Genomic DNA, 273514 nt, shown 5'->3' on the forward strand with positions numbered 1-273514 from the left:
CCTCCACTATTCCACAGGCTGATCATTGTTTGTGTGGAGAAGAATTTCCTCATATCAGTCCTAAAATTACCTATTGCTAGTCTGAATGTATCCAAAGTTTAATTTAAAATAATATTTTTATACCCTTAACAATCTTCTACGCACCTCCATTCCAAGCTGTGAAGCCCCAGCTCCTCCAGTTTTTCCTCATAACTCTGACCCCTGACACTGTGGGATCAGCTTCGAGGCCTCCCTGCACTGCCCCGAGCACTTCAATGTGTTTCTTGTTTGCTGGTGACTAGAACAGGACCCAAGGTGCGATCTGACCAGAGAATGATACAGTTAGATTATTGCCTCCCCTGCTTTATATTCTACTGTTTTCACACATGTCTGCAGCAAATTTCATTTGCCATTGACTTGCCCACTTGAATATTTTATCGAACTCATTCTCCGTCAATTCCACTGCCGTTCCTAGTTTGGCATAATCTGCAAATTTAACCACTTTTGAGTTTCTGAATCCCGGTCATTTCTACAACTACATTAGAAACCTCTATTGTTACCGTGAACATTACAAGAGTATTTAACTTTAAATAGTGATGAACAATAAAACAAGCTGTTTCTCTGCAAGTTTAATTTGTTACTTGTGCATCCAGTGTAGAGATGAGCAGAGGGTTAAAGTATGTCTGCTGGACAACAACTTGACTGATAAGAGATCATTCCAAGTGACGTTGACATTTTTATTTTATTGTATTTTTTTTTAAAGTTATACTTCAGTAGCCAACCTCAGGTAAAATGCAAGCAAATCAAGTACAATATTTATAATTATTGGACTTTGTTCTTTAGAAAATGAATGCAATCTTTTCTCTTATAATGTACCTTGTGGATTGTAATGACACAATGTAAGGTCATTAGTCTGGTATAAAATGTATTCCCAGTAATAACTGCTACTCATTGCTAGCCATTATCAGCTAGCATAATGCGCACTATGTTTAAAGATATGTATGTATGTTCTGCACACACTTCTTCACATCCTCCTGCACAATAGGTGCAGGGGAAGAGGGAAGGCTGCCTGACCCACAGGCACATTCGTGACTATTCTCAATGGCACACGCATCTGACGGTTGCTTCAAAAACTGGATGAAATGGGGCAGTTTTTCTCCTCTCCCTTATCCTCTGCACTTGCCCCCCACCCCCACCCCCCAGCCCCACCCCAAGTACACAGATATATGAAGAAGGGTTTCGACCTGAAACGTTGGGCCCGACTTTGTGGATTGTGTGGGAAATGGCCGGATTCCCCCGAATGTGGGGTTCTGACACACAAAAAAAATGGGTCAGCCAGCTGCACGCAGTTTTCCCTCAAGTGGCCAATTAATTTCCAGCGTGTGGGCAGCCTTGCTAATTGTCCATTTCTAGTCAGGAAGCCCCACAGTATGATGTTATCATTCGAGGTGCTTTCAAGGTCCATAGCAAGCATTGCTTCCTCTGTTGGCTTCCAAACGAACCATGCAGGATGGCAGAGGAGCCTGCAGCAGCTGTGGCCAGTGCCAGACCCCGAGCTGCCTCCAAATTCGACGAAGCTTCACTGCAGGCATTATTGGATGGGGTTAGGGCCCACAGGGAGGTCCTCTTCCCTAGGTCAGGCAGGAAGAGGCCTCCCACTGAGACCAAGGCTGCATGGATGCAGGTGTCAGCAGATGTCAACTCGAATGTGCATGTCACCTTGGCATCACATCTCTAACTCCTTCCTCTACTCCCCCACAGGACCATCCAGAGCCCCCGTCCCCACTGTGGAGGAGGAAAAGGCTGTGCAGCCAGACTCCTCAGAGGAAGCTCCAACCTCTGAGGGCGCAGCGTCAGCACACCCAGCACCAGCGCAGACACTCACACCTCGGGGGGACCTTCGGGACATAGAGTAGTGTTGTCACCTGGTGTTTCACAGCTCATAAGTGAGCCTCAGCAGAGTCTGGAGACAGGGACAGCAGTGGAGAGTCCTCGTCAGAGGGCGCAGGACTCTGCCAGCTCAGCTCAGCTGCGCTGCATGTCGACCCTCTGCCTCTGGGTCCATCCACAAGAGAAGAGGTGATGGATCTCCATGCACAGATGCAGGAGTCTCTGGCAGGTTTTGTCTCCAGGGTCGCTGTGAGTGTGGAGCGAATGGAGGAGTCCATAGCGACCATGAGCAGAGCCTTTGTGGAATCATTGGCGCAGGAACGCATCACCATGGAAAGGTTGGCAACCTCCATGGAGGAGATAACTCGCCAGGGTACGGAAAACATGGTGAGTGCTCATAAGAGAATGACATCTCTTGAGGAGCGTTGGCCATCTATTGAACAGAGAAACCAGACCTTCATGGAAGTCCTTCTGAGTAGGACTGCCAGTGCAGATACGGGTCCCCATGGCCCCCTAAAGCGCAGCAAGGTGCTCTCAAGCCACTTCCAAGCGCTGGCCCCTTCTGGCCTGTGCAGCTTCAGGTGAGTGAGCAGCAGCCTGGTGCTCCTGTTGCTGATCCTGCTGTTCCTGGTTCTGCTGCTGCCGCCTCTGCTGCTGGAGATCCTCTAATGGCAAGAAGGGAAGGAAAAAAAGGCGTCCCATGCTTCTGGTAGATGCCTCCGCTGAGGAAGCGCTGAGTGAGGGTGCCGAGCGGTGCTTCCCAGGAGATCACATTGGAGAAGTGTGTGAGGCTCCAACCTTCCACAGCTGTGCCTAAACCTTGAAGAAGTAGCCCCAAGCCTGCAACAACAAGGTCCTTCAACATACAAATGCTGTCCCTTTAAATCGCAGCTTTCCCGAATGACCTGCAGCTGAGAGCTAGCAAGCTGGCAAGCTTCACGCCAGGTTTCATCAGCAGGGTTCCCCGCAGGCGTGTTTAGCGTGGGGAACCCCATAAAATCACAAGGGCACCCTAAAAATGGCATTAAACATGCCAATAATTGGTGATCAGGGTCCCGACGGCCAGTCCCACCAGTGGCGGGCAGGACTGATTCGGGTCGTGGAGAAACGGCGGTCCGAAAGTCAGACGGGGCGGGGAATCAGGCGGGGAGGGGGGGTTGCGACCCCCTATTTCGGCAATTTTTCGGCCCCCGCCCGCATGAAAACCCACCCGACGGCTGGCAGAAAATCGGGGCCATTGACTCTGTTTCTCTCTCCACGGATGTTGCCTGGCCCGCTGAGTTTTTCCAGCTTTTTCTGTTGTTATTTCAGATTTCCAGCATCCGCAGTATTTTGCTATCGTACACAGGCAGAATGCCTTACTTCCTGGTGGAGTGTTTGCCCGGCACTTTCAGTATCGGTGGTAACCTCAGTGAAAGATTTGTTTATATCTGTGTGTCACAGCATTATTTGTAAGTCCTGTTTACTATGGGTCAGATTGGACAGAATCGCTGCGGTTGTTCTGTGCGGCTTGTTATCTGGATCACCCAGTTCTGTTTTGTTGGTTAGATCAAACCGAAACAAGACCCTTGGCAGCAAAAGATCATGACTAAGCTGAAGCAGCAGAAGTACATGGATGAAATCCTGAGATTGCAGTCACAGTTTTTCCAGGTAAACGTCTGTGCTTATCAAGGTGATGGAGTACAACAAAAAGCTTGCGTTTACGTAGCACCTTTTAACATAGAAGATGTCCCAAGGCAATTCACAGTGCTAGAGATAATGTACAAACTATCAGAACTGATTTTATGTAGGATCTCACATACTGGAGAGAGGAAACCATTGATTCTTTTGCCAGGGTTGTACTCAGATCTTATACAGGGCACCATCTTGTGTCAAACTCAGATCAGTTCAAGTGAACTCATGCTCGTGTGGACCAGTTGGACCAAATGGCCTGTTTCTGTGCTGTAAATTCTATGTAATTCTATGTAACTCAATTTATGAATACGTAGAGTCAGTTGCCTGTCTAATACGTTACCGCCCTCCTCCCTTTCATGCTGATGATGATTCCGACATATGCCAACAAGACATGGATTCATGCCTGACTTCCCCCAGATTCCACCAGCTGCATCCAGCAACCCTGCCTTCTGTATTAAAAACAGAAAATGCAGGATTGACGAACGGGTTAGTCATAAATATTTTGTCAGTGCAATCTTCTGTTTCTGCCCTGTTCCATTTGCACTTTCAATTGTAAATAAAAACACTTTGTAAAAGCACATTTTCCTGTTCCTGGGCCAAGGTGCCATGGTCGCCGTGCACAGTGGTGAATTGGGCTGTGAGAGGATTGTACACCAGTAAATGGAGCCCTCAGGATTTTATGCCCATTCATTTAAATGGATGGGAAATTAGGCAGGAGTGGATGTATAAGCTAGTGGATGGGGTGCCGATCAAGCGGACTGCTTTGTGTTGCCTGGTGTCGAGCTTCTTGAGTGTTGTTGGAGCTGCACTCATCCAGGCAAGCGGAGCGTATTCCATCACACTCCTGACTTGTGCCTTGTAGATGGTGGAAAGGCTTTATGGAGTCTGGAGATGAGACACTCGCCACAGAATACCCAGTCTCTGACCTGCTGTAATAACCACGGCATTTATGTGTCTGGTCCAGTTGAGTTTCTGGTCAACATCAACAGGATATTGATGGTGGATTTGATGATAGTAATGCCATTGAATATCAAGGGGAGCTGGTTAGACTCTCTTTTGTTGGAGATAGTCATTGCCTAGCACTTGTGTGCCTGGATGTTGTCCAGATCTTGCTGCATGCGGGCATGGACTGCTTTATTATCTGAGGAATTATGAATGGAGCTGAACAAAATAGATTAAATTACAACTTTAAAGTCCTAAATTCCTGGGGCCTGGCAGTGAAAAAATCCTGTAAACAGAGTGGGCAGAAGCAGATTTCCACCTGCCAAAGATTCCATTGGGACTAGGGATGGTCACATTATATGTCCGTCCACATGTGGGTGGTCATATTATGATAACATGGAAATGAGGGAAATATATCACATGGCATATTTCCGATCACTTATGCCCCATCAATGCTGGGCTCATGTGGTGAAGGTACTCCCACAGTGCTGTTAGGTAGGGAGTTCCAGGATTTTGACCCAGTGACGATTAAGGAATGGCGATATATGTCCAAGTCAGGCTGGTGTGAGACTTGGAGAGGAACTTTGGGGCGATGCGGTTCCCATGCACGTACTGCCCTTGTCTTTCTGGGTGGTAGAGGTCACGGGTTTGGGAGGTGCTGCCGAAGAGGCCTTGGTGAGTTGCTGCAATGCATCCTGTAGATAGTACACACTGCAGCCATTGAATACCAGTGGTGGAGGGAGTGGATGTTGTTCAGGTTTTTCTGCATGCGGGCACAGACTGCTTCGATATCTGAGGAATTGCGAATGGAACTGATCACTGTGCAGTCATCAGTGAACGTCCCCACTTCTGACCTTATGATGGAGGGAAGGTCACTGGTGAAGCAGCTGAAGATGGTTGGACCTAGGACAGATAGATGTTAGACTAAATGCTATTTTGTTGTTGTCGTCACACAGACATCTATGTGTCCCGTGGTGCAGATTTATTCATTGCATTATGAAGTAGCTTGAATGTTGCAGAAATGCAGATTTTCTTTAGAATGGCTTGGCCAATAGAATCATGTTATGTGAGAAGAAGACTTATTTACTTTTGCGCATAATGCACTAGTGTGCAAAAAAAAGTGTTGAATGGAATGCAAATATAGAATGTACAGCACATAAACATCACATCGCACAGTCTGTACGGTGCACTAGGAATAAGATTGAGCTCACAGTGCTATTTCACGCAAGTGGTGACATGCCCCATCTTGTGGCCCGAAGGAGAACTGACGGAACGCACATTACAGTTGACAGCAGATAATTACACCCAAACCTGGAGTGCAGGCACAAAACTTCTGCAATCTGATGAGAAATTACTTGCTATGGGTAGAGAAACCATACTAGTCCAGAAGTTTTAGTGAACAATTGTATGAGTGTTTAAACAGCTCACATCAAATCCCTCACTCTGCTGCTACTCAGCTTAGGCAGTCCCTCGGAACCGAGGATGACTTGCTTCCACATTAAAAATGAGTTCTCAGGTGACTGATTAGTCCAATGCGGGACCTACAGTCTCTGTCACAGGTGGGGCAGACGGTGGTTGAAGGGGCGGGTGGGTGGGGTGCTTGGGTTGACGTGCGCTCCTTGCGCTGCCTGCGCTTGGCTTCCGCTTGCTCCCGGCGAAGAGACTCGAGATCTTCGGCGCCTTCCTGGATGCTTCTCCTCCACTTTGTGCGGTCTTGGGCCAGGGATTCCCAGGTGTCGGTGGGGATGTTACACTTTTTCAAGGAGGCTTTGAGGGTGTCCTTGAAGCGTTTCCTCTGCCCACCTGGGGCTCTCTTGCCGTGCCGGAGCTCCGAGTAGAGCGCTTGTTTTGGGAGTCTCGTATCGGGCATGCGGACAATATGACCCGTCCATCGGAGCTGATTGAGCGTGGTCAAAGCTTCGATGCTGGGGATGTTGGCCTGAGCAAGAACACTGATGTTGGTGCGCCTATCCTGCCAATGGATTTGCAGGATCTTGCGGAGGCAGCGTTGGTGGTACCTCTCCAGTGCTTTGAGGTGCCTGCTGTACATGGTCCATGTCTCTGAGGCATACAGCAGGGCGGGTATCACTGCTGCCATGTAGACCATGAGCTTAGTGCTGGGTTTGAGGTCCTGGTCTTCAGACACTCTCTTCCTCAGGCGACCGAAGGCTGCACTGGCACACTGAAGGCGGTGTTGGACTTCGTCGTCGACGTCTGCCCTCGTTGACAGTAGGCTCCTGAGGTATGGAAAGTGGTCCACATTGTCCAAGGCCTTGTCGTAGATTTTGATAACCGGGGGGCAGCACTGTGTGGCAGGGGCAGGTTGGTAGAGGACCTTTGTCTTACGGATGTTTAGTATAAGGCCCATGTTCTCGTACGCTTCGGTGAAGGTGTTGACGATGGTTTGGAGTTCGACCTCCGAGTGAGCGCAGACGCAAGCATCGTCTGCATACTGTAATTCGACGACAGAGGATGGGACGACCTTGGATCTGGACTGGAGGCGACGGAGGTTGAACAGTTTCCCATTTGTTCTGTAAATTAGCTCCACTCCAGTGGGGAGCTTACTGAGGGTGAGATGGAGCATTGCAGCAAGGAAGATCGAGAAGAGCGTTGGTGCGATGACACAGCCTTGCTTGACCCTGGTTCGTATGTGAATTGGGTCTGTGGTGGAACCGTTGGTCAGGATCACGGCTTGCATGTCGCCGTGAAGCAGGCGGAGGATGGCGACAAACTTGAGGGCAGCCGAATTTGAGGAGGACACGGTTGAGTGTCGAAGGCCTTTGTGAGATCAAAGAAGGCCATGTACAGCGGTTGGTGCTGTTCCCTGCATTTCTCTTGTAATTGACGTGCGGTGAAGATCATGTCCATTGTGCCCCTTAGTGGGCGGAATCCGCATTGCAACTCTGGGAGGAGCTCTTCGGCCACTGGGAGAAGGCGATTGAGGAGGATTCTTGCAATGACTTTCCCTGTGGCAGATAGCAGGGAAACTCCTCTGTAATTACCGCAATCGGACTTGTCACCTTTCTTGAAGATGGTCACAATTACGGCATCTCTGAGATCCCCTGGCATGCTCTCCTCCTTCCAGATAAGAGAAATTAGTTCATGAATTCGCGCCAGTAGTGCTTCTCCGCCATGCTTTAGTGCCTCGGCGGGGATTCCATCTGCTCCTGAGGCCTTGTTGTTCTTCAGTTGTCGGATGGCCTTTTCAACCTCATGCCGGGCTGGGGTTGTGCTGAGATGGTGGCGGGTAGCATGCTATAAGATGGAGTTGAGGACACTCGTGTCGAAGACAGAGTCGTGGTTAAGGAGATCTTCGAAGTGCTCCTTCCAGCGGGCACTGACTGCTTCCCTGTCCTTGATGAGCACCTCTCCGTTCTTGGCCCACAGTGGGGAAGGGCCTTGGGTGCTTGGGCCGTAGATGATCTTGACTGCGCTAAAGAATCCACGCATGTCATGGTTGTCGGCTAGCTGCTGGATCTCCTGTGCTTTCTCCACCCACCATCTGTTCTTTAGGTCGCGAATTTTTTGTTGGACCTCGGCCTTCAGGCTTCTGTAGAGCTGCTTTCTTGCTCTCGAGTTCTGTTGCTGTTTCCAGATCAGAAATGCCTTGCGCTTGCGGCTTATTAGCTCCTGGATCTCCTGGTCATTCTCGTCGAACCAGTCTTGGTGTTTCCTGGTCGAGTGACCGAGCGTCTCTTCACAGGTGCTGATTATGGAGGCCTTGAGTGCAGACCAGACGCTGTGGGCACTCTGTGTCTCTGCATCACTGGGAGTCGTCAGGTTGTTTGTGAGGCGCAGGCTGAATAGGGCTTTCTTAGCGGGGTCTTTGAGTGCTCCAGCGTTAATTTTACTGTGGCATTGTTTCTGTTGCCGCCGCTCTTTTGGAGATGACAGAGCGGATTAGGCGGTGGTCTGTCCAGCAGTCATCAGCTCCTGTCATGGCGCGGGTGATGCGGACGTCCTTGCGGTCCCTCGCTCAGACGATGACGTAGTCCAGCAGATGCCAGTGCTTGGAACGAGGGTGCTGCCATGAAGCCTTGTACTTGTCTCTCTGATGGAACAAGGTGTTGGTTATGACGAGGCCATGTTCTAAGCATTTCGACAGGAGGAGGGTACCGTTGGAGTTGGCTTTCCCTACCCACTCTCTGCCGATCACACCTCTCCAGAGGTCTGTGTCCTTTCCAACTCTGGCGTTGAAGTCGCCAAGGAGGATCAGCTTGTCGCCCGTTGGGACTCGGGACAGGGATTGTTCAAGGCTGGAGTAGAATTCCTCTTTGGTCTCGTCTGTGGCTTCCAGTGTTGGGGCGTACGCACTGATGACCGTAGCGCACTGGTTCCGGGCTAGGGTGAACCGAAGAGTTATGAGACGCTCATTTATACCACTAGGGGAGTCTCTGAGACGCCCGACCAGTTCATTTTTTATGGCGAAGCCTACCCCATGGAGGCGCCGTTCTTCTTCAGGTTTGCCTTTCCAGAAGAAGGTGTAACCACCGCCTTGCTCCTTGAGCTGGCCTTCCCCTGCCTGCCGGGTCTCACTTAGGGCGGCGATGTCAATGTCGAAGGGTCTGAGCTCCCGGGCAACGAAAGCAGTACAGCGTTCCGGTCTGTCACTGTTGGGGCTGTCCATGAGGGTCCTGACATTGCAGGTCCCAAACTTCATTTTAAAGGGTGGAAGATGCCTGTGCGTGAATTCTTTTAACGTGGGGTGGCCGTTGCACACCAGCTACCACACGGGCTTGGTCCAATGGCAAGGGGACCCAAGGCGATTGGAGACCAGGCTCTGCTACAACGGCCTAGCACACACACACAAACATACTGCTACTGTCCTCCTCCCTCCTTCCCGCAGGTCCTCTCTGCCTGGGTTTCGTAGGATGCATTGTGGTCCTCCCGACCTCACTGTTGGCCCGTGCCGCACCTTCCCTGGGCTCCGTCCACGCAGCGCCACTCCTGGGCCTTGACCTCGCTGCTGGGCTCGTTCTCGCTCCTGGGTCCCGGCCTCAGACATGAATGATGTTGTCTCTCACAGGATCAAATTAGCACTGATATTCTCGTGATCCCCGGCCCTGAGCTCCACTCGCGATCCACTAGTCACTAGATCACTAGTCTAGTGGAGAAGCGTAGTCTTGACGGCGGAGAGGCCTGGGAATTTGGGAGCTAAGTTTAAGTGAAGAGCCAGTGCTCAGAGAACAAAGAACAGGCATGGTCGGGGGATGGGCAGTTGGCTCAGGTAACTTTAACATTGCAGCTTGAACTTGCAGTTGGGGATAAAAATGCACCCACTATTAGAGCCAGGGGAGCTTAAACAGCAGAAGAGAGGAGACTGGGGGGAAAGAGAGCAAAGGATGGCAAAGGAGCTCCCTAGGGAGCTGCCAGCACAGGAGCCATCTTGAAACTATTGGCTAAAACCATTGCTGCTACTACACTTGCAGATAACTAGCAATAAAGAATGGCATTGATCACTGTGTTGCTGTGCACGTTATTCTTTGTGCCATTGTGTTTCTGTTTGTAACGGTAATACATACCGAGTGGAAGCAGCAAATTATTTTCATTTTCTCTACAAAACCAGCCAAGGTTTGTACAAATGGGGCAGGATTTTCATTGGGCCATTGAGGCGGGATTGGAGGCGTGTGCGGGGTTAAAATCCCAAAATCGGGGGGCACGAACCCATCCCGCCCCCAATCCGCCTCCATGCCAGTTTCAAAGGAGGCGGGTACCCGACCTGTGCTGGGAGCCGCCTCCCCGAGGCAGGAAGGGGATTAGTGCCAATTAACTGCCTGTTAACAGGTAGTTAACAGGCAGTTTTTAGCCTAATCCCTATTTTCATTGTTGAAATGTGGGATCCCCGACGGCTCCAAACCACGCCACGATAGAGAGGCGGGCCGAAGGGCTTGGAGGGGTCGAGATGTCCGGTGTTCAGGTGAGTGATGGGTGCATGAGTGCAGAGGTAAGTGTGTTTGGTGTGTGTAAAGTGTTTAAAGAAGTTGTACTTACATTTACTTACCTTTACAGCCTTCCTTCCTTCAGGTCTCGGGAGTCCCTCATCTCACCGGCACAGAAAGCAGAATGGCCGCGATCCAGCATTCAGCTTTTTGTCCCGGGGAGATCTCTAAATCATCCTGACAGGAAGGAATTAACTTAGAGTACAGATTGTCAGTGTTTGACAGCTTCAAACAGCTGTCAAACGCTGATATTTCATCTGTCAAAAGGTTTTGACAGATGAAATAGCAATCTGTGACGTCACCTGTTGCCGGGCGGCCCTTAATTGGCCTGCTGAGCCCACTGGGCGGGCTCAACAAGGTCAACCAAGTCAAAATCACATGGGTTGGCTAGAACTCGATGGAGGTGGGACTACAACCCCGAAAGTTGTAGTCCTGCCTCCTACCCGACTCCTCAATGAAAATCCAGCCCATGATCTCCAGCCCTCGTCCCTGTGTTGACAAGAGGCCAATTCTATGTGGGAAGAGTGGGAGAGCATCACACGTGTGTGATAGAAACATAGAAGATAGGAGCAGGAGTAGGCCATTCAGCCCCTCAAGCCTATTCCGCCATTTAATGAGATCATGGCTGATCATCCAAATTCAGTACCCTGTTCCTGTTTTCTCCCCATATCCCTTGATCCCGTTAGCCTTAAGAAATATATCTAACTCCTTCTTGAATATATTTAATGAATTGGCCTCAACTGCCTTGTGGCTAAACTGTGAAGTCATTTCACATTCTAATCACATTTTAAACATTATTGAATGATATGAATCACATTTTAAACATTATTGAATGATATGAATCACATTTTAAACATTATTGAATGATATGAAAGATCAATTGCTTTTTAATTATTTAAGTTCTCGTCTGCCACACACCACCGCCCCAGTTGAGACTGTGGGCAGGTGACCTTTCTCCTGGATCTTTGCTAAACTGGCCAGCAGCTGGGTTCATGACAATGGCTTGGGGGTGACCCACTCTAAATTTCCCTCTTGTGTTTGGGGCTACTTGTTTCTGCCCCTCTGAGCTGAACCAAGAACATCAGCTTGCTGTATGGAGAATCCTGGATGCAGTTCTATATCTCCACATTGCACAGTGCAGTGTGTTGGTATACCAACCAAGGTACCATTGGGCTGCTATAGCAGCTTTCTAATAAACATGACCCTCAGCCTAACCCGGCTAACAACGTACTTTGCATTTTGTGCCTCTCGTCCTAATTCACACTTTTCAAAGTATTCTTGATCGTTTGGATAAAAAGCCCGGGTCTGCTAGCAGCTGCATTCACTCTAGATTTATTACTCAGGCAAGTCCAGGAGTCATAAATCATATCACCTGTTCCTTGTGCACTATCCTTTCTCTGTCTCTTTCCCCCTTCTGATTACACCCATTTGAAAAGGAAAGATAGCAAGAATTTGCATTTATATAACACCTTTCAGGAGGTTTACAGCCAATGCAGCACTTTTGAAGTGTAGTCACTTCACACATCAATTAGGGCACAGCCAGGTCCCGCAAACAGCAATGTGATAAGGACCAGATAATCTGTTTCTTTAATTACATTCACCTGAGCGAGCAGACAGAGCCTCAGTTTAACATCTCATCCGAAAGACGGCACCTCTGACAGTGCAGCATTTTCAACACTGTAGTGTCAGCATAGATTATGTGCCCAAGTCTCAGGTAGTAGGACTTGAACCCCCCAACTCAGGGCGAGAGTGCCACTAACTGAGACCAGGGCTGACTGCTTAGCTATTTGTGTTAACATTCTGCAATGGATCAGTGGGCTGATTTCTGTCATTATTCCCACCTATTCTTTCTGGTTTCTGATTATAGTTGTCTGCTTTCTTGAACTGTCAGCTGCACTTAAATCCAATGAAACAGACTTCATTATTACTTGTTCAAATAGTTCATTTATCACCAGTGATTGGTTGCTAAGGCTTAGAGAGAGCAAGTTTGTGTTTCGGTTTGGGTGTGCATTATCCTTTGTGCTATACGTAATGGAACCTCAAACTTAAATCTTTTTATTAGGCCTCTACCTCCCACCTGTACAAAGAATTGTATAAAAAGGTTTGAGGAAAGGGGAGGGAAGTGGCATTAGGATAGACCATTCCAGTTAAAGAACTGGCACTGGCAAGGGCGACGGATCGAATGGCTTCCTTTTGTTCTATTATTTCTTCGATTCTGTGACGAGAGGAATTACAAAAGCAGGAACAGCATGCCCAAAAATACAGGTCTGACTGTTCACTGCAAAGAAAGATAATACAATCATTGATGGGTGCACAGAGTAAGTTAGAAAATATGATTCTGATTTTTGAAATTATGCCAGAGTTATAGTGCACTCTGTATGAATGAGATTAGGGTCAGGTTGTCTTCTGGAGAGCAGCCCGTGCCTTGTCGCTTTAGTTTGCTCCACGATCTCCTGAGTTATGTGACCACTTTTGTGTAGTTGTGCACCCCAAAAAACACTTTGGATCAATGCAAAAGTGGCAGCACAACTGCACTCTAACACATTATGGCACTTAGTTTCCTTCTTAATCTTTTATATTTTGAGTTTCAATAGAAAAATGTTTCTTGGACAGACGAAGTGGCTGATATTTTATTTCTTTGTATTTGAGACCAGGCTTCTGACCCCGACCGAGTGATGGACGCACTTCGTCAGCATGCTGTGGCAGCACACGAACCACACGCTGTGCAACCATTGGCTGTTACTTCACATCACTCGGGTCAACACACGAGTCATATCTGGAACAGAATCTATGGAAATGCCAAGCTCCATCAAGTGAGTGTGAAACTGATTTTATAAGAACATAAGAAACAGGAGCCATTTGTAGGCCATAAGTAGGTCATTTGGCCCCTCGAGCCTGCTCCGCCATTCAATAAGATCATGGCTGATCTGATCTTGGCCTCAACTCCATTTTCCCGCCCGCTCCCCAAAACCCTTCACTCCCCTGTAGTTCAAATATCTGTCTATCTCCACCTTGAATATATTCAATGACTCCGCCTCCACAGCTCTCTCTGGTAGAGCATTCCAAAGATTCACGACCCTCTGAGAGAAGAAATTCCTCCTCATCTCCGTTTTAAATGGGAGACCCCTTATTCTGAAACTATGCCCCCTAGTTCTAGATTCCCCCACAAGGGGAAACATCCTCTCAGCATCTACCTTGTTGAGCCCCCTCTTATATGTTTCAATAAGATCACCTCTCATTCTTTTAACCTCCAATGAGTATAGGCTCAACCTTTCTTCATAAGACAACCCCCTCATCTCAGGAATCAACCTAATGAACCTTCTCTGAACTTCCTCCAATGCAAGTATATCCCTCCTTAAATAAGGAGACCAAAACTGTACGCAGTACTCCAGGTGTGGCCTCACTAACGCCCTGTACAGTTGTAGCAAGACTTCCCTACTTTTATACTCCATCCCATGGTGTCGAGACTAAGTGTAGTCTTCGGGTAACATAGGGATAGAGCGGGGGGATAATTAGATGTAATTCAGTCCCCATTTAATGTCATACATTCTGTCCTAATTTTTATAAATCCATTATAAGTTCCTGTGTCCACATTTACCAGCTGCCAATGATCCACTTGGCTACTGGGAGTCTTCTACGTCGCTGGCCTTGTTTGGGTTGGGCAGAGGCCCTGCCCCTTATAAGGCCTCTTATATCCCCAACGTAAAGTTGGCATCTGACTTATCAGGATTCCTGCCTAATTTGCAGCCCTTCTGACACATTCCCGCTGGAGTAATAGTGGGAGTGCGCCAGGAAGGCTGTGGACTTTTTGACCCAGCCCTGGCATTTGTTTTGCATTTTTTAAATAATGATTTGTTTTTCTTTAAAATTCCCAAATGGAGGGCTCATCCAATGTTAAATGCACTTCTCAATTTTGAGCTGAACCGTAGAACCCAAAAAAATCTCAATTTCTAGCTGAACTCAACTGGAGGCTACAATTGACATAAATGCCCCATGCGAAAGTAGAAAATATCAGCCGTCGTATCTGCGCCTGATCGCTATCCTGTGACCTTCTGGAAAGTTTACGTGTGTGGATGTTGATTAAGGGTAAGAACAGGCTCAGTTGGAATGCCCTCGGTGGTTGAATACCCACATGTGAAGAATGGTCACTGTGACGAGGTACCAGAGGTTGTCCGCCTTCCTCCCTGTGAAACTTTACCTCGGGAATGACTCACTGGAGATGAATTTCCACAGGGCTTTCTCTTGCTCATCTGCCGTAACTTTGGAGGAATAGCTACAGAAACGCAACACAAATGCTTGTACTTAAAATGAATGGATGAAAATTCATGGGCTCTGCAGGCGTGACTTCCTGATGTATGCTCCCGTGTGGGCAAGGTTCCATGCCGGGAGTACACGGGCAGATAATTTATTCTCATATAAGTTGCCGATTTCAGGCATTTATTTAGCGCCTTTCACGACCACTGTACGTTCCAAAGCGCTTTACAGCCAATGAAGTACTTTTTGAAGTGTAGTCACTGTTGTAATGCAGAGAAGGAGAGAAGATTGGAAACAACATTTCCAAACAAGTTAGAAGGAATTTCCATTTGAAATTAGCTATAAAGAAGTATTTATTGTACAGCGAATCAATCAGATTTTATCCGAGGGACAATACAATCTTACCTGAGTTGTTTCTTGTTATGACTACTTCCTGGCCCTGACGGCGGAAATGATAATCACATGGTGACCTGGTAGATTTGTATCCTAGTTGCAGTGCACTCTCTGAACTAAAAAAAGCTCAGGGGTCGAGTTTACGCTTCTTTACGCAAGTAATATCAGCGGAATCCGGGCGGCATCGGCCGAACCAGCGCAAAAGATCGGGCAGTTTCAAACGTAAATGAGCTATGCCCCAAACCACTTTCCCCATTGCACCCAAGGCAGAAACTGTATTTTGGCAAAAGCTGGTCCTTGATGTATGGTGAAGCCAGCACAGTGTCACCCTGAACTGGGCAAAATCAGAACAAAAGAATCCATTATAACTGGAATTGAACAATGGAGCATAAAGTTATCGTTCATCACAGCCTTTTCCATTTTACTGTAAAGGACTCTGAGATGTCTTCTTGCAGGCGGGGAGTGTCGTATAAATGGTTGCCATCCATTCTGGGGTGACTTGTACACGAATGGTGGCTTGTTAAAAACATCTTTTAGACAACCAGGCCTAGAAATTCGGTGGGCTGCGCCACCAGTTAGCGCCTAAAGACGGCACTCAGTGGCTTTAGCGCCACTGGCCACACCTCCCGCGATATTTAGCGGGGTGCTAATGGTGGCGTTAGCCTGTAGCGCTGCACCACAACCGATGACGTCATCGGTGTGCGCAGCGCCCCGCTACCGCCCCGATCGCGATATTTGGTCGCGCCCGCCTCTGTAACGCCGGTTGCAAATCGCGCCCGGTTCACAGGGCCTACCTGTGGCGGTAGTGGCGCAAATTAAGGTGGAGGTGCGGGGCGGCCATTTTTTTCGGTGGCCGCCTGCCAGCACCTCCGTCCCCGGCCTCCTGATCCCCCCCCCCCCGGGCAGTGCCGGCTGTGTCCCGAGAGCCCGGCACTTCTCCTCAGTGCCGGGCTCTTTTGCCGGCACTCGCGATCGGTCATCGCGCTGGTGCAGGCCCCTCCCCCTTAAGAAGGGGAGGAAGGCCTGCAGTACCGCAGCGCGCCGTGCCGCAGCGTGTGGCGCTGCGGCACGTTGCGCTGCGATATTCAGTTTCAGCGCCCCAAGAGGGACGGCGGGGCGCCTCGAGCAGCGTCCCGCGTCCCTCTTGGGGCGCTCAAACTGAATTTCCAGCGGGCGCAACGGCTCCGTTCGCAGCGGTAATTCCGGCGCCCAGGCGAGCTTGGCACTCCGTTTGGGCCTTCACCGAATTTCTAGGCCCCAGTGTTTACACTGCTGAAAAAAATAACTATTTAATTCTAGTGTAACCGGTGCCAAACTGCAATGTTCTGGACTCCAGTGCCAGAAGTCAGTATAACTGAAGGGCCAGTGGTAAAGCACTCAACTCCAATTCAGAACCATGATTTCCAATCCTGCTCTTGACTGCTATTGGAAAGTAGCTATTCTGGACAAGCTTTAATGGTTGTTAGAAGGGTTCTAAGGTGGTGTGCTCAGAGGAAATGTTACAAAGGCAAGATATCCTGGATGTACCTTCCACTTCCTGTCAGGCAGTGAGATTGACAGTGGCAATGAAGACGAATGTGATCCAGACTCTCTTGTCTTCACAGCTAAGCAGAGTAGAACATAAGAACAGGCCATACGGCCCCTTGAGCCTGCTCCGCCATTCAATAAGATCATGGCTGATCATAATGCAGCCTCCTCAGACACGGCCTATAAGAAAAAGGATGCGTCTGCTGCCAACAACATAAAGTCATTGTGCAAGCGCAGTTCCAATGGTTTCTTGGTTGTTCTCGCCGGACTTCGTAGGCAGCAGTCACTCTGATATATTAATGTGGTTTGTTCATGAAATAAGTCTGCTCTCTCAGGTGGACGTAAAAGATCCCATGGCACCATTTTGAAGAAGAGCAGGGGAGTTCTTCCCTCAATCAACATAACAAAAAACAGATTGTTTGGTCATTATCACATTGCTGTTTAGAACATAAGAACATAAGAAGTAGGAGCAGGAGTCGGCCATACGGCCCCTCGAGCCTGCCCCGCCATTCAATAAGATCATGGCTGATCATCAACCTCAACTCCACTTTCCTGCCCGATCTCCATGTCCCTTGATTCCCGTAGAGTCCAAAAATCTGTCTATCTCAGCCTTGAATATACTCAAAGACTCCGCATCCACAGCCCTCTGGGGCAGAGAATTCCAAAGATTCGCAACCCTCTGAGTGAAGAAATTCCTCCTCATCTCAGTCTTAAATGGCCTACCCCTTATCCTGAGACTGTGCCCCCTAGTTCTAGACACTCCAGCCAGGGGAAACAACCTCTCAGCATCTACCCTGTCAATCCCCTTCAGGATCCTTTATGTTTCATGAGATCACCTCTCATTCTTCTAAACTCCCGAGAGTATAGGCCCAATCTACTCAATCTCTCATCATAGGACAACCCTCTCATCCCAGGAATCAACCTAGTGAACCTTCGTTGCACTGCCTCCAAGGCAAGTATATCCTTCCTTAGATAAAGAGACCAAAACTGTGCACAGTACTCCAGGTGTGGTCTCACCAAGGCCCTGTACAATTGTAGCAAGACTTCCTTACTCTTATACTGCAACCCCCTTACAATAAAGGCCAACATGCCATTTGCCTTCCTTATTGCTTGCTGTACCTGCATGCTAGCTTTCTGTGTTTCTTGTACGAGGACACCCTATTAGCAAGGAGGAGAACAGGAGAACAGTGGACATAACTGAGCTTATCAGTGCCTGATTTTCCTGTCCAAGCGGGAACAATGCATCTTTTTGGCAGTAAAAGCAGTTCAAGCAGTTTCTGCTCCTCAATATTTTTTTATTTTGCATTTATTCGATGATTAGGGGGAAGATCACTTTAACGTTTTTAATATCTGTCCTTCTCTGATACATCGCACCTATTAGACCACTAGCCACAATTTAACTAGACAAGGGGAAAAGTGAAGTTTGCAGCTTTACCTAGAAAAATGGATAAAGCAAATCTACCACTAATGATGCAATTCCCCCCCCCACTTGATTTATATTTTATTTACCTTTTCTAGCACAGTAAAGCAATAATAACAGATATTTCAGCATGCACCCACTAAATATTCAGTTAGACTTACAGTGTCCATCAGTGACTGCATGAGGATAATGTAACAATTTGTGAAAGGCCAATGGTCAACGTACTGTTGGCTGAAGATACTGAAAGCCATGAGTAAAATAGGATGACCATATTTTCTAAACCGAATCCAGGGACACACAGGGTGGGAGCAGAGCAAAGTAGCCAGGACGGAAAATGTAGGTTGTGCAACATACCGAGGGAATTTTTTTTAGTAGCCTATATTTTAACATTGCACGTATAATACACTACAACTGCAAAACAAATGTGCACATAATGTCCGCGGATGTGACGTCACCCTATTGAAGCGCATTCAGACACCGTTTATAGATAATACAATAACACTGTTCAGTCAATTGACCTGAAACTGTGATTGTGTCGAATGGTATGATTTGCATATATTCCAATGAATATGGCTCCAGTCCATTCGGGGACGAGTTTTGTCAACCGTGGACTCGTTCGGGGATTGTCCTCGGAAAACGGGGCCGTATGGTCACCCTAGCGCAGGAAGATTGAAATGGAAGGAATCAGATGCTGGGTATTTATTTACTCGTGTTGTGCTACGCCTCAGGAGCCAAGATGTAAAAAGAGTGATTCACCTGTAGACATCAACGAGTGGGAGGTGGATAATGTCAATCGAAACAAATGTACCGCCAGTGCATTCCCTTCAAAAAAGAACAGAGATCAAGGGTAAGAAATATTGCCAACACTAACTGTTTTATTCTCTATAATTATTTGTGAGCATAGCAATATTGAAATCTGTGTATTTGAAAGGGTTGGGGGTGAAAGTACCTTTGTTACGGCATTTTCTCCTGTGCTGCATCTCTTAGATCTTCCTGTGTCACGTGGCCATCCCCAGCAGAATTCAAATGACCTCTCGCTGGCCTTTGCTGATGGAGCTCAGCAACTCCATCTGCGGCCAAACCAATATCTTGTTCAAGTTCAAAATCACTTCCTTTCTTTTATATTTAATGACCCTTCTGTATAAAACCCAGAATCCCATTTGCACTTCCCAACCTGTACTCCTAAGATCTGTGTACCTGTACCTGTACCCATAGGGGCTCGAATTTCTGATTCAAAAGTGTAGGCAGAAATCCCTCAGATCGCTCGGGGGGTGGGGGAGGGGGTGGGGGGGACGGACATATGTTGGGCCCGGCAAGTTCCTGCCACTTTTAAGTCTCGCCATAAATTCCGCTGAAAGTGAGGTCAGGAGGAAGAAGCCCCCCCACCATTCCAACAAATACAAGGTCCCACAAACAGCAACGAGATCATAGAGTCATAGAATTATACAGCATTCGACCCATTTGGTAGAGCTATCCAATTAATCCCACTCCCCTGATCTTTCCCCATAGCCCTTCAAGTATTTGTTCAATTCTCTTTTGAATGCTACTCTTGAATTTGCCTCCACCACCCGCTCAGGCAAGGCATTCCAGATCACATCAACTCGCTGTGCAATAAATGTTTCCTCACGTCGCCTCTGGTTCTTTTGCCAATCACCTTAAATCTGTGTCCTCTGGTTACTGACCCTTCTGCCACTGAAAACAGTTTCTCCTTATTTACTCTATCAGAACCATTCATGATTTTGAACACCTCTATCAAATCTCCTTTTAACCTTCTCTGCAGGCAGACTTGCTCTCGGTAGGTTAAGACATATAATAAGCCAATAATTTCCTAGCTTATAATTTCCCATGTCATTTTACAGGGATCTCATATTCGCCACCTTTAAGTCCTTTGACACAATTCACATTTCCCAAGATCTTTGGTAAGTTATAGTTACTCCGTCTGTCATCTCTTCCCCAACCTCGTTCCGTATTCTATGATACATATCACCTTGGCCTGGTCATTTTTCCATTTATAAGCCAATTACATTTTTTAATACAGTGCCATTTTGAAATCTTATCTGCAAGAGTGGCTCTCCCATCGGGTACTCCAACCGTCCCACTTTCAACTCCCTCTGTTAAAAACTGATAAAAAAATTACTTATTAAACATTTCCACCCTTCCTTCACTGTGACATGCAAGAAGGCTCCCATCGGCTATAAGCCCACCCCTTCTTTCATTATTCTTTGGCTTACATGCTTATAAAAGGCAATAAGAAGTAATAGGATGGTGAAGGACACTACCTATAATTTTGTATCCCTCCTTATGGGAAAGTATCTCGCCTCTGCTTATAATAGAAACAGAAAATGCTGGAAATACTCAGCAGGTCGGGCAGCATCTGTGGAGAGAGAAACAGAGTTAACGTTTCAGGTCAATGACCCTTCGTCAGAACTGGAAAAAGCTGGAGATGGAACAGGTTTTTAAGCAAGTGCAGGGGCAGGGAAAGGGGGGAGGGGAGGAAAGAACAAAAGGGACGGTCTGTGATAGGATGGAAGGCAGGAGAGATTAAGAGACAAAAGGGATGATGGTGCAAGGCAAAAGGAGATGGTAATGGGTCTGCTTGATGGGTCTAAAAGGTGGCACAACTCAGGGTGAGATGTAGAGAATTGTGGGTGAGATATTATTATGTGGTTCAGTACATTTGGGCCCAAGAAATGGGGTCTCATACCAACGGCAAAATTGGGTTATGATTTTCACATCATGTTTCATTATAATTCTTTCCTGACTGATGCCGTTGAACATTACTCCAAATTGATCGTCAGCCAGTTTACAATGCACTGATTTTGCCCTCAGAAAATTTGCTTCCACAAAGTGCTTCACTGAAACGCACTGTCAAGAATTAACAAAACTCAGCCAGCCAAGATTTATCGTGGCTTAGAGTGACGAGGAATCTTGCCTCTTGCACTCATGGCTGACTAGGAAGCAAACTGTCCAGTACTCGTACTTAATCAGCAGCTGTCAAGATTTTAATTGAATTTAAATGAGATTTACAAAACGCCCTTTAATTCTCATTTAAATATAATGGAATGTGACATTCTTCCCGGTGCTGTCAAAATAAAGAACTCTTGCACGTTCATTAAAATACCTGCAGTCTGGGCACGTAACCACTAAGATGCCAATCATTGTCTCATACACTTTGGAAGAGATAACAGATCTCTAAAGTTGCATTGATTTGAAGTTTCAACCTGGATAAGCACCCAGCAGAGTTATGAGCTGCAGCGTCATCAGACAGTCCCTGCATTTCACTCTTTCCCATCCCTTCTGTTTTTTTTTCCTTGCCCAGTTATAGCTACGCCAGCACATTGCAGCGGCTGGGATTGGACGAGGGAAACGAGGAGAATGCAAAAGACCCTGTGATGACCCGGGGGGCTTATTTGTCTCTGCTCTTCTTGCGCCACTTGAGGGTCCGAGAGCTTCAGGTAACAGCTGACCTCGCGCTGATCTGCAGCACCTTCCTTCTTTCTGGTGTTAGCCGTGCTCCACAGCTCAGCATTTCAGATACGCTCAATCACATGTCGGAAGTAAAATAAATCTAAGCTTCGCAACAATTAATTTGCTGGCCACATTTCGCTTGGAAACATGGCAGCAAATCATTGATGTGATGTTCTTGATCTTTACAGAAAATGCTGCAAATGCAAAACGGGCTGGTCAGTATATGTAAAAGAAGGAAGGATTAACATTTCATATGTGATCCTTCATCGGGACTCTTTCAGATGCTGATTGAATTGACCTTTTCAGGTATTTTCTATGGTTTTTTAATTCAGATTCCCGACTTTTTGATCTCTAATGTTGTGCTTGGAGTTAGACTGCTCAACTATTAGCTTGCTAACTTGTTTGTCTGCTGTTTTCCATGGTCATTATGCTAGGTATTATACTACCGATGGTAACTGTTTTGTTCATTATGGTTCTTGCTCCGCAGCGAATCTGCTTAGGAATACTGAACTACTTCAGATCCATTGAACGAACTCTGACCATCAGCATATCCGGCTTGACCCTGAATGGGGCCAAGTTAGTTCGTACAGCAGCAGACACGTGCTGGGTCAGTGCAGCAAAAGGTGGCTCGGGTGTTGCAGATGGCATGGGCTCGCATTATTATTTACATAACACACCGGCAGACTACAAGGTACTGTACTAGCATTTCCCACAATGTTGTTTTCAGGAGGTGGTGGCCAAGTTAACTTGTGTCGTAGCGTCATGGAATCTTACAGCACAGAAGGAGGCCATTCGGCCCATCATGCCTGTGCCGGCTCTTCGAAAGAGCTGTAGAATTTAGTCCCACACCCCAGCTTTATCTCCATAACCCTGCAAATTAGTCCTCTTCGGGTACTTTAATGGATGTCAGCGATGATGTGTGGTAACATTGTGTACGGGAATTGCAGGATGGAGTTTTCTTGGGAGCAGGCTGGTAGTTGGGAGGAGTGAGAGTAGTGAAAGGCGGAGATAGACAGATTTTTGAACGATAAGGGAGTCAAGGGTTATGGGGAGTGGGCAGGGAAGTGGAGTTGAGACCAAGATCAGATCAGCCATGATCTTATTGAATGGCGGAGCAGGCTCGAGGGGCCAAATGGCCGACTCCTGCTCCTATTTCTTATGTTCTTATGTAGGAGAGAGCAGAGAGGGGAAGAAAGCTTTGAGCGTTCAAGGCAGAAGTGAAGCAGTTCAATCCTGGTGGGGGTGGGGGAGCAATTTTTTAAAAGGGTTTACAATGTAGTGAATTGGGAAAGCTTAGATCATTTAAAACGCTGTTTAAGAAACCCTTTTCAGCTGGGAAGTCCCTCTCCTGTCATGACAGGGCTTCCCCCCCCCGATCCCCATCCCCACCCCCACCGTGACCAGAACTTGAGGTCTGGTTATGGGCAGGAGGGATTTATTTAAAATAAAAAATACTTTCAAGAATTCCCCCAGTGAAATGAGACCCTTTCCCACCCCTCCACCCTCCCACTACCCACTGTGACCCTACGCGACATGACCCAGCTGTGACCCTACTATGTGATCCTGACCCACACCCCCAAGTGCTAAAAGTCATCTATTGATTCTGACGGATTTCCAGCTATTCCTGGCAACAATTGGAAATGTGGCATTTAGCTTTCCGGTGATGCTGGGGGGGCAGCTTTGGACCTCTGGTGGGGTTGGGTTAGTGGTCATTGAATGGTGGCTGGTGGCAGCAATGATGCTCCAGAATGGGTGGGCCTGTTGCCTGATTGCGGGGTAGGGTGGGAAGGCAGCTGATGTGGAGGGCAGCATTTTGAAGGAAATAGGCAGTACCAGACCTGTGGGTTGGCGTTAGCATCGCCAGTGTAGGTGGCACTGTGGAGAGCAGTGCCACAGCGCCAATGTTGCAGCTGGGAGATCTCTTGGGTAAGTGCTGGCAAGCCTGGGAGACTCAGCCAGAGGTTAATAAAATAAATAAGTTTAAGCGTGATGGAAATTGGTGTGACAGGAAGTGACAGTTACTTGTTGAGAATTGTGCCTGTACGAAAGTCGTTTAACATATTATAGGTTACAAGTCATAGTATTCCTGTCATTATTATAGAGCGTATTCTCCAGCTCACTTCTGCTCTGCCTCTCTTATCCTCCCTTTATTCGCTAATCCATGAATCTCGTTTTATTTATTCTCGATATATTTTTTTAAATTGATAATACATTATGATGTAAAAAGACAAAGTATAAAACAAGACTTTAATCAACTGTTTCAAAACCATGAGATTCTAGTTACATCACTAGTTCCTGGTTACAGAAACATCCTGAGCAAGCTGGGCCCACGCCCGAGTATTTATACCCCTTGGATGGCGCCACCAGCTGGCCGCCCAGTGTTAATTCATGAGTCATTTCTTCATGAATGATAAGATTCATGACTCATTACATCCTGATGCCTTAGAAGGTACATTCATTAAAATGGAATATTTTAAAAAACATTTTGTTGTCAGCTCTGCTCTTGCACACCTCAAATCCAGCTGGTCGTGTTCCCTACGATCTGCAAATTATCTGGAGTGACAGGCAGTCAAGTGAGCTTGTTACTTGTGTGACTGTTCCACGAGCAGCTAGTGAAACAGGCTCTGGCTGCAAGCAGGGGGGGCGGAAACACACAGCGCTACTGTTTGCTCACAATTAAAATGTTGGCTCTGATCGATTTGGGGCGCTTATTTTTTTAACTTGCAAATTCTTATTAGTAGATTGGAAATGTGAATAACAATTCTACTGCCAACGGTGCCAATTAGTGCTGACACTGTGAAGGAATTACCAGTCCCGGGCCTGTCGCTAAATCCGTCCATTAAAGAACACTGCTCCTTTAAGATAAAGATACAAATTGGACTTATTTGTTTTGTAGAAAGAAGCTGTCAAGTGCGTGTAAATTATTGATCAATATTTATAATCACGTTTTATAGAAGTATGTCACCGAATTTATGGAGTTCTCAGAGATCGAGAACCACGATGATTTCTACACGACCGAGGACAGTTGCATTCACACCCAGGACCAGCGAGGGGTTTATATAATGTATGATGTGGCAATAAAGGATCTAAAAGAGTTAGAAAACCAGCTGCTGCTTCTTGCAACCCAATATATTGAGAAAGGTAAGGCGATAAATGGTCTTGTACTTCCTCAGACTGTAACGTGCACCACTACTTCTCTCTCTTAAAGGGCCACTGCCTCTCACGAGCAAAGGCTTTTCCCATGCTTGAGAAGGAAGAGGAGGTGTAAGCCCTATTTATCATGCATACTTCACACACAGGTCACGCAAACACACCTCCCAAGTGTCACCATGGGTTTTGAAGCTGGTGTCAAAAATGAAAACACTTAAACATTCAGTTATAGATTGGAGTTTAAACAATCAGGTTTCTATGAAGTCAGCGAATGGACAGTTTTCTCTTTCGGTCTATCAGCCATCTTTGTTCCCAGTGTCTTCTAGCACGCGAGGGCTTGCAAATTGTCCACTGTTGACCCTCCAGTTCTCACTTTCACTTTGAGAGCTGGTTGATGCACAGGGTAGAGTTATTATCCAGGTGCCTGGGATCATATTGAAATGAGTGTCAGAGCAAATTAGGGTAGATATCCTGTGTTGCATAACCTGTCGTGAGCTGGAAGTGCTTGAGGATATCAGTGTGTATAAAATGGCGAACATTTACAGCATTTCCTTTCTTTCATTTAATTAGCGCTTTATTAACCAGTTATAAAATCTGATACAAAAAGCAATCGCAGTTACACAGTGTGTTGTAAGTTGCTGTGATGCAACTGGGCTAAAACTTCTCTCCACGTGTCACTTTTTAAAGGCCAGAGAACATGCCAGGGAGTTTCCTCTGCAGGAGGACCACCGTGTGGGGAAGTGGACCTTCCAGGCTGGGCCCACCTCTCAGTAGATCGATTTGCTGTTCTGCTTGACCTGTGGAGGTGTGAAACAGCTTTTCTGGAGAACAAACGACAGGTAAAAAGGCGCAGGGTGTTCTGGGAGCAGAATGAACAGATTTCACTCTTAATAAATTAGGGGGAAAAATTAGATTATAAGATAAAATTACAAACACGCCATCCTTTGTGATCTTTGCCCGTTATTTGAGTAATTGACGTTATTAAACTAACCCCCCCAAAAAATGTGGAGGTTGAGGGGGGTATACAAATCTTCTGGTATGTACCACGTAATTTATGGTCTGCATGATATATTACATTGGCGTGTCCACACTCATTACGTGCAGCAGATGTCCTTGTGTTTCAGAGGGATATGTGTGCCTATGTACTCATAATGTACCAACCCAGTTGTTCAAAGTCCAAATGAACAATGAAAGAATAACAAACACATTACAAAACACATTAATACGTACGCACCAGACATGGAATAAGTTTTAATATGTTGTGGGGCCCGTCATTCTTTCATCCTTTGTTTGAACTTTGAACAACTAGTCTGGGATTCTGCTTCTGCACTGCAATTTTACACCCATTTGTTATAATGGATTGAAAATGACAGGCTGACAAGTGCAACATCAGAAAATCCTGGCCCTGATGGGTTTTAATTTTCTGCACAAAGTGGCTGACACCTGTGATGCCCCCAATGGCTGCCTGTGGCATTAAAAGTTAAGAGCAGTTGTGATCTTTTTTACTGGTCTGTTAATACATGGAAGATGTTGACTGCCTCCGGTGGCACATCTCAGTTTCATCCTCTCAGGTAAGTTTGAGGCTCCTCCTGCACTGCTCCTCCTTCACGTCCAGGTAAGTGGCAACAAAACGCATTCACTGCTCCTCTGACATATCGAGGTTTGTGCAGGAGCAGGCATATCGGAGGATGAGTGCAGAGCATCCCTGGTATAACAACAGAAAATGCTGGAAAAACTCAGCAGGCCAGGCAACATCCGTGGAGAGAGAAATAGAGTCAACGTTTCAGGTCGAAACCCTTCTGAAAAAACACAGGAAATGAAACAGATTAAAAGGCCAGTTTGGGGGCTGGGAAACGGGGATGAAAGAACAAAAGAGAAGTGAAGAGTCATTAAGAGGTATTCAAAACGAGACGAGATGGTGATAGGACTAGTGGAGACAAAAGACGGCTCAGATTAGGTGTGAAATGCGCTGGCAGAGTGAGAGACAGCTGCCATGTGGGAGAGAAAAAAAGGGGAAGGGCACAAAAGGTGTGGATAAAAAATATATGTAAAAATGTAATGGGGGCCGAGGTTATGATCTGAAATTGTTGAACTCGATATTGAGTCCGGAAGGCTGTAAAGTGCCTAATCGGAAGATGAGGTGCTGTTCCTCGAGCTTACGCTGGGTTTCCGTGGAACAATGCAAGAGCCCGAGTACGGTGAGGTCTGAGTGGGAATGGGGCGGTGAATTAAAATGACAGGCGACCGGAAGCTCGGGGTCACCCTTACGGACTGAACATCCCTGGTCTGGCCTGCCTTGCATCTGTCCGTTAGGCCTTCTCTTCTCCCTCCTTTAAAAAACACAAGTAAAGGAAATTCCCGTGGGGAAACCCATTGTGTTGGGGCTAGGTGACAACAAGAAGAAACCCAGAAAAGTGGACCTACCTTCTCCTTGCATTTTTTTTTGTAAAACCATTCCTGTCAATAGCTCAGGCCCTAACAACCCTGGGCATCCATCTTGTGTGGGAATCAGCGGGTATTCTGGGAAATTGTGTAAAGGACGTTAAAACATCATTGAAGAGCCACGCAAAAATTGGCAGAGGGACAAACAGATTAGAGGTTTAAATACGTGGCTCGCAGAGTGGTGTGGGAGGAAGCGGGTTTCAGTTCATGGGGCACTGGCACCAGTACTGGGGAAAGAGGGAGCTGTTCCTTTTGGGACAGGCTCCTCTTAAACCGGGCTGGAACCAGTGTCCTGGCGAACCGAATAACTAGGGCAGTAGACAGGGTTTTAAACTAATGAAGCGGGGGTGGGGGAGCGGGGGTGGGAGGATTCAGGAAAGAGTAAATTTAAAAGCAGCGAGAGAAATGTCAAGGCTCTAGAGCAGAGCAGAGCTTTGGGTAAAAATAAGCAGAGTGGGTCAGGAAGGGACAGAGAGAGTAACAAAGGTAATAGGGCATCAGTGACTGAGGTGACATCAGGGAAAAATAGAAATAAGTCAAAGCACTATATCTGAATGTGTGAAGCATTCGCAACAAAATAGATGAATTAATAGATAGAAATTAGTAGGTTTGATCTAATAGCCATTACAGAGACGTGGTTGCAATGTGGCCAAGGTTGGGAACTAAATATTCCAGGATACTTAACTTTTAGAAGAGATAGGCAAAATAGACAAGGAGGAGGGGTAGCCCTGATAATAAAGGATGGGATAAAGACCGTAGAGAGAAAGGATCTTAGTTCCGAAAATCAAGAAGTAGAATCAGTTTGGGCGGAGCTAAGAAACAGCAAGGGGCAAAAAACATTGGTTGGGGGTTGTTTATAGGCCCCCAAACAGTAGTTGTAATGTAGGGCAGAGTATAAATCAGGGAATTAGAGGTGTGTGTAACAAGGGTAATACAGTAATCATGGGGGACTTTAATCTACATATAGAATGGGCAAACCAAATTTGCAGTAATAGTGTGGAGGACGAATTCATTCATAGAATGTATGCAAGATAGTTTTCTAGATCAGTATGTTGAGGAACCAACTAGGTAACAGGCTATTTTAGATCTAGTATTGTGCAACGAGAAAGGGTTAATTAATAACCTTGCAGTAAAGGGGCCTTTAGGGAAGAGTGACAATAATATGTAGAATTTTATATTGAGTTTGAAAGTGATTTAGTTAAATCCGAAACTAGGGTCTTAAATCTAAACAAAGCAAACTACATAGGTATGAGGGGCATGTTGGCTAAGGTAGATTGGGAAACTACATTAAAAGATATGACAGTAGACAAGCAATGGCTAGCATTTAAAGAATGAATACATAATTTACAACAAATATACATTCCTTTAAGGCACAAAAACACCACAAGAAAAGTGGTCCAACCGTGGCTAACAAGAGAAGTTAAAGATAGTATTAGATCAAAGGAAGAGGCTTATAATATTGCCGAGAGGCTTCAAGGGGATATAGACAAGCTAAGTAAGTGGGCAAGAACTTGGCAAGTGGAATATAATGTGGAGAAATGTGAAGTTATCCACTTTGGTAGGAAAAATAGAAAAGCAGAATATTTTTTAAATGGTGAGAGATTGGGAAATGTTGGTGTTCAGAGGGACCTGGGTGTCCTTGTACAAGAATCACTGAAAGTTAACATGCAGGTACAGCAAGCAATTAGGAAAGCAAATGGTATGGTGGCCTTTATTACAAGAGGATTTGAGTATAAGAGTAAAGGGGGGAAAAATTGAGTCGTGCCCCCTTTGGCGCTACTTTTAGCGCCCCGAAAAAATTAGCGTCCCCGTGGCCGAAATTGAGTGGTAGCGCCCCAGAGGGAAGTGGGGCGCTACTGGAAGCACCCCACCTCCCTCCTGGGATGCTGCGAGGGAATATCGCGGCACACGTGCCGCGGTATTGCAGGCCTTCCTCCCCTTCTTAAAGGGGAGGGGCCTTGCACAGTGCGACCTGGGGCCCAGCTGGGCCACCGGGATCGGAGTGCTGGCAAAAGAGCCCTCTTAGAGCGTTAACGGGAGGCGCAAAGCAACCGTATTTTTCCCCCAAGATGTCTTACCACAATTATATAGGGCCCTGGTGAGACCGCACCTGGAGTATTGTGTACAGTTTTGGTCTCCTTACCTAAGAAAGGATATACTTGCCATAAAGGGAGTGCAACGAAGGTTCACCAGACTGAATCCTGGGATGGGGGGATTGTCCTATGAGGAGAGATTGAGTAGACTGGGCCTATATTCTCTAGAGTTTAGAAGAATGAGAGGTGATCTCATTGAAACATGCAAAATTCTTACAGGGCTAGACAGGGTATATGCAGGGAGGATGTTTCCCCTGGCTGGGGAGTCTAGAACCAGGGGTCACAGTCTCAGAATAAGGGGTTGGCCATTTACGACTGAGATGAGGAGAAATTTCTTCACTCAGAGGGTGGTGAATCTTTGGAATTCTCTACCCCAGAGGGCTGTGGAGGCTCAGTCGTTGAGTATATTCAAGACAGAGATCGATAGATTTTTAATATTAAGGGAATCAAGGGATACGGGGATAGTGCAGGAAAGTGGAGTTGAGGTAGAAGATCAGCCATGATCTTATTGAATGGCAGAGCAGGCTCGAGGGGCCAAATGGCCGACACTCCTGCTCCTATTTCTTATGTTCTTTTGTAAGATTCATCTGTATATTACAATGTGTCAAATGGACGAGAAGAAGGAAATACTGCCTAACAATTGCATGGAATGTAAAATGGTTAACGAACTGGCAGGACAGTGTAGTGTCCGAGGATCAATAATACTCAGACTGCAGGAGAACAATAAAACAGGTATTTACTGAACAGAGAGTAATTCAAGACTGAAATACAGAAGCCTGCTATGGCTTTATATACAGGGGTGGTCACTGCCGGTACTGCAGTATAGAATCAGTTCTTCTCTTAAAGGCACATACACAACAATTCCTCCCCTTTTAGATAAACAGTACATAACATTCATTTAACAACTAAATAATAACTAATTACAATTACAATTTTCTCTGTACTATATACATCAACTGAAATAATCATTTATAAGTTCAGTCTTTGAGGAGGCTTCCTGATCCTGACTGGATAGCGCCTTTCTCGAGTATCCTGTTCTTGCGGCGGAGTTGATTCTGGCTCATTGTCATTGGTTGGTTCGTCAGCTCCCAATACCACTGCTTCTGAGGTAGACGCAATCTGTACTTCGGGTTGATTACCAGGTGCACCTGCTCGTGGTATGGGTTTGGCTTGTTCCGGTGACTCTAGAATCTGGTCAGCATGGCATCTCACGATGCTCTCTCCAACGTCCACTGTGTACATTAGTGGTCCCTGCTGTGTGCATATCGTTCCTGGCTGCCATTTTTCTGTTCGGTAGTCGCGGACAAAGACTGGTCGCCCTATCTTGAAGCTCCTGGTTGGCTTCTCATTTATGTGCTGGAATTGCTTATAGAGTCATAGAGTTAGAGTCATAGAGTTATACAGCACAGAAAGAGGCCCTTCGGCCCATCGTGTCTGCGCCGTCCATCAATCCCTGTCCAGTCTAATCCCATTTTCCAGCATTTGGTCCATAGCCTTGTATGCAATGGCATTTCAAGTGCTCATCCAAATGCTTCTTGAATGTTATGAGGGTTGCTGCCTCTACCACCCTTTCAGGCAGTGAGTTCCAGATTCCAACCACCCTCTGGGTGAAAAAGTTCCTCCTCAAATCCCCTCCAAACCTCCTGCCCCTTACCTTGAATCTATGCCCCCTTGTTATTGACCCCCCTACTAAGGGGAAAAGTTCCTCTTTATCTACCCTATCTATGCCCCTCATCATTTTGTACACCTCAATCAGGTCCCCCCTCAGCCTTCTTTGCTCCAAGGAAAACAACCCCAGCCTGTTTAGTCTTTCTTCATAGCTGAGGCGCTCCATCCCAGGTAACATCCTGGTGAATCTTCTCTGCACCCTCTCCAAAGCAATCACATCCTTCCTATACTGAGGCGACCAGAACTGCACACAGTACTCCAGCTGTGGCCTCACCAGCGTTTTGTACAGCTCCATCATAACCTCCCTGCTCTTATATTCTATGCCTCGGCTAATGAAGGCAAGTATCCCATATGCCTTTTTAACCACCTTATCTACCTGTTCCGCTGCCTTCAGGGATCTATGTACATGTACACCAAGGTCCCTCTGACCCTCTGTACTTCCTAGGGTCCTACCACTCATTGTGTATTCCCTTGCCTTATTTGTCCGTCCAAAATGCATCACCTCGCACTTTTCAGGGTTAAATTCCATTTGCCACTTTTCCGCCCATCTGACCAACCCGTTTATATCGTCCTGTAGCCTGAGGCTTTCCTCCTCGCAATTTACCACCCCACCAATTTTCATGTCATCTGCGAACTTACTGATCATACCTTTTACATTCTCATCCAAATCATTTATGTAGATCACAAACAGCAAGGGACCCAGCACCGATCCCTGAGGTACCCCACTGGACACAGGCTTCCAGTCACAAAAGCAACCTTCGACCATCACCCTCTGCCTCCTGCCACTCAGCCAGTTTAGGATCCAACGCGCCAAGGCACCCTGGATCCCATGGGCTCTTACCTTCTCAACATCCTCAACATCTCGTCTTATGTTTGGTTTGAGCAAATCCAGGCGACATCTTAGCCTTCGGTTGAAGAACATTATGGCTGGAGCTTGGTTGGTGACTGCATGCGTCGCATTCCGGTAAGCAAACAAGAAATTATCCACCTTGTGTTGTAGTGGTATGTCGTCATTATGCATTGCCTTTATGGCCTTTTTAAAGGTCTGAACAAACCTCTCAGCCAATCCATTTGTGGCTGGATGATATGGGGCAGATGTGTAATGCTTCACCCCATTATTCCTCAGAAACCTCCGGAAATCCTCTGACACAAACTGTGGCCCATTATCAGAGCAAATCTGTTCTGGCAAGCCATTCCTGGCGAAGATGGCTCGTAGGACTGCAATAGTTTTCTCCGTGGTGGTGGAGGACATTTTGATGACCACTGGCCATTTCGAATGGGCGTCCACAGCGATTAGGAAGATTGAGTCCATAAATGGACCAGCAAAATCAATGTGTACCCGTTGCCATGGAGATGAGGGCCACTCCCATGGATGTAGCGGGGCCTGTGGTGGAGCGTTTTGGACCTTCTGGCATCCTGTGCATCTCTTGGTCATATCCTCGATTTCTTGATCGATTCCCGGCCACCACACAAACGCCCTGGCTAGGCTCTTCATTTTTACCCCTCCCAGATGACCCTCATGAAGCTCATTGAGCACTCTATCTCTCAACTTGGGTGGAATTACCACTCGGGATCCACACATCAAGGTCCCCCGGCACACTGACAGCTGTTCTCTCCTTGGCGAGAATGCTGGCAACAGTGAGTCGCCATGTGCTGGCCATCCCTTCACCGTCAAATCATAGACCCGAGAGAGTGTCGGGTCATTTCGGGTTTCCTTCTCTATACTTGAGTTTGTAACAGGTAGACATTCGACTATGGTCGCATGGAATATCTCAACAGGGTCCTCTGCAGGTGCTTCCTCTACCGTAGGCAACGGTAGGCGCAACAGCCCATCAGCGTTTCCATGCTGTTTCGTACCCTTGTACTCTATGTCGTACTGATGTGCCCCTAGAAAAAGTGACCATCTTTGCAGCCGTTGCGCCGTCATCACCAGAACGCCCTTCTTTGGGTTAAAAATGGAGACCAGGGGCTGATGATCAGTCAGTAGGGTGAATTTCTGCCCGTGCAGATAGTGATTGAACTTCTTCACCCCCCACACCAGGCTGAGGGCCTCCCTGTCAATCTGGGCGTAGTTACACTCGGCTGAGGTTAACGAGCGCGACGCAAAGGCTATTGGCCTCTCTGAACCGTCAGGGAATTTGTGTGACAGCACCGCTCCAATGCCGTAGGGAGACGCATCACATGCTAATCGAATCGGTAGTGTTGGATTGTAGTGGGCCAATACTTCTTTTGAAGTGATTAGGCATTTACATTTCTGAAAGGCACGCTTACACTCATCACTCCATTTCCATGTTACTCCAGTTTGCAGTAGGGCGTTCAGTAGGTGCAGAATTGTAGATAAATTCGGCAAGAACTTATGGTAGTAGTTCACCAACCCGAGGAACGACCTCAGTTGCAACACATTTTCCGGTGCTGGAGCCTTGACTACAGCCTCAATCTTGTCCGGCGACTTATGCAACCCTTCCTCATCAATCATGTGGCCACAATACGAGATTTGTCTCCTGAAGAACTCGCATTTGGGGCGGTTGGCTCGTAGCCCATATTCCTGTAATCTCGTGAGCACCTGCTCCAGGTTGGCAAGGTGTTCACTGTCATTTTCGCCCGTAACCAGGATGTCGTCCAAATAACACTGGGTCCCCAGGATCCCTTGCAGGACTTGTTCCATCGCCCTCTGCCAAATAGCCGGGGCTGATGCTACCCCGAATACCAGTCGATTGTACTGGTAAAGGCCTTTGTGAGTGTTTATCGTGAGGTATTTCCTAGACGCTTCTTCCACCTCCATTTGTAGATACGCTTGGGCCAGATCAATCTTTGTCAAGCGTTTCCCTCCAGATAGTGAGGCGAAAATATCTTCTATCCGTGGAAGTGGATATTGTACTGTGTGCAGGACTGGGTTCACAGTTACCTTGAAGTCCCCACAGATGCGAACCTTCTTCGGTTCCCCAGGCGTGCTGCTCAATGATTTCTTCATTACAGGAACGATGGGTGTGGCCCACTCGCTCCAGTCCACCTTGGACAGCACACCCGAACGCTCCAGACTCTCCAGCCCTGCTTCAACGGCTGGGCGGATTGCGTAAGGTACCGGTCTGGCCTTAAAAAATTTTGGGTTTGCGTTATCTTCGATTTTTATCGTTGCGTTACTCATTTTAGAGTCCCAAGTCCTTGTTGGAACACCTCTTTCACGTCAGTTAGAATTTTTGACAGTCTTCCAGGTGTGACGGCATCATCCTTTTTATCAGTCACAGCGCCTGAATGGAATGCCAATCCAATTGTATTTTTCGGATCCATTCACGTCCCAATAATGGTGGTCCTCCATCTGGTAGTATATATAGATACAGTTTCTGTGTTTCCTTGCTGTTGTATTCAACTGGCACCCTTATTTTTCCTCTGGGGTAGACTGTAAAGTCTGTAGGTTGTGCAGTAAATAACTTCAGAGACTTTAGAAGTACAAACAAAACAGGTCTTTACTATTCAGAGGTCTGGGCGATTTCTGCCCTAGTTAACGTATTCCAACCCTTATATACTGGTGTGGTCACTATCGGTATTACAGTATACATGAGCCAATAAATAGTGCCACCCTAAAGTAGTGCTCTTAAAGGCGAACGGTTACATTCTATAGTTCCCTTAAAGGTAAACGGTTACATACACAACACTCCTCCCTTTCTAGCTTATTACTTACAGAATCCCGTTAAACATACAATCTTCAACTTATATAGACAGTTTGCAGATATACTCTCGATGGAGTCAACGTCATATAACTTCATGTTTAACATAACATAATAACATATATAACTTCATGTCAAAACAGATCACAGATTCAGTCTCCGTAGGAACAGTTGCAACATACTCTTAGTGGAAACAGTTTACAGGTTCAGTCTCTGTGGAGGTTTCCGGATTCTGTCCGGATAACGCCGCAGTGGTGTCGTCATTCCCAGCGGTCCAGTAGGTGTCTCTGGTAAAGTCGATTCAGCTGGAACAACAGTGTCAGGTTTATCTGATTCTAGTATTACTAGATCAGAAGTAGGTGTTCTGGGTACTTCAGTTTCAACATTACTCGGGTAAGGTGGTGAAGTCGGCTGCTCATTTGTGGCGGACCCTATGATCTGGTCAACATGGCGCCTTATTACCTTGTCCCCAATGTCCACCGTGTACATCAACGGTCCTAGCCTTTTTTTAATAGTTCCAGGCTGCCATTTCTCCGTACGGTAGTCCCGGGCCAAAACTTGTTGCCCCATCTGGAAAGATCTGGTGGCACTTTCATTCATGCCCTGGAATTGCCGGTTCTCTACGTCCCTTCTTACGTTTGGTTTGAGCAAATCCAGCCGGCATCTTAGGCGTCTATTGCAAAACATCATTGCGGGAGTTTGATTCGTGACCGCATGTGTTGCATTTCGATAGGCCAACAAAAAGCTATCCACCTTATGCTGTAAACTTATGTCTTCATTACTCATGGCCTTTATGGCCTTCTTGAAGGTCTGGACAAATCTTTCAGCCAGTCCATTGGAGGCGGGATGGTATGGGGCTGATGTGTAATGTTTAACCCCATTGCTTTTTAGAAATTTCTTAAATTCCTCAGACACAAATTGCGGCCCATTATCGGAACAGACCTGTTCTGGCAGACCATTCCGCGCAAACATTGTCCTTAGCACCGTAATGGTTTTTTCCGTCGTGGTGGTGGTCATCTTAATTACTTCCGGCCACTTGGAGTGGGCATCTACCGCTATTAAGAACATCGAGTCCATGAAAGGCCCCGCAAAGTCAATGTGTACTCTTTGCCAGGGAGATGAGGGCCACTCCCATGGGTGCAGAGGAGCCTGTGGTGGCGCGTTCTGAACCCTCTGACATCCTAGGCAATTCTTCGTTATCTCCTCTATGTCCCCATCGATGCCTGGCCACCACACAAACGCCCTAGCTAGGTTCTTCATCTTTACGCCCCCCAGGTGTCCTTCGTGCAGCTCCTTGAGTATTTTCTTTTGGAGTTTGGGTGGAATCACCACTCTAGACCCACACATCAGGGTTCCTCGACACACAGACAGTTGTGCTTTCCTCTGTGCGAATGCTTGCAGTGTTGGTTCGCACTGCGCTGGCCATCCCTCCACCGTTAAGTCATAGACTCGTGAAAGAGTCGGGTCATTCCTTGTCTCATTTTCGATCATTGAGTTCGTGATCGGCAAACACTCCACTATTGATGAGTGGAACAACTCTACTGGGTCTACTGTCCTCGCTTCTTCTACCATTGGCAATGGTAAGCGTGATAGCCCATCAGCGTTTCCATGTTGCTTGGACCGTTTGTATTCAATATCATACTGGTGTGCCCCAAGTAAGACTGACCATCTTTGTAGCCTTTGTGCTGTCATGTTGGACACGGCCTTGTTCGGGTTAAATATGGACACCAACGGCTGGTGGTCTGTCAGCAATGTGAACCTCTTACATTGCAAGTAATGGTTGAATTTCTTCACGCCCCACACAAGACTGAGGGCCTCCCTGTCTATCTGGGCGTAATTTCGCTCCGCGGGTGTCAAAGATCGGGACGCAAAAGCCACTGGCCTTTCCGAGCCATTTGGTAGCCTGTGCGAAAGTACTGCTCCAATTCCGTACGGTGAAGCATCACACGCCAGCCGAAGGGGTAATGCTGGGTTGAAATGAGCCAACACTTCTTCAGAGGTAATCAACTCCTTGCTTCTGCGAAAAGCCTTTTTGCACTCCTCACTCCACTTCCATGGTGTCTCCTTTCGCAACAGCTCATTCAGTGGATGCAGCACCGTGGACAAATTTGGTAGGAACTTGTGGTAGTAATTGATTAACCCCAAGAATGATCGTAACTGTGACACGTTCCCTGGAGCGGGAGCCTTCACAACTGCTTCTATCTTCTCCGGTGATTTATGTAGTCCCTCGCGGTCAATGATATGACCGCAGTATGAGATTCGTTTTTGGAAAAACTCACACTTATTGCGGTTAACCCTAAGGCCATACTCCTTTAACCTGGTGAGTACCAGTTTCAAATTCGTGAGGTGTTCCTCTTCATCCATTCCCGTGATTAGGATATCATCCAAATAGCACTGCGTGCTTGGAATTCCTTGTAACACCTGTTCCATGGCCCTCTGCCAAATTGCTGGTGCCGAAGCCACTCCAAAGACCAGTCTGTTATAACGGTACAACCCTCTGTGGGTATTGATAGTTAGGTATTGGCGTGACTCTTCCTCAACCTCCATCTGTAAATATGCCTGAGCTAGGTCTATCTTCGTGAAGTGTTTTCCTCCAGCCAACGAAGCGAAAATATCTTCAATCCTTGGCAGCGGGTATTGTACCGACTGAAGCACCGGGTTCACTGTGATCTTGAAATCCCCGCAGATACGGACCTTCCCCGGTCCCCCTGGCTTACTACTTGGTGAGGATTTCATGACGGGTACAATGGCCGTGGCCCACTCACTGTGGTCTACTTTTGACAGAACCCCTGATCGTTCAAGTTCTTCTAGTTCTGCCTCCACTGCTGGTCGTATTGCATACGGTACCGACCTGGCCTTACAAAACTTTGGGCTTGCATGTTCTGCAATCTTGACCTTTGCTTTAATACCTCGTAGCTTTCCCAGTCCTTGCTGGAATACCTCTTTAGCTTCGTCTAATATTCTGGCCAACCGTTCAGGTTTGACGTCCTCTTTTTCGGGCTCCACCGTCATGGTGTTTAGTGCATGCCAATCCATCTTTATTTTCCGGATCCACTCCCGTCCCAGAAGTGGTGGGCCTCCCTCAGACAACACATACAGCTCCAACCGGTGGTGAACTTTATCTTTGTATTTCACCTTGACCTCTATCTTCCCGATGGGGAATACTTTTTGCCCCGTGTATGTCTTCAGTATCAGATCCGCATCCCGTAGTGGAATATGCTTGAAAAACTTTTGATAGTCATGCTTATTCATGACCGTCAACGCCGATCCGGTGTCCACTTCCATTTTTACTGGGACCTTTTCAATCGGTAGCGTTATCCAAATAGTTTGACGGTCGGCTTCATTGCTCACGTTGTGAATTCTTAGACCGTCCAGTCCTCTGCCTTTGGCGTGTGTGTCCGACTTCTGTTCCTTCAGACTCTTCCTATTTGCGTCATGTACCTTTCTGTCCCATTTTTGTGAGGACTCATTATTGTTGCACGTCGTTCCTGACCGGCACACTTTAGCTATGTGCCCGATCTTGCCACATTTCCAGCATTCCTGGTTTTTACCCCAGCATTGCTTTTGGTCGTGTGTTGACTTCCCACAACGATAGCATTTGGTGATATTACCTCGTTTAGGCATCTTCTCTTCTCGAGAACAACACAAGTATTTCTTTACTTATTATTATTATTATTTTTTTTTTTTCTTGAGAACACACCAGCTTTTCTGAAAAATCTTATTACTTTTCTGAAATTCTTAATAATTTCCAAGATGGCGGTTTCCCGCTTCTTCTTCTTCAGCGGTTTTCCCCGAAAAATGGCGGCTTTCCCGCGCTTCTCGCTCTCCCCGCCCACTTCAATGGCGGTTTTCCCGCGCTTGGCGGTCTTCACCCGGTCCCCCGACGCCGTCTGTCAGCCCGAGTGCGGCCCTTATCTATAATGCGATCGCTGGATCGCGAAGCGGCTGCCGGCCCTTATCTGTAGATCCGATCGCTCTCGCGGCTCTCGGCCCTTATCTGGAGATGCGATCGCTGGCTTGCAACGCCTCCCGCTCGGCTCTGGCTCCCCCGCTCGCGCGGCTCTCGGCTCTGACACTCCCGCGCCTACTCGCAGGCTCAGCGCTTCGTGGCAGCGGTTGCTGCACGGCTTCTCACATTGCCCGCGGTCCGGCTGTCACCCGACGCCGTTGGACCCGAATGCTTTGCCCTTCTCCTCCAAATACTTCTACCCCGTTTTTTTTAATTTTTTTTATTTGTTTTAACTACTCACAGTCTCTTCGGCCGCCTTGTTTTAGGCTGATTGGCTCGCTCAAGATGTGGTAGCAGGGTAATCTGTGCCTGTTGCTGCCGCAGCTTTGCTGTTAATCTTCCAGCTTCCAGTAAGTACTATACTTTTAGTAGACGGAGCCTCGTGTTTTCTTTTTGAAGCTCTCTGCTACTGGTTAGTCTTGCCGCAGGGTACGATCGGCCTCGTCGCCACTGTAAAGTCTGTAGGTTGTGCAGTAAATAACTTCAGAGACTTTAGAAGTACAAACAAAACAGGTCTTTACTATTCAGAGGTCTGGGCGATTTCTGCCCTAGTTAACGTATTCCAACCCTTATATACTGGTGTGGTCACTATCGGTATTACAGTATACATGAGCCAATAAATAGTGCCACCCTAAAGTAGTGCTCTTAAAGGCGAACGGTTACATTCTATAGTTCCCTTAAAGGTAAACGGTTACATACACAACATAGACTTTTTGCCCCGTGTATGTCTTCAATACAATGGACGTGTCCTTCAAGGGTATGTGTGAGAATAGCCGCTCATAGTCTCGTCGATTCTTGACAGTTAGGGCTGATCCTGTATCCAATTCCATCTTTACTTGGGACCCTGCTATCATGAGGGTGACCCAAATGGTTCGGTGATCCTCCTTTGCGATCACGTTGTGTAACTTTAGACAACTTAGTCTCCTGCTCCCGGAGTCGTTATCACTCTCCTGATCTTCCGAACTACTGTCTGTCATTTTTTTTACTTTCTTGTACTTTTCCTTAGTAGTTCTTGTAGTGTTGGTTTTCTTTCCCGACCTGCAGACTCTTGCTATATGTCCCATTTTCCCGCATTGCCTGCATACTTTGTCCTTAAACCAGCAGTCCTTCTGATCATGGTTGTTCTGCCGCAGCGATAGCACTTTTCTGCTCCATACGCCATTTCGTTAGCGCTGTATTCTTGTGGTTTCTGTTGTATTTCCGCAGCTCCCTGTGCTGCTGCTTCGTAGGATACTGCCACGCTGAAAGCCTGTTCTAGCGTCAGGTCCTTTTCTGAAAGTAGTCGTTTCTGGGTTCCTTCACTCTGGAGCCCGCAGACAAACTTATCCCGTAAGGTGTCTGCCAGTCCTGCTCCGAACTGGCAGTGCTTCGATAACTTGCGTAGTTCCGTAAGATAGTCAGCATTGTTCTCATCTTTGTGCTGGTTTCTTTTATGGAACTTGAATCTTTCTGCTATCAGCAGCGGTGTAGGGTTTAGGTATTCCTGTAAGATATTAACAATCTCTTCAAAACTTTTCTCCATTGGTTTAGCTGGGGTAATTAAATTCCGCAATAGGCCGTATGTTCTCGCGCCCATCAAATTTAATAATACCGACGCCTTCTTTCCATTGGCCACCTCATTGGCATTGCAGTACACTTCAATTCTTTCCACATATGTGGTCCAGTCTTCTACCTCGTTGTCGAAAGCAGTGATACTGCCACTCTTCGGCATCTTGGGTGATTTAAAATGGCGCCTCCCGCGCTTTTTCGTCCTCTCCAATGTAATAAAATGGCGCCTCCCGCGCTTTTCCTTCTTCCCCAATGGAATAAAATGTCGCCTCCCGCGCTTTTCCTTCTTCCCCTTGCTGCCACGGTGCTCCTAGCGTTCTACAGGGTAATGGCGGTGACCCGCGGCTTCGGCGCGTCTCACTTTTCCTTCCCCGCGTTCTATCCTCTCCACGCTGCCCTGTTCTTGAGCACCGACCGCGCCCTGTGCGCTCCACACTCTCTCTCTTTTCCTCCCGACGACGCTGCACGGCCCCTTTTGCAGAGCCACTCGATCGAGCCCGAGCCCGCCGCAGTCCGCAAGGGTCAGCGCACTATCTGCTACCAGCACGACTTGCTGGAACACCTCGACTGGGGAGCCAGGCCCAGCTCTCCACAGCCTCCCCTGCAACTCTCCGATGTATCCTTGGGCGGTTGCCCGCGGTCGACGCCCGCCGTTCTGACTTCGACCTCCAAGAAGCTTCTCTTCAGGGAAAAGATCCCCGTGAGGTGATGCAGTACTGCAGGTGAGTTCAAACCTGCCCGTCGCCAGTGTAGTGTCTGAGGATCAATAATACTCAGACTGCAGGAGAACAATAAAACAGGTACTGAACAGAGAGTAATTCAAGACTGAAATACAGAAGCCTGCTATGGCTTTATATACAGGGGTGGTCACTGCCGGTACTGCAATATAGAATCAGTTCTTCTCTTAAAGGCACATACACAACAGACAGTTCTCCATTTTCTATTTTCCTGTTCATTTTGCCCATTTTTTGGGGGCAAAAGTGAGCAGAAATTTTAGAGCCGCGATTATAATCCAGTTTGCCCTGTATGAGCGGGGCAGACGGGCAGTTAGAATAGCGGTTGGGGGGGGGGGGGGTTCCTCTTATGTTCCCGGCCATCGCCATTTTAACCAGGGATATTTCTGGCACGTGCAGACCACGTGGCCCAGGCAAGCGGAGGCCTGCTTAATATGCTGAAGTCGGTGCACCACAATGCAATTTTCACTTGAAATGGTGGGAAGCCGGCACAGCGCCAAACCTGCCAGAGAAACCTGGCCGGAGGCAGCAGGGTGGCCAGAAAAGGCCATGGTGGGTATTTGTTGTAAAAGAAATGTTGTGAGGATTCCTTGTAGGCCGGGAGGAGCAGGAGTTGCTCCTCCAGGCCCCGCAAGGAATCCTTGGGCCTCCCCAGCCACGGTCATACATAAGAACATAAGAACTAAGAGCAGGAGTAGGCCATTTGGCCCCTCGAGCCTGCTCCGCCATTTAATGAGATCATGGCTAATCTGATCTTGGGCTCAGCTCCATTTCCCTGCCCACTCCCCATAACCCTTCACTCCCTTATTGTTCAAAAATCTCCCTATCTCCACCTTAAATGTATTTAATGACCCAGCCTCCACAGCTCTCTGGGGCAGAGAGTTCCACAGATTTACAACCCTCTGAGAGAAGAAATTCCTCCTCATCTCAGTTTTAAATGGGCGACCCCTTATTTTGAAACTATACCCCCTAGTTCTAGATTCCCCCATGAGAGGAAACATCTTCTCTGCATCTACCTCCTCTCCCTCCTACCAACGGCAGCTCTTTGGAGACCCTCGGCCAGTACGGCCTCCGGCAGCGTCAGCCTCCCACCCGATTTCCCGCACCCATTTGCCAGCTGTGACGTAGAAGCATAGAAATATAGAATCATAGAATGGTTACAGCACAGAAGGAGGCCATTCGGCCCATTGAGCCCATTCCGACTCTCTGCAAGAGCACTTCAGTTAGTCCCACACCCTGCCCTTTCCCCATAGCTCTGCAATTTATTTTCCTTCAGGTACTTATCCAATTACCTTTTGAAAGCCATGATTGAGTCTACCTCCACCACCCTTTCAGGCAGTGCATTCCAGATCATAACAACTTGCTGCGTAAAAAAGTTTTTCCTCATGTCGCCTTTGGTTCTTCTGTCAATCACCTTAAATCTATGTCCTCTGGTTCTCGACCCTTCCGCCAATGGGAACAGTTTCTCTCTATCTACTCTGTCTAGACCCTCATGATTTTGAACTCCTCTATCAAATCTCCTCTCAATCTTCTCTGCTCTAAGGAGAACAACCCCAGCTTCTCCAGTCTGTCCACATAACTGAAGTCCCTCATCCCTGGAACCATCCTTGTAAATCTTTTCCGCACTCTCTGTAATGCCTTCACATCCTTCCTAAAGTGAGGTGCCCAGAATTGGACACAATACTCCAGTTGAAGCCGAACCAGTGTTTTATAAAGGTTCATCATAACTTCTTTGCTTTTGTACTCTATGGGGTCGATTTTCATTGACCCGTGGAGTCGGGTTTGGAGGCGTGTGGGGGGTTAAAGTCCAGAATTCGGGCATCCCGACACCATCCCACCCCCAACCCGCCTCCATGTAAGTTTCAAAGGAGGCAGGTACCTGCCCCGCACTGGGACCCGCCTACCCGAGGCGGGAAGGGATTAGTGCCAATTAACTGCCTGTTAACTGGTAGTTTTTAGCCTAATCCCTATTTTTGATGTTGAAGTGTGGGATTCCCGACGGCTCCAAACCACGCCAAGTTAGAGGAGTCAGGCCGTCGGGTTGAAGGACTTGGAGGGGTCGAGATGTCGGTGTTCAGGTGAGTGATGGGTGCATGAGTGCAAAGGTAAGTGTGTTTGGTGTGTCTAAAGTGTGTAAAGAAGTTTAAATTACCTGTACTTACCTTTTCAGCCTTTCTTCCTCTAGGTTTCGGGAGTCCATCATCTAACCGGCACAGAAAGCAGAATGGCTGCGATCTGTCAAAAGTGACAGCCTGCAGCTTTCTGTGCCGGTGAGATTTCTAACTGAATCTGTGTAGAAGGACTCAGGTTAGAAGTAAGACTGTCAGTGTTTGACAGCTTCAAACAGCTGTAAAACACTGATATTTCATCTGTCAAAACGTCTTGACAGATGAAATTTCAGTCTGTGCCATCACCTGTTGCCGGGTGGCCCTTAATTGGCCTGCTGAGCCCGCTGGGCGGGCTCAACAAGGTCAATCAAGTTAAAATCGCGTGGATTGGCCGCACCTCGATGGAGGCGGGACTATAACCCCGAAAGTTGTAGTCCCGCCTCCAACCCAACTTCTGAATGAAAATCACCCCCTAAGCCTCTATTTATGAAGCCCAGGATCCCGTATGCTTTTTTAACCGCTTTCTCAACCTGCCCTGCCACCTTCAACGATTTGTGCACATATACCCCTAGGTCTCTCTGTTCATGCACCCCCTTTAGAATTGTACCCTTTAGTTTATATTAGCTCTCCTCATACTTTCTATCAAAATGTATCACTTCGCACTTTTCTGCGTTAAATTTCAACTGCCATGTGTCCGTCATTTCACCAGCCTGTCTATGTCCTCTTGAAGTTTATCACTATCCACCTCACTGTTCACTATACTTCCAAGCTTTGTGTCATCTGCAAATTTTGAAATTGTGCCCTGTACACCCTCATCCAAGTCATTACTATATATCAAGAAAAGCAGTGGTCTTAGAACCGACCCCTGGAGAACACCACTGTGTACCTTCCTCCAGTCCGATAAACAATTGTTCACCACTACCCTCTGTTTCCCGTCACTTAGCCAATTCCGTATCCATGCTGCCTCTGTCCCTTTTATTCCATGGGCTTCAACTCTGCTGGCACTTTGTCGAATGCCTTTGGGTGGAAGGCAGTGCTGCACTATTCAGACGAGGCTTAGGAGTTAAAATGGCTTGAGCCTCACGTTCCACACTCCGCAGGGATTTCCTTCACCTCCCCCCTGATTTAAATTCTGAGCTGTGCCTTCAGTATCTCGGCTCATACATGGAGGAAGACGAGGTACTGGATGGCTGCCAGTGGCGGTGTGTTGATACCCTAGCGTAAGTCACTTTGCTCAGGTAAGAGGAGAAATTGGGTTGTGGGGGGAAGAATATAGCAAACGTGCATTTTCTTCTGAATGATTTTGACAAATTTCTACTCAGCTCCTGGACAGTTACTTTGAAGCCTATCAGCATGTTTTGGATGTGGAGGAGCGATTTGCATTGGCCCAAGTTATCACAGACATCATGCACCAACGCCCACGGTTTCATTTGAGCAATGAGTACTTTGTGAAGGCGTATCAAGCTGAATGTACATGCCTGAAACTTCACTTACAACTTATTACAGACATTTTGAACAAACAGGTAAGTGAGAGGAAACTGTTAAATCAAAGTACTGCAGTGGAAGTAATAAACATACTTGTTATACTGTGGATAGTAAAATGCACTTTAAACTGGCTGGCTGTATAACTAAATGCTTGAGTTATGAAATGTGCCGATGCATTGACACACTGCACTTTGAGGTAGTTGAGTGTAGATCCTTACTCCATCTACACTGATGGTGTGTTGTCGCTAGCAAATGCGTCGTACTCCCAATGATAAAGGCAATAAAACAGTGATTTGACAATGTCCAGGACTTGACTTTCCACAGGTCCCAAGAACAGATTGTACAGAAAACAGGTGCTGCTTTTCCACTGGTGCTCTAACACGGAAAAGTCATATGCAAGTACACTGAATACGGGAAACTGGGGCTCGGAGGGGGAGACTGGGGCTCGGAGGGGGAGACTGGCACTCGGAGGGGGAGACTGGCGCTCGGAGGGGGAGACTGGCGCTCGGAGGGGGAGACTGGCGCTCGGAGGGGGAGACTGGCGCTCGGAGGGGGAGACTGGGGCTCGGAGGGGGAGACTGGGGCTCGGAGGGGGAGACTGGGGCTCGGAGGGGGAGACTGGGGCTCGGAGGGGGCGACTGGGGCTCGGAGGGGGAGACTGGGGCTCGGGGGGGGAGACTGGCGCACAGACGGGGAGACTGACGCTCGGAGGGGGAGACTGGGGCTCGGAGGGGGAGACTGGGGCTCGGAGGGGGAGACTGGGGCTCGGAGGGGGAGACTGGGGCTCAGAGGGGGAGACTGGGGCTCGGAGGGGGAGACTGGGGCTCGGAGGGGGAGACTGGCGCTCGGAGGGGGAGACTGGGGCTCGGAGGGGGAGACTGGGGCTCGGAGGGGGTGACTGGCGCTCGGAGGGGGAGACTGGCGCTCGGAGGGGGAGACTGGGGCTCGGAGGGAGAGACTGACGCTCGGAGGGGGAGACTGGCGCACGGACGGGGAGACTGACGCTCGGAGGGGGAGACTGGGGCTCGGAGGGGGAGACTGGCGCACAGACGGGGAGACTGGGGCTCGGAGGGGGAGACTGGGGCTCGGAGGGGGAGACTGGGGCTCGGAGGGGGAGACTGGGGCTCGGAGGGGGAGACTGGCGCTCGGAAGGGGAGGCTGCAGGGGAGACAGGTGCCCGGAAGGGGAGACAGGCCAGATAAACGTACTGTTGTACAAGTTACTACACCTGACTCATGGGAACTACTGAGTATTAATGCACCCACAGAAGTAAGATTTTCTGCCATAAAAACATTCAATTGACTTTTAGAGAAAAACAGAAGAGCTAGTGCATTGCGCTATGTGGTATTGAACTCAACAGATCACCCTACTCTTGGGCCTCTGCCAGTGCTGCTTTTCAGCCATTCACTGACAGGAAGATGTTTGACAGCAGCCCCAGGCATCACCCTGTCTGTGATTTTTTACTTCCCCTGTGGGCAGGTTTCAGGCCTGAACTTGGCACCCCCCTGGGGAACTCAGTGAAGTAGCAGGAGGGTTAGAAATTGTGTTCCTCCGCTGTTGGTATGTTGGTGTGCCACCACCCCACCCCAGTAATTCCACCTGCTGTGTAATTGATATGTTGATGGGGTTAGATGAAGAGGGGTGGGAGGAGGCTCGTGTGGAGCATAAACACCAGCATAGACCAGTCTGGCCTCTCTGTCCTCGGCCTCTTACACTGTTCCAACGAAGCTCAATGTAAGCTCAAGGAACGGCACCTTCTCTTTCAATTAGGCACTTTACAGCCTTCTGGACTCGACATTGAGTTCAACAATTTCAGACCAGAACCTCCGCCCCTATTTTTTCACATGGCAGCTGTTGATGATTCTGCCATTCCCATTTACACCTCTTCTAGACTCATCTTTTGTTTCTTTACTTGTCCCATTACCATCTCCTTTTGCTTTGTACAATCATACCTCTTGTCATTTAATCACTCCTGCCTTCCACCCTATCACAGACCTTCCCGTTTGTTCTTTCTGCCCCTTCCCCCCTTTCCCAGCCCCTGCACTTGCTTAGTATCTGTTACATCTCTAACTTTTTCCAGTTCTGACGAATTATCATCAACCTGAAACATTAACTCTGTTTCTCTCTCCAAAGATGCTGCCTGACTTGCTGCGTATTTCCAGCATTTTCTGTTTTTAATCCAGCATAGACCAGTTGGGGCGAATGGCCTGTTTCTGTGCTGTAAATTCTATGTAATATATCGATGCTGAAATATTATCCCTTAACAACACTTACAGATCGATGACCAGCGGGAATATGTACAGAGGATTTGGAGGGATGGCAAGCAGGTGGAGATCGGTATTGAATTTGGGCTGCCCCTTAATGTCATTACTAAGCAACCAGTTGCCATTAACAACAGTTGGTAAGCAAAAAAACCCACTACCAACATATCATGTTTTATTGATTATGATAAGTGATGTGTCCTTTCTTTCATTCATGGAATAGTCATAAAGTCATAACGGCACAGAGAGAGGCCATTCACCCATCGAGTTCGTGCCGGCTCTCTGTAGAGCAACCCAGTCAGTCCCATTCCTCCGCTCTATCCCCGTAACCCTGCAAGTTTATTTCCCTCAAGTGCCTATCCAGTCTCCCCTTGAAAACATTGAGCGTCTCCGCTTCCACCACTTCCGTCGGCAGCGAATTCCAGGTCATCGCCACTCACTGCGTAAAAAAGTTTTCACTCACATCCCCCCTGTATCTCTTGCCCAAAACCTTAAATCTTTGTCCCCTAGTCCTTGTACCATCAACTAGTGGGAACAGCCTTTCCCAGTCTAGCCTATTCAAATCCGTCATAATCTTGTACACCTCTATCAAATCACCCCTCAATCTCCTTTGCTCTAATGAAAATAAATCCAGCTTCTCCAACCTGTCCTTGTAGTTAAGATCCCCCATCCCTGGAACCATTCTGGTAAATCTCCTCTGCACCCTCTCAAGGGCCTTCACGTCCCTCCTAAAGTGTGGTGACCAGAACTGGACGCAATACTCCAGTTGTGGCCTAACCAGCGCTTTATAAAGGTTCAGCATAACTTCTCTACTTTTGTTGTGGGAAAGAATAATTGTTGATTTGTGACCGTTTGTAAGAACTGTAATAGATAATTCGCCTTGGCTTTTTTAACAAGTCTTTCCTGCTTTAACTAGCCTGTAAATTCATTGCAATGTCAGATTGCAAGTACAAATCCACATTTGATGTATGTTTGAATAAGTTCTGTGTAATATTTGAAAACATCACAAAACACAGAACATAGGTCACACCTTCACAAAGGTAAGACCTGTGTATGCTAGGAGTTTTTTGGTGTTAACATAGTTGGTGCAACCTGTATATAAATTCTTTACAGTACATTCATTTGGAGAATAATTTCTATGTAAATTATGTCAGGATAATGAAAGACTATAGATCTTTTGCTGTGCTTTCAGTCCTGCCTTGAAAAAGATTTACTTGTTAGAGTTCCATCCATCATTGGGACTGGCCTCACGTATTCCAAAGACACTGGAACATGCCTACTGGGAGCTGCATCACATTCACAGACCAAAGACGGCCGACGAATGCATCAGCCTAGAGAAACAAGTCCTTAATCTGGCTCTGGAAAAGTGGGCGGCCATGGAAGCACCCGAGTCGTCCTACAGCCTCCAGGTTCAGAAAGATGTAGGTATGCCAAGGCCGGTAAACGGGGTTGAGGTACAGATCAGCTTTTATTAGCTTTTATATCTAGAGGGCTAGAATATAAAGGGGAGGAAGTTTTTGCTACAGCTATACAAAGCCCTGGTTAGACCACATCTGGAGTACTGTGTACGATTCTGGGCACTGCACCTTAGAAAGGATATCTTGGCCTTGGAAGGAGTGCTGCGCAGATTTACCAGGATGTTACCAGGGCTCCAAGGGTTAAGTTATGAGGAGAGATTACTTAAACTGGGCTGATATTCCCTGGAATATAGAAGATTAAGAGGTGGTTGATTTGAGGTTTTTAGGATCTTGAAAGGAATTGATAGGGTATTTAGAGAGACACTTCTTCTGCTGGTGGGGGAGTCTAGGACCAGGGGACATAACCTTATCAGAGCCAGGCCATTCAGGAAAGAAGTTAGGAAACACTTCTTCACGCAAAGGGTGGTAGAAGTGTGGAATTCTTTCCCACAACAAGCAGTAGATGCCAGCTCAATTAATAATTTTAAATCTGGGATAGATAGATTTTTGCTAGCCAAGGGTATTAAGGGATCTAGAGCCAAGGCGGGTAAATGGAGTTAGGATACAGGTCAGCCATGATCTCATTGAGCAGCGGAGAAGGCTGGAGGGGCTGAATGGCCTACTCCTGTTTCTATGTTCGGTTCAAATCTGTTTTGACAGGTGGGATGTAAACTTTAAAACCTTTTGCTTAACTAGACTACTGCTTTTTACTAAATAAAAGTGATATTTGAAACTGTAAATCCAACGGGGCTTATTCAGTTACATAGGAGAAAAGTGACAGCTGGCACTGGATAACCAGGCACTGGCATACACAAGGGTGTTGGATAATATTACAAACATTGACAACAAAGCTCTAGTGGCGTAAACAGTCATCCAAGACTTGAGAGTGCATTACTGCCTTGAACAACCTACCAAATGTTTTTTTAAAAATATTATGTACAATGTGGTTTTTGTTCACCTTTTTGGAACAATTCTGTTGGAGTTCACATTTATTAATTAAGCCACTGAGTTTACACGTTGATAGAAAACAGGGTGTTTTATTTTACACCTTTATGATGTGAGCCAGACCAGAGTATGTAATGGGTCACCTGTCAGGAAAAGCCACAGGGAAATGATGCATACTGTTTTACCACTTAATAAAGTTGTTCTGTATATTATCCATTTTACAATAGAGAGAAAAGCTATTCCATAGGATAGCAACCTTATCCAACCAGGGTATTACAGTACAGTACAATAGCAAAATACTGCGGATGCTGGAAATCTGAAATAACAACAGAAAACGCTGGAAAAACTCAGCAGGCTAAGGCAGCATCCGTGGTGAGAGAAACAGAGTTAACGTTTCAGGTCTGGGACCCTTCATCAGAACTGGAAAAAGCTGGAGATGTAACAGATATTAAGCAGGTGCAAAGACAGGAGGGCATTGAAGGAACGTACTGTGCTTTTGAAAGAGGCAGGAAAGATAAAATGTTGCAAATGGGAATGGCAAAAATCATACAGCATGAAAAATGGGGGCAGGGGTTATAGTTTGAAATTGTTGAACTCAATGTTGAGGCCAGAAGGCTTTAAAGTGCCTAATCGAAAGATGAGATGCTGTTCCTCGAGCTTACGTTGAGCTATATTGGAACAATGTAATAGGCCGAGGACAGAGAGATCAGAGTGGGAGTGAAGCGGTGAATTAAAGTGACAGCGACCGGAAGCTTAGGGTGGAAGCGAGCAGATTACTTACCCGCTCAGATCCTGACCACTGTCGACCGTTTGTGATGTTAATCTGCAGGGTTTTGCAGGCGGATGAGGCTTCTGGCCTAAAGCAGGAGCCTCGTAATTATGTAAATTGGGGTCCTAGTATGTCTCAATGCCCTTCTAACCGGCACCTGAGCGGGGAAGCCACCGTAGCTTTTCCCCACTGGGCAGAGGCAGTTTGGCAGCTGGGCTGAAGACAGAAGAGGCCCTTCTGGATAGTCTAAATCTTTCCTGCGTGGTGCCATGAGAAGCAGGATTGCTCATCTAGGACCCACGAGGAAATTCATGGCACCCCCTGCCCTTGAAAAGTGGACTGGCGGCCTTTAAATGAGGCCCAGAAGTTAAAATAGCCCGGGCCTGAAATTTAGGCCAGGGAGTCTGTTCCCCCCCCCCCGAAACCCGCTTCAGGTTAAAATCAACCTCAGAATGTAAATACAACTGACTGACTCGTTTGCAGTTAAGTAGGTGGTAGCCAATTTGACTTTGACCAAATCCTCTGTCCTCATTGAGTTGTACTCCTTGTGCTGTTCCAGTTGTTTTCAGGTGTGTTTATCGAAGATCCGCTCTTTGTCAGAGACGTTGGGGTTTCCTTTATAGAAGCTGCTGAAGAGGTTGAAAATAGACTAGCAGAAAAACAAGCCTTTATGCTGCATACTTTCTCCAGGCTTCTGGAGATTGTTACGCTGCGTCATCGATTGATAGAGGTCGCCTCCGAAACAGCCCTGTTAGCTCGGTGAGTGCATCTCATCAGGATGTATCTTTCTTCAGTTTCAGTGCTTTTATTTTTAAATCCCATCTTTCTTTCCTTCCTATGACATTCCCTGGCCATGAAATTCAAGCAGTAAACTTGCTTCCAGGCTTATGCCAGTGCCACTCTCAATCTGGTTATTGTGACATCGACAAGAGCAATGTGGGACCAGTTCACTGATTTGACTGCTTTTTCCCCTTCTTTGCTAACCCTGATATCGGATTGAGGTCATGGACTCACTGTAAGGAATCGCGCCTGTGAAGCTGTGCCTTATCACTGAGTGGTGTAAGGGTGCACTAGCACACTCGTTATCAAGTTGCTCAGCCAGATTTTTAAAAAAAATAAGTATACAACAATATTAAAAGCTAGTGACAGAGCCACATATTTGTCCTTATTATGTACCACCTTTGAATATCAATTAACAACAGAACAGGTTTTCTCGCTTGCTCTCTCATATTCAGATTACTTGATATAACAGACTGGTGCTTTTGTTGACAGACAGGGTGGTTTCTAGTTCTTGGTAACTGAACCCATGAGGATTTATTTTGAAATCTGGTGTGTGCTGTAATTCAGGATCTGCGACCTGCAGAGGGAGACATGTTACACTTACTGTATACATCAGTAAGGAGGGGCTGGTTTCACTTTATCGGTATCGTGCTCAAAGCTTCTAATATCAATACCAAGAAATTGTTTTGGCTTATGAGCACTAGGGTATTTTTATTTTTATTTTTCATGCATATATGAGTATATAATGTGTTTCAGCATAGTTTTAGTCACTTCCCATAGTAAGTGCAATGCGTGTGCACATTTGGTAAGCACAGGGTCCAGCTGGGCTGAGATGCCCACCCAGTTGGATGGCTTACGGATACACACCATTGAGGCTCGCACATCAATAATGGATGAGGTACTGGGGGCAACTGGTGCTCTTGGAACTTTAGCCCAGCAAGGAGTCAATGACATCAGGGAGGAGAGAAAAATCAGTAAGAAAAGTATACTTATGGGGAGTGGGGTGGGGGAGTTGGTGGTGGGGATGGTGGAAGAGTCCTATTTCACTTTCCGTTAACTGGGGTACTTCACAATAACCAGCTTAAGAGTTGCATTGGCATAGCTTGGAAGCAAGTTTACTGCCTGACCGCAGTACCAAAAATAATCCTTCTTCACTTGAAAACCTTGGAGACCGGTTGTGGCTGTGGCACACCACATGACAACACGAGATGGAGGATATTGAGATTTAAGTGTGCATGTTGTTGGGACGTTTTACTACGTTAAAGGCGCTATATAAATACAAGTTGTTGTTGAGTTCAAAGTTTCAGCCTTGGCACACTTGGGAAGCATTGAATGAAGACTAGGGAGAGAGGGGGGATTTAGAATAGATGCATGAGAATGCCCACTGTCAGTGCATGGTGAAGGGGAGAACGAGTAAATGGGGAGAAAACACACGAAGTTTACCTGAAATGGGAATGGAGACTATTTAGCAGAATAATATTGCCCTGGGCATGAACCATACACTAATAATTTTCAATATTGTTGGGGTCACAAAATACAAAACCTATTTAAACATCATATTCTGTTGTAAACCCGCTTGATTGGCACCCCATCTACTGTAACGTCCGTGTGTAATTGAGACACGGACTGCAGGAGTTGGTTATAACAGGTGTTTACTGAATGGAGACAAAACTGGAACTACTATACAAAGTTACTGCACAGGCTTATATACCGGGGTGGTCACTACTGGTACTGCAGTATACAGGGGCTGCAGAATATAGTTCCTTCTTCAAAGTACATACACTACAATTCCTCCCCTTTTAGCTAAACAGTACATAACATTCGATTAATAATTAAATAACATATTTACAATTACAGTTGCTATATACATTAGCTGAAGTTAAGCAATTATAAATTCAGTCTTTAAGGAGGCTTCCTGATTCTGTCCAGATAACGCCTCTTTGGGGTATCAGGTTCTTCTGGCAAAGTTGATTCGGGATCAACGTCATTGTTTGGTTCGTCTGCTTCCAATATTACCGATTCTGAGGTAGATGCAATTGGTACTTCAGTTTCATCACCAGGTGTATCGGATCGTGGTGTGGATTTGACGTTTTCCAGTGACTCTAGAATCTGGTCAGCATGGCGTCTTACAATGCTCTCTCCAACGTCCACGGTATACATTAGAGGTCCTTGCCGTGTGCAGATTGTTCCTGGCTGCCATTTCTCTGTGCGGTAGTCCCGGGCCAAAACTGGTTGACCTATCTTAAAACTCCTGGTTGGCCTTTCATTCATATTCTGAAACTGCCTGTTCTCCACATCTCTTCTGATGTTTGGCTTAACCAAATCCAAGCGGCATCTTAGTCTTCGATTGAAGAACATCATGGCTGGAGTTTGGTTGGTAACCGCATGTGTCGCATTCCGGTAGGCAAACAAGAAGTTATCCACCTTGTGTTGTAGGGGTATGTCTTCATTACACATTGCCTTGATAGCCTTCTTGAATGTTTGAACGAACCTCTCAGCCAATCCATTGGTGGCTGGATGATATGGGGCGGATGTGTAATGCTTAACACCATTGTTCTTTAAGAACCTCCGGAACTCTTCAGACACAAACTGTGGTCCATTGTCGGAGCAAATCTGTTCAGGCAGCCCATTTCTGGCGAATATGGTTCGTAAGACTGTGATAGTTTTTTCTGTGGTGGTTGAGGACATTTTTATTACCTCTGGCCACTTTGAATGTGCATCCACCGCAATTAAAAACATCGAGTCCATAAATGGACCAGCAAAATCAATGTGCACCCTTTGCCATGGCGATGAGGGCCACTCCCATGGATGTAGAGGGGCTTGTGGTGGGGCGTTTTGGACCTTCTGGCATCCTGTACAGTTCTTGGTCATCTCTTCGATTTCTCTATCGATTCCCGGCCACCACACAAATGCTCTGGCTAAGTTCTTCATTTTTACCCCTCCCAGATGACCCTCATGAAGCTCATTGAGCACTCTATTCTTCAATTTGGGTGGAATTACTACTCTGGATCCACACATCAAGGTTCCTCTGCACACTGACAGCTGTTCTCTTCTCGGCGAGAATGCTGGCAACAGTGGTTCGCCATGTGCTGGCCATCCCTTCACCGTTAAATCATAGACCCTGGAGAGTGCCGGGTCGTTTCGTGTTTCCTTTTCTATGTTTGCATTCGTCACAGGTAGACATTCGACTATGGTCGAGTGGAATATCTCCACAGGATCCACTGCAGGTGCTTCTTCCACCGTCGGCAACGGTAGGCGCGACAATCCATCAGCATTCCCATGCTGTTTAGTTCCTTTGTACTCGATGTCATATTGGTGTGCCCCTAGGAAAAGGGACCACCTCTGTAGCCGTTGTGCTGTCATTATCGGGACGCCCTTCTGAGTGTTGACAATGGAGACAAGAGGTTGATGATCAGTTAGTAGAGTAAATTTCTGTCCGTGCAGGTAGTGATTGAACTTCTTCACCCCCCAGCCCCCACACCAGGCTGAGGGCCTCTCTGTCAATCTGGGTGTAGTTACGCTCGGCTGAAGTTAACGAGCGTGACGCAAAAGCTATCGGCCTCTCTGAACCATCAAGGAATTTATGTGACAGTACCACTCCAATGCCTTAGGGAGACGCACCACACGCCAGTCTTATCGGTAGTGATGGGCTGTAGTGAGCCAATACTTCACTTGAAGTGATCAGGTCTTTACACTTCTGAAAGGCCCGCTTACATTCATCGCTCCATTTCCATGCTACTCCAGTTTGTAGTAGGGCGTTCAGTGGGTGCAGAATTGTGGACAAATTCGGCAAAAACTTATGGTAGTAATTCACCAATCCGAGGAATGACCTCAGTTGCGACACATTTTCAGGCGCTGGAGCCTTAACTACCGCTTCAATTTTGTCAGGGGACTTATGTAACCCCTCTTCATCAATCACGTGGCCACAATACGATATCTGTTTCTTAAAAAACTCGCACTTGGGGCGATTGGCTCGTAGCCCATGTTCTCTTCGCCTAGTGAGCACCTGCTCTAGGTTGGCAAGGTGTTCACTGTCATTTTCACCTGTCACTAGGATGTCGTCCAAGTAACACTGAGTCCCCGGAATCCCTTGCAGGACTTCTTCCAACGCTCTTTGCCATATCGCAGGAGCTGATGCTACTCTGAATACCAGTCGATTATACTGGTAAAGACCTTTGTGAGTGTTTATCGTGCGATATTTCCTAGAGGATTCTTCAACCTCCATCTGCAAATATGCTTGTGCTAGGTCAATTTTTGTAAAACGCTTCCCTCCAGATAGTGAGGCGAAAATATCTTCTATCCTCGGGAGAGGATACTGTACTGTGTGAAGGACTGGGTTCACAGTCACCTTGAAGTCCCCACAGATGCGAACCTTCCTTGGCTCCTCAGACTTATTGTTTAACGTTTTCTTCATGACAGGAACGATGGGTGTCGCCCACTCGCTCCAGTCTACCTTAGATAACACGCCTGCATTCTCCAGATTCTCCAGCTCTGCCTCGACGGCTGGGCGAATTGCATACGGTACTGGTCTTCCTTTGAAAAACTTGGGAATTGCATTCTCTTCTATTTTTATCGAGGCGGTTACGCCTTTAAGAGTTCCCAGTCCTTGTTGAAATACCGCTTTAGCGTTAGCTAAGATTTTTGACAATCGGCCAGGTGTGACGTCATCATCCTTTTTACCAGCCACAGTCAGTGCCTGAATGGAGTGCCAGTCTAAACTTATCTTTCTGATCCATTCACGTCCCAATAACGGTGGTCCACCATCTTGCAGTATGTACAGATACAATTTCTGTATTTCCTTGCCGTTGTATTCGACAGGCACCCTTATTTTCCCTCTGGGGTATACTTTCTGCCCCGTATACGTCTTCAAGACAATGGATGTGTCTTTCAAGGGTATGTGTGAGAATAGCCGCTCGTAGTCTCGTCAATTCATGACGGTCAGGGCTGATCCTGTATCCAATTCCATTTTGACTTGGGACCCTGCTATCGTGAGGGTGACCCAAATGGTTCGGTGATCCTCTTTTGCGATTACGTTGTGTAGTTTGAGACAGCTTAGTCTCTTGTTCCCGGATTCACTATCGCTCTTCTGGTCTTCGGAACTACTGTCCGTCATCTTTTGTACTTTCCTGTACTGTTCCTTAGTAGCCGTTTTGTTGTCGTTAGCCTTCTTCCCGGACCTGCAAACTCGTGCAATGTGTCCCATCTTTCCACATTGCCTGCATGTTTTGTCCTTGGACCAGCAGTCCTTCTGGTCATGGGTTGTTCTGCCGCAGCGATGACATTTTTCAAATCCCTGTGTCATTTCATGGGTGCCGTATTCCTGTGGCTTTTGCTGTATTTCCGCAGCTCCCCTTGCTGCTGCTTCGTACGATACTGCCACGCTGAAAGCCTTATCTAGCATCAGCTCTTTCTCTGAGAGTAACCTCTTCTGGGTTCCTTCACTCAGGCATCCACAGACAAATTTGTCCCGTAGGGTATCTGCCAGTCCTGCTCCGAACTGGCAGTGCTTTGATAGCTTGCGTAGTTCCGTAAGGTAATCAGCATTGCTCTCATCTTTATGCTGATTTCTCTTGTGGAATTTAAATCTTTCTGCTATCAGCAGCGGTGTAGGATTTAGGTGTTCCTGTAGGATATCAACAATTTCATTAAAACTCTTCGCCATCGGTTTGATTGGAGTGATCAGGTTCCGCAATAGGCTGTACGTTCTTGCGCCCATTAAGTTTAGTGGTACCGATGCCTTTTTCTCATCGGCTACTTCATTTGCCTTGCAATATACTTCGACTCTTTCCACATACGTGGTCCAGTCTTCTGTTGCATTATCGAAGGCAGTGATATTGCCAGTCTTCGGCATCTTGGAGATCTAAGATGGCGCCTCCCGCGCTTTGCCTTCTTCCCCGATTGAACAAAATGGTGCCTCCCGCGCTTTGCCTTCCCCGCTGGATTAAGATGGCGCCTCCCACGCTTTCTGTCTTTTCCGCTGCTGCTAGCGCTGTTGCTGCCGTTTTTATGCCTTGATGGCGACGCCCTATGATCTTCGCGCACTTCCCCCCCGCGCTGCTGCCAACGCTGCTCTCCGCGGTCCCCGTGGCAAACTGCAGCTCCTCGCGGCTTTCTGCGCTTCTAATTTCTTTTATTTTAATTACTGTTCCCGTCGTCAGAGCAGACCCTATGGGACACTTTCCTCCCTCTTCTCGGGTCTGTACGCTGCCTGGCTTCATAGCACCGGCTGCGCCCTGTGTGCTCCACCCTCTCTCTCTCTCTCCTCTTCCCGACAACGCTGCTCGGCCCCGTTGAAAAGCCACCCGATCGAGCTCTAGCCCGCCGCAGCCCAGGAAGGATCAGTGTACAACCTGCCACCAGCCCGATTAGCTGGAACACCATAGACTGGATAACCAAGCCCAGCTCTCGACAGCCTCTCCTGCAAATCTTCGAATTCGATGAATCAGAGGGCGGTTGCCCACGGTCGACGACCGTTTCTTCTGTTTGTTTTTTTTTCTTTTTGGATTTCTTCCTTCTGGCCTCGACCTCTAACAACTTCGCTTCAGGGATGGATCCCTGTGAGGTGGTGCAGAACTGTAGGTAAGTTCGGATCTGTTCGTCGCCAGTGTAACGTCCGTGTGTAATTGAGACACGGACTGCAGGAGCTGGTTATAACAGGTGTTTACTGAATGGAGACAAAACTGGAACTACTATACAAAGTTACTACACAGGCTTATATACCGGGGTGGTCACTACTGGTACTGCAGTATACAGGGGCTGCAGAATATAGTTCCTTCTTCAAAGTACATACACTACATCTACCACCTTAAACATTCACTTCCTCCACTATCAGCGTACCGTGGCTGCAGTGTGTACCATCTACAAGATTCACTGCAGCAACTTGCCAAGGCTTCTTCAGCAGCACCTCCCAAACCTGCGACCTCTTCCACCTAGAAGGACAAGGGCAGCAGACGCATGGGAACACCACCCACCTTCAAGTTCCCCTCCAAGTCACACACCATCCTGACTTAGAAGTATATCGCCGAACCTTCATCGTTGCTGGGTCAAAATCCTGGAACTCCCTACCTAACAGCACTGTGGGAGTACCATCACCACACGGGCTGCAGTGGTTCAAGAAGGCGGCTCACCACAACCTTCTCAAGGGCAATTAGGGATGGGCAATAAATGCTGGCCTTGTCAGCAATGCCCACATCCCCATAAACAAATAAAAAAAATGTGAAGTTTACCATTAATTAGAAAACTGCTTGTGTCTAATTTGCATATCAAATAGTCCGCTAATCACAGTTGAGGTGCGGGACTGTGATATCCTATGTTAGAAACTTGTAATATACAGCTTGTTGCAAATTCTACTCTAAATCTCTTTGATTTTGAACAATTCTAGAATAGCAACATATTACCCATTTATAACATTGCTGTTTTTTCCCCCCAGATTATACAAGTCTGTGGCAGTGCAAATGGGTTTCCATGAATTCCATCTCTACCTGCGGCCAGTGCAGTTTGAATTCGCAGCACACAAGGAGAAAGCTGATCAGCCCCCTCCGGTGTTCATCACCACTCTGTTGGAAGACAGCAGTAACATTGACAGGTACCTCAGTCAAAGTTGTGCTTCCAGTCAAAGTGTGCAAAGAACCCTATTGGTCTCTATGTCTGACTGATATCTGTTGTAAAGGTACTTGCATTTTTTTTGTCTGTTGTATATTTTCATCCTTCCTGTTTCTTCAGCCCTCCCTGCACCCTGGGGTCCTGTCCCCGGACCTGTTCTAGCACTGCTTCATAATTGCCCTCCAGGAGATGCGCAGGAGTGTCTTAGATTGAACCTTTTTCCTAATTTCTCTTCTGGTGGGAAAGCAATACATCTCTGCTCAACCCTGCCGAGATCAAGAACTCACTGCGTCAGAAACAGCTGAGAGTTAGCATTCTACTGCTCAAAGGTCATATCGAAGTGATGCACCTAGAGGTTGTAGTAAGTTGAGGGAGGAAGTGACTTCTGGTGTTCCATCCCGATGATGTAGATTGGCTACAGATATCTTTGCAGTGGATGGCACAGATCTGCAACTGACTCTGTGCTGATCCAAGACCTATGGAGGCAGTTGTTCTTGGTCATTTATTACCAGGTGGGTGTCTCGGGGCCTGCACACACGGTTGGTCGTATAATGATGGTTGCCGGCAGTTCAGCTCTGGTACTTGCTGATCTCCCTTGCATACATTCTTTCATCTTGTGTCACTTGAGCCATGCAATACTGTAATTGGGGCAATCCAAAGCCAACACCCATTATTGATCTGAACTTGACTTGCTGACTGCTCCCTGATCTCCCACAAATATTTGTTTATAATGTAAGAGCTTCTTTGCATGTTCTATTTTCAGCTCTTCCTAGTCTGCTGTAGTCTTGTAAATGTGTCAGTTACAGTTGGCTTCCTGTAAATTAACATACAATATTCAGTTAGTTCAGGTTCCGCATAAACACACCATTAGGGGAAAGAAAATATCTTTAGCATTCTTTTTGTAGTAATGAATTTTTATATATATATAAAAACATCCCCAAAATGAATAGAAGCCTACACTAAAAGTGTGCTGCAAAACAACAAAATGAGTAAAAGGATGCAGAGCCTTTAACGGTTTCACTGTTTATGGAGCTTCCTTTAAACCTATTCCAGTTGGGTGTGTTGAGCACAAAGTTCAATCCCAGCCTAAGCCACAGATGGAAAATTACACCAGGCTTCATTTTATTGCTTTATAATTAAATCAAGCTCATGGGTCCTTTTTTAGTGGCTCTAAAGTGCCTGTCTGAAAATTATCTTAGATTTTATGCATTCTTTCACTAATGTGACCAACAGTAATTTCTAGGCTTATATGTTTAGGCCTAGAAATTCAGTATCGCCACGTTTGGGGCGCTACAGTCGAGCGTGCGCTAAATTTAGCGCCCGGTGCAACTTAGCGCCACCTTCAGCGAAATTGAGTTGCATTGCCCCAAGAGGTTCTTGCTGCGCTAAAGCAGGCGCTGCACGACTATCCTAAGGTGCTAAGCCGGAGAGGCGAGGTGCTACCACCGAGGGCGGGCGCAGCGCAGGTGCGGCCAGTTAGCGATTGCAGGCAGACACGCTGGCGCCGATCACCTCTTAAAGGGGGAGGTTCGATTTGGCTTGCAGCCACGCCCTGCACATTGGAGCCCTGATTCTAGGCCTGGACAGACCTGCTGCGACATCGTTACGCCTACGACCATGGAGAGGGCCAGGGAGCGAGCGCAGCGCTTCAGTGAGGGGGCCCTGAAGGTTCTGGTTGGTGCAGTGGAGCGCAGGCGAGCTATCCTCTTTCTGGACAGTGGCAGGAGGCCGCTGCCCAACGAATATCGAAAAGCTTGGAGGGAGGTGGCACACAGAGTGACCTCCAGCAGCAGGGTACCTAGGACCCCAACGCAATGCAGGAAAAAGTTCAACGACCTCACTCGGGTTGTCAGGGTGAGTACCCTTTCCAGTATCCTCTTCATCCCTGTGCACCTCACTTTATGGCCAAAGGGTCCTGAAAGCCCCAATGCCCAGCCCTCATCCAACACCTATGGGCCTCTCATGAAAATCACATGCACAATCACTACGTTACACAATGTAAGGGCTATTCGACCATGGGAGGCAGTGCAGCCAAGATCAGGGCTTGACACTGTAAGGGCTATTCGACCATGGGAGGCAGTGCAGCCAAGATCAGGGCTTGACACTATAAGGGCTATTCGATCATGGGAGGCAGTGCAGCCAAGATCAGGACTTGACACTGTAAAGGCTATTCGACCATGGGAGGCAGTGCTGCCAAGATCAGGGCTTGACACTATAAGGGCGATTCCACCATGGGAGGCAGTGCAGCCAAGATAAGGGCTTCACACTGTACTCAGAGCCCATCCTTTCTCTTGCAGGGCAAGCTGGCCCACAATAGGAGGCAGCAGCAACGGACCGGGGGAGGCCACCCTGAACTTAAAGACCTCAGCTATCTGGAGCAGCGAGTGGAACAGATTATGGCAGGCCGACTAATTGGCCCCGTCGCCACTGGAGATGCCGACCCCGTTCTGGACAACAATGGTAAGGTGATCACCTTTTGGACCTCTCTCTTTCCACTTGTGCCTCACACCAGCATCCTTTGCCACTATCGAACCAACGCAGTGCATTGCAGCACTCATGCCTCCCTCGCTGCCGCCCTGCCCTCACGCTAAAGCAACTCTTGTACCTCCCTGCTTTCAGATGCTGATTTGCCAGGTGAGGAGGCGGGCCCTCAAGCTGCCACTGTGAGTGAATCGGAAGGCGAGGAGGAGGAAGAGGAAGCCGTAACATCAGTGCCACCCTCAGCCGAGGCAGCCCATGGCCATAATGGGGACACGTCTTCCCTGGAGGGGAGCAGGGGGGAAGGGTCTGAGGAGGGGGAAGCTCCGGGGCCCAGCGGGCTGCAGCAACGCGGGGGGGTAGGGAAACTCGGCGGCCTTCTCCCCGGAGGGAGAGTGTGGCCTCCAGTCCTGCTACAGTGAGCACAGAGGAGGTGCGGCTCCTTGCTGAAATGGGCACCCAGGTGGAGCGCAGGCACACTGAACTCATGGCTGCAGTGGCAAGGATGCCTGACTCCATAGAGTCACTGGCAAGGAGTGTACAGGAATTCGGGGCAGCACAGGCGGCTTCCAGCCAAGTGCTTAGTCGTGCCATGCAGTCACTGGCTGGTCTGATGCAGACACAGATCAGGGCCACACGAGCACTAACTGCTGCCACCCTTGCTGGATCGAGCAGGATTCGCCAGGGCCCTCGCCGCGCCGCAGCAGGCCAGCAGTCTGTGCTTCAGCAGATTGCTGCGCATGGTTCAGTGCTGCCCTGTGCGAGTGCCAGTGTCTCGTCCGACCAGGGAGTGCCTGTGCTCTGTCAGGTGCTGCCAACACTGTCACTCCTCCCCTGCAGCTGCCACCACCCATAGGACAGACTGCTGCCGCCCAAGCAGAGTTGGAGCAGTCAGCAGCCGGGCCCTCCAGGCCCAGAGCTGGTCCAGGCCATCCCCCAAGGACTCCCCGGCCATCAGAAACATCCTTCCTGCATCTAGTCTGTCCAGGCCTGACAGAATTTTATAGGTTTCGATGAGATCCCCTCTCAATCTTCTAAACTCCAGTGAGTATAAGCCCAATCGACACAATCTCTTCTCATACGTCATTCCTGCTATCCCAGGTATCAGCCTGGTGAACTTTCGCTGCACTCCTTCCATGGCAAGAACGTCCTTCCTCAGGTAAGGCGACCAAAACTGCACACAATACTCAAGGTGTGGTCTCACCAAGGCCCTGTACAAGTGCAGCAAGACATCCTTGTTCTTGTACTCGAACCCTCTTGCTACGAAGGCCAACATACCATTTCCCTTCTTAACCGTCTGCTGCACCTGCATGCTTACCTTCAGCGACTGGTGCACAAGAACACCCAGGTCTCTTTGCACTTCCCCTTCTCCCAATCTATTGCCATTCAAATAATAATCTGCCTTCCTGTTTTTGCCACCAAAGTGGATAACCTCACATTTATCCACATTATAGTGCATTTGCCATGTTTCTGCCCAATCACCCAACCTGTCCAAATCGTACTGGAGTTTCACGACATCCTCCTCACAGCATACCCGCCCACCCAGCTTTGTGTCGTCTGCAAATTTGGAGATATTACATCCAATTCCCTCATCCAGATCATTAATATATATTGTGAACAGCTGGGGTCCTAGGATCGATCCTTGCGGTACCCCACTAGTCACTGCCTGCCACTCGGAAAACGACCCGTTTATTCCAACTCTTTGCTTTCTGTCCGCCAACCAGTTCTCTATCCAAGTCAGTACCTTGCCCCCAATCCCATGTGCCTTAATTTTGCACACTAATCTCTTATGCGGGACCTTATCGAAAGCCTTCTGAAAGTCCAAATACACCACACCCACTGGTTCTCCCTTATCTATTTTACCAGTTACATCCTCAAAAAATTCCAGTAGATTAGTCAAGCATGATTTACCTTTTGTAAATCCATGTTGACTTTGTCCGATCCAGTCACTGCTTTCCAAGTGCTCTGCTATTACATCTTTTACAATGGACTCTAGCATTTTCCCCACTACCGATGTCAAGCTTACTGGTCTATAATTCCCCGCCTTTTCTCTACCATCTTTTTTGAATAGTGGGGTAACATTAGCTACCCGCCAATCCATGGGTACCGTTCCAGAGTCTATCGAGTTCTGGAAGATGACCAGCAATGCATCTACTATTTCTAGGGCCACTTCCTTAAGTACCCTGGGATGTAGATTATCAGGCCCTGGGGATTTATCGGCCTTCAGGCCCATCAATTTTCCTAACACCATTTCCCTACAAATACTGAATTCTTTCAGTTCCACCCTTTCATCAGACCCTATGTTCCCCGGCATCACTGGGAGGTTATTTGTGTCCTCCTTTGTGAAGACAGAACCAAAATATGTATTTAGTTGGTCTGCCATTTCTTTGTTCCCCATTATAAATTCCCCCGATTCTGACTGCAAGGGACCTACACTTGACTTCACCAATCTTTTTCTCTTCACATATCTATAAAAGCTTTTACAGTCAGTTTTTATGTTCCCTGCAAGCTTACTCTCATATTCTATTTTCCCTTTCTTAATTAATCCCTTTGTCCTCCATTGTTGAATCCTAAACTGCTCCCACTCCTCAGGATTATTGCTTTTTCTGGCCAATTTATATGCCCTCTCCTTGGACCTTATGCTATCCCTAATTTCCCTTGTTAGCCACGGTTGGGTCACCTTTTTTGTTTTATTTTTATGCCAAACTGGGATGAACAAATTCTGTAGTTCATTCGGTCTTTGAATGTTTGCCATTGCCTATCCACCATCAACCCTTTGAGTGCCATTCCCCAATCAATCCTACCCAACTCGCTCCTCAGACCATCGTAGTTTCCTTTATTTAAATTGAGGACCCTAGTCTCCGAGTCAACTACTTCATTCTCCATCTTAATGAAGAATTCGATCATATTATGATCGCTCCGACCCAAGGGGCCTCTTACAACAAGATTGCTAATTAATCCTTTCTCGTTACATAATACCCAGTCTAAGATGGCCTGATCTCTGGTTGGTTCCTCGACATATTGGTCCAGGAAACCATCCCGTAAACACTCCAGGAATTCCTCCTCCACAGTATTGTTACTAATTTGGTTGGCCCAATCTATATGTAGATTAAAGTCACCCATGATGACTGCTGTGCCCTTATTGCACGCTTCTTTAATTTCCCTTTTAATGCCATCCCCAACCTCCGCCTTACTGTTTGGAGGTCTATAAACCACTCCCACTAACGTTTTTTCCCCTTAGTATTTCTCAATTCTACCCATACAGATTCCACCTCATCAGAGCTAATATCCTTCATTACAATTGTGTTAATCCCTTCTTTAACCAGTAATGCTACCCCACCTCCCTTTCCTTTTTGCCTATCTTTCCTGAATATCGAATACCCCTGGATGTTGAGTTCCCAGTCCTGGCCTTCCTTGAGCCACGTTTCCGTAATCCCAACCAAATCGTATTTGTTTACTTGTATTTGCACAGCCAATTCATCCACCTTATTACAAATGCTCCTCGCATTAAGACACAAAGCCTTCAGGCTTGTTTTTTTGACGCTCTTAGACCTATTAGAATTATTATTTACTGTGGCCATGTTTGATTTAAACCATTGATTTCTCTGACTACCACTTTTGTTTTTCTCCTTCCTATCTTTTGCTTTTATCCTTGTTTCCCTTTCCTCTGTCTCCCTGCTCAGGTTCCCAACCCCTGCCATTTTAGTTTAAACCCTCACCCACAGCACTAGCAAACACTCCCCCTAGGACATCGGTTCCAGCCCTGCCCAGGTGCAAACCTTCCAGTTTGAACTGGTCCCACCTCCCCCAGAACCGGTTCCAATGTCCCAGGAACTTGAATCCCTCCCCCTGGCACCATTCCTCTAGCCACGTATTCATCTGAAGTATCCTTCTGTTTCTACTCTGACTAGCACGTGGCACTGGTCAGCTGCCTGTGGTCACACACCAACTCCATGTTCAACGAATGGAACCCCTTCTGGTTGCGGTAGTCCTCGGCATTCTCTAGAGGCGCCCGCAAAGCCACATGCGTGCAGTCAATGGCGCCCTGGACCATGGGGAAGCCCGCTATTCTTGCAAATCCCATTGCACGCTCCTGCTGCTTGTCCAGGGTCATGGGGAAGGAAATGTACTGACGTCTGCTTTTGAAGAGTGTACTTGTGACTTGGTGGATGCAGCAATGTACCGCGAACTGGGAGACATTGGCAATGTCCCCAGTAGCGGATTGGAAGGAACCGGTGGCATAGAAGTTCAGAGCCACTGTCACCTTCACTGCCACCGACAGAGACGTCCTGCTCCTCAGCTGAGGCTGCAGATCTCTCTGAAGCAGGTGGCAGATCTCAGTGACCACCTCCCTTCTGAATCGAAGCCTCCGAATACACTGCTCCTCAGACATGTTGAGGTATGAGAACTGCTGGTGGTATACCATGGGAGGGTAAGGCCTCCTGTGCCGACGCCTTTTGGCCCTCCTCCGTCTGGCCATGATTGGCACTCTCTCTCGGCGTCTCTGAGCCCTCTCAGTGCAATGGAGAAACCCAACGTTTCCACCCATTGCAGCCCCCATTATATGTGGCCACTCAAGGCTATGGCACTGAAAATCAATCCAACTGCAAAGCTCTGGGCTGAAGCCAGAAGTACCCGTGCGAGCGCTGAGTCAAAGCAGAAAGCTCTCTCCCTTTGTCTCTCTGCAAATCTCTCTCTCTCTCACACAGAACGAGTGGTCCAAAATGGCTACCACAAAGAAGGCAGGAAGAGCCCCCTTTAAATAGCACCCCCCCCAGCCCCACAGCGACTGGGAACCGTTCCACTCAACCAGTCGCTGGGAGCGCCAGGCGGAAAGAAGGGGGGCGCCACTGAAGTTCCGGTTCGGGCCGCACCAAGAACGTGCACCATGAAATTACATCAGGATCTGCGCGCGCAGCTGAGCGGGCGTTGCGGTTTTGCGCCGCCGCTAAATGTCCACTCAAGTTTGTGAAAGGCGCAGATCACGCCGCGCCCGGGCGCTATCCGCTTCGCGCCCCACTTATCGCCCTCTTAAGGCGCTAGCGGCTGGCGCTACCAACTGAATTTCTAGGCCTTAATGTTTAATCATTGAATAACTTGGCTGTAAAAATGAATCATTGGAATAGATTTTAACTTTCAGCGATGGCCAAAAACTGGAGGTAACGGATCAAAGTAAATGGAAAAGGCCGACGTCAATCCTTTCAGCTCAGTGGGTAGCACACTTGCCTCTGAGTCACAAGGTTGTGCGTTCAAGTCCCACTGCAGGGATTTGAGCACAAAAGTCCAGGCTGACACTCCAGTGCAGTGCTGAGGGAGTGCTGCACTGTTGGAGGTGCCGTCTTTCGGATGAGACATTAAACCAAGGCCCTGTCTGCTCTCTCAGGTGGACGTAAAATATTCCCTGGTACTATTTCTCAAGAAAAGCAGGGGAGTTATCCCTGGTGTCTTGGACAATATTTATCCCTCAACCAACATCATTAAAAGACAGATTATCTGGTTATTATCACGTTACTGTTTGTGGGAGCTTGCTGTGTGCAAATTGGCTGCCGCGTTTCCTACATTACAACAGTGACTGCACTTCAAAGCTACTTAATTGGCTGTAAAGCGCTTTGGGACATCCTGAGGTCGCGAAAGGCGCTGTATAAATGCAAGTCTTTCTTAATGGAAAGGAAAATTGGCCGCTCGTTACACATCCACCCAATCTGCTGCTGCCAGTTTTCCGCCACCTCTGAAAGTGAAAATCTACCCCATTCTTTCTCAACAGTTTGGGTTCGCACCAGTTTATAATGTGATCTGTCTCTGAAGGCTCCCATTTATTTCTCCTCTTTGTTTTTGCTCCTAATTTTTTTCATTAGCCTCCTTCTATTTTTTGCTCTCAGGTTTACAAGAATAGGCCACTAGAATTTGACTTGTTTTTAATCCGAGAAGAACATTTAGAGAGGACATGACTCAGATTTTTCAAATACTGAAAGGCCTTCATAATGAGGATGGAAACAGATTATTTACTTTAAACTGAGATTATACATGGCAGTGATTCCTTCCATGGCTCTTTAAAATAGCTAAACAAAATAAGACTGGTATATGACAACGAGTTAACAGCTAAGTTGCTTTTTTACATAGAATTACACAGGATATACTGTAAGGGGGGCATCTTTTAACTGGTTTATGGTAATTTACCTGGCCAGCAGCCTTTGCCTCTAAGCTCTGACCAATTCCAACTTTTTACCTGGTTTACGGTAATTCACCTGGTCAACAGCCTTTTGCTGCTGCACTCTAAACCAATTTACAAACAGCGGTTTTGAATCGCTACCCCTCCTTTAGTTCTGAGTGGAGGAACTTATAATTAATGATATTAAAACGGAACAAGTGGTTTGGATGAGAGAAAAATCAAGTTTTATTACCTAAATAAACTACAATCCAAAGAATAAACTATACCACACGAACACAGTAATTACAGTAAAACTATATAACAGGGGGTTGCAGACGGCGAAAACGAGGGATAAAATGGCTCCAATGTTACTTAAACAATCTTAGCAATTACCCTCAAATCACCACCCCCTAACTCCTGCTAGGTTGCCTTGCCGAGGAGTCAGAACACCCTGCTCACCTGTGGTCCAGCGAAGTAAAGAGAGAGAGATAGCTTCTCAGCAGTTATCTTTATACCTGGTGAGCCCCCTGCCGTTCTGCCTTGCAAGGGCTGTGTGCAAAATTCCCCGCCCAAAGGGTCCAATACACAAGAGAAAGCTGTGATTGGCTAACTCAGAGTGGTTGGACTGGGTTAATGTGTCTTCCGGAGCTCCCTGGGCTGAAACAAAAGGGAAATACAACTGCTCTATTGTCCAGAATGCTAGGTGATTTAAGCCCATTCAGTTCTTAAACGGATCCCATTCAAGATACAAAAGTCTCTTCTGCAGTTTAGATGTATCCACTCAATATTCAAACAAATGCTAATAGCATTCAATTGCTTTGTAAACAAAGCATTGTCCTGTGGTAACGTTTTGTCTCCATTGAACCTTACTTCCAGACACAGAAAGCTGCTTTCCAAGCCCCTTTGTCTTCGGCCATGTGGTGCGACAGCCATGTTTATCCCTGGAAATTTAAAAGCACAATGCCCAGGGATTCTTTAATCAAAAAAATTAATCTTCAGAACTGTAAATTATTGCGAATTCTTACAGTCCGCCCTTGGATACTTCCAGCTTGCTTGTAGTATCCTCTTGAAGAAATGAGCAATAATTTCTGACCCCTCACAAACAACCATCCCCTGTATTTACCTAATAGCTATCTGCCACTGATCCCCGTCCCGTCTATTCCCCTTAAATTCAAGAAAAAAAACCATGGTACGGTAGGCATCTTACAGATACTTCAGTTTTCAATAAGGGGTCTCATACCCCTACACGCTTGTAAAATTATACAATGTAAACCAAATTTACAATCACCTTTCTTACATCATAACTTATTACAAAATGTTGAAATCTTAGTTGCACAATGTATTCAAAATGATCCCAAGCATGGAGAGGGTCCTACGCCTCTGCTCAACTTGGGGCTGCAACACAAAATACAAAAAATCATTAAACATTTGAAACAACATACTTAAATGAACCCCGATCATCACGTGCCGATGATAGGTCGCAAAATTTGAGTGGGTATTGCTCCTCCCACCCGGGCAGTAAAGGTACCTTCCACCCCCCTGTTGATTGTCTTAAACTTTAAAACAGGCAGAATGGATTTACAGACCAGCCTGCTCCACCAGCCCCGAGCCGTTCCCTTGTCCTTTTGTGGAGGCGGGGTACCCCTCCTGTTTAAAATATACCTTGGCACAGACTGAGACCGGGGAGTATGGGACCGTGACTCCCAGTCCCTCCCCCTCCCGTCTTCCCTCGACTGGCTGCAGAAAATGATGGGTGCCTGTGTGGCGGCTCTCCCTGGCCCCACCCAGATCCGGCCACCCACTCATCCTTCCCAGCCACACTTACCCTCTTTGCCCGTGGGCCCCCCCCGGGTGAGTTCCTCCCTTCCCCGAACGCACCCACGCGACTCTTGGGTCTCCCCCTCCTCTATACGATCTTTCCCGGGCCATCACCACCCACCCCCGAGGAACGCGTCCCTATCACACAAGGCGCCCGCGCTTCCCCATCATGACTCCTCAACAGCGAGGTCTCCCGCAAGTGAACTTCGGTCAGGATAGTGCTGGGTTGGGGGCCGTGCCCCACCCAGCTGGGGCCATCTCCTCCCCGTAGGAGGAGTAGGCAAGTTCCTCCGGACCCTGTCCGGTTTTTCCCGAAGATCGCTGCAGGGTTTCCCTCTGGATTCGTCCAGTGGCGAGGTGATCCCCAACATTCTGTCTCCATATCTTCATTCGATGCCCAGCTTGGGCTGGGCAAACATGGCTGCTTCATTTTCCAATCTCCTGTAAAAACTTAAAAGGACATGCAGCCAGGTCTCACGGACCTGCTGCCTTAGGTGGAGACATGGTTGGGTCCCTTGACCTCGGACCAAAATACAAACATTCGGCACACATGTAAACTTAAACTCTTTAAACTTAAACTTCAAACTGGTTATATGAAACTAAAATTTACACCTTAAAGCATGCTATATTCACTCATAGCTATAGTACAAATGCCGCCCGTCTCCGGACGGCCAGGCTAATCTCTGGCACTGTCGCAGATTGCTGCTGGCTGCAGCAAAGCTGGACTGCCTCCTGTCTCTTGTCCCTCGCAGCTTATGGCTGTTGAGTGGGGGCCTTTGTTCTTTGGCTTCTCCCCGGTTCGGGAGGCCGCCTTACTCCACTGTAAAGTGGGTGACCATGCTTTCTTAGGCTGGGGCACCCGCTGAGACCTTCTGAGGGGTGTCTCTATGGGGGAAACTTTGGCTGGCGGACCCTGAGCTTGGGTCACAGCCCCAGCTGGCTGGGAGCCTTCTCCCCCATGTCCAAATAGCCCGCACTGTGTAATGTACCTGGCAGCCTGCCGGTGCAAATCTCTCTCTGGGTTTGTCTGCTCTTCCCTGCCCACTCCTGTGCTGGGGGCAGGTATACTCTCACCACCCGCTGCTGGTGGCTGGAAATTTTCCTCCCCATGTTTAAAACCTGGTGTCAGCTCCCCCCCTTTGTCTCCTGCAAGAGGGATTGCTATCCCTGCCCCCCCAGGGTCCCACATCATGGGGGGGACCACTCTAGAAGCGGGCTGGGAAGCTGGTCCCTTTAAACAGGCCACAGTGCCTGTCTTTACAGGCGGTGAACTTGAACTTGCCTCGTACAATTTGCATTGGTTGACGTGGAACCACTTTGTGCACCGGGGTAGTTTTACAGCATAGACCATGGGGCTGGCCCTATCCACTATACTATAGGGTCCCATGTAGAGTGGCTCTAAACTTCCCACCCGGGCATAGTTTCTTACCATCACTAGATCTCCTATCTCCCACTGGTGGCTCTTGCTAGGCTCGAGCAGCAGCCGGTTATTCCGATGCTGCTTCCCCATGCTGTCTGCTGCCTGCCCATAAATCCGTTTGAGGTGTTCTAGGAGGTTTTGGGTGAATTTATCCCGGTTTATTTCCTGCAGTTGTCCTTCGGTGAGAACTGGGGCGAGGACATGAGTGGGGGTCCTCATAACCCTGCCGGTCATGAGCCCATGTGGTGAATGCCCTGTACTTTTGGACTGACTGGCCCGGATCCCCATGAGGATCAGAGGTAGGGTCTCTGCCCATTTTTGGGGCGACCCCACGACCTCTTTCCTCAATCTTTCTTTAAGGGTACGGTTCATACGCTCCACAATCCCTGAAGACCGTGGGTTGTAGGCGACGTGCCACTTCCCTTGAATACCAAGCAGCCTGAGGGTGTTCTGCACGACTTGGCCTGTAAAATGGCCTCCCTGGTCAGACTCCACGAACTGGGGCAGTCCCTACCGCGAGAACACCTCCTTCACCAAGATCTTTGCAGTCCCCATTGCTCTGGCCGTTCTGCAGGGGAAGGCTTCCACCCACTTGGAAAACACATCCACCAGGACGAGGCAGTACTTCTAGCCTCCCTGGGTAGTGGGCAAGGGTCCTATATAGTCGATCTGGATCAACTGCCATGGTCCCTCGACCCTCCTAATGTGTCCCATGGGCACCTTCCTTTTGTGTGGATCGGGACTATTTGCTGCACACACAAGACAGCTAGCACAGAACGCGCGGACATCATCCCGGAGCCCTGGCCACCATCCTGCCTGTTCCACCCGTTGCCAGGTGGTCTCCAGCCCGGGATGTCCTGCTCCCGGCCCCTCATGGGCCAGCTGAAGGAATTCCCTCCGGTGCTGCTGGGGTACTACCCACTGTTCCCCCCTGAACAGCATGCCTTCCCTTATGTAGAGGGGGGCTACGCTGTAGGGGCCCTCTATCCTTTTGCCCTCCACAACTGCGCTCATGACAACTTTCAGGACTGGGTCCTGTGCCTGGACCGTCCTGAGGTCTGGGGCTAACATTACTCCTGATTTTCCCTGTGTCCCATCCCTGCCTGTAACTGCCACCACTGGCCCAGACTCATATGGGTCCCAGAAAGTGCCTGTGTGTGCACCCTCCTTGGCCAGCATATCGGCTTGTCATTGTGGGGAGGCAGAGGTGGGCGAGGGGGTTGCAGCACCACTGCTGATGGCTGCTACCTTTCCCTGGTTGGTCAGGAGAGACCGCATTGCTTCCAGTAGCGACTCGACTGAGGCGGGGGAGATTCCTATCTCTACCATTTGTAAGGGGGGCATCTTTTAACTGGTTTATGGTAATTTACCTGGCCAGCAGCCTTTGCCTCTGAGCTCTGACCAATTCCAACTTTTTACCTGGTTTACGGTAATTCACCTGGTCAACAGCCTTTTGCTGCTGCACTCTAAACCAATTTACAAACAGCTGTTTTGAATCGCTACCCCTCCTTTAGTTCTGAGTGGAGGAACTTATAATTAATGATATTAAAACGGAACAAGTGGTTTGGATGAGAGAAAAATCAAGTTTTATTACCTAAATAAACTACAATCAAAAGAATAAACGATACCACACGAACACAGTAATTACAGTAAAACTATATAACAGGGGGTTGCAGACGGCGAAAACGAGGGATAAAATGGCTCCAATGTTACTTAAACAATCTTAGCAATTACCCTCAAATCACCACCCCTAACTCCTGCTAGGTTGCCTTGCCGAGGAGTCAGAACACCCTGCTCACCTGTGGTCCAGCGAAGTAAAGAGAGAGAGATAGCTTCTCAGCAGCTATCTTTATACCTGGTGAGCCCCCTGCCGTTCTGCCTTGCAAGGGCTGTGTGCAAAATTCCCCGCCCAAAGGGTCCAATACACAAGAGAAAGCTGTGATTGGCTAACTCAGAGTGGTTGGACTGGGTTAATGTGTCTTCCCGAGCTCCCTGGGCTGAAACAAAAGGGAAATACAACTGCTCTATTGTCCAGAATGCTAGGTGATTTAAGCCCATTCAGTTCTTAAACGGATCCCATTCAAGATACAAAAGTTTCTTCTGCAGTTTAGATGTATCCACTCAATATTCAAACAAATGCTAATAGCATTCAATTGCTTTGTAAACAAAGCATTGTCCTGTGGTAACGTTTTGTCTCCATTGAACCTTACTTCCAGACACAGAAAGCTGCTTTCCAAGCCCCTTTGTCTTCGGCCATGTGGTGCGACAGCCATGTTTATGCCTGGAAATTTAAAAGCACAACGCCCAGGGATTCTTTAATCAAAAAAAATTAATCTTCAGAACTGTAAATTATTGCGAACTCTTACAATACGGCACAGAAACAGGCCATTCGGCCCAACCAGTCCATGCCAGCGTTTATGCTCCATTCGAGCCTCCTCCTGTCTTTCCTCATCTAACTCCATCAGCATAACCGTCTATTCCCTTCTCCCTCATATGCTTATCCAACTGCCCCTTAAATGCATCTATACTATTCACTTCAACCACTCCCTGTGGTAGCGAGTTCCACATTCTCACCACTCTCTGGGCAAAGAAGTTTCTTCTGAATTCCCTATTGGATTTCTTGGTGGCTATCTAATATTGATGGCCTCCAGTTTTGCTCTTCCCCACAATTGGAGACACTGGGCAGGATTTTCATTGGGCCGTGGAGTCGGGATTGGAGGCGTGCGAGGGGTTAAAATCCCGAAATCAGGGGTCCCGATCCCATCCCGCCCCCAACCCACCTCCATGCCAGTTTCAAAGGAGGCGGGTACCCGTCCCGCACTGGGACCCGCCTACCTGAGGCGGGAAGGGATTAGTGCCAATTAACTGCCTGTTAACAGGTAGTTAACAGGCAGTTTTTAGCCTAATCCCTATTTTTAAGGTTGAAGTGTGGGATTCCCGACGGCTCCAAACCACGCCAAGTTAGAGGAGGCGGGCCGTCGGGTTGAAGGATTTGGAGGGGTTGAGATTTCGGTGTTCAGGTGAGTGATGTGTGCATGAGTGCAAAGGTAAGTGTGTTTGGTGTGTCTAAAGTGATTAAATAAGTTTTACATACCTTTGCTTATCTTTTCAGCCTTCGTTCCTTTAGGTCTCAGGAGTCCCTCATCTCACCGGCACAGAAAGCAGAATGGCTGCGAACTGTCAAAAGTGACAGCCTGCAGCTTTCTGTGCAGGAGAGATTTCTAACTGAGTCTGTGGAGAAGGACTCATGTTAGAAGTAAGACTGTCAGTGTTTGACAGCTTCAAACAGCTGTGAAACACTGATATTTCATCTGTCAAAACCTCTTGACAGATGAAATTTCAGTCTGTGATGTCACCTGTTGCCGGGTGGCCCTTAATTGGCCTGCTGAACCCGCTGGGCGGGCTCAACAAGGTCAATCAAGTTAAAATCGCGTGGATTGGCCGTATCTCGATGGAGGCGGGACTACAACCCCGAAAGTTGTAGTCCCGCCTCCAACCCGACTCCTGAATGAAAATCCTGCCCATTCTCTCTGTATCCGCTCTATCAAAACCTTTCCTCATTTTAAATACCTCTATTAGGTCACCCCTCAGCCTTCTCTTATCAGGATAAAGGAGACCCAGCCTGTTCATCTTTTCCTGATGGGTATAACCTCACAGTTTTGGTATCATCCTTGCAAATCATTTTTGTACCTTCTCCAGTGCGTCTACATCCTTTTTATAATATGGCGACCAGAACTGTACACAGTACTCCAAGTGTGCTCTAACCAAGGTTTGATACAAGCTTAGTATAACTTCTCTACTTTGCAATTCTATCCCTCTAGAAATAAACCCCAGTGCTTGGTTTGCTTTTGTTGTGGCCTTATTAACCTGTGTTGCAACTTTTAGTGATTTATGTATTTGTACTCCGAGATCCCTTTGCTCCTCTACCCCATTTAAATTCTTATTTTCTAAGTAATATGTGACCTCCTTATTTTTCTTACCAAAATGCAATACCTCACACTTACCTATGTTGAAATTCATTTGCCAATTATATGCCCATTCTGCAAGTTTATTAACCCTTCATCATTTTTTGTCCACAGATATGCTCCCTCGAGTTTACTATTAGCGATCCAGGAAGTTGATGAAAGCCACATAGGCAAGTTTAGTTTTCGCACCAAGGAAGCAGTTCTTCAGGTGAGACTTTTGTTTATTGGGGAATGCCAGCTAAGTAATGAGCCAGCCTCCATGTTTAGCCAGTAGATTAGAAGAAACGTAGGACACAGGGTCCAGTATAGAGATTCTTCTATTTGAAGTGGCCCATTCCACCACATTAGAAACAAAAATCAGACAATTATGCGGATCTCATTAAAGACCCCAACCTAGTTAGGGGCAGTGGTCAGACTCACTGGAGGTTTTTTTCTGTCTACACAGGAAAATGGCATTTATGGTTTCTTCAAGATGTTTACATGTATTTCTTTAGGCCAACACCATGTGGTGCTGTTTAATAAAGAAAATGGTGCGGCTGTTGCTTAAAGGGAATTTTCAAGTCCCATCCCCTGCTAAATGATTCTTCAATGGGCTGATAAGTGGCAGGTAACATTCGCGCCACAGAAGTGCCAGGCAATGACTATCTCCAACAAGCGAGAGTCTAACCACCTCCCCTTGACATTCAACGGCATTACCATCGCTGAATCCCCCAACAACAACATCCTGGGGGTCACCATTGACCAGAAACTTAACCGGACCAGCCACATAAATACTGTGACAACAAGAGCCGGTCAGAGGCTGGGTATTCTACGGCGAGTGTCTCACCTCCTGACTCCCCAAAGCCTTTCCATCATCTACAAGGCACAAGTAAGGAGTGTGATGGAATACTCTCCACTTGCCTGGATGAGTGCAGCTCCAACAACACTCAAGAAGCTTGACACCATCCAGGACAAAGCAGCCCGTTTGATTGGCACCCCATCCATCACCTTAATCATTCACTCCCTCCACCACCGGCGCACCGTGTCTGCAGTGTGCACCATCTACAAGATGCACTGCAGCAACTCGCCAGGGCTTCTTTGGCAGCACCTCCCAAACCCGTGACCTCTTCTACCTAGAAGGACAAGGGCAGCAGGCGCATGGGAACACCACCACCTCCAAATTCCCCTCCAAGTCACGCACCATCTTGACTTGGAAGTATATCGCCGATCCTTCATCGTCACTGGGTCAAAATCCTGAAACTCCCTCCCTAACAGCACTGTGGGAGTACCTTCACCACACGGACTGCAGCAGTTCTAGAAGGCGGCTCACCACCACCTTCTCAAGGGCAACTAGGGATGGGCAATATATGCTGGCCTTGCCAGAAATGCCCACATCCCATAAGCGAATTAAAAAAAAATCACAAAGAGGAATTAGGACTAGAATGCTACCATGGAAAGGGGAAGACAGTGGCACAGCTTCAACAGTTGGAACATTTTACTGTATTAATTCAGCTTCTTCACACTGTGTTATTGGAGGAAATGGAATGAAAAAAGTTACTGAATCTAATACCATCAAAATAAACTATTCAAACAAAAAAATAATCTTTTGAAACTGAAATGGACTGAAAGCAGAAGCATGTTGTCCGGCACTAATTTCACAGTTAATGAATTTTTGCTAACAACTAATTAGCAGCTGTTGGCGCATCCTGGGTGCAGCCTGAGCCCTCCACTGGATGGTACTTTAACACAGGGAAAGAATTGCTACCAAGTTGGCACAGGTTAGTGGCCAAATAAAAAGCATCAAACAGTGTGGGTGCTATTAGGCACCTATGAAAAGAAAGAAAGACTTGCATTATTATAGTGCCTTTCATGACCTCAGGACATCCCAAAATGCTTTACAGCCAATGACCTTTTACATCAGGGGTGGGCTCGTTTTAACAAAAGACTGCACCTCTGATGGTGCAGCACTCCCTCAGCATTGCATTTTTTCTTTTATTCATTGATGGGATGTGGGCGTCACTGGCTGGCTAGGCCTGCATTTAGTGCCCATCCCTAATTGCCCTCAAGAAGATGGTGGTGAGCCGCCTTCTTGAACCGCTGCAGTCCATATGGTGTAGGTACACCCACAATGCTGTTAGGAAGGGAGTTCCAGGATTTTGGCCCAGCGACAGCGAAGGAACGGCGATACAGGTCCAAGTCAGGATGATGTGTGGCTTGGAGGGGAACTTGTAGGTGGTGATGTTCCCATGTGTCTGCTGCCCTTGTCCTTCTAAGTGGTAGAGGTTGCGGGTTTGGAAGGTGCTGTTGAAGGAGCTTTGGCGAGTTGCTGCAGTGCATCTTCTGGATGGTACACACTGCAGCCACAGTGCGCCGGTGGTGGAGGGAGTGAATGTTGAAGGTGGATGGAGTGCCAATCAAGTGGGCTGCTTTATCCTGAATGGTGTCGAGCTTCTTGAGTGTTGTTGGAGCTGCACTCATCCAGGCAAGTGGAGAGTATTCCATCACACTCCTGACTTGTGCCTTGTAGATGGTGGAAAGGCTTTGGGGAGTCGGGAGGTGAAGTGCCAGCCTAGATTTTGTGCTCAAGTCTCTGGAGTGGGACTTGAACTTACAACATTCTGACTCAGAGGTGAGAGTGCTTTTTTTAAATATTATACTTTATTGAACATTAAGAACATTTACAACATCGTGATCATTACATTGTATGATACAAATCAATTCCGCCGCTCTGCACAGCCATTCCGCCACCACATTTTAACATCAAAACCTGAAGTTTAATTTGTCACCTGTAACATATATTAATCGATTGTACTTTAAAAATTGGTTGTAAAATACTGTCCTTAAATTCCTTTCTGAATAAAACATCCACAGAGATTTATAATGATCTTTTAGCTTATATTTAAAATACTCTTTTAGATTGATTCTCCTCCCCTTAAAAAACAGAGCATTCCTTCTTTGCACAATCACGAATCTAGCCAAACTGAACATTAAATTAATTGTCGCTCCGCTAGACTCGGGCAGACTCTCCTGCAATCCCCATCTCAAAATTGAGTCTCACGGGATTTCCATTCTCGCACTTCGGTCACCACCCAGCAAAAAAGCTTCACACAACTGTCGAACATAGTACTTAAAGTCATTTAACTGCGGATATAACACCAGTAAATGGGACAGAGTCTCATCCCATGTCCCACACACTGGGCAAGTTGCCGCCTCCACTCGTCCAAATTTGCACAAGACCGTCATGGTAAAAATCCAGTTATGAGCCAATTTGAAGTCTAGTTCAATCCATTCTGGGCATTTAAAATTCGCCCACACTCCCTTCCAAATCCTGTTGAAGTCCAGCTGTGGGTATATACTCTGCCAAAACTCCCGACCAGCAGGTGTCTTGAATCTCCATTCTCTGAATACCTCATAGAAATCTCGAGTATTACAGTTGTCAAATTGAACCAACTCTCCCCCTTTCTCCAGTACAAAGCTTGGAAAAGCGGGACGCATTTTACTTCCTTTGGAGATTTCCGCATTTATTTCTTCCATCCAATCCTGTGGCATTGCCCTCTCAATCTTCTCATGCATGATTCCTATTGCTTTTCCTTCTACTTCCTGATCCTCCTCCCACACCATGTCCCTCACTATCGCTTCCGGCAACCAACCTGGAATTACCTCGCATAATACATCTTTCACAGATATAATCCCAGCTTTTATAAAAGCTTGATTAAATAAAACCTCTCCTTCGATGTTGAAAAATAAGGGCTGTTCTAAAAATTCCTCAGCCCCCTTGGGCATAAACTGCACACTCTTTAAAAATTGGGCCCAAGTCTCTACAACCCCCTTATAAAACCTAGGGAGAAGTTTAATCAATTTCAAAAACATATTATTGTATTCCATATACAATATCCCCTGCCCTCCTATCCCACTTCGTTTTAAAAAAATGCTCAAAACAACTCTTCCAAAAACTTGTATTTGACTTCTGAAGAAATCTCTTCACCCATTTGATTCTAAAGGATTTCTTCTTCAAATCAATATCTGGAAAATTGAGTCCTCCCTGATTTCTCCGTCCAATGATGGTATTGTATGCCACCAAGGCTGGTTTCCCTTCCCATAAAAACCTCACACAAGCCTCTCGGATGGACTTTTCCGCCCACTCAGGAATATCCTCCACCGTCAATAAGTACCATAGCTTAGATAGCAGGAGAGCAGACACCACTGTCGCTCTTCCTTGCACTTTCAACCACCTTCTTTCCCATCTTCCCAAAATCTTTTAAATTTTCATAACCTTCGGCTCCCAATTTAATCGATCCACTTCATCCCTGTCTTTCTTGCACCCCATATGCACCCCCAGAACTTCCAAAACCTCCACCACCTTAAAGGGACATTCCCCCAACCATTCCCCCCTACCCCTCCCTGCAACCAGGCATTGGGACTTGCTATAATTCACTCTGGCTCCTGAAGCTCTACAATATTCCTCCACTACATCCATAGCTTTCCTCACTGACTCCCCATTTCTCAATGTTAAGGTTGTGTCATCTGCATATTGGTGTATCACCGACACCAACCCAGAACTGGGGACCACAATCCCAACTACACCTTGTTTCTTTCGCATCATGTAACATAATGGTTCTGCTACCAATGTGTACAACAATGGGGACAGGGGACAACCCTGTCTCACTGATCTCTGTATCGGAAAATACTTGGATAAAAAACCATTACATTTAATGCAGCTATATATGTTTGAATAAAAAATCCTTATCCACTGAATGAAATTTTCCTTGAAACCAAATGCTTCCAAAACCTTCAATAAAAACTCATGAGAGACCCTATGAAAGGCTTTCTCTTGATCTATCTTTAATACATATAAGCCTCCCTCCCACTCTCTTCCATGAGCTCTATCGCATCTCGGATTGAGACCACAGAGTCTGCGATGTCCCGGCCTATGACTCCATAGGACTGAGAGGGCCAAACTATCTCCGGTAACACCTCCTTCAAACGATTTGCCATAACCCTCGCCAAGATTTTATAATCCACATTTAATAATGTGATGGGCCTCCAATTCTTCAGATCCCGTCTATCCCCTTTATTTTTATATAAGCTAAGCTTATGATACCTCTCCTCATAGATGGGGCCAGGCTTCCCTCAATTTTAATTTCCTTAAAAACTTCTAAGAGCAATGGACTTAAAATCTCGAAAAATTCTTTATAAAATTCTGCACTTAGTCCATCGGACCCTGGGCTTTTCCCCCCCTTCATTCCACTTATTGCTACTTTTATTTCCGCTAATCCTACTTCTTTGTCACACATGCTTCTCTCATCCTCCTTTAAACCCTCTTCAATAAAAGCAGTAACCTTCTCCATCGCCAAATTGGAAATGTCTTCTTTTGTATATAACTCTTGATAAAAGCTGCTAGCCGCCTCTAAAATCTCCCCACTTTCATGAATGATCTTCTCCCCAACCTTCAACTCTTCAATTAACGATAATCTCTGTCGCAGCTTCTCTTGCTCTAGAAAATATCTAGTGCATCTTTTGCCCTCCAATGCATCTCTAGCCTTTGCACGGAGAATGGCCCCCTTGCATTTTTCAGCTTGCAATAATTCCCACTCTTCCTTTAGCACCCGGAACTTAGTCTCAGCTCCCTTATCCCCTCCGTCAACTGCTTTACAGACATCCGTAAACCTTTTGTTTATATTCTCTTCTCGATGCCGGTTAGCTGCCGCCCTCTTTTTCCCATAACATACCAAAAAAACGTTTACCTCATATTTGAAATTGTCCCACCAAACTCTTCTTTCTTTCAAGAACAAAGGTTCCTTCCGAACATTCTTTATTATATTTATAGGGCTAGATTTTCAGTCGCTTGCGCCAGCAGTTAGCGCCTTAAGAGAAGTGATTTTCGGGCGCTATGCGTGTAGCGCCCGGGCGCAGCGCAGTTTGCGCCCCGCCCCAAATTAAGTTGCCCGTTAGCGCCGGCGCAAAGTTTAGCGCCCGCCCGGATGCGCGCGCAGAAAATGACGTCACATCCTCGTGCAACGCCCTTTGTGCGCCCCGATTCCAAACTTCAGTCGGACCGCCCCATTGTGCGGCTGGCGGCCGGAGCGTTTGGAAAAAGGAACGCAACACAACCAGCGCGGGCCCCGGGGGGCGCAAATTAAAGGGGACGTACTCTCCAGTATAAAGGCCAGCCTTTTTTCAGAAAACACTCTTGTGCAACGCATTTCTGGAGACACAACAAGGAGGATAGCTAACTGGTTTCAAGCAGCAAGAGCCAGGTATTTTTGGACTCAGGCCAGAGCGCTGCAAGTGGCCTTTTGGAAATTAGAGTGTTTGCCAAGATTTGATGGGGGTTGCATGGGGTGCCAACGCGGAGCTGCAGCTCCATGTCCATAGGGCTCGCAGACGCATTGTGAGAGGGGCAGCCCTGGCTAGAGGCAGAGGGGGCTACAGGCGTCGGCCACGTAGGCCTTACCCAGTCAGGCTATACCGCCAGCAGCGCTCCTACCTAAACATGAGTGCCGCGCGATGTGTTAAAAGGCTCCGATTCCGAAAGGAGGTGATTGCAGAGATCTGCCACCTGCTTCGTCGAGATCTGCGGCCAAAGCTCAGGTGCAGGACGTCTCTGTCGGTGGAAGTGAAGGTGACGGTGGCATTGAACTTCTATGCCACCGGCTCCTTCCAATACGCTGCTGGGGACATAGCAAACATCTCCCAGTACGGCGCGCATCGCTGCATCCGCCAGGTGACCGAAGCACTGTTCAGAAGGAGAAGCCAATTCATCTCCTTCCCCATGGCCCTGGAGAGCCAGCATCAGCGCGCATTGGGATTTTCCAGACTCGGGGAATTCCCCTTGGTGCAGGGCGCCATTGACTGTACGCATGTGGCTTTGCGGGCCCCTCTGGAGCATGGCGAGCAGTATCGCAACAGGAAGGGCTACCATTCTCTGAATGTGCAGCTGGTCTGTGACCACAAGCAGCGCATCATGGCAGTCAATGCCAGCTTCCCAGGCAGCAGCCACGATGCCTTTATCCTGCGGCAGAGTACTGTGCATGACATGTTCCAGGCACAGCCTCCCCCAAGAGGATGGCTACTCGGGGACAAAGGCTATCCTTTGTGCACCTGGCTCATGACCCCGCTCCGCGCGCCCAGGACCGCTGCTGAAGAGGCCTACAACGAGAGCCATCAAACCACCCGCAACATCATCGAGCTAACTATTGGGGTCCTCAAGCAGCGGTTCCGCTGCCTTGATCGCTCCGGAGGAGCTCTCCAGTATTCGCCGGACCGGGTCTCCCAATTTGTGGTGGTTTGCTGCATGCTACACAACCTGGCTATCCGCAGGACTCAGGCACTGCCACCTGACGTTGGACCAGCACCTCAGGAGGAGGAGCAGGAGGAGCATGAGGAGGAGGAGGAGGAGGAGCAGGAGTACGTTCCCAGGAGGGAGCGACCAGGGCCAAGGGCCGCACGACGCCACCTTATTACACGGTACTTCTAAGCCCCCTGTCAGGGAATGGCCAGGGGCCATGAGGGAAGATGAATGCAGCCGCTCTGCAAGCCCTCAGCCGGCGAAGCCAACAAACACTAAGAAGAACAACCATGGAGACTGCATGAATAAAGATAATTTTTTATTACACAAAAATGAAAAGCCCTTCCCACATGAATCCCCAAAAACAATAAACGGGCCCCACAAAAAGCCCAACAAATGACTCACTCCCACAAACTGGGGAGGAGTCACTCCACCTTTCTTCAAACCGGGCCTCAACGTCGGCCTAACGCAAAAAATAAGCCCTCCAACAACACAACCATGGGCAAAATAAAGATGGCCACCGCCATATAAAAGGAAAGCTGCCCACACCCTCTACTGAGTGGCCCGCGAGGGCGAGACCTTGCCCAGCCTTTTGCCTCCCCTGCCCGGCCTGCTGCTCCTTCGCAAGCTCTGCCCAGTGGCTGCTGCGAGGCTGGGGGAAGGCGCCTGAGGCTCAGATGCCCTTCCGCCAGATGCCGCTGGGGGGCGGCCTACACGGCGTTTGGGCCTCGAGGGGCCGTCTGCTGAGTGGCGCACCTGAGCCTGGCCACCATCAGCTGCAGCCGCTTGCCCTTGACGCCCCAGTGGGGGAATGGCGGCGACGGATGGCGCAATGTGGGCCAGCTGGCGTCTGGGATGCGCTGGCTGGTGCTGTGGCGCGGTGGCACTCGGCCGGGCCCGCACTGCAGGATCCGCAACAATCAGCCGAGGGGCGGCTTGCTGGGATGGTCCAGCGCGGCGGCTGCCCTGGCGATGCCTGCCTGAGACAGCGCGTGTGGCAGCAGTGAGTGCCCCTGTGGTCCTGGTGTGCGCGCGCATCACAGCCGCCAGGGTCTTGACGGCATCAGTCAGCATGCGGCCACTCGCGGCAGTTGCTGCCCCGAACTCGCGCACACTGGTCGCCAGCGACTCGATGGCCTCAGGCATGCGCCCCACCACGCTCATGAGCTCCGTGTGGCGCCGGTCCGAATCCTCGGCCATCTTATCCAGCTTCCGCACCTCCTCCGAGGTGAAGGTGTCCGGACTGGAGTCGCGACTCTCCCGCTGGGGAGGAGGGGGCCGAACTAGGGGACCCTTGCCGCGTTGGTGGCGGCGAGTGTGCCGATCAGCAGCACTCCCCTCTGATCCTTCCCCCCTTTGGGGGGAAGGCCGCGGGCCACGCGCACGGCTCCTGGGTGGCTGGACGCCACTGGTCCCAGAAGCTGCATTGCCCTGCGACAGTTCCTCCAGGCACTCGTCCAGTGAGGAGGTGTCAAGCATTTCCTCCTCTCCTGCGGGACGTGACTGTTCCCCCGAAGGTCCGGCTTGCTCCTCCTCCTCCTCCTGGTCGGAGGTGCTGTCACTGGCAGCTTCAGGGTCCTGGTCGTCACCAGCTGAAAGCAGGAATGCAGAAGAGTATCTTCAGAGTGAGGAGACGGCGTCAGCGAGGGAGTTAGGACTGGTGGCATTCAGCGCATTGGTGGGACAGTGGCAAAGGAGGTAGCTCGGATGGGCCAGTGCGACGCGAGAGGGCCAAAAGGCGAGGTCCTTACCATTGCCGGGCAGTGGAGGGTCGGATACTCCGCACGCTGTGGGGACGATCACACGGGCTCCCATGAGCACACACACGCGCTCCTCCAGCCGAGTGAGCTTCTGCAGCTTGGCGCGGCCACCCCTGGCACGCGCCTGGCGATTAAACGCTACTTTAGCCTGCAAGAGAAAGGACGGGCTGTAAGTGCGCAGTGAAGCCCTGATGTAGTGTGCACTGCCTCCCATGGTGGAATAGCTTGGACAGAGTGAAGCCCTGATGTAGTGTGCACTGCCTCCCATGGTGGAATAGCGTGGACAGAGTGAAGCCCTGATGTAGTGTGCACTGCCTCCCATGGTGGAATAGCTTGGACAAAGTGTAGAGTGCCGAATGGCCATGTGATGCTCATGACTGTCCCAATGCTGCTGGCTGAGGGCTGGCCAATAGGACTTTCAGCTCCCTTTGCCCATCATGTCAGGTGTACATGCAAGAATGAGGAGGAGACTGGAAAGGCTACTCACCTTCACAATCCTGGTCAGATCGTTGTATTTTTTACGACATTGTTTGTGGGTCCTGGGGGCATCGCCGGTGAAGGTCACCCTCTGGGCGATCTGCTTCCAGGCTTTGGTGTAGTCGTGGTGGGTTGGATTCCTCCCACTCTCTGGGAACAAGATCTTGCGCCTCACCTCCAGAGCTGTGACCATTATGTCCAGATCACCCTCTGAGAAGCGCAGGGCACGCTGACGGGCCTTCTCTGGCGTTGCCATGACTCCCTGGGGCTGAGCAGCAGTGTTGAGGCCTCTTTGCAAGGCTGCAGTGTGCAGGGCGTGGCAGCAGACCAATTCGTCCCTTCCCCCTTTAAGAGCTGGTCGGCGCCACGGGGTCTGCTGTCAGTCCAAAAATGACCGCACCCGCGCTGCGCCCCGCCTGGGCGCTATCCCTCTGGACCGCCGGCTTAGCGCCTAAAGATAGGAGTGGAACGCCTCTTTTAGCGCTCCACCAATCTCTTAGGGCGAAGCCACTGAATTTCCGGCAACGGGGCGCTACTTTGGGGCGGGCGCTAACTTCGGGCGGGCGCTAAGGTTAGCGCCCCAAAACTGTCTATACTGAAAATCTAGCCCATAATCCCTTCTTTATAAGCAATTTCTTTCAGGTATTGATTGTTTAAAATCCACACCCCTGAACCGATCTTAACTCTGCTGTTCCTAATTCTAAGAACCAAAGCCAAGTGATCACTAAAAAATACTTTTTTTAATAATAAATCTCCATCACCTCCGAACTTAACCCTTCCCACATTAACACAAAATCTATTCGGCTCTGTTTTAAAACATCACCCACCCAACCTGTTCTGGAGATCTCCCTTTTTATGGGGTTCCGGTCCCTCCATAAGTCTCTCAAATTTAAATTTGCCATCATTTTTACAATCATCCCTCTGGAGTTATCATCCTTAAAGGTCATCTGGGCTGAAATGTCCATCCGAGATAAAAATACATTAAAATCCCCCACTATACAAGGATTTTCCACCTCTGCCGCTTCAGTGAATAACCCCCGAAAAAACTTGCGACGCTTGTAATGGTCGTTCGGTGCATAGATATTAAAGAGATCGCAATTAAATCCCTCCATTTTTACCCTTAGCCGTAAAAATCTCCCCTCAGTGTCCTTGTCCACCAAGGCAACGTTCTCTTTTATGGACGGACTCACCAAAACTGCCACCCCTCTACGATTATTGTTTGCACAACTTGCAAACAGCTCTCCCTTCCAAACCTTCTGAACTCTTTCTAGAATATCCTCATCCCAAAAGGTTTCTTGCAGACACAACAAGTCCGAACCTTTAAAACCCTGCAACAACTGCTGCAATTTCTTCTCACCCCTCAGTCCGTTCACATTAATCGAGACCAATGTAATCATGGCTCCAAAGAAGGGAAGTATGCCTGATAATCTCCCCATCATTTAATCTCTGGCTCTTCCCTCCTCTCGTGCTCCTTCTCAACTTTTTGGGCAGCTGTTGCTTTTTCCTGCAGCCTCCGGCTCTTTTTCACCTCCTGTTTGACCCCTCCCTGCTGTTTCAGCCTCTTCCTTGCATTAAGTTTGAGCCCAGGAGCTGCCCTTTCTCCCTCCTTCTGCCCCTCACTAACCTTTCCCTTTCCACATGATGCCACCCCACCCCCGACTTCCATGTCTCTGTCCCCCTCTAACTCCTCACACTCAAGCTCTTCTGCAACCCCCTGTGCCTGCTCCCTGTCAGATACATAATCCTGCTCCCCGTCAGATACTTCATCTCCCATAGAGAGCCTTCCTGCTATCGCAGTTTCTCCCACTGTGCCGCTCCCTTTGACCACATCTCCACCTCTGACCCTTGCACCCTGTTCCCTCACTCCATGGGACAATGGCGCACCTAAATTGTTCCCTTCTGACGTCTCTATCTCGCCGATCCCATCCTGCTGTCCCTTTAAGGCTCCTGCCTCTTGCACCCTCTCCCCGTCCTGCCCCCTCCCGCTCACCAAGATATCCGACTCCCCCCCTCTCCCCGGAGCACCCACATGCACCACACACCCCGCTCCCGCCTCCTCTCCCCCCGCAGCCACCAAACTCCCCAGGGGGAGCCGAACCGCACTAAGGCTCGAGTCTGCACTCGACCCTCGCTGCCCGCTGCTGTCTTTGTTCCCCTCCACAGCACTCGGCGTGTTTTCCGCCATCTCCATCCCGTTCTCCGCTCCGCCATCCTCTGCCTCTTCCTGTGCTCCTTTTTCCTTCATTTTACCGGCTGTGTCCTCCGACTGCACTGCTCCTCCGGCCGTTCCACTCTCATCTCCTGCTCCTTCTCCCATCTCCTCATCACTCATATCGCTCCCTTCTGCCACACACTCACAGCGGGTGGGGCCTTTGCGACACACCCCACAGCTCTCCACCTTGCAGCTCCGAGCAATGTGTCCCGACTTTTAACAATACAGGTCTGGACAGTTTCTTACGAGATGGTCATGTCCAAGACAATAATAGCACACCTTTACTTGGTTATCATGCAGCACATGAAAGTACTGCACTCCTTCCAGTGTCTCGAACTTCATACTATACGGCAATGACCTCACCCCCTCTGGGAACCGCACCTTTACATACCGGGTTCCGTCTGCTACCCGTGTTCCCGGATAGTACCTCCTCTTTATTGCAGAACAGATTTTAATGTCCCATGACTCCAACTTCTTGCTTAGCACTTCGTCCTTAATGTAAATTGACAAGTTTAAAAATGAAACCACCACCTCCTCTGAATATAGCAGAGTCACCTCCAAGAATTTCTCACCAACTTTCAGACTGAGTAACAGTCTTTCCACCTCCTCACGACCACTGACCGTCACCTCGAATCCCACATTTGGCTTTGGTCAGCAGGCAAAGCAGCTTCCCTCGCCACAGTCCTCATGAACCGCCTGGATAATATCCCAAGCTCGAATCTTCTTATCCTCACACTGGACCACCACCGTGTTTTCTTTACCAAACCTCCTGGGGTCCCGGCCCAAATCTTTGGGCCTTTTCTTTTCCTTTCCCACCACAGTTTCTTCCCTAATTAAATTCCTCTCGGGAACATTGTCCTCTGAGGGGCCCGGCACTCCGGACCCCTCAGCAGCCATCTGACTGTTTTTGTGGGCCAAAAAGGCCCTAAAACCTGAAAACAAAACCCCAAAACCCACCACCAACTTTTTACAAAACTCCCTCTGTAAAGTCTGTGGTTTGTGCAGTTAATAACGACACAGACTTCAGGAGTAACAAACAAACAGGACTTTACTATTCGAAGGTCAGGGCGAATCTGCCCTATAAATCATGCCACAGCACTTATATACCGGTGTGGTCACCGTCGGTATTACCGTATACAGAAGCCAAACAAGTAGTGCCACACCTAAAATAGTTCTCTTAAAGGTGAACGGTTACATACAATAGTCTCTTAAAGGTAGACGGTTACATACACTACAATCCTCCCTTTTTAGCTTACAACATACGTATTCCCCATTAAACATAACATATATTCAACTTCATGTAAAACAATTTACAGATATAGTCTCTGCGGAAAACAGTTCACAGGTTCAGTCTCTGTGGGAACAGTTCACAGATTCAGTCTCTGGTCTTGACTCGGTCTGAACAACATCTCTGTGGTGTAGCTGGTTCACATTGCCAGCGTGACTCATCCAATAGTCTTTCCCTTGACGTAACAGCTTGAACTTCCGTCCTGCTGAACCAGCAGTGCTGACTTTTACAAACAGCGGGACTGCCTTTGTAATTTTTCCCTACTTTCCCATTAGAAGTAATAATGATTTAGATGGTTATCATCTTCGGCTTCGTCTTTTCCTTTTTTGCTTCTTGGAGACTCTCGGGGCTCCCTTATCAGCTGCCAGCTGTAGCGCCACCATCTCCCTATGTTCTTTAGACTTTAAGTGCTTCATCCTGATTTCTGCACTTTGGGAGTTTTCATCACAAGCTGGGCAGACCAAGTCCTCGTAATATTCCGTGTCACTCAACAGGCCATGGTAATATTCGGTGTCATCCTGAGCTAGTCTAGCGAGAGGGCCTGCTACTTCTTCCTTACCCAACTGGACGTTAGCCGACTGTTGTTCCCTCCCTAGACATCTTTCCTGAAGAGACTTCTTTATGCGTTCATATTCATCCCACTCTTCCTGGGTTTCCTGCAAATCCTTCACTAATGACTTCAATACTTCCCCTTCCATCGGAGATTGATTGATCGGGCTGTTCAATCCTTCTACTGGAGCATCTGTTTCAACAGTCTGTTGTTCCCATTGACGTGATTCAGCGTACTTTTGGCATCCCAGTAAAATCCGTGTTGCACCCTCAGCTATATCCGTAACTTTTGAGAGCTCCGAACTCCTTCCCTCTGAAGGTTGAAGCTCGTGTTCAGATTGTTCCCATTGCAGAGTCTTGTCCCTCAACATATGAAGGAGTTGGCTGACCGTTAACTCTTCCGCGGGAACACTGTGAATCAGAGTCTTCTCCATTTCATCCACCTTTTCCTCCAATGCTTTCACCTTCTTTTCCTCTTGGACTTTGGCTTTCAGCGCTCGGAGAAGTTGTGCCATGATGCTATCTAGCTCTTGTGCCATGATGCTCTCTAGCTCATGTCTTACAGTCTCTGTGTTTCTTACAGTTTCCTTTTCTTCCGCTGAAAGGATTCCCAGTTGAATCTGTTCTTCAAGTTGTTGAACCTCGGTCATTGCCGCCTCATATTTGTCTTGGGTTTCCTTCAATAATTTTCTGAGTTCTTGGACATCTTGCTTTTCATGTTCTGCCATGTCTTTCACCTCTAATTTCTCCTCTATGGATGGAACTTCTACCGATGAGTCTGTCTTGGCCTTGAGCTCATCAAGAATTTCCTGCAGCCTTTGGACTTCTTGCTCATGTTCAACCTTTAGTTGCTCATATGCTTCTACTGAAACTAGCTTTTCGGAGGTTGCCGAGTTAACCCCCTCCAGAATTGTAGCCTGGGCCTGTTCATACTGTTCTTTCAACTTCTCACACTCTGCTTGTAAGGAGTCGTAGAGAAGAACTGGAATAAAATCCTGGCTTCCTGAAGACTCCTCTTCATTTGCTTCTTTCGCAATTTTCTGTTGGAGTTCAGCCAAGGCTGCTATGCTATCTGCCTCTCGAAGTCTCACTGCCATCAAATCTTCTTTATTCTTGCAGTCTATCTCAGCCATTTTCCCTTTACTTTCATTTAACTGAGTGAGTAGTCCTTTATTCTGGGCTGAGAGATATTGCACCTTCTCCTGTAGACCATTGCACTCCTTCTCTGCTCGACATAGCTGGTTACTGCTGATTTGGTTCTGTGTTTCAAGTTCCAACATCCTTTGCTTAGCTTCTTTCAGTTTCGCCCCTATAAGCTCCTCTTGCAACATGGCCACATTATTCTCATCAGGTAAAGAAGCGTTTCTCTTTTCTATGTCCAAGATTTTTTTCTGCATCTCTTTAAGTGCACACTGCGATTCAGCTTCTCTTAACCTTGCCTGCACTAGCTCCGTCTCCAATTGCAGAACAAAATCCTCAGTGTAGCGTGGTTTGCCTTTATGCTGTATCTCTAGATCATGCAAATATTCTAACTCCTGAACATCATAAGGGAGATGTGATCGGTAATTGGTCACGATGGCTCTATGGTCGCTCTCTGCTTGAGCTAGCTGCTTCTGTTGTCTTTCCAGATTCTCCCATTCGGTGTCATAGAACTTTTTCATTGTTTTCATCTCTTGTACGAGACGGTAACTCAATTGTTCTAATTGTTGTCGTTGTTCGGTGGAGTTCTGTTCTGAAACTTTGTTCTTCTCTGGAGCATAAGCCTTTATGCATGCCTTCGTTTTTCCAACCTTCGTCGGCAAGTCCATTTCAGCCTTGTCTTTCATATTTGGGTTGGTCTTATCGTCATCCGTTTCAGAATCTGAGCTGCTTGTCTGCACCGAGTCCTCACTCGTTATGGCTTTTAGATAGTGCCATTCCATGTCTATTTTCTTGATCCACTCCCGTCCTAGAAGTGGTGGTCCTCCCTCATGTAGTACGTATAAGTTCATTCTTGGGTGTTCTTTACCCCTATCTCTCACTTTGACTCTTATCTTTCCCATGGGGTATACTTTATGCCCCGTGTATGTCTGCAATATGAACTTGGTATTTCTTAAGGGTATATGTGAGAATAGCCGGTGGTAATCCCTTCGATTTATGACTGATAGAGCTGATCCAGTGTCCAACTCCATTTTCACTTGGATTCCAGCTATTTTCAGCATGACCCAGATAGTTTGTAGGTCAGCTTCCTTACTCACATTGTGAATTCTCAGACTACCCAGCTCCTGGCCGTTTGGGTCTGAGTCTGAATTCTGTTCGTCTGAACTCTTCTCAGCCACCTTGTGTACCTTGTTGTACCTTTCCTGTGATGGCTTCCTTTGGTTGTTGGTCCTTTGGTTGTTGGTCTTCTTCCCTGACTGGCAATAACTTAGCTATGTGACCCAGTTTGCCACATTTCCTACATTCCTGGTTCTTAAACCAGCATTGGTTCTGGTCGTGTGTTGTCTTCCCACAACGATAGCATTTTGTTGTTGTCGAGGTAATTTGATCCACACTTAGTGCTGCTGTCTTTAGCTGCATTTCCGCAGTTCCCTTCGCTGCGGCTTCGTGCGATGCTGCAATAAGGACAGCCCTGTCAAGTGTAAGGTCGTTATCTTCGAGTAGTCGCTTTTGCGTTCCTTCCTTTGCCAACCCGCACACGAACTTGTCTCGCAATGCCTCTGTCAGATTCCCTCCAAACTGGCAGTATTTCGCTAGTCTACGCAGTTCGACCAAGTATTCTGCGTTGCTTTCGTCTTTCCGTTGCGTTCTCGCATAGAATTTGAATCGTTCAGCCAACATCAACGGTGTAGGGTTCAAGTGGTCCTTCAGGACAGCCACAATATCATCGAAAGTCTGATCCGCCGGTTTAGCTGGTGCTAGTAGATGCTTCAAGAGCCCGTATGTCTTTGCGCCCATCGAGTTCAGCAATGTTATAGCTTTGTCATCTTCTTCTATTTTATTGGCCTCACAATAGATCTCAATGCGTTCCACGTACGTGGCCCAGTCTTCTACCTCGGAATTAAAATCGTTGATGTTACCACGCTTAGGCATCTTCCTCTCTTTGGGAACAACACAAGTATTTCTTTAAATTATTATTTCTTTTTTTTTCTCTAAGATGGCGGCTTTTCCCCGAAAATGGCGGTTTCCCGCTCTTTCCTTCTCTCCCCGCCCCTTCAATGGCGGTTTCCCGCATCTGTCGTCTTCTCCGCCTAATGGCGGCTTCCCGCGTTTCTTCCCTGGTGGGAGGGGTACGCTTTCCCCACAGCGGACAGGTTCAGCCGCTGGGCTGGCTCTCGCACAGTTCCCCTTACTCAGCTCTGTCTCTCTCTCCCGCTCGCACGGCTCTACCGGCTCTGGGTACACCCCGTTGACGGAGAACAGTTCAGCCGCTGGACTGGCTCTCGCGCAGTCTCCCTTGGTCGGCCCTGTTTCTCCCGCACGCTCGGTTCCCATTCGCCTCCCAGCCCTCTCGCAGTCCGGTGCTTCCCTCCCCGGCTGCGGCTGAGTTTCTCTCTTCCCGCGCCTACGCTCCCGGTCTCAGCGCTTCGTGGCTTCGGTTGCTGCCCGGCTTTCCCGCCGATCGCGGTCTGGCTGTCTCACGGCGCCGTTGGACCCGACTTTCCGTCCGGCTCCTTTCCCCCTCGACCGTGGTCGAGTGCACAGCCCTTATCCTCCGGATATTCTTTACACTTTCCCTTACTCACAGTCTCCGTGGCCGCCTTGCTTCCTGCTGATCGGCTCACTCCGCACCGTGGCCGAAGGGACAGTCAGTGCCTGTTGCTGAAGGAAGCTTTTGTTGCTAAAGTCTTCCTCCTTTCTATTGCTGCAGCCTCGTGTTTTCTCCCAGCAGAACGACGAGGGCGGTTGCCTCTCTTCGACGCTCTTTAGTTGCTTTGGTAGTCTTGCCGCAGGGTACGATCGGACTCGTCGCCACTGTAAAGTCTGTGGTTTGTGCAGTTAATAACGACACAGACTTCAGGAGTAACAAACAAACAGGACTTTACTATTCGAAGGTCAGGGCGAATCTGCCCTATAAATCATGCCACAGCACTTATATACCGGTGTGGTCACCGTCGGTATTACCGTATACAGAAGCCAAACAAGTAGTGCCACACCTAAAATAGTTCTCTTAAAGGTGAACGGTTACATACAATAGTCTCTTAAAGGTAGACGGTTACATATACTACACCCTCCAACTCCCAGCTGCAATCAGGCAACCAGTAACACCTGGCTCACTCCTAGCCCCTCCCACCTAGAGAGTACTACCCACTGAGCCACAGCTGACACCTGGATGGACCTTGTTCTTTTTTGCCTAGCAATTTCTATGTTGTATGTGGCGACCCCCAATCATGGTCTCCGACTCCCTGCTTTCATCAGCTCATCATATCGCACCTTAAGCACTTGGAGTTCTGTCCCTCCCACCCCCCCCACACACACCCAGTATCTGCATTTATTTTCACGATGTATGAAATGTGACATCTTGGTTTCAAGGGCAAGGTAGATAGGCAGGTGTTAACCCTCACAAACAGCAGAATGGCTAGTCTCTTACAAGTAAGCAGGAAATCACGAGATCAGTGCAATTCCTTAGAACGTTGCTTTTGATTGTTGGAAAATGCCTGGCAGCCATCAGCTCCAGTGAGGGGCCATATATTTCCTGTATCTTGCAAGGTCGTTTCAGCACTGCAGAGGACAAGCAGAGGGCACAGTTACCGTAACATTTTAACATTGACAATGTTGGAGCTCAGCTAAAGGAGGTGGCTGCCTGGCAGTAATCTTCATCCTTGTCAACCACACCTTCCCCTCTTGTCCTGCTCATCCACTGAAAGCTGCAACTTATAGACAGTGTGCTGATGCTGTTCTGTGATATTACGGAGCAAACAGCACACCGTCACAATTCTAGACACCTTCTCTGGGTGCCCTGCAAGGCTCTTGCTGACTGATCCAGGCATCAGAACCATTGTTTCAAATCACCAAAGTGTTGTTCAGTGAACATCCTGGTTTTGGCTTTGGCCTCATTGTAACACTTCTCAGCCCTATTGTTAGCATGCCAACTACTGTCATCAACCAAGGTCAGAGAGGATAACTGGAATCTCTCAGAAGCCACCTATCCTGTCTGCTATCTCTCTGTAAGAGATTTTGAATGTTGGACTGTCGCAGGATACAAGAGTCATGGCATTATGCTGGAGGATACTCAACTTGACATCACACACTCTCTGCACATTGACTGAATAATATCCCTTTCTATTGTTGTATGGCATAATTTGGCTTGAAAAAGTCTAAGTGGCCACATGTGTGCAATTAGTGACGCCCGGCACCCTTGGGAAACTGTCAATATCAAATGAGCCTTGCTGACTGGATCTTTATGCGGCTCAGTGCACATAATTGGGCGCGTGCTTTATTAGAGCCTTAATGACATTTTGGACACATTGATGCATAGAGGGATGGCTGACTCCCTTTCAAATTCCCTTGTCAGCTGAAAGGAATATACGACACAGAAAGAAGCCATTTGGCCCATCGTGCCTGTACCAGCTCTTTGAAAGAGATATCCAATTAGTCCCAATCCCCTGCTATTTCCTCATAGCTCTGCAGATTTTTCCTTTTCAAGTATATATCCAATTCCCTTTTAAAAGTTACTATTGAATCTGCTTCCACCACCCTTTCAACGGTGCATTCCAGATCATAGCAACTTGCTGTATAAAAGAAATTCTCCTCATCTCCCTCCCCCCTGGTTCTTTTGCCAGTTACCTTAAATCTGTGTCCTCTGGTTACTGACCCTCCCACCAGTGGAAACAATTTATCTTTATTTATTCTGTCAAAACCCCATGTAATTTTGAACAACTCTATTAAATCTTCCTTTAACCTTCCCTTCCCGACAGAGAACAATCCCAGCTTCTTTAGCCTCTCCACATAACTGAAGTCCCTCATCTCTGGTACCATTCTGGTAAATCTCCTCTGCACCTTTCCCAAGGCATAAAAATTCAGGGCTTGGGTACTGAATGATGCCATGGATTAGACACTGACTTTTCACCACCATGGACCTGGTTCAAATCCAGCCCAGGCTGGGGTAAAGGTCTTATTTGTCTGCTGGCCCTAAGGATCCTATTTGAAGTGAATTTTGGCCGTAAGAATCCAGTTCCTTGTGAGAACAATCCCATCGAACAAAATTGTTCCTAATTCAGCACAAATTTGCTACCAGCTCGGCTAAGTGGTAAGCACTCTTACTTCTGAGTCAGAAGGCTGTGGGTTGATTTCCCATGCCAGGACTTGAACACATAATCTAAGGTGATCTTTCAGTGCGGTACTGAAGGAGTGCTGCATTGCCAGAGGTGCAGCCTTTCAGATGAGATGTTAAGCCGAGAGCCCGTCTGTCTGTACAGGTGGATGTAAAAGATTCCATAGACAGACATGCATTTATATAGCGCCTTTCACGACCACCGGGCATCTCAAAGCGCTTTACAGCCAATGAAGTACTTTTGAAGTGTAATCACTGTTGTAATGTGGGAAACGTGGCAGCCAATTTGTACACAGCAAGCTCCCACAAACAGCAATGTGATAATGACCAGATAATCTGTTTTTGTTATGTTAATTGAGGGATAAATATTGGTAGGACACCGGGAATAACTCCCCTGCTCTTCTTCAAAATAGTGCCATGGGATCTTTTACATCAGAGGCAGGCTCAGTTTAAAAAAAAGACTGCATCTCCGACAGTGCAGCACTCCCTCAGTACTGCACTGGAGCGTCAGCCTAGATTTTTGTGCTCAAGTCTCATGGAGTGAGACTTAAACCCATAACCTTCTTACTTTGAGGCGAAAGTGCTACCCACTGAGCCACAGCTATTTGAAGAAGACCAGGTGAGTTCTCTTGCATCACCTGCAAACTTGGATTTACACCTCTATATTCCTTTATCCAAGTCGTGAATGTAAATGGTGAAAAGCTGAGGCCCCGGTCTGGGGAACATCAATTGACACATCCTGAAAATCAGGGAACCTTCCCTATATCCTTGCTCTCTGTCTCCTACATCCCAAACTATTACCAACCCATGTCACATTGGTTACCTCGAATTCCAGGCGCTTTCATTTTTGATCATCTCTATAGGTATACCTGTTCAGGTACCGTACATGTGTGTTCGCAATGGTACGGACGTGAATCATAGAATGGTTACTGCACGGAAGAAGGCCGTTCGGCCCGTTGAGCCTGTGCCGGCTCTCTGCAAGAGCACTTCAGTTAATTCTACTCCCCCGCCCTTTCCCCGTAGCCCTGCAGTTTTTTTTCTTTCAGGTACTTACCCAGCTCCCTTTTGAAAGCCACGATTGAGTCTGCCACCACCACCCTTTCAGGCAGTGAATTCCAGATCTTAACCACTCGCTGCGTAAAAAAGTTTTTCCTCGTGTCACCTTTGGTTCTTCTGACAATCACCTTCAATTTGGGTCCTCTGGTTCTCGACCCTTGTGCCAATGGGAACAGTTTCTCTCTATCTACTCTGTCCAGACTCCTCATGATTTTGAGCACCTCTATCCAGGCAGGTTCACATCTTGCATGCTGCACACATCACTCTAGACTCTGATCCTGTCATACTTATTTATATATTTAACCTAATAGAAATAATTTTTAAGTTATTGGTTTTTTGAATTACTTCTATTTACTCACCCTATTATTTTTTACTTAATATGTTTTGAAAGTCTGTTTCTGTCCTACCACCAGAAGCTATTCTATAGTAAAACGTATTGAGGGAATTTTAACCCTTTCAAAGTGACAGGAAAGGAGTGGGGTTACAGCTGAAATGAAGTGGTTCCATTTCCTACTCCGTTCCTGCGATATCGCATTTTAATGCCCCTGCTGCCCCAACCCCGCCCCCGCAAAACATCGCAACACCCCCCCCCCCCGCCCCCAGATTATCTTGGTGCCAGCTGGCCACCTCTGGATCTTCGCCCAGCATCCCTCCCCCCCACCCCCACCCCGCCGCCCCCTCCCCCCGCCAGCCAGCTGCTGCTTTACGCCCGAAACAGTGGCATTAAAATAAAGCCCGGCAGTTAAAATGTGCCAAGCTTCTGGCAAAGACAACCGCGTGGGATTGCTGTCCGTTCCTGCTGGGAATTAAAATCGTCCCATTATAAATGAGAGTTTAGATGAATAATTAATTTTTTTAAATACTATTCCGTTGCCCAGGGCTAACCATCCACTCATGTGGATGGGCACGAAAATGAAAGATAAAGTCAGGGCTGTGGTCACTTTAAGAACCACTCGCCTTATGGTGGATTGCTCACCCCCACGCCCCCTACTTCCACTCACCCCCATCATCTCTCTGGTTACACCGGAAGCGTTGCGTGCGCTACTGTGCAGTTCTCTCCAAGTAGTCGCTCTTGAATCAGTAGATCTGTTTGTTGGTGCCAGGAGCTGTTCCCTTTCAGCCTATGCACTGGCAATACTGGCAATGCTCCTCGTCTTTAATCTGTGCGGCATTTACCGCACTCCTGTTATTTTTGCTGCAGTTCTGTGGCAAGGGCAAATAGCTGGAGTATTTAAGTGGAATTCGGCAGAGGGGTGATGCTGGTGAAATCAATCGTGCAACAAACAGGCCATAACAGGTTTTAAATTGGCAGAAAATAACATTCGGCCGGAGATTGTAACTCCAAAGTGGAACCGATGCAGAAATTGTGCTTAGGCCTGAGGTGGCAATTGGCATTGCCCCTTCAATCTTTGCTCTGTGCTGGTTTAGTGCCTATGGCAGTGGGCACTCGGCCAAAAACCCAGCAGAGAAATGATCCTCGATCTCAGCTGTGGTGCTGGTGGGGAGAGGATGCCACTGTAATGAGTGAAACAATAAGCCAGGGTTCCCACTCCCGATCTCCATCCATTGACCCCTGCTGGAGAAGTGTGCATGTTTTGGATGCTGAGTAAGGACATGTGATGTCTCGCAATCGCCGAATAACTTGCCAGCTCTCACCGTCTAAGCTAAAGCTTGATTAACTGCAAGATGCCATGTTCAAAGGCGAACTGCTCCCAGAAATACCTTGTGCGATTGAATGCAGAGCTGCCGCTCAGACGCATCTGGTATTGTTGAAAAAGGTTTTTTTTTTTTTTGGCCTTTTGAATGAAATAAAAAGATGGCTTTGCTGCTTCTGTACTTGTTGCAAAATCCTGTCGGTCCTTTACACAGCGATGGAGGCTGTGTTCAGTAGTGGGCCATCTTCCTCCCTCCCCCCTCCCCCCTCCTCCCGCCCCCCCCCCCCGCCCCTTCCTTTTTTGTGATATGGCTTATTTAGAGGCATACAAAAGGAAACAACCACAAATTCCCCCTCGGTGGCTGTTAAAGAAATCTGCCTGGCCCGCTCCTGGGCCACAGACACCTGTTTCCCTACCGCAGAGTAAGAATGCCCCTTCGCCCGCCTGTGTGGAACATCTATTGAGGGCAGGATCAGCTCGGTTGTGATGCCCGGCGCAGTCTGATTGCCCGCAGGCACTCACTGGCGAGGCTCACGTGAGGAATGGCTATTTCAGCAAGGCCCTGGATCGTGACATGCCCATGGAACTGTACAGCCATGAGGGAGTCAGCAACTTTAGGAGAGGAAGGGAGAGGACAGAAGATGGGGGGGGGGAGGGGTTCATTGATTTCCCCAGCACAGCACTCAACTGACTCACCCATCTCGTGCTCACCATTTAAGAACTTTCAAAAATAAGTTTCCCTTTTAAATTAAAAAAAAAATGTTTTACAAACATTACAGATTTGTAGGCGCCGTAATATTTCTATTGCCTTCCTTATAGCTGATGGCTAGGCGAGGAGTGGATAACGTGCAGGTAGCCTTGGCTTGTCAAACCGTGCAGAAAAATTCTCTGATTGCAGCTGTGCAACAGGCTCTGTTCTGTCCCATGGAGAAAGCTGCCCATTCCATGGATTCCAAGGTACGAGAAACTCTTTTTATAGTTCTATCTTTCCCCTTCATTGTTGGAACCATGCTCCTTATTTTCTGTTCTTTCACTCGAGCCATTTGGCAAAAAGAACGGCAGTGCTCCCCCATGATCAGTACTAAACTCTCGTCCCACTGGCTTCAGGCTGCCAAGAATTCAAATGCACACGGCAGGCAAGTATTTCCTCAACTCGTGCAAAAACCTTCTGTACTCCACGCAGTTTATTTCCACTGAATAAGAACATGAGAATTAGGAGCAGGAGTAGGCGATTCAGCCCTTCGAGCCTGCTCCGCCATTCAATAAGATCATGGCTGATCTTTCACCTCAACTCCACTTTCCTGCACTATCCCCATATCCCTTGATTCCCTTAATGTCCAAAAATCTATCGATCTCTGTCTTGAATATACTCAACGACTGAGCCTCCACAACCCTCTGGGGTAGAGAATTCCAAAGATTCACCACCCTCTGAGTGAAGGAATTTCTCCTCATCTCAGTCCTAAATGGCCGACTCCTTTTACTGAGACTGTGAACCCTGGTTCTAGACTCCCCAGCCAGGGGAAGTCGGAAGCAACGGCTTGCTACTAGAAAAAGATATGACTTGATCACATTTCAGTCAGTATTTGTTTTGTGCCTGTTGTATCTATGGTTCCCCGCCAGTACATTTAAGACAAAGCGCTGTAAACCCCTTGGCAAATCTCCTTTTCCTGAATCAGTTGAACCTTGCTTGGTTCCCAGTAGATTTCAGTTAAGCGGTGCGAAGGTGGACTGTGTCAAACAAAGTGGAGGAGAAGCATCCGAGAAGGCACCGAACACCTCGAGTCTCTTTGCCAGGAGCAAGCGGAAGCCAAGCGCAGGCAGCGGAAGGAGCACACATCAACCCAAGCACCCCACCCACCCGCCCCTTCAACCACCATCTGCCCCACCTGTGACAGAGACTGTAGGTCCCGCATTGGACTCATCAGTCACCTGAAAACTCATTCTTAATGTGGAAGCAAGTCATCCTCGATTTTGAGGGACTGCCTAAGAAGAAGTACTGTGTCACAGACGTTATTTACATCTCATCGTTCCACCTTTCAATAGAGGGATTCCCAGTCTCAGTCATGCCGTGGGGTGGGAGGGGGACGGGGGTAAGTACTGAGCAGAGTTTTGTTGCCTCCACAGACAGGGAGGAGGGAAATTCAAATGGTCATCTAGAGCCACCCACATAAACTTCCAACAAATGTGCTTACTTACAGGTCGAGGCCAGAGAGCAGGCTGCTTGTCTCCCCCTCGTACTTAGGCCAGGGAAATATATACAAGCAAACTACTGCAGATGTTGGAAATCTGAAATAAAAACAGAGAATGATGGAAACACTCAGCAGGTCAGGCAGCATCTGTGGAGAGAGAAACCGAGTTAATGCTTCAGGCTGATGACCGTTGAAGATTAACTCTGTTTTTCTCTCTCCACAGATGCTGCTGACCTGCTGAGTATTTCCAACATTTTCTGTTTTTAATTCAGGGAAATATAGTCATCTTTTGAAGTTACATTTAGGCTTATCACGTGTTTGACACTGATGCTGATTCTCGTTTAATCCATTCTTAAGGATGGAATGTCAAGTTACAGGAGTCAGGACAACTTAATGGGTACAAGTCATTCTAGTACTGCCAGGGAGTCGGAAAGCCAACAGCTCGCCATCTCACTAGGAATTGCCCGCTCCCTCGGAAGCCGGAAGCAACGGCTTGCTGCCATAAAAAGGTATGGCTTGGTCACATTTCAGTCAGTATTTGTTTATTGGTGCATAGAAGTAAAGGTGCAGTCACTGCAGCAAAGAAATAAATGTGGAGAGCAATGGATCTGTGAAATCCCCCAAGGAAGGGTGGCAGTGATTGGCGCAGTCCTGCTGAAAGGCCAGCTGTACAGACCATCGCTGTGCATTCAGCAGAGAGCCTAGGTGGGTTTTTCCTCCTCTGGTAAGAAGTCGGCATGTCAAGCCTACCCAGCTTGAATTTTCCACGGTCAGGCTAATTTGAGTATTTTTGGGAGGAGCACTGCCTGCACCAGGGGGAACCTGCCTGAGGGGGAAGGGAGGGGGAAATGACTGCTGAAGAGCCTGGGCCCCTGCACCAGAGGAGAGGGGCTGACTGCCTGCAGAGCAGCTGAAGAGGAGCCCGAATCTTTTGAACATTTTTTAATGTTATGGGGTCCCAAGGGGGGAGGGGTTGCAGAGGTTTTTTTAAACATTTCGGTGGCCTCCCACCCACCATGGTATTGTTGGATGACACTAAGCGCTGGGTCCCTTTCATCATTGTTATGGGCGGTAATGACGGGAAATACGATGCCACCCCGTCATTACCATCCACTTTGAACCTATCCGCCCATAATTGGGCAGTCATATTGAATAGTCACGGTCACTTCCAGCGGAAAATCCAGAAGGCGTGGTGACCAGTTGGTAGCCAGCGGGACAAATCCCTACCCAATGTATCTGCCTGAAATCGAGCAGAATGGGAATGGAAGATCCTGCCTCCTGACTTTACCTTTCGTCAAGATACGGACTGTATGCTTAGTAGCAGTCTTCATTGCACATTAGAGATCTTTTTATACATTAGTCGAGCTTCCGATCACATATCCGTAGCATCATTAAGACCGCCTATTTCCACTTCTGTAACATCGCCAGTCTCCGCCTTTGCCTCAGCTCATCTGCTGCTGAAACCCGCATCCATGCTTTGTTACCTCTAGACTTGACTATTCCAATGCTCTCCTGGCTGGCCTCCCACATTCTACTCTACGTAAACTTGAGGTCATCCAAAACTCGACTGCCCGTGTCCTAACTCGCACCAAGTCCAGTTCGCCCCTCTCCCCTGTGCTCGCTAACCTACATTGGCTCCCGGTTAAGCAACACCTCAATTTCAAAATTCTCATCCTTGTTTTCAGATCCCTCCATGGCCTCGCCCCACAACTCCCTGAAATATCTGCGCTCCTCTAATTCTGTCCTCTTGAGCATCCCTGATTATAATCGCTCAACCATTGGTGGCCGTGCCTTCAGCTGCCTAGGCCCTAAACTCTGGAATTCCCTGGCTAAACCTTACTGCCTTGCTACCTCTCTTTCCTCCTTTAAGACGCTCCTTAAAACCTACCTCTTTGACCAAGCTTTTGGTCACCTGCCCTAATTTCTCCTTACGTTGCTCGGTGTCAAATATTTTGTCTTAAAATACTCCTGTGCAGCGCCTTGGGAAGTTTTACTACGTTAAAGGCGATATATAAATACAAGTTGTTGTTGTTGTTGAGATCCTCATTGTACATTTCTACTCCAGGACTTGAGCACTTACACTAGACTGACATTTCAGTGCACTACAGAGGGAATGCTTTATTGTTGGAGTTGCTGCCTTTCTGACAAGACATTAAATGGAAGCCCTGCTTCTTCAGGTGTTCGTAAATGCTCTTAAATGATCCCATGGCACTATTTGAAAGGGAGCGGGCTGAGAGTTATCTCAATATCCTGGCCAATATTACTCCCTCACCAACACCACCAAAAACGCATTTTCTGTCCATTCATCTCACTTGCTGGGGGTTTGCTGTGTGCAAAATTGACGCCGACATTTTCCTGCATAACAACAACACTGCATTTCAAAAAATAAAAGAATTCACTGGATGTGAAATGCTTTGGGATGTACCGGCACATTAGTAGAGATGGTTACTGTACAGTAGTAGAGGTTAGTGTACATCCTCACAGTACATCAGTAGCTTTTCTACAGTGTTGGTTTAAATTGTGATCTTTAAAATGAAACATTGCCTGTTTTTGGAAAACTGCATTTTTTAATACAATAAAACATAAACATTATCCATGTGAAAACCACGATTTATTTAGTAGTTATTTTACCTTTGATGATGCCTGTTTTAAAATGGAACTTTGGTGCAATTGCCTGAGAACTCATTTGAACAGTCCTTTATTGTTACCAGTCTTGCAACTTGGAGAAGAGTTTGGATGAAATGACAAACTTTTAAAATGTTACTACTGTACTAGCTTACAAGCCTGTAGAGGTTTAGGTTCTCTTTAAACGCCAAGCAAATTGTGTGTAAAATCAATCTTACAAGCTTTTTGTTAGAGGAAAGATCTGAAATTCTCAGGCAGCATCAGTGTATATAAATAGAAAGTGACTTCTAGCAGCAGTCTGTCTGGTGCTTAGTTTGCCATTTTGTAATGGGAAATAAATAACGTCAAAGCTGTTTATAACATTCGAAGCCAACAATGACAATCTTTTGACTCCAGTTGTTTACATTGATGTTGGGCATGACCTTTGGAGGCCAAACACATGTACTATATTGCTACGTACACCAATAAATCCAGTCTGTATGTGTGTGTGTGTGTGTATGAGTGAGATAGAGAGAGGGAGAAAATGATAAAACATTTAAAAAGAAATGCGTAAGTAAACCTATCTTGTACCAAAGAAACAATAAAGTTGTAATGACAGAAAGATAAATGAGCAGACTTTCATGGCTCCTGCATCGCCCACCCCGGCACTGGACAATGTCCAGGCTTTGGGTGCGCTGCTGTTTCCTGTTTCAGCTCATTAACTTGGTCTGGGTGCAATCCCGGTGCAGCCCGCCCTCTTTGTTACCCTTCCCCAGCCTGGCAGGCAGTACTTAGCGCCAGCAGAAATGGGAGGAAATTTGGAGATCGGCAGCTTGAAAGCCACAGTTGCTTCTCGATATCTGGCAGGGGAAAAGGGATGGAGAGAATTAAAATGAGACATTCCCTTCCGGTCTTCGACCTTTCTCTGGCAGACCCAGGATCCTGGCCATAGTGTCTTGTTTCACTGACAAGCAACTGTTATCCCAGGATATAAGGCGTTAGGCCGGGAACAGCTCTTCCAACCTCATTAGCATACCTATGATGGGTCAGCATCTACTGGTACTGGAGCCAAAAACCCTGGAGTTATTCAAGAGGCAGTTAGAGGGAGTATAGGTTTCTACAAAAGGATGAGGTGATGGGCAAAATGGCCTCTGTTACCTGTATTTATCTGCGTGATCTTTTTGAAATTATGGCTCGTTGCTCAGATTTTAGTTGTCGCAGACATTGGTCCTTTGGCTTCTCTGACTATTTCTAGGCTAGATAACAAAATTAGTTACACAAAACTAGAAAGGTGATTCTGTAATCTGGTGCCCGAGCAAGGAGCCTCACTCGCTGGGCGTGCAGGATCGCAGAATCATCCCTTAGACGACAACACATTATCCATCTGTAAACAAGCTTCAGCATGATTTACCTCGCGTTTCTAACCAGATTCAAACTAACTGACAGCAAAGCAACTGCAACAATATCGATTTAGAATTGAAAATAGGAGCAGGGAGGAGGAGTAGTAACAGTTTGTGGGTCAAAGTTGATCTGGGGCAGAACTTACTGTAGAATAGAAAATTTGTCTGGAGTACAGAATTGAACTATTGCCATTTTTAAAAATTTATTCGTTTCTAGGGTGTGGGTGTCGCAGGCAAGGCCAGCATTTATTGCCCATCCCTAATTGCCCTTGAGCAGGCGGTGGTGAGCCACCGCCTTGAACCGCTGCAGTCCATGTGGTGAAGGTACTCCCACAATGCTGACTTTGTTGCGGCAGTTTGTTACAACTGAGGGACTTGCTCGGCCATTTCAGAGTTAACCACATTGCTGTGGGCCTGGAGTCACATATAGGCCAGACTGGGTAAGGATGGCAGATTTCCTTTCCTAAAGGACATTAGTGAACCAGATGGGTTTTTGCCACAATCCAGTAGTTTCATGGTCACCATTACTGATACTAGCTTTTTAATGCCAGATTTTTTTTTAATTAACTGAATTTAAATTCCCCAGCTGCTGTGCTGGGATTTGAATTCATGTCTCCAGATTATTACTCCAGGCCTCTGGATTATTAGTCCAGTAGCATAACCACTATGCTACCGTCCCCCCATTGCCACAGAATTGATCCAATTTTTTTGCAGTGTGGCAGCCTTGCATCTAGCATGTTTTCTGGACCTAAGATGGATGATGGCAACTTGTTCTACTGATGACTTTTTAATTGAGTGTTGACTGATGAGAAGTAACAGGTTTACACCTGATGAGTTGGACAAGTTAACTGGGAACTTTAAGCGACCCGTCTCTTTCCCACTATGCTTTCCTTTTTTTTGGACTTATTTCCTTCCCCTTTTATTAATTCTGAACGGAAAAGTGCATGAACAAATGACCAGTGTCTTATTGTGTACACTTTGTTATAGAGATGTGATGATTTTCCCAGGGGTTCACCTTTGAGGTTTTGCCTTTGCAGGCCCCCGGAGGCATTCGTCTCAATCCAGCTGGAGAAACTAGGCCCCCGTGACATGATGCTGAATCAGTTCATCAGTAAGAAGAGCACCGCGGGGGTAATCATGAAAAACCCTGTGAGTATTGTCATTTACTGTAAAGGCTGCAGGCCTGAGGAGGAGTGAGGGGCCGAAAGCAGGAGACGGGAGTAAAAGTTGCTGTGTCCCCATTTAACCTTGTGCTAATGAACTGTACGCACTATCCAGGATTTAATGAGGTGGAGTCGTAGAGAGCAACAGATGGCTAGCTGTGAAGCATTAATATTTAGGTATTCCCAAGGTGGTTCCGGGCTTCCATTTGCCTCAGTGGTAAAGCTACTTATGAAGATACAAGCCACAAACCAACAAGGGGCCTGCGTCTGTCTAGCCATCTGTTGTTTTGTGCAATGTGTGTAGGTTGCTTTTTGACTGTAGTTCAGTTTGTGAAAACTTTCCCTAGGATCTCAGCACAGCAAGCTAGAACCATAAGAGCTTTAGGGGGAAAAATTCGGTTGCTTTGCGCCTCCCGTTAGCGCCCAAAGAGGGCGCTAATGGGGCGCAAATCAACTAGCGCCCGGGCGTGGCGATGTTTGCGCCGATCGTGAAATTGACCAGACATTTGGCGGCGGCGCTAAACACTACCGCCACGATCTCCTGTGCCCGCAGATCGTGATGTCAGTCGAGCGTGCAATGCCCTGGTAGTGCCCCAGACCGGATATTGAGTGGTGCCCCCTGCCTTACCACCTGCGGTAAGCAATGACGGGTTGAGGGAAGAGTTTTGCAGTCGGGAAGGCACTGGGGGAGCGCTATTTAAAGGCGACTGCTTCCTGCCTTTTTTGTCAGCAACATTTTTGCACCACGCATCCTGAGAGAGAGAGAGACTTCTGGAGATATTCAACGCTGTGTGAAGGAGTTTTGGGTACTGAGCAGCATTTTGCAGGTTAATTTTGATTTGACCTTCCTTGCATCGATTTAGAAGAGACTATGGGGGCTGCACTCTGAGCTCTTTCCCTGGGCCTCTCTATTGTTCTTTCCAGCAGATTTGATGTACAGGCCTCTCCAGGCCAAGATTCAAGGCTGCAATGAGCAGGGTTTGGATGGAGAGCAAGATCGACCCTCCCCTTTAAGAACTGGCTGGCGCCAGTGTGTCTGTGTTCCATTGCTGACTGACATCACATGAGCTTTGCCAGCGCTCTGAGGTAGCGCCTCGCTCCTCGGCGTTAGCGCCTTAAGAGAGGTGTGTAGCCCCTGATTTAGCGCTCCAATCACCTCCTAGGGCGAAAGAAGCCAAGTTTGCAGTCGGGGGCGATAATCAGCGCCAGGCGCTAAACATTGTGCCTGGCCGATAATTGTGCCCCAAACGGGGCGATACCGAATTTCTGCCCCTTACAGTGCAGAAGAAAGCCATTTGCCCTATCATGTCTGTGCTGACTTTGTTGCTAGAGCAATCCAAAACTAATCCCACTGCTTCACTCTCCCATAGCCTTGTATCTTCACTCTCTTTCCCATAGCCTTGTACAGGAAACTCTTTGGTATCCGGCACCGACGGGACCGGGATGGTGCTGATTGATTAAAAATTCCGGATGACGGATAGGGTTATCTACCAAGGCTATTTTTAACAAACAAAAATAAAAAAATCAAGAAATGTGCAGTATATAGTAATTGGCGGATCAGAAGAGACTACCGGCAGCGCGGGAGAGTCAGACTCCTGTTATTGAGGTGTTCGGACTTCCAATAGCGCCAAGAAGCCGAGTAGTGGCAGTTTGGAGAACTACCCCCACTGACTAACTCGGCCACCATGGGAGACTCAGACTCGGACTCGGCAACATTTCCGGTTATTGAGCTGTTGTTTTCGGAGTATGAATTTTGCCGGTTAATAAAGAATTCCGGATATTTAGGTGCTGTTTAAACGAGAGTTTCCTGTATCTTCCTTTGCTTCAAATATTTATCTCATTTCCCTTAAAAGTTTCAGTGGTCTCTGCCTCAACCACTCCCTGTTGCAAAACGTTCCATGCTTCAACAACCCTATGTGTGTGCTAAAACAAAACCAGTTCTCCCAACTTCTCTCCTCACTCTCTTCATGATAATTTTAAATTGATTACCTCATGTCACTGACTCTCCCAGCAGGGGAAATGGTGTTTCCCTACTTACTCTATCAAAACTTCTTTATAATTTTAAAAGGATCTATTAAATCTCCTCTTAGCTTTTAAATGTGAGTGATTGGGTTTGACCACCTTTTTTTAATTATATGTTCCTGGGATGTGGGCGTCGCTGGCAAGGCTAGCCTTTATTACCCATCCCTAATTGCCCTTGAGAAGGTGGTGGTGAGCCTCTTTCTTGAACCGCTGCAGTCCATGTGGTGAAGGTACTCCCACAGTGCTGTTAGGGTGGGAGTTCCAGGATTTTGACCCAGCGACGATGAAGGAACGGCGATATACTTCCAAGTCAGGATGGTGTGTGACTTGGAGGAGAACTTGGAGGTGGTGGTGTTCCCATGTGCCTGCTGCCCTTGTCCTTCTAGGTGGAAGAGGTCGTGGGTTTGGAAGGTGCTGCCGAAGAAGCCTTGGCGAGTTGCTGCAGTGCATCTTGTAGATGGTACACACTGCAGCCACGGTATGCCGGTGGTGGAGGGAGTGAATGTTTAAGGTGGTGGATGGGGTGCCAATCAAGCGGGCTGTTTTGTCTGGGATGGTGTCAAGCTTCTTGAGTGTTGTTGGAGCTGCACTCATCCAGGCAAGTGGAGAGTATTCCATCACACTCCTGACTTGTGCCTTGTAGATTATGGAAAGGCTTTGGGGAGTCAGGAGGTGAGACACTTGCTCCTTGATGCCACAGTCTGTCAAATGCTACCTTGATGTCAAGGGCAGTCACTCTAAACTCACCTCTAGAATTCAGCTCTTTTGTCCATATTTGGACCAAGACTGTAATGAGGTCTGGAGCCGAGTGGTCCTGGCGGAACCCAAACTGAGCTTTAGTGAGCAGGTTATTGGTGAGTAAGTGCCACTTGATGGCACTGTTGATGAAACCTTCCATCAGTTTGCTGATGATTGAGAGTAGACTGATGGAGCGGTAATTGGCCGGATTAGATTTGTCCTGTTTTTTGTGGACAGGACATACCTGGGCAATTTTCCACTTTGTCGGGTAGATGCCAGTGTTGTAGCTGTACTGGAACAGCTTGGCTAGAGGCGCGGCTAGTTCTGGAACACAAGTCTTCAGCACGACAGCTGGGATATTTTCAGGGCCCATAGACTTTGCTGTATCCAGTGTGCTCAGCCATTTCTTGATATCACGTGGAGTGAATTGAATTGACTGAAGACTGGCTTCTGTGGTGGTGGGGACCTCGGGAGGAGGCCGATATGGATCATCCACTCAGCACTTCTGGCTGAAGATGTTTGCAAACGCATTAGCCTTGTCTTTTGCACTTGCATGCTGGGCTCCGCCGTCATTGAGGATGGGGATATTCATGGAGCCTCCTCCTCCCATCAGTTGTTTAGTGGTCCACCATCGTTCATGACTGGATGTGGCAGAACTGCAGAGCTTTGATCTGATCCGTTGATTGTGGGATCATTTCGCTCTGTCTATAGCATGCTGCTTCCATTGTTTAGCATACATGTAATCCTGTGTTGCAGCTTCCCCAGGTTGGCACCTCATTTTTAGGTACGCCTGGTGCTGCTCCTGGCATGCTCTTCTACACTCCTCATTGAACCAGGGTTGGTCCCCTGGCTTGATGTTACTGGTAGAGTGAGGGATATGCCGGGCCATGAGGTTACAGATTGTGGTGGAATACAATTCTGCTGCTGCTGATGGCCCACAGCGCCTCATGGATGCCCAGTTTTGAGCTGCTAGATCTGTTCTGAATCTATCCCATTTAGCATGGTGGTAGTGCCACACAACACGATGGAGGGTGTCCTCAGTGTGAAGATGGGACTTCATCTCCACAATGACTGTGCGGTGGTCACTGCTACCAATGCTGTCATGGACAGATGCATCTGTGACAGGTAGATTGGTGAGGACGAGGTCAAGTAAGTTTTTCACTCGTGTTGGTTCTCTCACCACTTGTCGCAGGCCCAGACTGGCAGTTATGTCCTTTAGGACTCGCCCAGCTCGGTCAGTAGTGGTGCTACCGAGCCACTCTTGGTGATGGACATTGAAGTCCCCCACCCAGAGTGCATTCTGTGCCCTTGCTACCCTCAGTGCTTCTTCTAAGTGGTGTTCAACATGGAGCACTGATTCATTAGTTGAGGGAGGGCGGTAGGTGGTAATCAGCAGGTTTCCTTGGCCATGTTTGACCTGAAGCCATGAGACTTCATGGGGTCCAGAGTCAATGTTGTGGACTCCCAGGGCCACTCCTTCCCGACTGTATACTGCTGTGCCACCACCTCTGGTGGGTCTGTCCTGCCAGTAGGACAGGACATACCCAGGGATGGTGATGGAAGAGTTTGGGACATTGGCTGAAAGGTATGATTCTGTGAGTATGACTATGACAGGCTGTTGCTTGACTAGTCTGTGGGACAGCTCTCCCAATTCCCAGATGTTGGTGAGGAGGACTTTGCCGGGTCAACTGGGCTGGGTGTGCCGTTGTCGTGTCATGTCTGAAGCCGGTGCCAAGGTCGATGCCGGGTGGTCCGTCCAGTTTTATTCTTATTATTGTTTCTTGTAGCGGTTTGTTACAACTGAGTGGCTTGCTAGGCCATTAATAGGGCAGTTAAGAGTCAACTACATTGCTGTGGGTCTGGAGTCACACATCGGCCAGACCGGGTAAGGACAGTAGATTTCCTTCCCTAAAGGACGTTAGTGAACCAGATGGGTTTTTACGACAATCCGATAGTTTCATGGTCACCATTACTGATACTAGCTTTTTATTCCAGATTTATTTAACTCACTTAATTTAAATTCCACAGCTGCCGTGGTGGGATTTGAACTCACGTCTTTGGTTTATTAGTCCAGGCCTGCTCCATTTCTTCAACTTCCGACCTAAATTAAAGCTGCTGCTATATAAGTGGTGCTATGAGAAACACAGTAGTATCCTTGAGCCTATTGAGGAGGCCACTTTGCTTGTTGGAGCTGAAAGTTGGTGCTACTTTGCCTGCATATCGATTTTTGATGGTGTGGAGTTTCTGTCACTACTTTTATCTAGTCAGCTCTGCAGACTGTTCAGTTTTGGACTGACATGGATTTTGTAATAGGAATCCCTTTATATTCCTATATTTTGAAGATGAGGAAGGTGAGGATATGGAAGAGGCTAGATTGGAAGTACTTAGAGTGAGGCATTGCAGACATAGAGGGCTAGAAATTCATTATAGCCAAGAAATGGGCAGTGTTTAGACTAAAAATGGTCAAGTAGCGCCAGTTGAAAATCGTCTAGGCTGCAAGCGAAATTTGTCCTCACTCCCCATTAAAATGATTACAGTCATAGTCATGATTCTAGTCTGAAAGCTCAAACTCATTGGCGTTACACTGAAAAGATGGACTAATATTGGGTGTAGTCTAAACGCAAGTAATGATTGCCATAGGCTTTTTTCACTACGTAAAGGGGTGGTTTATTGATGCAGCAGCACCTCATTCTCAGCATTGTTGGCTGTGCAGCTGCCTCAACAACCATAAGGAGAAGGACAAGGAGAAGGAGCACTTATTTACAAATCCTGATGGCAGATCTCCGCCCCAGGGATAGAGCCCGGAGATTTTCCGAGGAAGCTTTGGAGGCATTGATTTTAGCGGTGAGAGAAGGCGGGCAGTCCTGTACCCCCCAAACTGGCAGGAGGCCCTTGCCATAAGTCTGCCAGACTATGTGGAGGGAGGTGGCACACCACTTCACCGACAGCACTGTGGTCCACAGGACTCACACAGTGCAGGAAGAAGTTTAACAAGCTTCACACACTTCTCAATGCACCACACCCCCAGCACTCACCCATCAACAATCTCTACCTAGCAACACTCACACCCACATCTCACATCTTGCACACAATGACAGCTATTCAACTTTGGCAGGCACAAGGGTAATTAGTTATTATTATCGTGTGATATGTTTATAGATACATTTATTAAGTGTGTTTGGAATATTTTGTGGTCTCTCTCATTTCACCTTTGTGCCCAGGAGGACACTGTGATACACCATGAGACAGGGATGGTAAGATGGGGATGTGGTGAGCTATGGGGATCTGGGGTTTCATTCATGCGAATCAGAATCTGATGAGCCGGTCACGGACAACCCATCCAGAAGGTCGATTGTCTTGCTGCCTCCGCCATCCCTCCTGTTCTTCCTCCTCCTCGTCCTCCACCTCCTCCTCATCTTCCTCTGCCTCGTCCTCTTCCTCCTGTTCCTCCTCCTCCTCATCCTTCTTCTTCTCATCCTCCTCTGCCTTGTCGCCCTCCTGAGTTAATCACGCAGTCCTGCAGCCCCCATGACTGTGAGGAAGTGTTGTGAGCAGAAGCCTTTAACAAATAATGAGTGACTTCTGCACTTGAATCAACACTTCCTGTCACCAAAAAACTTGAAATAATTAAAGAAAGTTGTTTCAGTTGCAGGAAGTAGCAAACAGCCACTGAAACTGCAGAACCATGTCAGTTGCAGTTGATTGGGGATGGTACCTGACATGAATCAGTCATAATACTGAGCGGCCTATGGGTGGCGCTGTCCAGGGAAAGTATAAATACTCGGGCATGGGCCCAGCTTGCGCAGGACATTCTTAACAGGAACTAGTAAAGGACACAACTAGACCTCCATGTTGTAAAACAGTTGATTAAAGCTTTGTTTAACGCTTAGACCAAGTGCCTAGTAGTTTTCTTACATCAGTACCTTTAAATAACGCTGCTACAGCCTGCTTCCTGCTGGTTGACGCCAGCTCTCCCTGTCATTCTGCACTGCCGTTAAGGTAAGTGGCTATAACGAAGTTAGGAGATCGGACGTCCAATGAGTGTTTCACACTCACTGACATCACAATCTCCATGATGGCGAGGTCCCTGGTGATCGAGTTTACTGGCAGCACTACCGGCAATGCCAATATGGCGTGTGGCGCTGGAACCGGCTTCAGCAACGGCATTTTAGCGCCATCTTGTGGCGCTAACGTGTGGCGCAAACCACATGAATTTCCTCCCCCAGAAGCTCTTACTTGGATCTTTCTGCACAAGTCGAGCTCAGAATGCTGTGCTTCCCTCCATAGGCATATGTCAGCTGATGGCTGAAGACCTGCAGCCCAGGAGAACTGTATTGTCTCATATCAGTCAAAATCACCATTGCCTTGAATTTCTTTGCAACTGGATGCTTCCAGGCAGCATCTCATAAATTTGTTGCTTGAGTCATGCAGCAGCTCATCGTCATATGAAGAAGGTCGCCAATGCTTTCTTCAGGTGGATCATCCAATTCATTTCTTTCTAAATGGAACCAGCTGAACAGAGAATGAGATCTCCAAGTCTACGTCCTGGTGGGGTTCCCACAGCTGCAATGAGCAATTGACAATGCTTGTGCCACTCAAAACCCCAGAGGTGAACCCCCTACAGTTTCATGAACAGGAATGGTGGTTATTGAAGTGTCCAAGGCAGAACCTATTGATGTCAAAATCAGAAGAGCTTGTTCAGCTGTGCGCAAAGTGACATTGCCCCTTGAAGAAGTAACGGCTAAGTGTAAGAAGACGGCGATACTTTGAAAAATCGCGTAAAACTGACACCACCTATAATGACAAAATACAATAGCAAAATACGAGCCTTGCTCAGCCTTTACCACCCTTCTCTTGCAACCTCACTCCAACCTCTCCCGCTCCGACTGCCTCTCCTTGTCTGCACACCTAATACCTGCAGAGCTTCCTCCTCATGTGACCTCAGGGTTTTCAGTCGTGGCATTCCTCCCCCCAGTTGCATTTCTTTGGTGCTGGTTATGCACCAGGTTTTCCTTTACAGGGAGAGGACATTAGGTTAAAGGAATGCAATAGGATCGGGCACTTCTTTTCCCCCATATGAGCGCAGGCATCCTATGATGATAGACCTGCAATTGAATTCTCCCTTTACATCAACTATCCTTTAAGACCAGCAAAACCCCTTGAGGCAGGCAATGTGAGTTCACAGTGGTTATGAGTTAAGGTGGCAGTTGACTGTTTTCAGAGGCTACCCTGACAGCCAGATGATGGCACAGAAGGAGCCTGAAAATTAAGTGGGTGAGTGAAACGTCTATCATTAGTACAGGATGTGTACTGGGAACTGTGCCTTGATTTACCTTGGCAACCCTTATAAGGTCATTGAATCCCTTCTCACACTATATGGTAGTTCTTGGTTCTTAAAATCATAGGGGGCGAAATTCCCCTTGTTCGCGCCTCGAGGCGCAAATGGCTTTTCACCCCCCCCCCCCCGAGGTGATAACCGCGCCTCCCATGAAATTCCGCGGGAGGTTACTGGCGGCACTACCCGGTATCGCCCCGATCTTCTACGCCCGGAGATCATGACGTCATCTCCGGGTGTAGCACCCCAGTAGCTCCTCGGGAGAAAAATTCACACTTGGGCCCCGCAGCAGCGGCAGGCAATGTTAGCGACTGCTGCAGGTGTCGCGAACAGTGAGGCCGGCTGCTCGCGGGGCACAAATTAAAGGCGCGGTGGGCGGGCGGCCAAAAAAGAAAGCCGATTTAAAAAAAAAATTATTTTTTATTTTCGGCCACTGGTCAGCCCGGCATTCCCGCTCCCCGGTGGCCCAGAAATTTGCAATGAAACCTGTAGAGCTCGCAGCGTGGGGCCCTTCCCTTTAATGCAGGGAAGAGACCCTGCAACACGGCACATATATAATTAGAGTCCCTGGAGAAAAGATCGTGGGTTAGCAGCAACGTCACGTAGACGGGCAGAAGTCGTGCTGTGCTGCCAAGTCACCAATCGGAGGAAAATCAAGCTGTATATCTCTGTCACCACAATAGTAGTTATGGAGCTGCACAAAAAAAGTTGAGTAAAGAAATAATGGGGCAGAGGGACAAGTCCTACCCCCATCCCCATCTAACCTCCCTGGCCAGAAAAGCCGAGTGATGCCACAGGGACATCGGGTGATAGTGTACTGATTGAGAAACCTAGGAGAAAGTAGATGTGCCAAGGCCCATAAAGCAGGACACCATTAAGGTTGAAAAGCATAGAAAAACACAGAACATGGTATAGATGATGATACAAGGGACATGATGGCCGAGATTTTCCAGGGTGTTAGCGGGCGGGTCGGGTGGGAAAATGTTTTTTTTTTACAGTGGGTCAGGAACCCGCTGTCAACCCGCCACAACGCATCTTTCCCAATGTCGGATCAGTCAGCGCTGAGCAGACCCAACAGGCAGCGGCGGGCGACCCAATTAAACTCATTAACATCTAGTTGACAGAAGAGTAACTGGCTTTTTTAACTTACCTTTTGACGGGAACCACACCAACCTGAAGCAGGAGTTCAGTGGCCATTGCTCCAGCTGATTACTTGACAGCTGCAAATGTACGGTAAAAGCTCCCACCTGACAGATCATCACTTTCCTCGGCCACAAGCTGTTTCTCAGTCCATTTCCAGCACAAATTCTGCAGATTTTCCACTTTCCACTCTCCATCAACTCTTACCTCACTGGAAGAACTCACTCACCATTCACAGAATGCGTCTGTCACCTCTACTTCACCTGCCATCTACTCCATCAACATGGGTGCCCTTTATACTGTCTTACGTTGGTCCTCAGAATCCGACCACGATCAGCCCCAACACCAGCAGCACCAGGCACACCAGCAGCACCAACAACAACACCAACCTTCTCCGCAATCACCTGATGCTGCACAGGACACAGGGCATCAGCACCCGAGTACATTGCTGGCCGGGAGGCCAAGGATGGCCTCATCATGGCCAGATTTAGTTAACTTTACACTGTACACCCTGGCTGCCACATGGTTGGCACCACCCCACACCAACACCATAAAGCATCCCTACAATATCCAAGCCATTCCTTTCACACTCACCACCATTGCAGGGGGTACCGTTATGTCTCACCATTCACTGCAACTCACTAAGCCACTTCCAAAGGTGCATACAAATCTGTCCAAGAACGGAAAGTGTTGAAAATAAAGGTTTCAATGTTTGACACCACATTAACAGAAACTTTACATGAACATTGGATAAAACACCCAAGTGGCTACCCTTGCGTATTGTGAGTTGGTATGATTGCACTAGGATGAGGGTGAGTGTGAGGGGTGGCTCGTGAGATGGGGAAGTGATAATGTAGATAGCAGAATGAGTGGAGGTGCAAGGTAAGTTGGTGTGAGTAAAGATGTGCAGGAGTAGAGTAGGGAAGGCAGAGTGATGGGGATGTGATGAGTGGCACAGCAGGATGAGGTTGAGTGTGACTTTGTACTAACGTTTCGTGATCTAATGAGATCATTGAAAGCTTTGGCCACTGCACCCAGGTCCTCCTGCCACATCCCTGCTTGTGACATCCTCTGCAATGTGCAACCAGGCTGTGTTGGTCTCCTGGGGAGGTCTCTTCCACCCATCGGAAGGGAAGAGGGACCTCCTTGCATGCTCTGACTCCCTCCAGAAGCATATGGAAGGAGTCATGGGAGATCCTGGGTGCAGCCCTGCACCTCTGTGCAGTGATTGTCAGTTTTTGCAAATGTCAAAATAAAGTTGGCCATGGTCCCTTTAAGGAAATCAGCTGATGACGCATCAAGAATGACGTCACCAGACCCCCTTCCTCTGATTGGGCCAGGAAACGCGCTGGGCGGGTTTAACAAGCCCTATCAACGGAAATTCATTTTCCAGAGCGGGATGGAGCCAGCAGCGGGGCCACGACCCGCCACCGACCCCAGCCGCACCAGACACGCCGAGGTAAGAAAAATCTCAGCCGATATGTCTGTCATTTAAATAAAAGTTGCTTGTTATTACAGGAGGAAGTGGAGAAAATCAAAAGAGAGTTAATTCTTGACTACTGCCACAAGTAAGCTTACCTCCTTTAAATGTGTTTACTGTAGCAAGTACACTAATCTTCCTGATCTTTTGTGGTTCGTTAGCTGTGTTAAGATAAAGCTTTTTATTATTTTGGAAGAATGCATGTTTCCAGTCCTTATTTGGAAGGATATTTTCAAATGATCTCGTGATGTGGTGCACACTATACTATTTTGATGTTAAATATTCCAGGGCACAATACAAGGAAGAGCAGGAAGTGCTTCTGATATTCGAGCTAATATTCTTCCTTTGTCCAAACAATGCTAGTGGGTCATTTGTCTCGGTGGTCCCACCAGAAACCCCCCACCCTAATCCCATTTCCCCACCTTGATCCCTGATCCCATTTCCCCACCTTGACCCCATTTCCCCACTCTAATCCCTGATCCCATTTCCCCACCTTGATTCCATTTCACCACCCTAATTCCTGATCCCATTTCGCCACCCTAATCCCTGATCCCATTTCCCCACCTTCATCCCATTTCGCCACCCTAACCCCTGATCCCATTTCCCCACCTTGATCCCATTTCCCCACCCTAATCCCTGATCCCATTTCCCCACCTTGATCCCATTTCCCCACTTTAATCCCTGATCCCAGTTCCCCACCCCAATCCCTGATCCTATTTCCCCTCCCTGGCTGTTCGCTCAAACGGAGTCCAATGGTGATCATCCTTGACGTCCCGTTTGACTTTGAGAGCTGAGCTACAAACCCATATCCTATCCGTCACCAAGACCGTGTGTTTTCACCTCCGTAGCATCACCTGCCTCCATTCCTACCTCACCGCATCAGCGTTAAAACTCTCACCCTTGCCTTGAAAACCTCTCGACTTGATTTCTCTCAGATTGAAACTGGACAGAGAAAGTTTGGTTCTCAATGCCGGATTCGTTTTATTTTTGAAGATAGCTGCACACAGACTGAGCAGGTCAGTTTGCCCATGTGCAGAGCCTTTTATATAAATGCAAGTCTCTCTTTGATTAATGTCATGCACCCATCTGCTTTTAGACTGGGGAAAAGGTGGCCGTCCAAGTAATTATGAATTAAGCAGTAGGTTAACCAGATGTCAGTAATTGAATTATTTAAGATTTTAGCTTTCTTTACAAGTTCTTTCCACGCTGTCATAAAGAAATTTACCGTAGGCAACAGCGACCAATATAACACCACAAGGAGATTGCTTTGATTTTATTACCTCAGGTTTAATGAGCGCATGTCACAGTGTTCTCTACGAGGACAGATCATCGCGCACTACAATAGCCTGCTGGGCTTACTGCAAGACTTTCCCACAGCCAGGAAAACCTATTTTGTGTTGGGTCAACCTCAAGAAAAGAAGGGAGAGCGAGACTCTGAGCTGGGTCTGATTTCTGATCCAAGGTCAGTGCCTCTTTAAAGCTGTATGCTCTTTTTGCACCTCATGTTGAAAACTGGTATTGAAGCACCAAGATGCATACTCCTGAACAATCAGCTTATTTTGTCACCCCTCCTCCCCTGAAGGCTGGGGACCAGTTCCACACGAGGTCATTTTTCACATGTGGGACCAGGCTATTCGACCAAGGGAGGATCACAGCCAGGCCAATCCTAATACCCGTGCACGCGCACCTACGGTAATGTCGGCGGGGTTTTAAATGGGTTAGCACCTCCTTTAAAATAGTAGAAAGCAGAAAGCCATATGAAAATGTTAAGCAGTCATTTCTAGGCTCACTTGTCAATGTTTTATTCTCAGTGGCTTGAACTGCACCATGTTATTTTCATTCATTATTTTTATTCAGGTATTTGAATTTATATTCTCCTCTCTAGGCTTTTCCTACTGAACCCTATAGCTGGATTGAGAGTTCATGACATGACCACAACTCTTTTTGCATCACAGCATCGTAACATGCTGGCACATGTCTTGTATTCTATGTGGAGTAGTTCCAAAAATGAGCCTTTTTGTCAACAATTTTGCTTGTGATTCGTAGTAGATGGAAAGATACTGTTCAAAATGACAAGCTGGCTCCCTGGTGTCTCAATAGATAAATGCCCTGTGCAGTAGCCGTACAGACCAGGGGGCTGCCTTTGACCGCTGGTCTGTGCTGAGGTAGCTGATCTCGCCTGGCCTGATGTTTTGGGTCCTACGGTTGTGCTCAACGCTCCTGTATTAGGAAGGGGAAAAATCAACTAGGTCTCACTCTTTCCTGCTGCCATTGGGTCAGGACAGGTTTGGGCTCAGTCATGATCCCCCACCCAGCTTCGACCAACCTGCTGACATTCACTGCTCTGGCCTCTTGCGCATCCCCGATTTCCCTCACTCCACCATTGGTGGTCGTGCCTTCAGCTGCCAAGGCCCTAAGCTCTGGAATTTCCACCCTAAACCTCTCCACCTCTCTAACTCTCCTCCCTTAAAACCAATCTCTTTGACCAAGTTTTTGGTCACCTGTCTCTTTGTGTTGCTTGGTGTTCAATTTTGCTTGATAACGCTCCTTTGAAGTGCCTTGGGACATTTTACTACTTTAAAGGCACGATATAAATGTAAGTTGTTGTTGTCTAGCTAGAAGAGTACCATTACTTGAATAGGTATCTAGCATGCTGTGTAGTGCTAATCAATGGGACCATTTCTAAAAAAATTTTTTACCTATTTGGTTGAACAAGTAGTATTTGAAAATAATATACACCGAATGGAGTACTGTGTGCAGTTTTGGTCTCCTTACCTAAGAAAGGATATACTTGCCATAGAGGGAGTGCAGCGAAGGTTCACCAGACTGGTTCCTGGGATGGCAGAACTGTCGTATGAGGAGAGATTGGGTCGACTAGGCCTGTATTCGCTAGAGTTTAGAAGAATGAGAGGGGATCTCATTGAAACTTATAAAATTCTGACAGGGCTAGACAGACTGGATGAAAGGAGGATGTTTCCCCTGGCTGGGAGGGGGGTTCTAGAACGAGGGGTCACAGACTCAGGATACGGGGTAGTACATTTAGGACTGAGATGAGGAGAAATTTCTTCACTCAGAGGGTGGTGAACCTGTGGAATTCTCTACCACAGAAGGCTGTGGAGGCCAAGTCACTGAATATATTTAAGAAGGAGATAGATAGATTTCTAGACACAAAAGGCATCAAGGAGTATGGGGAGAGAGCGGGAATATGGTATTGAGATAGAGGATCAGCCAAGATCATATTGAATGGTGGAGCAGGCTTGAAGGGTCGAATGGCCTACTCCTGCTCCTATTTTTCTATGTTTCATATTTATTACAGTTCTGAAATGATGAACGTCAGCGACAACCCCTTGTGGTTGCGACCATGGTGCATTCTCCCTCCTCCTCGACCTCTCTGTTGCTTTTGATACAGTCGATCACACCCTTCTCCAGCGCTTCACTTGGTTCCACTCTTAACTCTCTGATTGTCACCAGCGTATTTCCAGCAATGGCTTCTTTTCACACCTTCATCATCAAAAGCTATAATGGAACTAGATCCAATGCTCAAATTAGCATGCTAGGATTTCTTTCTCCACATTTTTGTAAATTTAATTTTACTTTCACATAATTCCCTGATGGACAAATCAAACAGGCAACCTGTTCCCAGGCTTCTGCCGCTGTTGAGTCGGCCATTAGGAGGTGCGCTTGTTGTCTACGGTCACTGCCCGTGTAATTTCTCTTCTTCCCGCCCTTTCACCCCCCCAACATGGGGAAATCTTTGGACTCTGATTACCATCTGCCTCTCCCCGGTCACATGGATGAAAGCAAGGGGCCAGTAATTCCGTTCCCAACGCATGAGTACGGACGGTGTACTCACGCGTGTGGCCGGAGGAATTGCCGGATTCCAGCATGCACAGCGCATGCGCGGGAAACCGGCATTTCCTCTCCATCGAACTAAGGGGTTAAGAGGTCCAACACGTGCGTGCAGGACTCTGCGCGCACGCGTTGAACTTCCTTCGTTTTGACAGGTTTGCGCGTGTGCAAGGGCCTCGACTTTTTGGAAATGAAAAAAGGAGGCATAAGTAGTGGATTCTTGAAGGTCTATTATTTAAAATTATTACATTTTTTCCACAGCTTTAACTCATTGTGCAGGGAGTCGCATCACTTCCTACCTCTGTGCTTAGCATCTGCAGGTTCAATATCATTATTTTAGATATAAAAACACGCAGCAGGTCAGGCAGCATTTGTGGAGAGAGAAACAGAGTTAATGTTTCAGGCCGATGACCTTTCGTCAGAATTATTTTAGATCAATGTCAAACAAAGAATGCCTCTCAGTTTGTTTTATTCTGTGCACAGCTGAACAGTGGAGACATATTAAAAATCAGCAGATGTAATAATGTGGATAATCTTACATTAAGGCGAAATTTGCCAAGTACCAGCAAATTAAAATTTTAGAGGACAGTGATCTGAAATAGTACTACACAGAGTATACATCTAACAACAACAAGTTGTATTTATATAGCGCCTTTAATGTAGTAAAACGTTCCAAGGCGCTTCACAGGAGTGTTATAAGACAAAAAATTTGACACTGAGCCACATAATGATAAATTAGGGCAGATGACCAAAAGCTTGGTCAAAGAGGTAGGTTTTAAGGAGCGTCTTAAAGAAGGAAAGAGAGGCGGAGAGGCAGAGAGGTTTAGGGAGGGAATTCCAGAGCCTAGGCAACAGAAGGCACGGCCACCAATGGTTGAGCGATTATAATCAGGGATGCTCAAGAGGGCAGAATTAGAGGAGTGCAGATATCTCGGGGGGGTTGTGGAGCTGAAGGAGGTTACAGCGATAGGGAGGGGCGAGACCATGGAGGGATTTGAAAACAAGGATGAGAATTTTGAAATCAAGGCATTGCTTAACCGGGAGCCAATGTGGGTCAGCGAGCACAGGGGTGATGGGCGAACGGGACTTGGTGCGAGTTAGGACATGGGCAGCCGAGTTTTGGATGACCTCAAGTTTACGTAGGGTGGAATGTGGGAGGCCAGCCAGGAGTGCATTGGAATAGTCAAGTCTCGAGGTAACAAAGGCATGGATGAGGGTTTCAGCAGCGGATGAGCTGAGACAGGGGCAGAGACGGGCGATGTTACGGAGGTGGGAATAGGCGGTCTTAGTAATGCTGCGGATATGTGGTCGGAAGCTCATTTCAGGGTCAAATATGACACCAAGGTGGCGAACAGTGTGGTTTAGCCTCAGACAGACGTTAGGGAGAGGGATGGAGTCAGTGGCTAGGGAACGGAGTTTGTGGCAGGGACCAAAAACAATGGTTTCGGTCTTCCCAATATTTAACATGACTTTATAATACTTCAGCATCAACAAGTGTTTATTTTCAATTCAGGAAACTCCATCAGCGTCCTCGCAGTTTATTGTCCACAGATGGAAGAAAATTCCTTAATCTGTGGTTCATTCCTCACCATTCTGAAGTGCTTATTATGTTTAAAACTCTGGAGGAAAAGGTTTGTTTTATTTTTTTTAAATAACAATGTTTTTGGGGGGTTGGGACTCCTATCTTCATATCTGCAAATATGGCAGTATATTTTTAACCACTGTGTTTATTTGTCTTCCTTTCATAGATGCTAGCTTTCTGCTGAACTTCATGTTTTAAATGAACCGCTGTAGAATTCACAGTGCTTATCTTTTACCCTTTGTTCTGCTTCCACTTTATAAACTTTTGATGTATAAGGCTTTGGCATCTCACTAAAAAGGGAAGATAAAAAGCATTCATTTATACACAATCAACAAATATTACACAAATATAGAATTCAAGCTCAGATAATGAAGCCGTCCATGCCCGCATGCAGCAAGACCTGGATGACATTCAGGCTTGAGCTGATAATTGGCAGGTAACATTCGCGCCACACAAGTGCCAGGCAATGACCATCTCCAACAAAAGAGAGCCGAGCCACCTCCCCATGGCATCCAACGGGATTACCATCGCCGAATCTCCCACCACCAACATCCTGGGGTTCACCATTGACCAGAAACTTAACTGGACCAGTCATATAAATACTGTGGCTACAAGCACAGGTCTGAGGCTGGATATTCTGTGGCGAGTGACTCACCTCCTGATTCCCCATAGCCTTTCCACCATCTACATAGCACAAGTCAAGAGTGTGATGGAATACTCTCCACTTGCCTGGATGAGTGCAGCTCCAACAGCATTCAAGATCTGGCTGGCTGCGGGTGGGAAACAGAGGCCTCGCATGCAAATCAGGCCTTGCCGTTAAACTCGGCAGGGCCTGCGGGAATCCCGTTCTCCCGTGTTTCCCGGCCGCCTCGGAGACCCCTCTGCCCCCAACCCGCCTTCCCCATTAAAATCCAGCCCCATGTCTCCGGATCAATAGTCCCGGCCTCTGGATTATTAGTCCAGTAACAGAGCCACTATGCTACCGTTCCTGCAAAGCAGGCATTTTGAGCGATCAACTGCTAAGCAACACCTAACAAAGGCTCTGAACTCTCTGCTCCTCCTTTGATAAGAAGTTATAGCAATGTAAGATAATTAACAATTACATCTATATATAGCAATGTAAGATAATAAGGATCATCCTCATTGTTTATCTTGGCACTTTTCCCAAATCAAAGCAATCTACTGCATGTTCTTCAATAGATGGTGTGTATAGCAGATAACACATTCATTCACTGCACGCATCTCTTAACTGTTGGGCCCTCTGCTTTTAGTGGTTGCCCTTCTGGCCTGTTGAGGACATTTCACCATTTCCCTCAGGCCATTCACAATAATCCAAGGGCCTCTTCAGTGAAGTGTGTTTCTCAGGATCTACTTGCTATTTCTTTTGATACTTTAATTTTGAAATTGATAATTAAAAATATATTTTACCTACATGATTTTACTCAAATCTAGTTAAACTGTGAATGCTGGAAACACTCAGCAGATCAGGCAGCATCTGTGGAGAGAGAATCAGAGTTAACGTTTAAGGTTCATCAGAACATCAACCAACGCCATCGACCTGAAACGTTAACTCTGTTTCTCTCTCCACAGATGCTGCCTGACCTGCTGAGTATTTCCAGCATTTTCTGTTTTTATTTCAGATCTCCAGCATCCGCAGTATTTTCCTTTTCTAATTAAATTGTCCTCTTTGTTCTTTATATACGTCCAGGATTGCTGGATGAGCACCACTGAGTTGAAATGTTAGGACAATTTAATTGTGTGTAGTGTCTGACAATTTGGAGATTGCATGCCAAAAATTTGCAAACTGACCTGTTTCATTCCTTTCGTCCCATCCCACCCTCCTACCCCTAAGGTTTGTCGGAGAGCCTTGTACCAGACTCTGGAGATTGTGGCAGCACTTCATGACATTATCTCATACTTGTGCTGTTTTGCACGACTTGGAAACTCCCCTACAATTGGTTCCCAGAAGGTGCAGCCACTGACAGCAGACTGGGGAGGACATGAAGGCATTGGTAAGCCACAACAGGAAAGGGAACAACAGACCTGCTTAGTAGAGAGCCTTGGTTAGGTGTTGCTCAGAAGTCGATCACTCAGAATGCCTGCTTTGTCAGCATTACAACGATAATAACTGCATTTATATAGCGCCTTTAATGTAGAAAAACACCCCAAGGTGCTTCAAAGAGGAATAATCAAAATAAAATAGGATGCCGAGCTCGAGATATTCGGAGAGGTGACCAACAGCTTGGTCAAAAAGGTGGGTTTCAAGGTAGGAGAGGGAGGTGGAGAGATGGAGGAGGTTAGAGAGGAGAGTCCAGTGTGTGGGGCCTAGGCGGCTGAAGGCACAGCCGCCAATAGTAGATTGAAGGGAGTGGGGGATGCCAAGGAGGCCTTAGTTAAAGGAGCAACGAGTTCAGCGGGGGGAGAGCGCTGGGAGGCCTGGAGGAGGTTACAGAGGTAGGGAGGGGCAAAGCCATGAACGAATTGAAACACAGGATGAGACTTTTAAATTTGAGACGTTGGAGTCTGGAACCATTGTAGGTCAGCAAGCACAGAGGTGCAAGATGGGAAAATGGCAACAGAGTTTTGGATGAGGTTGAAGGTTAGGGAGGGTGAAGAATGGGAGATGGGTCAGGAGAGTATTGGAATATCTGGTGGTGACAAAGGCATGGATGAGGGTTTCAGCAGCAGATGGGCTACGGTAAGGGAAGAGGTGGAGATGACTAATGTATTTTATATTTTATATTTTCTCAGACATTTGTTACAAAATCTGTGTGGAAAATAAGTTTGGTCACACTTCACCCAAAAGCTAGTTGAGACTAGGACCCCGCAGTGAAGGGGAAATACAAGTAGAAACTTATGTCCCAAATCTCCATGATTTACTGCGTCAGTACATCAATGAGCAGTGGCATACAACAGTTACAGTCCGACAGTTTGCCCCAGATTTTCTCCCCTCCTCTTCTGAAGGTACTGACTCATGTTGGGATACAATTCCAAGCGAACTTGGCTGCCTCAAATACATTATCCAACTGGTCATTCTTCATGTGTGAACCTAGGCCAGTAATGTCAGTGGGCTATTTGATCGTGGTGGGAACGATGGCCAAGACCAATCCTGTCCTCCCCCACCGCCCAGAAACACCCACTTTCCAGACAGCGATCAGAACTGGCAGTCCAGGCTCAATTTTGTCTCCTGACCGAGCAGTACTGCTGCTAATTGTAGCGTTCCTATCACTGCACTAGCTGAGATTCAGCATAGAACAGGGATCAAACCTGGGACTTTCATAGTCTTTATGGCTCAGTACTACACCCGCCATCACTGGAATACCAGCACAAGTTTATAACTAGTGTTGCTGGGTACCATATGACATTGGCAAAGCCTGTTAATTATTTGAAAACAGAGAATACACAGTATATATATATATTATATATATATAGAGAGAGAGAAAGAGAGTATATAGGGGTAGCTTGATGTTGCAGTATTTATCTGCTCTATCACAGATTGATAGGAGGCAGGCTAATGTACATGTTGGCTTTAAGGGTCTTATGCTAAACAACTTTACAGTCCGAATCCAGCCCCTAGTGAGCATCAGCCCACAGCACAAAACTGCCCAAATATGGCCCTAGTAAGCACTAAATTGGCAATTTCACTCAGAGAAGGGGAAGATGCAGAAAAAGGAAAGATGCTACTCTAGTGCAGAGCAAGGGGTGTTCTTCTGAGGTCTGTGCTGAAGCACATTATGGAGTTTATTCTGCGTGTGTATATCCGCAGTATACTTGAACTGGGAGTGCTTAATGTTAATAAGAACATAAGAAATAGGAGCAGGATTAGTCTTACGGCCCCTCGAGCCTGCTCCGCCATTCAATAAGATCATGGCTGACCTTCGACCTCAACTCCACTTTCCCACCCGATCCCCATATTCCTTGAGTCCTTAGTGCTCAAAAATCTATCGATTTCAGCCTTGAATATACTCAACGACTGAGCATCCACAACCCTCTGGGGTAGAGAATTCCAAAGATTCACAACTCTCTTGATTGAAGAAATTCCTCCTCATCTCAGTCCTAAATGTATTTCTATTAGTATTTTTATCATTGTTATGCCATATTTATTCCAATGTTGGGAGGACTCGTAAAAATCAACATTTCATTGTGCAGTACACACGTCTGCTGCATATATGACAAATAAAATTGAATTGAATTGAATTAAATGGCCGACCCCTTATCCTGAGACTATGACCCCTGGTTCTAGACTCTCCAGCCAGGAGGAAACAACCTCTCAGCATCGACCCTATCAAGCCCCCTCAGAATCTTACATGTTTCAATGAGCTCACCTCTCCTGTTGACGCCGTGTTCCTGAAATGCAAGGTGTTCCATTCCCCTGCGCAATCATCGTTCACTTGATGAATACAGGTAAATATTCACACAGAGAGACGGTCAATTCATGCTTGTGGTTCCACTTAGACTGAGTTTGTGATCTTAGCTTGTGAAGACCAGCAAGTGGAGGCATGTGTGTGATTTGCAAAAGGTTCAAGAGAAAGAAAGTTCAGCCAAACTCAGGGATAACTCTGTCAGAAAGCGCCGATCAGGTTGATTGACAACCATGCTTCTCAACTGGAGAATACTCTGCAACTTGGGAGAGAGGAGGGGAAAAATAAAGTGAGAAATATAAATAATAAACAAAATGAATAATGGACATCATTATTTATGAATGATAACCAAGTGGCTTTTATGACCTACATGTCCAAGTATCATTCTGTGCTGTATTTCATAACGAGTTGCTAATCATCATGTATTGTCTATTTACATATTTTGCTGCTTCCCATTGGGACAGGTTCTGAGCTTCAGGAGATTCAGGCTCAGATAGATAACCTTTATAATCCGAGAGATCCTGCCACAGTAGCTAAGTTTCTCGTTCTCAAAAGAGATGTCATGTTCTTGCAGTTTGACGCTGCTGTTCGCCATTTAATCAGGTAAAGGTTTTCTTTGTTGTTGAACATGTTCTATGAAGTGCTATTTTGAATGGGAATTTTATTGGCAGTTAGTTGTGGAGTCCTGGCTTCCCAACTAGATGGTTGGAAATGTAATTCTCGGGGCTCTCTGTAATTTAAACCTCAGTTCCCCACTGGGATGAGTTCCATCGATTGTTCTTAGATGGGTAGTTGGATGAAGCACTACATGATCAGCCATGATCTCATTGAATGGCGGAGCAGGCTCGAAGGGCCGAATGGCCTACTCCTGTTCCTATCTCTATGTTTCTATGATGATGATCAACTGTGTGAGTGTGATTTTTTTTTGATGGGCGAGGAATAGAGTGAGAACATGTCACTGAGAACTGCATCTCTTGAAGTGTCCAGCCTGCTTAACAAGTGTGATGCAGAAAAACAAATGATTCCTAGGCTGTCTCGTTGGGTCCTACTAGCTAAGAGAAGCTTCAAGCGGGTGAGTGATTCATGCACTGCCCTGCTGTCGAGGAAAGAGAAAATCCCGCACTAGTCCACTCGTAACGAAACCAGTTTCCATGGAGCTGCTTGAACTTTTTTTGCACTTAAATTCTCTCTCTCACACTTACACCTACTCACACACTTACACCTACACATGCACGTATGGATACACTCGCGCACGTGTAACTAACTCTACATTCAATTTATTATCTAATGAATTAGGATGAGTCACCTGAAATAAATGGTCACAGTGATACCAGATGAAATCAAAAAGCTTGAAGGGGCATTATACTGTTTTTAAAATAAAATGTAACTTGTCTTCATCGCTCCCTCATATCTGTCTCTGAATCAGGTGCAGTGTTGTGTGTGACAGTAAACCTATCCTCTCTGTTCCTGTATGGTCTATTGTTTAGGAGACAATGCCAGACTAGAACCTGATCTGTTTCACGATAGGAGGACCAGCCCACATCCAACTGAACCATTTAAAGTAAAAAACAAGGGGGGGCTACTGTAGACATTTTATTGTTTTGCATTAATGATAGAACCATTTTATTGTTACTTCGCCACTAGTATATTAATATCCATCTGTCCATTTGATCAGTGATACCTGGGTGTTTATTAGTTAGTAACATAATGGAAGAGTTCAGATAATATCCTAAATCACAAGAATGAAGCTCAGGCAGTTTATATATGCCACCTGAGCCCAGAGATTAGATTCCAGTCTTGATATTATTTTTGTTATCCATTATTATTTGTCTAATATAGTTGCTGACGGCAACTTTTCGATCTGATCCAGTTTCTCAGTGTGCTCCACAGCCTTGATACTTATGATATTCATAGTAAAGGAATTAATGAGGTTTACTGAGAAATCATTTGCAATGCACTACCAGGAATGTGTCCCACATACTTTTTTAAAATTTAAATTCTTTCTCTCTTTCACACACAGAAACACACATGTGTGAATAATTATGCATTAAATCTACTATCTCATGAATATTGCCATCACCAGTAATGTGAGTCACCTGGAATGAACGGTCACAGTTCTATGGCCTGCAATATGGATGTTTTATCTGGTCTGATAGCACTGATTTGAACACTGTTCGATTGTCATGTGGCATAGTAAGCTGTATTTTAAAACCTTCACATCCACTGGCTGCCCTTTCTCACGGGTGTGACTGAAGGCAGCTGATGTGAAAGTAGTGATTGTATCTTATGTGCTGATAAATCATACATCTCTCTGGCTCTTTGCCTTTCTGCAGGGAAGCTTTCCTTTCTGCTGGGAACGTGGCAGCATATCAAACAGTGACAGACAGTATGTATCAAGCACTGCCGGCCATGAGTAACTCTGTAGTCAGCAGCCTCTATGCGTCGTTGCTTCCTCTGCCACAGCCACTGGATGCATGGAGTCACAGGGTTAGTATAAGATGGGGATCAACCATGTCTATCCTGACCCGACCAAAATCAGTAAGAAGATTATTTCCAACAGCTCCATACTTCTAACAGTCATCATTAGAAATTGTATCAGTAATGGCGTAGTCCCCTCATTTGATATAAGACACTCCTATCTTACATAGAATTACATTGACTCTACAGCCCAGAATCAGGCCATTCGGCCCAACTGGATTCTGCTCCACACGAGTCTCCTCCCTCCCCTCTTCATCTAACTCAATCAGCATGTCCTTCTATTACTTTCTCCCTCGTGTGCTTATTTATCTATCTTCCCCTATATAGTATAATCCTATCTATTTTGTTAGGTTCTGAATTGTGTACAATCCCAAAAGATATCGTGTTGTTTGGCAGCCATGCAGAGAGCACTTTTATTGTGGGGTGCTTTATAATTGAAATAAAACCAGAAAATGCCAGTGCCATTTACACTTCATCTAGAGCCATCTTTGGTTTCTTAACATATCCCATTACCATCTCCTTTTGCCTTGCACCATCTCTTAATCCCTTTTGTCTCTTAATCCCTCCTGCCTTCCATCCAATTACAGACCTTCCCTTTTGTTCTTTCCTCCCCTCCCCCCTTTCCCTGCCCCTACACTTGCTTAAAAACCTGTTCCATCTCCAGTTTTTTCCAGTTCTGATGAAGGGTCATCGACCTGAAACATTAACTCTGTTTCTCTCTCCGGATGCTGCCTGACCTGCTGAGTATTTCCAGCATTTTCTGCTTTTATTTCAGATTTCCAGCATCCGCAGTATTTTGCTTTTGTGTGGTATTTACAGTTCCTTTCTTGATCTCAAAATATTTTCTATTCTAGGCAGTTGCACTGTTTCCCTGGAGAGCTTTCTTAGCAAGAGAGGGATTTGTCCCAGTGATGATCGGCAACCTGCAAAGCATCGAGTATAATATGCAGGTAGGAGCACAGATTTGGTTGGATCCTATCTGCCGCGAAGAGCACTTTAGCTGTTGTTTTCAGTTTTTATGTTGTATCACAGAACAGTTCATTGTAGGGGTTTTTAAATAACGGGTGTTAAGGTAGATAACAGCCCATGCACTCAGGGCTGGATTTTGATTGAGGAGGCGTGTAGGAGGCGGGACTACAACTTTCGGGGTTGTAGTCCCGCCTCCATCGATTTGTGGCCAACCCACGCAATTTTCCCTTGATTGACCTTGTTGAGCCCACCCAGCGGGCTCAGCAGACCAATTAAGGGCCACCCGGCAACAGGTGACGTCACAGATTGACATTTCATCTGTCAAAAGCTTTTGACAGATGAACTATCAGCATTTGACAGCTGTTTGAAGCTGTCAAACACTGACAATCTGTACTTCAAGTTAATTCCTTCCTCTCAGGCTGATTTAGAGACCTCTCCAGAACAGAAAGCTGAATGCTGCAACTTTTGACAGCTTGCGGCCATTCTGCTTTCTGTGCCAGTGAGATGAGGGACTCCTTAATACCTGAAGGAAGGAAGCCTGTAAAGGTAAGTAAAACTTCTTTAAACACTTTACACACACCAAACACACTTACCTCTGAACTCATGCACCCACCACTCACCTGAACACCAGACATCTCGAACCCTCCAAGCCCTTCAGCCCGACGGTCCCCCTCGCTAACTTGGCGTGGTTTGGAGCCGTTGGGAATCCCACACTTCAGCAATAAAAATAGGGATTAGGCTAAAAACTGCCCGTTAACTATCTGTTAACAGGCAGTTAATTGGCACTAATCCCCTTCCTGCCTTGGGGAGGCAGGTCCCAGCACAGGTCGGGTACTCGCCTCCTTTGAAACTGGCATGGAGGCGGGTTGGGGGCGGGATGGGTTCCTGCCCCCCGATTTCGAGACTTTAACCCCCCACACGCCTCCAATCCTGCCTCCACAGCCCAATGAAAATCCTGCCCTCAGTGTCATTAAAGTGTGATGATGTTGATACTAAACGGTTAAGGCCATTGCAAGTGTATCAAGAAATAAGTTGCAGTCGCTCAACAGAGAAGCCTATGGCTGGCTTGCAGCGTGGCGCCTTAAGCCTGTGACCCGTTGACGCAAGAAAACTACTAGGCACTTGGTCAGAGTATTAAACAAGGCTTTAATCGACTGTTTCACAACATGGAAGTCTAATAATAATATAATAATAATAATCAACTTTATTGTCATTGTTTGTGCACAAGTGCAGTACAACGAAATGTAGGCTTGCGGCTCCCGAGAGTGTACATTTTGATTAAGACATTTAACATTCAACATTCATTTGGCTTGTAATACATAAACATAAACATAATAAAGTGCATTGGCAGATGTGCAGGCTTTAGAGTTTATTTGTAGAGTTCAGTAGGATGGCAGCCCTGGGAAAGAAGCTGTTCCTAAATCTGGTCGTTCAGGTGCGAATGCATCTGTAGCGTCTCCCAGATGGTAGGGGGGCGAACAAACTGTGGCTGGGGTGGGTAGGGTCTTTGATGATGGTCAGTGATGGTCTAGTTATCCTTCACTAGTTCCTGTTTACAAATGTCCCTGAGCAAGCTGGGCCCATGCCCGAGTATTTGTACTCTCCCTGGACAGCGCCACCAGCAGGCCGCCCAGTATATTTCATAAGTCATTTCTACATGAATGGCACGATTTATGTCACCCGTTTATCAGAATTCCTGCCATTTCTCTTTGATCCAGATGTGCCTGTGCAGACTGAATGATCGCGAACGGAATGTTGCTAATGGTGAACTGCTCGGTGTCTCTCTTTTGATGGAGGATGTGGTGCAGAGTGGGTGTCAAGCTTCCCCATTGGCTGAAAAGGATGAGGAGCCACATGATGAGTTGGCCACCGAAGTCGAGCAGGTAAAATCTTTGGTGAGACGATGGGGACTAATTCTAACCCAGCCCGCCCAGCGGGAAGCTGACGGATTCGGGGCGGCCGCCCGCTTTACACCCTGACCCATTTTTACTCTCCATTGACCTCTTTGGCCCTTGCCAGACTGGGGAAAGAAATAGACAGCTGCCTGAAAAATGGACCAAATTTATTTCAACAGAAGTGCTCGGGGCTGCCCCTGGGGCCTGAGCACAGTATCGCTCTGACAGAGAGATTGCACAGGCCCCCTCTTCCAACAACCCCTGAGGCCCCTTCTGCCAACTTTATATCTCTGGGCACTGGGACCTAACAGCTTAGTGTCCCACCTAGATTTGTATCGTCAGCAAACTTGGATACATTACACTCGGTCCCTTCATCTAAGACATTAATATAAATTGTGAATAGCTGAGACCCAAGCACTGATGCTCAAGGCACCCCACTAGTTACAGCCTGCCAACTTAAAAATGACCCATTTATCCCTACTCTCTTTTCTGCCTCTTAACCAATCCTCTCCCATGCTAATATATTACCCCCAACCCTATGAGCCCTTATCTTGGTTAACAACCTCTTATGTGGCACCTTATCGAATGCCTTTTGAAATCAAAATATACTACATCCACTGCTTCCCCTTTATCTACCCTGCTAGATCCATCCTCAAAAAACACTAATAAATTTGTTAAACACGATTTCCCTTTCATAAAACCATGTTGACTCTGCCTAATCATATTATGATTTTCTAAATGCCCAGTTACCACTTCCTTAATAATGGATTCCAGCATTTTCCTGACAACTGATGTCAAGCCACCTGGCCCGTAGTTCCCTGTTTTCTCTCTCCCCCCTTTCTTGAATAGCGGGGTTACATTTGCTACCTTCCAATCCACTGGGACCGTTCTCGAATCTAGGGAATTTTAGAAAATCACAACCAATGCATTCACTATCTCTGTTACCACCTCTCTTAGAATCCTAGGATGCAGGCCATGAGGTCTAGGGGATTTGTCAGCTTTTAATCCCATTAGTTTCTCTATTACTTTTTCTCTACCGATATTAATTCATTTAAGTTCCTCAATCTCATTGGCTCCTTGGTTCCCCACTATTTTTGGTATGTTTTTTGTGTTTTCTACTGTGAAGACAGATAAAAAATACTTGTTTAAAGTATCTGCGATTTCCTTATTCCCCATTATAATTTCTCCTGTCTCAGCCTCTAAGGGACCAACTCTTCCTTTTTACATACTTGTAGAAACTTTTACAATCTGTTTTTATATTTCTTGCTACTTTAATCTCACATTCTATTTTCTCCCTTTTTATCAATTTGTGGTCGTCCTTTGCTGGTTTCTAAAGCTCTCCCAATCCTTAGGCTTACTACTATTCTTTGCAACATTATAAGCCTCTTCTTTTAATCTAACACTATCATTAACTTCTTTAGTTAGAAAGACTCGCATTTCACGACCACCGGACATCTCAAAGCGCTTTACAGCCAATGAAGTACTTTTTGAAGTGTAGTCACTGTTGTAATGTGGGAAATGTGGCAGCCGATTTACACACAGCAAGCTCCCACAAACAGCAATGTGAAAATCAACCAGATAATCTGTTTTTGTTATGTTGGTTGAGGGAGAAATATTGGCCAGAGCACCGGGCATAACTCCCCTACTCTTCTTCGAAATAGCGTCATGGGATCTTTTACGTCCACCTAAGAGAACTGACAGGGCCTCGGGTTAACGTCTCATCCGAAAGATGGCACCTCTGACAATGCAGCACTCCCTCAATACTGCACTGGAGTGTCAGCCTAGCTTTATGTGCGCAAGTCCCTGGAGTGGGACTTGAACTCACAACCTTCTGACTCACAAGCGAGTGTGCTACCAACTGAGCCACAGATGGATCACTTTCTTCATGGAGCTTTTATTTCTCAATAGAATGTATATTCGTTGAGAATTTTGGACTATATCTTTAAATGTTTGCCGCTGTTTACCTACCGTCATACCTTTTAATCTAATTTCCCAATCTACCTTAGCCAACTTCCTCCTCATACCTATGTATTTGGCTTTATTTAAGTTTAAGACTCTAGTTTCAGACTTAGAATTTCACGTTGGGTTTGAGAGTGAAATACTTATCATATTATGATCACTCTTCCCCAGTGGATCCTTTACTATGTGATTACTAATTAACCCTGTCTCATTGCACAATACAAGATCTAACATAGACTGTTCCCTGGTTGGTTCCATGATGTATTGTTCTAGGAAACTGTCTCAAATGCATTCCATGAACTTATCCTCCAGACTACCTTTATCAATTTGATTTGCCCAGTCTATATGAGGATTAAAGTCCCCCACAATTATTGGATTACCTTTGTTACAAGCTCCTATTATTTGTTGAATAATACTCTGTCTAACAGTATAGCTCTTGTTAGGGGGGCCTACAAACTACCCCCACCAGTGTTTTCTGCCCCTTGTTATTCCTTATCTCCACCCATACTGATTCTACTTCCTGATCTTCCAAGCCAAGATCCTTTCTCACTACTGTTCTTATGTCATCCTTTATGATCACGGCTACCCCCCTCCTTTTACATTTTCAAAACGTCAAGTACCCTGTAATATTTAGTTCCCAACGTTGGCCACCTTGCAACCACGTCTCTGTAATGGCTATTCGACCAAACGCATTTATCACTATTTGTGTCACTAATTCATCTATCTTGTTATGAATGCTTCATGCATTCAGATAAAGAGCCTTTCATTTTAACTTTTTATCGTTTTCCCTGCTTTCACCTTACTCGCTGATGCAATATTACCGTTAAACTCTCTGGGCTGGATTTTGCCAGTGGGGACGTGATGGAGGCGGGACTCCCACTTTTTGGGTTGTAGTCCCGCCTTCATCGATTTGTGGCCAACCCATGCGATTTTCCCTTGATTGACCTTGTTGAGCCCGCCCAGCGGGCTCAGCAGGCCAATTAAGGGACACCCGGTTACAGGTGACATCAGGGATTGACATTTCATCAGTCAAGAGCTTTTGACAGATGAAATATCAGCGTTTGACAGCTCTGTCTGAAGCTGTCAAACACTGACAATCTGACTTCTAACTTGAGTCCTTCTCCACAGACTCAGTTAGAAATCTCTCCAGAACAGAAAGCAGAATGTTGCAACTTTTGACAGCTCGCAGCCATTCTGCTTTCTGTGCCGGTGAGATGAGGGACTCCCGAGACCTGAAGGAAGGAAGCCTGCATTAGTAAGTAAAGGTAAGTAAAACTTATTTAAACACTTTACACTTACCTCACACACTTACCTCTGCACTCATGCACCCATCACTCACCTGAACACCGGACATCTCGAACCCTCCAAGGCCTTCAGCCCGACGGTCCACCTCGCTAACTTGGCATGGTTTGGAGCCGTCGGGCAGCCCACACTTCAGGGCTAAAAATAGGGATTAGGCCAAAAACTGCCTGTTAACTACCTGTTAACAGGCAGTTAATTGGCACTAATACCCTTCCCGCCTTGGGGAGGCGGCTCCCAGCACAGGTCGGGTACCCTCCTCCTGGGAAACAGGCATGGAGGCGGGTTGGGGGCGGGAAGGGTTCATGCCCCCCAATTCTGCAATCTTAATACCCCACACGCCTCCATTCACGCCTCCTGGCCCTGGAAAATTCGAGCCCTCTGTCTCTTCCTGTCACACTCTTCTTAGCTTTACTCAAATTGCTACACTGCTCCATTGCCTTGACTTTTTTCTTTAATTTTCTAAATTTCCCCTCACAGCCCTAGTTATTTGATTCGCCAGTCCAAAAGTGTACCTATAAACATGCTGATATGAGGGCAAAAAAAGTATGTACTTGCAGACAATTTGTGAATGACCCCAGGAGCATTCTCATTCCAAGGTACATTTGTACTGTTTTGATTCATTTGTATTTGTTTGAAAATGATGAAAAACTTGGATAACATGGAGGCATGGTTTGTTGGTGTTACTCCAATATATTCTGTTAGACTGACTACCTCACACGGGGATTTCCTGTTCTTGACTCTTCTACCATTGGGAAATAATGATTAGATGCCAGGCAGGGTGAACAAGTCACCCTCAACTGCTTTTGCAGACTGCTTAACTAAAGTTCGAGTGCAGATTCCTGGGAGCAGTCTGTCTTCTCAGTCAAGGAAAAGGTGGGCTGCATGGGGAGAGGGAAAGGGAGGATGAAGTAAAGAAGCGTGAATATTTGCGAACCTTTGTATTTTACGTGCGCCATTGCGATCCTTGTTGACAATATTTCCCATAGATTTGTACAATCACAGCCACATATGCAGAGCTGTGAACAGACGGTTAAAGGGCCACTCGCTCAGCTAACAATTCCAACAGTGTAGCCTCTTTTTTTCCCCCTAATTTATGTTATAGGGAAGCAAGCCACCTAGTTTGTAGCATCTAACACCGTCCACCTCGTGAGGACACTCGGTCCTGCTGAAGTTGCCTATTATAACATGTAATTTACTCTTGTACACGTGGATTCCCTTTACCGAAGCTGGACTGCTTTTATCATTTTTGGATTTTACCACAGGACCTTGTAGTTGAAGAAAAGGAAGATGGAAAACAATCCCCAGTCAGCAAAGTGGTACCCTCTTCGAAAGCAGAGGAGCCCATAGCAGCGTACAGGGCGTTTAAATCCTTCTTGATATTGTGGAAGCAACTTGAGGTGTTTAAGGAGGAATGGGGCAGGCTGAAACTTGGCATGGAGCACATCAACTCTGTGACCCTCTACAAACAGTTCTGCAGATTGTACAGGTGAGAAAGTTGAACACGGAAAAAGAGAATGTTGTAATGCGTACAGGTATTCTATCCTTCTTTAGTATGCACTGGGTATAATATTCTACAATATAGATTATATTCTGTTCTCTGATAAATCGTACTGAGCTTGCTGTGTGAAATTATGTGCTATCAGAATGAATGTTAAACTGAAATTTTGTACCACTGAGGTTGGAATTACTCTCAATTATTTGTCAGGTTTGTCTATCTGTGAGGTCATGAGTTAGAGGCCACTTTATGCGATTGTGGAAGGGGGGGAGTTTTTGGGGAATGGAACATCGAAGAAATGATGTAGCCTATATACAGGAAACTTTGTTATATCCGGCACCGACGGGACCGAGCTGTTGCCGATCTATCAAAACTGCCGGACATACAAAGTTAATGTTGAAGCATACGGAGGTTTTCATCTCCGTATCTGACAACAAACACTGTTGCTTAGCAACAGCTTGTAACCAGTCGGCCCGTACCTTGGAAGCATCTCTGTAGCTTAGCAACAGCTTCAGAGAGACTTTATAGAGCCCGACTGTTGAAAACAAAGCCACGAGAAGAAAAAAAACCTAACAAAACGGCTCCTGATTTCTGCCGGTAGATCGAGGTTTCCGGACATACAACCTCCGGATAAACCAAAGTTTCCTGTAAGAGACTTTGGGCAAGTCGCCATAAAAAATTTCAACTAGTCTTAAACTGAGGGTATGTGCCTTATGCAGGAGATCACCATGCACATACAGGACTAATACTGCTTTGCATATTCATGGCTGCGAAGGGAGACCAAGACTCCCTACTGACTCGTCGCTGCCCAGCTTGCCATTCATGTATCATAGAAACATAGAAACATAGAAGATAGGAGCAGGAGTAGGCCATTCGGCCCCTCGAGACTGCTCCGCCATTCAATGCGATCATGGCTGATCATCCAAATTCAGTACTCGGTCCCTGCTTTCTCCCCATACCCCTTGATCCCTTTAGCCTTGAGAAATATATCCAACTCCTTCTTGAATATATTTAATGAATTGGCCTCTACTGCCTTCTGTGGTAGAGAATTCCACAGGTTCACCACTCTGGGTGAAGAAATTCCTCCTAATTTCTGTCCTAAATGGCCTACCCCTTATCCTTAGACTGTGACCCCTGGTTCTGGACTCCCCGACCATCGGGAACATTCTTCCTGCATCTAGTCTGTCCAGTCCTGTCAGAATTTTATAAGTTTCAATGAGATCCCCTCTCATTCTTCTAAACTCCAGCGAGTACAAGCCCAATCGACCCAATCTCTCCTCATACGTCATTCCTGCCATCCCAGGTATCAGCCTGGTGAATCTTCGCTGAACTCCTTCCATGGCAAGAACATCCTTCCTCAGATAAGGCGACCAAAACTGCACACAATACTCAAGGTGTGGTCTCACCGAGGCCCTGTACAACTGCAGCAAGACATTCTTGTTCCTGTACTCAAACCCTCTCGCTACGAAGGCTAACATACCATTTGGCTTCTTAACCGCCTGCTGCACCTGCATGCTTACCTTCAGCAACTGGTGCACAAGGACACCCAGGTCTCGTTGCGCTTCCCCTTCTCCCAATCTATTGCCATTCAGATAATAATCTGCCTTCCTGTTTTTGCTACCAAAGTGGATAACCTCACATTTATCCACGTTATATTGCATCTGCCATGCTTCTGCCCAATCACCCAACCTGTCCAAATCATACTGGAGTTTCTCGGCATTCTCCTCACAGCACACACGCCCACCCAGCTTTGTGTCGTCTGCAAACTTGGAGATATTACATCTAGTTCCCTCGTCTAGATCATTAATATATATTGTGAACAGCTGGGGTCCTAGGACCGATCCCTGCGGTACCCCACTAGTCACTGCCTGCCACTCGGAAAAAGAGCCGTTTATTCCAACTCTTTGCTTTCTGTCTGCCAACCAGTTCTCTATCCAAGTCAGTACCTTGCCCCCAATCCCATGTGCCTTAACTTTACACGCTAATCTCTTATGCGGGACCTTATCGAAAGCCTTCTGAAAGTCCAAATACACCACATCCACTGGTTTTCCCTTATCTATTTTACCAATTACATCCTCAAAAAATTCCAGTAGATTAGTCAAGCACGATTTACCCTTTGTAAATCCATGTTGACTTTGTCCGATCCTGTCACTGTTTTCCAAGTGCTCTGCTATTACATCTTTTATGATGGACTCTAGCATTTTCCCCACTACCGATGTCAGGCTTACCGGTCTGTAATTCCCCGTTTTCTCTCTACCACCTTTTTTGAATAGTGGGGTAACATTAGCTACCCTCCAATCCATGGGTACCGTTCCAGAGTCCATCGAATGTTGCAAGATGATCAGCAATGCATCTACTATTTCTAGGGCCACTTCCTTAAATACCCTAGGATGTAGATTATCAGGCCCTGAGGATTTATCGGCCTTCAATCCCATCAATTTCCTTAACACCATTTCCCTACAAATACTGATTTCTTTCAGTTCCTCCCTTTCATCAGACCCTATGTTCCCCAACATCTCTGGGAGGTTATTTGTGTCCTCTTTTGTGAAGACAGAACCAAAATATGTATTTAATTGGTCTGCCATTTCTTTGTTCCCCATTATAAATTCCCCTGATTCTGACTGCAAGGGACCTACGCTTGACTTCATCAATCTTTTTTTCTTCACATATCTATAAAAGCTTTTACAGTCAGTTTTTAAGTTCCCTGAAAGCTTACTCTCATATTCTATTTTCCCCTTCTTAATTAATCCCTTTGTTGAATCCTAAACTGCTCCCAATCCTCAGGTTTACTGCTTTTTCTGGCCAATTTATATGTCCTCTCCTTGGATCTTATGCTATCCCTAATTTCCCTTGTTAGCCACAGTTGAGTCACCTGTTTTGTTTTATTTTTATGCCAAACTGGGATGAACAAATTCTGTAGTTCATCCATGCGGTCTTTGAATGTTTACCATTGCCTATCCACCGTCAACCCTTTGAGTGCCATTCCCCAATCAATCCTACCCAACTCGCGCCTCAGACCATCGTAGTTTCCTTTGTTTAAATTCAGGACCCTAGTCTCTGAGTCAACAACTTAATTCTCCTTCTTAATGAAGAATTCGATCATATTATGATCGCTCCGACCCAAGGGGCCTCGTTCAACAAGATTGTTAATTAATCCTTTCTCGTTATATAATACCCAGTCTAAGATGGCCTGATCTCTGGTTGGTTCCTCAGAGGAGGCCAATATCGGTGCAGAAACACTGTCACTTCAGGATGCTCAGGCTGAAAATCCCTCTGGTCAATCGGTTCTCTTCTCAATCTGTTGCAATGAGAAGCTCCTAGGGGAACTTGCCTCGTGTGAATTTAGAGCTTAGCATGAGAAAGGGTTCATCAGACCATACCAGCTCCTCCATGGTGGCCAGATTGAATCTTTCCATCACTTAGTTGGCAAATTTCACCCTTCTCATTGTGACAGTCTCTGCTACCTCCAGATGAGACAGTACCTTCAGACTCTACTTTACAGATCCCAGCATAAGCCAAACCCTCTGGAACACTTCCTCTGTTCCCTAACGGTTTCCTACAGATATCCCTCCAACCTTTTGTGCTGTGCTCAAGGCCATGACAATAGTTAGCGGAGAAAATGTGAGAGGAACCTGGAAGCAAGTCCTAGGCTGTCAATTACTGGAGGAGGAATGGTGAGGAGTATGGAGACAAACCTTTATTGCAACAAGTAATCCCTAGCCTTTTGTGTTTGGACCTTCCACGCCCACATGCAACTGAAGGCAATGCAATAGATATAACCATCTGGTCACTTAGCAGTAAATGTTTTTATCAGTGATCAGATCTTAAGAGCAACTTGCTGTTCTAGAAAAAAAAACAGTGAACCTGAAGACTTTGCCCTCCATTCTAGATTGGAAATCCTGTACCCAACTATGAAAGCAACAACCTGCCAGTTAGGTATGGAAGATGAGTATGAGAGAATGATGATGGACAATCAGCCACTACTCCCACCAAAGGGGACATCAGAAGTGGAAATAAAAACTCAACAGGTATGTTGGGCGCATCTCAGCAAAGGCTTAATTTGGTTGAAATACTTTTCATAGAGCATGCTTTTTTCCAGAGAGTTTCCCCCCTAAACAGTTAAGTATTTAATTTAGTCATCACTGCTTTTTTAATTAATTCTTCCACTGCTGACCGGAAACATCACTGTCTCTATCGTTTATTGCCGGCTGATAGGTCCACCCAGCTCTGTCGTTGTTTATTTAATTCCTGGACTTATTTATTTCATTCTGTGGCTTTGATGCCTACTGATAATCTCAACCAGCTTGTGTTCTTGCGGGGAGTCATAGGGTACATAATTTTAGAACAGCGTTCTTTAATTAAATAAATAAAATCAGAATCGAGCGGGCAGGCCAGCAGGAGTTCATAAATTAAATAAATTATATTGGACTCAATTAATTAAATAATATCACGGTCAACAAATTGAGTAAATAACGTAAATAACCAGGTAAGTGTTGGTTAAGGGAGACATGTTGGCCAGGACTCTGGGAGAACGCTCCTGCTCTTCTTACAATAGTGCTGTGGAATATTTTAGGCCGCCTGAGAGGGCAGACGGGGCCTCGGTTTAATGTCTCAACTGAAAGACAGCACCTCGGACAGTGTTCAATATTGCACGGCAATGCCAGCCCAGATTATGTGCGCAAGTCGTTTGAACCTACAACCTTCTAACTCAGAGGCAAGAGTGCTACCACTGAACCAAAGCTGACACCTAGATGGACCCTGGTCTTTTCTCGATTTGATGAGAGAGGGGAGAAAGACTTACATAAAGAATAATAGTGAGAAAAGAGTTGGGCACAAATTGAGAGATTGAAAGATTATAATGAGAAAAATGAGATCCAGACAGACAGAGACAGGAAAAAAATGCAGAATAGGACAGAAGCAGCGAGACAGTTACAGAAAGAGAGACACAATTTTTGTTGTTGTTTGTGAGCAAACTCATGTGAAATCTACTGGTAATAACATACGCAGGTTATAATGAGGTTTGTTTCTGCCTTCGGTGCTTTCCCCAAGAACCCAAAATTAACATAAGAACATAAGAAATAAGAGCAGGAGTAGGCCATTTGGCCCTTCGAGCTAATAAGATCATGGCTGATCTTCTACCTCATCTCCACTTTCCTGCACTATCCTCATATCCCTTGATTCCCTTGCTATTAAAAAATCTATCGATCACTGTTTTGAATATACTCAATGACTGAGCCTCCACAGCCCTCTGGGGTAGAGAATTCCAAAGATTCACCACCCTCTGAGTGAAGAAATTTCTCTTCATCTCAGTCCTAAATGGCTGACCCCTTACTCTGAGACTGTGACCCCTGGTTCTAGACTCCCCAGCCAGGGGAAACATAGAGCCTGCATCTACCCTGTCGAGCCCTGTAAGAATTTTGTATGTTTTAATCAGATCACCTCTCATTCTTCTAAACTCTAGAGAATGTAGGCCTCAATTTGTCCTCATAGGACAATCCCCCCCCATCCCAGGAACCAGTCTGGTGAACCATCGTTGCACTCCCTCCATGGCAAGTATATCCGTCCTTAGGTAAGGAGACCAAAACTGTACACAATACTCCAGGTGTGGTCTCACCAGGGCCCTATAGAAGTACAGTAAGACATCAAATGAAGTTGAAGTAAATGACTGCCTTGTCTGCTTTTTTTTTTCCAGTTACATAAAATACTTGAAAGTATGGAATGTTACATGATCCATGAACTTCAGAAAAAAATCGCAAAGGAGATGACCCTCGTTATGTCAGAAAGAGCCAGAGGAGAAGCAGCTCTACCAACAGGTAAAGAATGACACATTCATCAAAAAAGCTAATTGTTCCTCACTTTCATAAGGTAAAGTGAAACCCTCATAATATTAATTTTACTTTGCAAATAATTGATTTTAAGCTTTTGATATTAACCAGCTCCGTGAGATGTTTTACTGTGGTAATAAAAAAGAAGGAAAAGCTGTATAGAAAACCGTTTCTAAATCTGCTAGAGGCATCTAGTGGTAGCTAATTGGTACCTTGTTAGCAATTTTCCTTTCTGCCCTTTGCTGGTAGACACTAGCCTGAACTGAAACCACCCGAGCAACACCGGATACTAATAATGGCGGCATGTTACTAGTACCCTGGCCATGTTACTGGTACCTGGCCATGTTACTGGTACCCTGACAATGTTACTGGTACCTGACCATGTTACTAGTACCCTGGCCATGTTACTGGTACCCTGACAATGTTACTGGTACCTGACTATGTTACTGGTACCTGGCCATGTTACTGGTACCCTGACCATGTTACTGGTACCCTGACCATGTTACTGGTACCCGACCATGTTACTGGTACGCGACCATGTTACAGGTACCCGGCCATGTTACTGGTACCTGGCCATGTTACTGGTACCTGGCCATGTTACTGGTAACCTGGCCATGTTACTGGTACCTAGCCATGTTACTGGTACCTGACCATGTTACTGGTACCCTGACCATGTTACTGGTACCCTGACCATGTTACTGGTACCCTGACCATGTTACTGGTGCCTGGTCATGTTACTGGTACCGGGTCATGTTACTGGTAACCTGGCCATGTTACTGGTACCCTGACAATGTTACTGGTACCTGACTATGTTACTGGTACCTGGCCATGTTACTGGTACCTGGCCATGTTACTGGTTCCCTGCCCATGTTACTGGTACCCTGACCATGTTACTGGTACCCTGGCCATGTTACTGGTACCCAGCCATGTTACTGGTACCTGGCCATGTTACTAGTACCAGGCCGTTACTGGTACCTGGCCATGTTACTGGTACCTAGCCATGTTACTGGTACCCTGGCCATGTTACTGGTACCCGGCCACGTTACTGGTACCTGGCCATGTTACTGGTACCAGGCCGTTACTGGTACCCTGGCCATGTTACTGGTACCTGGCCATGTTATTGATACCCTGGCCATGTTACTGGTACCCTGGCCATGTTACTGGTACCTGGCCACGTTACTGGTACCTGGCCACGTTACTGGTACCTGACCACGTTACTGGTACCTGACCACGTTACTGGTACCTGACCACGTTACTGGTACCTGACCACGTTACTGTTACCTGACCACGTTACTGTTACCTGACCATGTTACTGGTACCTGGCCATGTTACTGGTACCTGGCCATGTTACTGGTACCTGGCCATGTTACTGGTACCTGGCCATGTTACTGGTACCTGGCCATGTTACTGGTACCCTGGCCATGTTACTGGTACCAGGCCATGTTAAGACATAGTGGAAGGACCTTAAATTTTAAATCCATCCCCTCAGGAGTGGAATCAATTTTGGGACAATTATTTTGCTGTTTCCACCTTGAAATTTTACTTTCAAAAGGGACCCAATCCATGTATTATCCTACAGAACACTGCCCTGCTCTGCTCTTGCAGGCACCCTGGGCTTTTTGTAGCCATTAACCTCCCTGCTTGCTGGGAGCACACCTGAAAAATACTAATAGAGCTGATGGAAATTTGTCGTCATTGGCACTACGTTGATCAGGCCGCCACCGTTCTGGTGGCAAAGCCACTGCTAAAATAAATCTGAGCCATTGGCCTCAATATTAACTTTGCGACATACTAAGAGCAGGGGGTCCGATAGCGCGCGAGAAACCCAGAAGTCTGTCAGTGGCTGTCAGTGGCTTTTTAACTCAGCCACCTCATTATCATTTTACGTCTGAGTTTCCCGTCCAATCAGCAGCAGCAGGCCTGATGTGAACCTTCCTGACGCGATCTCAACTCCAGCATTTAAAGGGGCACTCCAAACATGCATGTTGAAGGAGTTGGGAAGAAAATTGAAGCAACTGGCAGAATGGATTACAGACGGGCAAAGGCTACGCCTCATTTCTGTGATGCCTCCCTGGATGAGCTGCTGGGGGCTGTAAGGAGTTGGAGAGAGATGCTGTTAGCTACTGACAGGATGATGAAGGCTGTAGCTGACACCGAGAAGGCGTGGTTGGAGGTAGTGGAGGAGGTCAGCAGCAGGAGCGTGGTGTCACGCTCCTGGATGCGGTGCAGAAAGCACTTTAATGAAAAGACAGCCATCCATGGTTAAGTAAAGTAATAAAGGATAGTATCCAACTGAAAACAAGGGCATATAAAGTAGCCAAATCTAGTGGGAGGACAGAAGATTGGGAAGCATTTAAAAGCCAGCAAAGAATAACTAAAAGATTAATTAAGAAAGGGAAGATAGATTATGAAAGTAAACTAGCAAAAAATATAAAAACAGATAGCAAGAGTTTCTACAGTTATATAAAAAGAAAAAGGGTGGCTAAAGTGAATGTTGGTCCCTTAGAGGACGAGACCGGGAAATTAGTAGTGGGGAACATGGAGATGGCAAAAACGCTGAACAAATATTTTGTATCAGTCTTTACAGTAGAGGACACTAAAAATATCCCAACACTGGACAAACAGGGGGCTATAGGGGGGGAGGAGCTACACATGATTAAAATCACTAAGGAGATGGTACTCGGTAAGATAATGGAACTTAAGGCGGATAAATCCCCTGGACCTGATGGCTTACATCCTAGGGTCTTGAGAGAAGTAGCGGTAGGGATTGCGGATGCATTGCTGGTAATTTTCCAAAACTCCCTGGATTCAGGAAAGGTCCCAGCAGATTGGAAAACTGCTAATGTAACGCCCTTATTTAAAAAGGGAGGTAGACAAAAGGCTGGAAACTATAGACCAGTTAGCCTAACATCTGTGGTTGGTAAAATGTTGGAGTCCATTATTAAGGAAGCAGTAACAGGACATTTGGATAAGCATAATTTAATCGGACAGAGTCAGCATGGTTTTATGAAGGGGAAGTCATGTTTGACAAATTTGCTCGAATTCTTTAAGGACGTAACAAACAGGGTGGATAAAGGGGAACTAGTGGATGTGGTGTATTTGGACTTCCAAAAGGCATTTGACAAGGTGCCACACAAAAGGTTACTGCACAAGATAAAAAATCACGGGATTGGGGGTAATATACTGGCATGGGTGGAAGATTGGCTATCTAACAGAAAACAGAGAGTTGGGATAAATGGTTCATTCTCGGGTTGGCAATCAGTAACTAGTGGTGTTCCGCAGGGGTCAGTGCTGGGACCCCAACTCTTTACAATCTATATTAATGATTTGGAGGAGGGGACCAAGTGCAACATATCCAAGTTTGCCGATGATACAAAGATGGGAGGGAAAGCAGTGAGTGAGGAGGACATAAAAAACCTGCAAAAGGACATAGACAGGCTAAGTGAGTGGGCAGAAATTTGGCAGATGGAATATAATGTTGGAAAGTGTGAGGTTATGCACTTTGGCAGAAAAAATCAAAGAGCAAGTTATTATCTAAATGGAGAGAAACTGCAAAGTGCTACAGTACAAAGGGATCTGGGGGTCCTGGTGCATGAAACACAAAAAGTTAGTATGCAGGTGCAGCAGGTGATCAGGAAGGCCAATGGAATCTTGGCTTTTATTGCAAGGGGGATGGAGTATAAAAGCAGGGAAGTCTTGCTTCAGTTATACAGGGTACTGGTGAGGCCACACCTGGAATACTGCGTACAGTTTTGGTTTCCATATTTAAGAAAATATATACTTGCTCTTGAGGCAGTTCAGAGAAGGTTTACTCAGTTGATTCCGGAGATGAGGGGGTTGACTTATGAGGAAAGGTTGAGTAGGTTGGGCCTCTACTCATTGGAATTCAGAAGAATGAGAGGCGATCTTATCAAAACATATAAGATTGTGAGGGGGCTTGATCGGGTGGATGCGGGGAGGATGTTTCCACTGATGGGTGAGACTAGAACTAGGGGGCATAATCTTAGAATAAGGGGCTGCCCTTTCAAAACTGAGATGAGGAGAAACTTCTTAACTCAGAGGGTAGTAAATCTATGGAATTTGCTACCTCAGAGAGCTGTGGAAGCTGCGACATTAAATAAATTTAAAACGGAGATAGACAGTCTCCTAGCTGATAAGGGAATTAGGGGTTACGGGGAGCGGGCAGGGAAGTGGACGTGAGTCTAGGTTCGGATCAGCCATGATCCTATTGAATGGCGGAGCAGGCCCGAGGGGCCGTATGGCCTACTCCTGCTCCTACTTATTATGTTCTTATGACCTCAGCAGTCCAGGAAAGGTGAGTACAGTGGCACATTAATCTAGATCCTGCTGTGCGCATGACGCCACCCCCTCACTCTGCCTTGTCTCTCCTCACACCCACTTACCCTGCTAGTGCACCCATCCTTCTATTTCTATGCACCTCATCACATCCCCATCTATTCATCCACCACTCCCACTCACCCTCATCCTTATGCAATGTCATGCCTCTCCCTCACAGTCACCCTCACCAAATGCTCTCCATCCATCGGATGGACACATGCCATTACACTCACTCATGCGTCTTTTCTTTCCCTCCTTGCAGGAGAAGAGAGCACAGAACACCGGGGAGAGGGAGAGAATGGGAGGGGGCCTCCACAGATCTCACAACTGAGAAGTGCAGAGAAGGAGACACTGGAGATCAGTGGAGTTTCCGCATCCCTGGTCATAGGAGATGGGGAGACGGGGAGCTCCCAGCTACCTGGTGACACAGTTAAGTCAAAGCCACCCACATGTCATATAGCACTCAGTCATGTTGACTTGATTTCAACAGCGAGTGAAATATTATCTTCATAATGATAACTTGCCAGAAGTAATTTGTGTCTTTTATCTCTGACCGGGCCTTCACATGTGCAGCAGAAGTTGGTGGAGGTGGCTGACGGTTCCTCAGAGGAGCTGAGTCCTCCTGAACGTGCACCATCACTGTAGTATATGTACGTTTAAGAGGAGAACTGCTTTTACAGCTCCTGTATACTGTAGTACCGGCAGTGACCAGACCTGTATATAAACCGACTGAACACCCTACTGCAAACAGGGGTACCATGGAAGTGGAATGACGAATGTAAACGAGCTTTCCAGAAGTGCAAAGAATTGATCACATCAAAAGAGGTGTTGGCTCATTTCAACCCAGCACTACCAATTCGGTTGGCGTGTGATGCATCACCCTATGGTATTGGAGCGGTGCTGTCGCACAAATTCCCGGACATTTTGGAGAGGCCAGTAGCCTTTGCGTCTCGGTCACTAACCTCAGCCGAGCGCAACTATGCCCAGATTGACAGGGAGGCCCTCAGCCTCATGTGGGGAGTGAAAAAGTTCAACCACTATCTGCACGGGCAGAAGTTCACCTTGCTGACTGACCACCAACCACTTGTCTCCATCTTTAATCCAAAGAAGGGCGTTCTGGTGATGACTGCGCAACGGCTACAAAGATGGTCCCTTTTTCTAGGGGCGAACCAATATGAAATAGAGTATAAGGGCACGAAACAGCATGGAAACGCTGATGGGCTATCATGCCTGCCACTGCCTACTGCGGAGGAAGTACCAGCAGTGGACCCTGTCGAAATATTTTATTCAACTATAATTGAACGCTTGCCAGTAACTAACGCGGATATAGAGAAGGAGACCCGAAATGATCCGACACTGTCTCGGGTATATGATTTGACGGTGAAGGGATGGCCAACTCATGGCGACTCACTGTTGCCAGCATTCTCATCCAGAAGAGAACAGCTGTCAGTATGCCAGGGGACATTGATGTGTGGATCCCGAGTGGTAATTCCACCCAAGTTAAGGGAGAGAGTGCTCAATGAGCTTCACGAAGGCCATCTGGGAGGGGTGAAAATGAAAAGCCTTGCTAGGGCTTATGTGTGGTGGCTGGGGATCGATCAACAAATCGAGGACCTAACAAAGAGCTGCTCAGGATGCCAGAAGGTCCAAAATGCACCACCACATGCCCCTCTACACCCGTGGGAGTGGCCCTCCTCTCCATGGCAACGGGTGCATATTGATTTTGCTGGTCCATTCATGGACTCAATGTTCTTAATAGCAGTGGATGCGCTCTCGAAATGGCCTGAGGTGATCAAAATGTCCTCCACCACTACAGAGAAGCCGATTGCAGCCCTACGGACCATATTTGCCAGGAACGGCTTGCCAGAGCAGATTTGCTCTGATAACGGACCACAGTTTGTGTCCGAAGAGTTTCGGAAATTTATGAGAAGGAATGGGGTAAGGCATTACACATCCGCCCCATATCATCCAGCCACAAATGGATTGGCTGAGAGGTTCGTACAAACCTTTAAAAAGGCAGTAAGGGCCATGTGCGATGACGACATTCCACTGCAGCATAAGGTGGACAATTTCCTGTTAGCCTACAGAAATGCGACACATGCAGTTACCAACTAGACCCCGGCCATGATGTTCTTTAACCGAAGGTTGAGATCTCGTCTGGATTTGCTCAGACCAAATGTACGAAGAAATGTTGAGAATAAGCAATTCCAGCACATCAATGAGAAGCCGACAAGGAGCTTCAATGTACGACAACCAGTCTTGACCCGCGACTACCGAACAGAGAAATGGCAACCAGGAACGATATGCACACGGCAGGGGCCACTAATGTACACAGTGGATGTTGGGGAGAACATTGTGAGACGCCATGTCGACCAGATCCTAGCGTCACAGGAACAAGTCAACCCCATGTCTCGCGTACCTGGTGATGAACCCGACATACCGGTAGCATCTACCCCAGAAACAGTAGCATCGGAAGCTGATGAACTAACCGACGACAGGGGGCCAGAATCGCCTCCGCACCAAGAGCAAGACACTCAGGAAAGGCGCTATCCAGAAAGGATCAGGAAGCCGCCCCAAAGACTGAATTTATAAATGGACTATTTCAGTTAATGTGCATGTTAAAAGTGTTAACTGTTAAATGAATGTTATGGTACTGTTAATCTAAAAGGGGAGGAATTGTAGTGTATGTACCTTTAAGAGGATAACTACTTTTACAGCTCCTGTATACTGTAGTACCGGCAGTGACCACACCTGTATATAAACCCTGAGTAGGGATCTGTACTGTTAGTTTTTAGAATACCCTCATCCAGTAAACACCTGTTGATTGTTCATCTGCAGTCTCTGTCTATTTATTGAAGGACACCATACATCAAGATTCACGGATTTAACAATCACAGGACTCATACAGACCACACACCAGCTCAGATACTCACACTTCGGTCGGACCAGTAAGGCAGATAGTTGGGTTTTCACCTGGTAACTCACACTTCACAAGTGAGCAAGAGCAGATGGTGGAGATGGGCACAACTGTGGAGAGTGTGCGTCAGAGGGAGCAGCCCTTTCCAAGCTCTGCTCAGATGGACACAGATGCTGTACCTCGGGGCTGCCGATGAAGAGGTGAATCATTGAACAGCAGCAGGCAATGTGCGATGTACTGACAGGCCTTCAAAGTGGAGTCACCACGATTGCAGCAAGACTGGAATAGTCCACCTCAAGCATGAGGGTGGTGATGTCACAGGCCACTGAGATGATGTCTTCTTCCATGGATAGAGTGGCCAGGCCATGGCCATTACGCTCTAATCAAATGAGTCCATGCATGCTTTCAACACCACCGTGCAGACTCTGGATACCAACATGTCTGCCACCTTAAATAAGTTGACAGATACCTTAGCCTTGCCCTTACAGGGCTGGACTGATCTGCACCAAAGTGTTCTCCAGCACAGAGGTAGCAGTGAAGTGCGGCTGGGCCATGAGAGGGATGATGGCAAAGGGGTCATGGAAGTGGGGAGACCACTCAAAGCGCTTCGACTTCTCACCTGTTGCCCCCCCACCCCGCCCCTCGGTCAGTACCCAACATGCTGCCTCGTCTCCCGATGGCTGAGTCTTCACTGCACAGGTGCAGGTGGAGCAGTCTTTGCTGGGACCCTCACATGCTCCAAAAACCCAAATGACGTTGGTCAAGAGCATCTCGGCAGTCAGAGAAGGGATGTGAGCAGCCTGTCTCTACCCCAGCTGAAGCCACAGGGGTTACACGATGTAGGAGTAACAGAAAAGGAAGAGTAAGGCTTTGTAGATGCACATGGGTGTCTGAGCAAATGTTGTTTCTGTAAGTTTTTGTTCTTTATTTAGCTCATATAAATGTTATTCTTCTTCACCATTTTCCCATCTTGTCCATTCTTGGGTATTGGGTGGTAAGTGGCTTTCTAACTTGTTTGATGATGAATGTAAAGACATGAATTGATGGGGACCAATGGGGGGATGTTGAAGCTATGGTTGGTTGGTTGCAGGACTGCTTTGCGTCAGTGACTTGGGGAGGGGGGGCGGTGGTGGTGGGAGGGGGAAGAGTGGCCATTGCATTTTCTGGTGACATGGGTGCACTGGTGCAACCTAAGTGAACCTTGCATTAATAAGGGCATTCCTGGCATCCCAGGCAACAATGTGAGCAGCTGCAGCTGCATTGCCCTCATCACCCTCCTCCTCTTCTTCCTCGCCCTCTGAATTATCTGAGAAGGATCTGAGCTATTCGCCTTGTTCCTCCTGCAGGCCCAAGTCTCGCTGTTGCACAATGTTGTGCAGTGCACAGCAAACCACAACCATTCTGGAGATCCAGACTGGCGCATACTGAAGGGCGCCTCCAGATCTGTTCAGGCACCTGAAGCGCATCTTCAGAATGCCGATGGCCTGTTCAATCACACATCTGGTGGTGATATGGCATTTATTGTAGTGCTGTTTGGGCTTTAGTGGTCGGGTTTCTAATGGGTGTCATGAGCCAAGTTTGCAGTGGGTATCCCTTGTGGAGCCTAGCAACCACCCCTTAAATCTGCTTCCAGGTCCAAAGAGATCAGGGAGGCTGGACTGCCGCAGGATGAAAGCATCATGGCAGCTGCCCGAGAATCTTGTGCACACCTGCATAAACATCTTTTTGTTGTTGCGCACCAGCTGCACATTGATGGAGTGGAAGCTCTTGCGGTTGACGAATACTCCTGGTTGTTCTGGGGGTTCCCGGATTGCCACATGTGTGCAGTCAATGGCGCCCTGCACATGTGCTCATTCTGACTGGCATCATCGGTGGCAAAGTGGACATAATTGCCAGCCCTGGCGAACAGCCCATCAGTCACCTGTCTTATGCATTTGTTTGTGGCCAACTGGGAGATCATAAATGTGTCTACGGCAGAGTCTTGGAAGAATCCGGAGGCAAAAAAGTTGAGGGCGGTAGTGACTTTAATAGCCTCTGGTAACCCGTGGCCACCAGGTCCAGCAGGCAGCAAGTCTTCTTCTAGGAGGCTGCAAATGTCTGCCACCACCTGACATGACATCCTGAGCCTCCTGAGACACTGGTGTTCAGACATACAAGGAAACAAATCAGCCTCTGCCTGTGGACCCTTTTCTGTGGGTAGTGCCTCCTGTGAGCTGCACCTCTCCGCTGGTCCCCTCTCCGCTGGTCCCCTCTCCGTTGGTCCCCTCTCCACTGGTCCCCTCTCCACTGGTCCCCTCTCCACTGGAGCCCTCTCCACTGGAGCCCTCTCCACTGTCCCCTCTCCGCTGGTCCCCTCTCCGCTGGTCCCCTCTCCACTGGTCCCCTCTCCGCTGGTCCCCTCTCCGCTGGTCCCCTCTCCACTGGTCCCCTCTCCACTGGTGCCCTCTCCACTGGTCCCCTCTCCACTGGTCCCTCTCCGCTGGTCCCCTCTCCACTGGTCCCCTCTCCACTGGTCCCTCTCCGCTGGTCCCCTCTCCACTGGTCCCCTCTCCACTGGTCCCTCTCCGCTGGTCCCCTCTCCACTGGCCCCCTCTCTGATGGTCCCCTCTCCACTAGTCCCCTCTCCACTGGTCCCTTCTCTGCTGGTCCCCTCTCCGCTGGTCCCCTCTCCACTGGTCCCCTCTCTGATGGTCCCCTCTCCGCTGGTCCCCTCTCCGCTGGTGCCCTCCCCGCTGGCCCCCTCCCTGCTGGCCCCCTCCCCGCTGGCCCCCTCCCCGCTGGCCCCCTCCCCGCTGGCCCCCTCCCCGCTGGCCCCCTCTCCGCTGGCACCCTCTCTGCTGGTCCCCTCTCCGCTGGTCCCCTCTCCGCTGGTCCCTTCTCTGCTGGTCCCCTCTCCGCTGGTCCCTTCTCTGCTGGTCCCCTCTCCGCTGGTCCCCTCTCCACTGGTCCCCTCTCTGATGGTCCCCTCTCCGCTGGCCCCCTCTCCGCTGGCCCCCTCTCCGCTGGCGCCCTCCCTGTTGGTCCCCTCTCTGCTGGTCCCCTCTCCGCTGGTCCCTTCTCTGCTGGTCCCCTCTCCGCTGGTCCCCTCTCCGCTGGTCCCCTCTCCGCTGGTCCCCTCTCCACTGGTCCCCTCTCTGATGGTCCCCTCTCCGCTGGTCCCCTCTCCGTTGGTGCCCTCCCCGCTGGCCCCCTCCCCGCTGGCCCCCTCCCTGCTGGCCCCCCTCTTTGCTGGCCCCTCTCTGCTGGCCCCCTCTCCGCTCGCCCCCTCTCTGCTGTGGAGCTACAGGTCTGTGACCAGCAGGCTGCGGGTGGTGATGCTGGTCATCTTGGTCCTCATCTGAGGTCCAATCTAAGGCAGCATGTGCGGCCTCCATCCTGATGTGATTAGAGCAAACCTCCAAAGTAGAAAGTAACCTCTAAATTGTACAATGTCACCTCTCAGCAAAAGTACAGTGAACAAACCCTTTCCCACTAGCAGGTAAGAAAGCAGCTGTGTGTACTGAATATTTATTGGCATCTTTGCCTGAGATTGCTTCAGCCCCCTCAATTGCCACTGTGTACTCGCTTTGGTTTCACTGGCGCGTTTCAGGAAGCCCGGGAAATCCGTGGACCCGAAGTTAAACTGAAAACATTGTGTCAATATCGCTCTAATTGAACGATTAGCAACTGGAAATTGGCAACCCGCCTATCCCGAGGGGCCCACAGCCTAACAGTCAAATGCGGTAGTTCGCGGGTTGAAGCCGGCTTGCCGACACGCTGTCAATTTCGTCGGTTTTAACCCCCCAACCACACCCAAACCCACGTGTTCTTCCACATTACAATTCAGCCCATTATGCCTAATATTACTGCCCTTTGCTATTCTAAGTAATAGATATCCACTGCAGAGACTTGAGCACATAATCCAGGCTGACACTCCAGTGCAGTGCTGAGGGAGTGCTGCGCTGTCGGAGGTGCCGTCTTTCGGATGAGTTGTTAAACCAAGTTGTCTGCTCAGGTGGATGTAAAAAATCCCATGGCACTTTTCTAAGAAGAGCAGGGGAGTTCTCCTCGGTGTCCTGGCCAATATTTATCCCTCAATCAGCAATACTAAAAAACAGATTGTCTGCTCATTATCACCGTGCTGTTTGTGGGACCTTTCTGTGCACAAATTGGCTGCGCTGTTTCCTACGTTACAACAGTGGCTACAATTTGAAAAGAACTTAATTGGCTGTAAAGCGCTTTGGGATGTCCTGAGACTGTGAAAGGCGCTCTATAAATACAAGTCTTTCTTTTCTTTCTTTTTCATCTAGTTCGCTTTCCCCCATCCTAGTAGAATTACAACGTGCTCTTTCTCTGTGTTCAAGTTTCTCACCTGTATTATTTGTTGACTGTGATATTATTTAATTAATTAATTGTGTCCAATATAATTTAATTAATTTATGAATTCCTGCTGGCCTGCCCACTCAATTCTGATTGTATTTATTTAATTAAAGAACGCTGTTCCAAAATTATGTACCCTTTGACTCCCTACAAGAACACAAGCTGGTTGAGCTTATCAGTAGGCCTCAAAGCTCTTGGAGCTACTTATACTGTCCACTTCAAAGGCCTTTCCTGGTAATAAATCGCACAACTCTATTACCATTTGGATGAAAAAGCTCGGACTGACTTTTGACCATAGATACAACTTGTGCCCTCTGGTACTTGAACCTATTGCCACAGGAAACAAGGTGGTTGTTGTTCATTTTCACTGCTTTAAAAATGGTAAAGACTTTGATTTAAAGTATGGAACTGAAGGCCAATAATATTCTTTTTAAAAAGACTTGAATTGCAGCCCTGAAGATGTTTAGAACACAATAGGACTAAAAAAGGGGGGAAAATACAACTTACACTGGAATTCCCTCTTTCCTCTAGACGTTTGGAAGCATTCAGTCATGACGGAAAACTTCTCGTTAGTGAGGCCTCAAATTGTTGAAAACTTTGTTCAGAAATTGAAGGAACATTCACAAGAGACTGATAAAGAGGTGCGGAACCAGTTTAATTTGCCAGCAGTTTAAAAACTCAAAATAAACGCAAGTAAATTAGCTATCAAGTGTCACTAACGGGACTCAGTTACCAAGGTGGTTCCTTGAGTTAAAGGAGCTATTGTGTCAATATTGAAACGGCTAATCTTTTAAATTTATACTTTTTTTAGTTCTGTCTGGTAATATTGGTCAGAGACGATCATTGTGTAACTTTGAAAATACCTCCTATGTTCCGTCGTTCCTTTACGTTTTTAATTTGTGGAATATTCCACTTGAAAAATAAACATAAAGAAGCTTTATTTTTATTGGGCTTTCAATCATCCTTTAATGGATTCTGAAAGAACTCTAGCCTAAGGGTCAATGGGAATCTGTCCATGAAGCGCACACAGGAGGTCATTTTAAACTAACTTGCCGGGCGGGAAACCCGCCCATTCCCTCAAATGGAGTCCCAGGAGCATGCTGGAGATTTAAAAAAAATTAATTCATGGGATGTGGGAAAATTTATTGCTGATCCATAATTGCCCTTGAGAAGGTGGTGGTGACCATTTCAGAGGGCAGTTAAGAGTTAACCGCATTGCTGTGGGGCTGGAGATACATTTAGGCCAGACTGAGTAAGGACAGCAGAGGACATTAGTGAACCAGATGGGTTTTTACAACAATGCGCTAGTTTCATGGTTGATACAAGTACCATTACTGATACAGGTAGACTACCCTTTATCCGAACTTCCGAAAACCAAAACCCTCTAAAAACCGAAGGTTTTTTCGTTCCACGTAAGTCGTGCGTACGACTTACGCTGAGCAGAGGGTCAGCGTAAGTCGTGCGCACGACCCCCCGCGGACCCCGACCCCCGCCGACCCCCCCGCGGACCCACGCTGAGCGTCAGCGTAAGTCATGCGCAGGACCCCCGCCGACCCCCCCGCCGGCCGCGACCCCCGCCGACCCCCCCGCGGACCCCCGCCGACCCCGACCCCCGCCGACTTACGCTGAGCGTCAGCGTAAGTCGTGCGCACGACCCCCCGCGGACCCCCCCCGCGGACCCCCCCCGCCGACGCCGACCCCCCCGCGGACCCCGCCGGCCCCGACCCCCCCGCCGGCCCCGACCCCCGCCGACCCCCCCGCGGACCCCCACCGACCCACCTTCCGAAATCCGAAATTCTCCGAAAACCGAAACACGGCTGGTCCCGAGGTTTTCGGATAAAGGATAGTCTACCTGTACTAGCTTTTTTAAAATTCCTGGCCAATATTTATCCCCCAACCAACATAACAAAAACAGATTATCTGGTCATTATCACATTGCTGTTTGTGGGACCTTGCTGTGCGTAAATTGGCTGCCGCGTTTCCCACATTACAGCAGTGACTCCACTTCAAAAAAGTACTTCATTGGCTGTAAAGCGCTTTGAGACGTCTGGTGGTGGTGAAAGGCGCTATATAAATACAAGTCTTTTTTTCTTCCAGATTTATTTAATTAACTGAATTTGAACTCATGTCTCGGGATCATTAGTCCAGGCCTCTGGATTACTAGTCCAGTAACATAACCACTATGCTACCGTACACATATACTAGATGCAATGCTAGATACAAGGGGATACCTGCATGTCCCGAGCCTTCAGTGTTGCTGTGGTGGGCAGGAAGGGATTTAAATTTTGAAAGGTCACCTCCGTGAATCCGCTCAATAGCGGCACGATCGGCTGCAGTTTGGGTACAATTTTTAAAAAGTTAATTTCAGACTCCTCTCCCACTGCCCCACAGACAGCCGGGGCTGCTCCCCTGCTGTTGGTGCCTGAGGTCTCCAGCAGCAGTTTTCCATCTAGCCGTGCATGCAGGAATCCCACTGGGAGCCCGCCAAAGTGATTTAAATTAGACAGAGCCTAGAAAATTTGCTGGGGTTTAATGATGGCCAAAGGAAAGCAGATTAACGTTAGTAGAATTGTGATCTTATTTCCTGTTTGGGGATTGAGGGTGGAGGTGGGGGGAAATCAGAAATAAAAGAACTTGTACCAGCGAGGAAGATTTACAACAATACAAATATGAAGCAACAGGGCAAAGCATGGCTCTACTGTGTATTCTAATGGTTTGGTGATTTTGACAGATTATTTTCAGCAAAGATCATTTAAGTGGCTGCCTTATGACTCTAGCCTGTGATGTAATGGGAAGGGAGCGCAGTAACTTTGAGACTTATTCCATGTGTTACGAAAACATACTTCGTAGGGAGCACCAGTTGCTTTACCAAAAGGAACAGGTAAGGAACAGCAGCAAAGTGGGCCATTAACAATATCGATCGTCTTTTTTTACTTACAGTGCCTTAGGTTGCTGTCTCTGTTGGTCTATCTGTCTGTCTCTGTCTGCCATCTTTGTCTGTCTGTCTGTCTATCTGTCATCTATCTATTGGCACTGCTGCTCAATTTTTGATTGCACTTCTTAACCATGTTTGTCTTTGGACCCCTGCTGTGCAGGGCAAGCAGATTGAAGGGCTTCTGGGTTGTCTTGTCCCTGGGCTTAGCAGAATCTGCTGTGCACAGATCCAGGGTCCCTGGGCTTGGCAGAATCTGCTGTGCACAGATCCAGGGTGCATAAAATCGTCATGGAGGGTGGCAGTTATGCACATTCTACAAACCATATATGGTGACTGCATGAATATGGGAGGGAGAGGTTTTTTATCAAAAAGGGGAAAGAATTTCTAGTTTTAAAAAAAATGTTTATTACATAGAATTTATAATACTTAGAAAAACAATATTTTGTTACGATTTTTTTTTCAGGAAATGAAGGGAATGCAGAAATCTCAAACACCCTCCACAGCACCTGACTGCCTGGTAAACTAGCTTCTTCTCACAACTGTTTATTCAGCGTGGTGTTTGAATATCAATTGTAGACTGTTAATCCACCACTACTGAGGACTGGAGAGTCCCACTGCTGGAGAGTGCCCTTGTCTCCCTAGACAAGTTGAGCTGCTCCACACTCTGGATTTTTGGAGTAGACCAGGATTTATTTATTGCATTGAATGGGCCACACACTTTGAAAATTATTTGAAATATATTTTTAAACTGACTACTGCCAAAACTGTTTCTCCCCCCTCCTCCTCCCCTCCTCCCACGTTACAGTGCTGTCACCGACAGAATTGCTGTAATACGGAGGAGGTGACGCAGCTGCCTCCAGGGGGAGGAGAATCCGTGCGAGAGCTGTTGCCGCTGTCACTTTTATTTTGGCCACAGGCAGCTGGAGCATCGGCCTGTAATGTGGTTTTGAGGTAAATCTGCAGACAGGAACAAAATGCACAGCTCTTTCTCTGTTACAGCTATGGAATCTGTTCTGCAATGAAAATGGAGTGGGCTCCGCGGCACTGGGAGCCCCAGTATGTTGTACGTCTACTAGGTTCTGTTCTAGACATTGACGTGGAAGTCAAACTGGAGGAATAAAAAAAAGGGGAAAAAATGAATAACGAAAATGGCAAGCAAGTTGGGTGAATTGTAGAAGTCAATGGAAATTATTGGGGAAAAGCTGTAGAATAGTTGTTAGGAAAATTTTGAAACAATTGAGCAATTTGTTAACAGTTCAGCATTGTTTTGCGACAAGGAGACCACTTTGCGTGGCCTTTATACTGGCACAAACGAGATGAATTCTATAGAAAGTTACAAAGTTATTTAATAATGGGAGGATCATGGTCTCAGTAGTAAAATAATTGTGTTTCTGCATAGTTTCCGTTTCTTGCTTGAAGGACAGGGAATATCTGGTGGAGACCTTGGACAACCGTTTGCTCGCCTCAGTCAATTCCTTGAGCCAAAACAGGCGGGAGGCTGTATAAATGTGAGAAACAGGGTCCCATGCCTGTTGTAGGACCCCAATAGCAATTTCATAGAGAAATGAGTGGAGTAGGCAAAGTGCCTGCTAGTCCCAGGTTTACCAAGCATTGAGCGGCCTAACCCATAGTCCTTAAAGGACAGGGCCACTGGAGGACGCTCAGATTAGGTAGGTTTTTATTCGGCTCTTTCAGATTTTTGCAGTGTCAGGTTCCTGGCCCCACAAAAAGCCTCTGACTCACTGGCGGCCCATTATCGCCACCCTTTGGGATCCGCTCACCACCCCCCGCCCCAACAGGCCGTTCGTTAACTAGCCTAGTATTCCCTTGATTTTAGAAGATTAAGGGGTGATTTTTTTATTTTTATTCGTTCATGGGATGTGGACGTCGCTGGCATGGGCAGCACTTATTGCCCATCCCTAGTTGCCCGTGAGAAGGTGGTGGTGAGCTGCTGCCTTCTTGAACTGCAGAGGGCAGTTAAGAGTCAACCACATTGCTGTGGGTCTGGAGTCACATTATAGGCCAGACCAGGTAAGGACATTAGTGAACCAGATGGGTTTTTACAACAATCTGGTAGTTTCATAATCACCAATCACTGATACTAGCTTTTAATTCCAGATTTATTTAATTAATTGAATTTAAATTCCACAGCTGCCTGTGGTGGGAATTTGAACACATATCTCTGGATTATTAGTCCAGTAACATAACCACTATGCTAAAGTACCTGTCTATGTGAGTTTAGGATGATTAAAGGATTTGATGGGGTAGAGAGAAACTATTTCCTCTAGTGGGGGAGTCCAAAATAAGGGGGCATAACCTTAAAATTAGAGCTAGGCCGTTCAGGGGTGATGTCAGGAAGCACTTCCTGACTTTTGTTAGGCAAGGGTATTAAGGGTTATGGAACCAAGGTGGGTAGATGGTGTTAAGATGCAGATCAGCCATGATCTAATTGAATGGCGGTACAGGCTCGAGAGGCTGAATGGCCTAAACCTATTCCTGTAGTTGCTAAGTTCTGCAGTGGGGCTTGAACCCAACCTTCTGACTCATAGTCAAGCGTACTACCACTGTGCTAAGATGACACATGGTGCTGTTTGCTGTTATTCAGAGTGAGGAATGTTTTCCCAGCAAGTAATAGAGCTACAAACACTGGAGTGACACAAAATAAAGGTAGATGCCATGATGGGAGAGTTGGGAGAGGGATGAACTTTGAGCTGAATGACCTTTCTTCATCCCTGATTACTTTTTCTGTTCTTGATGGATGTGCATGTTGCAGAATGCCAAAGTTACCAAATGTCTGTGTTGTTCCTGTTCCTTTTTTTCTCAGTTAGCTGATCTCAGCCATGAGATAATTATAGAGATCACAGCCCTCCGAGCAAAGCTGACTAACCTGGAGGAAGAGAATGCGAGGCTGAAAGACGAGGTCAGGAAAGAAGTGAGACAGGAATATGATGCGTTGGTCAGACACCTGTTTGCATCCTGCTTTGCATTAAAGGTGTGTACACAGGCAGCGATATTAACATATTCCATCTATTTGCACACTCTTATCTCAGCTACAACATCCAAAAGGATATTGAATAAACTCCTAATTCAGCAGAGGGAAGAGGGATTTAGATTTGGGGGTCAGAAGTCTGTTAAAAGAAAAAAAAATCAGATCAGGTCCTGAACTCATTCCTACATTCTTCTGTTATCTAAGAAAGGAGAGAGTAGAGAATTACATAGAATTTATAGCACAGAAACAGGCCCTTCAGCCAAACTAGCCTATGCCGGTGTTTATGGTCCACACGGGCCTCCTCCCACTCTACTCCATCTACCTATCAGCATAACCTTCTATTCCTTTCTCCCTCATGTACTTATCCAGCTTCCCCTTAAATGCAGCTATGTTATTCGCCTCAACTACTCCCTCTGGTGATTGTGCATTTCCTGTACGTTTTATGAATGTCAATACTTTCCGATCATTGGGAAAGCAGTTGGGATGCACCATTGGCGAGCACACCAGGTCTGCAGTATCAGTATCAGCTCGTTAACCCTTTCTTTGCTGGAAGTAACAATCATGGGAAAAAGTCCCTCGTGTCAGTGAATGTTCGCAACACTTGTACATGCAGTGGGCAGATCGCTGAAGGTTATTTCTAGTAAACTTAGAATACTTATGTATTGTAAACATAGGAAACACTTCAACATATTTCTAGTGAAATCACAGAACAGTTTCAAATCATCTTGCCGGAGCGGTGTTTGAGCGGCCTGTAGGTAGCAACTGCCCGAAAAGGTTTTGGTTAAATAGAAATGGCACTTTATTCAGAGCCCTGAAACCTTGAATAATGGTACAGTCCTTCCAGAATTTAGAGATTTGATCTTAAGGTTCAGATTTTTTTATTCGTTCATGGTATGTAGGCGCTGCTGGCAAGACCAGCATTTATAAGAACATAAGAACATAAGAAATAGGAGCAGGAGTCGGCCATTCGGCCCTTCGAGCCTGCTCCGCCATTCAATGGGATCATGGCTGATCTTCTGCCTCAGCTCTATTCACCGGCCCTATCGCCATATCCCTTGATGCCCTTACTAGTCAGAAATCTATCGACTTCTGTTTTGAATATATCCGATGACTGAGCCTCCACAGCCTTCTGGGGTAGAGAATTCCAAAGATTCACTACCCTCTGTGTGAAGAAATTTCTTCTCATCTCAGTCCTGAATGACCTACCATTTATCCTGAGGCTGTGGCCCCTGGTTCTAGACTCCCCAGCCAAGGGAAACATTCTCCCAGCATCCACCCTATCAAGCCCTGTAATAATTTTGTATGCTTCAATGAGATCCCCTCTCATTATCCGAATTCAAGCGAATACAGGCCTAGTTTACTCAATCTCTTCTCATACGACAGTCCCGCCATCCCAGGAATCAATCTCGTGAACCTTCGTTGCACTCCCTCTATGGCAAGTATATCCTTCCTTAGGTAAGGAGACCAAAATTGTACACAGTACTCCAGGTGTGGTATCACCAAGGCCCTATATAATTGGAGTAAGACTTCTTTACTCCTGTACTCAAATCCTCTTGTAATGAAGGCCAGCATACCATTTGGCTTCCTAATGGCTTGCTCCACCTGTGCATTCACTTTCAGTGACTCATGTACAAGGACACCCAGGTCCCTTTGAGCATCTGCATTCCCCAATCTTTCACCATTTAGTAAATACTTTGCCTTTCTGTTTTTTCTACCAAAGTGGATAACTTCACATTTACCCACATTATAATCCACAGTTCTCGCCCACTCACCGAGCCTATCGCGATCCCCTTGAAGCCTCTTCATATCCTCTTCACAACTGCCACTGCCACCTAGCTTTGTATCATCAGCAAATTTGGAAATGTTACATTTAGTCTCCTCATCCAAATCATTGATATAGATTGTGAATAGCTGGGGCCCAAGCACCAATCCTTGCGGTACCCCACTAGTCACAGCCTGCCATCCTGAAAATGACCCGTATATCCCTACTCTTTGTTTTCTGTCTGTTAACCAATTTTCAATCCATGCTAGTATATTACTCCCAATTCCATGTGCCCTAATTTTGTTCACCAACCACTTGTGTGGGACCTTATCGAAGGCCTTCTGAAAATCCAGATACACCACATCTACCGGTTCCCCTTTGTCTACTCCACTAGTTGCATCCTCAAAGAACTCGAATAGGTTTGTTAAACAGAATTTCCCTTTCATAAATCCATGTTGACTCTGCCCATCTTACTATTAGTTTCTAAGTGCCCAGTTATTGCATCCTTTATAATAGATTCCAGCATTTTCACAACTACTGATGTGAGGCTAACAGGTCTGTAGTTCCCCGTTTTCTCTCTCCCTCCTTTCTTAAATAGTGGGGTTACATTTGCTATCCTCCAATTTGCAGGAACCGTTCCAGAACCTATAGAATTTTGGAAGATGACAACCAATGCGTCCACTAACCCAATGCCCACCTCTTTCAAAACCCTAGGATGTAGATCATCCGGTCCTTGGGATTTATCGACTTTTAGTCCCATTAATTTTGCTAGTACTGTTTTTTTCACTAATAATAATTTCTTTAAGTTCCTCATTCTCCCAAACCCTTGGTTTTCTCGTATTTCTGGGAGGTTTTTTGTGTCTTCCTCCGTGAAGACAGGAACAAAGGGGTCGATTTTCATTGACCCGTGGAGTCGGGATTGGAGGTATGCGGGGGGGTTAAAGTCCCGAATTCAGGGGTCCCGACACCATCCCACCCCCAACCCGCCTCCATGTAAGTTTCAAAGGAGGCGGGTACCCGCCCCGCACTGGGACCCGCCTACCCGAGGCAGGAAGGGATTAGTGCCAATTAACTGCCTGTTAACAGGTAGTTAACAGGCAGTTTTTAGTCTAATCCCTATTTTAAAGCTTGAAGTGTGGGATTCTTGATGGCTCCAAACCATGCCAAGGAGTCGGGCCATCGGGTTGAAGGACTTGGAGGGGTCAAGATGTCGATGTTCAGGTGAGTGATGGGTGCATGAGTGCAAAGGTAAGTGTGTTTGGTGTGTCTAAAGTGTGTAAAGCAGTTTAAATTACCTGTACTTACCTTTTCAGCCTTTCTTCCTCTAGGTTTCGGGAGTCCATCATCTCACCGGCACAGAAAGCAGAATGGCTGCGAACTGTCAAAAGTGACAGCCTGCAGCTTTCTGTGCCGGTGAGATTTCTAACTGAGTCTGTGTAGAAGGACTCAGGTTAGAAGTAAGACTGTCAGTGTTTGACAGCTTCAAACAGCTGTGAAACACTGATATTTCATCTGTCAACACGTCTTGACAGATGAAATTTCAGTCTGTGACGTCACCTGTTGCCGGGTGGCCCTTAATTGGCCTGCTGAGCCCACTGGGTGGGCTCAACAAGGTCAATCAAGTTAAAATCGCCTGGATTGGCCGCATCTCGATGGAGACGGGACTACAACCCCAAGAGTTGTAGTCCCGCCTCCTTCCCGACTTCTGAATGAAAATCACCCCCAAAGTATTTATTTAATTTCTCTGCCATTTCCTCATTCCCCATTATAAATTCTCCCATCTCTGACTGTAAAGGACCTACATTTACCTTCGCCAGTCTTTTCCTTTTCACAAACCTATAGAAGCTTTTACAATTCGTTTCTATATTTTTCGCTAGTTTGTGCTCCTATTCCATTTTCCCTTTCTTTATCAATTGCTGATTTCTAAAAAGATCCCAATCCTCAGGCTGACCGCTTTTTCTGGCAACTTTATAAGCTTCCTCCTTTGACTTAATACTAGTTTTAATTTCTTTTGTTAGTCATGGTTGGATCACTTTTCCTTTTGGGTTTTTATGCCCTAGAGGAATATACGTTTGTTGCAAATTATGCATTATTTCCTTGAATATTAGCCATTGTATGTCCACCTTCATACCTTTTAGTGTAGTCTCCCAATCTACCATGGCCAACTTGTCCCTCATACCCTTGTAGTTTCCTCTGTTTAGATTGAAGACCTTAGTTTCAGATCGGACTACATCACTCTCAAACTTAATGTAAAATTCAATCATATTATGGTCACTTTTCCCTAAAGGCCCCTTTACCACAAGATTATTGATTAGCTCTTTCTCATTACACGTACCAGATCCAGAATAGCCTGTTCCCTGGTTGGTTCTTCCACATACTGATCCAGGAAACCATCTCGCATGCATTCCAAGAATTCGTCCTCCACACCATTAGTGATAATTTGATTTGCCCAGTCAATATGTAGATTAAAGTCCCCCATGATTACCGTGTTGCCCTTGTTACATGCACTTCTAATTTCTTGATTGATACTGTGCCCTACATTACCATTACTGTTTGGTGGCCTATACACAACTCCCACCAATCTTTTTCGCCCTCTGCTGTTTCCTAGCTCCACCCAAACTGATTCCAGTTCTACATCATGATCTGCCGAGCCAAGATCTTTTATCTCTACCGTACTGATCTCATCCCTTATTAACAGCGCTACGCCACCTCCTTTTCCTTTTTGTCTGTCCTTCCTAAATGTTGAGTACCCTGGAACATTCAGTTCCCAGCTTTGGTTACCCTGCAACCATGCCTCTGTAATGGCAATTACATCATACCCATTTACTTCTATTAGTGCTATTAATTCATCCACCTTGTTGCGAATGCTACGTGCATTTAGATAAAGTGCCTTCAACTTTGCCTGTTTAATATTTTTCTGCACTTTGACCCTCTTTACTGTTGGCCTTTGTTTCTGCTCCCTACTAGTTTTGCTGACTACTTTTCTAACTTGCACTTCCAGCTTTGTTTTTCTCCATTCTGGGCTCACACTTGGGTTCCCAGCCCCCTGACAAACTAGTTTAAATCCTTCCCAACAGCACTAGCAAACCCCCCTGCGAGGATATTGGTCCCGGTTCTGCCGAGGTGTAATCCGTCCAGCTTGTACAGGTCCCAGCTTCCCCAGAATTGGTCCCAATGCCTCAGGAATTTAAATCCCTCCCTCCTACACCATCTCTCCAGCCATGCATTCATCTGACCTATTCTCCTATTTCTGCTCTTGCTAGCACGTGGCACTGGGAGTAATCCTGAGATTACAACCTTTGAGGTCCTGCTTTTTAATTTATTTCCTAGCTCCCTATATTCTGCATGCAGGACCTCATCTGTCTTTCTACCTATGTCGTTGGTACCGATATGGACCGCGACCTCTGGCTGTTCACCCTCCCCCTTCAGAATGTCCTGCAGCCGCTCAGTGACATCCTTGACCCTGGCACCAGGGAGGCAACATACCATCCTGGAGTCATTGCCTATCCCTAGTTGCCCTTGAGAAGGTGGTGGTGAGCTGCCTTCTTGAACCGCTGCAGTCCCTGTGGTGAAGGTACTCCCATAGTGCTGTTCGGGAGGGATTTCCAGGATTTTAACCGTGCGACGATGAAGGAACGCCGATATATTTCCATGTCAGGATGGTGTGTGACTTGGAGGGGAACTTGCAGATGATGGTGTTCCCATGCGTCTGCTGCCCTTGTCCTTCTAGATGGTAGAGATCGCAGGTTTGGGAGGTGCTGCTGAAGAAGCCTTGGTGAGTTGCTGCAGTGCATCTTGTAGATGGTACACACTGCAGCCACGCAGTGGAGGAAGTGAATGTTTAAGGTGGTGCATGGGGTGCTAATCAAGCAGGCTGCTTTGTCCTGGATGGTGTTGAGCTTCTTGAGTGTTGTTGGAGCTGCACTCATCCAGGCAAGTGGAGAGTATTCCATCACACTCCTGACTTGTGCCTTGTATATGGTGGAAGGCTTTGGGGAATCAGGAGGTGAGACACTCACCGCAGAATACCCAGCCTCTCACCTGCTCTTGTAGCCACAGTATTTACGTGGCTGGTCCAGTTAAGTTTCTGGTCAATGGTGACCCCCAGGATGTTGATGGTGGGGGATTGTGTGATGGTAATGCCGTTGAATGTCAAGGGACGGTAGTTAGACTCCCACTTGTTGGGGATACTCATTGCCTGGCACTTGTGTGGACGTTTTGACCTTTTGTCTATAGACCATGTGAGTTTCTTTCCTCCAAACCCCTGCAGCTTTATTGCTTGCTCCCAAACCCATTTATAATTCTGCCTTGGTTATATCAGCTAATAATGAGATTATATGGCCACTCCTGGGATAATAGTCGCCTCCTAGTGCAGGCTGTTAAAAGGAGAATGTTAGTCTGGTCGACGAGCTGCTTGGGAGAGATTTCAGCTGATTCAGGTTGGGAAGCAAGACATTTGCAGGTGACAGAGTTGCAATTTACTGCAATTGTGGTGAGGAGGAAATGCATCCTCCCCACCCTCGATACACTCATACCTTACTCCAAGTGTCAGACCTGGCTGCTACTCAGCCTTTGACTTTGGGTTCGAGTCAGAAGAGCAAGATAGATGCCGAACCCTGCTTACGCAGCTGGGAGGGGAGCTCCTGGATATGTCACCATTTTGATCCTTCTTGAAAAGATAGCCAGGATTTAACTCTTCACACCTCCAGGGTAGGGATCGGATATTGGGCAGGAACCCATGATGCTGGATCCTGAACTATTTCTTCACCACTCCAGTTTTTAAGGTTTTTAAGGTAGTATTGTGTGTTGGATATCACAAATCCTGCTGTGCCATATTAGTAACAAATGCTGTATCTGTTGGTATGAAATTCCTTTGTCTGCTATGTTAATGAAGGTCTATGTTGGTCTATTTATTTTGAACAGATTAAGTATTTGTAGCTAATGCCTCAATTGTCTATAATACCAATGAGAGAGGCCATCTGCAGTGGCCAGTGTGATGTTGTGTGGATAAATGATTTCGCTGCCTCTGTGACCGCCAATCTTGACACATTCATAACAACAGGAAAAGCTGGATGAATACCACATCAACATGAACAAAACAGTCTGCAAACTGATCAGTGAAGTGAGAAGAAACGGGGTGGAAAACATGATTATCCTCAAGAGGAAGGTCGGCTCCACAAAGAACGATGACGCTTTAAAAGAGAACCTGGCACGGGTAAGCAAGTCCATCAACGTTCTACTTTTACCAGAGGTAAAACCCTTTGAAGTGTTTCTTGGTCCAGAGGTTACTCCGACCCTTGACCTCGGTTCAGCTTCAACTGGCTGAAAACTGTTGTGCAACTACCAACTGTGGTTTCATTCCATCCCTGTTGCATTGAATCAGAGCTCCTGTCATAAAGTTATGAGAATCTAAGAGAACAAATGGAAAAATACAAAAATATTAAAAACATAGGAATGTTCATGCAATAAATAACTCCAAAGTTGTGTACACATGTACGTATCTATACCAAATATAGATATCAAATTTGCTTTTGTACGTTACTATATCTATGGTTTAGCTTTGTGCCAAAGCTTTCTCCAGTGCACTAAAACCCATGAGGACTGAATAACCTTTTCTTCATTCAAACAACAAAACAAAAGCAAAATACTGCAGATGCTTGAAATCTGAAATAGAAACAGAAAATGCTGGAAACACTCAGCAGGTCAGGCAGCATCTGTGGAGAGAGAAACAGAGTTAACGTTTCAGGTCGACCTTTCGTCAGAACTGGAAAAAGTTGGAGATGTAACAGGTTTTAAGCAAGTGTAGGGGCAGGGAAAGGGGGGAGGGGAGGAAAGAACAAAAGGGACGGTCTGTGATAGGATGGAAGGCAGGAGAGATTAAAAGACAAAAGGGATGATGGTACAAGGCAAAAGGAGATGGTAATGGGACAAGTTAAGAAACAAAAGATGAGTCTAGAAGAGGTGTAAATGGGAATGGCAGAATCATCAACAGCTGCCGTGTGAAAAAATAAGGGCAGAGGTTCTGGTCTGAAATAGTTGAACTCGATGTTGAGTCCAGAAGGCTGTAAAGTGCCTAATCGAAAGATGAGGTGCTGTTCCTCGAGCTTACGTTGAGCTTCGTTGAAACAGTGTACGAGGCCGAGGACCGAGAGGCCAGAGACCTATTCTCCATTATTGTCTAAGTAATCATGTAGTCCCCTCTTGTAGATTTTGCTTTCAGAGATCCTTTTGTTAATCACCTGAGGCATTGTTTTCAAAGTATAACCTACTCACCAATTTTAATATTTTTCAATAAACTGAATTTCTGGAGAGATCCTCCAGAGGTTTTGAGAATTCACATAATTTATAGAAATGACATTTTCACTAACCTGATTCAGCTAATTTCTTTTAAATAATAACTTTGTGGACAATTATTACAATAGACAAAACTCCAAGTCCATTAAGGATTTAATAAATTAATAATTTAAAGATATGGGGCTAGATTTTCAGTTGCTTGCGCCAGCAGTTAGCGCCTTAAGAGAAGTGATTTTCGGGCGCTATGCGTGTAGCGCCCGGGCGCAGCGCAGTTTGCGCCCCGCCCCAAATTAAGTTGCCCGTTAGCGCCGGTGCAAAGTTTAGCGGCCGCCCGGATGCGCGCGCAGAAAATGACGTCACATCCTCGTGCAACGCCCTTTGGCCGCCCCGAATCCAAACTTCAGTCGGACCGCCCGATTGTGCGGCTGGCGTCCAGTGCGTTTGTAAAATGGAACGCAACACACCCTGGGGAGCGCAAATTAAAGGGCCCTCCTCCTGCACTATAATGGAAGGGACCAGTGTGTTGTGAATGGTGTATTTATCTCCTCCTCCTCCTCCTCCTCCTCCTCCTCCTCCTCCTCCTCCTCCTCCTCCTCCTCCTCCTCCTCCTCCTCCTCCTCCTCCTCCTCCTCCTCCTCCTCCTCCTCCTCCTCCTCCTCCTCCTCCTCCTCCTCCTCCTCCTCCTCCTCCTCCTCCTCCTCCTCCTCCTCCTCCTCCTCCTCCTCCTCCTCCTCCTCCTCCTCCTCCCGCCTTTGCAAAACACACATGCACCCTTCCCCTTTAAGAGCTCACTGGCACCAGAGTGTCTGCCGTGCGCAGCGCTCTGCACCGCCGGCTTAGCGCCTAAAGATAGTAGTGGAACGCCTCTTTTAGCGCTCCACCTACCTCTTAGGGCGAAGCCACTGAATTTCCGGCAACGGGGCGCTACTTTGGGGCGGGCGCTAAGGTTAGCGCCCCAAAACTGTCTATACTGAAAATCTAGGCCCAGGAGTTATAAACTTTTTACTTTGCAGCTAATAAATTACAACAAAATCAGATGAGATGACAAAAATTAGAAAATTTGACAAGGCTTTTTATGGGTTGGCATTTTTAACACTCATTTCCTTTAGAACTTATTTATGTATGAATTTTAACCTTCCTGGAATCAACATTTCCAATGCAGAACTTTGATCTCGCTTTCTGCTACTTGGCAATGTTATTTTTAAATGCGTACTTGGGTTTTGTACCTGTTTTGCCATGTTAGCTAATCTGCATTTAGATTGTAAACAGCAAGACAATTAATTTAATCAGATCATTTGTACAGCAATGGAGGGAGGTCTTTATCAATTGAAGAGCATCCTAGACACCTGATCAAGAAAGTTAAATGATGCTTCCCATTGCATTCCTGTGCATTTGTAAAGTTAATAAAGGAAATCAATACCTAGGCAGGGGGAAGGTTCTTCAAACTGATTGCTCTATAATACTTTCTACCTGTCTATTTTCCTACTGAGGGAACAATTTGAATAAACCCCACTACGCTGGGCCTTGGATGAGCAAAGACTCACTTGAGTAACGTATACAAAAGGTCCATTTCATTCCGTTCCAATTATGTTGAGAAGCGATTAAACTCTGTGGTTTATAGTTTCTAAAGTCTCTGTGGTGTAGCGGGGACTGTTTATAAACCAGGGCCCTTAAATATACTATTTAACGGTAGTGTAATTGGTGGGATTGATTTGATTTAATTTAATTGCAATTAATTAAAGGGTAAGTCATGGCAGGAGAACCCAGCCCTGTTGTATGCTCCTCCTGCGCTATGTGGGAACTCAGGGACACTTCCTGTGTCCCTGACAACTATGTGTGCAGGAAGAGTGTCCAGCTGCAGCTACTGGCAGACCGCATTGCGGTGCTGGAGCTGCGATTGGATTCATACTGGACCATTCGCGAGGCTGAGGAGGTCGTGAATAGCATGTTTGATCAGTTGGTCACACCGCAGGCAAAGGTTGGACAGGCAGAAAGGGAATGGGTGACCAACAGACAGAGTACTAGGCACAGGCAGGTAGTGCAGGGGTCCCCTGTGGACATCCCCCTCTCAAACAGATAAACCACTTTGAGTACTGTTGGGGGGGATGGCTTACCAGAGGAAGGCAGCAGCAGCCAACTTCCTGGCACCAGGGTCTGCTGCACAGGACGGGAGGAAAAAGAGGGGGAGAGCTATAGTAATAGGGGATTCTATTGTAAGGGGAATAGATAGGCATTTCTGCGGCCGCAAACGAGACTCCAGGATGGTGTGTTGCCTCCCTGGTGCAAGGGTCAAGGATGTCTCAGAGCGGCTGCAGAACATCTTGGAAGGGGAGGGTGAACAGCCAGTTGTCGTGGTACATATAGGTACCAACGATATAGGTAAAAAGCGGGATGAGGTCGTAAAAGCGGAATATAGGGAGTTAGGAGGTAAATTTAAAAATAGGACCTCAAAGGTAGTAATCTCAGGATTGCTACCAGTGCCACGTGCTAGTCAGAGTAGAAATAGAAGGATATTTCAGATGAATACATGGCTAGAGGAATGGTGCAAGGGGGAGGGATTCAAATTCCTGGGACATTGGAACCGGTTCTGGGGTAGGTGGGACCATTTCAAACCGGACGGTTTGCACCTGGGCAGGGCTAGTGCTCTGGGGGAGGGTTTAAACTAAAATGGCAGGGGGTTGGGAACCTGAGCAAGGGGACAGAGCAAAGGGAAACAAGGATAAAAGCAAAAGATAGGAAGGAGAAAAACAAAAGTGGCAGTCAGAGAAATCAACGGTTTAAATCAAACATGGCATCAGTAAATAATAATTCTAACAGGTGTAAGAGCGTTAAAAAAACAAGCCTGAAGGCTTTGTGTCTTAATGCGAGGAGCATTCGTAATAAGGTGGATGAATTAGCTGCGCAAATAGAGGTAAACGAATATGATTTGATTGGGATTACAGAAACATGGCTCCAGGGTGGCCAAGGCTGGGAACTCAACATCCAGGGGTATTCAATATTCAGGAAAGATAGGCAAAAAGGAAAGGGAGGTGGGGTAGCATTGCTGGTTAAAGAGGGGATTAACACAATTGTAAGGAAGGATATTAGCTCTGATGATGTGGAATCTGTATGGGTAGAACTGAGAAATACCAAGGGGCAGAAAACGTTAGTGGGAGTGGTATATAGACCTCCAAACAGTAATGCGGAGGTTGGGGACGGCATTAAAAGGGAAATTAGAGAAGCGTGCAATAAGGGCACAGCAGTCATCATGGGTGACTTTAATCTACATATAGATTGGGCTAACCAAATTAGTAACAATACTGTGGAGGAGGAATTCCTGGAGTGTTTAAGGGATGGTTTCCTGGACCAATATGTCGAGGAACCAACCAGAGATCAGGCCATCTTAGACTGGGTATTATGTAACGAGAAAAAATTAATTAGCAGTCTTGTTGTACGAGGCCCCTTGGGTCGGAGCGATCATAATATGATCGAATTCTTCATTAAGATGGAGAATGAAGTCGTCGACTCAGAGACTAGGGTCCTAAATTTAAATAAAGGAAACTACGATGGTCTGAGGCGCGAGTTGGGTAGGATTGATTGGGGAATGTCACTCAAAGGGTTGACGGTGGATAGGCAATGGCAAACATTCAAAGACCGCATGGATGAACTACAGAATTTGTTCATCCCAGTTTGGCATAAAAATAAAACAAAAAAGGTGACTCAACCGTGGCTAACGAGGGAAATTAGGGATAGCATAAGATCCAAGGAGAGGACATATAAATTGGCCAGAAAAAGCAGTAAACCTGAGTATTGGGAGCAGTTTAGGATTCAACAAAGGAGGACAAAGGGATTAATTAAGAAAGGGAAAATAGAATATGACGGTAAGCTTGCAGGGAACATAAAAACTGACTGTAAAAGCTTTTATAGATATGTGAAGAGAAAAAGATTGGTGAAGTCAAGCGTAGGTCCCTTGCAGTCAGAATCAGGGGAATTTATAATGGGGAACAAAGAAATGGCAGACCAATTAGATACATATTTTGGTTCTGTCTTCACAAAGGAGGACACAAATTACCTCCCAGAGAGGTCGGGGAACATAGGGTCTGATGAAAGGGAGGAACTGAAAGAAATCAGTATTTGTAGGGAAATGGTGTTCGGGAAATTGATGGGATTGAAGGCCGATAAATTCCCAGGGCCTGATAATCTACATCCTAGGGTACTTAAGGAAGTGGCCCTAGAAATAGTTGATGCTTTGCTGATCATCTTCCAGCATTCGATGGAATCTGGAACAGTACCCATGGATTGGAGGGTAGCTAATGTTACCCCACTATTCAAAAAAGGTGGTAGAGAGAAAACGGGGAATTACAGACTGGTAAGCCTGACATCGGTAGTGGGGAAAATGCTAGAGTCCATTATAAAAGATGTAATAGCAGAGCACTTGGAAAACAGTGACAGGATCGGACAAAGTCAACATGGAATTACAAAAGGTAAATCGTGCTTGACTAATCTACTGGAATTTTTTGAGGATGTAACTGGTAAAATAGATAAGAGAGAACCAGTGGATGTGGTGTATTTGGACTTTCAGAAGGCTTTTGATAAGGTCCCGCATAAGAGATTAGCGTGTAAAGTTAAGGCACATGGGATTGGGGGCAAGGTATTGACTTGGATAGAGAACTGGTTGGCAGACAGAAAGCAAAGAGTTGGAATAAACGGGTCTTTTTCCGAGTGGCAAGCAGTGACTAGTGGGGTACCGCAGGGATCGGTGCTCGGACCCCAGCTGTTCACAATATATATTAATGATCTAGACAAGGGAACTAGATGTAATATCTCCAAATTTGCAGATGGCACAAAGCTGGGTGGGCGTGTGTGCTGTGAGGAGGATGCCGAGAAACTCCAGGATGATTTGGACAGGTTGGGTGATTGGGCAAAAGCATGACAGATGCAATATAACGTGGATAAATGCGAGGTTATCCACTTTGGTGGCAAAAACAGGAAGGCAGATTATTATCTGAATGGCAATAGATTGGGAGAAGGGGAAGTGCAACGAGACCTGGGTGTCCTTGTGCACCAGTCGCTGAAGGTAAGCGTGTAGGTGCAGCAGGCGGTTAAGAAGGCAAATGGCATGTTGGCCTTCGTAGCGAGAGGGTTTGAGTACAGGAACAAGGATGTCTTGCTGCAGTTGTACAGAGCCTTGGTGAGACCACACCTTGAGTATTGTGTGCAGTTTTGGTCGCCTTATCTGAGGAAGGATGTTCTTGCCATGGAAGGAGTTCAGCGAAGATTCACCAGACTGATACCTGGGATGGCAGGAATGACATATGAGGAGAGATTGGGTCGATTGGGCTTGTACTCGCTAGAGTTTAGAAGAATGAGAGGGGATCTCATTGAAACTTATAAAATTCTGACAGGACTGGACAGACTAGATGCAGGTAGGATGTTCCCGATGGTCGGGGAGTCCAGAACCAGGGGTCACAGTCTAAGGATAAGGGGTAGGCCATTTAGGATAGAAATGAGGAGAAATTTCTTCACCCAGAGAGTGGTGAACCTGTGGAATTCTCTACCACAGAAGGCAGTAGAGGCCAATACATTAAATATATTCAAGAAGGAGTTGGTTATATTTCTTAAGGCTAAAGGGATCAAGGGGTATGGGGAGAAACCAGAGACCGGGTACTGAATTTGGATGATCAGCCATGATCGCATTGAATGGCGGAGCAGGCTCAAGGGGACGAATGGCCTACTCCTGCTCCTATCTTCTATGTTTCTATGATTCCCCCGTCCAATCCCAAAAGTCAAACATAACTAAAAGATAGTGGCCTAGAAATTGAGTTTGCGCTGCGCCGGGGCTTAACGCCGGAAATTTAGCGCCGGTGCTAAGTCGCGCTGTGTGCGCCAAAAATTCAGTAGCGCCGCGCCCAAACGGCGGCCGGCGCTACTGAAGGCTGTTTGCGCCTGAAAACTGGCGCTACGCGCCGCATTGCGGCGCTATTCCGGCGCTGCGGCGCCCGATGCGGTGCGGCAGGCTCGGGAAGTGCAGGCCTCCTCCTTCAGTTAAGGAGGAGCTGCCTGCACCCGCCCGCTGGCCGGTTAAATCGCCACAAAAATGAGCCCGGCACCTCGGGGAAGTGCCGGGCTTGCAGCCGAGAAGCATCTGTTCCGCGGGGGGGGTTGGGGGAGTCCGGGGAGGGAGGTGCGGGCAGGCGGCCGGCGGGAAAGCGGCCGGCCGCCGCTCCACCTTTATGCGCCGGCGCAAAGTCGTGCAAGACTCTGTTGCCAGAGTCTTAGTTGCGGCTGCCACGGGCGAGGCGGCCGCAACTGAATTTCGGCGCTGGGGCCCGTCACCACGGCAACCGGGACGCTGCGCACACCGATGACATCATCGGTGCCGGCGCAGCGCTACCGGTGTAACGCCGATGTTGGGCCCTAGTCAATTTCAAAACCGGCTGTAAGTCCAGCGCAATGCCCTCTAGCGCTGCAAAATGGGCGCTAAGCCCACTCAATTTCTAGGCCAGTGACTTGAGTTGCACTCTGTGTCAACTAAGAGAAGTTCCAGACAAATGTTTTACAGAGTTTATGGGAGAGTACTTTAGATTACAATGCAGCCAATAATTCATAAGATAAACTTCCAACCTGTTAGCATGCCTGCTAGCTTACTGGAAAGAACCCTAGAGAATTGTCCTCGCTTTAAACCTTCAAGAGTCTTTGACCAGTTAACTCATTTCAGCAGGACTCTGCTCCTTTTGTCACCAATGAGTTTTTTCTCTGATCTGCTTGGGCACTCCTGCTCATTCAGGCTGCAGCCCAACTTTCACAACATAGTTTAATATCGGTGATCCACTGATGCAGCCAGGTCAAGCTATAATATTTAATCTCCAGACTGACTTCAAAAATAGTCTTTGGAGCAATCTTTTAGCCATTAAGGGTTGATTTTAAACGGGTTATACTTTATTCCAAAACCGACAAGACAGCTGAGGCTGTGCAAACTTAAAATAACTATAAGTAAAATAGAATTTTACACAGTAGTCAGAAAATAACATTTAAAGACGTATATTAGAAACAGAATGGGGAAGCAGAGAGAATGGGAGGAACAGTGACGACAGGCCGAGCAGATATAAAGCTCTTACCGTTGCTTCGATTTTAAACTTGTTACAGCCAATGTTACCTTAACAATGCTCCTTACAGATGAATAGAATTTTATAGTCACACAATTATTAGATTTTTCAGCATCGTGGTGAGTGAGTTGAAATTGTTGCCAATACTTCAGACTTAAAAGGATGGGGAGAAATGGGTGGACTTGAGGGTGGGAAAGAAGGGGGATGATCACAAGAAAATATTCATGCTGGTTGATATATATGTGCAGACATTTAGGGCTGGATTTTCATTGGGCCGTGGAGTCGGGATTGGAGGTGTGCGGGGGTTTAAAATTCCGAAATCGGGGGTCCTGACCCATCCCGCCCCCAACCCACCTCCATGCCAGTTTCAAAGGAGGCGGGTACCCGCTCCGCACTGGGACCCGCCTCCCCCGGGAAGGGGATTAGTGTCAATTAACTGCTTGTTAGTTAACAGGCAGTTTTTAGCCTAATCCCTAGTTTCATTGTTGAAATGTGGGATTCCCGACGACTCCAAACCACACCAAGTTAGTGAGGCGGGCCATTGGGATGAAGGGCTTGGAGGGGTCGAGATGGCCGGTGTTAGAATAAAATTTTGCTGGACAAGATTTTGCTGGAAAAGACACAAACAACAAATTCGCTGACTGGGACTAATTGGATCACTGAGGACTAACAAGGTTCACTGGTATCCTATCATCGAACTAATCACTTGTATCCTATTATCGAACTAATCACATTCCGCCGGGGAACAAGACGGAACGAAGACCTGAAGAGGCAGAATTGGCAACACAAGTGTGTAAACTCCTGACTGGAGGAAAATAACGATATGCGCTAATAAACGAATTGATTGGATGAATGTAAATGATCTAAAACCAACTTCTTGGAATTGTATATAAGCTCGGCACGTACTACAATCGGGGAGAAGGTGCTCTCGTAGACCGCGTGGTTGCAGACGCTTCTCCCAGAGCTCTGTCATTTAATAAAGTTGTCTCTCTTACTCAAAGTCTAGTTTCCGAGGAATCATTTTTCCTACAACAGCCGGTGTCCGGTGTTCAGGTGAGTGATGGGTGCATGAGTGCAGAAATAAGTGTGTTTGGTCTGTGTAAAGTGTTTAAAGAAGTTCTACTAACCTTTACTTACCTTTACAGCCTTCCTTCCTTCAGGTCTCGGGAGTCCCTCATCTCACCGGCACAGAAAGCAGAATGGCCGCCAGCTGTCAAAATCTGCAGCCTCTGCTTTCTGTTCCAGGGAGATCTCTAAATCATCCTGAGAGGAAGGAATTAACTTGGAGTACAGATTGTCAGTGTTTGACAGCTTCAAACAGTTGTCAAACACTGATATTTCATCTGTCAAAAGGTCTTGACAGATGAAATTTCAATCTGTGATGTCACCTGTTGCCAGGTGGCCCTTAATTGGCCTGCTGAGCCCGCTGGGTGGGCTCAACAAGGTCAATCAAGTCTAAATCGCGTGGGTTGGCTAGAACTCGATGGAGGCGGGACTACAACCTCAAAAGTTGTAGTCCCGCCTCCTCAATGAAAATCCAGCCCTTACATTTTGCCATCTGAGTGTGTTCATTTTATAAGCTGCCAGTCTGGTTCTTTCACTACAGAGATCAATGGATAGAGGATGGACTGTGTGGTCCCCTTCTCATATCATGGTGACATTGAATTGGACATGCCAATTATGAGTCCTGCATTAAAATGAGAGTAGAACGATGGCTATGATGTGGTGGGACAGAAAGGTTGCCTCAATGATGTTCCTGTGATGTTGCTGAAATGGAGCCTGTTGGGGAGCAGCAAAAGGGGCTGGGGGTCCCTTTGGAGAGCAGAGTGAAAGATGGAACATCTCTTCTGAAGCGCAAGACCAATCCATTCCTTTTGTTTTCCTAGCAAGATCAGCTGCAGTCCTTACGAGAAGAGAACAGTAAACTGCAGAGATTGATGTGTAAGCTGAAAACTCTGAGCTGCTGGCGACAGACTGTAAAACAGGAGCAGTTCCACAGATCCTGCACTGCCTTGGAGCAGGTGAGAGAAGATGCTCGGACAGAACACACACTGTATAAATCTATAAGGAATCTTGACAACAACCAGCACCTAATGAAGCATGGTGATGGTCTGACACAGATAGTAAGGGACCTGAAAATTGTTCTTAGCATTTCATAAATCTTCAGTGACCGCAAGTGGCCATGTGAAACTTGAAGTCTCTTTACTGATTATTCTTTGTAACTTTTTTAAACACCAGCTGTATTTGTTATTGTGATCTGGAATGCACTGCCTGAAAGGACGGTGGAAGCAGATTCAATACTAATTTTCAAAAGGGAATTGAATATATACTTGAAAAGGAAACTTTCAGGGCTATGGGGAAAGACCGAGGAGTGGGACTAATTGGATAGCTCTTTCAAAGAGCCGGCACAGGCACCATGGGCCGAAAGGCCTCCTTCTGTGCTGTATGATTCTATGATTTAAGGTATTTTATTCAGACTGATTTTGATTACAAAATGTGGACACTAGTTTTCAGGACCACGTAGGTCATTTATCAGGTGAATAATAATAGAAATCGAATCACACCTGCATTTAGTATTTTTACTCATAGAAGATTTTTCTTTTAAGCACTCATTAGAATATAGTGGGTGCCCTTGTTACAATCACTCAACAGCACGTGAATTGATCGTCGAGGTAATGTTTTCTAAATGTAAATATTAAAAGTAAAGTTCATCTTTGAAGAATGAATCTTAGCACAGTGTAACAGGTGTGCATGTGCATATATTCACCTGTAGCTGTCGAGCTGTGCTAAGACTGGGTGGAGATGAAAGGTTACTTGGGCTGGGATGAGTATCCCTTCATAATAGATTGCACTTTAACCTTTGACTCTGGCAGCGCTCGCCCTTCACCTAGTGGCCAGTTCAGGTCGTCCACAGGCAGAGGCCTGAGATCTGAGCCCTGCCAATTTTAATTTTTTGGCAGCTCCGGGGGAATTGGGGGGAATTTCGCCCCCATTCGGCGAGACTGTCCGGCAGAGGCTGGGGTCTCGCCTTCAATATTCAAATGACCTCAAAGCTAGAAGATGCTACATTACCAACAGTGACTGCACTGCAAAAGTACTTCATTGGCTGTAAAGCGCTTTGGGACGCCCTGAGGTCATGAAAGGCGCTACAGAAATGCAAGTCTTTCTTTTATGAGGAAATGCATTTCTGTGGCAGATGGAGTGTCCACCCTGTTGGAGTCACTCCCCAATTCTGTGGAAGATGGAGTGTCCACCCTGTTGGAGTCACTCCCCAATTCTGTGGCAGATGGAGTGTCCACCCTGTTGGAGTCGCTCCCCATTTCTGTGGAAGATGGTGTGTTCACCCTGTTGGAGTCACTCCCCAATTCTGTGGAAGATGGAGTGTCCACCCTTGTTGGAGTCGCTCCCCATTTCTGTGGCAGATGGAGTGTCCACCCTGTTGGAGTCACTCCCCATTTCTGTGGAAGATGGAGTGTCCACCCTGTTGGAGTCACTCCCCATTTCTGTGGCAGATGGCGTGTCCACCCTGTTGGAGTCACTCCCCATTTCTGTGGCAGATGGCGTGTCCACCCTGTTGGAGTCACTCCCCATTTCTGTGGAAGATGGAGTGTCCACCCTGTTGGAGTCACTCCCTATTTCTGTGGAAGATGGAGTGTCCACCCTGTTGGAGTCACTCCCCATTTCTGTGGAAGATGGAGTGTCCACCCTGTTGGAGTCGCTCCCTATTTCTGTGGAAGATGGAGTGTCCACCCTGTTGGAGTCGCTCCCCATTTCTGTGGAAGATGGAGTGTCCACCCTGTTGGAGTCACTCCCCAATTCTGTGGAAGATGGAGTGTCCACCCTGTTGGAGTCACTCCCCATTTCTGTGGCAGATGTAGTGTCCACCCTGTTGGAGTCACTCCCCATTTCTGTGGGAGATGGAGTGTCCACCCTGTTGGAGTCACTCCCCATTTCTGTGGAAGATGGAGTGTCCACCCTGTTGGAGTCACTCCCCAATTCTGTGGAAGATGGAGTGTCCACCCTGTTGGAGGCGCTCCCCAATTCTGTGGAAGATGGAGTGTTCACCCTGTTGGAGTCGCTCCCCATTTCTGTGGAAGCAGTTTTTTTTTCTTTTCCTCAAGACCTAGGATCTGGTCTTCCGATTGACCACTAAATAAAAGAATAATCCACGTGAGGATGGGGAGATCGAGCAAGAGAAAAGAAATTACATTGCAAGTGGGAGGGGGAGGGCAAGAATTGGGGCAATAACTAAAAAGGTTTTCCACTTCCTGATCACTGTAAACCCATGGACATTTAAGTTTTTGCTCACCCGTCACCAAGAAAAGAACAGCTAAAGCGCCTCTCTCTTAGTTCAATTTAAAAATGATGGCAATCGGAGGGAATTGACATGCTGTTTTTTGACCCTTTAACCTTTATGTGTTAACAGGAAGTCATTAAAATCAAGAAGGATTATCTCAATATTAAAATGCTGGCAGAAGAGGAGGTGGGTCTTCTGCATCAGCAGCTTGTAGCTGTGAGAAAAGCACTGAGCAGGTCCCAGTCCGAGAATGAGAAAATGAAGAAAGAGCTGGAAAAAGAGGTACTCGGAGAAACCCCAATCGTTACACACCTCCCAGCATCTAAAAACAATCAGCATCCTGGAGCAGATACAACGCGGTACCCCAGACTGCCGCCCCTACCAGTTACCGTTGCATCAGACATAGATATATAGAAGATAGGAGCAGGAGTAGGCCATTCGGCCCCTCGAGCCTACTCCGCCATTCACTGAGATCATGGCTGATCATCCAAATTCAGTACCCTGTTCCTGCCTTCTCCCCATATCCCTTTAGCCTTAAGAAATATACCTAACTCCTTCTTGAATATAGATACAGACAACCCATCACAGTTGCTAATAATGTACTGAATGCTGTAGTGGGTTAGAATATTGGCCAGACTGGTTAGATGAAAATCTCTCCCAGTTGAATCGGTTCACGGCAGAGTAAAGGCGGACCTTGCCGTGTGCCATTTGGCTGCCGTGTTTCCCTACGTTACAACAGTGAATAAACTTCTAAAGTACTTCATTGGCTGTAAAGCACTTTGGGACGTCTTGTGAAAGGCGCTATATAAACTCAGGTCTTTTCCGTTCCTTTCTACCATTTGTAAGAGAGGGTGTGCGAAAACATTTAGTCCTTCAAAGAGTAAAATGTCTTGTTTAGCAGGTAGCACCCACAGAGATGTCACTGGCGATGCCACGTGCCTGACGCAGAGCTTTTATTCACCACAGAACTGGCTGCTGAAGGAGTACGAGCACCGGGCTTCTCGGGAGCTGAGGAGCCGACAGCAGCTGGAAAGTATGAAGGCATCCAACATGGAGCGACTACTGGATGATATGGAGGAGAAGGAGCAGAGGCTCCATATCCTAAGCAATCAGTTCGAGAAGTCTTCCAAAATCGCTCAGATACAGCAAAATAAAATCGATAAGGAAATCAAACAGGTACTGACTGCATGGCAGGAAGCACGCTTCTGCACTCCATTGTGCTATACAGAAAGTGATAGTAGGTCCGTTTCGATGTGCGATACTAATCTGTGCTGGCTGGATATTTCCAGCTTCTTCTGGAATGAGGGAAAAGTCCCCTGTTCTGGGCATTGGACTGAAGCTGACTGGAAGTCAAGTGATTGGACTGTTGATGTAAGCAGCCTAATCCAAACCTCTTGAGTTTTTCAGAACCGCATACACTACAGTACAGGGTGTCAGAAAACATGTAGTCATACTTGAGTCAAATATTAACTTCTTTATATTGTGAACAATAAGCATGCTTTGAAGGCTCAGTGACTGGTAGAGCACTGGACTCTCAATCAGAGGGCCCAAGTGTGAATGTCAAGCACAATTGACATAAGACCTACCTCTGCTTTTGGCAACCTCTCCTAATTCCTTCCCTCTTCCTGCACAGTCCCCTTGAAGCCCTCTATAAAGTGCCTCGGGACATTTTGAAGTATACAAGACGCTATAACAGTGCTGGTTGTTATTGAGGCTAGCGAACAAGTACCAGTTAGGACATTACCATCCTTGAGAACCAGCGACCAGATCACACAACACAAGTGGATATCACTGAAAACGAACACAGCAGTGTTCACCTGTTCAGTTATTGGGTGATTTTGGGCAGATTCTGGCTGGGCTATGTGACGGGACACTTTGTTGCAGTGAAGCACCGAGTCTCATGTAAGGCACCCAAGGAGGGGGTGGGGTGGGGGGCAACTAAAAACGACTGGCTACTTTGAAGAAGCGCAGGTTGTGTTGAACAAACATTAGAGAAAGTCGAGGATGAAAAGAGAGCATTTGGTCCATTAAGCTCATCCTGCCAGTATTTCAGCTCACCCAGCCTAGCATCCAACTGCCGCCTTCCAACTCAGGTTATCAGTACGCAACCTTAGTGCCTTGCTTGACCCTAAGCTGAGCTGCAAACTGCACATCCAACTATTGCCAAGGCCACCTACTTCCATCTTTGCAACTTTGCCTGCTAACGACCTTCCCTCATCCCTACTATCATTGAAACCCTTTACCCATAGCCTTTGTCACCTCCAGGCTTGATTTCCTCAACAGCTTCCTCATTAGCCTCCCAGGCTTACATACCCTGCATAAACTCCAGCTTGTCCAGAACTCTGCCACTCGTATTCTATTCTGCACCTAATCCTGCACCCCATTGCCCTTGTTCTAGCCGCTCTCTACTGGAAGTGTGCAAGGCACTATAACAGTGCAAGTTGTTGAGGGTAGCGAACAAGTACCAGTTAGGACATTACTGTCCCTGAGAACCTTGGGAACCAGTGACCAGATCACACAACACAAGTGAATCATAGAATGGTTACAGCACGGAAGAAGGCCATTCGGCCTGTCGAGCCCATGCCGACTATCTGCAAGAGCACTTCAGCTAGTCCCACTCCCCCGCCCTTTCCCCGTAGCCCTGCAATTTTTTTTCTTTCAGGTACTTATCCAACTCCCTTTTGAAAGCCGTGATTGAATCTGCCTCCACCACCTTTCTGGCAGTGCATTCCAGATCCTAACCACTCGCTACATAATTTTTTTTTCTTTTGTCGCCTTTGGTTCTTTTGCCAATCGCCTTAAATCTGTGTCCTTTGGTTCTCGACCCTTCCGCCAATGGGAGCAGTTGCTCTCTATCTACTCTGTCCAGACCCCTCATGATTTTGAACACCTCTATCAAATCTCCTCTCGATCTTCTCTGCTCTAAGGAGAACAACCCCAGCTTCTCCCGTCTATCCACATAACTGAAGTCCCTCATCCCTGGAATCATTCTTGTAAATCTTTTCTGCACCCTCTCTAAGGCCTTCACATCCTTCCTAAAGTGCGGTGCCCAGAATTGGACACAATACTTCAGTTGAGGCCGAACCAGTGTTTTATACAGTTTCATCATAACTTCCTTGCTTTTGTACTCTATCCCTCTATTGATGAAACTGTTTTTCCAACCTGTCCTGCCACCTTCAACGATTTGTGCACATATACCCCTAGGTCTCTCTGTTCATGCACCCCCTTTAGGATTGTACCCTTTAGTTTATATGTCCTCTCATCATTCTTTCTACCAAAATGTATCACTTCGCATTTTTCTGCGTTAAATTTCATCTGCCACGTGTCCGCCCATTGCACCAGCCTGTTTATGTCCTCTTGAAGTTTATCAATATCCTCCTCACTGTTAACTCTCCTTCCAAGTTTTGTGTCATCTGCAAATTTTGAAATTGTGCCCTGTACACCCACATCCAAGTCATTAATATATATCAAGAAAAGCAGTGGTCCTAGAACCGACCCCAGGGAACACCACTGTATACCTTCCTCCAGTCCAAAAAACAACCATTCACCACTACTCTCTGTTTCCTGTCACTTAGCCAATTTCGTATCCATGCTGCCACTGTCCATTTTATTCCATGGGCTTCAACTTTGCTGGCAAGCCTATTATGTGGCACTTTGTTGAATACCTTTTGGAAATCCATGTACACTACGTCAACCGCATTAACCCTCATCAACCCTCTCTGTTACATCATCAAAAAACTCAATCAAGTTGGTTAAACACGATTTGCCTTTAACAAATCCGTGCTGACTTTCCTTAATTAATTCACACTTATCCAAGTGACTGTTAATTTTGTCCCTGATTATTGTTTCTAAAAGCTTCCCCACTACCGAGGTTAAACTGACTGGCCTGTAGTTGCTGGGATTATCTTTAGACCCTTTTTTGAACAAGGGTGTAACATTTGCAATTCTCCAGCCCTCTGGCACCACCCCCGTTTCTAAGGAGGATTGGAAGATTACGGCCAGTACCTCCGCGATTTCTTCCTTCACTTCCCTCAGGGTCCTAGGATGCATCCCATCCGGTCCTGGTGACTTATCTACTTTGAGTACAGCCAGCCTTCCTAATACCTCTTTATCAATTTTTCTCCCATCCAGTATCTCCTCTACCTCCTCCTTCACTATGTCTATGGCAGCATCTTCTTCCTTTACTATTTATATGCCTATAAAAGACTTTTGGATCATCTTTTATGTTAGCTGCCATTCTATTCTCATACCGTCTCTTTGCCCCTCTTATTTTCTTTTTCACTTCTCCTCTGAACTTACTATATTTAGCCTGATTCTCAGATGGATTCTCGACCTGACATCTGTCATACGCGCTCTTTTTCTGCTTCATCTTACTCTCTATCTCTTTCGTCATCCAGAGAGTTCTGACTTTAGTTGCCCTACCTTTCCCCCTAGTGGGAATGTACCTCAACTGTACCCTAACCACAGAAAATGCTGGAAAAACTCAGCAGGTCAGGCAACATCCGTGGAGAGAAATTTCCAACCCGAAACGTCAACTCAAATTTCTCTCCACGGATGTTGCCTGACCTGCTGAGTTTTTCCAGCATTTTCTGTTGTTATTTCGGATTTCCAACATCTGCAGTATTTTGCTATTGTACCCTAACCATCTCCTCTTTAAAGGCAGCCCATTGTTTGGTTACAGTTTTGCCTGCCAATCTTTGATTCCAATTTACCCGGGCCAGATCTGTTCTCATCCCACTGAAATTGGCCTTCCTCCAATTAAGTATTTTTACTCTAGATTGCTTCCTATCATTTTCCATAGCTAATCTAAACCTTATGATACTATGATCACTGTTCCCTAAATGTTCCCCTAATGACACTTGCTCCACTTGACCTATCTCATTCCCCAGAACCAGATCCAGCAATGCCTCCTTCCTCGTTGGGCCGGAAACGTACTGATCAAGAAAGTCCTCCTGAACACACTTCAGAAATTCTTCCCCATCCCTGCCCTTTATACTGTTACTATCCTAGTCTATATTAGGATAGCTAAAGTCCCCTATTATCACTACTCTATAGTTCTTGCCGCTCCCTGTAATTTCTCTGCAAATTTGCTCCTCCATATTTTTCCCACTAGTTGGTGGTCTATAGAATACACCTAGTGTAATGGCACCTCTATTATTTCTTAACTCTAGCCATATAGATTCTGGATCACTGAAAACTAACACAGCAGTACTCACCTGTTGTTCTGTTTGTGGTGGGAAATTCCTTTTAAATACAAGTATTTTCATGTTTAATAATGACTTTTTTTTAATTTAAAAGGATTTATGACAATACAGTGAAACTCACATAACAGTAACTTTTGGGACTGGCTCAAGGAAATCTTTGTCGGCAGTTGGTCTCTTAATAAAGGTTCAAATGTAACATTAATATCATGCAGGGCTGTCATTAAATGGTCAGCATAGACAGTTGGCCTTCCTGTACAGATGAAAGGGGACCTGACTCTCTGGGGTCCGAGCAGTGGTTGACAGCCCTGCTTTGGTGACACTGTATGCCGCTATGCGCACTGTTACAGGTCTTTGTGGCCTCAGTAAACACAGTACTTACCATTCATGATGTAACTGGAGAAGAGATTCTGCGCCAAGTGTTGCTTCCCCTGGCCACCTCAGAACAGTAGTTTTAACACTCGATGCATGAACGAAGGAGACTGGGAGGCAAGAGCGAATGTGCAAATACCCTTCAGAGTATTATTTGGATGAACGTGGACAATTGACCTTGATTGAGGACAACTTGGTGATATCATGATATTGCGAATGTCACAATGGGGTGAACTACAGGAGTGTTTTATAAACAAGTTTTAAAAATATACCAAAAAAGGAATCAAGACTTAAACATCTGCAAGATATGATTGGACTCCTGTCTTGCCAAGTTGGCATTTGAGGGTAATGTTTACAAATCCATACTCCCAACATGGAGCTTCACCTACAGGGAGTGCATAGCCGTTCAGATGCAGAGGTTAGCGCAGAACGCAGGATTTTTTCGTCCTTTACCTCGGCCCCTAAATTCGCAGTAAGTCCTCCTGCTGGGTGAAGCTCTGTGCCAGGAGCAGAATTCATAAAATTTACCCCTCAGTCCTCTTCACTTTTTTCTAAAAGGGTAATATTCTGGCATGGATAGAGGATTGGCTATCTAACAGAAGGCAGAGAGTTGGGATAAATGGTTCATTCTCAGACTGGCAATCAGTAACTAGTGGTGTTCCGCAGGGGTCAGTGCTGGGTCCCCAACTCTTTACAATCTATATTAACGATTTGGAGGAGGGGACCGAGTGTAACACATCAAAGTTTGCAGATGATACTAAGATGGGAGGGAAAGTAGTGAGTGAGGAGGACATAAAAATCCTGCAAGGGGACATAGACAGGCTAAGTAAGTGGGCAGAGATTTGGCAGATGGAATACAATACTGGAAAGTGTGAGGTTATGCACTTTGGCAGGAAAAATCGTAGAGCAAGTTATTATCTTAATGGCAAGAAACTTGAAAGTACTGAAGTACAAAGGGATCTGGGGGTCCTGGTGCACGAAACTCAAAAGGTTAGTATGCAGGTGCAGCAAGTGATTAAGAAGGCCAATGGAATGTTGGCTTTCATTGCTAGGGGGATAGAATATAAAAATAGGGAGGTATTGCTTCAGTTGTACAAGGTATTGGTGAGACCGCACCTGGAATACTGCGTACAGTTTTGGTGTCCATACTTAAGAAAGGACATACTTGCTCTCGAGTCAGTACAAAGAAGGTTCACTCGATTAATCCCGGGGATGAGGGGATGGACATATGAGGAGAGGTTGAGTAGATTGGGACTCTACTCATTGGAGTTCGGAAGAATGAGAGGCGATCTTATTGAAACATATAAGATTATGAAGGGGTTGGATCGGGTGGATGCAGGGAGGATGTTCCAGATGATGGGTGAAACTAGAACTAGGGGGCATAGTCTTAGAATAAGGGGCTGCTCTTTCAAAACTGAGATGAGGAGGAACTACTTCACTCAGAGGGTGGTAGGTCCATGGAATATGCTGCCCCAAAAAGCTGTCGAAGCTACATCATTACATAAATTTAAAACAGAAATAGACAGTTTCCTAGTAGAAAAGGGAATTAAGGGTTACGGGGAGCGGGCAGGAATTTGAACATGAGTCTAGGTTCGGATAGGTCATGGCCCTGTGGGTAGCGGAGCGGGCCCAGGGGCCGTGTAGCCTGATCCTGCTCCTGTTTTCATGTGTCTAATGCTGTTAGATTCAGGAGATAGTCCTGTCATAGTGGATTGGCGGTTAGGATCAGATCAGCCATGATCTTATTGAATGGCGGAGCAGGCTCGAGGGGCCAATTGGCCTACTCCTGCTCCTATTTCTTATGTTCTTATGTTCTTATAAGATTCTTTAGACACACTTCGGGGGCAACTTTAACCTAATTTTCCAGGTGGGAAACTCACCGGATCAGATGGAACACCAGCTTTATGCCCTGCCCAATATTACTATCCATCGCTTTTAAAGGCAGTGTAAAACTGGGCGGGGGGGGGGGGTAAAACCAGGCGGGAGGCAAAACCAGGTGGGGGTAAAACCAGGTGGGGGTAAAACCGGGCAGGGGGTAAAACCGGGCAGGGGGTAAAACCAGGCGGGGAGGTAAAACCAGGTGGGGGTAAAACCGGGCAGGGGTAAAACCAGTTGGGGGTAAAACCGGGCAGGGGTAAAACCAGTTGGGGGTAAAACCGGGCGAGGGTAAAACCAGGCGGGGGGGTAAAACCAGTTGGAGTGTAAAACCAGGTGGGGGTAAAACCGGTTGGAGTGTAAAACCAGGCGGGGGTAAAACCGGTTGGAGTGTAAAACCGGGTGGGGGTAAAACCGGGCGGGGGGTAAAACCAGTTGGAGTGTAAAACTGGGCGGGGGGTAAAACCAGGTGGGGGTAAAACCGGTTGGAGTGTAAAACCAGGTGGGGGTAAAACCGGGCGGGGGGTAAAACCAGGTGGGGGTAAAACCGGACGGGGGGTAAAACCAGTTGGAGTGTAAAACCGGGCGGGGGGTAAAACCAGGCGGGGGTAAAACCAGGGGAGGTAAAACCGGGCGGGGGGGTAAAACCGGGAGGGGGTAAAACCAGGAGGGGGGTAAAACCGGGAGGGGGGTAAAACCGGGAGGGGTGTAAAACCGGGCGGGGGGTAAAACCAGGAGGGGTGTAAAACCGGGAGGGGGTAAAACCGGGAGGGGGTAAAACTGGGAGGGGTGTAAAACCGGGTGGGGGTAAAACCGGGTGGGGGTAAAACCGGGCGGGGGGTAAAACTGGCTGGAGTATAAAACTGGGTAGGGGTAAAACCGGCAGGGGGGTAAAACCGGATGGGGGTAAAACCAGCATTGAACCCGATCTCATTAGCTTCCCGATGGGCAGGTTAAGTTAAAATTGCCCCAGATTCCCTCTTAATATTCAAAATACTCCTAGATATTTTCAAAAGAAGTTGTAGTCTCCTCCACTTCTCCACTCTGGAGAGCATTGAATCCTTGCTGAAGTACGATTCCACAAGTAATGCTTGTTCTCTTACACCCCGCCCAAGTGACTATTCGAATGAACGTCATTTGGCTGCTCGAACATCAGGGCATCACAATCACAGCAGAGCCTAATCCTGTCTCTACTCACAGAACAGCGATCAGGGGCAAAAATGTCCTTCTTACATAATAGGAAAGAAAATTTGGTCCTAACCTCACTCCAGCAATTGAATACATAATCTAGGTTGACACATCAGTTCAATGCTGAGAGTGCTGCATGGTCAAGAAGTGCAATCTTTCATAGAAACATAGAAACATAGAAGATAGGAGCAGGAGTAGGTCATTCGGCCGCTCGAGCCTGCTCCGCCATTTAATGAGATCATGGCAGATCATCCAAATTCAGTACCCTGTCCCTGCTTTCTCCCCATATCCCTTGATCCCTTTAGCCTTAAGAAATATATTTAACTCCTTCTTGAATATATTTAATGAATTGACTGTGACCCCTGGTTCTGGACTCCCCCGCCATCGGGAACATCCTTCCTGCATCTAGTCTGTCTAGTCCTGTTAGAATTTTATAAGTTTCAATGAGATCCCCTCTCATTCTTCTAAACTCTAGCGAATATAAGCCTAATCGACCCAATCTCTCCTCATATGTCATTCCTGCCATCCCAGGTATCAGTCTGGTGAGACATTAAACTGAGGGCCCATTTACATGTTCAAATGCACATCTAAGTTCCCATGGCACTATTTAAAGGAGACCAGAGAGTATCCTGGTAACATTCATCCCTTAACCAACACCACCAAAACTGATTAACTGATCATTTATCTCATTTACTGATTGGGATCTTGTGCACAATTTGGTTGCCGTGTTTGTTTCCAAAACAATGGTGACTGAACTTCAAAAGTAATTCATAGGCTGCGAAATGCTTTAGGATATCCTGAGGATGTAAAAGGTTCTATACAAATGCAAGTTCTTTCTTACTGTACCATTTACACGGGCAAGTGCAGAGGCGGAATGGAGGAGGGTAGGTCGTGTGAAAAACCTGCACAAGAAGCTTTCTGCATCTGGGATCACAGTGCTGTGGGACATAAGGCTGGAGGAGGTTACAAAGTTTGGGTGGGACAGGGCCAAGGCAGGATTTGCAGATAAGGATGAGGATTTTAAACTGAATCCACTGGGAAACAGGGAGACGGTGTAGCTCGGCAAGGAGAGATAACCGAGTGGGATTTAACGTGGGAAAAGCAGCTGAGTTTTTAACAAGTTGGAGTCTATGATGGGTGGAAAATGGAAGTTGGCATAAGATATTGGAAATTTGAGCCTAAAGGTGTCAAAAACGGGGATAAGGGTTTCAGTGGGAGTGAAACTAGCAGTGGGAGTGAAGTTAGCAATGTAGTGTTCTACTCGGAGCTCGGACGCGGCAGGAGAGCCCCAGGTGGGCAGAGGAAACGCTTCAAGGATACCCTCAAAGCCTCCTTGAAAAAGTGCAACATCCCCTCTGACACCTGGGAATCCCTGGCCCAAGATCGCTCAAAGTGGAGGAGAAGCATCCGGGAAGGCGCCAAACACCTCGAGTCTCTTCGCTGGGAGCAAGCAGAAGCCAAGCGCAAACAGCGGAAGGAGTGCACGTCAACCCAAGCACCCCACCCACCCGTCCCTTCAACCACCGTCTGCCCCACCTGTGACAGAGACTGTAGGTCCCGCATTGGACTCAGGAGTCACCTAAGAACTCATTTTTAGTGTGGAAGCAATTCATCCTAAGAAGAAGAGTGTTCGCTTTAAGCCTTGCAATAGTCCTCGCTTCCTTGGATAACTTTGTACGAGATACTGGTTGAGAATCTTTCTGTCAGTAGCATTACTCTGCAGTGTAACCTGTTTTCTGTCCTTGGTTAGGTTCGCTGTCAGCTGTCCCATGAGCGCAACTTGAAGCTCGATGCCTTCCAGCGGGTCGATGAACTGCAAAACCAGATGTATGACATTGAGGCTGCTTTGTCTCTAAGAAGCAATGCTGCAGGTAAAGCAAATATATTGTCCAACTATTTATTATAATTTATAGAATGTTTTATTTCCCTGCATTTTCTATACATGACTAAGTTTTGCATTTGCATGACAGACCAGAAGATATTTTCCTGTAAATTTAGATGGCCAAAGTCATTGTGCTTGTGATACCTGAATTGTAGCCATATTCCCCATACACTCAGTTTAGCACATGAAGTAATCACAGGCAGCACATAACGCAGCAAGTTGGAGCTACAATACAAAGTGCCATGGATTGATTAGACTCACCTATAATATCCCCCTATAGCCACCTGTAACAGCACCTCTGGAGCCCCCCAAGGATCTACCCTTGGCCCCCTTCAATTTCTCATCTAAGTGCTGCCCCTCGGTGACATCATCCAAAAACACGTCCGCTTCCACGTGTATGCTGACAATACACAGCTCTACCTCACCACCACCTCTCTCGACCCCTCCACTGCCTCTGATTTAACACGCTGCTTATCTGACATTCTGTATTGGATGAGCAGAAATTTACTCCAGCTAAATATTGGGAAGACCGAAGCCATTGTCTTTGACCCCCACCACAAACTCCATTCGTTAGACACCGACTCCATCCCTCTCCCTGGCCACTGTCTGAGGCTGAACCAGACCGTTTGCAACCTTGGCATCCGATCTGAACCTGAGCTAAGCTTCTGACACCTTATCCTGACCACCTACTTGCACCTCCATAACATCGCCCATCTCCGCCCCTGCCTCAGCTCATCTGCTGTTGAAACATACTCCATGGGCAGGATTTTCATTGCGCCGTGGCGGCGGGATTGGAGGCGTGTGGGGGGTTAAAATCGTGAGGCACGAAACCATCCCGCCCCCAACCCACCTCCATGCCAGTTTCAAGGGCTATATAAATGCAAGCTGTTGGTGTTATTGTCACGGAAATATCAGCAACATCAGTCAATCCCCAGCGCATAGATGCATCAAGTGAGACACTGATGCATTGCTTGTCAGGGCAGACACCTTCTTCACTTTTTATATGCCCATAGTTGCTCTTTTATTGACTTGTTCTGTACTGCAGCTGCAACATGGCTTGCAGGTTGTGGAAGCCATTGGCTAATTCAACGATTAAGCCTAGTTGGTAGCACTGAGCTTAGTTGGTAGTACTCTTGTCTCTGAGTCAGAAGGTTGTGGGTTCAAGTCCTACTCCAGAGATTTGAGCGCAATATCTAGGTTGACACTCCAGTGCAGTACTGAGTGCTGCACTGTCAGAAGTGCCATCTTTCAGATAAGACATTAAACCGAGGCCATGGCTGCCCTCTCAGGTGGACGCAAGAGATCCCGTGGCACTATTTCGACAAAGGGCAGGGGAGTTCTCCCTGGTGTCCTGGCCAATATTTATCCCTCAAGCAACATCACTAAAAAAAGCAGATAATCTGATCGTTATCACATTACTGTTTGTGGGAGCTTGCTGTGTGCAAATTGACTGCCGTGTTTCCTACATTACAACAGTGACTGCACTTCAAAAGTATTTCATAGGCTCTAAAGCACTTTGGGACGTCCTGAGGTTGTGAAAGAAGCTATAGAAATGCAAGTTCTTTCCTATTAGCTCATCTGCCTTTCGATGGCATTTCCTCCATCAAGAGTCCCACTATCCTCCTCCAGGCGCTCATCTGGCCGAAGCCGTTGGCACTTTCTGGAGGTGGCCAGCTTACTTGAAACAGTTTAGCACTGAATAAGTTCCTCCAACATTTGCTTATGGTAGCTTGAGCTATTACTTGAATCTATGCCTCTGCGCAGACTGATAGCATGTAGTCTTCTGAGCACGGCACTCATTGCGCTATCTACAGTGTGTGCGGTTTCTGTTTTGGAGCTATTTACGTGCTTAAACTTCAAGGAAAAGCAGTATCAAAAAATATGGAAATCCTTTGAAGTTTGCTCAATTCACCAGTCAGGAAACTGATCTCTAAGAAGCCCCAGAAATGTGCAACCAAATTTGGTGGAGCCTTCAAACAAAAATTTACGTGCAGCTCCATTATAATTGATCTAACTAATCTCTCCACCCAGTAACTACTTTTGTTCATCGCTATAGTTATAATTAATTGAGATTTTGTGGTATATCCAACCTTTGCTGGTTTACCTCTTATGTAAAATTTGAAGTATTATAAATTGTGGAAGTCTGTTTTCAGAGGACATAAAATATACCAAAAGGTGCAACTTGTACACCATAGTTTACTGTTTGTAAAAAATTATGGTGTTTCAAGGCTGTTCATGGCTGATGGCGCAGTGGGGATTGTACAGCTGCAGAGGCTGGTTGAGAATGCTTGTTGTATCACTACCTTATTTAGAAAGAGCAACGCCCCAGGAGGTTAAAAGCAAAAGCCTCAATGAAAACTGTGTTTCGAGATAATGGACTTTGAGAGTGAGGCAGTCATCATCATACCTCTGTATTCTTTCACCAATTAGAAATGCATTATGGGTGTCTTGCAACGCCCACTAAAGTGAGTTGGCTTTCACGAGGTTATGCTCTGAACCACAGCCTGCTGCTAACGGATTCTTAACTGCCAGAAAGTGAGTTTATAAAGTGCTTCTCGAATCCTAAGTGGTTTGTTAGCTAATCATCTAAATGAATTGACCCTCTCAACTATGGAAAAAGAGACAGGTGTTTAGTGATTGATTTCATGGCAACCTGGCTTTGTTATGCTATTTCATATGCTTATCAGCAATGGCATTTGTCTGCACTTTAACTGCCACAAACAGGCTGCTATGGATTGTAATTGGAATAAACGGCTCATTTTCTGAATGGCAGGCAGTAACAAGTGGGGTACCACAGGGATCTGTCCTGGGCCCCCAGCTGTTCACAATTTACATTAATGACCTGGATCAGGGAGTCGGATGCAGCATTTCCAAATTTGCAGACGACACTAAACTAGGAGGTGGGGTGGGCTCAGAGGAAGAGACCAGGAAGCTCCAGAGCGATTTGGACAGACTGGGCGATTGGGCGGATAAATGGCAGATGCACTATAATGTGGACAAGTGCGAAGTTATCCACCTTGGGTGCAGGAACGGGAGGGCAAATTATTATTTAAATGGCAATAGATTGGGAGAGGGGGAAGTACAGAGAGACCTGGGTGTTCTTGTACACCAGTCACTGAAGGCGAGCATGCAGGTGCAACAGGCGGTCAAGAAGGCAAACGGTATGCTGGCCTTCATAGCAAAAGGGTTAGAATACAGGAACAGGGATACCTTGCTGCAGCTGTACAGGGCACTGGTGAGACCACACCTCGAGTACTGTGTACAGTTTTGGTCGCCTCATCTGAGGAAGGATGTTCTTGCCATGGAGGGGGTGCAGCGGCGATTCACCAGGCTGATACCAGGAATGGCGGGAATGACCTATGAGGAGAGACTATGTAGTTTAGGGATGTACACACTGGAGTTTAGAAGATTGAGAGGGGACCTCATAGAAGTGTATAAAATTCTGACAGGTCTAGACAGACTGGATGCAGAAGGAATGTTTCCCTTGGCGGGTGAAAACAGAACTAGAGGACATAATTTAAGGATAAGGGCTAAACCATTTAGGACAGAGATGAGGGGGAATTTCTTCACTCAGAGAGTGGTGAACCTGTGGAACTCATTGCCACAGAGGGCAGTGTACGCCAGCTCATTAAATATATTTAAGAGGGAATTAGATATATTTCTACGGGCAAAAGGGGTTAAGGGTTACGGAGAGAAGGCGGGGACGGGATACTGAATTAAAGGATCAGCCATGATCTCATTAAATGGCGGAGCAGGCACGAAGGGCCGAATGGCCTACTCCTGCTCCTATCTTCTATGTATCTATGTATCTATGTAATGTGACTACAATATATCAACCAGACTCTCAGGGCTGGATTTTGCCAGCGCTCAGAGGGCGGGTTTGGAGTCGGGTCCACTGTCAAAATAGCAAAGATTGACAGCGGATAGGCAACCCGCCGTCAACCCGCCTCCACGCGAGTCTCCCAGGTGTCGGGTCTGTCTGCGCAGAACTGACCCGACACCAAGCGGCGTGGGGGGGGGACAATTTAGATCATTAAATGGCTTGTTAACAGCCAATTTAATGCTATTTTTGTGGTGTATGTAACCTGTTCCACCTTAAGAGAACTTAAGCCTGTTCCACCTTAAGAGATGTACTACTTTCTCTGGCTGCTGTATACGTAATACCGGTGGTGACCACCGGTATATAAGTGCTGTGTAGTGATATTGTATTTAGTATAGTCCTGACCTCCAACTAGTAAAGACCTGTTGAACTTTATTCTTGTAGTCTGTGTCAGTAATTAATCTTAATACAACTGGAACACACAGACTTAACAGTGGCGACGAGTCCGATTCTTACCCTGCGGCAGTTTATATCCACGGCGGCTTCGTCCACAGAACGGGCGTCGAAGAGAGGCATCCACCCTCATCACCCTGCTGGAAGACACGTCGCGCGGCAGGCATCGAGAACCCGGAGTGCAGAAGACATCCTGAACTCGAAGCCTCCATCAGCGGCAGTCAGCTATCTTCTTTCTACCTCGGTCGTGGGTAAGCCGGTCAGCGACGCGAGCAGAAAGTCGGCCGCGTTGGCTGTACAGACGGGGGGAGGAAGACGGAGGAATAAGGGCGGTGAGATCGATCGCGACCGGAGATAAGGGCCGGGCCGCATTCGGGCCGAAAGGCGCAGCGCGGGGACATCGATCGCGGCTGGTGATAAGGGCCGGGCCGCTTTCGGGCCAAAAAGGCGCAGCGCCTGGGGCGACTGAAGGCGCGAGAGCCGCGGTGAAGGCGAACGCAGCCAGTGCTAATAACCGGGCTGCAAGAAGGGCTGCGAGGTGCGACATCGGGGAAGCGCGAATGCCCGAGGGAGCCGCGGTGAAGCGGAGACAGCGTCGGGGGAGTTACTAACCGCTGGGAAAGGGGAGCAGCAGCGGCACGCCAAACGCCATTGCAGCCAGTGGGTGAAGACCGCCAAGCGCGGGAAAACCACCATTTTGTAGGCGGAGGACGAAGACAAGAGCGGGAAGCCGCCATCTTGGGATAAAATAAATTGCAACGATGCCTAAACATGGGAACATTGATACCTTTGATGGCGACATCGAAGATTGGGCCATGTATGTAGAACGCATACAAAATTATTGTAAAGCAAATAAAATCCCAGATGCAGAGAAAGCACTTACTTTATTGAACTTAATGGGTGCGAAGACATACGGGCAATTGAAACACCTTTTATCACCAGATGAACCGGCGGATAAGACGTTCGAGGAGATTGTTACTGTCCTGAAAAATCATCTAAACCCCACGCCGCTGATGCTAGCGGAACGATTTAAATTTTACAGCAGAAGGCAGCTGAAGGATGAAAGCAATGCTGAATATTTAATGGAATTGCGTAAGCTGGCAAAGTACTGTCAGTTTGGAACGGGACTGACAGACGCGCTAAGGGATAGATTTGTGTGTGGATTATTAAAAGAAGATACACAAAAGCAACTGCTCGAGGAGAATGAGCTGACGCTTGAGAAAGCGGTCACTATGGCAGCAGCGCACGAGGCCGCAGCGAGAGGCACGGCAGTAATGCAGCTACGGTCACCGGAACTCAGTACAAATAAATTGGGTTTGAGTACTGTAAAATGTTATCGTTGTGGAAAGACAACACATGATCAGAACCAGTGTTGGTTTAAAAACCAAGAATGCAGAACGTGTGGCAGGCTTGGCCACATAGCTAAAGTATGCCGGTCAGGAAAGAAGACCAGCAACAAAAAGTCACGGCAAGGAAAATACATAAAGGTGCACAAGGTGACAAAGACCAGTTCGAACGAACAGAAGTCAGATTCAGATGATAGCAGTAATGAACTGGGTAGCTTAAGAGTACACAACGTTGGTAAGGATGCAGATCTCCAGACAATTTGGGTCACTCTTCAGATAGCAGGAGTCCAAGTAAAGATGGAATTGGACACTGGATCGGCATTGACGGTCATGAATAAGAAAGATTACAAAAGGTTATTCCAACATATTCCCCTACGGGATACGGAGATTATATTGAAAACATACACGGGGCAAAGAGTGTACCCCATCAGAAAGATAGAGGTAAAAGTGGTCCACAAGGGCGAAGAAAGCCAAGTAATGGACTTATATGTGCTACCTGAAGGAGGTCCACCACTACTGGGACGGGAGTGGATTAGGAAAATGAATATGGACTGGCACTCCTTAAAAGCACTAACGGTAGATTCCGGGGAAACAGATGTCAAACCTAAACGATTGTCCAAAATATTGGATGATGCTAAAGAGGTGTTCCAGCAAGGACTGGGAACACTGAAAGGAATTACGGCAAACATCAAGATTGATGAACATGCACAACCAAAATTTTTCAAAGCCAGACCGGTACCCTATGCAATACGACCTACTGTAGAAGCGGAACTGGAAGCGCTAGAACGTTCAGGTGTACTGTCTAAGGTAGATTGGAGTGAGTGGGCTACGCCCATTGTTCCCGTTATGAAACGTCCTTCGAGCAACAAGCCAGGAGAACCAGGGAAGGTTCGCATCTGTGGAGATTTCAAGATCACCGTTAATCCGGTGCTTCACACGGTGCAGTATCCGCTTCCGCGGATTGAGGATATTTTTGCTTCGTTGTCTGGCGGGAAACACTTCACCAAGATAGACCTGGCGCAGGCGTACTTGCAGATGGAGGTTGAAGAAGAGTCATGCCAGTACCTCACGATCAACACGCATAGAGGTTTGTACCGGTATAATAGGCTGGTTTTTGGAGTGGCATCGGCTCCGGCAATTTGGCAGAGGGCCATGGAGCAGGTATTACAGGGAATTCCAGGCACACAATGTTACCTGGACGATATTCTGATTACAGGTGATGGTGATGAAGAACACCTCGCAAACTTGGAACTGGTGCTCAACAGACTGAAAGAGTATGGACTTAAAGTTAATCGGCAGAAATGTGAGTTCTTTCAGAAGCGGATCTCGTACTGTGGTCATGTCATTGACCGGGAGGGGCTTCATAAGTCTCCTGACAAGATAGAGGCAGTTGTAAAGGCTCCCGCTCCGGATAATGTCTCTCAGTTGAGGTCGTTTCTGGGATTGATTAACTATTACCATAAGTTTCTACCGAATCTATCCACGGTACTGCACCCGCTGAACGCTCTTTTACAGAAGGGGGTACCATGCGAATGGAGCGAAAACTGTAAGAAGGCATTTCGCAAAAGCAAAGAATTGATCACCTCAGAGGAAGTGTTGGCTCACTTCAACCCGACACTGCCTATTCGGTTGGCTTGTGATGCTTCTCCATATGGTATTGGGGCAGTACTCTCACACAAGTTGCCAAATGGCACGGAAAGGCTAGTCGCGTTTGCATCCAGATCATTGACCTCCGCTGAGCGCAACTATGCGCAGATCGATAGGGAGGCTCTCAGCCTTGTATGGGGAGTGAAGACGTTTAATCATTACCTGCAGGGCCAAAAATTCACACTTCTGACAGACCATCAGCCGTTGGTATCCATTTTTAACCCTAAGAAGGGTGTTTCGGTGATGACAGCACAGCGACTCCAGAGATGGTCCCTTTTCCTAGGGGCACATCAATATCAAATAGAATTCAAAGGTACAAAGCAGCATGGCAATGCTGATGGGCTGTCGCGCCTGCCACTACCTGAAGCAGAAGAGACGACGAAAGTTGACCCTGTTGAGTTATTTCATTCGACCATCATCGAGTGTTTACCAGTCACCAATGCAAGTATTGAAAGAGAAACCAGGAACGACCCGACACTGTCCCGAGTTTACGAGGTGACAGTGAAGGGATGGCCAACACATGGTGATCCTCTGTTACCGGCATTCTCGGCAAGGCGAGACCAGCTGTCCGTCTGCCATGGTACTTTGATGTACGGGACAAGAGTGATTATTCCTACCAAGTTACGGGAAAGCGTTCTAAAGGAACTGCATGAAGGTCATCTGGGGGGAGTTAAGATGAAAAGTCTTGCTAGGGCTTATGTATGGTGGCCGGGCATTGACCAACAGATAGAGGAGTTGACAAAAAGCTGCGCTGGGTGCAAAAAAGTGCAAAATGCACCTCCGATCGCACTGCTACACCCATGGGAATGGCCTTCAGCCCCATGGCAACGCGTACATATTGACTTTGCTGGTCCATTCATGGACTCCATGTTCCTAATTGCGGTGGACGCACATTCCAAATGGCCAGAAGTGATCAAGATGAATACCACTACTTCAGAAAAGACAATTGCAGTGTTAAGAACAATATTCGCAAGGAACGGATTGCCAGAACAGATATGTTCGGACAACGGACCACAGTTCGTATCGGAAGAATTCCAAAAATTCTTAAAGAAGAATGGGGTGAAACATTATACCTCTGCCCCATATCATCCGGCGACAAACGGGTTGGCCAAGAGATTTGTCCAAACATTCAAAAAGGCAATAAATGCCATGAACGATGATCAGATTCCGTTACAACACAAGGTGGACAATTTCCTAATGGCATATCGAAACGCCGCTCATGCAGTGACTAACCAAAGTCCTGCCATGATGTTTTATAACAGGAGGTTGCGGTCCAGGTTGGACTTGTTAAAACCAAATGTGCGGAGGGAAGTGGAAAACAAACAGTTCCGGCATATTAATAACAAGTCCACTCGAAGTTTCGACGTAGGACAACCAGTGTTGGCAAGGGGCTATGGAAACGAAAAATGGCAGTCCGGAACAATTCGGGCCAGACAAGGACCTCTGATGTACACAGTAGATATTGGTAACAATGTGATAAGGCATCATGCGGATCAACTGGTAGAATCAAGAGCAAGGGTCGAACCCATGGTTGCGACAGAGACAACTGTGGAAGACGTTAATGAACCTGAAGCATCTACCTTGGCAGGGACTGTACCTGATGATGACGTCCAATACATAGGAAACCAACAAGAAGAGTCACCTCAGCAACAAGAATCAGAGACCACTGAAAGACGTTATCCAAACCGAATCAGAAGGCCTCCTGAAAGACTGAACCTTTGAACTGTTTATACCTGAAGTTATATATGTATATATGTTATGATGTTATGTTAAATGGGGATATGACTGTTAAGCTAAAAAGGGAGGATTGTGGTGTATGTAACCTGTTCCACCTTAAGAGAACTTAAGCCTGTTCCACCTTAAGAGATGTACTACTTTCTCTGGCTGCTGTATACGTAATACCGGTGGTGACCACCGGTATATAAGTACTGTGTAGTGATATTGTATTTAGTATAGTCCTGACCTCCAACTAGTAAAGACCTGTTGAACTTTATTCTTGTAGTCTGTGTCAGTAATTAATCTTAATACAACTGGAACACAGACTTAACAATTTTGAGCCTACCTTGTAGGCTCCACAGGTTACCCGCTGCTCGAGGAACACGCCAGCTCACCCTGTCGTGAGTTGAGTCTGCTCTGATTTATCTGATAAGCTGACAGCTGCAGAAGTTTAAAGGATGCCATGTTGCAGATGGTCAGTTTCAGAGCGCAGAAACTGTTGGTTACTGCATTTGTAAGACATAGAGATTTCTTTAGTTTGCAAGTGTTTAGAGCCAACTGTACATCCAGTGCCCTCATTGGAACAGCCTCTCTCACCATTGACAGATCGCTTCTGTCATCTCAACTGCAGCTGCCATCTATTCCAGCAACATCGGTGCCCTTGAAAAAATCAGACGTTGGTCCTCTGAATCCTTCCACGGTCAGCCCCAACACCAACATCACCAACCTTCTCCGCCATCACCTGATGCTGCACAGGACACAGGGCATCAGCCCCGGACAACATTGCTGCCCGGGAGGCCAGCGATGGCATCACCATGGCCAGATTTACGTCAATTGAAGCTGTACACCCTGGCTGCCACATGATGCGCCAGGTTGACGCCATCCCACAGCAGCACCATAAAGCATCCCTATAATGTCCAAGCCATTCCATTCACACTCATCACTATAGCGGGGTCGGGGGGAAGTTATGTTCACTGGAACTCACTAAGACACTTCTCAAGGTGCGCACAGATCTGTCCAGTAAGGTGAAGTGTTGAAAGTATAGATTTCACTGTATGACAACACATTACCAGAAACTTCACATGAACATTGGCTAAACCACCCAAGTGCCTACCCTTGTGTGTTGTTAGTTGGTATGCTTGCAGTAGGATGAGGGTGAGTGTGAGGGGTGGCTAGTGAGATGGGGAAGTGATAATATAGATAGAGAGGGATGGGTGGAGGTGCAAGGTAAGTTGGTGTGAGTAATGATGTGCAGGAGTAGGGTATGGAAGGCAGAGTGATGGGGATGTGATGAGTGGCACAGCAGGGTGAGTTTGAGTGTGGCTTTGCAGCAACGTTTCGTGATCATTGAAAGGTTGGCGCCACTGCAGCCAGGCACTCCTGACGACATCCCTGCTTGTGTCCTCCTGTGCAATGTGCAACCAGACTGCGTTGATCTCCTGGGGAGGTCTCTCCCGCCCATTGGAAGGGAAGGGAATCTCTCTGCGTGCTATGACTCCCTCCATAAGCATATGGAGGGAGTCATGCGTGAGCCTGGGTGCAGACGTGCGTACACCTTTGTGCAGTGTTTGCAGCACCTCAATGCTGCAGAACACTGACAGCACAACTGTCAAAATCAATGTGGCCATGGTCCCTTTAAGGAAACTGGCTGATGACGTGCTATCAAATGAAGTCATCAGACCCACTTCCTGTTAATTGGCCAGGAACCCCGCAGGGCGGGCTTAACAAGGCCAATCTATGGAAAATCTTTTTAGAGAGCGGCTGCAGATGGGGGTGGGACTGGTACACGCCCTCCCGCCTCCGCAGGGAAAATCCAGCCCTAGTTGTTTTCAAATTATATGCAAATCTACAGAAAGTGGAGTCATCAGAGCATAAGCTTTTATATGAGAAAGACGACGTCTGGTTTCCCTCTGATCTACATGGCAGCCAGAGAAAAAGGGAACTGGGCATTAAAGATTTCAAAGCCCAGTCATATCTCTTTCTCTTTCCTTTGATCCATGCTAAAACAAAGGAAGATCCGGAGATGATGTTCACATTTAATCAAAGCTAACTCACAGTTAAAAACATCTTCCAGTGAAAGACCCATCAATCAAGTTAAGTTTTCACAGACTGAAGGGCTGCCTGTTGGTTAGCTGAGAAGCAACTCCCATTCCTTCAGAACACAGCCAGGTCTTGCTGGTGGGAGCTGCTGATGGAACAGTTGCAAAGGCCACATATGGAAGCATAAGCAATTGATAGCCTGGTAATCAATATTAATTATTTCGATTAGTTGGGTTGACATTGTATTTGCAACATGTGGTAAGCGATCCGCATAAACCAAGGTCAGCCACTTGCACTGTAGACAGTTTTGTGTACTACTGTACTGCACACGGTGAAGCATAATCTCCTGCCCCAGAAAATCAGGGAAGACATTTTAAAACTATTCCATACAGGCCAAACTATAACTTCCAATTAAATCTAATCTGAAACAAGTCATCGCAAGTCATTTTAAAAAATTCATTCTGGAGATTATGGACATCACCAGGAAGACCAGCATTTATTGCCCATCCTTAGTTGTCCTTGAGAAGGTGGTGATGAGCTTTCTTCTTGAACCACTGCAGTCCGTGTGGTGAGGGTACTCCCACAGTGCTGTTAGGGAGGGAGTGCCAGGATTTTGGGCCGGCGACCATGAAGGATCGGCGATATATGTCCAAGTCAGGATGGTGTACGACTTGGAAGGGTATTGGAGGTGGTGGTGTTCCCATGCAGCTGCCGACCTTATCCTTCTAGGTGGTGGAAGCCGCAGGTTTTGGGGGTGCTGTCAAAGTTTGACGAGTTGTTGCAGAAGGGATTCCACTGTGAAGAAAATTGTCATTGTGCAGATCTACTGAGTGAGGTGAAGCAACATTTTGAAAAATTCTGTAGGCAAGGAATGAAGAGCAAAACAGCACTGAACATCTGGAACAAGCATTTGCTCAGTACCAAATACAGCCAGCACCAGACTTACCTGAGAGTCACCACCGAAGATTCATTATTAATGATTTTAAAAAGTCTGTGCTAAAGTGTACAATTGTCATAGTAACTTTGAACCAATTTGAACTTAAACTAATTATTTTTAAGGAGTTATGATTATTTGCTGATACCGAGAGTTTCTCATCTCAGCTGTGTTGTTGGGGTGGGTCAAGCTAAAGTTCCCAATGAGAAGGAAGAAGAAAATGAGAAGGGAAACCAGCTCAGGCTGCTCTCATCCACCTCCAAGTCCTGACCGGCTCAGTCTCAGGGAGAACAGGTACCTTTCTCCCTCAGTAAACTGCCTTTTGTTTCCAAGCTGGACAGGAAGTCAATAGCTTGACCTCGGATTCACTCGCGGCTCCTTGGGGCTGGATATTGGCTGGCAGAGCTGGCATTTAACCAACCCTGGGTGAAGGGGACGGGCCCTAGAAACCACCACCTGCTAAGCCCTCAGGAAAGAAGCCATATATCCTAATAAAGTGGGTAATACTGGTTCAAAATAAAGTGGCGTCACCCAGAACGCTCAATCAAGTTTTCTAAATTGACTTTTTTAAAATTCGTTCTCTGGATATGGGCATTGCTGGCAAGGCCGGCATTCATTGTCCATCCTTGATGCAACTAAGTGGGTGACTAGGCCACTTCAGAGGGCAGTTAAAAGTCAACCGCGTTGGTGGGGCCTGGAATTTTATATAACTCTAACCGGGTAAGAACGGCAGGTTTCCTTCCTTGTGAACGAGTTGGATTTTTATTTTATTTTATTTTCACTGCACCAGTTTTCTTATTTCAAGAATGTTTTTATGAATTAGAATTCTCAAACAGACAGAGTGGGATTTAAACTCTGTGGATTATTAGTCCAGACCTCTGGGTAACATGACCACTACACTACCGTACCCATTAACTTCTTTGCAAAACTCAAAAACCATTGCTTTTGCTTTTCTTTATTTCCTTTCTGGATCTTCATGAAATCAATATGTAAACCAACAGGTAAACGCCTTAAAACGTATAAGTGGATTTAAAAACCAGAGAGAAATAGCCAGTGAGAATTAGCAGACGACGAAAGCAGAAATTTGCCAAGTTTATGCCCCTCCCCCCAAACTAAGGAAAGAACATAAATACACAGCACATTTTCATCGCTTGCATTTGTAATATTTTTCTCTTTTTAAAAAAAAACTATACAGGTGCCATGAAGAAATCACCGTCATCTCTGTGTCGCAGCGCAAGCAGCATCAGAAGTATTTTACCAGGTATCGACATTTAAAAATAATTCTTTACCTGAAATCTTTTAATCAAGTGTTTTTGCCCATTAAGTGGTGATATATCCTTTAACTGCTTTGCCGTCCATTTGTAACCTGCGTTCCCCTCCCCTCGGCCATACCCGACATGAAGGTGACTTGATTTTTTTTTTTGACGATGACCAGCAGATTTTTTGCTGATGGCTACAACAACAACAACTTGTATTTATATAGCGCCTTTAATGTAGTAAAACGTCCCAAGGTGCTTCACAGGAGTATTATGAAACAAAATTTGACACCGAGCCACATTAGGGCAGATGACCAAAAACTTGGTCAAATAAGTAGGTTTTAAGGGGCATCTTAAAGGAGGAAAAAGAGGTAGAGAAACGGAGAGGTTTAGGGAGGAATTCCAGAGCATAGGTCCTCGGCAGCTGAAGACACACCCTTCAATGGTGGAGCAATTAACAAGACGTACAAAGTCCCCCCCCCCCCCCCAATTACTTTCCTGAAAGAGGTGATTCACACCGACAATGCCACGATTTAAAAATTCTCATGCTTGTGTTCAAATCCCTCCATGGCCTCACCCCTCCCTATCTCTAACCTCATCCAGCCCCACAACCCTCCGAGATCTGCGTGCTCCTCCAATTCTGGCCTCTTGTGCATCCCCAATTTCCTTCGCTCTACCTCTCTCTCGTCCTTTAAGACACTCCTTAAAACCTACCTCTTTGACCAAGCTTTTGGTCACCTACCCTAATGTTTCCTTTTGTTATGTTTGATAATGCCCGTGAAGCCTCTTGAGAGACGTTTTACTATGTTAAGCACACTATATAAATGCAAGTTGTTATGGTACAGCTCCACAAGCAGCGACAGCCCCCTGGTACTTCAGCCAAATAACTATATCATGTGCAGCTGCCCCCACCCACTATCATAGAGACTCACCAGCAGGACCCGGACTGATCTCCCCCCTCCGCCGAGCCCAGCCCCATGGTTTAAGGTGTTGAGGCCAACTGTGGTGCTGCCACTGACTGAACATAGAACGGGGATTGAATTCAAGACCCTATTTAGCTGTATGGCTCAGTACCACATCTGCTGCCTTTACTCACAGAGCCGTTGTGCGCGCTGTGGGTATATTGTACTGTGCTTACAAAGGTGATCGAGACTATCAGAGGGTAACAGTAATTGGTGTGCAGGCAGGCAGGGACGCTGCTACATCTGGTCATGAGTACTGAAACATATCAGGTAGGTTAGCTAAATGTGGTGAGTACCTTGGTAGTCGTGACCACAATATGATACGGGTTAATATCCAACTGGAATGGGGAAAAGTAATTACCAAAAACTGGAACACCAGATTGGATTACGGCAGATTTTAGAAAGATGAGTGAGCTAACTGAGGTGAGGGGGGGAAGGAGAAATTGGCACTGTTGACTGTTGAGCAACAGTGGTATTTAAAAAAAAAAAAAAAAAAATATTGCAAAAGGAACAGAATAAGTATATTCCATTGAAAAAGGAAACTACTAGTAGCTTTAGGATGTCACGGATAAGTTAGAAACCAATTAAAATTGAAGAGGACCTTTTAGAATAATAGTGAAAAATATAAAAGGGAGAATGAGAAAAGAAGAAGAGGTTAAGAGCAGGATAAGAAAAGCAAAGAGGGAGAAAACTGAATACCAAAAACATCAAAAGGAACAAAAATGTATTTTCGAAGTATGTCAGTTAAAAGAGAATTGTTAAAGTGGAGCTGGGACCCGAGAGGAAAGGATCGTCAATTTATAGATGATCAAAAAGTGGCAAATAAGTATTTTGCAACGATTTTTATTAAAGAGGATATCGGCGAGGAGGTGAATCCTGAAGTGATTTGAGAGCAAGATGAGCGATACAGTATTACGATGGATAAAAGAAAACATTTAGATAACTTAGTTAAAAGAGGTCAAAACATCAGGGACCAATTGAATACATCCTAGGATCTGGAGGGAGGAAATTGGCAGGCACTAGAAATTAAATTCAGGACTCTATCGAGTGGCCAATGCAGTGCTTGTGTTTTTTTTTAAAGAAAAGGGAAACCTTGTTAAAAACTAATTAGCCTGTAATTATCCAGATTAAGAGTCTCTAATTATGGATGAAATTACCATGCGTGTAGATAGAGAAAATATTTAGAAGTAGTAAGCATGGATTTCAAAAGAGTCGATTGTGCTTGACAAATCTCAGAATTCTTTTGAGGTAGATGGGGACTTGCAGTGTATGTAGTGTACATGGTCTTAAGGTACTGTACCACAGAGGAGATTTCTAGACAAAATGATGGTGTATGGAGTCAGGATAGCAAACTGAATTTAACAATTGGTTAGAAGGAAGAAAAGAGTTAAGGGCAATTTTTCCAGAAGGTGCCATGTTTGGGAAAAGTCCCACAGGGTTCAGTTCTGGGGCCACTTCTGTTCACTGTGTAGCAATGATTTGGATATAGGCCTAAAGTGATTGGTATTGAAATTTGCAGATGATACCAAAACAGGAGGTATAGTTAATTCTTTAGAAGACCAAAGGTAGCTGAAAAAAGATGTAATAAGATGGGGGAATAGGCTAAAAAATGACAGATGGAATTCAATTAATTAATTATGAGGCGATACATTTTGGTAAAAAAAACAGCAGTAATTATACTCTAAGCAGAAGTAGGCTTGGTGCTGTAGAAGAGCAGATGGATTTGGGGATACAGGTTCTCAGGGCATTAAAGACACCACCTCAGATTGATGAGGCTCTTGTAATAAAAAGAAAGTTATGAAATTCTAGGTTTTAAGAGGTATAGAATGCAAAAGAGGTAATGACGAGCCTATATAAAACCTTAATAAGACCTGTTAGAGTAGTGTGTGCAGCAATGGGCTCCACAGCAGAGGGTACAACACAGATTTTATTGAGGGATCTAGAACAAGGGGCCATTGCTACAAGATTAAATGTAAGGAATTTAGAATAGAGGAGAAACTTTAGAGTTCTGAGGCTGTGCAATATCTTTCCAAGGCTAATGATCGAGGCAGAAACTGTCAACATTCAAGATTAGACTGGAAAAGGGAATGAAGGGCAATGGGAACAGAGAGGCTAAATGCGATTAGGACTATTTGCTCGCATGGACAGTAAACGCAAACATGAACGGACTAGTTGGGCTGAATGTCCTGTTACTGTGTTGCAACTTGTTTGTATTTCAGAGTGCCGTTCATCGGTATTCAGGGTTTCCTGTATTGTCTATTTAATATTGTATTGCTTGTAATATGGTTATACAATGTGATTTATAATTGTTACTATATTACAAGTGTGATGGTACAGCTGATAACTCTGGGTCCAGTTCTATTTGGTAGATCCTGGATATCACTGGTATAAAATACTTGTGTACCTTTTACCTAGGCACTGCATTACTGACTCACTTTCGAACCCGCTCCTCACTAACGATTTCCAGGGACCATTATCAGCACTGTTTGACTACTGACTCTAAGACCATTGATGCCAGTGGAACCATTACTGGTGGAGGAAGGATACAAAGGCCAAAAACAGTGAGTAGCAGATATGTAACAGTCTTACCATTCCATTTTTGATTCTGAAATTATAGGCTGTGTCCTGCCTCTGAGTTATCAAACAGGGTACCAAGACAATCTCATTACTACTGGCAGTTTTTTTTACTTCTGCAGTATACAGATTCAAAGTAATTTTTGCACTGAAAATAATTTGAAGTACAGTAATGTAAATGACACCACAAAATGGGAACTTAGTGCTAAAACATTAGACTTTAAGCTACTTTTAATTGAGACTGAATCTGAAGATGAACAAAACAAAATTTAAAATGTTCTATTATTCCCCACAAAAATATTTTGACATTACGATGTATACATACACACACTTCGCACATTTATATAGCACATTTAACATAGTGAACTGTCCCAAATGCATGAGGAAGGGGGAGAAACATCATGCATAAATTAGACTGAGGAGGTGGCCAAACAGAATCATTTAAAGTAAGCCTCATTCCAATATGACTTGATCCTGCTCAATTTAAACTGCAAAATTTATATTTAATTCAAGATCAGGTGATCCAAAATGGATCCAATTTGAGTTTCAGATCAGCCAACCAGTTCATAATCTTTCCTGTAGTACATATGCATTACTTACTGAAATTATACACAATGCTGTTGCAGTGTTCCCCCAAAAGTAATTAACCTTTACATGGATTAATAAGAATTATTACTCAAGATAGTGGGGTTTACACCAGTCTGGAGATACGAGCTGGAAGATTCACTGCAACTGGTTCCTCTGCAATCAATCAGGCAGTGGAGCACCCAATTACAGCTGTCTGCAAAAATCTATTCCAGATCTCCAAGTAAATCAGTTACCTCTGTTGTGAATTGGAAACAGTCCTAGATCTTCAAATAGCATAAAAATGTAATACAAGTTACATTTTTAATTCTGTTCAGAGAAAAAGTAGAGGACCTGTACTCCTGTAGAGCCCATGAAAACATATAGGGGAAGAAATATCAAAATACAGGAAACTTTGTGCTATCCGGCAACGACGGGACCGAGCTGTTGCCGTTCCCTCAAAACTGCCACACACCAGCGCTGATGTTGAAACATACGGAGATTTTCAGCTCTGTGAATCAACAAACCCTGTTGCTTAGCAACAACTTCTAAACAGTCAGCAAGCGTCTCTAGCTGAAGCTGTTGCTTAGCTACAGACCTTGACTGTTGAGAAAAAAGCAACGAAAAGAAAAAAAACTTAACGGCTCCTGATTTTTGCCGGTGGCTCGAGCTCGCCGGACATTTAGCCTCTGGATAACAGTTTTCTGTAGCATAATTAATGAGCAGCCACTCCAAGTACTGAGTCCTCTGGCCTACATGTGACTCCACTATGTCCCACACTATGTAGGCAACTCTTAAATGGCTCCAGGGCAACAAAAGCTGATTTGCCTACTGTTATCCACATCTCAAGGGCAAATACGTGGCTGTCAAGACATCTGAAGATATGCATCATCACTTTATGCCCACTGGTCTTGGTGATGGCACTGGTCATAATGTTAAATGGCATATTCTACACAAGTTTTAGTATGGTCTGACAAACTTTGTCCTGTGTATATTTCCAAAATAGGTACCAAGCAGACTGCGCAACAAGGTGGTGGAAGCACTATTGCCAGAACTGGAGGAACCAAGTCATCACAATCTTCTCCTAGAGCTACAAGACTTCAGATTAAATCAGAAATAATTGGGAGACATATTGCACAGACAATCCAAAAGTGAAAGCAGAAAAGCTGGAAGGAAAAAATGAGATACTTTGTTCACTGCAGACTAGTTTTGCAGTCCACTAATTCTTTATGGAATGTATGAACACTTTCTAAATCATGTGATTATTTGACCAATTCCAGGTGAATTTTTTTTTTTATTGTGGCAAATATTCAGCATTTAAAGTTTTTTTTTGTTTGGAGAGGATGTGGTGAGTGTGTTCTGGCTGCTTCATTGGTTTTTTTTTGTCGTCAAGACAGGCATGTTTTTTCTGTGCAGCTAGAGCAGGAGCCCAGACTATTCACCATGGACACCAAGCAGACTCCAAAAAACTATGTGGAAATCTGTATTGGAATTAATAAACATGTGCTGATGGACCAGAGATTATAAGGTGGAGTTTGGCACAAATAAACCATTAAATCAGCTAAATGGCTGCTGACTCCAACGGGAATGCAATTTGTCATCTGCATGAGACTGTAGTGGGAGTTGTAACATAACTATGATGTGGAGATGCCGGTGTTGGAATGGGGTGGACAAATGTGAGAAGTCGCACAACACCAGGTTATAGTCCAACAGCTTTATTTGAAATCACAAGCTTTCGGAGCGCTGCTCCTTTGTCAGGTGAAGTCAACAATTGGTTGGAAGGAAGAAGAGCGTTAAGGGCAATTTTTCAGAAGGTGCCATGTTTGGGAAAAGTCCCACAAGGGTTCAGTTCTGGGGCCACTTCGGTTCACTGCGTAGCAATGATTTGGATATAGGCCTAAAGTGACTTCACCTGACGAAGGAGCAGCGCTCCGAAAGCTTGTGATTTCAAATAAAGCTGTTGGACTATAACCTGGTGTTGTGCGGCTTCTCAGTTTATAACTAGTTTCTGATGGGAACTAAATTTGTTTGACAAATCTGTCTCCTAGTGACATTTGTAACCATGCAATTTTTCCTCCCCCCCCCCCCCCCTTTACCTTCCAACCCCAATCTCCTGAAAGCACAGGCTCGTACTAGGGTTTGGCTCCACAGGAAAGACCAGCCCTCTGTTAAAGAATGGCTAGTCTTTGTTTGAGTCTGGACAGTGAATGTTGGTCAGGCTATTGAACCATATTCAAGAACCTAATCTTGTTCTCGTCCTACACTCTTCCATCAAAAGCAGCAAAATTCACTCTGCACCATTAGATCAAAAACACAGGTTACTTGTAGTCCCACCATGATCAGCAAAGTTGGGATCATGCAATGTGAGTCACACTGTGTTTACTCACCGAGCCAGTTTTACTTCTATAACTTGACTAAGCTCAAGAAAAAAAGTTAAATAAATAACTGTGGAAACAAACAAGTAAAACATGAAATTTATTGGTAGGTATGGGTTACACATTCTGTTCTCGATGAGATATTGTGGGGTGTAAAAACACCACAATGTTACAGGTAAAGCAGGCATCCAAAAAAGCTTCAGCTTTTACACATTACATCACACTTTGGCAAGTGAAGGCAGCAGAGTTCTGAACAAAGCACTTCCAAAACATTTTATAAAATTAACATCCTCTCTTTCTCCTCATCTCCCTCTGCCCTCCAATTACATTTTTGGCCATACTTCAAGTCAATGGCTTGCAAGTTATCCTTTAAGGCACTTTAACTTGAATTTGATTCTCAATTGCACAGCCTAGACATAGTGCAAATCTTGAGCACCTGAATCTAGAGGACAGTAATACAATCTGCAGATACAACTACAAAGTACTGTACAAGGCGTGTGGGTGCAGTGAACATTTCAGTGCAATACATTAAAGCAGGTGAAAAATCAACATGAATCGCCAACAAGGCCCCTCACAGCTGAATGCAATTTAGTCTTTTGGTATACCCAAGTAGGTTGCCAAGTTCACATATACACTGCAGTTTGACTAAAGCTTTCAGTCGTAATTTAATGCAATGAAGCTGCGATAGGTGTAAGCAGCTGCACAAAGAACAAAATGACAGACAGTCCCTTTGGTTTCAGATGACAAACACAAAACTAACTGCAACAGGACAAGCATAATGCATTAAAAAAAAGAGACAAGTTAGAACAGTTAGCTTGGTTATTACAAGATCAGTTTGTTTTTTTAAGCAGATTTTAATATTCCACACGTCACAGAAACACAACCTTCTGTCATGTAAGAAATGTACAATTTAGCTAGCACTGCTGTCTGAAGCATACAGAAACTACTCTGGTTACCCAAATATTGGTGGCCAATTGAGCAGCACCCTGCGACATTAAACATGCAACAAGTGTCATTTCTACAAAGTTTAGCATTACTTTGGGGGCACGGAGGGGAAGACTGCGGTATTTTCAGAACTTCAGGTCTTGCCAATTTTTGATTCTGGGAACCAGTTAGTTAGTCACTATGCACCCTACTTCAAATAGATGCTACTGGGGCATGATCTTCTCAAAGCTTTTGATGCTGCTTTGCAAATTTATGAAAAGCTGCACTTTGTGTATACAAAGGACGAGAGGAGAGGAGGGGTCAGTTAGACCATAATATGTCCTGCAATTCAAAAAGAAAAAAAAAATCCCAACAAATAACAAATATGGGTAATCAGTTTGCCCATATTCAAATCATCTGCCTCAGACCAGTAAGTTTGTACACCACTTTTTCCTAGCACACTAACTTTCCTGGTTACCATTCAAGTTTCAATTACTTTCGTCTCCAAGACATAAAAGAGCATACTGCTCCAACCTGAAAGTAATGGTGAAATTATTGTATGCAACTGATTAAATCATTTATAAGATATCAAAGCACTTGACCAACCCCTAGAATTAAACAGCAATATTATACTACTTCAAGATTTAGAAATTTAGTCCAAAATGATTGTCTTCCAATCTTCACACATCAACAGAACAATTTCAAGCTAAGATGCTAAATTCTTCACAATGTCATTGTAAGAGCTACCAACTTTAGTGACAACTGCTTTAAGAGAAAATAAAATTCTTCTGCTTATATATCTACCCATTCCTTGCACTTTACACAAACAGGTAAATAGAATGTAGATACTATTCACAACAAAGCAGAAAGCTTCAAAGTACCATAACATGCAGTATTTCACAAGGGCCAACGGCAAGGAAGAATACTGGAACCAAATGAAACCTCCAAATCACCATTGGTGAACTTCAAATAAAAGTGGAAACAGGCTTTCAAATTTTCAACCCATTCATGCATGGCATACAACCATGATCACATATACTGTCTCGAAAGTGGAGTGCGTTATTTCGGCGGATGTAAACTAAATGTGGCCGACAAAGTCTGGATCTAGTACAAACAATCCAAAAATATAAATTCCGTTTGGAACTTCATTAACGTTCATAATGAGGCCATTAAATTGTGTCCGATGTACAGTACTATTCTATCATGTTGCTGATGCACACAAGGAGGCAGAAAAACTAAGGTGCTCCACTTAATAAACATTTACAGTATAATTTATCCCAGCAATCAGCCCAGTTGGCAGCTCTAGATGACAAAAATCAACCTTTTTAACACTGAAAAATCTAAACAGAAAATACTTCCATGAATATGGAATGCTGTAGTTTGTTTGAAGGAGGCCCATGTTCCAAGGACAAAAATTTAGCAGGAATAAGGCCACATTTATTTAAGGCATGGCTGTTTTCCTCCCCCAAATAAATCCATGTGCCCAGTACTAAATGAAGTTTGGGTCTATTAAAAGGTTACAGCCCTGTTCAACAAATGATGGCAAGTCAAAACCAAATCAAAAAAAGTTAAACCATGTACACCATTAAGATATGGCTAATTCTAAAGAGTGGCGTCTTATCTCCTGAAACTTATCCTACACAGCAGACCAACAATGTAAGCAACAGTCAAGACAATGTGGTCCAACAGTGAGGTGCTTAGAGCGTGTGGTAGTTCCTATCCTTGGTTTTACAGAACTTGACCGCAAAAAAGATTACAGCTTGCAATCCAAGCACAAGCACAATTCCCCCAATGAAACTTGCTGCATCAAATGTAGATTTCTTATGTGGCGGAGGTGGTGCTAGAGTCGTCCCATTAGGTGTACCTGTAGCAAACAGAATATATACATTAGGATAAAACCAAATTCTGCATACTTGTAAAACTGAAAGTAACTATTTAAGGCACGAAGACTCCATTCTGGGCATGGTCATTATGCAGTCTCCTTTATATGGTCAAAGAGGAGAGGACCCAGAGTTGCCTTCAGGCGTTTCACTGGTTGTTGGGTCATGCAAGTGGGCAGCAGGTTCCCTAGAGACCAAGTAACTGAAAGCAGGTGAGGTAGCAAAAGATTGCACTACAGTATTAAAACAATTAGGGGTCAGCGTAAAAGATAATTTTGGTTAGAATTCAGTAATGGAACTATTTATCAATTATGGAAAGAGAGAAAGACAAACAAATTGGAGAACTATCCAGAAATAACCGTTATAATAATGGGTGACTTTATGTAAAGATAGACTGGGGTAAAAGTAACAAAAAGAGAGACCCAGCCTGTTCATCCTTTCCATAATAGGGTGGGATTTCTGCAATATATTCATGTTTTTGGTTCAACAAGGAAAGAGACATTGGTGCCTACTTTGAGGAAATGAAGTGAAGTTGGTAATGTAAAGGTAAGAGAACATCGAGGATAACAGTAACTATTACAACAGTTTGCATTTACATAGGATACATGGCACAGAAACAGGCCATTCGGTCCAAACAGTCCATGCCAGCATTTATGCTCCACTGAGCCTCCTCCAGTCTTTCCTCATCTAACTGTCAGCATAACCCTCTATTCCCTTCTCCCTCATAGGCTTATCTAGCCATCCCTTAAATGCATCTAAACTATTTGCCTCAACCACTCCCTGTGGTAGCAAGTTTCACATTCTCACCACTCTCTGGGTAAAGAAGTTTCTTCTGAATTCCCCATTTGATTTCTTGGTGACTATCTTATATTGATGGCCTCTAGTTATGCACTTCCCCACAAGTGGAAACACTCTGTATCCACTCTATCAAAACCTTTCATAATTTTAAAGACCTCAATTAGGTCACCCCTCAGCCTTCTTTTTTCCCCAAAGTGAAAAGGAGACCCAGCCTGTTCATCCTTTCCCAATAGGTAAACCTTCACATTTCTGGTACCATCCTTGTAACTCTTCTCTGCACCCTCCAGTGTCTCGATATCCTTTTTATAATATGGCGACCAGAATTGTACACAGTACTCAAAAGTGTGGTCTAACCAAGGTTCGATACAAGTTTTGCATAACTTCACTACTTTTCAATTCTATCCCTCTCCTGTTTTTTTTTTATAAAATGGCCTCGTTAACCTTCGTCGCTACTTTGTGATTTGTGTATTTGTACTCCGATCCCTTTGCTTCTCTATCCCACCCAGAATCTCACCCTCCAAGTACAGGAAACTCTCGATTTACCGGCACCTAAATAACCGGAAATCTCTGTTAACTGGCAAAATTCAGGAGTAGGTTCAGGTAAGTTTTACTTCATATTAGTGGCCGTTCCTGGATCTGTGGCTGTGTAACCGGGGTTCCCGCACCTGTTGCTAAGCAACAGGGACGCTTGGATCTGTTGCTGTGTACGGGGCTCTCGTACCTTTCACTATACCTCTCGTACCTTTCACTATACCTCTCTGTAATCTGGACTTTGATAAACCGGCACCACGCCGGTGCTGGATAAAATAGTTTCCTGTAATAAGTGACCTCCATATTCTTCCTACCAAAATATAATACCTCACATTTGTCTGTGTTGAACTTCATTTGCCAATTATATGCCCATTCTGCAAGTTTATTAATGTCTTCCTGTAATTTGTTGCAGTCCTCCTCAGTATTAACTATCCCCACCAATTTGGTGTCATCTGCAAATTTAGAAATTGTGCTTTCGATTTCAAAGTCTAAATCGTTAATATAAATTGTGAGCAAAAGTGGTCCCAGCAATGATCCTTGTGGAACACCACTACCCACCTTCTGCCACTGAATAGCTACCCTTTACCCCTACTCTCTGCTTTTTTTGTCTTGAAGCCAGCACGCTATCCATTCTGCTACTTGTCCCGACTCCACATTCTCTGACCTTATTTAATAGTTTATTATTATGTGGTACCTTATCGAAGGCCTTTTTGAAAATCTAGATAAATTACATCTACCGCATTACCCTGGTATTCTCGGTCACCACTTAAAAAAATTCAATGGGGTTGGTCAAGCAAGACTTTCCCTTTTGAAATCCAAGCTGACTATTCATTATTATATGTTTGGCCAGTAGATGTTCTTCTATTTTCTCCTTTAGCAGGGATTCAATTATTTTTCCTACCACCAATGTCAAGCTGACTGTATATTTGTATAGCATCTTTAACATAGAAATAAATATCCCAAGGTCCTTCAGAGATACAAGGAATAAAGCTTGGTCAAAGAGGTGGTTTTTAAAGGGGTTTAGGGAGGGAATTCGAGAGCATGAGGCCAAGGCAGCTGAAGGCGCAGCCACCAATGGTGGAGTGAAGGGTGCGGCGATGCACAAGAAGCCTGAGGAAATGTGTGTTGTGGGGGGAAGGACGACGTTGCAGGACTGGATTTAAGTTGGAGCTAAGGAGGGGCGAGGCACGAAGGGAATTAAACACCAAGAGACTTTTAAGTGAGGCTTTGGGAGGCCAGGAAACAATGTAGGTCAGCAAGAACAGAAGTGATTTATGAGTGAGTGAGACATGGTGTAGGATAGGGTCAGTTTTTGGAGGAGCTCAAGTTTATGAAGGAAGACGATGGGAGATTGGCTGGGCGAGCATTGGAGTAGTCAAGTCTATGAAACCCTCATGGAGGAGGGCTTCAGTAGCACATACGCTGAGGCCGGCTCATTATCAAAATTGAAAAGGAAAAGAAAATCAAGCCAATTATCTTTTTTGCAGGGAGAAGCAAGAATGAAGATTACAAAAGCTAAGTGCAAATATGAGGGACGATACACAGTAATATAAATAAGGGTCAATGAGATCTCCTAGATTAATTTTGATTTCCTACACGGATCGGTGGTGAATTTTCCAGATTTCTTCCCCCCAATTGGCCTGGATCATAATTTTTTCTACCTCTCCCAGGAGATAGGTGGGTAGAGAGTGTCTGTATCGCCGTGGTTGGGGGGGGGGGGGGGGGGGGGAGAAGAGGAAAGAGCACGTTGCCATAAGACATCACAGCTATATGGGACAGGCTAGATGAACCAGTTTGCGCCGTCAGTCATTTGCGTATGTTGGAACAAGGCAAACAGTAAATGATTTCTAAACACAAAAAGTAAGAGTTAAAGAAAGGGAAAGGCTGATTAGAAAGGAATCTTAGAACAACAAAGGAGTGGTGTGGTAGAGATACAAGATGAGCACTTTGCCTCGGAGGTGAAGGAATTCGGATAATTATAGACAACAAAGTACAGGAAACTTTGTGCTATCCAGAAGTTGAATGTCCAGCAACTTTGATCTAACAGCAGAAATCAGCCACCGTTTTGGTTAGGTTTTTTTTCCTCCTAGCATTCTTTTCACAGGCAGGCTCTGGAAAGCGTCTTTGTCGCTTAGCAACAGCTTCAGAGACGCTTCCAAGCTACTGGGCCGAGTGTTTACAAGCTGTTGCTGAGCAACAGTGTTTGTGGTCAGACACGGCAGGCTCTAGAAAGCGTCTTTGTATCTTAGCAACAGCTTCAGAGACGCTTCCAAGCCACGGGCCGAGTGTTTACAAGCTGTTGCTGAGCAACAGTGTTTGTGGTCAGATACTGCGATGAAAAGCTCCTATCTGATAACATTGACGCTGGTCTATCCGGAGCTTTTAAAAAAATGGCAGTAGCGTGGTCCCATGAGTGCCGGATAGCACAAAGTTTCCTGTAGTACTTGAAACCAATTGGAGGAACTCAGTGAAAAAAGTCTCCAATGGCATGCATCTTGGAATGCTCAGGGAAGTCCAGGAGGAAACAGCAGAGGTACAGACCACAATCTTTCAAACCTCCTTGGACATCAAAGTTGTGCCAGGGAACTAGCAGATTACCAACACTGCTGTTCAAGAAGGAAGAAAAGGACAGACCAGGTAACTATAGGCCAGCCAGCCTAGCATCAGCAGTGGGTAAGTTTCTAAAGGCCATTATACAGGATAAAATTACTCATGTAAAAAGACACGAGTTGATTGTGGATTACCAGCACCAATTTGGAAAAGAAAAGCCAGGTCTGAAACATAATTGTTTTTTGATGAAATAATGGATAATGGAATGTGTCAATAAAGAAAATGCAGTGTCATGGTGTCCAGTTTTGGGCACCTCCATCTCCCCCTTTGGCTCGGTGTCAATTTTTGTCTTGATTATTTAAGGTGATTACGCATGGCTGCAAGATTCTCACCATCCCCATAGATTCATTGTGTTGTTACACTATTATACCCTCCAATTTTCATATGCAATAATCCATGGATGGCCTTGTAGAATAGGTTTCCTTTGGTACTAGTTGTTCCAGACTAAATACACAGGGACATTGTTGGAGATATTATATTTCTACTTGCAAATGAAAGATAATTTGAGAACATGCAACATGGTTTCATATTTACCTGCTGTAGTAGTAAGGCTGGTGGTATTGGGAGTCAGAGTAACCATAGTGCTAACCGGAGTGGAAGTAGCTGTGCAGGCAAGTCATAACAGAAGTTAGTTAACAGAATAAACAATAAATTATGCACCATTTCATGGTCACAACCATCAGTTCAAAAGAAATTCTAACTGTCACAGTAGAACCGGATATTAACAGTTGGCCAGAACATGTGCCGCATTCTGCTTATGGTTATTTACTGGAGCAGCAGTTGCTAATGGCAACACCTACTTAAAAATAAAGTCCGAATCTGTATTGGACAATATCCAGAATCAAAACAAAGCAACTTGAGCCTATTAGGTTACTGCTTCATTGCATCAGCGCCTGGCAACTTAATATACAGCACAGAAGGAAGCCAACTGGCCAATCATGCTGGCTCTTTGAAAGAGCTATGCAATGTCCCACTCGCCTGCTCTTTCCCCATAGCCCTGCAAATTTTTACTTTACAACTAGAAAACATTGCAGATGAACAGCATTTAAAAAACACAAACACAAAGGAAACATTTATTTTTTATATTCACAAACATTACATATTTAACTACTTTTCAGTTGGTCCCTATTCAGCCATGTTGGGTCAGAGGAAATACTCAGTTTTTTTTCCCCTTTCTAATTTGCTTCCACCCCCCTCCCCTCTCTCTCTCTCGAAGATGGCGACTCACATTTGGGGAATGTCCTCAAGGGCCTCATCAGCCCTCCATTAACACACTAAGTACCAACATCAATTTGACCAAAGGGTTCTCTTCGTCAAGCCCAACTTCAGCCGGACAGCCACACACATTTCAGTAGAAATCACTCGATACTGATCAGGGCCAAGAGACTTTGCCGATGTTTCCCCATTCTAATCAATGGTGCTGAGGCCAACTGTGTCCCTACCACAGCTCGGATAGCCAACTTAGCATAAACTAGGGAGCTAAACTGGTGCCTTCCTCATCTTTAACAAAAACAGGAACTTCTGGAAACATTCAGCAGGTCAGGCAGCACATGTCGACCTTTACAGGGAATGGGGGCGTGAGGCAGGGCAAGTAAAGGAACGGCTGTGCTTGGCACTGGGACACTACTGACAAGGTACTCTGCACTCTGACCGGCTTTCTTCTGCTCCACTTTGCCAGTTTTTCCATACTTCCTTTTCTACCTGCTTATCCCCCATCCTTTTACCTATTCACACATATCCTGCCTCATTTTTTAATATCTAATTTCTGATTATGCCTCCTATTGTCTCATGCTAATTGTGCACGTGTGGCTTTTTTTCCCCCCTTCCCTGCATTGTTCTTTTAAAAATACAGTTCATGCATGATATTTTCTCATTGAGGAACAGTCTATACCCAAAAATTCTTGTGTCCAGCCTGCTGAGTACTTCCAGCATTTTCTGTTTGATTGCCACCATCTGCAGTTTTTTGCTTTTCTTTCTTGGCTCATTTACCCACTGACTATCAGGAATGCCCAGGTCACACAATTAAAAGGTGCTTTTGTCTTCACATTTGAACTGGGCTTGATCAGTTATGGCACAAGAACATCGCTCTGCCGATCTCCATAGGCATACTGGGTTGCACTTTTATACAAGCTCCACAGACAGGGATCAGTTCAACCATATTTACATGGGGATTGAATGCCAGTTTTGCAAACATTTAGTTAGCATTATCTGTATAGTCACTCTAGTCTCACTAGTTTGCTAAAGTACTCCATCGGACTATCTGTTAGTATTATTGGTCCCACCAGCTTCTCATTTGTTGCTCAGAATCATCCCCAGCAAAAAGTTAGGTATAGTCAGATAAATTGCTACTGCCAAATCTCATCTTGGACATATAAACTCCAGTGAGGCACAGCAAACAAGCTCTTAAACAGTTTTTTAAAAATGTATTTAATTTACCCCACAGGTGAAATTGCAACTACTATTCTTCAGTGTCCAGAATGGTCGTGTAGATAGATCAAGATGCTTGGACCGATGCCAAGCATGTGCATACAGTCTGTTAAAATTTTACTTTTTGGACTAGTAGTACTATTCTCAGTAAAGACATTACCACTTTAGGTGCTCAATGGGTTTTTATTCCACTGGTTTAGTTGAATTACCATTTTTTTGGTCAATCAGGTATGACAGCTTAAATGCATATTGCTCAAAGTTAACATAAGCTGCTGACAAATTCAGAGAGAACTTTAATTTGCTCAATATGGAGTGCCTGCTCTCTCCAGCCATCCTACCAGTCAGGGTATTGTCTTGCTGCATTATATAAACCAGAGTGGGAAGAATCCCAGGCCCAGAATACAGGTCTATCCTTCCAGGTCCCATCAATAAGACAAGTTACTTGGCTAATTAATAAGATCCTAGAGTACTGCTGACCTCCTTTCCTCAGGAATTGGATTTACAAGTCCACCAGAGATCTTACTGCTCTCTCTTTCCATTCCCACCAAAAAGCAATCACCCAAATTAATACCTCTATAAAGGATCATAGTCACCCACAGAAACCCATCAGATTCTCCCATTACCTGAAGTAGAAGAGTTTGAAGAATTGGTAGTTGAAGCAGGAGTTGGAACTACAGTTGTATTCATCGGGGCTGAAGGGCAAGAAAAGCATGAAAACCATTTAAAGTAGCCAACACAACTTGTACCAACAGACTGCATCACAGTGCAAGTCATATTTACACAGAATTTAAAGCTACAGTGTCCTGGGATCCTACAGCATCCTAGGATTGATGAAGGATCACAGTCAGCCACAGAAACCCAGCAGATTCTCCCATTACCTGAAGTGGAAGAGTTTGAAGAATTGGTAGTTGAAGCAGAAGTTGGAACTGCAGTTGTACCCATAGCAGCTGAAGGACAAGAAAAGCATGAAAAGCATTTAAAGTAGCCAACACAACTTGTACCAAGTAAGTCCTCAACAGATTGCACACAGTACAAGTCGCATTTACACAGAATTTAAAGCTACAGTATCTCGGAATTTTCATGGTTGTTAAAAATTTACATTTTTTAAATCCAGTTTCCACTCTCTGAAGGGAAACTTATATCACAGCTTGTGTACACATCAGTCTTTCTCTCCCCATATCACAAGAGATGGGGTTAACAGGACTTGTACTTTTATGTAGAAAACCATCCAAAAAAGGTCAAAATGTACTTTTAAAATTGCTTACTTTTTAATTTCAAAGATTAAGATCTGTAGTATTAAAGGTAAATCAGCAAGTTAGATAGAGGAAGGCTAAAGAACAGTAAGGAGCAAATGCATATTTCTTTCATTTGGGGACAGCAACCTGATAGAATGCAGGAAAAGACAAGAATGCAGGAAAAGACAACGATCATTAGGGGAGTCTGTGGATGTCAGATAATTCAACATAGATAAATGGGAACTATATTTTGGGTAAAAGAGAATGGAAATATAGTCTACGCAGTAAATGTTCAATAGCGTAGATGCCCAAAAGCACATAGTACTTCAACTGCAGCCTAATAAATATTCAGATTAGTAATGCATAATTAGTTCTTTAAAGCAGGACTGCAGGTGAAAAAGGCAAATTAATTGGAATAGGGACACTGAATGCAAAAGGTGATTAATCTAGACATTGCTTTGGCCACAGCTGGAGTACTGTATGGAGTTTTGGACATTCCATTATAAAAAGGGTATTGAGTCATGGAAAAAAGTATACCATTAATTCACTCAAATGATGGATGGGAGGATATTGGTACAACAGCAAACAAATAAATGTGGAATGATATGTACTAAAGCACAGAAGGTTGGGGAAAGTGGAGAACAGAAGAGCTCCACATTATGAAAGGATAGAGAGAGAAAAGGGATTTCTACAGGTTAATGAATCAGTACCAAGGAGGCATAAACTCAGGATTAAGATTAAACACAAAGGAGGTGAGATAAAGAAGAAAAACAAAGACCAAGGAAACTGTTTACAGTAGATAGCTGCAGCAGGCTAGATGCCTCCTGCATCAGAATTTCTACAACTGACAGTGCAATCTTTTATTGAAGTACACAAATTATTGATTCTACAAGGTCAAGAGATGGATACTGAAGCTTTTTAGCAAAAGTATACACCATAAAACAGTCACCACATTCACATCATGCAAGGGTACTTTGCAAACTTCAAGAATTGCATTACATATATGAGCTTTAACAGACACCTTCCTCACTAAGTGTACAGTTAAGATGTTTCCAGCAGTTTAGGTTGAAATGTGCCACTTAAAACAAGAAAAATGCAGGCAGTTTTAAAAAGTTCATCTGGGTTTTAATGATAAAACCTAAGATTTTCAATGCTGCAATTCTTGTATTTAACATCTAAACTGAATCGAGACTGCTCAAATCCATTTGATATAATCCCATTACAACTAGCGGCCAGAGGAAACTTCATCCCACAAGTGTGGGCTGCTTCTGAACCCAGAGGTGAAAGACCAATGTCTAACCCATTGCATCACCCAATTCCCATGCATTGTTCTTTTAATTTGGATTTCAGGAGCCTGGAGTCAACGCTTTAATTAAACAGGGTCAGGCTCTGCCATAGGGCTAAGCAAATCAGATTTAAAAGAAAAGACAGACTTGCATTTATAGTGCCTTTCACGACCACCGGACGTCTCAAAGCGCTTTACAGTCAATGAAGTACTTTTGCAGTGTAGTTACTGTTGTAACAGCATTAATACTGGGAGCTGGCTCAAGAATGGCAGGTACCCAAAGTTTGAATTAAAATATGAAAGCATATCAGAATACAGGTTAATTCTAGATGCAATTTTAAGCATCTCAACAGAAAACAAAATGGCTCCAGCTCAAAAACTGATCAAGATCCAATCGCCACTGCACTATATGCAAAACATTAAGAAGGTTGAGAGGCACGGTAAGCCGCTACATAAATGCAAGCGATTGATTATTTTTAGTGTTACAAACCAACTTTATAAATTTTCATTAGTCAAATAAAATCAAAATTTAAAAGTGGGATTTAAATGAAAACAGACTTAGTGGAGATAACCAGTTTTATTGACTCATTCACACAGCAGCCATATGGCATGCACCTTGCACTCTGACGTTGCGTGTGCAAGAAATCTCTGGTGTCTGATAGCAACCCTCGGGTTGTCAAAAACAGTCCGCCATGACAGGACTGGTAATGAGAGGTAGAAACACCTGCCCGCCAAGTTGAGTTACAACGGGTTTGTGTGCCAGAGCTGCATACTGCTACTGTGTGCAGCTGCGACAGTGGCTAACCTACATGCCAAGGTCAAACACCTCTTTCTGGCCCTGGGTAAAATTTCAGAGTTGAAGTTTAAAAAAATCAGTGGAACAGAGCCATAAAAAAAACCTTAACTAGAATTGAGTTATTGGATTTTTTTTTAACCACTAAAAGAGTTTACCCATTTTAGGGAATAGCCTCTAATGTCAAATTTTCCAGATTGGAAACACATGTAAATAGAGTTTAAGACAAACACGCTCCCAACTGTTTCACTTCTAACCACGGTGTCCTTAGCTTAGTTAATACTGCATTTTTAATATCTATAGCAGAACTCTGACTGAAAAGACAGCTCTTAGTAATTTATCAACATATGCATGCACACTGGACAACAACTTGGGAGAACAGAGCTTGGGAAGTCAACGCAATTCGTGTGGATACTCTGGGGCTTCACCTTGATATATTGGCTCAGATATTTCGATCCCTATGGGTGGGTACGCGCTATATACTCACCCATAGGGACATCAGAAATGCCGGTTTCAGGCATGCACAGCGCATGCGCTGAAAACCGGCATTTCCGATCTGTCAAGAATGGTCTTGACAGATCATCCGGCTGCCCTGAAGAAGGGCCTTTGCGGGCGGATAGTTCTGCTTTTTGGAGACCCTAAGCCCGCAGAAAACCCTTACAATTCTTTTACCAGGATAAGAGAGGGGAAAAAGTTTTTTTTTATTTTTTTTTTTTTTTAATTTCACTGACTTATCATTTAAAAATACTTAAAAAGTTAAGTTTATTTTTAGCCCAATAAAAAAACTAATTATTTTTTTCAAAAAATTAAATTGTTTAAAATACTTTAAATTTATTGTAATTTCAAGTAATTTTAAGTGATTTAAAAAAATTTTTTTTTTTTTTTTTAAATGAGGTTTTCCTTATGTTTTGGGGGTGATCTCCATTCATATAATTGACAGGTCTTCCTGTCAAATGTATGAAGGGAGATTCCCTTCTGTGATTGGCTCCCCATGGCCCACATGATCCCAGGGACGCTGCGAACCACCTGCGCCTCTGGGATACGTAGACCCTGCACACTTCAAGTTTGGAGAGACCCAGGAGCGGAAGGGTGGGCGTCCCGGGAGCCCTCGGGTAAGGGCGTAGATTTTTCCAGATCACAGGCCTCCACCCATGGGAGGCCTGCGATCGGAAAATACGGGCCATTCTTAACTAGAGAGAGAGATTTGTGGAACACTAGTTTCTTATGGCAATAACCAAGATCAGACCCCCCAAGATTACATAACCATCTTAAGTCATAACAGGTACCAGTTTTTAAACCCCTCAGCCTTTAGTTCTAATTTTACAGCCTTTAATTAGCTTACTAATGTAGTGTAATCTATGCAAGCTAACACTACAAGAAACTTGGTATACACTTAATTTTCTCCTTTTGCTGGATACTGATTACATCTGTACACCCACAATGAAGCAATCTGAAATTTTGCCTTTCATTTGAATGTTGCATCAGTCTCCATTTTGCTTCTAAATTTTCACTTCTATCTTCTGTATCCCTATAAATCTACTTAATCCATTTTATAAAAAAAGAAATGTAATTAGCAAATTGGGAACAAGAGGAATCCAACCGGCATTACATTTTGGTGCAAAAGTGCTACCAAAATTGTCTCAATTACAACCATTAGAAAGTTGCACATTTCAATACACATTTACTGAATTGAATGTTTGGCTCACCGTGACACATAGTCTTATTCAGTGCCGAGCAATTTTTTTGTAAATTTGTGTCGTTGGCACATTTTTCAACACCACCTGGAATACATTAAAAAAAAAGTCAGTTATCAACTGTACATAGAACTATAGAGGTTTAAAGCACAAGTTCATTGCATCTGTGTCAGCTTTGCCCTACAGCAATCCAAACTAATCCCACTACCCTGCATTTTTCCTGTTAAATTAACTTTTTCTGAGAAATGCAATTGACTCAGTCTCAGCTATTCTGTGGCAAAGCATTCCATGCTTTAACATACAATTTAGAACTATTCCAACTAGGATGCTTTTTACCAGCATTGCATGGAAATCTGGGTGGTAGAATAGCAGTCATGATTCCTAGACATTTCAACACAGCTGAATTTTTCACTTACTGTGGAACTTATTATTTGCCAATTTTTTCCCCACAGGATAAAGTCACACACAAGACTGCATCACTGCATGGCTGCCACCCCCCCCCCCCCTCGCATGCAGTTTTTTAAAAAAGTGTTGCCGCTGACAAGGCCCATCCCTAGTTACAGAGAAGGTGGTGGCGAGCCTTCTACTTGAACTGCTGTTGTAGCAGTTTGATACAACCGAGTGGCTTGCTAGATCACTTCAGAGGGCATTTAAGAGTCAACCATGTTGGTATGGAGCAGGACTCACATAGGCCAGATCAGGTAAGGAAATCAAGTTTCCCCCTTTGAATTATCTACTTTTCTCGAGATGCGCAATTATCTCCAAAGTGAACCAGTTGGGTTTTTAAACGACAATCCAACAGCCTTAAGGTCACATTTACTAATACCAGCTTTTATTTTTATTTCCAGATTTAAAAAAAAAAAACTTAATTCAAATTCTTAAACTACCAAGGGAGGATTTAAACTCATTCTCTGGTTTCTGGATTACTAGCCCAATAACAACCACTATGCTACCGTGCCCAAAAGCATACTATCTGCTATTCTAATGGAGACATCCCAATTATTTTTAATTAGATTAGCTCCTCTGTTAAAATAGTGATAAGGAAATGTTACATCAAGGCTACAGTTACTTAGAACTCTACAAAAATAATGTTTAATTTCCATATTGTGTGGGGTGGGAAGCACTATTGAAAGAAATGGAGTACATCCCACTATTGAAAGAAACAAAGTGCAAAGTTCCACTCAGTCAGAAGGCCAAACCAATTACAGCTCATCAACAAATAGGGGCTTGCTGTTCACGAATGCAACAGGTCAAAACTCCAGCTAAAGATAGTGCTTCACCAGCAAACTGCACTAAGTCACAACTGCTGAATAATTTGCATGAAAAAGGAACACCAACAGAAGATTCCCTAATCAACGAAGGACGTCTTAAAATATAAAATCCACCTACAAACAAATGTTGAAGATTAATTTAGAATGCGAGAAGCATCATGTGAATGAGAGCTAAATGAGTCAGTAGAATATCACTAGACTTTTCCACCTTGTGGATAGATTATCCATTCTATTAGTGAATAACCAGCCTGAACTGACCAAGAACTCCACTGAAGGTAGGAAAATTTCTTCTACCAGTTGTCACCTATCAATATCAAAGCCATCAACAAGCATATCTCTAGATCTGGACAAAATATTTGTATCTTCTGACTGCAATATTTCTGCTGCATGACAGAAATCATGTTTCTGCTCAAAGCCAGGATGTCCGAGAATGATGGTTTGCAAAGGGGGGAAAAAATCTGGTCAGCAGGATAAATTTCACCCCTCCTGTTCACATCTTTTCATATAACTCATGGATGCTAGCAAAATGGAGGAAATGTGTGCAGAAACCTGTGTGTCCAGGAAAAGGATATATTGCACAGCCTCCAGGCCAATGCGAGCTTCATCCTTTGGCAGAACTACAATCTTGATATGTGGCCTCCAAGGTACACACCAATGCAGCCCACGAACACAGCTTGGACATTTGTTCCTTATGAGATCACACCCTTGGTGTATTGTGTTAGTTTATAACTACACAGCCAGTATTACTGATTTATAAATCCTTTAAAATAAAAAAATAATCAGGCGCACTGTTGAAATACAAACATGAATAATTACCACTTGAGTAAAGTACTAGAGGGTTACTGCTAGGGTACTGTTCCCTGAGGGACAAAGAGTCGATGCTTTAGGAAAGGTGAGGACAGGAAACAGCTGACCGAATTGGTTTTGATCATACAGCTACATTTTTTTTTAAAATCCAAGTGTGAAGATATTGCAGTAAAAGCATCTGAATGCCACAAACTGAAACTTATTCTATATGCATTATTGGAGGAAATGCCCTGTTCCCAAAGTCAATTTAATTCTCCCAATGATAGAATAAGGTAGAGCAGAGTGGATTTAATCTCTGGATCTCAGAAAATGCCTCAATCCCAAGATTACAGTAACCAAAAACCAGCATACTGCTGGATCTTGACTCACTACTTGCTTTGAGGTGGTTTTACCCATTGAGTGTGGTTAGCATGTGTGCAATACTTCTGCTGTCTAATACAAATGAGCTGTCCGCCAGAGAGCTGGAGCCATCGGAGATTCATATTTTCATGGGACTTGTAAGTTGCCATTGGGTCGCCAGTTAAGACCGTGCTACTTGACTTCCTGCCCTTTAGAAATGGGAATTAAGAATCTCTGACCTCCATTAGAAGCAGGGGGGGGGGGGGGGGGGGGTGGAGAGTAGTATAAGGTTAATTTGAGCAACACTCCCCAAGGACTGCTTTTATAATGTAAGAGAGCCATGATACTAAACTCCCTGACCAACATGAGCACGTGGATTAGTTCATAACTCCAACCAAATGCATTCCAAGTTTCTTGTGCAAGTAGTCACGAGGTCTACTGCTGGGTAACCCATTTAGCAAAACTGCTCCAAGCCATTTAGAGGCAGCAACACTTCCTTCACAATATTGCTGGCCATCCAGGTATCAGGGATCCTTGTGGTATTTTGTTCATCCAGTGCATGTTATCATTCTCAGACAGTGGTCTCTGGCATCTGCACGCCATCCCACACCAGGCAATATTAATCCTTAAATGGCGGCCATAAGGTGGGAACCTTTTAAGAGGATGTGACTGCGGCTTCACTGCTGGTGCCGAAAAGGGTCTGTGGCACAGAAAGCAAGTTCCAAATCTGGGTATAGGCATGAACCATAATATGATCGAGCTCTCAGTCGAGATGGAGAGTGAGGAAATTGAATCAGAGACTAAGGTCCAGAACTTAAATAAAGGGAATTACGAGGGTATGAGACGGGAATTGGGTAAGATTGATTGGGTGGTGTTTCTGGGGGGATTGACAGTGGATAGACAATGGCAAGCATTCAAAGATAGAATGGAAGAATTCCAGAACATGTTTATACCGGTTTGGCATAAAAATAAACCTAAAAAGGTGACTCAACCGTGGATAACGAGGGAAATTAGGGACAGCATAAAATCAAAAAAAAGGGCATATCAACTGGCAAAAAAAAGCACCAGACCGGAAGATTGGGGGCAGTACAGGATACAGCAAAAGAGGACAAAGGGATTAATCAGGAAGGGGAAAATAGAATACGAAAGTAAACTTGCAGCAAACATAAAGACAGACTGCAAAAGCTTTTATCGGTATATCAGGAGGAAAAGACTGGTAAAATCCCAAGTCGGTCCCTTGCAGTCCGATTCGGGAGAATATATAATGGAGAATAAGGAAATGGCAGACCAATTAAACTCATACTTTGGTTCTGTATTCACAAAGGAGGACACAAATAACCTCCCAGGAATATCGGCAAACATAGGGACTAATGAGAGGGAGGAGCTGACAGAAATTAGTATCTCTAGGGATATGGTGTTGGGTAAGTTGAGGGGACTGAAGGCTGACAAATCCCCAGGGCCTGATAAACTACATCCTAGGGTACTTAAGGAGGTGGCCCTGGAGATAGCAGATGCTCTAAGGATCATCTTCCGGAACTCCATTGACTCGGGAACAGTACCCGTGGATTGGAGGGTAGCTAATGTTACCCCAATATTTAAAAAGGGGGGTAGAGAGAAAGCAGGGAATTATAGACCAGTAAGCCTTACATCGGTTGTGGGCAAAATGCTAGAGTCCATTATTAAGGATAAAATAGCGGAGCACTTGACAAATGGGGAAAGGATCGGACAGAGTCAACATGGATTTACAAAGGGTAAATCGTGTTTGACTAATCTGCTGGAATTTTTTGAGGAGGTAACTGGTAGAATAGATGGGGGAGAGCCAGTGGATGTGGTGTACCTTGACTTCCAGAAAGCCTTCGATAAGGTTCCACACAAAAGATTATCATGCAAAATTAAGGCTCATGGGATTGGGGGCAAAGTATTAACGTGGATAGAGAACTGGCTGGCGGATAGAAAACAGAGAGTTGGAATAAACGGCTCGTTTTCGGAGTGGCAGGCAGTGACCAGCGGGGTGCCGCAAGGATCTGTCCTGGGACCCCAGCTGTTCACAATATATATAAATGATCTGGATCAGGGAATTGGATGCAATATTTCCAAATTCGCTGACGACACTAAACTAGGAGGAGGGGTGGGCTCTGATGAGGATGTCAGGAGGCTACAGTGTGATTTGGACAGGTTGGGGGAATGGGCGGATACGTGGCAGATGCACTATAATGTGGATAAATGCGAGGTTATCCACTTTGGGGGTAAAAACAGGAGGGTAGATTATTATCTAAATGGCAATAGATTGGGAGATGGGGAAGTGCAGAGGGACCTGGGTGTTCTTGTGCACCAGTCACTGAAGGAGAGCATGCAGGTGCAACAGGCGATTAAGAAGGCAAATGGTATGTTGGCCTTCATATCAAGGGGGTTCGAGTATAGGAATAGGGATACCTTACTACAGCTGTACAAGGTGCTGGTGAGACCGCATCTGGAGTATTGTGTACAGTTTTGGTCGCCCCATCTGCGGAAGGATGTTCTTGCCATGGAAAGAGTGCAACGGCGATTCACCAGGCTGATACCTGGAATGGCGGGAATGACCTACGAAGAGAGATTAAATAGTTTGGGCTTGTACTCACTGGAGTTTAGAAGATTGAGAGGGGATCTCATCGAAACATATAAAATTATGGCAGGCCTGGACAGGCTGAATTCAGAGAGAATGTTTCCAATGGCCGGGGAGCACAGAACCAGGGGCCACAGTCTAAAAATAGCGGGCAAATCATTTAAAACAGAGATGAGGAAGAATTTCTTCACTCAAAGAGTGGTGAGCCTATGGAATTCCCTGCCACAGAGGGCTGTGAAGGCTAATTCAATAAATATTTTCAAGAGAGAATTGGATATATTTCTGAAGGCTAAGGGGATTAAGGGTTACGGAGAAAAGGCGGGGACGGGGTACTGAACAGTAAGATCAGCTATGATCTCAGACGAAGATCAGCCATGATCTCATTGAATGGCGGAGCAGGCTCGAAGGGCCGAATGGCCTACTCCTGTTCCTATCTCTATGTATCTATGTAACCATACAGCAGAGCACTTATAAAGTTCCAAGCTCAAGGCAGCGGGAGGTTCTATGTCTCCCAGGAGGTTTGAGGTGCAGGGTGAAGGGAGGGGAGAACAATTACACCGATGTGATTCAGTGGAGAGAAAAAAAGTTGGCAGAAAAAAAAAGGCAAACACTTCAGTTTACACTAAAAACTAGAGATCGCAGTTGCACCAAAGATAACCAGCCCAATTTGGAGGAACAAAATAATTAGTTTCTAAAAGTTTTAAACTTTAGCAACCAAACTGTTACGACAGCAAGCAAAGTGCAGGGAGAACCAGCTTCCACAGAAGTTCAGTGACTGGTGACACTAGTGAATTCCTGGAATGCAAACAAACAGCAAAAGCAGGTTACTTCATACAGGCCACATCCAGCACCAAACCAGGAGCAGAATCACACTTGGTGACAGGCAGAATAGTGTGACCAGAGTTTACAGCAGTGGAGTTCTGGCATTACATTACAGGCTATATTAGCACACCATCAGGATGAGACTGATCCTTCGTTGGTAACTCGTGATATAGGCGATTCTATTGCAGAGCACGCAGATTGCATACTCACCATTGAAGCATTCCTCAACCTGCTACTCAAATTAATTAAAATGGTCATCATTTGTCTCCATCAATTTAAATTATATACACATCATTTCCACTAGATCATTTTTATTAAGGATGTTACAGTAGATACTCTGGTGTTACTTCTCATGCTGAAGTTTTAAATCATGGTTTACAGCACAGAGTAAAGGCACAGGCCAACGTTGTCTGTGCCAGCTCTGCTCAAGCAATCCAAAACCGGTCCCATTGCCCTTATCTCCATGGTCCAACGCAGTACATGTTTAAGAATACACTTCCTAAATCCTGAAAAGTGCTTACATTCTCGGATTTGAAGTTTCAACTACAGTATTTAAGCTTATTGAAAAATGACAGTTGTTAAAGGGATCATCCAAAATGGTTGGCTAATGTTGCATTAAAAGTAGAATATTTGGGAGCATTCATGAACTCTTGGGAGAAACTATGAAAGCCTGGTTTGTTGCTTACATTGACTTCCAGAGAGAACATCCTAAATCAAACCTATATTCTTATATGACCTTCAACAAAAAAGATTCAGAAGCCTGCAGAGATCCTCGAGTAAGAGAAGCTGGCAAGTGCACTTGGTTTGTTCAGTTCATCGTTAATCTAACCCGTAAATCAGCCCATCCTTTCATAGTTGACAAGCTTTCTGTAATCTGATATGATTACTATATACCTAGTTCCTTTATTTTCCTCTGCAGGTTTAGATACAGGCCATTTTGGTGCCCTGTACCAAGTAAGAAAAAGTTTAGTTTGAGTCACTGTTTACCATTAGTTATCTGACATAATATATCTCTCTCTCTCTCACAGGGTTCACTTGCCGTTAGCTACTTTTAAAATACGAAAGTGATTTTAAGATTCAAGATGCTGACGAGGGAAATGACCAGAAATATAGAAAAACACAACTAATATTATGATATTGAAGGCACAGCTGCCCACACCTGAACTCCCAACCTCATATGGACTGCTAGAGGAGTGCTTTCCCAGAGGAAGATGAAATTGTTCAGCTCGACCTTCCAATAGAAGGCTCAAGAGCAGACTAGGTAGCAGCCAGAGATTAGGTTGCTTGCCTGTCTTCTAGATGATGGAATATTACAAGAGGAAGAATGTAAATTAATAGGGATAGTGGAGAATAATTATGGGGAAGGGGAGGAAGAGAAGGAGAAAGTACTATGTTAACCCTGAATTTATTCTGTTCAAATCAGTAATCCTTCAATTTCCTCATCCCACCAAAAAGGTCAATCATATTTTTCACCTTTTTGCTCATTTAATACCACCACCATCCGTACTGAACTCAACATCATGGTTAGCATTACGATGGTTTTTAAGTTGAACCACTCAAGTTGTGTGTTTTACTTGATCCAGCAGATTTTTCTTTTTCTGATGTAGCTGCTGTTTCAAAATATCCTGGTCCAAAGAAACTGGAATTCTGCTTTATTCAAATGCACAAGTTAGTTGGATGTTGGGGGTGGATAAACAAGCTTTGCTTACATCCCGCCCAGGAGTGCAAGAGTTGCTAGGAAAGTGTTTCTCAGACACAGAAGTGGTAAGAGAGGAAACTGGATAGCCATGAACATAGTTTCAACAGGAGGTATAAAAGAACAAATGCGTAATGTGAGCTCGGCAACACATTAGATATATCTAACAATTATTAAAAGGTCCTATTTCACTTTTTTCTCTCCTTTCCACCCCCCCCCACCTGATTCCCAAGCTCAAAGACTGAACAATGATTTGCATTATGTCTAAAATACCTTTGGTACTAGTCAGAAGATATTTGAAGACAAGTACAAGCTGGACGGGTTACACCTCGGCAGATACGGGACCAACATCCGCACAGGGGGGGGTTTGCTAGTGCTGTTGGGAAGGATTTAAACTAGTTTGTCAGGGGGCTGGGAATCTAAGTGTGGGCCCAGAACAGAGAGAAACAAAGCTTGAAGTGCAAGTTAGAAAAGTAGTCAGCAAGCCTGCTCTGCCATTCAATGAGATCATGGCTGATCTTCTGCCTCAACTCCATTCACCGGCCCTATCGCCATATCCCTTGATGCCCTTACTCGTCAGAAATCTATCGATCACTGTTTTGAATATACCCAATGACTGAGCCTCCACAGCCCTCTGGGGTAGAGAATTCCAAAGATTCACCACCCTCTGAAGACATTTCTTCTCATTTGAGTCCTGAATGGCCTACCCTTTATCCTGAAGCTGTGGCCCCTGGTCCTAGACTCCCCAGCCTAGAGAAACATTCTCCCAGCATCCACCCCATCAAGCCCTGTAATAATTTTGTATGCTTCAATGAGACTCCCTCTCATTCTTCTGAATTCAAGAGAATACAGGCCTTGTTTACTCCATCTCTTCTCATACGACAGTCCCGCCATCCCAGGAATCAATCTCGTGAACCTTCGTTGCACTGCCTCTATGGCAAGTATATCCTTCCTTAGGTAAGGAGACCAAAATTGTACACAGTACTCCAGGTGTGGTCTCACCAAGGCCCTATATAATTGGAGTAAGACTTCTTTACTCCTGCACTCAAATCCTCTTGTAATGAAGGCCAGCATACCATTTGCCTTCCTGATGGCTTGCTGCACCTGCACATTCACTTTCAGTGACTCATGTACAAGGACACCCAGGTCCTTTTGAACATCTGCATTCCCCAATCTTTCACCATTTAGGAAATACTCTGCCTTTGTTTTTTCTATCAAAGTGGATAACTTCACATTTATCCACATTACAATCCATCTGCCATGTTCTCGCCCACTCACTGAGCCTGTCGAGATCCCCTTGAAGCTTCTTCACATCCTCTTCGCAACTGACACCTAGCTTTGTATCATCAGCAAATTTGGAAATGTTACATTTAGTCCCCTCATCCAAATCATTGATATAGATTGTGAATAGCTGGGGCCAAAGCACTGATCCTTGCAGTACCCCACTAGTCACAGCCTGCCATCCTGAAAAAGACCCATTTATCCCTACTCTTTGTTTTCTGTCTGTTAACCATTTCTCAATCCATGCTAATATATTACCCCCAATTCCATGTGCCCTAATTTTGTTCACCAACCTCTTGTGTGGGACCTTATCGAAGGCCTTCTAAACATCCAAATACACATCTACTGGTTCCCCTTTGTCTACGCCACTAGTTACATCTGCAAAGAACTCCAATAGGTTTGTCAAACAGGACTTCCCTTTCACAAATCCATGTTGACTCTGCCCAATCTTACTATTAGTTTCTAAGTGCCCAGTTATTGCATCCTTTATAATAGATTCCAGCATTTTCCCAACTACTGATGTGAAGCTAACAGGTCTGTAGTTCCCCGTTTTCTCTCTCCCTCCTTTCTTAAATAGCGGGGTTACATTTGCTATCCTCCAATCTGCAGGAACCGTTCCAGAATCTATAGAATTTTGGAAGATGACAACCAATGCGTCCACTATCCCAATTGGCACCTCTTTCAAAACCCTAGGATGTAGGTCATCCGGTCCTTGGGACTTATCGACTTTTAGTCCCATTAATTTTTGTTAGTACTGTTTTTTTTTACTAATAATTTCTTTAAGTTCCTCATTCTCGTCACACCCTTGGCTTTCTCGTATTTCTGGGAGGGTTTTCGTGTCTTCCTCCGTGAAGACAGAAAAAGTATTTATTTAATTTCTCTGCCATTTCCTCATTCCCCATTATAAATTCTCCCGTCTCTAACTGTAAAGGACCTACATTTACCTTCGCCAGCAACAATCGATCAATCACTAGCTTGTTTGTATCGTCAGTATTTGTATATGTTCAGAGACCAGCACCAAGATTGTAAAGTATACAAAAACGATGGCCCTAACCAAGAATTTCATTTTTATTTTGGACCCATCAGCAACCGAAGAACACTCAAATTTGAGAAAAGGCCATTTGGCTCATCAAGCTTCATCCCTCTGCCTATCCCAAAAAAGTATTCAACTTAATTTTGAGCACTTCTAAATATTTTTTGTCTGTAGAACATACCCCAACAGATTATATCCAAATAATTAAACATTTGGAAAATAAATTGTTTCCAATATCTTTTAAGTTTACTTTTCACTCATTTAATTGTATGCTCTCATGACCTACTCGCATTATCTTCATTAAAATTCTAGAACAGGAGGCGGCCATTCAGCCCATTGTGCCTGTACCAGCTCTACATCAACTTTCATTCATATAGCACCTTTAATGTAATAAAACGCTTCAGAGCTTTTTACGCCAATCCTATTTCCCTGCTCTTTTTTCACACATCATTTATTATTCCTCTTCAAGACATTTAAATGTACTTTGAAATATGTTTGGTTTACTTTATCTATCTGAACCATTTAATATTTAGCTACCTCCTTTAACCTTGTCTCTAGACTGTAGAGCTTGAGATTCTCTGAATTCAAGTATACAGTCTAATATAGAAATTCAAGTTGCAAATTATGTTCCATTAAATTTGTTATAATATTTTCAACTCAATATCTCCATGGATGCTGGCCTGCTGAGTTTTTCCAGCGTTTTGTTATTCTGAGGTTTTCATCTATTTGATATCTTAATTGCAAGAGGATACTGTTTATATGGTCTATATTAGAACTGCAATGAAGATCTGTTTTAATTGGAAATAACAGAGGCATAGCAACGGAATAATCCCAAATAGTCTCCAGCCTGCCTCAAATGTATCCGGTGGAAAACTGTCAAGTTGTTGTAAGAGCTGTACTCACCAAAGTCCATGCTAGGGTTTTTTTTTTTTTTTTTAAATGCCTTACTGATCAATTAATACAAAAAGCTCAAATTTGCTGGAGTATAATTTAAATAAAGCACAAAATAAGTGACTCCTGCTGGAACCTACTACTTATCCAAACCTGTGACTTAAAGAACTCACCTAATTACAAAACACAGCATAGTTGCTGGTGGTTCTTGTACTATAATAGAACACAGCAAAATCTTTTACCTGCGCAGACCAGCCAGACGCAGCTCAAGTTGGCACTCGTGTGGTTCACAAAAGTAGTACAATTATCACAGTCCTTAAAATCTTGGCATCGCTCTAGAAATAATGTATAAAAAAAAGTCAGTCAGTCCTAAATGTTATGCACAGTGGTTTCTAAAGTTAAGACTGAATACAAAATAATCAGAGCTACTTGGAAAGCCATCTACTGTATTACTTTGGTGCTGAAATACTAAAACCACGAGTGCTGAGTCAACGCTATCAATGTAGTAACAGTATTAGAAAGTAGCCTTCTGTAGGAACTGGGGTTCCTAGCCGAAGAATTCAGATCGACTCAGAAAATCAAAAACAATAAAATTTAATGAACAAACGAAGCTGTACAGGAAACTAAGATACAATGCAAATAGGTCTGGTCTGCTTGAAAGCCTCTCTGGAACCGCTAGAAGGTTCCGAGCTCTGACGTCATCACGTTCTTCCCGCTGTCGACACGTCCTTCCCGCCGTCGAGAGATCACGTGACGGACGGCATGACGTCATCACGCGGAGTACAGGAAAGAAGCCCTTGTATAGTTAACAGATACATTAAAAGATGCAGCCCCCAGCTGTACTACATTGCTGTAAAAGGAATTATATACAAATTGTCCATAATCCTCTGGTGGTTCCGCCACATGCGCCCCTCCCACCCCCAGAATTGCTTTTAACAGAGAAGGTAAGGCGAGAAGGGGGTCTGACGAGTCTGTCTGACCGACTGCGCTACCCCGGCAGCTGAAACGGAGCGCTAGAAGACGAACTGGCTGTTGGCTGTGGTTGGGATGACGCCGCAAGTGGAGAAGAGGTGGCCAGCTGTGGTCGACCCGGTGAGGCGGGCACTGGCAACTCGGCGGATGACTGTGGCTGTACTGGACCGGCAGTCGACGGTGGACGACCATGACGAGGCGGCTGAGCGGTGACGACTGGTTCGCTCAGATCCAGATGCGCCGGTTTCAACCGGTCGATGGAGATGTGGTCAGGCTTACCGCCGACGTCGACTGTGAAGGACTTATCACCTGACAAGATGACGCGGAACGGACCTGTGTAAAGCAGTTTGAGCGGGTTTTTGCGAGCATCCTGCCGAATGAACACGTATTCTGCGCTCTTAAGATCCACCGGGACATGGGAGCACTGCAGGTCATGATGCGACGTAGGCACTGGGATGACAAACCAATGATAAAAATTGACCATTCCCAGAAATTCCTGGAGGGCCCCGACGGTCTGAGGAAGAGGGAACGAGGTGACTGCTTCCACCTTCGTGACGGCGCCTTCTGAGGTGATTCTGTGTCCCAGAAAATCAATGCTGTGCAACCCAAACTGGCACTTGGCTGGGTTGATAATAACGCCATGTTGGCTGAGACGAGAAAAAAGGTAATGTGTTCTTTCGTGCTGTTACTGGCAATAAGGACGTCATCTAGGTAGACAAAGATGAACAGCAGATCGCGCAACACGGAATCCATGAGACGTTGGAAGGCTTGTGCTGCATTCTTCAGCCCAAACGGAGACGAAGGAACTCAGAGCCCGAAAGGTGTGACGACGGCAGTTTTGGGGACGTCCTAAGGATGCACGGGCACTTGACGATAGCCTCGGACGAGGTCTACTTTGGAAAAGATGGAATTCCCTGCCAGATGGGCCGAAAAATCCTGAATGTGAGGAATTGGGTACCGATCCGGTGTGGTAGCCTCATTCAGGCGGCTGTAGTCGCCGCATGGTCGCCATCTGCCGCCCGGCTTAGGAACAATGTGTAATGGTAAGGACCATTCGAACGTCGAATAATACCCAGGTGTTCTATTGAATGGAAATCCGCCTTGGCGGTCGCGAGTTTACCAGGTTCCAGCCTTCGAGCTCTCGCATAAACGAGGGATCCTGTCGTGGTAATGTGGTGCGCCACACCGTGCCTCGCGACTGAAGAAAATGTGGGCCTGGTGAGCTCAGGGAACTCACTGAGAAGACGAGAGAACTCATTTGGAGATGGGACTGCACAGGCAACTGACTAAGACATCGCGGTGCTTCGGTGGCAGGGGACCGAGTGAAAAGTGGAGGCACTGATTAGCCGGCAGTGTCGGACGTCGACGAGAAACCCGTTTGCGCAGAAGGAATCTGCCCCCAGGATGGCCTGTGAGACTTTCGCCGTGATGAACTCCCAAACAAAACGTTGGCTGCCAAAACTCAACTGGACCCTACGCTTTCCGAATGACCGCACCATTGGCTGCCTCGAGGGGGGAACCTTGACCGCCGGATTGAAGATCCAGCTTCAACGCTGGTAGGATACTGCACTGGGAGCCAGTATCAGAGAGAAAACGTCGCCCTGACAGGGAGTTTGTAATGTATAGGAGTTTCCCTGCGGACCCGACGGCCATCGCAACTCCGACGCATCCCTTAGGCCTTATTGATCTTCTCAGAAACCGCTGGTTTGGAGGTAGTTTTTTTTTTGCTGAGAAACTGCAGGGCGGACGGCAATTTCTGGCCTTCGCGCCGAAACGAGCGTGGTATGCACACCAGCCTGCAGGAGTCGTCGTCGGATTCGCTCTTGTGGGGAATGGGCGCCTCGTGGCTGCACAACATGACTGACAGGAACATATTTTATCTGCCTCTGCGGCGAGTTCAGCATAGTTTTGGCGCCTCGTGGCTGCACAAGATTGTTGTGAGATGGTGAATATTTTATCTGCTTCCACGGCGAGTTCAGCACAATCCGTGATCGCGGAATTGGCCAAGGCCGTCTGTACTGGCTCTGGTAGTTGACAGAGAAACAGCTCGCGGAACAGAAAACATTGCGATTCCGAGCCCAAAAGCGTGAGCATTTGGCTCATGAGCTCTGAGGGTTTTGAGTCCCCGAGGCCGGCATGGAGATAAGTCTGCGAGCGCGTTCCGACTTGGACAGACCGAAAATCTGCAGTAAACGTGCTTTTAAAGCTTCGTACTTGCCATCGCTCGGTGGACTCTCGAGGAGGCAGACGACCCGCAAGACGCTGTCGAGGGCGGAGACCACGTAATAATAACAGGTCGAATCCGCTGCTACTCCCCGGATTGCAAATTGGGCTTCCGCCTGGAAAAACCACACGGCGGGTTGTTGCTCCCAAAATTGCGGCAGTTTGAGGGTGACGGCGTTCGTGTCCATGATGTAACTTCAACGAAAATTGTTCGAAGAAATCAGGGTCACCAATGTAGGAACCGGGGTTCCTAGCCGAAGAATTGAGATCGACTCAGAAAATCAAAAACAATAAAATTTAATGAACAAACAAAGCTGTACAGGAAACTGTAAGATACAATGCAAATAGGTCTGGTCTGCTTGAAAGCCTCTCTGGAACTGCTAGAAGGTTCCGAGCTCAACTGCTAGCAGGTTCCGAGCTCTGACGTCATGACGTTCTTCCCGCCGTTGAGATCACGTGACGGACGGCATGACGTCATCACGCGGAGTACAGGAAAGAAGCCCTAGTACAGTTAACAGATACATTAAAGGTGCAGCCCCCAGCTGTACTACATTGCTGTAAAAGGAATTATATACAATTGTCCGTAATCCTCTGGTGGTTCCGCCACACTTCCCTTTCTGCTACCAACTCCAACTGACACCATCAGGCAGCTGCAGCATCTATTCTCTTTCATCTCTGCCCCAGAGCAGGTATACTTTATTTTTTAATCGCTTCTATAAATCATTTGCATTCCTTTGATCCTCTCTCTATACACGATATTCCACGGAGCAGGGGAAAACAGAAAGAGAATTTTAAAGATGCTTAAAGAACACCAGTTACTGCAGACCTTGAATAAACAGCCAGTAGAACAAATAAGGGTTGCATGCTTTAGCACAGGCGACAGCTCTTCCTTCAACTGAACCCCGACTTAAAACACTAAATGTAAGCAAGTTGTTTTCTGAGCAATAGAACCCCACCCTTGTACAGAAAATAATATCTGTTGAAACAATGCATTTGGAACAGTGCAACACATAATTGCAGTGTACTTTGCAACAGAGTAATAGGCTTGAATATTCAACTCTCCCAGATCCCTGGTCCAAGACTGGCCAACAGAGGGAGGGAACATCAGACACTTCACTAAGAGAGATTTTCAAGGACTAGGTTGGGTGAAGTTAGAGGAAGTTATCCCAGCCCTATTTCACACTTGGGTGTATAGGTCATCTAACCACCTTTCAGCTAAATGGGCTGCAAACTAGAAGGATGGAATTGCAGATAGAATGGTGAGAGAGAAATAAGATCCATAATAGCTATTTAAATGCAAATTTTAAAGAATGCTAAAATTAGAGCATCACCATTAGTGTCTTAAAAATAACAATATGGTTATGTCTGTTCATTTCTATTTAAATACCAAGAGCTGATCTCACTCTGATAAGCTGCTGAACTTACCAGTGTGGTGAACTCAAGTGAATCTCAGCAGTGATGCTGATTTGAACAGGGCATTTCAGTGGGGTCATTCCTTCCACAATCTTCAGGATTTTAAAACCCAAATTTGGATGTCACCTAATTAGTACTACCCTATATACGTAGTCTTCCTTATTCATTTTGTTATTATATTCATTCTCAGGATAAAGGACGTGGCAAGGCCAGCACTTATTGCCCAACCCTAGTTGCTCTCAAGATGGTGGTGATTGGCTGCCTTCCTGAACTCCTGCAGTTCATGTGGCGAAGGTACTCCCAGTGCTGTTATGTAGGGAGTTCCAGGATTTTGACCCAGCCAACAGGAAGTTGTCTCCCCCCCCCACAACTTGATGGGTGTCCTTCATCTTACTTTTTCCAATTTAAAAGACTAAAAGATTTAAATTAATCTCTTTTGCCAAATCAGGTTCGTTGTGACCATATAAGCCTTTTCTATTTTGAATAAAAATAGAATGAAAAATGGTACATGCTTAATCATATTCCTAAACATTAAGTATTTATACATTGCATTTATACAATATAGCTCCTTTCACAGCATCAGGACGTCCCAGCCTGCTTTACAGCCAATTAAGCAACTTTGAAGTGTTGGTCAAAATTGGGGGAAATAGAAACAGGATGCAAAAAAAGGGGAGAAATAAAATATTTTACTTCCTTTACCACAGCCACCATTTTGAAGCCAGAGTAGAACTGGGCCTTCAGACGGCGGCAGGTTGACACCTTGGTGCATCGCGGGACCCTCCAAGAGGGGAGGGAGAGACTGAAGGTCCCCCCGGGAGAGGAGGGAAGAAACTGGGGTCCCCCGGGGAGAGCAGGCCGCTCAGCACCCGGTTACAAATAGCCACTGACGGCACATTCAATGTCAGTGACCGTCTAAAGACACGCGGAGGGAGCTCGCACTCGGAACAAGTTCAGTCACAACACTGAAGGGGCGAGAGGCCAGCGCCCGGTTTGTAGGCCTGAAATCTTACGGGCGGAGCGGACATTAGTAAAAGTCGGTCTCAAAAAGAGGGGGAAAGTTGTGCTCAAGATCCCCGCGAGGAGGATCTACCGGGCCCGGGGGCGACTGTTGACTTCGGGGGGGGCAGGAGCGGGGGCGACTGTTGACTCGGGGTGGTGGGGGCGACCGTTGAATTGGGGGGGCGACGACCGTTGACTCGGGGGGAGCGACCACTGCCTCGGAGCCGCTCGCGCCGCCTCCCCGGGAAGGGAATGGAACGTACCTGCACACAGCCTCGCGCTCCAGCACAGCAGCGCGACGCCGCACAGCACCGGCCAACGCATGGTGACAGACAGGCAGCGAGCGATCACTCACAGACAGACAAGAGCCGCTCGCGCTGCTGCTTCCTCCGCTCTCGAGAACTTCCTGCTGCAGCTCACGTGACTGCGGTGCCGGTCTGGCCCCGGGGGAGGAGCCGCATCCGGGGCCAGCCGATAGGCCGAATCATCTCCTGCTATCAGGCAGTTAAGCAGGTGTCGCCTTAAACAAGCGGACGCAAACAATAAAAACTGTACCTTAACAAAAAATTTGAAGTAAACTTAAATAATATAATTTAATCACTCCTGCCTTCCACCCTATCACAGATCTTCCCTTTTGTTCTTCCCTCCCCCTCCCCCTGCGGTTGTTTAAAATCTGTTACATCTCAACTTTTTCCAGTTCTGATGAAAGGTCATCGACCTGAAATGTTAACTCTTGTTTCTCTCTCCACAGATGCTGCCTGACCTGCTGAGTATTTGCAGCATTTTCTGTTTATATTTCAAATTTCCAGTATCTGCAGTATTTTACTTTTTTTAACATTAAAATACTATTCCTTGGAGGGAGCGATGATGCACTCCAGACCCTCCGGCGCCCACTGGTCGCGGCGGAAGGCCTTACGCGTGCAGGCAGGCACATAAGAACATAAGAAATAGGAGCAGGAGTAGGCCAATCGGCCCCTCGAGCCTGCTCTGCCATTCAATAAGATCATGGCTGATCTGATCCTAACCGCCAATCCACTATCACAGAACCATCTCCTGAATCTAACAGAATTAGACACACGAAATAGGAGCAGGATCAGGCTACACGGCCCGTGGGCCCGCTCCGCTACCCACAGGGCCATGTCCGATCCGAACCTAGACTCATGTCCAAATTCCTGCCCGCTCCCCATAACCCTTAATTCCCTTTACTTCTAGGAAACTGTCTATTTCTGTTTTAAATTTATGTAATGATGTAGCTTCTACAGCTTTTTGGGGCAGCATATTCCATGGACCTACCGCCCTCTGAGTGAAGTAGTTCCTCCTCATCTCAGTTTTGAAAGAGCAGCCACTTATTCTAAGACTATGCCCCCTAGTTCTAGTTTCACCCATCATCGGGAACATCCTCCCCGCATCCACCCGATCCAACCCCTTCACAATCTTATATGTTTCAATAAGATCGCCTCTCATTCTTCTGAACTCCAATGAGTAGAGTCCCAATCTACTCAACCTCTCCTCATATGTCCATCCTCTCATCCCCGGGAATAACCGAGTGAACCTTCTTTGTACTGACTCGAGAGCAAGTATAGAGTCATAGAGTCATAGAGTTTTACAGCACAGAAAGAGGCCCTTCGGCCCATCGTGTCTGCGCCGCCCATCCATCCCTGTCCAGTCTAATCCCATTTTCCAGCATTTGGTCCATAGCCTTGTATGCAATGGCATTTCAAGTGCTCATCCAAATGCTTCTTGAATGTTGTGAGGGTTCCTGCCTCTACCACCCTTTCAGGCATTGAGTTCCACATTCCAACCACCCTCTGGGTGAAAAAGTTCCTCCTCAAATCCCCTCTAAATCTCCTGCCCCTTACCCTGAATCTATGCCCCCTTGTTATTGACCCCCCTACTAAGGGGAAAAGTTCCTCTTTGTCTACCCTATCTATGCCCCTCATCATTTTGTACACCTCAATCAGGTCCCCCCTCAGCCTTCTTTGCTCCAAGGAAAACAACCCCAGCCTGTCCAGCCTCTCTTCATAGCTGAGGCGCTCCATCCCAGGTAACATCCTGGTGAATCTTCTCTGCACCCTCTCCAAAGCAATCACATCCTTCCTATAGTGAGGCGACCAGAACTGCACACAGTACTCCAGCTGTGGCCTCACCAGCGTTTTGTACAGCTCCATCATAACCTCCCTGCTCTTATATTCTATGCCTTGGCTAATGAAGGCAAGTATCCCATATGCCTTTTTAACCACCTTATCTACCTGTTCCGCTGCCTTCAGGGATCTATGTACATGTACACCAAGGTCCCTCTGACCCTCTGTACTTCCTAGGGTCCTACCACTCATTGTGTATTCCCTTGCCTTATTTGTCCATCCAAAATGCATCACCTCGCACTTTTCAGGGTTAAATTCCATTTGCCACTTTTCCGCCCATCTGACCAACCCGTTTATATCGTCCTGTAGCCTGAGGCTTTCCTCCTCACAATTTACCACCCCACCAATTTTCGTGTCATCTGCGAACTTACTGATCATACCTTTTACATTCTCATCCAAATCATTTATGTAGATCACAAACAACAAGGGACCCAGCACCGATCCCTGAGGTACCCCACTGGACACAGGCTTCCAGTCACAAAAGCAACCTTCGACCAACACCCTCTGCCTCCTGCCACTCAGCCAGTTTATGATCCAACGCGCCAAGGCACCCTGGATCCCATGGGCTCTTACCTTCTTGACCAGTCTCCTATGCGGGACTTTGTCAAAAGCTTTACTGAAGTCCATGTAAACCACATCCACAGCATTTCCCTCATCCACCCCCCTAGTCACCCCCTCGAAAAATTCAATCAGATTTGTCAGACATGATTTACCCTTGACAAAGCCATGCTGACTATCCCCGATTAATCCTTGCCTCTCCAAGTGGAGACTAATTTTGTCCCTCAGAATTTTTTCCAATAATTTCCCTACCACAGATGTTAGGCTCACTGGCCTGTAATTCCCTGGTTTATCCCTGCTACCCTTCTTGAATAATGGTACTACGTTAGCTGTTCTCCAGTCCTCTGGTACATCCCCTGTGGCCAGAGAGGTCCTTTCTTAAGTATGGACACCAAAACTGTACGCAGTATTCCAGGTGCGGTCTCACCAATACCTTGTACAACTGAAGCAATACCTCCCTATTTTTATATTCTATCCCCCTAGCAATGAAAGCCAACATTCCATTGGTCTTCTTAATCACTTGCTGCACCTGCATACTAACCTTTTGAGTTTCGTGCACCAGGACCCCCAGATCCCTTTGTACTTCAGTACTTTCCAGTTTCTTGCCATTAAGATAATAACTTGCTCTACGAGTTTTCCTGCCAAAGTGCATAACCTCACACTTTCCAGTATTGTATTCCATCTGCCAAATCTCTGCCCACTTACTTAGCCTGTCTATGTCCCCTTGCAGGTTTTTTATGTCCTCCTCACTCACTACTTTCCCTCCCATCTTAGTATCATCTGCAAACTTTGATATGTTACACTCGGTCCCCTCCTCCAAATCGTTAATATAGATTGTAAAGAGTTGGGGACCCAGCACTGACCCCTGCGGAACACCACTAGTTACTGATTGCCAGTCTGAGAATGAACCATTTATCCCAACTCTCTGCCTTCTGTTAGATAGCCAATCCTCTATCCATGCCAGAATATTACCCCCAATCCCGTGATTTTTTATCTTAAGCAATAATCTTCTGTGTGGCACCTTGTCAAATGCCTTTTGGAAGTCTAAATACACTACGTCCACTGGTTCCCCTTTATCCACCCTATATGTTACTTCCTCAAAGAACTCCAGCAAATTTGTCAAACATGACTTCCCCTTCATAAAACCATGCTGACTTTGTCCTATTAAATTATGATTATCCAAATGTCCTGTTACTGTCTCCTTAATAATGGACTCCAAAATTTTACCTACCACAGATGTTAGGCTAACCGGTCTATAGTTTCCAGCCTTCTGTCTACTGCCCTTTTTAAATAAGGGTGTTACATTAGCAGTTTTCCAGTCTGCCGGGACCTTTGCCGAGTCCAGGGAATTTTGGAAAATTATTACCAATGCATCCACAATCCCTACCGCCACTTCCCTCAAGACCCTAGGATGTAAGCCATCAGGTCCAGGTGATTTATCCGCCTTGAGTCCCATTATTTTACCGAGTACCACTTCCTTAGTGATTTTGATCGTGTTTAGCTCCTCCCCCCCTTTAGCCCCCTGTTTGTCCAGTGTTGGGATATTCTTAGTGTCTTCTACTGTAAAGACTGATGTAAAATATTCAGTGTTTTTGCCATCTCCATAATTCCCACCATTAATTTACCGGTCTCATCCTCTAAGGGACCAACATTTACTTTAGCCACCCTTTTTCTTTTTATATAACTATAAAAACTCTTACTATCTGTTTTTATATTTTTTGCTAATTTACTTTCATAATCTATCTTCCCTTTCTTAATCAATCTTTTTGTTATTTTTTGCTGTCTTTTAAAGTTTTCCCAATCCTCTATCCTCCCACTAGATTTGGCTACCTTATATGCCCTTGTTTTTAGTCAAATACTATCCTTAATTTCTTTACTTAGCCACGGATGGCTGTCTTTTCTTTTACACCCTTTTCTTCTCAGTGGAATAATTTTTTTTTGGAAGTTGTAAAATAACTCCTTAAATGTACAGCACTGATCATGTATCGTCTTACCCTTTAATCTATTTTCCCAATCCACTCTACTCAATTCCGCTCTCACACCTTCATAGTCTCCTTTATTCAAGCTTAGCACGCTTGTTTGAGATCCAACCTTCTCACCCTCTAATTGAATATGGAATTCAACCATGTTATGGTCACTCATTCCAAGGGGATCCTTTACTAGGACATTTTTAATTAATCCTGTCTCGTTACACAGGACCAGATCTAAGGTTGCTTGCCCCCTGGTCGGTTCAGTTACATACTGCTCAAGAAACCCATCCCTAATACACTCAATGAACTCATCCTCAAGGCAGCCCTGCCCAATTTGATTTGTCCAATTAATATGATAGTTAAAATCCCCCATAATTATAGATGTTCCCTTATTACAAGCCTCAACTATTTCCTGATTGATACTCCGTCCAACAGAGTTGCCACTGTTCGGAGGCCTATAGACTATGCCCACTAGTGTTTTTTTCCCCTTATTATTCCTTACCTCCACCCAAACTGTTTCATCATCCTGATCTTTTGACCCAATATCATTTCTCTGTATTACAGTGATTCCTTCCTTTATTAACATAGCCACCCCACCTCCCCTTCCTTCCTGCCTGTCCTTCCTGATCGTTAAATAACCTGGTATGTTTAATTCCCAGGCATTGTCACCCCGCAGCCATGTTTCTGTAATGGCCACAAGATCATACCCATATGTAGTTATTTGTGCCATTAACTCGTCTATTTTGTTACAAATGCTACGTGCATTCAGATAGAGAACTTTCACAGATGTTTTGTGACACTTAGTTCCTGCTTTTGCCCTTTTTATTACTTTACCTTTTACTCCATACCTTTTGCCCCTTCCTGACATGCTCTGGTTTTCAATTTCCCCACTGCTACCTAAGTCTATGACCTTCTCTGTTGTCATTTTTATTATTTGCTCTCTAGGAACCTCCCCCCAACTAGTTAGTTTAAAGCCCTCTCTACAGCCCTAGTTATATGATCCGCCAGGACTCTAGTCCCAGCACTGGCCAAGTGAAGCCCGTCCCAACGGAACAGCTCCCTCCTGCCCCAGTACTGGTGCCAGTGTCCCAGGAAGCAAAACCCATTTCTCCCACACCAGTCTTTGAGCCACGCATTTAACTCTCTAATTTTATTTGTCCTAGCCAAATTCGCTCGTGGCTCAGGTAATCAGAGATTATTGCCCTTGTGGTTCTGCTTTTTAATTTGGCCCCTAGCTGCTCAAACTCCCTCAGCAGAACCTCCTTCCTTGTCCTATCTATGTCGTTGGTACCAACATGGACCACGTCAACTGGATCCTCCCCCTCCCACTCCAAGTTTCTCTCCAGTCCAGAGGAGATGTCTTTAACTCTGGCACCGGGTAGGCAACACAGCCTTCGGGACTCTCGCTCTCGGCTGCAAAGAACTCTATCTATCCCCCTAACGATACTATCCCCTACCACTACAACATTTCTTTTAACTCCCCCCCACTTGAATGGCCCCCTGCTCCACAGTGCTGTGGCCAGGTTGCTCATCCTCCCTGCAGTCCCTGTTCCCAACCTCACAGGGAGTAAGAGCCTCAAACCTGTTGGACAAGTGCAAGGGCTGCGGCTCCTCCAACACTACCTCCTGGTTCCCCGTACCTGCCTCACTTCTAGTCACACTATCCTGACCCTGGCCACGGACTACATCTGAATTAATTAATCTAATTGGTGTGAATACCTCGTGATACACAGAGTCCAGGTAACTCTCCCCCTCCCTGATGTGTCTCAGTGTTTGAAGCTCGGACTCCAGCTCTTCAACACGGAGCCGGAATTCCTCGAGCAGCCAACACTTACTGCAAATGTGATCACCGTGAGCATCAATGGTGTCCACCAGCTCCCACATATTGCAGCAGCAACACATCACCTGATCTCCCATTCTATGTAATTAATTAAATTTATTAATATTATTCTTAAACACCCTCTGCCCTGATTCTAGATGGTGAATATCACACCTTAGAAACTATAAACCAAAGAGATTTAAGCTTCAAAAGGGAGAAATACTCACCAACCAATCACTTACCCGCTTTCTGGTGACGTCACACTTGGATTACTTTTTACCTCTCTCCTTCCCTCCGAGTTCCCAGACTGGAGATTGGTACGCCTGACCTGGTCTCTGGGACTTTTATAGCCCCGCTCTGCCGCTCAGGATTCCCGCCGACGCACTGAGGCCTTACCTGGTCTCTGGGGACTTTTATAGCCCCGCTCTGCCGCTCAGGATTCCCGCCGACGCACTGAGGCCTTACCTGGTCTCTGGGACTTTTATAGCCCCGCTCTGCCGCTCAGGATTCCCGCCGATGCACTGAGGCCTTACCTGGTCTCTGGGACTTTTATAGCCCCGCTCTGCCGCTCAGGATTCCCGCCAACGCACTGAGGCCTTACCTGGTCTCTGGGACTTTTATAGCCCCGCTCTGCCGCTCAGGATTCCCGCCGACACACCACGTGCTCCATCTCCAGGGACACCCGTAGCTGCGGAAGAGAGGCAGGCAGTCCGGCCGAGCGACCCCACCGGACCGCCCGCTGCCTGGACCTACTGATGGCCACCCTGGCCAGGTCCAGGAGCAGTCACATGAGGCAGTTTTCTGACTTGTCCGCTACACCCTACCGCCCCCCACCAAAGATCGGGAGCGTGGGACTGAAGTCCAACCAAAAATCGAGGAGCAGCCCCTTCAAGTAATGGAAGAGGGGCTGTAACTTCTCACACTCGTAAACATGGAACACGGTCTCCTCCGGGGCGCAGAAAATGCAAGTGGCCTAGGAGTCCACTCACTGCTTAGGAAAATTGGAAGTGCGGAGTTTTAACTCTTCACCTCTCGTGGTTTTATACGGTCAGCGCGTCCAAATGCAACACCAGTAACTACCGCGTTAAAGGTTCTTGCAAATAACTTTTTTTTTGAAAATCAACAAGTTGTTTCCAATTAACAATTTCAAGGTGCAGTGCCTTTATCAAAAAAGTATGTTGCAAGCACTATGGAAGTGTCTCAATATGCCTTGTGGCACTGCAAAAGTGCCATCAGTCATCGCCGTATTTACATCCTGGTGGAAAGTGGCAGTCGGCTGTTTCCTGACAAATGCTTTACTTATCTAACTTTCTTCAGTTGTGGTGCAAAGTAAAGGCAACAAAAAAAAATGAATCACGGTCAATAAAGCCAGTGTGTGACTGCATTGAAATCGAAGGGTGAATTTACACTGCAAGTTTAGTATCAGTGTGAAGCGATTGTAACTTTGCACTGACAGTAAATTCAGAGTCAGGGCCCAACCTGACTGCAGAGCAAAATGGAGTAAAGACTCCCGAGGAGATAATTACAGTATGCTTTGGTTTGTTTTGGCACCATGGAGTGTAAATCTAGTTCAGGGTTAAACCTGGCTTAAGAAAGTGCTCCATTAGACCCACTGGACACAATTTAAATGTTGAGAGCAGGATTGCCTCCTCCCCACTTTCCAAATTTTTAAATTCTTAATTGTTAGGAATGAGCTGTGCACAAGCCTGAGGTGGTGACACACAGAGCACTTTGTAAATCAGCTTCAAAACTTATACTGGATTTACACTCCCTACAATGACAAATAGTTGCAGGGGATTCCTGGTATGCATTAAGCATTCTCCTGGTCAAGATGATTATAGTTCTAGACAGCAGTATTAATTCTGACGCCAGTTCTGATGAAAGGTCTGTGATGAAATATGTCATTCATCAGACTCTGTAGTTAACTACATATATTGTATTGCCTGCTCCGATGTTTTACCTTGTATTGTGTATAGGGCACCGCCCCCTTTGTGTGTCGGCTCCGCCCATACCTGGCCCTACTTAAGACAAGCCCAGGCTTGTCTTGCAGCAGAACAGCAGCATGCTAGGTGAAGCCACAGGCATCTTTTCTTTGCTAATAAAAGCCTTGTTTTATTCAGTTAACTTTGAGTCTTGATGTCATTGAGGCGCATCAATTTTATTAGCAAACTTTAACGATGGATCAACTTTTGAAACCGGAACGCTTGGATTTGGACCCGCATGCTTCGGATGCATCGGCACGGTTTGGACACTGGTTCCAGTGCTTGGAATTCTTTATGGCCAACTCCGAAGCCGTCACAGCCTCTAAAGCCACTGGAGATGTGAAACTCGGGATCCTGCAGAATCGGGTAAGCCACCGGGTTTTTCCACTCATCCAAGACGCCGCCACCTACCTGGATGCCTGCAACATTCTAAAGGCCCACTATCAGCGGCCTACCAACGAGGTGTACGCCAGGCACCTGCTTGCTACCTGCACACAGCGACCTGGAGAGTCGCTAGAGGACTTTCTAGTCACCCTAAAAGTGCTTGGCAAAGACTGCAAATGCAAAGACGTGAAAGCCACGGTATACACAGATGAGCTTATTCGGGATGCCTTTATCGCAGGCCTTAGCTCTAATTACATCCGGCAGAGACTGCTAGAGAAAACGGGCCTAGATCTGACACAGGCTGTGGACACAGCGCGATCGCTGGATGTGGCTCAGAAGAACTCTGACTCCTACTCATCAGGCCGCGCGGCCCACGCCGCCTCTGCTTCCCCGCCCGGTAGCCCAACACCGTCGGGATCCTGCTCTCCCCCCAGAAGCCCTACGACCGCCGCGACGCATCGGGGCCCCAAATGCTACTTCTGCGGGCAGCCGAAGCACACCAGGAACCTGTGCCCGGCGAAAGGCACCACCTGCTGTAAGTGCGGTAAGAAGGGGCACTTTGGGAAGGTGTGCAGAGGGAACCCCGCAGGCAAAACCACCACCGCCGCGTGTGCGCCGTGGGAGCGGCCATCTTGGACGCCATCTTGTCCGACCTCGTGGGGTCCGCCATCTCGCGAGCAGACATCGTGGACGCCATCTTACCCGGCCTCGTGTGGCCCACCATCTTGTCCCGATCAGGGCCCTACAGTGGCGTCGATCACAGTGGACCAGTCCAGACCGCACCCACTATCCAAATCGATGGTGGACATCGAGGTAAACGGGTGCAAGGTTAAATGTTTAATTGACAGCGGGAGCACGGAGAGCTTCATTCACCCTGATCTGGTACAACGACTCTCTCTAACTATAGTCCCTACTCAGGGCAGGATCTCTATGGCCGACAAAACCCAGATATTGACTATTGCGGGTTACTGCGCGGTACGATTGTCCGTTAAAGGCACTGTATATAATAATTTTAAACTGTTAATTATGAAGGATTTTTGTGTGAGTGTGATCTTGGGCCTGGATTTTCAGTGCCACCACCAAAGCATCACGCTCAATTTCGGTGGGACCCAGCCGCCCCTCACAGTGTGCGGTCTGGCTACCCTGAAGGTAAAGCCGCCTTCGCTATTCGTGAACCTTACCCCTAACTGCCGGCCAATAGCGACCAAAAGCAGGAGGTACAGCTGGGAGGACAGGCGGCTTATCGCGACCGAGGTAGACAGGCTCCTGAGGGAGCGCATTATTGAACGCAGCAACAGCCCGTGGCGCGCCCAAGTGGTGGTGGTGAGGGGTAGCAAGAAGAAGCGGATGGTGATTGACTATAGTCAAACAGTCAACATCTATACCCAACTAGACGCCTACCCGCTACCCCGCATATCCGAGATGGTGAACCAAATCGCCCAATACCGGGTGTTCTCCACCATCGACCTCAAGTCAGCATATCACCAGCTCCCTATCAGACCAGAGGACCATTTGTACACCGCCTTCGAGGCAAACGGACGCCTCTACCAGTTCCTCAGAGTCCCCTTTGGGGTGACGAATGGGGTCTCGGTCTTTCAGAGGGAGATGGACCGCATGGTCGATGACCACCACTTGCAGGCAACCTTCCCCTATCTCGACAACGTCACCATCTGCGGCCACAACCAACAGGACCACGACTCAAACCTCACGAGGTTTCTGAAAACCGCACAAAAACTCAACCTCACCTACAACGAGGACAAGTGCGTTTTCAACACCACGCGCCTCTGCATACTAGGCAGCGTGGTGGAGAATGGGGAAATCGGACCAGACCCGACCGATTGCGCCCCCTACGGGAGTTGCCCCTGCCCAACACTCCCAAAGCCCTGAAAAGGTGCCTGGGGTTATTCTCGTATTATGCCCAATGGGTCCCCAACTACTCCGATAAAGCCCGCCCCCTCTTGAAAGCATCCTCTTTCCCGCTCTCTGCTGAGGCCCATGCTGCCTTCAAAAGCATTAAGCAGGATATTGAGCGGGCCACGCTACAGGCAGTGGACGAGAACACTCCCTTTCAAGTGGAAAGTGATGCATCTGACTTTGCCTTGGCGGCCACCCTCAACCAGGCGGGGCGGCCCGTAGCTTTCTTCTCAAGGACCCTCCAGGGGCCCGAGATCAGACACTCCTCCGTGGAAAAGGAGGCCCAAGCCATCGTGGAGGCAGTGCGCCACTGGCGGCACTACCTAGCCGGCAAACGCTTCACCCTACTTACCGACCAGCGGTCGGTAGCGTTTATGTTCAATAAATAAACAGAGGGGGAAGATTAAAAATGATAAGATTCTTAGGTGGCGGATCGAGCTCTCCACCTTCGAGTACAACATCATATACCGGCCGGGGGCCCTTAACGAATCCCCCGACGCCCTCTCACGAGGGATGTGTGCCAACGCCACCGGGGATCGGCTACAGACCCTCCACAACGACCTCTGCCACCCAGGGGTCACACGGCTGTTCCACTTCATAAAGTCCCGCAACTTACCCTACTCGATTGAGGAAGTTCGGTCCCTGACCAGGAACTGCCGCACTTGCGCTGAGTGCAAGCCTCGGTTCTACCGCCCTGAGAAAGCCCACCTAATCAAAGCTACACGGCCCTTTGAGCGGCTTAGCTTAGATTTCAAGGGCCCCCTCCCGTCCGTCGACCGCAATGTTTACTTCCTGAACATTGTGGACGAATACTCCCGTTTCCCATTCGCCTTCCCCTGCCCAGACATGACCAGCGCCACGGTCATTAAATGCCTCAACAGCCTGTTCTGCCTGTTCGGTATGCCCAGCTATATCCACACGGATAGGGGGGCGTCCTTCATGAGTGAAGAGCTACGCCAGTACATGCTGTCCAAGGGGATTGCCACGAGCCGTACCACCAGCTACAACCCCCGGGGTAACGGTCAGGTGGAGCGAGAGAACGGGACAGTATGGAGGGCAGTCACCCTAACTCTAAGGACCAAGGGCCTCCCTATCGCCCGCTGGCAGGATGTCCTCCCAGATGTGCTCCACTCAATACGGTCACTATTGTGTACCGCCACTAATGCCACGCCTCATGAGCTAATGTTTGTGTTTCCCCGGAAATCCACCTCAGGCATATCCATACCGTCATGGCTCTCCACCCCAGGTCCGGTACTTTTGCGGAAGCATGTGAGGGGCCACAAGATGGGCCCTCTCGTGGAGCCAGTGCACCTGCTCCACGCCAACCCACAATATGCGTATGTCCGGCACGCCGACGGACGGGAGGACACTGTGTCCATAAAAGACCTCGCCCCAGCCGGTAACAACAGCAACAACGACAACAACAACCACAACAACCACAACAACTATTACCCACCCACTCCACCCACTATTCTTTCATCACCCCCGGAAGAACACCAGCCAACGGTACCCCCACCACCTACTCCTTCAACAACCCCGGTGGCGCCCCCGGCAGAGGCCCAGGAGACCACCCGGGACACCCAGCCGGCACCCGCGGCACCGCAACCGTTACGTCGGTCACAGAGGACTATCACACCCCCGGACAGACTAAATCTGTAGAAGGAGTGAATGTGATGAAATATATCATTCATCAGACTCTGTAGTTAACTACATATATTGTATTGCTTGCTCCGATGTTTTACCTTGTATTGTGTATAGGGCACCGCCCCCTTTGTGTGTCGGCTCCGCCCATACCTGGCCCTACTTAAGACAAGCCCAGGCTTGTCTTGCAGCAGAACAGCAGCATGCTAGGTGAAGCCACAGGCATCTTTTCTTTGCTAATAAAAGCCTTGTTTTATTCAGTTAACTTTGAGTCTTGAAGTCATTGAGGCGCATGAAGGTCATCGACCTGAAACATTAATTCTGTTTCTCGCTCCACAGATGCTGCCTGACCTGCTGAGTATTTCCAGTATTTTCTGTTTTTATTGCAGATTTCCAGCATCCGCAGTATTTTGCTTTTGCTTCAGTGTTAATTGCAGTTCTGTCTGCTGGAATCTGAACTGTGAAAATACACCCTAAGCTGCTCTGCCTCACGCACAACTGTATATAACGTAGCCCAGTAGCTGCAGTGCTGCAACATTGGATTTTGAATCCAGTCTGGACTGAAGTGTGCATTAAGGCAGTGGCTTTCAAACTTTCCTGCATGGGGGACCCCTGCAAGTATCAGCACACTTCCAGGAACCCCATCCTATATTTTGAAAGATAACGTCAGCTACCCAGAGGGAAAAATGTTAGCAGAAAACAGATTTTATTATTGAAATAATGTCCTTGTAAGTCCACAGACAAGTATAGAAATCTGTTAACTGACGGAAATCCGATGGCCTTTGTGAAACTACCCCACCACAGGATCTCCTCATGCCCCTCTAGGTTCCAGGACCAACATCTGTAAACCTATGCATGACGGTATCCCCTAAGGAACGTATTCCCAGTCTTTGCAAAATCAGAGTCAAACTGATGGAGGACCAAGAATCCCTTTCGCCATCATTCAAGCAGGTGTACCCAAGGAAAACGCTTGTGACATTAATTGAGATGTGTAATAAACCAAGATAGAGTTGGAAGGTAGCGGGATAAAAATAGGAATGGAGGAGGACAAATTGTACAGTATTTTAATAAAGTGATACAGTCAGGAAACATTTCATTCTTGTCAAATTTAGTTTTATGTTTACATTTCTTCCTTTGAGATTGGCGCTTCTCAAAGAAATGACATTTCCTCCGACATTAACTGTGTTCGTAGTTGGATCATCCTACTTCTGTGGCACTCCTTTCTTTCACCTACTGAAGCAGGAACCAGTGCTGAAAGACATAAATCACCAGCACTGTTGTAGTGTATGTGCCTTTAAGAGCCCCATGTGTACTGTAATGCCGGTAATGGCCACTCGGGCTATATAAGCCTGTATATTGTGTTGTATCAGTTAGTTCCCCTCCAGATTTTGTTTAGTAAACACCTGTGAAACCAACTCCTGTCTTCAGGGTCTCTATCAACACACGGACACAACAGTGGTGACGAATTGGAAACGGACTTACCTGCAATTCGGCAGCACCTCAAGGACATCGATTCCTCTGGTGTCCAAAGTTGAAAAGAAATCAAGAAAAAGAAAAAGCTGTGGTTTCACCAGCTAGCCAAGCTGGTGGCAGGTACTGCAATAATCCTTCCTGGGCGTCGGGCTGGGCTCCAGCGGCTGGCTCTACAGCTAGGCCAAGCAGCGAAAGTGGAGGCAAGCAGTAACAGGCGGGGAGGGAGCACTCGGGAGACGGCCGGCGCTGCAAGCAGGTCGGCGTTCAGACCTAGAGAGAGAGTCCGGCGGGAACGAGTCTCCAACTGTAAATAAATAAATAAAAAGAACGGAAACCACGGGAAACAGTGCTGTCATCGGCAGCAGCGGCGGGGAAGCGTGGGAAGCGCCATATCTTTTCTGCAGAAAAGAAAGAAAAGCGCGGGAAGCGCCATTTTTTTTCTAGGATGCCGAAGTCTGGCAATATTGATGCTTTTGATAACAAGATAGAGGATTGGACCACATATGTGGAAAGAGTGGAGGTATATTGCACCGCAAATGGAATAGAAGATGAAAAAAAAGCTTCAGTACTTCTAAATCTAATGGGCGCAAAGACATACAAGCTGTTACAAAACTTAATCACTCCAGCCGAACCAATGGACAAGAATTTTAAGGAGATTGTTGATACCCTACACTGCCAATTCAGGGCAGGACTGGCAGATTCTTTACGAGACAAATTTGTCTGTGGTCTCCTAAGTGAAGGAACACAAAAAAGGCTACTTTCTGAGAAAGATTTGACACTGGACAAGGCTTTCAGTGCAAGAGGAGCTGCAGAGATACAGCAAAAGCCACAGGACTTCGGCACCCATGAAATGACACGGGGTTTCGAGAGATGTTATCGCTGCGGCAGATCCACCCATGACCAGAGGGACTGCTGGTTCAAGGACAAAGCATGCAGGCAATGCGTAAAGATGGGACACATTACACGTGTATGCCGATCTGGAAACAAAAAATCCACTAACAGAAAAAAAATCAATAAGGAAAAGCACAGAAAGGTACAAATGATGACGGACAGTAGCTCCAAAGACCAGAAGAGCGATAGTGACTCCGGAAACAAGAGACTAAACTCTCTCAAATTACATAATGTAATTGCCAAAGAAGATTACCAGACCATTTGGGTTACCCTCACAATAGCAGGGTCCCCAGTTAAAATGGAGCTAGATACAGGATCAGCTCTGACCATCATAAATCAACGGGATTACGAGCGGCTATTTCCGCATATACCTTTAAAAGACACATCCATTATCTTGAAAACATATACGGGGCAGAAAGTATACCCCAAAGGAAAAATAAGGGTGCCTGTTGTATACAACGGCAAGGAAATACAGAAGTTGTATTTATACATTCTACAAGTTGGTGGTCCACCACTGTTGGGACGTGAATGGATCAGGAAAATACGTTTAGACTGGCACTCCATTCAGGCACTGACGGTGACCAGTAAGGAAAAAAATGATGATGACGTCATACCTGAACGATTAAAAGACATCTTGGCCAACGCCAAGGAAGTGTTTCAAGAGAAACTAGGAACCTTTAAAGGCATCACTGCCTCAATAAAAGTGGAAGATGCGGCAATTCCCAAGTTTTTTAAGGCAAGACCGGTGCCATACGCAATTCTTCCAGCAGTCGAGGCAGAGCTGGAGAATTTGGAAAAGGCAGGCGTATTATCCAAAATAGATTGGAGCGAGTGGGCAACACCCATCGTCCCGGTCATGAAGAAAATGTTGAATAATGATAAATCTGAAGAACAGAGAAAAATTCGCATCTGTGGAGACTTCAAGGTGACTGTAAACCTGGTCCTTCACACGGTACAGTATCCTCTTCCGAGGATAGAAGATATTTTCGCCTCACTATCCGGAGGGAAACGTTTCACCAAAATTGACTTGGCACAGGCATATCTACAGATGGAGGTTCAAGAGGCCTCTAAAAAGTATCTCACGATAAATACACACAAAGGCCTGTACCAGTACAATCGACTGGTTTTCGGAGTAGCATCCGCTCCAGCTATCTGGCAAAGAGCTATGGAGCAAGTCCTCCAAGGGATTCCGGGGACTCAATGCTACCTAGACGACATCCTTGTAACAGGAGAAAACGACAACGAGCACCTTGCCAATTTGGAGCAGGTGCTCACTAGGCTGAGAGAACGGGGCCTACGAGCAAATCGCCCCAAGTGCGAATTTTTCCAGAATCAAATATCATATTGTGGCCACATAATTAATAAGGAAGGGTTGCATAAGTCACCTGAAAAAATTGAAGCGGTCATAAAAGCCCCAGCATCTGAAAATGTTTCACAATTAAGGTCGTTCCTGGGATTAATAAATTACTATCATAAATTTTTACCGAACTTATCAACTCTTCTACACCCTCTTAATGAACTGCTACAAACAGGAGTAATTTGGAAATGGAGCGAAGACTGTAAACGTGCCTTCCATAAATGCAAAGACTTAATCACGTCCAAAGAAGTTTTGGCTCATTACAACCCATCACTGCCAATCAGACTGGCGTGCGATGCATCCCCTTACGGCGTAGGAGCAGTATTATCGCATAAATTCCCTGATGGCTCGGAACGGCCGATAGCTTTTGCGTCACGCTCATTGAACTCAGCTGAGCGTAACTATGCCCAAATCGACAGGGAAGCACTCAGCCTGGTATGGGGAGTGAAGAAATTCAACCATTACCTACACGGACAAAAATTTACCTTGTTGACTGACCATCAACCACTCATCTCCATATTCAACCCTAAAAAGGGTGTTCCCATTAGGACAGCGCAAAGGCTACAGAGGTGGTCCCTTTTTCTAGGGGCACACCAATACAACATAGAATACAAAGGATCAAAACAGCATGGGAATGCTGACGGGTTATCACGCCTACCGTTGCCAACAGTAGAAGAAGCACCTACCGTAGACCCAGTGGAGATTTTCCACTCTACCATAGTCGAATGTCTACCAGTAACAAATTCTGCCATTGAAAGGGAAACTAGAAATGACCCGACTCTCTCACGAGTCTACGATTTAACAGTGAAGGGATGGCCAGCACATGGCGAACCACTGTTGCCAGCATTCTCGCAAAGAAGAGAACAGCTGTCAGTGTGCCGAGGAACCTTGATGTGTGGATCCAGAGTGGTGATTCCACCCAAACTCCAGGATAAAGTTCTAAAGGAGCTTCACGAGGGGCATCTGGGTGGAGTCAAAATGAAGAACCTAGCCAGGGCGTTTGTATGGTGGCCAGGTATCGATGGAGACATCGAAGAAATGACCAAGAGCTGCCTAGGATGCCAGAAGGTCCAAAATGCTCCACCACAAGCCCCTCTACATCCATGGGAGTGGCCCTCATCCCCCTGGCAAAGGGTACACATCGACTTTGCTGGTCCATTTATGGACTCAATGTTCTTAATCGCGGTTGATGCACACTCCAAGTGGCCGGAGGTAATAAAGATGTCCTCCACCACCACGGAAAAAACCATCACAGTATTAAGGACCATATTTGCCAGGAATGGGCTGCCGGAACAGATCTGTTCTGATAATGGACCGCAATTTGTGTCCGAAGAATTCAGGAAGTTCTTAAAAAACAATGGGGTTAAGCACTACACGTCCGCCTCATACCATCCCGCCACCAATGGATTGGCTGAAAGGTTTGTCCAGACCTTCAAGAAGGCCATAAAGGCCATGGGTAATGAAGACATAAAACTTCAGCACAAGGTGGATAACTTCTTGTTCGCATACAGGAATGCAACACATATGGTTACAAACCAAACTCCCACCATGATGTTCTTCAATAGAAACCTAAGATGCCGGCTGGATTTGATCAAGCCAAACATCAGAAGTGACGTGGAGAACCGGCAATTTCAAGGCATGAATGAAAGGCCAACTAGAACCTTCCAGATAGGTCAACAAGTTTTGGCCCGGGACTACCGTACCGAGAAATGGCAGCCTGGAACTATCTGCACACGACTAGGACCGCTGATGTATACCGTAGACATCGGAGAAAGCATAATAAGGCGCCATGCTGACCAAATCATAGAGTCATCCGAAAAGGGACAACCTACACCACAACTCTATACGCCTAATGATGAAGTAGAGATACCCATATCTACCTCCGATCCGGTGATACTGGAACCCGATGAACCCGACACTGGCATTCAAGCCGAATCAGCCTTGCCAAAAGAACCTACTACACCACCAGAAACTACTACACCACCGAGGCGTTATCCGGACCGAGTCAGGAAGCCTCCAGAGAGACTGACTTATAATTAATTAACTGCCGCAATGTGTAGATTATTTTTCTTGTAACATGTAATTAATGATTACTTAAAATATTATGTACTGTGTGGTAAACCACTGTTATTGTTACACTGTTGTTATCACCTACACAAGGTTACCTCTTGCCTCGCACGCTGTTATACCTAGGCATACCTCAGCTGACTCCGCCCATGGCTCCGCTTGCTTGCCCAGGTATAAAGGTGATTGCTTGGCTAGTATTCTTCCTTGCTAGAACCGATCACCCACGAGGGTGGGCTCTGTTATTTAGCCAATAAAAACCTATAGTTACTATCTTAACTCGTCGCTTTTCATGGAATGAATTGATAGGTATATCAATTTTATTGGCTAAATTTTGAAATGACTGACCAGCCCCAGCAGCTGACTTGGCTGCGAGCCCTCCGACCGCTGTACCTGGATCTAAATCCACAGGCAGCGAATTCAGCCCTCGACTTCGATCACTGGCTGAGCTGCTTTGAATCCTACCTGGTAGCCTCCGGCGTGCCATCGGAAGCCGACAAACTAAGAGTTCTGACCGCCCAGCTGAGCCCTAAAGTATTTGCACTCATCCGGGACCTTACTACATACGAGGAGGCCCTCGACCTGCTAAAAGAGCAGTACCGGAGCCCAGTAAATTCAATGTATGCCAGACATCTCCTAAGATCCCGCTCGCAACAGCCAGGAGAGTCTGTAGATGAATTTTTACGGGCGCTACAAAAACTCGGCAGGGACTGTGACTTTAAAGCTGTATCGGCTGCACAACATGGTGAAGGAAATATCCGCGAGGCCTTCGTGAAAGGCCTTCGGTCCGACTACTCACGGCAAAGACTGCTTGAATCAAAGGACCTCGACTTGAAAGCAGCTACAGCCCTCGCTCGCTCCCTGGAAGTGGCCCATCGGGACCTCGAGGCGTACTCTGGGTAGAGTGCTGCGCGACCGTGGGACTCGGGCCCGACTCCGGCCGCAATACCCCTTGCACCGCCGCCCCTGGGACCTACTACGGCGTCGGTGTCCCGGAATCGATCGGGACCGCCACCCCCGGGACCTGCTGCGGCAGCGGAGCCCCGCGATCGGGCCGCCAGCTGCTATTTCTGTGGCCAGGTGAGACATCAAAGGGCGCGCTGCCCTGCAAGGAACGCGGCCTGCTCCGGCTGCAGAAAAAAAGGCCACTTCACGAACGCCTGCAGAGGGAAAGCCACAGACGCCGGCAGTGCCTCATGTGAGTTGTGGGGGCGGCCATCTTTGATCAAGGCCACAGACGCCAGCAGTGCCTCATGTGAGTTGTGGGGGCGGCCATCTTTGATCAAGGCCACAGACGCCAGCAGTGCCTCATGTGAATTGTGGGGGTGGCTATCTTTGATCAAGGCCACAGACGCCAGCAGTACCTCATGTGAGTCGTGGGGGTGGCCATCTTCTCCGCCATTTTGTTCGCCGCACTCGGCCGCCATGTTGTCTCCAGACCTGACCACCGCCTCACCTGCCGACGACAGCAGCTCACTCAGCCATACACTGGCCTCCGTCACGCTTGACCAAGCTCTCCCGCATCATCTGTCCAGGTCCATGATGGACATCGAGGTAAACGGCATCACCACGACCTGCCTGTTCGACAGCGGGAGCATGGAGAGTTTTATTCACCCAGACACGGTGCGCTGCTACTCCCTCACTGTCCGGCCAACGCGCCATCGGATCTCGATGGCGTCGAAGTCCCATTCAACAGACGTCAGCGGATACTGTGTGGTGACCCTGTCGGTTAGGGGCACGGAATATAAAAACTTTAAACTTCTCGTCCTGCCCCAGCTCTGCGCTGCCATCCTACTAGGGCTGGATTTCCAATGCCACCTCCAAAGTGTCACTTTGGCATATGGTGGACCCCTCCCCCCACTCACAGTCTACAACCAGCAGTTTTTAAACCGCCCGCCGCATACCACCTGCGGCCTCTCCACTCTCAAAGTCCCGCCCCCCTCCTTGTACGCTAACCTCACCCGCGACTGTAAACCCATCGCTACCAAGAGCAGGCGGTACAGCGCCGGGGACAGAGCTTTTATTAGCTCTGAGGTGCAGCGTCTCCTGAAGGAGGGCATCATCGAGGGGAGCACCAGCCCCTGGCGTGCCCAGGTCGTAGTCGTTAAGACCGGCAATAAAAACTGCCTGGTCATCGACTACAGCCAAACCATAAACCGGTACACCCAGCTGGACGCATACCCCCTTCCCCGCATATCTGACATGGTAAACCAGATTGCACAGTACTGGGTATTCTCCACCATCGACCTTAAGTCGGCCTATCACCAACTCCCTATCCGCCCTGAGGACCGCCAGTATACCGCCTTCGAGGCGAATGGCCGCCTCTACCACTTCCTTAGGGTTCCCTTCGGCGTCACCAACGGGGTTTCGGTCTTCCAAAGGGAGATGGACCGGATGGTTGACCAGAATGGGCTGCAGGCCATGTTTCCTTATCTAGATAACGTCACCATCTGCGGCCACGACCAGCAGGACCACGATGTTAATCTGGAGAAATTCCTCCGTACGGCCCAACGGCTGAATCTCACTTACAATAAGGAGAAATGTATATTTAACACCTCGCGCCTTGCCATCCTCGGCTGCGTAGTAGAGAACGGAGTCATCGGCCCCAACCCCGAAAGAATGCACCCCCTCATGGAGCTTCCCCTTCCCCACTGTCAAAAGGCACTGAAGAGAACCCTGGGGCTCTTCGCTTACTATGCCCAATGGGTGCCCAATTATGCGGACAAAGCCAGACCCCTCATGAAGTCCACCTCCTTCCCCCTGACAGCAGAAGCATGCGCAGCCTTCTCCCTCATAAAAGGAGACATTGCGAAGGCCACAATGCACGCAGTGAATGAGTCCATCCCTTTCCAAGTGGAGAGCAATGCATCCGACTTCGCCCTAGCTGCAACCCTTAACCAGGCGGGGAGACCTGTGGCCTTCTTCTCAAGGACCCTCCAGGGCCCTGAGATCCGACACTCTTCTGTCGAGAAGGAGGCCCAGGCGATTGTGGAAGCGGTACGACGCTGGAGGCATTACCTGGCAGGCAAACGATTTACCCTCCTCACCGACCAGCGTTCGGTTGCTTTTATGTTTAATAACAAGCTGAGGGGCAAAGTCAAGAACGACAAGATCTTGAGGTGGAGAATTGAGCTCTCCACCTACGAGTACGATATCTTGTACCGGCCTGGTAAACTCAACGAGCCCCCAGATGCTCTATCACGAGGTACATGCGCCAACGCGCAAGTTGATAGACTGCGGACCCTCCACAATGACCTCTGCCACCCTGGGGTCACTAGGCTTTACCACTTCATTAAGGCCCGCAACCTGCCCTACTCCATCGAGGAGGTCAGGACCATGACCAGGAACTGCCAAGTCTGTGCCGAATGCAAACCGCATTTCTATAGGCCGGACAGAGCAAGCCTGATCAAGGCCACCCGCCCCTTCGAGCGCTTGAGCATCGATTTTAAGGGGCCCCTCCCGTCCTCTGACCGTAATGTGTACTTCCTCAACATTATTGACGAGTACTCCCGTTTCCCCTTTGCCATCCCCTGCCCAGACATGACCAGTACCACGGTCATCAAATGCCTGAACGACCTCTTCGCCTTGTTCGGGTTCCCGAACTATATACATAGCGACCGGGGCTCATCCTTCATGAGCGAGGAACTTCGCCAGTTCCTGCTCGCGAGAGGTATTGCTGCGAGCAGGACCACCAGCTACAACCCCCGGGGGAACGGCCAGGTGGAAAGAGAGAACGTGACAGTTTGGAAGGCCGTCCTCTTAGCCCTAAAGTCTAAGGGCCTCCCAACCTCTCGCTGGCAGGAAGTCCTCCCGGCAGCGCTCCATTCCATCCGGTCACTGCTTTGTACTGCCATTAACGCCACCCCTCATGAGCAAATGTTCGTTTTCCCCAGGAAGTCGACTACGGGAACCTCGCTACCAACATGGCTGACTTCTCCGGGGCCCGTCCTGCTGCGGAAGCACGTGAGGACCCATAAAATGGACCCCCTGGTCGAGAGGGTGAACCTCCTGCATGCCAACCCCCAGTATGCCTATGTGGAATACCCAGACGGGCGGGAGGACACAGTCTCCTTGCGAGACCTCGCACCCTCGGGCACCCCTGAGACACCACCGTTATCCCCCACCACGCCCCCAAATCCAGCTCCTGTAGGCGGCATGCCGGAACCCCAGGGGCCTTCGTCGACCACGCAGACACCAGCATTAACATCGGATACTGCACCACCGCCGCCACTGCTGCGCCGGTCAGAAAGGCTTACGAGGCCTCCTGATAGACTGACATACACGAACTAGTAGTACACTTCACCCCGCCGGACTCAATTTTAAACAAGGGGTGAATGTGGTAAACCACTGTTATTGTTACACTGTTGTTATCACCTACACAAGGTTACCCCTTGCCTCGCACGCTGTTATACCTAGGTATACCTCAGCTGACTCCGCCCATGGCTCCGCCTGCTTGCCCAGGTATAAAGGTGATTGCTTGGCTAGTATTCTTCCTTGCTGGAACCGATCACCCACGAGGGTGGGCTCTGTTATTTAGCCAATAAAAACCTATAGTTACTATCTTAACTCGTCGCTTTTCATGGAGGAATTGTAGTGTATGTGCCTTTAAGAGCCCCATGTGTACTGTAATGCCGGTAATGGCCACTCGGGCTATATAAGCCTCTATATTGTGTTATATCAGTTAGTTCCCCTCCAGACTTTGATTAGTAAACACCTGTGAAACCAACTCCTGTCTTCAGTGTCTCTATCAACACACGGACACAACAACTGTAGACAAACTCAAGAGAGAGAAATATCAATCTCGTGGAAAACAATCATACATTGTTAATTATTACATAAAATGCTGTATAAATGTGAATTGTAGCAAACGTTACAGCTTTATGAATATTTTTTATCCTCCATTTTAGTTATTTCTCACCTCATACAGCTCCCTCATAGACACATTTGGTCGGCAGTGTTTTATGGATGTGAAACCTGGAGCATGCATGCAGTGGCCCAGAAATTTTCCTTTCATTTTAATGAATTTGTTCATTAAAATATGAAGCTAAAATATAAAATATGAAACACAGTATATGCCTCAGTGGGATTCATAAGTAGGGCAAGTGACTTGTGTGGTGTGACATCCCATGACAAGTCGTGTGAATTTCTATACTTGCCGTATATAGTCAATGTGAATGTAAAATTGGTAAACCTATTTTATACTTGTGCTGACCTTTATGCCTAACATTAGTGAAGAGGAAAATGTCCCCCTGTAAGGTAGAGTTTATCATGCTTGACTTTGATGTACTGTAAAAAAAAATATAAGTGAAACAGGCTAATCTATAAGGTTGCATCTGAAAGAACTGCTGACCTCAAAGGAGATGCTGACATTGAAAAGTTGAAAAGTACCTGACCCTTGGCCCATCTTGTTAATGCAACATGCAAAGGTACCAGATCAGTGCTTGGTCAGGAACCCTGTATTTAGTCATTCCCTTAGTGCAGGCATGCTCAATGTTTTGGAGCTGGGGTTCAAAGGCAGGGCACAAAACCATATTTCTATGGGTGCACCTACGCTGAGGTGCCCAATGAGCATTCCTTCCCGAAAGATGAGGCAGGAAGCTGGGAATGCCCCCGTCTGCCTTATTGGTCCAATGATCTGGCACCTACTACATGTATAGGCCCAGCTCCACCTCCTCCTGTCTCCCCCAGGGAAGCCCTAGAAATCCTAGGGTGAATCGGGTCTCCTCCCCTTTTTCCTGACCTTTGTAACCAGTGAATTGGACAATCCATGGGGGTAAGGGTCAGCAAAATCTACTTTAGAGTGTCTGATTTTGAGACTTATAAGTATTTGCATTAATATAATATCTTTCACATCTTCAGGATACCCCAAAGCACTTCACAGTCAGTGAACTTCATTTCAGTTATTTTGTACGCAAACACAACAGCCAATTTGCACACAGCAAGTTGCAACAAAATGAATGATCAATAATCTGCTTTGGTGGTGTTGCTTATGCAACAACTGCTGGGCAGGACACCAGGAATAATTTACATCCACCACCACAGGTAGACATGTCTGGGCTTAACATCCAGAGTAGTGTAATTGGCGGGAGTTTTGTGGCAGCGCTACGGCATTGTGCCCCAATCTTCTTCGCCCGGAGATTGTGATGTCATCACCATGCGCATCGCCCCGGTAGCGAACCGGACCCAAAATTGACTTCCGCCCCCTGCAGCAGCGCCAGTCGAAAACAGAGACGGAGGCATGCATCGGGTGGCCGGCCGCTTCGGGGGGCAATGATTAAAGGCGAGGTGGCCAAGGTAAGTAAAAAAAAAACTTACCTTTCCTGGTCTAGTTTTTCTCGCAGGGTTCCTGCCTGCGATCGATCAGCCTGGCTGATCGCGCGCGGTCGCGGCTGCCTTGGTGGTCCAGGTAGGTACTTTTTAGATTGCAGAGCCTGCAGCGATGGCCTTTCCCTTTAAGAGTGGGAAGGAGCCTTTGAACGCGACAGTGCTGCTGAAGTCTCCACTCCGCCTGCTGCCGAAGTCTCCACTCTGCCTGCTGCCGATTGCGCTCCAAGATGGAAGTGGAGCGCTTGATTTAGTGCTCCACTTCCTTCTTGGAGCGCAAAAATGAATTCTTTTAAAGTTTGGAAACATTAGCGCCTGCCACTAATTTTCCAAACTTTTAAGATTTAGCGCCCCAAGTGGGGCTATAATGAATTTCTCCCCCCAGACTGTTTCCAGTGGTTGAGTGATCTAGAACAAGGAGACATAGATATAAAGGTAAAATACTGCAGATGCTGGAAATCTGAACTATAAACAAAAATGCTGGAAATACTCAGCAGGTCAGGCAACATCTGTGGGGGGAAAAACAGAGTTAATGTTTCAGGTCAACGACCTATAGCCACCTGTAGGCTTCAGTTTGCTCAATACTCTTACCCCAAACGGGAATATCGCACTTATCCAAGTCCAGAGAGCTTAGATGTAGTTGGCAGAGCCAAGGTTTAGGAACTGCAGATTGTGCACAGGGAGACTGCTGGAGTTTAACCGGCTGAAGTCATGCATCTTAGCAGTTTGCTAAGCTTCCCGCTATTTCTCAAGCTAGGAGAAGTCTTCTTGTTGGAGCACGGGGTTGCAGAATTATCCAGAGCTGAGTAGGAAGAGTCCCAGCCACAGCGACGGCTCTACCCTGCTAAGTTCCATTAGTGAAAAAGAAAGGCTGGTCAATCAATAACAGTGTCTTGGAGTACTGCGGAGCTAGCTGGTTCAGGTATCAGAATATTGAGTCTGCCACAGGAGGTTGATTCTTTCTGACTTCCCATCATCAGGTTATGCACTCAAGTCCTGGAACAGGGCCTAAACCCACATCCTTCTTATTCAGAGGCTGGAGTGCTACCAGATGCGCCAAGCTTAAAAGAATACCCTCTTGGGCAAGGTACTGGAGGACATCTAGCACCTGTGGACCCATGCCCCAGTCCAGAGGCTAAACCTCCTGTTGGGGACAGGGGAGAAGAACTAGTGGGAAAAAAGGATGTAAAAATTATTTGGTGATATGAGAGTCACTGGAGAGCACTCAGTGACGTAATAAAACTCACTACGCGCTTGGTTTGAGTATAAAGCAAGGCTTTAATTGTTGTATCCGTGTGTTAATGGAGACACGGAATGCAGGAGTTGGTTTCACAGGTGTTTACTGAACAAAGTCTGGAGGTGAACTAACAGATACAAGACACTATACAGGCTTATATAGCCCGAGTGGCCATTACCGGCATTACAGTACACAGGGGGCTCTTAAAGGCACATACACCACAATTCCTCCCCTTTTAGACAACCAGTACAGAACATTTTAAGTAATCATTAATTAACATGTTACAAGAACAATAATCTACACATTTGCTGCAGTTAATCAATTATAAGTCAGTCTCTCTGGAGGCTTCCTGACTCGGTCCGGATAACGCCTCGGTGGTGTAGTAGTTTTTGGTGGTGTAGTAGGTTCTTTTGGCAAGGTCGATTCGGCTTGAATGCCAGTGTCGGGTTCATCTGTTTCCAGTATCACCGGATCGGAGGTAGATGCTATGGGTATCTCTGCTTCATCATTAGGCGTATAGAGTTGTGGTGTAGGTTGTCCCTTTTTGGATGACTCTATGATCTGGTCAGCATGGCGCTTTATTATGCTTTCTCCAATGTCCACGGTATACATCAGCGGTCCTAGTCATGTGCAAATAGTTCCAGGCTGCCATTTCTCGGTACGGTAGTCCCGGGCCAAAACTTGTTGACCTATCTGGAAGGTTCTAGTTGGCCTTTCATTCATGCCTTGAAATTGCCGGTTCTCCACGTCCCTTCTGATGTTTGGCTTGATCAAATCCAGCCGGCATCTTAGGCTTCTATTGAAGAACATCATGGCGGGAGTTTGGTTTGTAACCACATGTGTTGCATTCCTGTATGCAAACAAGAAGTTATCTACCTTATGCTGTAGATTTATGTCTTCATTACCCATGGCCTTTATGGCCTTCTTGAAGGTCTGGACAAACCTTTCAGCCAATCCATTGGTGGCGGGATGGTATGCGGCGGACGTGTAGTGCTTAACCCCATTGTTTTTTAAGAACTTCCTGAATTCTTCGGACACAAATTGCGGTCCAATATCAGAACAGATCTGTTCAGGCAGCCCATTCCTGGCAAATATGGTCCTTAATACTGTGATGGTTTTTTCCGTGGTGGTGGAGGACATCTTTATTACCTCCGGCCACTTGGAGTGTGCATCAACCGCGACTAAGAACATTGAGTCCATAAATGGACCAGCAAAGTCGATGTGTACCCTTTGCCATGGAGATGAGGGCCACTCCCATGGATGTAGAGGGGCTTGTGGTGGGGCGTTTTGGACCTTCTGGCATCCTAGGCAGCTCTTGGTCATTTCTTCGATGTCTCCATCGATACCTGGCCACCACACAAACGCTCTGGCTAGGTTCTTCATTTTCACTCCACCCAGATGCCCCTCATGAAGCTCCTTTAGCACTTTATCCTGGAGTTTGGGTGGAATCACCACTCTGGATCCACACATCAAGGTTCCTCGGCACACTGACAGCTGTTCTCTTCTTTGCGAGAATGCTGGCAACAGTGGTTCGCCATGTGCTGGCCATCCCTTCACCGTTAAATCGTAGACTCGTGAGAGAGTCGGGTCATTTCTCGTTTCCTTTTCAATGGCAGAATTTGTTACTGGTAGACATTCCACTATGGTTGAGTGGAACATCTCCACTGGGTCCACAGTAGGTGCCTCTTCCACCGTTGGCAACGGTAGGCGCGATAAACCATCAGCATTCCCATGCTGTTTTGATCCTTTGTCATATTCTATGTCATATTGGTGTGCCCCTAGGAAAAGGGACCACCTCTGTAGCCTTTGCGCTGTCATAATGGGAACACCCTTTTTAGGGTTGAATATGGAGACGAGGGGTTGATGGTCAGTCAACAAGATAAATTTTTGTCCGTGTAGGTAATGGTTGAATTTCTTTACTCCCCATACCAGGCTGAGTGCTTCCCTGTCGATCTGGGCATAGTTACGCTCAGCTGAGTTCAATGAGCGTGACGCAAAAGCTGTCGGCCGCTCCGAGCCATCAGGGAATCTATGCGATAATACCGCTCCTACGCCGTAAGGGGATGCATCGCACGCCAGTCTGATTGGCAGTGATGGGTTGTAATGAGCCAAAACTTCCTTGAACGTGATCAAGCCTTTGCATTTATGGAAGGCACGTTTACAGTCTTCGCTCAATTTCCAAATTACTCCCGTTTGTAGCAGTTCGTTAAGAGGGTGCAGAAGAGTTGACAAGTTCGGTAAAAATTTATGATAGTAATTTATCAATCCCAGGAACGACCTTAATTGTGAGACATTTTCAGGTGCTGGGGCTTTTATGACCGCTTCAATTTTTTCAGGTGACTTATGCAACCCTTCCTCGTTAATTATGTGGCCACAATATGATATTTGTTTCTGGAAAAATTCGCACTTGGGGCGATTTGCTCGTAGGCCCCGTTCTCTCAGCCTAGTGAGCACCTGCTCCAAATTGGCAAGGTGCTCGTTGTCGTTTTCTCCTGTTACAAGGATGTCGTCTAGGTAGCATTGAGTCCCCGGAATCCCTTGGAGGACTTGCTCCATAGCTCTTTGCCAGATAGCTGGAGCTGATGCTACTCCGAAAACCAGTCGATTGTACTGGTACAGGCCTTTGTGTGTATTTATCGTGAGATACTTTTTAGAGGCCTCTTCAACCTCCATCTGTAGATATGCCTGTGCCAAGTCAATTTTGGTGAAACGTTTCCCTCCGGATAGTGAGGCGAAAATATCTTCTATCCTCGGAAGAGGATACTGTACCGTGTGAAGGACCGGGTTTACAGTCACCTTGAAGTCCCCACAGATGCGAATTTTTCTCTGTTCTTCAGATTTATCATTATTTAACATTTTCTTCATGACCGGGACGATGGGTGTTGCCCACTCGCTCCAATCTATCTTGGATAATACGCCTGCCTTTTCCAAATTCTCCAGCTCTGCCTCGACTGCTGGACGAATTGCGTATGGCACCGGCCTTGCCTTAAAAAACTTGGGAATTGCCGCATCTTCCACTTTTATTGAGGCGGTGACGCCTTTCAAGGTTCCTAGTTCCTGTTGAAACACTTCCTTGGCGTTGGCCAAGATGTCTTTTAATCGTTCAGGTATGACGTCATCATCATTTTTTTCTTTACTGGTCACCGTCAGTGCCTGAATGGAGTGCCAGTCTAAACGTATCTTCCTGATCCATTCACGTCCCAACAGCGGTGGCCCACCATCTTGCAGAACGTATAAATACAACTTCTGTATTTCCTTGCTGTTGTATACAACAGGCACCCTTATTTTCCCTTTAGGGTATACTTTCTGCCCCGTATATGTTTTCAAGATAATGGATGTGTCTTTCAAAGGTATATGCGGAAATAGCCGCTCGTAATCCCGTCGACTTATGACGGTCAGAGCTGATCCTGTATCTAGCTCCATTTTAACTGGGGACCCCGCTATCGTGAGGGTAACCCAAATGGTCTGGTAATCTTCTTTGGCAATTACATTATGTAATTTGAGACAGCTTAGTCTCTTGTTTCCGGAGTCGCTATCGCTCTTCTGGTCTTCGGAGCTACTGTCCGTCATCATTTGTACCTTTCTGTACTTTTGCTTATTGATTTTTTTCCTGTCCGTGGATTTTTTGTTTCCAGATCGGCATACACGTGCAATGTGTCCAATCTTTCCGCATTGCCTGCATGCTTTGTCCTTGAACCAGCAGTCCCTCTGGTCATAGGTGGATCTGCCGCAGCGATAACATCTCTCGAAACCCTGTGTCATTTCATGGGTGCCGAAGTCCTGTGGCTTTTGTTGTATCCCTGCAGCTCCTCTTGCGGCTGCTTTGTATGATACAGCCACACTGAAAGCCTTGTCCAGTGTCAAATCTTTCTCAGAAAGTAGCCTTTTCTGTGTTCCTTCACTTAGGAGACCGCAGACGAATTTGTCTCGAAGAGAATCTGCCAGTCCTGCCCCGAATTGGCAGTGCTTTGACAGCTTCCTTAATTCGGTGAGGTAATCAGCGTTACTTTCATTCTTGTGCTGATTCCTCCTGAAGAATTTGAATCGTTCCGCTATCAGCAGCGGTGTTGGGTTTAAGTGCTCCTGTAGGGTATCAACAATCTCCTTAAAATTCTTGTCCTTCGGTTTGGCTGGAGTGATTAAGTTTCGTAACAGCCCGTATGTCCTTGCGCCCATAAGATTTAGAAGTACTGATGCCTTTTTATTATCCTCTATTTCATTTGCTGTGCAATATACCTCCACTCTTTCCACATATGTGGTCCAATCCTGTATATCGCTATCGAAAGCAGTAATATTGCCAGTCTTAGGCATCCTGAAAAAAAAATGGCGCCTCCCGTGCTTTCCTTTCTTCCCCGCAGTAAAAGAATGGCGCCTCCCGCGCTTTCCCGCCGCTGCCGCTGCTGACAACACTGTTCTCCGCGGTTTTTATTTACATAGGTATTTTTAATAGGTGGAGACTCGTTCCCGCCGGACTCTCTAGGACTTTTCCCTCCCTCTGCTTGGTCCGAACGCCGACCTGCTTTGCAGTGCCGGCCGTCTCCCGAGTGCTCCACCCTCTGTCTCTGTTTGCCTCCGCCTTCGCTGCTCGGCCCCGCTGCAGAGCCAGCCGATGGAGCCCCAGCCCGCCGCCCAGGAAGGATTATTGCAGTACCTGCCACCAGCTCGGCTAGCTGGTGAAACCACAGTTTTTGTTTCTTTCTTGTTTTTCTTCGACTTTCGTCTGAGGAATCGATCTCCTTGAGGTGCTGCCGAATTGCAGGTAAGTCCATTTCCAATTCGTCGCCACTGTTGTATCCGTGTGTTAATGGAGACACAGAATGCAGGAGTTGGTTTCACAGGTGTTTACTGAACAAAGTCTGGAGGTGAACTAACAGATACAAGACACTATACAGGCTTATATAGCCCAAGTGGCCATTACCGGCATTACAGTACACAGGGGCTCTTAAAGGCACATACACCACATTAATCAACTTGTTTCACAACATGGAGGTCTAGTTGTACTTCACTAGTTCCTGTCTTACAAAATGTCCCTGGCAAGCTGGGCCCATGCCCGAGTATTTGCTCCTTGGACGGCGCCACCAGCTGGCCATCCAGCATTATTTCATGAGTAGTTTCTTGATGATGAGATTTATAACACTCAGCACCAGTTATTTCCTAGCTATAAGTTTCCAATATTTCTTTTTTTTTTGCATATGGACCAGACTCGTTGCTACTGAAAAGAACTGAGATTATAATTGCATAAATATTGATCAATAGATCAAATGAAATAGTGTTTTAGTTTCAAATCTTACAGTCCCTCCATACTTTAATCATGAGGTTCTAACTATTGGCCCATAATTTGCTGTCAAAATAATGGTGAGGCTAATGGCACTCACCGTTATTTATGCACAAATGCTACAGCAACATCAGGCAAGGACACATGCATGGTTAAACGCAGAAATCTAAAAGTCACTGTCTCAGTTGCGTTGCTCTACCGTTAGCTTCGCGAAAATGGAATCTCACTGTCTGCCTCACTAATGAAATGCATTGGACGGCGTGAAGTTGCTGTACTTGCGCAGTAGATATGAATAAAACTCACCACAGAAAGTCTTGTCCATTTCAGTCTAAGTAACCTTGTTGAATGAGGTATAACTGGATTTTTAATGGCGTACTACGTCATAATTACTCCATTATGATAAAAATTCCCATAGATTTTTAAAATAATAAAAATAATTTTTTAAATGTTTGTTTATGATATTTTAGCTTCTACCTTAATTCCATGTGTACTACCCAATCTTTATTTCGCTCTCTGTAAAATTTATAAAAAGTGAAGGTTGCATGAAGTGCATTTTACTTCCTGGTTTGCTGTCTGTGAGAATTCTTCATTGTGATTAGTTGCTTAGACTACTTGATGACATCACTGTTGCTGGACACCAGGGATCCCCCTATACATAGCACCAGAATGAAATTAACGTAGGGAAAGGTGAAATCCACACCACAGAGATTGCTAGGTTTTTGCGGGCAGCTTTTTTTGAGGTCCGTGACGGTTTTCCCCACCTGAACTGATCCACATATTCCAGCTTTGTTAGTTGAGCATTTTTAGAGGAAGCACAAGAAAGCCAATTAACTCTACCAACCCATCTACTGGAGATGATGGACAGGCAAGGCTGATTAACAGTCAGATTGTTGTCTTAAATGGATTCAATTGGAGATCCTGTATGACTGCCTGCGATTCTGGTCAATTGTGAGCATGCAGAAGAAAATATTCCCAGCTACTGTCAGCTCAGATAACAGACCAATGCTGTAAGAGACAGATAACACCCCTGTAGGGCGTTAGCTAAGTGATTGAAGAGTTTTAATAAGGCCCTGCCCAATCAATATTTAGTTACTAAAGCTATTGGTGTTGCTCCAATGATTTGTATATTCTATTCTTGCCTTTAGGGCCAATACTGGGATAACTTAGTATTATGCAACAGTAACATACTGTAAGACAACAGTCAAGGGACACAATAATAAACATTCTAATGGACAATCCATTGGGAAATGCGCCAATACATTAAAGCCTTTTTGTAACTACACAGCAGAATTTGAATTACAAGTAAAACCACCCAAGACAGTTACAGCTTCTAATGCTTCTTGACAGTTCATTTCTAGAAATATTACAATTCACACACTCAAATTTGTGGAGAAGTGAACAAAGGCCTTTGATTTTTTTTTAAACTACCCACCAATGCCACTTGGAAATTCTAATACAGAAATAATTAGGCTTTTCCAGTCCATCAGGGTTTTGAAACAATGGCCCTGAAAGTGTGTCAATGCTTAACCCATTCATCTGGAATTTGGCCCTCTGCCACTTTATTGGAGGAATTAACCCATTTACTTTAAAGAGGTTAACACCGTGAGTAAAACAGTGGAGAGAAATTTCAGAGAAATACATTAGGGCTGATTTTGCGACCTCGTGTATCTAGCAGAGAGCTATGGTTGCAGGGAGCACATTACAGTACCTATTCATTAATTTCTGATTTTCCCTCCTCTCCGCTTGGGTGGGAAACTATACTACTGTGAAGGTCCATTGACCTGTCTAAGCTCGGGAAAAACTTACTTACAAGTGACTGGAATTTGAAGTTAGGCCCTTTAAATAGGAATTCAAAATTTTACTTCTGTAGTAGTCAAACTGTCTTTATTGGATGGTCTGAATTTTATTCACCAGCAAAGGTGTAAAAATCATTGCCATGGTGCTTACCAAGGTGGGTGATAACATGGCTAAGAATTTAAATATTTTTTCACTTTCTGCCTTGGATCAGTGGGCACACTCTGTTGCCTGAGTCAGAAAGTTGTGGGTTCGAGCCCCACTCCAGAGACTTGAGCTCATATCCAGACTGACTCTCCGGTGCAGTACTGAGGGAGTGCTGCACTGTCGGAGGTGCCGTCTTTCAGATGAGAAGTTAAGCCGCGGCCCCGTCTGCCCTCTCAGGTGTAAAAGATTCCATGGCACTATTGGAAGAATTTATCCAATTCTCTTTTGAAAGTTTTTTAAAAATCTGCTTCCACCACCCTTTCAGGCAGTGCATTCCAGATCACGACAACTTGCTGTGTAAAAAAAATATATTTTCTCGCCTCTGGTTCTTTTGCCAATTACCTTAAATCTGTGTCTTCTGGTTACTGATCCTTCTGCCCCTGGAAACAGTTTCTCCTTATTTACTCTATCAAAATCCTTCATGATTTTGAACACCTCTATCAAATCTCCCCTTAACCTTCTCTGCTCTAAGGAGAACAATCCCAGCTTCTCTAGTCTCTCCACGTAACTGAAGTCCCTCATCCTTGGTACCATTTTAGTAAATCTCCTCACACCCTCTCTAAGGCCTTGACATCCTTCCTAAAGTGTGGTGCCCAGAATTGGACACAATACTTCACCCCAAGGTATCTCTGTTCCTGCACCCCTTTAAAATTGTACCATTTAGTTTACATTGCCTCTCCTCATTCTTCCTACCGAAATGCGTCACTTCACACTTCTCTGCGTAAAATTTTATCTGCCATGCATCTGCCCATTTCATCAGTCTGTCTATATCCTCTTGAAGTCTGTTACTATCGTCCTTACTGTTTACTACATTTTCGAGTTTTGTGTCATCTGCAAACTTTGAAATTATGCCCTGTATACCCAAGTCAAGGTTATTAATATATATCAAAAAAAGCAGTAGTTCTAATACCGACCCCTGGGGGCATCACTGTATACTTCCCTCCAGTCTGAAAAACAACTGTGCACCACTACTCTCTGCTTTCTGTCTCTTAGCCAATTTTGTATCCACGCAGCCGCTGCCCCTATAATCCCATAGGCTTCAATTTTGCTAACAAGTTTATTATGCGGTAACTTATCAAATGTTCATATATACATCAACTGCACTACCTTCATCAACCCCCTCTGTTACTTCATCAAAGAACTGAATCAAGTTAGTCAAACACGATTTGCCTTTAACAAATCCATGCAGGCTGTCATTGATTAACTAATATTTTTCCATGTGACAATTAATTTGATCTTGGATTATTATCTCTAAAAGTTGCCCCACCACCGGCGTTAGGCTGACTGGCCTGTGGTTGCCGGGTTTATCCTTCCTCCCTTTTTTGAACAGGGATGTAAACATTTGCAATCCTCCAGTCCGCTTTAGACATCCAGGGAGCTCTAGTCTTGGATTCCATTCCTTTCCCCTCATGGGAATGTGTCTAGTCTAGCAGGACTCCTTACTATGTTAGTGCATTGGTTTTCAAATTGCAGTTTCCCAGACCCTAATTGTATTTTTGTCCACTTGACATCAGACTTCTGTATGTGAACTTACTAGAATGTCAAATCTGTTGCTGTAAGCTAATAAAAAGTAATCTTTTGCAGTGACAGCACTGTATTCCTTTGGGTAGCTGACACTGACTTTCAGAAGTTAGAACTGGGGATTTCCCCCTCCCCACAGGAGTATGTCAATACTTGCATACTTGGAAAAGTTTGAAAACCAGTGCACTGGTGTGACATTTCCAGTTCCTACGCCAATCATCCTTGGGGCATCAGTTCATGTCTGAGATTGACAACTTGGCATTAATTAATGCCAAATACTGAATAGATTTGTATTCTGGGCTCACGACCCATAAGAATTGGGTCAAGACTGATCAAACTCATTTAATTCAGGTCCTTTGCAGCTGGCACAGATCCCATTCTTGAATTCAAATCTAGGACTCTGATAAAAGGGCAGTATTCTAATGTACTGTTCCTCACCTCACTGAAATAAAAATCATTCAGCGTGAAGAAAGAAGTGAAGATGATTTCTGGAACCTTGGCCCTGACCTACAGATACACACACATTTCTTCTTGCACCGTGTTTAAAGCTCTGAATTACGGTTGAATATTTCTGAATCATTAAGTCAATATTTGAGAAACATATTGTAATTTGCTCATTTGCAAGACCGCACCTCATTATTAAGTATATAACTACACAAAACAGATAGTGTCACAACAAACATACTGAGCCAGAATTTACTGGGAATGTAACACCGAGTTTAATGTGCATGTTGCTATTAGTGTGCAAATCGTCCAGCAATTTGTGGCGAGGAAGAGATACCTCATGAGTTATGACTCGCCACAAATTGCTGGACAATTTGCGCTGCTCCACCGATAGCCTCGCAAAAATGGCAGCTCGCCCTTAACCTCCCTGTGAGTGTCAAGCAATTTCTGCATTTGGGCATTAATTACCAAGTAAAC

The 273514-nt window shown here is 46.3% G+C and overlaps 2 protein-coding genes across 3 annotated transcripts; one reads left to right on the forward strand and one right to left on the reverse strand.

Moving 5' to 3' along the window:
• The first annotated feature begins 3417 nt into the window (after window positions 1–3417).
• Window positions 3418–206706, forward strand: ccdc162 (coiled-coil domain containing 162). The gene is made up of 39 exons (XM_085997788.1): window positions 3418–3519; window positions 13079–13237; window positions 18747–18865; window positions 21338–21473; window positions 21974–22177; window positions 24441–24627; window positions 25324–25475; window positions 44226–44426; window positions 46665–46789; window positions 47842–48070; window positions 50380–50579; window positions 58030–58185; window positions 74146–74239; window positions 97368–97505; window positions 99095–99246; window positions 103779–103890; window positions 114658–114707; window positions 115905–116081; window positions 119982–120099; window positions 121903–122062; window positions 124876–125014; window positions 126745–126898; window positions 127744–127839; window positions 129577–129741; window positions 134277–134500; window positions 138399–138537; window positions 140202–140322; window positions 152480–152589; window positions 154680–154829; window positions 155347–155400; window positions 157708–157875; window positions 164697–164849; window positions 174900–175034; window positions 177440–177592; window positions 178277–178486; window positions 187697–187817; window positions 200980–201045; window positions 204418–204563; window positions 206147–206706. The coding sequence occupies exons 1-39, from the start codon at window positions 3454–3456 to the stop codon at window positions 206258–206260; spliced, it is 5553 nt and encodes a 1850-aa protein (XP_085853914.1). The 5' UTR covers window positions 3418–3453; the 3' UTR covers window positions 206261–206706.
• Window positions 206707–207602: 896 nt separating this feature from the next.
• cd164 (CD164 molecule, sialomucin) lies at window positions 207603–238485 on the reverse strand. 2 transcript variants are annotated; one of them, XM_085997784.1, is made up of 7 exons: window positions 238305–238482; window positions 232677–232769; window positions 221705–221779; window positions 217564–217632; window positions 217309–217377; window positions 214793–214861; window positions 207603–210303 (listed from the first exon to the last, which is right to left on the reverse strand). In XM_085997784.1, the coding sequence occupies exons 1-7, from the start codon at window positions 238363–238365 to the stop codon at window positions 210137–210139; spliced, it is 603 nt and encodes a 200-aa protein (XP_085853910.1). In that variant the 5' UTR covers window positions 238366–238482; the 3' UTR covers window positions 207603–210136. The 2 variants fall into 2 exon arrangements, with proteins under 2 accessions (XP_085853910.1, XP_085853911.1); XM_085997785.1 differs by lacking the exon at window positions 217564–217632 and having other exon boundaries at window positions 238305–238485.
• Window positions 238486–273514: the final 35029 nt, after the last annotated feature.

This window comes from Somniosus microcephalus, chromosome 9 (genome assembly GCF_052327205.1).
Source record: "Somniosus microcephalus isolate GS21.2 chromosome 9, FLI_Smic_1.0, whole genome shotgun sequence".
NCBI lineage: Eukaryota > Metazoa > Chordata > Chondrichthyes > Squaliformes > Somniosidae > Somniosus > Somniosus microcephalus.

Bases quoted from the DNA above. Each gene is read 5' to 3' on its own strand.
- cd164 (XM_085997784.1), bottom strand. From the start codon at position 238,365: ATGCGTTGGCCGGTGCTGTGCGGCGTCGCGCTGCTGTGCTGGAGCGCG. The intron at 217,378-217,563 runs GTAATGGGAGAA...CTTGCCCTTCAG, and splicing joins TTCAAACTCTTCCACTTCAG to CCCCGATGAATACAACTGTA. The intron at 214,862-217,308 runs GTAATGGGAGAA...TTGCCTGCACAG, and splicing joins TTCAAACTCTTCTACTTCAG to CTACTTCCACTCCGGTTAGC.
- ccdc162 (XM_085997788.1), top strand. From the start codon at position 3,454: ATGACTAAGCTGAAGCAGCAGAAGTACATGGATGAAATCCTGAGATTG. The intron at 125,015-126,744 runs GTAAAGGTTTTC...GCCTTTCTGCAG, and splicing joins GCTGTTCGCCATTTAATCAG to GGAAGCTTTCCTTTCTGCTG. The intron at 178,487-187,696 runs GTACTGACTGCA...GTCCTTGGTTAG, and splicing joins TCGATAAGGAAATCAAACAG to GTTCGCTGTCAGCTGTCCCA.